The sequence below is a fragment of the Achroia grisella genome, unplaced genomic scaffold (assembly GCF_030625045.1).
Source record: "Achroia grisella isolate CSIRO2021 unplaced genomic scaffold, CSIRO_AGI_Agris_v1 utg516, whole genome shotgun sequence".
Lineage (NCBI taxonomy): Eukaryota > Metazoa > Arthropoda > Insecta > Lepidoptera > Pyralidae > Achroia > Achroia grisella.
In genome coordinates this window covers 1,212,615-1,468,769 of record NW_026712909.1, presented here as the reverse complement: position 1 = coordinate 1,468,769, position 256,155 = coordinate 1,212,615, and the positions used below count along the sequence as shown (strand labels likewise).

At 31.3% G+C, this 256,155-nt stretch overlaps 7 protein-coding genes and 1 pseudogene across 9 annotated transcripts; 3 read left to right on the top strand and 5 right to left on the bottom strand.

The window, feature by feature from the left end:
• The first annotated feature begins 15,119 nt into the window (after nucleotides 1–15,119).
• Nucleotides 15,120–17,772, top strand: LOC131847142 (ADP-ribosylation factor 2). 2 transcript variants are annotated; one of them, XM_059196612.1, is made up of 5 exons: nucleotides 15,120–15,153; nucleotides 15,373–15,452; nucleotides 15,558–15,820; nucleotides 16,511–16,636; nucleotides 17,153–17,772. In XM_059196612.1, the coding sequence occupies exons 2-5, from the start codon at nucleotides 15,386–15,388 to the stop codon at nucleotides 17,237–17,239; spliced, it is 543 nt and encodes a 180-aa protein (XP_059052595.1). In that variant the 5' UTR covers nucleotides 15,120–15,153; nucleotides 15,373–15,385; the 3' UTR covers nucleotides 17,240–17,772. The 2 variants fall into 2 exon arrangements, with proteins under 2 accessions (XP_059052595.1, XP_059052594.1); XM_059196611.1 differs by lacking the exon at nucleotides 15,120–15,153 and having other exon boundaries at nucleotides 15,245–15,452.
• Nucleotides 17,773–19,434: 1,662 nt separating this feature from the next.
• LOC131847246 (enoyl-CoA hydratase domain-containing protein 3, mitochondrial) lies at nucleotides 19,435–21,521 on the bottom strand. Of its 2 annotated transcripts, none has more exons than XM_059196766.1 (7): nucleotides 21,479–21,521; nucleotides 21,135–21,247; nucleotides 20,910–21,045; nucleotides 20,693–20,791; nucleotides 20,124–20,215; nucleotides 19,919–20,007; nucleotides 19,435–19,836 (listed from the first exon to the last, which is right to left on the bottom strand). In XM_059196766.1, exons 1-7 carry the CDS (start codon nucleotides 21,494–21,496, stop codon nucleotides 19,547–19,549), a joined length of 837 nt encoding a protein of 278 aa, XP_059052749.1. In that variant the 5' UTR covers nucleotides 21,497–21,521; the 3' UTR covers nucleotides 19,435–19,546. The 2 variants fall into 2 exon arrangements, with proteins under 2 accessions (XP_059052749.1, XP_059052750.1); XM_059196767.1 differs by having other exon boundaries at nucleotides 20,693–20,788.
• Nucleotides 21,522–21,680: 159 nt separating this feature from the next.
• On the bottom strand, nucleotides 21,681–29,877 carry LOC131847248 (ATP-dependent DNA/RNA helicase DHX36-like). Its single transcript, XM_059196769.1, has 12 exons — nucleotides 29,581–29,877; nucleotides 28,070–28,795; nucleotides 27,710–27,879; nucleotides 27,047–27,209; nucleotides 26,273–26,549; nucleotides 25,682–26,144; nucleotides 25,022–25,252; nucleotides 24,514–24,692; nucleotides 23,558–23,882; nucleotides 23,038–23,306; nucleotides 22,143–22,323; nucleotides 21,681–21,826 (listed from the first exon to the last, which is right to left on the bottom strand). Exons 1-12 carry the CDS (start codon nucleotides 29,749–29,751, stop codon nucleotides 21,712–21,714), a joined length of 3,270 nt encoding a protein of 1,089 aa, XP_059052752.1. The 5' UTR covers nucleotides 29,752–29,877; the 3' UTR covers nucleotides 21,681–21,711.
• A 171-nt stretch (nucleotides 29,878–30,048) lies between these two features.
• LOC131847245 (probable N-acetylgalactosaminyltransferase 6) lies at nucleotides 30,049–35,637 on the top strand. Its single transcript, XM_059196764.1, has 7 exons — nucleotides 30,049–30,319; nucleotides 31,068–31,219; nucleotides 31,550–31,647; nucleotides 32,091–32,271; nucleotides 32,475–32,613; nucleotides 33,812–33,997; nucleotides 34,352–35,637. Exons 1-7 carry the CDS (start codon nucleotides 30,305–30,307, stop codon nucleotides 35,384–35,386), a joined length of 1,806 nt encoding a protein of 601 aa, XP_059052747.1. The 5' UTR covers nucleotides 30,049–30,304; the 3' UTR covers nucleotides 35,387–35,637.
• Nucleotides 35,638–38,901: 3,264 nt separating this feature from the next.
• On the bottom strand, nucleotides 38,902–47,318 carry LOC131847247 (uncharacterized). The gene is made up of 3 exons (XM_059196768.1): nucleotides 47,102–47,318; nucleotides 43,799–44,008; nucleotides 38,902–39,303 (listed from the first exon to the last, which is right to left on the bottom strand). Exons 1-3 carry the CDS (start codon nucleotides 47,169–47,171, stop codon nucleotides 39,092–39,094), a joined length of 492 nt encoding a protein of 163 aa, XP_059052751.1. The 5' UTR covers nucleotides 47,172–47,318; the 3' UTR covers nucleotides 38,902–39,091.
• A 60,222-nt stretch (nucleotides 47,319–107,540) lies between these two features.
• Nucleotides 107,541–229,972, bottom strand: LOC131847217 (transcription factor hamlet-like). Its single transcript, XM_059196708.1, has 3 exons — nucleotides 229,581–229,972; nucleotides 182,465–182,537; nucleotides 107,541–111,085 (listed from the first exon to the last, which is right to left on the bottom strand). The coding sequence occupies exon 3, from the start codon at nucleotides 111,063–111,065 to the stop codon at nucleotides 110,292–110,294; it is 774 nt and encodes a 257-aa protein (XP_059052691.1). The 5' UTR covers nucleotides 111,066–111,085; nucleotides 182,465–182,537; nucleotides 229,581–229,972; the 3' UTR covers nucleotides 107,541–110,291.
• Nucleotides 132,287–133,682, bottom strand: LOC131847216 (uncharacterized). Its single transcript, XM_059196707.1, has 2 exons — nucleotides 132,875–133,682; nucleotides 132,287–132,458 (listed from the first exon to the last, which is right to left on the bottom strand). The coding sequence occupies exons 1-2, from the start codon at nucleotides 133,639–133,641 to the stop codon at nucleotides 132,440–132,442; spliced, it is 786 nt and encodes a 261-aa protein (XP_059052690.1). The 5' UTR covers nucleotides 133,642–133,682; the 3' UTR covers nucleotides 132,287–132,439.
• Nucleotides 229,973–238,196: 8,224 nt separating the features above from the next.
• Nucleotides 238,197–245,845, top strand: LOC131847111 (uncharacterized; annotated as a pseudogene).
• Nucleotides 245,846–256,155: the final 10,310 nt, after the last annotated feature.

Sequence of the window (256,155 nt, the reverse complement as noted above, 5' to 3'; positions counted from 1 at the left end):
GAGATCTAAATTAGTTAAACTACTCCGTAAACACACCTCCGTGATCGCGTCCACTTTACTACTGTGGTCGTTAACGGATATATTATGCATCCGCTTTAGTTCAACTTGACGAATTTAGTCTTGGTGATAATGACTTCCTCTTCAATAAGTTTACTAAGAAAGTATTTTAATTTTCATTTGTATTATATACTCTATATATTTAAATAAAATAGCAAAGTTAAAAGAATATTCAGCAGTACTTCAAAAATAACAATAATGTTTACTAATTTTTTAACACATCCTTTCCATCAAGGCTTTATCAGATCCGGCAGTGGTGTAAATCACAGGAGGAGCCTATACCTATTTCAAAATTAATTAAAGACTAGAATGAACCCATGTCTTGAAAAGATTTGTATATGTGTAAACATTGCCATTTCGCAAACCAAACGATGCGTTTACTTAAAAACACGACGTGTGTTTAAGTCTTGTGTCATACTGTTTAGAGCTCCTACTTCAAGTTTGTTTGGGTTGCTTCATTCACAATAACTTCTGTCATTGCAATCAGCAAGTTTCATCCGGTAAACACAACAACCACAGTTACTAAATTCATAATATTCTTACTAATTTATCAACTAATTTTTACTAGCGACTTCACTCACTTCAATTGTGATATACATATAATATTACAGATGATACTTTAATTATAGATGGTGTTTACTACCTATAAGTCATTTCTATTATATAAGGTCTGACTATTTATCATGTGAGAAATTCATTGATATGGTAATAGGATAAATCAATATGACATTTTTTTAAAGAAATTTATATTTAAGTTTGTATATCAAACATATTTAGATAGGTAACAGCAATAATACTGTTAATGCTGCAGTCTGTTTCAGGTTAAAATCGTGCAGCTGTTTTGATTGGTCCTGTCTGCGTATACGAACTTGGAGAAATGTTTCATAGCAATATACGTAATTTTAAAAATGGTCTACAAAGCTAAATCCAAAGAGAATGTTAATTTTTATAATAGTTTTCAAAGTGAGCCCGCATTATATTCAATGGAGTGAGACGAACCGCTCAGTGAATCACAGTTGGCTGCACACGCGCATCCCAACTCGGTAGCAGAGTGGATACGCCCGACCACGTACGAGGAAAGTTGCCCCATCACAATTTACAATAACTAAACATTCTTATTATTCATTTGAGATCAACATGGTGCAGTAATTCACTGCCCTGACTAACCCAAACTTGTCCAAGTTCGAATCTGGGCTATATTAAAAAACGATATCTGTTTTATATTAATGACTCTGCGGTAATTAAAAAAATACTGATATCAAACCAAATTAAAACAAAACATGGCGGTCAAATGAAACAAAACAAAGATCGTCTGCAGAGGGTACTTAAAATCGACAGAAGGACTTATAAGAACAGGCCAAAGATCAACTCCTGGCTGACGCATACGGCTTACCTACCATTCGGAATCGATCCTTAGCTCTGGTAGCTTGAATGGGACTGAGGAAAGAAAATATAGTTATGTCATAGGTGGTGAACATCACGATATCGACAGCTTACGTTTGACTACCCCATCTGGTATAACATTATTTAAGCATTAATTTTAGAACTAATCACGTAGAACTACTAATTTGAATTTGGCTCAACACTAACTACACAGAATGTATGTACTAAATACTCAATGCAAAGGTCAGACGTTGATGCGCTTGTACATGCGACCCAGAGGAAGAGAAAATAATGGTCGTCAGAAAAAAAAACGAATAACATTCAACACAAGTACCTATATCAATCTATATGAAAAGTAGTAGTAGTAATAGTGTCTGTGTATCTATATCTGTCTCTATATGTCAATGTAAAATTATTTGCCTTGTTGTATCAAAAGTTATTTAACTTCATCCCGTAGTAAAATATAATATATAATGCGATTCATAAAATCTTTATTTTGTTATGAAATTAAATATAAATATGTGCTTTGTACGAAGTAATCTACAAGCTGTATGATGTAAAGCAGAGAAGAATATTAAGAACCATTTAGATATGGTAGGGAAATGAATGGCTACCGGAACTCAAAAACAAAATGAAGTTTTACGCAGAAAGACAACGATGCCTTCTAGGTCTTAGTATTTCATAACTTCATAGGATGCAGTGGTCGCCTACCATACATTCTCTGAGAATATAATAAAAGTAAAATACGTAGGTATCATTAGGGCGAACTTGCTTGATTGCTCATTATTTCATAACGTATGTAATAATTATTTTCCATCAAATCTCAAAAATAGTTTACTAACCTGTGATCAGTAAAGTATGTATAAACTTTTAGTAAGTACGGATTATATAGAGTTTACATTAAATTAAGTTATATTACATTAATAATGAATAAGAGAATTACATGTCTATTTTATTATTTTCTCGATGTTATGTAATAAGAATAGAACCGACCGGACCGTTCAGTACTTTAATGTATTTGATTACAGAATTATCGGAGGTGAGGTGAAAGAATGAATTTGATATGGTTAACAAGCAAAACATACGATTACCGGTGATAGTATGAGGACATAACGGGCAAATATCTTGAACCTTCAAGATAATATTTCATATGTACCAATGCAACGCAAAGAAAGTTAAATAAATATTACACTTGACCTCGATAAACTTCGTACCGATGAACTGTTGACTTTAGGAGTGTTAGGTTAGTTTTTCATAGATACATGACGAAGAATGAAGAAGGCGATGAGGCAATAAAAAAAAAATTGATTTCAGAAAAGGAGCAACAAATTATTTATAACTAGTTGTGCCCGCGACTTTGTCCGCGTGGAATTTAACTATGTTTTATAAAATAAAACTAGCCTAAGTTACTTCTTATTACATCAGCTACCTGTCAAAAAAAGTCCCGTCAAAATCGGGCCAGGCATATCAGAGATTACCCGGAACAAACAGACAAACAGGCAAAAATTGTAAAAATGTTATTTTGGTGTATGTGCCGTGTTTATATTTATATATATGTAGTAAAAAACTGTTATTTCAATATTACAAACAGACACTCCAATTGTATTTTTATGTATAGAAAATTAATATTAATATAAGGTGGGAAATTTTATACATGGGTATCATTTCATGGTATGGTTGTAATGATATCATTATAACACGTTAAGATGACAATAAGAGATGGGTTACTTTATGAAATAATAGTGTCATCATAAGAGTTGCGTTGGATTATTAACCATCTTGTAGTAAGTACATATTCGTAAAGCCTGCTAATCTTGTATATAAAATTCTCGTGTCCAAATGTTACTTACCATACTCCTCTGAAACGGCGTATAGCGTTATTAATTTATATGGCAAAACAACGTTTGCCGGGATAGTTAATAAACTATAAAGAAGATACTTATTTAAATAACTATCGGACAAATAGAACATTGTTCAAAAGGTGGAGCTAACACATATATGTATGTAGCAAATCATCTTGCTGTTATTTGTTTTTCTGTTTACATAAATTAAACAGTTAGACAATTTTTACGTTAATAAATATTTAACAAGTACACATTTATTTACATTTTATGACGTAAAATGTCTCTCTCTATAATATTATTAACTCTCTATCTATTCATTTATACTCTATACTATTACAAGAATGTTCTCATTACTACGATTTGCATAGTAGGTATGCACTAGACCAAAGGAGAGAAAGAAACAAGATAATGTGACAACATTACAAAACCTGTTTATTACATATTGTCATTTACCACTAAGAAGGAACTGATGTACGTGACCTACTCACAGACGTTTGCAACGACCGGAATTTTAAGACTAGACGAAACAATAGACTTGTTTCACAATTAACTTGCCCAAATTAAGTTCATATATTGATATCCGACAAAACAAGCCAGGAAACAACTATTGATATCCATAGTAATTTTCATAGGTATTAATAATAAGACAATCTAATGCAGCCCTTTGTCTAGTCAATCGATATAAAAAAATGATATTTCCAGTTAAATGGCTATGAACTTTTCATTAACGGAATGAAGAGCAGAATGGAAACAAAAAAGACAACCTGTCTAAAAATAAATATGTAAGGATAGAAACCTATGGCATAGTCGCAATTAATAGGAGGAATTGAATTTTGTGTGTGTTATTTGGTATACAAGGCCTTTGTAATTTGCTGCTTTAGCACAAGCATTATAATTCTACTTAAGTTTGCATAATTAGCGGACCACTCATGGTTGTCTACCTATATAATATTTAATCGATAGTACTGTTAAGTACTTTGATTCGGAGGAATGAACTTCCTTAAGGTGAGAAAAAATAATATAATGAAACCTTTCCATTGCAAATTATCTATATATCATCTATATTCTTGAAACAATGCCCATTGTAAATCTTCCGTTTAAATTCTTTTTTCAAAAATACTAGTAGATCTAATGTATTTCTCATTTTAATTAAGACAAACAGGTTGGTATAAATTTAATAAAAATCCGCAATATAAACTTTTTCTGCTGTATAATAAACTTGCAGAGATGGATCCTTACTGAAATCATCACGGAAAAATAGATATTTTCAGTAACAAAAATGCTTTTAATTAAACAACGATATATAAACGGATTACATCTCAATTTTATCATTACTTGTTCCCTGATGATATTTTAACTGTAGTCATCTTAAGCAAAATATACTTTTAATTTTTGGACTGCAATAAATAACATTTACAAAAATATTTAGTTTATAACAACAGATGTACATTACCTAGTAAGAACAATAAGCATTTGAGATGTACAAAAATCAATAAATGACGACATTCTTGTAGTCAATCAAACACTATAATTGCAATAAGGCAACAGGTGTCTTAAAATCAAATGCAAAGTGTGTAGGCGTCTTGAAGGTGTCCATGTGTTATTCTCTGTTTATGTACATAGCTAACGTGACACCTTATTTATAACTGATTAAGTATGGAATTACATTAGGGACCGTCCAACATTTACTTAGTTTTTCCGAGAGAACCTATGTACAAAATTGATAAAACAATGAGTATTACTTAGTAATTATACTAACTATATATATTACGTGTTTTGTGTATATTAAAATTTATAGTCATAAATAGAATAACATAAACTATCATAATTATCAAATTTTTAAATATACGAGTTTGTAGAAAATGAAACGGTTTCCATTTCTTGCAATAAAAATGACTATTGATTTATATACACGAATCAGGTTGAGCTCATTATTTTTATTTCGTGTATAGGTAGTTTCTTTTACAATAATTGCAATGCGGCGAAGGTATTTAACCTACTTACATGCGGCTATCCCAAATAGATAGCACATTGATGTCGAAAGAATAATACATGATTGATGATCCTAATTTCCCATTGATCGCTTTAATGCTATCACGGGGCAGTTTATTTACGTAAGTAGATCAGTGTGCATTTTGTGTAATGACGAAATTACAGTTACAGTGGTACGATGTAAATAGCAACACTGAACTTATAACCGATCGCAAAATTAGTAAAAGAGGTAAATGAATTATTCAAATAAAAAAAAAAAAATTTGACAGAAGATTCTGACTATTTCGAAATGAGTTGTAAGTAACCAAATGATACCTGTAAAAGGTTACGTGTATTGAATTTAATATAGTAATTCATTTAGTACAATAGATGTTACTCTAATATATTTTTTTATATGATCCTATGTAGAGCTGACGGGAGTAACACAAATTACAATAGTAATATGACTATTTGTTGTAGACTATATTCTATACTCTCAATTTTTAAACTATGCTAATTGATCATTAATTATTAGACAAACAGGAGTCAATGTGCTATATATTGGTAAACGAAGACAAATTACACGTTTCATTAATATGCGAATGTTGTGCCTATCTTAAGAATTGCTGAAGGCAATAATTTAAATGTCAATAAGCAGTGTGGCTTCAACCAATTGTGATAATGAATATGAATCTATAATATGGGTACTTTGGACCTAATATTGTCATTTCATAATGAATAATTATCAATACAAATTAGTAGTAAGTTCACTTGTTTATAATTAATTCGGTACCACAACTTACTGTTAATTTATTTTAAACGCAACTGACATTCAGTTTTGTTTACGATAACTAAGACTACCTACTAACTACGAAACTAAATAGATAAGTATTTTTGAGGCTACTGAGCGAAGTGCATATTTCTATGAAACAAATCTAAAAGATTTATGAAATAAAAAGTAAGTTCATATATTTGTTTATAAAAAATCATAGTTCTAATCTATACATATAAATAAAATTGGAGTGTCTGTTTGTAATATTGAAACAACCGTTTTTACTATATGAATATACATACGGTACATACACCTAAATAACATTTTTTTACAATTTTTGTCTGTCTGTCTGTTTGTTCCGGCTAATCTCTAAAATGTCTAGACCGATTTTGACGGGACTTTTTTTGACAGGTAGCTGATGTAATAAGGAGTAACTCAGACTACTTTTATTTAAAAAAATAAAGATAAATTCCACGCGGGAGAAGTCGCGGATACAGCTAGTGTAATAATATACTTAGAAAAATATAATACCGAATTTGGGAAACATTTTTTAAGTCCGTTATAAAATATAAAGTGAATACATAAAAGTGTAAAATTGAATATACTTAACTTGCAGTTATGCTTAGAAAGTTGCTCTCTTCTCCATCTCTTGTCTTATTATTGTGTGTAATCATAAATAATGCAATCGTTAATTTCCATGTACACATTTCTCTAACCAGGTGGACGAGATCGTTTTCATTGTCATTGAAGATGTGTTCAATGACCTTGGATATTGAATCATTATTTATGCTGACCACGAACAAAATGCGTTGGATCAATTCGTTTAGATGCAAGTGGGCGAAGCTTTAAGGCCTACACGCAAAATATTTTGATGACAACTGGTTTTGATAGTCAAAACATGTGATTTTTATGTTTTGTAGTGATCTTATTTTTAGAGAGATCTGCGCGCTGTATTAGTAAGGAAATTGGATTATGTTAGCTGTGTATTAATTTTATATACAAATCATAATATACATTTACAATTAAATATTATTGTTTACTGTGAAAGATAAAAAATTCACATCAGTGAACGATTTTTCACATCTATACATATATATAAAATTGGAGTTTCTGTTTGTAATATTGAAATAACCGTTTTTTACTACATGCATATAAATATAAATACGGTAGTACGGTAGTACACACAAAAATATCATTTTTTTAATTGTTGTCTGTTTGTCTGTTTGTTCCGGCTAATCTCTGAAATGGCTGGGCCGATTTTGACGGGACTTTTTTTTGCAGGTAGCTAATGTAATACGTAGTAACTTAGGCTACTTTTAGGAAACATTATTTTAGAAAAATAAAGTATAATAGTTAGTTAGTTAGTATACAATAAAAATGGTCATTAAAAAGTAATTATTTACATTGATGACATTACTTCACAAACCTTAATGGTTTGTGAAGTAATGTCATCAATTCTCAAATATTTATATTATTTCACAAATCTATACTAAACAGTTACATGTATAAAAATAAAAATAAAAAAATCAACATAAAGCTTTCTTTTTAACTAACTTGTCTATAGCTGTCTTTCAGCTAAATCAAGGTGTATTATAAAATTCGATAAATATTATAGATCTTATTTGTCGATTGCTTCCGACATTATACACAAAATGAGACAAAATATTATGGAACGTAACGGAAATGAGAAAGTAAGTATAAGAACGGTATGACCAGCAGAAATGTTATTTATTGTTAATATTGTTGGTACAAAAATAACGGTCAAGTGGGAGTCGCTCGCGCACATTGATGGTGCCGGTAGAAACAAAGGTATAAAAACTACATTCACTATTTTATTTATTATATTTTATGCAACTATTAAACTACATATTTACGCATTAAGTTAGTTAAAAATTAATTAAAATGTGTATTGAACACATTATTTTCATGTCTATTCTACTAATTTATGTGAAAATTTTGAGTGCTATTGGGTTTTTTGATTAAATTTTCATGGGACGACCTTGTATACCATTGTAAATTACATATGAAAAAATGTAAGAATCTATGACTGGCTTTTATACGACTTCACTTGAGGTGTATAAAAATCATTAATCTAATAAATACAAAACACTTTCGTAACATAGAAAACCACTATTATATGTAGAGAGTTAAAACGCAAAATGTTTTAACATTGTTTAAAAGGAGTTCAGGTAGTAACTATTACTGTGCTATTTTTTATATAGCTAGATTACGATTATTATCTGCCCTATTACTGTCTATAAATATTACTATCTGATTCTACTTTATGTAAGCCCGATGTTAATAAATTTTAATGCTATATCTCGTTCAGGATTTTACATCTAATCGGTAGATTTATATGTAACACTGTAACAGTTATTGTGGTAAATATTTCCTTTTCTCCTCTATAAAATATTAAATGCCAGTGTCACAATATTAAAAAAATTACACCGCTCTATATAATATGACCGTTTTTTTCGATAGAGCATTAACTGTCACGTAGTTGATGTAGTGGTATTATTCCTAAGCACGACTGTCTCATTTGATTTCTACGTCAGCAATCGAAATGAGAATGTACCTTATGAAATTCATAAAAAGTGTTAACAAAATATATAACCAATGAATACAACGGACGAGAGTGTGTGAATGCATTCATTAAGAAGACTCGACTAATGTTCCCAGACGATTCTGACGATTATTGTTCGTAGCTCATTAGTACCTCAATTCAATAATTGTCGGAATCTATAGCTACACATTATGTCATGACCAACCGAGCTCATTTAGGTACGTTTTACTAGCTTATTAGTCATTAAACAGGTTTAAGAACAATATGATTTTGAACAATTACAAATGTGAAGTATAGTTGCCTTGTACGAATACAAATAGTTACGAGAACTTTTTTAAAACAGGTTAATAATGCGATTAGTGATAATTTCAAAAGAAACCTATTACTATTCCTTTTATAGCAATACGGAATAAATAACTATGACAAAAAACAATAAATAACAGAAACAAAGAAATCAATGTAGTATCTACAAAAATCGATTACTGCTAGCGTATGAGAAAAAAGACCACACCAGACGCTGTCAACTTATCGCATGTGTGATAGTGACCGATTTGTTACGCTATCGATAGATTCTATTATCCATTATAAGATATCGCATAATTTACAATCATACCTGAATACCTGACACTTGATGCGACTCAATGAATATACAAACATTATTATTAAAGGAAAGATAGAGGAAGATCAAGACAGTAATATCAAGATGATATTACTATGGGATATACAAGAATGACGGAAGATCATACTAAGCGGTAAGAGCTCCGATAAGAGTGCGGCTCTTAGATTATGAATAAATTAGCTGAGCTCGTGTTTTCGTAGCCATATAACTTTGTTGTTTGTATAATAAAATAATACAAACAGTATATGTTAAGCAAAGGATAGAGCTTCTAAACAATAGCGAAAGAAGCAACCAAATTAGTTCCGACGTTTCTAAAATTAGCACGCACAAATGCATAGACATTCAGACAAAAATTCAAACAATGTTTGAGTGTTTGGGCAAGTTACGTTTATAAAATCCCCGGATAATAGGTTATCCAATATACCTTTCATGTACAGACAGAGAGTAGCTATATTTTTATTATGATATAGGTATAGCTAGATATAGTTGAATCTTATGATGTTATAAACATGGACATGTTGACCATCACCAAGTTTGGCATAAATCTTGTCAATAAAATAGTTGAATTGAGAACTTCTTTTAACAAAAGGTTGAAAAAAGAATGTTACAATACTTTAATTGTACTTAGTACTTTAAAGGAAACAAGAAGTTGGAGAAATTAATCAGTCATAACTTAGTCAGCGTTCAAGAGCATCGTCACTGACTTTACGATCAAATTGGACACAATACTAATAATAATAATAATCTCAGGACAATTCACACAGCGCCATCTAGTCCCAAGTTAAGCAAGCTAGCTAAAGCTTGTGTTACGGGTACTAGATAACTGAAACAAGTACATAGTTTTTTTTTCGTAAATATAGACATATCATACATAGAAAACACCCAGACCGATACATCATAACAACAATCATACTCATGAATACAAATGTTTGTGCCGTGCGAGGAATCGAACCCGCGATCATCGGACGTAAAGCGATGTGCTAGACCGCTAGACTTAACAATCAGACTTATATAGTATTACGGTATCTCTATGATGAGGTTTTGTTTTACCGTCATATTTAATTTATAAACTATATTTTTGCTTTTTTACAAGAGGTTATAAAATAGGCTAGAAATTTCATAATGAACTATGGAGCTAAAATTACATCATACAAAAGGTTCAGTTATGTGTGTGTCCTAAAAAAATATACACCTATTTATTATAATTGCTTGGGACTTTCGGTGTCGTATGGAAGCAGTATTTTATATATTTTCTTTTAAATCGGTATGAATATTTTATTAAAATCGGTTAAAAATGATTGTTTGTATTGTCCAGGTTATGTTATTACCTGGACAATACAAACAATCATTTTCATGAATACGAATGTTTGTATCATACGCAGAATCTAACGTGCGACTATTGGAAGTAAGGCAATGTGCTAAACCTCATGAGCATGGAGGCCGTCAAAAGATAAATACTTACGCTTCAATATTTGTCCGTCCTTGATATCTATTATTGTTTACTCTACGTGTTGCAGTAATTATCGACAACAATTCGATAAAGGCATTACCTATTAGGTATTCTGTGGCATTACTAAGCACGACCGGCATGTTATTTGTTCTACAATCGCAAACTAGCGAAACACCTTCGACTTATGACGCAATCCTAGCCTTATTGCGCGACATTGCATACACTACATTCTATAGATCAGTAGTTCCCAACCAATGGTCCGCAGAACACCAATGGTCAATTGGGTTGGTTACCACCCTTGGTGCTTCAGGCGTACATAGGCTACGGTAAATGTTTACTAACAGATGGACCGTACGCTTGTTTGTCACTATAGTAGTATATAAAAAGAGTTCAGTCAGATCTAAAATGTGGTCCTGAACAGGATTTAGTTTTCCAAGCAATTAATTCATTTTAATTTAAATTACGTGATAAATAATATCAAACGTAACTAGCAGTGATCGACAACGCAATCTATACCTACTAATATTACAAAAGAGAAAGAGTGTCTATCTGTTCGTTTTTTATCTTTTCACAAGAGATCGCAATGAAATTTGGAAGAAGATATAATAGATTATACCACAAGGAAGGATATATACCTACTATCTCTTATTAAAAAACTAGACAAAGTCGCAGGTAGATACTAGTATGAGATAAGCCGAAGAATTAGTACGTGGTCTTTTTAAATACGTCAATATTGAATTTATTTATAGATTAAATAAATCTTTAATATGTGGTCTAGGATAATAATAAAAAATATCAAGTGACCTTCAAAAATGGTTGGGAATGACTGCCATAAATACAGCGATAAAACATTGACCACCATATTTGTTTTGGTCGCCTTATGCTCAATACAACATTGTTCATCGCTAGGATTACCTATACATTTGTTTAGTCTGATATTAATGCGCGACACTACCTACCTGTTCATCCTCATTTCGTTGCCAGTAGTCAGAATATCAGTAAAATTTTACTACATTACTATAAATATATAACTATAGAACTTAAAGTTCTGGATATGCAATTCATTTTATTAGTAAGCTTCAGGATAAAGTGCACTGTTCTCCAGAAATAATATTAAACATTGTTTTATAAAAAACATATGGGTAAATAATATGGGTATACATAAAAAACATATGGGTTTATCTTGCGAACAAACTGCTCTGCAGTTTCATAATTAACACTTAAGAAGAAAATAAACCTATTATCACAATTATTATTAAAAAATAAAAAACTAGTAAAAATGTTATTGTTGAATATAATCATTACACAGAATTAAACAAAGTTGCTGTCACTGTTTGTCCGTCCCTATGTATGCTTAAATCTTTAATACTATGCAATTATTTTTAATAGATTTAATAATTTAATAGAGTGATTCAAGAGGAATGTTTATATGTATAATACATGTACACTTGGGCGAAGCCATTGCACCATAAATAATAATATAGGTTTCCTTATAATGCATTTTTATTTCAATGCAGGGTTTCAACTTTACCATATATTTTAATAATGCTTTATTTAGAAGCTAATGGTAGTTGAGTATAAAAATGGTTGAATTAAATAAATAATAGAAAACACATGACACTATACAAAAATTTGAGTTCACATCAGTATTTTGTGTTTCACAAATAAATGTCTTCAATCATGACAAAATTTTGTATTGGAAAAACATAGTAAGTGTGGATTGCAAAATGAACTACAAAAAATTTGCAACTTTTTGTATCTATATCAATAAATTGTACCCACCAATATTAATATTATATATAAAAACTAAATTACTTTTCTCTGTTTGTTACATTTTCTTAAAAGCTGTTCAGCTATTTAATTTTATGTCAAAAAATACAGTAAAGTTGTAGGCAAGATTCATATATTATGTTATATATGTGACACACTAATTCGATGTTATAGGCGACATATCAATCACCAATGATAAACCTGATAGAATAATCACAAAAGACCTTATTTATCAATCACTCAACTAAATTTATTTTATTTGAAATTGAAAACAATAATGTTTTATGCACCATCCATACTAAATAATTCATTTGACATGCACATTTACATTGTTTACACATAATTATATTTTTTTGATAAAATGTTTTATCACACTACTATTACACCAAAGGCTATTACTGTTTTTTTTATTTCAATAGTTTGTTTACTTAGTGTATTCTTTTAGCATTTTTTAATATAAACACTGTAATATTTTTTTATGAAATTAATAATGTATGAATATTAAAAAAGTATTTTATATTTTTAGAATATAGGTTTACAAAAATCAACTAATATAATGCTTAGAACCCCACATTTATTGTTCTTTTTAAGTTTCTTATTTAAATAATCCAAAAATTTTACTATTATATTTAAGTATTTAAAAATACACACGCTTGGGAAAATATTTAATTAAATAGATGCCTAACTAGACTCTGATTTGTAGAATTTAGATAGAATTATTATGAATATAGATAATTGAAATAATCAATTAATGTTTTACAAAAATTTTTTCATTGAATTTTTTTAGTAATTTTTCTATTACTTATATCTATTACTGCTGGTACTACCAGCAAGGAAGGTCTTCATTACATGATCTTTTACAGGGTCACACAAGAGGCAGATAGAATCTTCAAATATCGCAAAGCGAACCTGTTAACTTACATACATGTTTTAAAGGAATAACGCTTCATTGTCACTTACTATCACTACGAGATATTCAATTGTTACCAAAATAATTATTATAAACTCTTACCTTCATTAATATCCATGTCGAATCCGGAAATATAAAAGTTTTTCTAAAATAATTCGTTTCTATGACGACGCATGACAGTAAACTCTAATCAGACTCCTATTGGTTAACACGACAAACACAACATAAAAAAAAATCATATTACGTCAGGATCAGATTCTACATACATTTAGCAACCATAGATTATGACAGTATTTTTTATTTTGACAGTTGGTTTGGCCAGTTTGACAATCTCACCTTGACAACCTTGATTGTCTATGAGAATTGAGAAGTCTCAATAGAGATTCCATCAACTACCGATTTTAACTCAGATTAAGTCCTTACTATTTGATTCGATTAAAACTTTTCATTAACATATTATTACTTTTAATTTCATCATAAGCGGGAAAAAATGTTGTATACACGAACATTGTCTAGTGATCCATTTCCACCTTTATCACTACCAAATTTATTCTATAACAGTTAAAGACATTGATTTCTCATAAGATTTAAATATAAACTACATAGATAAATAAATCACTTAAATGACAAAACACATAATATTCAATGTCTGTAAGAGAAAATTTTTTAACATTTCAGTTTATTTATTTAATTCATACATTCCATACATATTGTGTTAGTAAACAACTCATAAACTATGTTAGTTATATATTATAATTATAATATATAGAGATACGTTCTCAGTTCATATATCTGTGTCCACGTCAGAAGCCCTGGGTTCACAGCAGTGGAACGATATCCAGTGCCTAATCAACACTACTATTTTTTTAAATATATGATTTTGAATACTTTTTTTACAAAACATACTAATTTTAGTCCTTCATGTACAAAGTTTATAAAGTATAACTTGAATTCGATCATAGAATAATCAATGCCGATTATAATATAAATTTATTTGATTATATGTTTTTTACATAAAACAGTTATATTATTCCTCCGATGGTGATCCGTGATATATTGTGACTAGTCACGTAAAAATTTAATGTAATTTATTATAATTCCTGAATCCTAAAAAAATACAATATAGTTTACGTTCTTTCATTGCATCCATTTATTTCTCTTATTCAAGTAGACGCACTTTTTAAAGGACCTGTGAACCAAGTACATGTCATTTACTTACATACTTATATACAAACTAATAGTACTACTTATCACAAATGTCAATTATTTATTTATATTACGTCTGTTTCATATTATAATACTAATACATAATCATAATAAAAAATATAATGAAGACTTATCGATAAAAGAGTATAATCGATTAATCGTATTCATATCAAGCACTAAATAAGTATTTTTATGAATAAATGGAAACATTATAGAAAATTTATTACAATAATTATTAAAATTAGTAACAAAATAGTAAAAAAGTGTATGATTTATCGTATTTGACAATAAATATTTAAAATAAGCATATTTACAATAAATTGGGATGTGATGACGTGTAATTGAGAATTCATGTTGTCACGTCATTCTTTACAAATATTTTGTTGTGATAACTTAAAAAATATGTAGTAGCTTTTGGACTTAAAAGCAAGTGAACAATAGAATTGAAAATAGTATATAAACAAGTAAAAGCTGTTTCATAAGCATCAGACTATCCAAACATTATAACGCGTTACTACTTCTTTTTATAAAAGTGCATTATTTTGCGATTGTTATTATTATAGCATTTTTAAAAAGCTTCTCATTACTTAAGAATTTGCAGTTATTTGGTAAGGTTCTCTATTATTTTTAATTTATAGTAATAATAACTATTAGTTTTCGTATAATCGATTTCTTTTGCACTTCACTATCCATGTGGTTACAAAAAAAGATAGCAGTCGGAATCCAATTTCAGAAACATCTATTTGTTTTATTTCTTATAAATCTACAATATTTGTTATTTTTTTTGACAAGTTTAGATCGTGAAGTTGTTAATTTTTGTATTTCAGATTACATACAAATATGGGTTTAACAATATCAAGTGTCTTTACCAGACTCTTCGGCAAAAAACAAATGCGTATCCTTATGGGTGAGTGACAGCTCATCGTTTAAAGATTGCGTAGAATTTGTATCCATTGTCTTTTTATTGTTTTCATTTATGTTGAAATATATTTAATGATATTTTTTATTACAGTTGGGCTTGACGCCGCTGGCAAAACTACTATACTTTATAAGTTAAAACTAGGCGAGATTGTGACTACAATTCCGACCATTGGTTTTAATGTTGAGACTGTTGAATATAAAAATATTAGTTTCACGGTGTGGGACGTCGGTGGCCAAGACAAAATCAGACCACTCTGGCGTCATTATTATCAGAACACACAAGGGCTTATTTTCGTAGTTGATTCAAGTGATACTAAGAGAATAGCTGAGGCTGAAGAGGAACTTGCCAACATGGTATGTTATATATATAATTACATATATTACAATTAGTTTATAATTTTCACAATAAACTGTAACTGATACAATAGCAAATTGCATTGTAATCTAATGGAATTCAGTATAGGTATCATGCAACTTCTAATACTATTAATTTATTGTCCAGTAACATACTAAAATTATTTCATTTAATACTTGTCAGTTTTATGCTGTGACCTGCTAGTTAATCATTGATTAATCATTCACCTATGAATTACAATAAATTTAGTATTACATCATTCTTCTATCAGTCTTTTCAACCCAAAAGCTATCAAATAGGTTTTCTATATGCAAATATCAATAATTAATTTACTTGTGTCATATTGTGCCAATAAACAATTTTTTCTTTCTATTCTTTATTAATTTTGAAAGCCCATATATGAGTGAGAAACGTTTTGAATAATTTCTTAGTAGTGATTACTTATGAAAATTGATACTCCATTTTGTTTAATATAGTATTAGAATATGTACTAATCAATATCAATAATAATATTATTGATTACTGTAAAATAGTTGCATCTTAAATAATAATTTGCAACACTTTATTATATAGTAAAAACATAGCAAAGAATATTGAATTCTTAAGAACTAATTATGTGTAATGGACTTTCAATAACTATTATATTGAATAATTAAGTAAGTAATATTGATGTGGTTTATTTATTTTAGCTAAAGGAGGATGAATTAAAGGATGCAGTTATTTTAGTGTTTGCGAATAAACAAGATATGCCAAATGCTATGACGGCTGCTGAACTTACTAATGCTCTAAACTTAAACAGCCTCAGGAGTCGCCGTGTAAGTATTCTTATATATAGATCCTTTTTATTTTACTATCATTTTATTAGGTAGTAATGTGATTTTTTTATAATTGTGTGTTAGTGGTAATTTGCATTATCATGTATAACCCTGTAACCCTAGAGAAGGCGAACTGCTTGGCTGCCAAAATGCCCAAAGCTTACCTGTGTAGATAATAGTAATAGTAATATGTATATATAAATATGATATAGGCAAATGTAATGAAAATTTTTAATAATAGGATTCCATGATTTTTGTAGTAGGGGAAAATCTGACTACTTAATACTAGTAAGCAAATTAATTATAGGAAACATTAGTTATCAATAAATAAGAATGAAATAATCTATTTTATCTAAGTTAAAATGTTGAAGGGATGACTACATATGCATAATTAGTATGTATAAGTTAGTTTTCAATGTAGCATTAACAAATTATCTGTTTAAAATTAATAATAAATGTTCATAATTTGTTTTAACATGTAATGTGCTGACTTAAATGTTTTCATTTTGTTATCAGTGGTATATTCAAGCTACATGTGCAACCCAAGGACAAGGTCTATATGAAGGTCTAGACTGGCTTTCAAATGAACTGGCAAAGAAGTGAGATTCAATTTAACAAATAGTCCCAGGGAACCAGTACGAGGCACATTCCCACATTGACTGATGACTTCCAACACTGTGAATGTTGTACAATTCTATCTAAAAGACTATGAAAAAGAATGTAATTAATAGTATTAGGTAATAGGGTCTTTTATCACCCAAAATTGTTTATTCCCTCTTATTATTACAATTAATGTTTAAAACCATCATCATCATTTATATATGAAAATTGAATCATGTAGATTGAAGTGAACATTAAAAATCTTTTATATGAAATATTAGAGATAATAGATCATGCATATGGTTTGTTTGCTTTTTGGTTTTATTAACTGGTGGTAAAAGGTCCATAAGGTCTTTTTTCAATATTATCTTGAAGTTCGTTTAGTAATAAAATATAGAATGGAACATCCAGACAAAATTGTTGATTGACCTATTTTTATTCTAAAGTTTATTTATAATAAAGGTATATAATTTGCAATTAATAGTTTTCTCTTATTTCATACATTAAGAAGAAAAAGATAATTGTATCAATTTGTTTATAGTGTGATTTATAGTTAATGTTATTTACATTTATATGAAAAGTGTTTCTAAATAACTTTGTGCACAATATGGTAATACATCATAGTATAATTGTATTATCAACCAATATTAATGCATGCTTACAAGCATATGAACCGATAACTGGTAATAGTGACAATAAAATTTATTTGATGTGAATTCTTAAACTATATTTATTATTCCTAAAGGCTAGATGTATTTAGCATTAACTCATTTAAACTAATTTTGTATTGCATAACTTGTTAGTTAAAAATTGCAGTCAGTGCCCTTGTTTTATATCCAGGTTATATTTCTCATTTCCATTTTATGGCTGTAACAAAACATTATAAATTTTCAAAACTAAGTGGACTTGAGTATATGTCAATAGTTTTGTAGAATTTTGCATGACTCCAGAGTAGGTAACACACTATCACTAATTTCTGTCATGAAGTGGTAATTTGAGAACTATGCTTATATTTAAAATGGCTAGTTTCATCTCAGACATCAAGAGTGTGTTCTGTAATGGTGTTATTATTGTTAATAGTGATGGTTACCAGCTGGTCTACTCTGGAAATAAAAGCAGTTGGAATAAATGCCACATAACAGTTACTTATATAATTTTACATATTCAGTTATGACGCGCTCTGTGTTAATAAAATGACATGAAGGTCCAGGTGGCCTAGCAGTTTAGCACATCGCCTTACTTCCGAAGGTCGCTGGTTTAATTCCAAACATACACATACATACATTTATATTTAAAAGTATATTTAGTAGTATAGTTAAATACCGATAATCATTATCGGTATTAAACAAAAATATATTTACTAGTATAATATAATCTCTTCTTAGCTTGGGACTAGATGGTCCTGAGTAAATTGTCCAGGGTTATCCCTTTTATTTGTATATTATCTCAATTTGAATATAAATGCTAAATGGAACGGATTGGGTAGAAAGAATTGGCTTTCCCAACTTTGAACTCAAAATTGTAAACTTGTGACATATTAGTTAAATATTAGAAACGGTTTACGCTTAGTTGCAGTTCAAAGTACATTATATAGCTGGATTGGATTGAATCGATAATATGCTTAAATCTAGAGTAGACCTGCAAATAGATCGTCACTTTGTTTACTATTATCAGTATAATAAAAATAACATATAAATTATATTTACGCGTTTTGTATTTGGTCATGGTCTCAGGCTATAGTGTGAATATTTATTGTCATAACAACTTTAATATAATCATCTATTTAATGTATAATTTCGATACAATGTATATAGTGTAAAATGTCCTATTGGCCAAATAATATTTTAATATCGTGTAACGTGATTTATACGTGTGCTTCATTACCATAAATTTCAGCTTTTGAAATACGTTAAACGTTATAAGATAGTGGCAAATAAAACTTAGGTGTAATTAAGGAATGTGTTTTATTCCATTGTTTATATGTAACAAAATATAATATAAAAATTTTATAACAATGTATAAAGGAGATATATACAGATAGTTAACTTATTGTTTAAATAGAAAAATCCTTACAGTTTAAGGACAAAGAGTCTTTGTTGTGTAAAAATACTTTATTATTTCATAGTCTCACATTCAATTCCCACTGCGTTTTGCGTTTTGAAATACGAACAGAAATATCGTGAGAATATTTTAAAAAATCCAAGGGTCAGTTTTGCGTAAAAACGCGAAATTCACAATGTTTATTAACCCATACATGAAGTATGTTTTATTCTACTCTACTAATTTAAAAGTTTTGCAACATATTAATATTTATTTATGACTCCAGCTTGGTTTTCGTTTCTCAGCAAAACTCTTAATTCCTTCTTGTCCGTCGCCACTATTTATATTTTCTACCATTATTTTCTCACCCAATTTATAGGCTTCTAAAAGATCTAAGTCAATTTGTTTGTAGAAGAATTCTTTTCCCAGTGCTATAACACTGCGGCTTTTGTGTTTAATTTTTTCTATGATTTCATTAACTTCTATGTCTAATTGTTCTGCAGGTACCACTTTCGTCACAAGACCAATTTCATACGCTTTTTGCGCCGTTATAGGTTCACCTGAATAATATAATTTTAAGTTATGCAAAGTATATGCGAAATCTATCTACTATATTGAAATAGTAAATAAACTTGTAACAACCTGTGTATAGCATGTACGTCGTTTGTGATTTAGGGATTGATCTTGCAATAGCTATACCTGGAGTTGAGCAAAATATTCCAAAATTAGCACTGAAATTGAAAAAAATATATTTTAAATTTGGCTATGTAAAAGAAGTGACATTTTATGGATTCAGCTACTTAGCTATACAATGTTTACTAGTATAAGAAGTAGGTACAATGTTTACCCAGGTGTTGAGAATTTGCTTGTTTCTGAGCATACAATCATATCACATGTAGCAACTAACTGACAACCAGCTGCTGCTGCAAATCCATTTACCTGTGTTAGCAAGAACAAAAATTATATTTTAAACAAATATATAATTTTAGCATATGAACATGACTATGCCAAACAATTTCATGATAAGAATATTTTCACTTTTCATACTTGTAAGGGCATATTTTTTCAGCAGTCAAGTGTTAATTATCAAATTTGTTTTTTATTTAATGAATTTTATAGTTTTTTTTGTCAGGTTTGGAGAAAATTATATTAGGTTTACATCTGAGGTGTGATTTTAAAAATTATTCTCATCTATGCAAACTAAAAATCTAGTTTTGAAATTACGGCAAATTGACGCCATTTATTACCAAAAAATTGTATAACTTTGTTTTCTGGAGTGTGTCATACTAAATTTTATAACAAACACTTCCTACTAGTAGATGGTCGAAACACATCCAATAATCCTTCATTTGACAAAGTATAATAAGTAATTTAGGTGTTGCAAGCATATATACTATTAATTAGAGGTTTCATTACCTTAGCAATTATTGGTACAGGACTTTGTATGACGGACTTCATTAGTTCTGTAGCTTTCCTGAATATTACTTCATGTTGCTTTATTCCTGCAGATGACTGCTAAAAATAAAACTAAAGCTGTGTATCAGGGAAATGGTACATACTTTAATATATTATGTGGTATAGGAATAGATATTATAATATGAAATAAATTTTATTATACAAGTATTGTACTTACTAGTTCTTTGAGATTATGTCCAGCAGAAAATACATTGCCTTTGGCAGATAAAATTATAGCTCTCAATGATACATCATCTTTATTCTCATTTATAGCCTCTATAAGATAGTTCATCATATCTATTGACAATGAGTTCCTATATATAAACAAAAAATAAGGTATTTGGAATAAGTAGTACATATTTACTGCATCTATAAATATAAATTTATAATTAATTGTACAAACTTCGTTTTTTCATGAATTAATGTGATTTCTCTTGTTCCATCATTTTCCTGAATAAGTATGTGTTTGTTATGAACACAACGATATAGTCCAAATAAAGATCTAGTCGATTTTCTCTGAAAAATCATACATAAATATATTTTGATTTGTTGAATAATAGTTACAATTTATCTATACGTAGAAAACCAATTTTGCACTTATCTCTAAAAACTACCTAATACCGGCTGCTATAGCCGGTATAATTTGTCGCAAAACGATAAATAGGGAAGGTTAACTACACGAAGATAAAAATAGTTTGATTCGTTATCAAATACCTACTATTATTAATATAATAAGATTCATTTTACCTTAAAAGATGCAAGCATCGTAGATAAATTTATTAACTTACAATGAGATTTTAGCATTTAAGCAGTAAAATCGATATAAATCGATAATAAAACTTTTATAAAGTGTTTTCAACAGAACGTCATTTTCGACTGTCATCTTAGGGTTGCCATACATACTTATTAAAATAGTTACATTTTGTGAAGCAAAAAAAAAAAAATCATAGTTGTTGAGTAGCATTTATTTATTATAATTTTCAATGGCGTCTATCAACATTGCACTCCGATGTATCAGATTCTGCAGTGTCATCACCATCGTCATGATAATAACTAGCACCTTCGTCTTCAGCTGTAATCAGTTCCACAAGTGCCCTACAAGAACAAAAAAACACATTACAGACATTCATATTTTGTTTTAGACTAGATGAGCCCGCGAGTCCGAACACGTGTAAAGTTTTTGGTTGCAAATTGATTAAAATAAAACAAACACTAAATTTAAATACAATAACACACAGTGAAAATGCCGATCAAATTTCCTTTAAAAAAATGTAATTGTTTTGGAATTTATTACGTTGATCAAGTTTCCTACAAAGTTTTTCTTATGTATGTTCCATTTACAACAGTGATCAAAGTTACCTTTCCATTATATGTATGCAGAGACACGCGATTCAAAAAATAATGAACTCACTTTATTACTTCGTCTTCAAATTCATTGTGATGTTCCGCGTGGGTACTATTTACCATGATCTTGGATGCCAGAACTTGATCCAGCAGTTTTCTCAGCTCAAAAAGCACATCAGCTGTCTCTTGCACACATTGTACTTTATAAGTTGATATTATCATTTCACATAGTTCTTCTGTTCCTTCTTCTGCAAAAAAAAATGATTACACATTATTACTAAGAAGATTAGTAGGATATAAAAACCTATGTCTAAGTATAAAAACTTGAAACTTGTTTTATTGACGGGATTATTATTTACATGTACCATTAAAAAAAATCACAGAATATTACCTGAATCACTGGATTGAATTATACGGAAATTAGTATTAAGAACGGAGCGAGATCATATACCAATAGTCATCAAGTACAGAAATATAAAAATTTAAATCAGGAAGATAGGTATGTGTCTATCTATGAAAACCAGTGATTGGGTTGACTAATAAAATAATTTTTAATGAGTATCGAGCTAGCTTCAGAGCACTACCAAGACGTTTTAAGGTAGATGAATATAATTCACCATACACCCGCTGAACTTCATTTTACCGTATCGGTTGTGACACTGGTGAAATATCTGAATGTCAATAATAACAAATGAAACGTGGCAAGATCCCATGATTTTTCTTAATGTTATGTGGGGTAACACATCGAAATTTTAACTATAAAATATAATAATATTCCAACTATATGTCTGCAAGCATGAGGTTTAATTTCTTTGCTGGTTTAATTTCTGAATGGTACAGATTTTCGGTAAATTTGCTAAAACTGTATAAGGGGAGGGGGAGGTCATTTATTAGTACAGCTGCTGTATGTATCTTGCAAATAAATTAATATATTTGTCTTATTGACATCTGTAATTGCTTACCAATCACTTTTAACTCGCCGAAGAACAGCAACGGCAAGGTATAAACTAGTGTAACATCGAGTAGATAGAGTTTCGTGGATTGTTGTTTTTGGAGATACACCAGCCAGTTAGCGCCAGGCTTGTCACATAGAATGCGAATAGGGCCCATTTTGTGAGGCGGCGGGCACATGATACTGCTGGGGTGTAACTGTACAGGCCCATCTTCTGGTGTTTTGACTTTAATCCTTATTTGCTTTTTAAAAGCGTTTCTCCCACGTATGCCTACCCATCTAAAACAATGTTATTGTTAATCCTAATATAGCTTATACATTAGAATAACACATAGGCTATATTTTATATTGAAATTTAACGCGGGTGAAACCGCGGGAACAACAAGTAGGCTATAATTTAAAATATAATGTGTAAATTAGGCGCATGAAAATAATGGTATGTAAGTAAAGATAAACTAAGGTATGCTTCAGAAAAATGCCATTACTCTAGTAGAATAAAAAAAATACGTCAGGAAACATGGTTAACTTACCCGACAGCTCCTATATTAGGATACAATGCAGCAGCAACTATCGCTTTGAACAGACTTATGTTATCTGCATTCCGGTTCTCCCACGACGCCTTAACATTGCCTGAGGGAAGGAATCCCATGTTTCTAAGATTGTCGCCTAGCTGTCTCTTCATATCGCTTAAGAGTTCTAGAGTGTTGATAGACAAAAAGTATTGGTAAGCGAAGTCACGAGCATCTCTTCCTCGGAGGTTTTCCCACCGCAAAACTGCTTCTGACATCGCCACGTGGTCGCTAGGCTCGCCCAACGCTAGTTCATGTTTAGCTGCCTCCACTTCTCGTTCCTTACCTAATTAACGAAATATAACAATATACCTTCACGACTTTTCTTCAATATGGGATAATCAGAGGAATTGTCGACTATCGTCGTGGTGGTGTAGGTAATACATGACATGGTCAGATTTGACACAGATTCCTTTTAGATCGTTTAAATCTAATTATCCACACACACTTATACTCGAATTAATACTAATAAAGATTTTGTATGTTTGTATATCATAATCTTAAAAATACATGATTAATTTTAATCATTATTTCACCTATATACATTTACATAGCCAGTACGTAACGGACTGTATTATATGCGGGATGTATCTAGTAATTAATAGTTTTTGCCTGAGACAAATGTTTACTTTTATTTTTGCAATGTATCCTACTATTAAACTTTCTCTAATATAATAAATCATTATGTTTTTCTAATTGGTTTATCTCCTATCATTTTACCATTAATTTATAAACCGCTAATGTATTATTTTTAAATTAAGGTTTTACTTTTGTTTCGGTCCAACACTAATCATGACATAGACAGGTATTAATGTCATACTGTATAAGTAATGGCGCCTCCATATGACGGTATATATTTGAATCCAACTACGCTAAACTAAAATAGATGTTCCTTACAAATTCAAGAAATCAATTACCTATGACCAAGAGGAAAGGATCCTTGAAGCTCCAGATGGCGGCGAGACTGGCGGCCCGGTCGAGACATCCGAACAGTGCTGCGAGGAGTAGCAGCTTGCCGGCTGACGGATGCAGAGGCAGCCGTGCTAAGTGCCAACCCAGTGGTGTTAGTCTCTCTTCTTCATCCAATGCCCCGCATCTAAATCCCATCGATTATGTTAGAGGGGCCGTTCATTAATTACGTGAGGCTTAAAGGGTGAGGGTTGATTGAACAAACATCTATTATATATTTATTTTTTCATCAAATGCACGATTTATAAACCGAAAATCTGCGGATTTTTATTTCATAAACTAGTAAGCACAATAGAGCTCCAGTTCTACTAGGATTTCCTGTGTTTAGTATCTACAAAAAAAATATAAGACACGGAAATTTAAAATATTTTTTATATAATGATGACATTCATTCATATTAATCTACATACACAATATTATACCATAACTATAATGAAAAATATAAAATTTTCTTACTGCCTCAAATGTTTAACAGCCCACTCAACCGTTGAACTTGCTGGTGAATCGGGTACCAATTTCAGTGCATCAGCTGCTTTTCCTAACCTCAACCTTTTAATAGACAATACTGGCTCTAATAAGTTACTTCTCTGAAGTTCCGGCAAGAAACGTTCTGGCAGTTTACTTGCTCGATACGAGGTCACAAGATGGTAACAAATACCAGGCTGACATCGACCAGCGCGACCTCGTCTGAAACGGTAAAACTGCATCAAAACATATTTTTTATGTAACTGAAAAGGCAACCAAGCTGACGTCTCACCTGATGGTAAGTGGCCGTATGTAAATTACGTAGCGTTATGTAGAATCGTGTGCTTTCGTAGTATAGCAAGCATAGTGTAATTATTGCAATAATAAAAAGTTACTATTTTTCTTCAGCCTTATTCAGTTACTATTTATCTATTTGATAGAAAACATTGTGTGATGGTTCATATTACATCAGGGTTAAATTAAAATTAATGAATTAAAACATATACGTACATATAATATAATACATATTTGGTAATAATTTGGAGAACACTATATTTGTGTACATTTTAGATAGTACATTCAAAATATTATTAGGGCAGAATTTATTTAGGAACTATTGATATATAAATATGCTAGTAATAATATTATTACCTTTGACGCAAATTTGCTTGTGATACCCACTCTATTTGTAGCGTAGAAATATTAGTCTCTACATTTAGTCCGGTACATTTGACCCTACCACAATCAATTACATATACAATATCATCTATTGTTATAGATGTCTCAGCTATGTTTGTTGCTATTATTATTTTTCTTATATGCTGTGGTGGTCTCTCGAATATCTGGCGTTGTTCTAGAGAAGACAACTTGGAATGTAACGGATAAATATTGTAACGCGAGTTGGGAAAAGCCCCACTTATGCTCATTTGTTTTATGAGTTTCGTTATATCTCCAATACCAGGTAGAAATACGAGGATTGCACCTGGATCACCTTTGCATACGTGTAAAAGTAGTTCAAAAATCAAATCTATTTCGAAAATTTCTATTCTAGAATCCAACAAGGTCCTATAAACATTACCGTTAATTTTATGCCTTATAGATTCCAGCCACGGGCCTGAAATAAATTACAATTAATTTAGATTTATATTATATCAATGTATGCTGTTGCAATTAATTTTTGCACACATTTTGTCAAAATAATTTAATATATTCAACAAAAAATCAATAAGTGAGTGTTCTTACCAACTTCTGCTCTGTGTTGGATTTCCTTTTCGTCTATTGATTTAAAACGTTTACTTTCCCTCTTACTATTATACCAGCCTCTAGAAGCCAGTTTCTTATTAACAGGTAGTTGGTATTTTGTTAATTGTAATATATCTTCCAAATATACGTCTTTAACAGGATATGCCAAACCTTCAATGTGCATCATAGGGCAGTTGTCGTAGTAGGATGATAATTTGTCCGCATCAATTGTAGCACTCATAAGTATTAGTTTCAAATCCTTGCGCTGTTTAAGGATCTAAAGTAAAAAAAAAACTGTGTTAGGCCATAAGGTACATATAATATTTAAACTACAATATAGAAACTTGAATTTAGTAGTAGGATATAAATGAATAGTACCAGATTGGTTTCCCTTAGTGTTAAAGAGAGATCGAATTAATTGATATCACTCATGGTGTGTTAATATTAGTTTGCAGAACAAGGACAAACACAATGTAAATAGTTTATTTGTTCGTAACACATGTTAACATATATATTTAATTTAATATATATAATGCAAAAAGAGTAAATTCTACAAAATTGTATTAATGCATTATTATACATATAATAGTGAGTACTTGTACAGGGAAAAGCAGAATAGGACGACATTGTATAGCATGATAACTGCAAAAATGTTGTAAGGAATGTATAATATGGGTTTCTCAGGTTCATACTTTACAGATTAATTTGGATGAGTTCTATGTTCAGCAGATGATAATAAATAGGTACTGATGACGATGATTATTGTTATCTGACCTCCTTCAACATGCACATGGCCAAATCTATGTGTGTGTCTCTTTCGTGTACTTCATCCAGTATTATATGACTGTAATTAGTCATGCCTTGATTAATCTCTAAATCCACCAGAAGTATTCCTGTAGTACAATACATTATACTGCCACGTTTTCTGCAATCTTCTCTGGAATATAAATGCATGTAGATAATCAATTACATATGTTAGAAAATAAAGTAGAAAGACTATTTAATGAGTAGGTAAGGTCAATCTGTCAAAATCATTTTTGTGAAGATAACATGAAATATTGAGTATATTAAATTTAAATTTAATTCAAATTTATATGCATTTATGGAAATACTGTTAATTTAAAATTACTCATCAATTTTATTTAATTGTATAGATGCAAAAAATAGAGTAACTAAAGATGTAAAATGTAAATGTAAATAGCAGAATATCCTCATAAAGAGTAGTTAAACATCTAACTGTATCTGTTGGGCATACTCCTACTTATTTCAAGAGGTATTAGTATTATATATAATACATTATTAGTATTAGTGTCATATTAATGCTATTCATACCATTCCAATAATATGAAAATAAAAAAAATATAAAACAGTATCAGCTACTAGACTAATCCATCACTGTACATTATATGTGTATGTAAAAACAATTAATCAACTTACTTTTCTAATCTAACAGCATATCCAACAGATGAACCTATTTTCTCTGCTCTCTCTTCAGCAACTCTTGTAGCTAGAGACAGTGCTGCAATACGTCTTGGTTGAGTGACTAGGATCTTTATGTTAGCGCCTCTTTTGTTTATTATAGCATCATCTAGAATTAATTGAGGTATCTATAAAAAAGAATTATAATTAATTATACTTGATTATAATCACTTGATGATTTATTCCGAGGTATCCATTTTTTATAATATGTGTTTGTAAAAACATAATTGATGGAAGCATAATTTTACCAACTGTTTAATGTATTTTCGATATAATAACAAACATGGGATCTATTAATGTGCATGTAAATCTTTTTACCTGTGTAGATTTTCCACAACCTGTCTCTCCACTAATTACAACTACTTGATTGTCATGAATAATATTGAGGAGATCTTTTGACTTTTTGTATGTTGGTAAGATCTCCCTAAATTGCATTAGTCTTTTATAATTTGCTCGATTGACCATGACTTTGTAATCTTCATATAAAGCAATATTAAGGTCATTGATCTCACTGTTTTTTTCATTTATTTTTATTCCATTAGAAAGACATTCCTCAAGTTTTTCATTAAAAGTTCCGGTGATGATATCTTCATATCCATACTTATAGTCACCAGCACCTCTAAGAGCCAATATTCTGGACTTATCTTCTTTTGCTATTGATTCTGTTGGGATTGGTATGAAGTCAGAAGCTTTAGACGAACTTGGTTCATCATTATGTACTGATACTGATTCTGGTTTAATAAATATATCACAGTCATCTCTATACTCTTTACATGATAGAGGACCTTTAGATTCTGGTTTAATAAATATATCACAGTCATCTCTATACTCTTTACATGATAGAGGACCTTTAGGGTTATTATCATCATTGTCGGGCAATTCCTTTTTTGGCTGAATTAACTCAAACCCTGCATTTTCTTTTGATGATATTTCATTCTCAACTTTAACTTCTTTTTTTGAAATGTTATGAACTGTAAGTTTAGCTATAACTTCTAGTTTATTTTTTAATTTAGTAACTATAGTTTTAGGTATGTTCAAAGTAAACTGAAATGAAATGAAATTATATTCAATAGTTTAAGTAAAAGTAATGTAGCGTGTAAAATATGAAATTAAAACGTAAGTTACAAAAATAAATATTTGTCAACCAAGTGATAAATGCTTTTATAATCTCTGTATAAGTGTATCTTGTAAATTAAATTTAGTGATTGTGTATGCTGCCATTTGTATGTAATGTTTTGTGCATAATCAGTATATTAAGTAAATTATTGTATGAAGTCGTATAAATTGTAAAAAAAACACAAATTTTTTATTGTATATTGTATAAGCAAAAAATCTTGGTAATCAAATTCACAATTTGAATGGGCTAATAAGTACAATAGTATAATTTATATATTAAACACGGATTTTAATGAAGTTTGACCAAGTTTCCACAAAGATAATTCTTTTTCTTTCTTTTGATAGCTGCAACCAATTTGATCAGTGTACATAATTTGCAAGCTATGGCTTATATCAGTTTGCTCTTAAAAGTTTGACGGTTTCGTTCTGTTTAATTAGGCAGGATCATCAACGATCTACATTAATTAATATGTATAGGTATTGCCGATAGATTATTAACTTGGTGGATATTGATACTTTTTATAAAGATGCTTTTGCGGCAGGTAGAGGAATCGACAAACCCACCAAAATTTTTGCCGCCCATTCAACTGAAATGAGCAATGTTAATGCAAATTTTCGGGCTTCGGGTGAAAATTTACTTTTCTTCACTTTTAAAATGTTTCCATCTGGATGGACGGCAACACAGTAAATAAACAAACAGAAGACGTACTAACTTTAAATTCCTTTATCTTTTTACCACGCTGCCTCGTTTGGTTTTTATAGAAAAGACCAATATCTTTGCCTTTCAAGCCGGGTGGGTGTCTTTTATGAATAGTGTATCTCTTTCCACTAGACTCCCATGATGGATCTCGCCTGGGTCCATTCCAATTTCTCCCTTGAGACATATTTGAAATGTGATTGTTCCACAATAATGTAGGAAAGAGTTTAAAGAAATTTTATGTTAACAAATATAAACATTCTGAATTTCTGAGTATTATTTAGCACAGATTTCTGTGTTAATAACTCAGAAAGTATTTCTAATCTGTGATTTATTGACTCTAAAGGATGTTTAATGTTACCACTTTAAAAAGTACTTTAAAGTACAATCAATGGTACTAGTGGTACTACCGTTAAAATATGAAGTATATTTGTAATTTAGTAGTTTGACAGTGCAGATGTGATCTGTGTGATCATTAGTTTATTCATATTTATGTCATCGTGACACCTTTCTAAACAGTTTCCTTTGCATTGCATGATAGACTGACTGACATTGATACTTATAACTGCAACACGAATAATAAATGATATATATATTTTTTCAATGTCTGATTTAATTTATCAAATAATGTGTAATAAATACTAAATATTAATTGGGAATTGATAAAAAAAATTAAAGAAATAATGACGATTTAACAATAATGCCAGTGAAAATATTAATTGTACAGATTTAATTAAAACATGTTAGTGAAAAAGGTAAGAATTTATCAAACAATATGTTATTAAATTATTATAAAAAAATTATCGAATACTTTTTAAAAATAAGTCTCAAGTTTCAAACTCTAATGTTCAATGTACAATTATACACTGAATTAATAACCAAGAAGTTATGTTTTACTTCCCTTGAATGCACAATGAAAATATTGCGATATAGCAGTCTTCGTTTTTATTACATTTGATCGAAGTAGAGACTAGATAATTAATGGAATTGAATATATTAATTATAGTTTTGTGGATAATATTATTGAATTTCGGTATTTATGTGTGGTTTACTACGAAAAAAAATAAAGGGATGGCTACAATAATAATAATTTATAGCTTGACAATTTTTGTTATAATTTTTTTTTCATGTACAAAATGTTTATAATTTAAAACCAAATTATATAATATACATAACTTCTTTCTTATGTTTTAGTATGTATAAATACTAAAACATTAAAATTGAATTATGGCATTGTTACAGTATTGATGAATAGTGATATACTTACATGAAATTCTATATCTCCACTTGGAAATTTCTCTAAAAATAATAATAAGTATTGCTACATTGGTATTTTTATACCTCTACAAATGTCATATTAACATAAGATTGATCTTACAAGGTAACATTGCTTGCAATAGGGTCTGATAATTCTGGTAATCTCTTTTTTCATTCAATTAAGGGTATTACCTGTTTAGGAACGTGTTTAGTAACGAAAATTGTGTTTGTGTCATAATTTTTCAGGATTTTTGGGCTATGTTCTGCAGAGGTCGGAAGAAAAAGATTATTACACTAATCATAATTTTGATATTTTTAATTAATGCATTGATGTATGTTAGTATGGAGTTATACAATACTGTAAAGAGGAAACAAGAGAAAGATCTGTGGTATCAAAGGTATGTGCTGACTAGAAGAAATTTAAAAATCATAATATTTAAGACAATATCTTTATGCTCCTTCAAAAACAAACTATTTAGCTTTTGATCAGCTAGTCAAATGAGAGCAGGAGGAGAGAGAGGGGGAGTTACCACTTACCACTGTCTCTTAGAGATACTGCACTTTTGATAAATAAATAAAATTTTATAAATATATTGTTATTATACTGGCTATGATAATTGATCTGATTTGAAGGTACTATTGTAATATGTAGTCAGTTAGTGTATAAATATATTTACTTATCTGTAGTATGTTCTATGATCCATAATGTATGACAACATTTGTTTTAGCTTACATTTTGATGACAATTCCTATGTGGACAAAACTGGAATGAGAGTGGTTGTGGGCCACTATGTTGGTGGCAGTACTGGGGCTAACTTGACTGATGGTATGTAATGGCATTTATTGCATAGTGATATTAACATTATAATACTATGTAACATATTACTACTATAATATATTACACATTTATATTATCACATCAGTGTAATTATTAATTGAATGAATCTGTGTATGTGACCAGGAGAAAATAAAAAATGTAGAGTGTGATCCCTACAAATTTAAATTTATTACAATATATGATCTATGGAGTCTCAAATGCTCTTTATATTGCTTTTTGTTTATGGATTAGATGATTTTTATTAAAATGATGTTATCTACTCTCTAGCATTCGGGGTTAATATAACTTCCTAAAAGTGAAAGATTTTTTAAAACTGGAGAATACCCCAGACAAACAAACAAACAAACAAACAAACTTTACCTCTTTATAATATTAGTATACATTGGTGAAATAGGTTGGTGTTAATTGCCTTCTTATTTATTTTATTACAGAAGTGATAAATAGTAATAATTATGCTCCAGTGCCTGGCGCTGGTGAAGGCGGCAGGCCAGTGCAAATGTCTCAGCAGGAACTAATTACTGCCCGTGATCTCTACTCCTTACATTCCTACAACATTTTAGTTAGTGATAAGATATCAATAAATAGAAGTCTTCCTGATATGAGGAGTGAGAGGTAAGTTGTATTTTTTTTGTAATTGGAGTGGCATACAACTCCAAGATCCACTTAAAGGTAAAGAGTGAGTTGTAATAGTCATCTATACAAGAACTTTAACAGCACCGTAGTAATGAATTTCTATGTTTATTTAATTATCTAGAACACCTTACAGTGAAAGTAGTTTCATTCATACTCATGTGATTTTTCTAATTTTTTTTCAGTTGTAGAAATGTTCAGTTTAACATTGACAATCTTCCAACAGCAACTGTTATAATAGTTTTCCATAATGAAGCCTGGTCTACTCTAATGAGAACAGTAATGTCTGTTATATTGCGATCTCCAGAACAGTTACTGAAACAGGTATGTGTATCACTACGTAATTTAATTGTTGACTTCCTGCACAATAATATGTAGGTATGCTTTTTGCCTATGTGATTTCTTGGATTTAATTCTCAGTCAGGGTGATAAATATTTTTTTTACATTGTTTCTTTGTTTTTGTTTTCTAGTGCCACTAATATAAAATCTATAAATGTATATCATCTTTGTTAAAACCGTAAACCACACCGCTTTGTCTCCCAAACCACGACATTGGGCAAAATCACCGACCTCATTTGGTGGAAGCCATTTAAATTAAAAGAAGAAGAAGAATCATCTTTGTTAAATGTTTGTCTTTGGCGGAAATTAAAAGCATTTTCATACACATTACTATTAAAGTAACAATAGCAGGACCCCAACCCTTTATACTAGAATATTAGTAATATTTTATTATGGGAAAATAAATTTGTCAATAATAATAACTGGGTAGCTGCTTCTTTTTTGTAATCTCCTGTGTTTTCATTACAGACCATTTAAATAGAAAAAAGTAAGTCATTATCAAAGTACAAATGATTATTAAAATCCTTATATCTATTGCATTAGGATCTATTAAATGAGGACAATGAAGTTCACATACTCGAACTATGTATACAAGTAGTAACGTAAATTGCAATACAATTATATGAACTGGACTATCCCATCTGTAGTTAAAAAGGGAGTTTCGTAGGCTTTTCACGCTGGTAGGCACGGGGCCAAGCTACTGTAGTGATGACCTTGGATGTAACGGATGCACACACTGCCACACCTTCGAGTGGTTTCAAGTTCATTCTCCGCATAATAAATAAATTGTGAAACATGTTCTCGCCAAGACTAAAAATATATGATGTATTGTGTTTGCAGTAACATAGATGATACTGCGTGATATGTTTGTTTTGTAGGCTTTGATTTTTTAATTATTCACTGGAATTAATGTATGTATATATATACTTATGCGACTGAATTATTATTAAAGTTTTAAATTTATTTTAACTTTATACAGTTGACAGAATTTATATTGTTTTTAACAGTTCTTATAACTCTCTTAATGTTTATAAAAAAAAGGTTATATACGAATATATATTTTTTAACACTTGATAAAACAATATTTTTCTTTGTCTTTAAACTCACTATACACTATATCACATACTAAGTCAACAGATATTAGAATTCCTTAAAATGAAATTTTATAATAAAATGTTTCAGATTATTCTTGTTGACGATGCTAGTGAACGCAAATACCTAGGAAAAGAGTTAGAAGATGCTGTAAATAAATTAAAGAAAGTTCAAATATTAAGAAGTACCGATAGAAAAGGATTAGTTGGCGCCCGACTCATGGGCGCTAGGCATGCAACGGGTGATGTTTTGGTATTCCTAGACGCTCACTGTGAGGTGTGTATTTCTTATTTGTCCTATATTTTGGAATGCACCTACCAATATTGATCTTCGTAAATGGAGTAGCGATCAGTTCTTATATCATTCTGTTTTTTTGAATTTTTGGCTTGGCTAAAACAGTTATAAAGCTGCTATATTATAAAGAAAAGCTTGGTTTAATCTTCAACCAAATGTTTTTATTATTTTAATTGCTTCCATTTAGTTCCATGGAACTCTTAAAATATACATATATATGTAAAACTCTAAAATTCTTAAAATTTAGAGTTTGAATACTTAATATTTAATTACCTTCAATTTTCAACCTTAATTTAGAATACCTAGAAGTAATATGTAATAAAAAAATCCTTGCAGGTAACAATGGGTTGGTTGGAGCCACTGTTAGATCGAGCTGGCAGTGATGACGTGTTTATTTGTCCACATATCGACCTGCTTTCTGAAGATACTTTAGCCTATACTAAAAGTATAGACGCTCACTGGGGCGCTTTCAGTTGGCACCTACATTTCCGGTGGCTGATGCCTTCTGGTGCAGTGTTATTAAAAAAATCGGAAAATCCATCCAAACCTTATCCAACTCCTGCCATGGCAGGTGGACTTTTTGCAGTACGTAGGAGTCTTTTTTGGCGTTTAGGAGGTTACGATGAGGGTATGGTTATATGGGGAGCTGAAAATTTAGAACTTTCTTGGAGAGCGTGGCAGTGCGGCGCTAGAGTTGAAATAACATCTTGTTCAAGAGTTGGTCATATATTCAGAAGGCATAGTCCTTATAAATATCCAGGTGGGGTTGCAAAAGTTTTAAACTCTAACTTGGCGCGCGCAGCAACGGTCTGGATGGACCAGTGGGCGGACTTTTTTTTTAAATTTAACCCTTCCGTTGCTGCTATTAGAGATCAGCAAAACGTAGCTGACAGAGTAGAGCTTAGAAAAAAATTGCAGTGTAAAAATTTTAAATGGTACTTGGACAACGTATGGCCACAGCACTTTTTCCCAACTGATGATAGATGGTTTGGAAGGATTCGTAACGATAGAGGTGGATGTTTGGGGGTTACTGTCGGTACTCCAGGACTTGGTGGACCAGCTGCTGGTATTCAGTGTGGCAGTGAATATGATATAGAAAAATTATTGCTTTATACACCTGAAGGGAAGATTATGGCTGATGAAGGGTTATGCCTGCAGCAAGGCAACGGAAGGGCTTTATGGAAAAGTTGTAGTGATAATTCTAAGCAGACCTGGCAACAGGCTGGACCACGGCTGAAGACCAAGGGTGGATTGTGTTTAACGTTAGTTTTGAATAATAGTGAAGATGGCGTTGGTGATCCATTAACAGCAAAGAGATGTGTCAAAGATCCTGGTCAAATTTGGCATTTTGAACGTGTGCCTTGGCGCTAATTGTGATAAAATTATTTTTAGTTGTAGTGCATAAGTAGGGAATAGTATCTAATGCAAATTAATTAACCCCGAATTATTATGTAAGTATACTAAAAGATTAATGTTATGTAATTTCGGATTGCACCCAATGCAAAATAATATGAGTTCATTAGTACTTAAGAGTTTTTAAAACAATTATTTTGCATTATTGGTTGAATAAGTACCTAATTACTCTTATATAGTTTACCTCTAATGATATATTTATCGAATATTTTACAAGTTTATACAATATATATATATATGATATTTTAATTAGAGAGTGAATTTTGTGATTTTTTTGTATGTGGAAGGTAATCTCTGGAACCATTGCATTTATTGGATTTTTCTATCACTTTACTGATAATAATGATATAGATGATAGAAAAATCTAATAAAAAAGTCAAATTGTAATTATTTAAAAATAATTATACTATGATTAATATAACAATTGTTGACTGTCACTGCATTTTAAAAATATGTGCCTAATTAATTTTGATAGTAACAAGTTTGAGTCTTTAATAGAATCGAATTTGTTTGTATGATATGAATACATTTTATTATTCATCTTTTGGTTATATAACTATATATACAGCAAAGTCAAAGTATTCATATGGATTTTTTTTGCATTCAGGTAAAATTTTATTTTTATCTCCCTACTGGTCTGTTGAGCTAACTACATTAGTTCAGAAACAAACTTAACTGACAACTACAATGTTACTGTCGGCTATGACTAATAAACACACTGTGTGATAACATGTTACTGATTTTTTAAAATATAATAATCTCTATTTAGTCTTCAGCCTCTTTGCATCAATTATTTTAAAATTTTATTTCTTAGGCGCTTCCATTCCTTTTGGATATCATGACAGTGTTATGTCATAGATTGTGCATTATATGTTTATTATAATGAATGAATGATTACGTTCTATGAGTTATATATACGCGGAAAAGCCTGTGATATTCAGTTAATAGTTCAAAGTAAGCATATAAAACGTAGCTCGATCAACAAACATTAATTACCGTAATATGCTTAAATACGTTTTATGGTTACGATCGTAAAAACGAATATTAAATCCTCCTTTTATATTACATAATTGATTTGAAACTCTACAAGAAACAATTACAACAGTCATTATGAGGAGTTTGTTTCTTATTATTATATTATAAAGCTTTTATGAGTTGAAATTTTATATTATTTGTATTTTGTAATTACTTATGTACTCAATGTTATGATCGAATAAATTTAGTAATTGTTAGATATAATGATCACGACATATCACTATATAGTTGATGAACGTAGGTGTATTATCTTAAAATATATTTGAAATTCTGAAAAGAATATCTAGTCTCATATTAATTGTGTCTTTATATATTATATGTATTAGGTTTATGAAACCATGAATATTCAAATATATTTGGTTATTTCTGCAGTCATGGCAATTTTTTGTAGGACGTTCACGTTAGCACAGACTAATATTTTTACATTAGTGTATCGTAGTTTAAGATTTGATTTTTTAAATGTTTTATTGGATTTATTAGAGACCGATACAGTGAATTGGCTTCACATATAAGGACTTGCGCAAACGAGGGACAATTCATGGTGTATTTTTGTCTGTACAAATAGAATATACACTACCGGTGGTATTATGTATGTCATATTGTGTTATGAATTATATTTTTTCCAAATTTATGTTTCTAGAATTACTAATTTTGTCTATTCGTTGATAATAAGTAATGAGAAATATTAATTAATAAATTTGTAATAAGTCTTTTATATCCCAATAGATTCCTTGTCTGCGCAGGCTCCAAGTGGTTATTAATTAAGTTTCAGTATTTTGAGTGCTGTTATTTAATATTATACATAATATTACTCACTATCCATTCCATTAATTTAGGTTAAATAGTATTTACTCGCCATATATCAAAAAGTTACGATTCTGTGTACGGCTCTAAAAATTTAGTATTTAATTAGTCCGTAGTTATCAAGAGTGGCCACACTGGCCAACAGCCTGATATAACATTTTATTTTGTTTCAAATTTCACTTACTACGATGTAATGAAAAGTTTATGAGACAATTTTATGTCCATTGAGAGATAGCTAATAAAATATTAATATTATACCTTATATTTAATATTCATATGAAAGTGAACATAAACTAAACACTGCCTGTTGAGCTTTATTGTGAATTATTGTTGGCTGATGACTATGTTTTTGTGTATTAAATTTAATTAATTACATTATAAAGAATTAAGTGTAAAATTTAATATTATAATTTACAGAATCTCAGTGAAACAGAATCTTCCTTTTAATGTTATGTATATATATTGTGAAAAGACGGTGATATAATTATGTATATTAAAATTAACTAATTATATTTTAGCTAAGTTTATCGTTATGTGTGTATCTAAATTATATATTTTTATGTCTAAATTATGTCTAGAGACATATTTTTCACTCATTTTGTTCAATATATCTTGCAGATTCAATATATTTTGTGTACGCAAACGCTTAAACGAAATTTCAATTTAAATTAGTAATTAAATATAAGCAATTAGTATGTGCTATATATGTACATCTAGAGAATATTATATAATTTACAGCAGCAATATTTCTTACATTATATACTTTCTGAAGTTGCAAATGCTGTTTGCAAAATAGTTGTTACTTATTAGACACTTTATATTAAAATCTCCAGTTCAATATTTACCATAAATAGTCTTGCTATTTATGTACAGTGGCATTAATTAATATGAAGTCGTTGGTTTCCCTGTAATGATTTACAAAATAAATTGTACAAACCTAATTTATGTTGTTTCAGATATTATTTTATAATATTCCGAAGTATCCTCTAAAATAAAGTATATTTTATTTGTTTATTTATACAATTACATACTACGTGCTCTATAAATATTATACCCTACCCAAGAATCAGGGTTATATGTATATATTTTCAGGCAAATAATATTGATTATACAATATAGCACTAAATGCGATGTAATGTTCTGATAAAATATGTATAAATAGGAATTATTTATTGGTTGTTACAAAATATTGGGTGATAAAAGGAAAATAAATACACTTTTCACCGAATTTTATTAAATAAAATATTAAGTAGTAAATAAGTAGATTGTGTAAAATATAAAATACAAAATAATTTATCAAAATAGTATTTGCTATATTATAATAGTTAATGTAACAAGTATGCAGAAGTGACAAAATCAGCGTTTTGACATAAAATGCGTGTTGGAATATATACCGCATTGAAAAATAATGTATACTATTTAATTCGACTAAAGGTTTTTTTGGTATCCGAAAAAATTTGAACAACGCATATAAAAATGGTATTGACTACATGGTATCGGTTACCACTCAGTGGTAATCCGTATTCCTACAAGATTTCTAAGTTTTTTATAAAATACTTTATATATTAATATAAATTATTTAAATTCCTTATTCGGTGGTCCATTGTTGTTAAACGCATTCCTTCCTTCTTCCGCATCACACGTTTATGGCTAGCGTTCGACTGGTACCATTCGTACATATTCTTTTCTCTCAATGGAATGAATTTCTATGAATGATGATAATGAGAACAGATAAAACAAAGAATTCATTTTTTTGTTGACAATTTATGTGAAAGAATGACAGAAAATGACCAATGCGGATTCTATTTAGAAAATATATTCCTTTCACCTTAACACATAATACAATATCAAGGAGACGAGTGGGACAGAAAATGATAAGTGTTCACGGATGGCTGTATTACAGTTATTTCCGTTACAGATGTAGCATCGAGCGTCACTATGGCCTCGAGACCTCTCCACTGCTTCTAAACCGAGACAAACTGAATCAACTTGCACCTTTGGGACGCAGCCTTTGATGACGTCTACTGTGTTACTGACTGAAAAACAAAATAAAATTATGCTATACTTCTATTATTTTGTTAATGTTATATACAAAATAAGAAATTGTTTAGACATTCGTATTATTATTTATTTATCGGTTACCTAGACAACTTACTAGCCTATAACAGTCCTCCCCACTTAGCCTAGATGTTGTATGCAGGGTGCCGACAGCAACTGGTTCACGTGACGGTGCCAAATGTAACCGTTGTCCATCTTTATTTTGTAGTGTAGGCGCCCTAATCGCACTAACATTCTACCGAATTCCCATTTCCGCCCATGGTCTGCATAACTCCTGACTTGTACACGGTCACCCGCTACAAATTCTCGGCCAGGATCGATCTCTACATTAGTTGTAATTGCCGTATGGTTGTCGTGTCATGATATGTAATTGGGTTCTGATGTCTCTTCCGAACATAAGCTGGTAAGGCGTTTAGTATTAGATCCAGGGGTTCGACGTAAACGCGCTTTTACCACTAATAGTTTGTCGGTGAGAGTACCGCCCTCGCCTTACATGGAACTTAAGGCTCTTTTAACGGTTTGTAATCGTTCTGCTTGATGGACAAGCAGAGATTACAAACCGTTAAAGTAGCTGGATGATACGGTGCTGATGTTTTATGTTCTGTGCCACAATCAGACAAAAAGTTTTTGAATTCCTGTGATACGAATTGACGGCCATTATCAGAAACTAATAAGTAAGGTGCACCGAATGTACAGAATAGTTCTTTCAGTTGTCGGATGCACCATGTACTGGTGGTTATTTTCGTGGGAATAATTTCTATCCATTTTGTGTACTATGATGAACAGCTGCTGGCCTGATATGGGTCCAGCAAAATCTATGTGTATACGCTGCCATGGTCCAGATGGCTCCTCCCAGTCATGTAGAGGGGCTTTGATTGGCTCGTTTTGTATTAGACAACAACCTCTGCATGATTTAACTGTGATTTCTATGTCTCTATAGATGTTTTTCCAATATACATAACTTCTTGCAAGTAATTTAATTTTTAAGATACCTATGTGTCCGGCGTGTAATTCTTTCAGTATTCGTGGATGTAGAGTGCGGGGAATTACTACTCTACTTCCTTTTATGATGCAGTCATCTTGAAGGGTCACTTCATGGTCTTTAAATCCATGCTGTATTATAGAATTACCGCTTTTCAATGTATTGAGTAATTTTATTAGTTCTGGGTCATTTTTAGTTTCTCGAGCAATTGTTTTTGGGCATATTTCTAAAATATTCATTTGTTGTAATTGAAAAGCAGAATGTTCATCAATGTTATTATTTTTTACTATTTCTACGGCAAATCGAGATAAATCATCTGCATTCGAGTGTTTTGTTGCGCTTCTGTAATCAATTTTGTAATCAAAGACGGAAAGAAAATGTGCATAATGAAATAATCTTATTGTACTTAATACGGGTAATGTCTGGTGTGGGTGGAAGATTGATGTCAGAGGTTTATGATCTGTTACCAGAGTGAATTTTCGGCCATAACAATAATGAAAGAACTTTTTTAGGCCCCAGTATATAGTCGTAGCTTCCTTATCTATCTGGCTATATTTCTTTTCGCTGTTAGTCAGAGATCGTGAAGCAAATACTATCGGTCTTTCTGAACCATCTGTCATTTTATGAGATAGCACGGCTCCGAGATCGACCGGCGAGGCGTCCGTAGCTATTATTAAGGGTTTCGTTGCGTCGATTTATTCTTTAATCTTTTTGAAACTTTCTTCGCATTGTGATGACTAAGTGAATTACCTGTTTTTAGTCATTTGTACAGTGGGTTCAAAATAGATGCTAAATTCGGTATGAATTTAGTGTAATAGTTTGCCATTCCGAGGAAGGTCCGTAATTCGTTTATATTTGTGGGGCGGTCTGCGTCGGTGATGGCTTTGATCTTTTCTTTATTTTTATGTAGGCCATCCTTATCTATGGTATGACCGAGATAGTTTATACTTCGTTTCAAGAAGTGACATTTGTCTCTATTTACTCGCAGGTTGTTATCTCTTAATTTTTGTAATACTTGTTTCAATCGTTGGAGTAGTTGTTCTTCCGTATTTCCTTGTATAATTATATCATCAAAGAAGCACCTTGACACCCGATAAGCCTAAAAGCAATTGGTCCATGAATTTTTGCCATAGGCTGGGGGCTACTTTCACTCCAAACATTAATCTGTTTACTTTGTATGTGCCTTTGTGTGTACTTAGAGTCTGCATGAGTGCGCTCTCTTCGTCCATCTCCATATTTAGGTATGCTTGTGTGATGTCAAGTGTACAGAAAAAAATACCTCCGTTCATTTCTGAGAAGATATCCTCAATAATCGGTATTGGGTATTGTTCGTTTTTAATTACTTTATGTAATGTAATTTTGTAATCAGCGCATAGACGTATGGTTCCGTTTGGTTTTACTATGGGTACAATTGGTGTTCCCCAATCGGAATGGTCAATCTTCGTGATTACGCCTTATGTGCAAAGGCGATCAATTTCTTCTTCGACTTTGGTTTTAAGTGCATAGGGAATTCTTCTCGGTTTTATTAATATTGGTAAGGAGTTTTCAATCAAATGTAAGTGGGCTTTGTAATTAGAAATTTTTCCCAGTTCAGATTTAAATACGGTAGACTCAAATTCTTCTAATATTTGATCTAATTTTATATGGATTTTATTTATATTTATTGTTCGTATATCCGCTAGGTTACAAGTGTCCAGTTCTTTTATCCAACTTCTACCAAAAATAGGGTCCACGTTCTGATTAATAATATAAAGTTTACCGTTGAATGCATGATTTCGATACGTACACTTCACGTACACCTCTCCTAAAGGTTCAATATTTTCGCCCGTGTAAATTTTCATTTTAATATTAGTTTTGTAGATTTTTTTGTTTAATTTCAACTTATTAAAATCTTTAACTGACATTGACGAAAGTGCAGCTCCCGTGTCGAATTCCATTTGAATTTTCTTGGTTTCAATAATTAACGTAATCATGTATTTCTCGGTCGTTTCACTTTTAATATAATTTCTTTTAATTTAATTTAATTAAAATAAAAGTTAATATAATTAACTTTTATTTTAATCAGCTAAGCTGGCATTGCTTATATTACTCGTAGTGTCGATTTGGTTTGTTTTTGTTTTACGTTGTACACAGACACGTGCTAGGTGGCCTTCCTTTTGACAATTACGGCAGATACTTTTGATAGCTCCGCATTCGTTAGCTTTATGGTTTGTCTTACCACAGCGAAAACATTTTCCGTTGAGGTCATGGATAGTAGGATTTATAAGCCTTCCTGATATTCGTGCTGTAGAAGATTGATCTGTCATTCTTGATATGGATGGTGTATCTTATTGATAGAATCCGTGTGATTTCGAGTATCAAAAGTCATTGAAGAGTTTTCATTTTTACTCATTTCTATAGACGTGGCAATTTGAACTAGCCTTGAGAATTTAGGGGTATCCCTTTCTTGAAGGATTTTAGAGCGAATTTCACCATCTTTTAATCCTCTAATAAATTGTAAGCATAAAAAGCTCTCTAAGTTCGGTTTTTTGCATTCGTGACATTTGAATTCGCAGTTCGCAGAGAGTTTTTTAAGTTCTGACGCATATGTAGTTATTGTTTCGTCGTGTTGCTGTAAACGTGATATGAAAGTATATTACATTGCCCAAATACTGGGTTTAGGGTCAATATCGTTTTCTAAAATCTGTGTAAGTTCCTCAAATTCCATATTTAATGATCTGATGGAGTTCAGGGCGTAGTGTTGAGAGTAATATGTATACTTTCATTTTCGGATCTGTGATCATGTTTAAAAGAAAGTAAACTGACTACCGTTTTACAAAATTTTTAAAGGTTTCGTTATCTTGTAGCGGTTGAAAATTCATTTTAAATGGTATCTGGTTAGAAGTAGTGCCGGAGCATGTAGGGGTTTCAATAAATATTGTTGAGTTTAAATAATTATTTGCCGTGACAGTTGATGAAATCTTTTTTTTGTGTTCTAAAATACATAATTTTATTTCCATACCCAGTTCCTCAATTTCATACCTATAAGTACATTCGGTTTCTAAATCTTTCTCTTCTGTTTCTTGTTCAATTTCTTTTTGTATTTCTTGAATTTTCTTCATTGTGTCGTTTAACATTTAACACTTCGTATCTAGTTCTAGTAGTAGTTTAAGGAGAAATTTTCCTGCGTATTTAGGAAGTTTTCTACTTTTGTCAACATGCCTCGTAAAGATGCTCTTACCCTTTTGGGTTTTTTTACTTCAGGGTCCGTCATATCGTCGCCAATTTGTTATATACAAAATAAGAAATTGTTTAGACATTCGTATTCTTTATTTATTTATCGTTTACCTAGACAACTTACTAGCCTATAACAGTTAACATAGTAGGTAAGTAGTATAAAGGAAAGTCACCCCTGCTCTTTATATGTTTCACCAAGTGTTTTTGCTTGCGTTTTGTATTCAATAATTATACAGTACGTAATATTCCGCAATCAGTATAAGGTAGGTACTTACTACTTTTATCATCTGGGGTCGCCACCATCTTCAAACATCTGTACTCTATGGGTACTTTAGAGCTCGTAGATGGAGGTGGGTGACCATGCCTAAACACCCATTCTGGGGACACCCAATTACTTGGGTGGCATTCTATCGGGGCGCCAGGCGAGAATACTTCTTCAGGCCGGCAGCTGAGGCAACGTTTGTGGAAACAGCTCTCGGATGCCACTATAAGAGAATTGACGCTTTTATATTGTAAATGTTATGGGGAATAGGTATCTACTGAACTGCGGCAAAAAAAAATATAGTTTATTTTATTTATTTATTTTTAGATTTATTTAATTCCGTATTTTGATAGATACTGAATGGCTAAAAACTATTATTCTAATTACTACAATCTCAACTTTATTCGTCGGTAGAACTACAAATATTTTATTAATGATAACTTAAAATATTGACAAGGCCTGAGTAGATATAGAAGTCTAGTCGAGGAGGATTGTTTTACTTCTGCGCAAAGGATCGGTATATTTATTGTATTCATCCACATAAATGAAAGTAAGAACACACACATAAAATCAGTTCTGATTTTTATGTATAAAATATTTTAGGTAAACTTTTTTAAGTTAATTAATGTTAATTTCTTATACTTTTATGGTATAATTTCGTATCAATCTAATAGACATACTGACCACGTGGTCAGTATGTCTATTAGATTGACAGTATGTATATTAGATTTACCGTTGGATAAAACTGGTTCATGTTCTTGAATACTTATACCTATTAACTGATTAATATTTTAAATGTAATTTAAACAATTAGTTTAAGCTAATTAAGCAATCACGTTTCCTTTTGCTGCTGCAGCCCTTACTAAAATATTACAATGCTTAACTATGTTGCAGGGATTGAATTTACGACGTTTGTGCAGGCGCTTTTTATGTGGAAATATAAGAATCGACTATTACGATATATTACTGTCATATAGAGTAATATATATATTTAGTGTCTATAGTAAGTACAAACTCTGCTTAATTTGAGAATCTATCCAGATTCTGCCTCGTGAGATATGTTCAGTCAGAGCCATATCATTAAAGTGTTAATATGTAAGTAAATATATGAATTGATTGGTATTTTGAAGTCCTACTTTTTTGTTAGTCAATAAAAAAAATAAAATGTATAAGGGCTACATATACATTTGTGGTATTATTTACTTTGCAACAAATCGATACAATTTGCAAGTCATTAGGCATTAAACCACGGTGCAAATATTTAGCTGTAATTATATTTAAGATTATTGAATCGATCGTGTGCGACGTTCTTAATCGATGTTCTTGTTCTTCGTGTAATGATGACCACTCCAGGGAGCGGTTTACGTTTGTTTTAAACGTCGCAATCATATGTCATTTTCTCGCGTTTCGCGCCATTTTACCGGCCATCAGACGTCGTTCAGAACCACTCTCGGATATGTAATTATTGGAAGCAAGGGAATATGCTCTCGATGCGTCGGTATGTGTATGCCGCCCGGTTCGCTTTGAGCCGATCGCACCTACTTTCTTTTGATTTAAGTTCAGTTTTGAGCATATTATTATTTGCCGTTATTTGTCAAGATGTTCTGATTATATTCACCAAGATTTTTTTAAGATTAAATTTTCGTGGTCGTTTTAAAACTCTTTATGAATAAGCAGATTTAAGTAGTTAGTGGTAAGGTAAGATATAGAAAAAAAACTAAGAACCTAAGGAGGACCGGTATGTAATGTTTTATATTGTCATCAGCAAATAGTTTAATAAATCAACAAGTTTGTTTATTTTCGGGAGTATTTGTCAATCGCCATACTTATTACTTATGCTTTCTTCTATTTTTTTCTATTTCATTGAGTTTTCTGTTTTTATGTAACTCTACATGCCATAAAATATTGAATACTACTCTTTAGTTACCTACTTAACAGAATGTATTTCGCTGCTGATTTTTGTCTATCCGGTGATGCGTAAAATGATCCGTTGATCGAGGTGTGAGAAAGTGTCTGATAGGCATGTGACATAATTGTGCGGACTTGTGTGGTTATAAGAAATTTTAAGCGAATATGTTTATATTTGTAAAATGTTTTACAGTAGGAACAGTAGGCCTATGTCGCATTACTAGATACACCTAAGTGGCAACGGCAAAAAGCCTTCTTACAGTTTTTGCAATTGAGTATTTTATATTTAATTATTATTACGTTGATATGCCGATATTTTAAGTCGTTCGTATTATTATTCGCAATTTATTTATACTATATGTATAAATAAATAGCGAAGATTTTTAATAAAGAAAAAAAGTAATTTAATAAATAATATATATCCAAATATTATTGGTAGGTACCCAGCTCTAATTACACATTGTCGTTTTCTCAGATGCAATCAGCAAACCATACAGATCTTCTATGTTCTGTGTTACTTGATATCGTTCAGTGCATTGATTAAACGCATACGCCACAAAACCATATAAAAATGTCCTTATTCAAATCCAACGTATAAGTGCTGCGGACACATTCTTATTTAGTTTACATAGTTTTATAATAGCACGAAGAGAGCACAGTATAGTATGATGGAATCCTAAATTCATTCTCTGGTTTCTTAACTAAGGTCCTATTAATGTTAGAACGAATAAGTAAATATATATAATACATGTTATTAAAATGATCACATTTATGATCTGTTTCACAATTGTTTGGCTTAATGGAAATTCAACTAGGTTACAACTACAATATAATAAAACTATTCAACTAGTCTGATTAGGTACCTACCATAGGTGTTAATTTTTATCACGATTTTTGTTACCCATAGCAATGACCCGAATTCATAAGCTTGTGATGATCAACATAAAATTGTCACCCACGCGTCGTGTCGTGACATACCTAGTCGCGCATTGACAATGTAAATACGTTTGTCAACAGTGGAATAAATAAATATTTATCCAGAGGCAATACGAGGCGAGATGAGTCGGGTAACCATTGTTTGGCAGCTAGTGGCGGCGCGCGGGCGATCGGTCTCATTCATTCATACCCAACGGAATGAATTAAAAGATTCTGATGTAATCCGCTCACGTGAGCGAGGACTACACTTATAGACAATACTTATATGTATACATAGATATATTCTGTTTATGTTACGTAAACTGTAACGATATGTGTATTGTGGCAATGGGTTTAAGTGGACACAAGATTTTCACGTTTTAACACCATTGTCTTAACCATTTACGCGCGTAAAAAAGTTTATTACTAAAAACACAAGCGATGACATGAAATTAACAGCGTTCCAGGTATAATACTGAATATTGAAACTTACCGTAGGGCAATAACACCGCAATACTCCAAATCAACATAAACATTTCTGGAGCACAGTTATAACATTTCATACGCGTGCCACTTGCAACTGCTTTTATCGTACTAATCTATATTTTAATCTAGAGCTGAATCACTTTTATCTTTTTGCCGGTTGCCTTATCATTTGGTTGTAAATTATTTTGACGGTTCAGATGGAAAACAGTATTGTTAAGTGTAATGATTGATATTTTGGAAAATTCTATTAATTTCTTAAACCTTGACTGGGCGTGCCGCGCGCTTTTGTGACTACTATATTTAGGTACTACCTAAGACACGTTAGACCGATATTATTGTGGAACTATAATATATTCAGTCTTGGCACGTGCTTTTTATCGACGGAAATTCAAATGCTTCAGTTTCGTTTATACAGCTGAGTTAAGAACTTAAAAACATTATCCATGACGTCAAAGTATTTAAAATGTACATTGAGAAACACTGATAAGAGTAAAGAGATATTGTCTATATGAGTTTATATTCGAAAGTATTTCTAATTGTATATAGTTAAATAGTTATATGGTTTTATTTCTAAGTGTAATTTTTTATACAGATAGGTTAGATAGTTTTTTCATTTATGATATTCCAATCTCATCTCTTCTCATCGTGAGGGGGTAAATGATTGCATACATACTGATTCACAACATTTGCTAACCAATGGGACTACTAAATGATTATTATATTAAATAGTTGCCATTCGTTTTTGATAATTAATGATAATGATAATTTCCTTTAATGATATCTGTAAACCGACCTAATCATTTAAAATATTTTTATTATGTTGATTTATTTGTTTCGTCGGTCATAGTAATGTTTATTACAAAATAAAAGACAGAACATGAAAAGGAAATAAAACAAGACGTTAACGTAAATATAATACTTACTTTCAACAATACCATGATAACAACAGTACAGGAATAGCAACACGCTTCATCGATCGACGAAGGTGTCATGTCACTTCCTAACTGAGACAATCTACCTTCTACCAAATAGGGTTGGAAGTAAACTTGCTGGCAACGTTAGCAAAGTACTTAGAATATACTAATATGAACCCAATTATTTAGCAAAAAGGATTTCTATAGTATATGTTTCATTTTTGTATGTACACGTGCAAAATAGTGGTCGAGATCGCGTTTGTCATGGTTATACATGCGACGGCGGCGTCGTGTCGGCATGCAGTAGTCGCACGGATGCCGCCGATAGATAACACGATTTAGATGCTGGGATGAATGTTGACTCCGTTTCGCCATTTATTTAAGGTCGTATAACCTTTTGGCAGATTTGGGACGATGCACAGTTTGAAAAGGAACAAACAAATTTAAATAATTTCATTTATTCGTACATGCCTCATCTTGTAGTTAGTCACAGTTGCGCAGCGGATAAGAGCTGTATAGAAATAAAAAATATTACGTTTTTATTATACCTATTACCTGCAATTAAATAGCTTTAACCAGATATTAGATAGATACTGCGAGTGTAAATATAAAATAAAGAAGCAATTACAGGAAAACCACTTATGCAGATATGGATGAATAACAACAAAAACGTTAACGTCTACGATAAATACCTACCTATTACAGTAATTATTTGAGTTGGACTTGTGATGTATGTATGTATAATTGTATATAGGTGTTATGCGTGTAACGTCGTCGAAAGTAAAGATCAGATAATTCCAAGTAGAGTAGAAGAGTTTATCTATAGCCATCTTTAATTCTTAAGTGTTTCGGGCGTTACAATTTAGGAGCGGCAATGCTTTCACTCATGGAGACCAATTAATTCTTGGTCGGTACATTAACTGTTCGATAAATTTCTCGAAAAAACGCCGACGACCGACGATAAGAGGAACCCGTTCGGGAACTCTTCTGTTGATTAAAAAGGTTTTATTTATCTTGGACAATTTGTTAATGCCACTTTTCTTGCCTTCCGGTAGCCGTGTAATTGAATCTTCTGGTTTTTGAAGATTTATTGCGCTCGTTTCACAGAGCTACCGTCCTTTGATTAGCGGTCCTATTTAAATTGTAGCAAACTTAATTTGTGTATTCATTTAAGTGGCAGTTTAATTGAAATCTACTACGTCACATGTTTTATAATGTACGGAGCTATATAAATAACTCATTATGAGAGTAATAAATCATTGTGAGATGTGTATGCTATAGGATTGGTAATACGACATTTTACGAGTTCAATAATAGACTGATTGATACTGTTACTTTATAGCTTTTTGTGATGTTACATTACATACAGTAAAAAACTAAAATATTTTAAAGGTTTGCCGCGAAACTTTTATAAAATTAGTAAATTTCCTCGCGCTGGGCCTTTTATCAGGATTCTTGTGGGAATTTCATTCGACAATCAGAAAATAAATCTTCATTAGTACGATGGCTACCTCATAAAAGCAATCTAAATACCTTAAAAAATATTTTTACACATCTACAGACGAAGAGTAAACCTAAGTCATATAAGTGGCCCAATGTTTCCTATTTTTGGGAAACAGTTATAACTATTATATTAATTTGACTTTAATTTCAAAATGCTAATATAGTGATATAGTTATACTGTATACAAAGTCGTTTAAACTTTTAAAGGATTGTGTTTATAGATTAGTTAGTCCAATACAATACAAATACTTAATTGTCATGATGTAAGGTTCTAACTTAATATTATTTTATGCAAGTCACCAACATTCTCCTGTTAATTACCTTTAAGTACATCTTAGTTTTTCTGAATAGAATTAATAAGGTAATACTTATTTAATCGTCTCTTATTATTTATTTACAAACGCAAAACTTAACAACTGTAATTAAGCTTCTAACAAACCTAAGTTTAATTTAGGCGAGCAGTATTTCAATGTGGTTAGTCTTTATTTATAGACAAATTTGAAATGATAAGGGACACTACGAGGGAATGTCAAGTGACCGACATAGTGACCTCACGATAGCATCCGTACAGGACGACGCGATCGCGTGAGATACTCCCGCGCACGTCCGTACGCTGTTCCGAACTCACGATCCTGCACTGGGGTGACCATACGCAATGCTTTAATAGGTACCTGTCTCTATTAATAGGTGTTATTATTGTTTTTTCTAGGAACAGCAGATATTGAATATGTGTAAAACTTAAAATCTAAATTTTAGAACATACACCGATATACAAATACGAATTATCACAGTACTTATCTTTTTTATTTTATTCAACAAATTACATATTACACAATATAGTTTACATAAAATATACCACTTCAACTTAACAGGCGCGTGTGTGGCAGTCGCACAGTCCATTTTCACCTATATGTTCATGTACACATATGGTCATATGTATTAAATAAGGAAGATATAGTATAGAAGTCCTATAGGCTTTAACACTCGCTTCTAACTAGTTTAATATAATTTAAAAATGTATTATCTTGTATAATTATGCACGTGTGGTCACAACATCCTGCGCCGTTGTTTGATCTCCTCTTTATATTTTATACTTAAAATACCTGTTTTTTTTCTCTTACAGTTTTTGACCTTGTTCGTATAGCGATTTATGTAAAATCTATGTAAACTCAGAACGTCACTTCTGCTTTATAATTTAAAGTTATACTTTATATTTGGAACACATTATACTCGTAAAAATAGAAATAGAAATAATCTTTATTCAAATAAACTCATTACAAGCACTTTTGAATAGTCATATTTTGATTCTACTTTTACTTTGATGAATATGCATTCCGAATGAGTGATTCGGAATGCAGATTCATCACAAGAAGAATGAGCAAGAAACTTGTGTGGTGCTCTTTTTAATAGATTTTTTGTTATATAAATAATTACAGTATATCAAGTAAGAGGCATGCGATAATCAACATAGAAGTCGCTACGCACTCATTATTAATGTAATCAGATAATATTGTCAGTGCTATAGATTTAAAGTTTTTCTATAAAAACATTATTATCGTTAACGAATTCTTCAATTTTATAGTAAGCTTTTTTACAAAGGAACTGTTTTATTTGACATTTAAATCTTTTTTCTGGCAGATTTATAACAGACTCTGGTATTTTATTGTAAAACCTTACGCAATTGCCATAAAACGAATTACTAACTTTAGCCAACTAGTCGAAGTCGGCAGAACTAAGTCGACTCGCCTATATATAGTTACCTAGTGCGCCTAGAATAAGTCATAAGATCTACTAAGTAAAATCAATAATTCGTTTACAACCGAGTTTTTTATTCTTATTATACACATACATACATTTTTGTATATAATTGTAAAGGCAAAGAAACTGAGGGTCCACTTACTGCTCATGAGTTGCCATTCTGGAGGAGTCAACTGTATTCAGAGCATTGATACTCACAATGCTTTATGAAGATTGTTATATTGGCTTGCATAACCCGATCGTATCGCGAATTTTGACGTGCCAACACTAAAAAAACTTAATTATAGAAGCGGAATCAACGTAAAAGTGGATATGCATGGCCAAAAACTAAGTAGCTCAACTTTATAGAGCTGCAATATTAAAGTATATAAACATTGAAGCATATAATAAGTTGGCAACTAGTATAGAATTTCTCATAACTACCTATATTATAATCGTGACGACGCAAATATCTGTTTGTTGGTTTATAAAGTTTTCACTTGATAACGGCGTCAAGAATTAGGATGAAATTTGATAAAATGTGGTGTTAATTATGCCTTAAGAAAGCGAGAGAAAATGGTAAAATAATTAATGTTTTTAATTAAAATTTGAATGTAACATTTTTAAAGCGACTCCTACAATTTTGTACTCAATTTATTAATACTAAATAATAGTAAAGGGCATTATTATGCATGTTTTATTTAATATTCTCGTTTGATTATCATCAATGTATAACGGTTTAAAAGCTTTCGAAGTCGCGAGCATTCCTAGTGTATTATTATTCGGAGATATACTGCAACTGTATTGTTTACATACAGAAATAGTCTGTCAATAGATCAATGTAGGTAGAAGTATCACAGGCCTTAGCATAGCACAATAGCCCAATAGCAGAAATAGTATTTTTTAGTACGGCACTTTGCCCTACTAAAAATACTATTTCTGCGCGTGCTTAATTAATTTTTATCTAAAGTTAAAAGGATTTATCTACGGTAGAATGAAAGTAAAGAGAATAAATAGTAGTAATTATAAATGGGACAGTCAGAGACATTATCGTTTCCATACCATTAGATAAATAACACTGGATTTGCTTTATTTTTTGGAGTTTATCTTCGTGGCAGGTGTCATCTTACTTTAATTATTGTTTTTTTAGTTAAATATTTGTTTATTGTTGACATATTAATGAGAAATGAACATAGTTGATATATTACCTATTGTATGAGTTCATTAACTCATAGTAACTTGTACCAAATTCTTTCTATACATTATTATACATACATTTTATATTTAGAATGAATTTTGCTACAACTTACTGTAGACTAAGTACTAATACTTGTTTAAACTAAATAGACAAACATCCTTTCGAAAGATGAGATCTCAGCATAATATATAGTAACTTATATAACTAATTTATTTATAACTGATTAAGAATCAGCTTACTAACACTTAAAAATAAAACTTATGTGCTGCCCGTATTATTATAATCGAATCAACAATTTGTCGCACGAATGACCGTGTTAACCTGTATTTAAAAATATCACCCAACCAGTTATCGCGTCGTTATTATAATATAATTTACGTTTTAAAACATACTACATAAATCGTTTGTTAAATTGAATTCGGGGAGCCACGCAAATAAGAAATGGAGGCGCGAAAATTGGTTGCGCGCCGTTTAAAGTATCGTTAAAGGCTTGTTTGGGAGAAAATATTGTAATCGCGGTCCAGGGTTGTCAGCCTTAAAACACCTAGCCTACTACGAAGAAGTAAAATATATAATAAAATATTATACATTAATACCTGTCATACCTTAAATTAGCTCTCTAATCAGTATTTTGGCTGATTTTCTTCTCCGAAATTCTCGTATGAACTTCCATGATACTTATACTAAAATCCGACAAAAATCTCGTATTTGTACAAGGATACTCATATGATTGGCATCCCTGTAGCGGCTTTACTGCGATCGGCGAAGTTTACGAGCTGCTGAAAGGCGCCCATATTATACCGACGACCGTTGATTTAGTTCATTATTGAGTACTACCTTCTACTTCACAGATTTCGGGGTAGCTCCGACAGCCCGCTGGTTATTCTCACCTTGCACTGTAAAATTTGATGCTCAACATTTTTTATTTAAAAGGCGCTCTCTTTTGCAAGGATATATATGGTGGTTGTTGTTTTTAAAAATTAATAACTTAGGAAGACTGATTGAAGTTTCATGGGAAATTTAATTAAACAAGAGAAGATAAGCTCTTTTAAGACGGTATATTTGTGCAAGACTCAATAAAATAAATTAGTATGGATTTCTGGGGTTTACGTTCCAATATAATTATATGATACAACGGGAAAGGGGAAGACCAAGATACAGTTATGTCAAGCAGATTAAGAAAAAAGGTGAACTGGTGTCGAATGCACATGATTAAAGAGAATGATGATAAATCGCGCGATAAATGCGTGGATATTAAATTATAAATGAATACAACCTCTCTACTACTCTATTCATTTTTTTTTATAACACAGGGGACAAACGAGCATGCGGCCCACCTGATGGTAAGTGATTACCGCCGCCCATGAGCACCCGCAACACCAGGGGAATTGCAAGTACGTTGTCGGCCTTTTAAAAAGGAATAAGCTCTTTTCTTGAAGGTTTCAATATCGTATCGGTTCGGAAATACCATTGCTGGAAGGTGATTCCATAATGTGGTTGTGCGAGGCAAAAAGTATCTAGAAAACCGCACTGTGGAAGACCGCCATTCATCCAGATGATCAGGATGGTATTTTAGTTTCTGGCGGGTGGTACGGTGGTGAAACTCAGCAGCTGGTATTAATCCGAACAATTCCTCAGAACACTCCCCGTGATATATGCGGTAGAAAATGCACAGAGATGCAATATCATGCCGCAAAGCCAAACGGTCGAGTCTGTCACATAGACGTTGATTACCAATGATTCTGGCTGCTCGGTTCTGAATGCGGTCAAATGGAAGTAGCTGGTATTGTGGTGCTCCCGCCCAGAGGTGAGAACAGTATTCCATGTGCGGCCGGATCTGCGCCTTGTATAATTACAAGCGATGGGCCGCCGTGAAATACCGTCTCACTCTACTGAGCACACCAAGCTTTTTTAAGGCTATTTTAGCCTTGTTCTCCAAATGACCGCAAAACTGAACGTCACTGGATATATCAACGCCAAGGACCTCGAGATTTGGCTTCATATCAAGGAGAGTGTCTTGAAACTGAAGAGATACGACAAATGGATTCTTTTTAGCGGTAAACGCGCAAACTTGTGTCTTCTTGGGGTTGAATTGAACACAATTTTCCTGACCCCAAACCGAAACTTGATGGAGTGAAGTTTCGATTTCGGACACAAGTTTGTTCCGGTACTCTATAACTTTTGCCTGCGACATATTAGCATGGCCGCTGTACAAGGCATCTCCGGTACTGTCATCTGCATAGCAATGAATATTGTTGATTTGTAACATGTCATTGATATGCAGAAGGAACAGAGTCGGAGACAGCACACAGCCTTGTGGAACACCAGCATTCACAGAGTGTGGGTCGGAGCAAGCACCATCGACAACGATCTTGATGCTCCGATCAGCGAGAAAGCTGGCGACCCATTTGCATAACTTCGCAGGCAACCCGAAGGATGGTAGCTTTGTGCCAAACATGAACATACATGAACCGCAGTAATCGTATAATAAATAATTCACAAAAATAAATTTAGGTTAATCATAATAGTTTTTCACTAAGTTCATGTTTTTAATACTAATAAGTACTTTTAATACACTTATATCTACTTATTTATTTGCAACAGTCATAAGTAGGCATATGTTATCTAGTTAGAGAGTTTGTAGATTCTTACAACATCACCTTTTCATTTGGATAATAGCTTTATATTGTGTACGTGTTTATCTGTAAGGACTTTGCAATGAAATTATGGGGTATAAACGACCTTATACTCAGGTACAGTAACGCATAAGGCCCTTTAATCTCTAATGTTTACAGTACTGCACACGTATATAAGCAACGGGAAATTATTTGCATCAGATAATCTTGCTTGCCATGATAAGTCTCCACATAAGGTATTCTTTCTAAATAAGTCTTAAAATTGACAAAGCGAATACAATTAAAAATAAACGCCCTTGCTACAATATCGATAATTGTATGCACTCGATAGGTCATGGTGACTGGTGGAGGGAGGCAGTCGCCTCACGTACGTGCCTACAAAAATAGCAACAAAGACTTGATTATGATCGATTCTGTCCAAAACGGTTCAATCGAACATCGGACGTGCTCGATTTCGATTGCTTGTGTCAAGGACATACAAGATTGATTTTCTACTTATTTAGAATTTATACACAACTCCTGGAGAACATAATATCAATGACCATGGCCTCTATATTGCTTCTCAACACATTATTCTGCTTAAGAAGAACATGGATAATTACAAATTATTGTCCAATGTCCATGTATCACGCCAAAGCTTATTCTGATAACAAACACTACGTCCGAAGAATGTCTACAATAAACAAAAAAAAAAACTGGCAAAATAGGAGGCTAATGTCAGGGTCAGGAAATCAACATAAAATTCAGAGAAAAATCATCTAACTGTACAACTAGACGGAGATATATGATGTGATGGAATACCGTGACAGATGTAATTGTTGTCAATAATCTGTAATTTTTAGAATAACAGAAGAGAGTACTTTTTTGTACATGCTATTAGTGAGTAGTTTTTGAATTTACGTTTCATTAGGCTCTATATTATTCATATTATTATGATTCGTCACTAGTTATTTTCTGAGCTTCTTAAAAAGTATGAAAATATGTTCACTGCCAATTAGATATTATAACAGTTTTAGAATCAATTCAAGTTGTTAAATTCAAAATCTCAATTGCTTAGTTACCACGAGCGTTATCTATAAAAAAAATTAGCGATAGTAAGTTGAATCTCCACAACTATTACATTCCGTGGTTCAGCAATGACAGAACAACAGTGATTGAACAACCGTATCTTATAATTACAATAATATAGTGTCAAAGACGAGCTCTACCCAGTGTATAATAATGCACCTACATGCCTAACTAAATGTAAATTATTACGATTTGTTCATTGCTTGCATCTTGTTTTAAACCAATTAATGTGTTTGCTGTGTAAACTGTTGGATATACCTTAATACTATGTACATAGTATAAACAGAAAACTACCAGGACAAATACAAACCGATACATCCAAGAACAAATATTGGTGGTATGTATATGTATGTAACATGGTATAAACTAACTAGAGGGTATTGTTTCCCCATGACCGATAATAATCCTGTTTAGTCAACTGTCACATAGTGATTATTTTATAGTTAAATCGCTACAATGTGCTAATCAATCTGAACATCATTCTCATCTTGTCTTCAACAGGTGAAAACAAGTACGCTAGTATCGTGCAAATATCTATATTCGTATATAAAATTACTTACAGGTACTTAAAAGGATTTTGTCTAGTAAACCCTAGTATTTTTTTTATTAAATATTGCAACTGATTAAAACAAAAAAAAACTTCAGTGTCTTACCAGTTTTCCTCAATTGAAATGGCTAGAAGTACTGATAGAAAATTGACATATATAAGCGGCTGAAAGTTTTCTAGCTATGTATATGAATTTTGAGTTTATGGCCCAGTTTTCAGTATCTATGTATTTAAATTACCTTTAGTGAATGCAAGTGGCAATTTAATAATTAATATTATATCAGAACCTACGTAACGGCTGCCAGATAGGCATCAGTGAACTCAAACACAAGCATTTTAAATTACAGCCCAATGACTGTGCACCTTTGGTGAATTTCTTATCAATTTCTTTGAGGTTAATTATTAATTTATAATTGGGAGATGAAGTTATTTAAAATAAACAATTTAAACAAGTGTAATATTAGAATGTATTTTAAAATGTAAGACGATTAAGAGAAATTATATTTCTTTAAAAAATACATAATATAATTTACATATTAAAGATTGTATTGTATTGTAATTTCTATTTATGCCAATATGTATTATAATTATATAGTTATACTAAATTGACAATAGTAACTTTTCCCATAGAACTAATAATGAAGCTATTTCTCAATATGTTTGTTTATGGGTATTTTTATTTGCGAAATTTTTAATAATTTATATTTTATTAAAATGGAAATGAAGCTTGGTACTACGAATACGTTTAGGTACAAATGTAACCTAATTTAAAAAATTGCATTCACGGATTTGATCGCTTATTTCCTTAATATTGTTATGAGTAAGTATCTGTACTCATCTTCCCCTTATCTACAAAAATAAATCTTAAATATTACGACATGGTGTAACGAAAGGACAAACGGGTGAGTTATTTAGGATTGTCAAATTACCCCTTTATCGGGTTAATCGTCTCATGTTTTTAATGGCTATTAATCATTGATAAGTGGCTCATCGACCCGCCTACCATCGATCATCTCCTGGTACAATGAGGGACACCGCGATGCTTATCCGATAGTCGTGTTTTATCCGTATAACATTACTTTAGTGGAATGTGATGCGTCTTACTTTTAGAAAGTAAGGTAAATCTTTGCACAAAGTTACCACATGGGCACTTCTATTTAATCATATAGTTTATATTTTATTTCCTTCTCTCCTCCATTTCAGTCGCTAAGCAACGTTGTTGTGTGGTTTTTTCGATTGAAGGGTAAGGTAAGGTAGTTTAAATAAATTACATGATAAGAGGCATGGAATCTTTGTTCTTCGGAATTGCAACGAATGAGTGGTGTCCCGGGAGTCACATGATTATGTTATGGCCTCTGTGCTTGTGTTGTGTGTTCATGTATCATCATCTGCTTTTTCCTTATCCTATTTAATTGGGGTCGGCGTAATATGGCAACTTGTTATTTCTTGCTATATTATCTTTCAGAACAGTGTATCTCTTTTTCAGCATTGCTCTGCCCTTATGATCTAGTCCCTTTTATCAAGTGCTAGTTATGATCAGGTAAGCCGACAGCTTGTTTGCTATTTCAATTTTATAAAAAAGTGAAAGGTGGAGATATGCAGCGTTGTTTTTGTTATATTATAACTACTCTACTGACTTGATATAATTTATTACTCTATATATATATAATAATATAAATTACTCTCGTAATTACATGTACATGGTAATATCATACAATACAAATATATATAAATATACATTTATATTATACAAACAATATGTTGCTACAGTTAGTTTACAACTGGTACAGTTCATTATCTACAAGTTACACTCGACTTGGATATTTATGTAGTGGTAGGTCCACTTTAGGCTCAGTTAAATTTAGTTTTAGTTCGAAAGGGCACAAGGCGGGCGATATAGCAAAGAGAATAAAGGAGTTCCCACTCAGGGTTGGCAACTGTATGTGGAGATTCGAAAGGGTACGAATTTAGTCTTTGTAGAATATCGCATGAGATTTTACTTCGAATAATTTTGCGAAATTTGTTTAGTTAGCTATACAGCGTGTTTAAGACCCTAGGCGTTAAAATATAACAAGAGTGATTGATATACACTATTTTAGGGTGTCTTTTTACTAGGCAAAATTGTAATGGTGGCAATCCTGTTCTCGTTACTGAATTAGAATAAAAATAATTCAATTAGAATTCGGGATGCAACTGAACAAGGTGCAAGTACCAGATTTTATTATTATATATGCACTAGTTTCTATCAAGTTTCGGTTCTTGTTGATATATTTTAGTCAGTGTATTTGGCAACAACTAGTGACTGTCAGTGTGATGGCGAGTGCGCCGTCTCGATCAAAATTTGGAGGACTGAAGAATGAGATTTTCGACATCTCCTTTTTGCCTCGTACAAAGACAAAAAGTTTTTATGTTGGCAACCCTGAATTCGAGTGGCATTACGCTGACTCACGCCGCTAGCGGTGCCGCACCTGACGATGTTCGCCGCACACCGGCCTTTCATATTCCCCTCGATACCATTTAATTGTCAATAAAATACAAATATTGCGGTGAAATGGTAAAACAATTGAAAACGTTTGACCTACATTACAATTGTTTGCGTAATATCGACGTTTAAAGTTTTCTATCAATTGGATTATATTTGAAAGTAGGAGGTGGCATAAACGTCATTATGTATTCTATATGAAGTCTGGATTGTCGTACATGTGAGGAATATCTCTTCCGTTTAGTCTGAAACATAGCAAAGTGATTGTGAGATAGGGATACATGTTACAGTTTTTTTATAATATGCACTTAAAATATGCTTTACATGCTATTTCTTTAGATTTCGAGTTTACTTGTTGTGAAATCTATATATTGGATAGTAATAATATGTCACCAGTGTAACTGAATGTAATTACTTTTTGGTACTCACGCTACATTTGAGGAACGCCGTTATTAAAGTTTATAGTGTTCTTTTTCGTTACTTTTACATTTATAAAATACTACAAACACAATCAGAATTTCCATTAAAAAGAGGAATCACATACGGACGTACCTAATTACTTTATATTATCCCTTTAGAAATAATTTTAATGGTAATAATACAAAGTACCAAGTGACTTCTCGGTAGCGTAAATTGACATAATGACGGCATTATGCCAAATGAAGACATTCTGCGAATATACTCGTATTTCGCATTTTATTTTGTACTAGTGGTGCCCGCGACTTCGCATGTTTGTAGATTTGGTTATCGCCATTCATTAGTGACAAAATGACAATCCCGAATATAAATAGAGTATCTACATGTATGATGCCATTTAATATTTGATTAATGACTTAATTAATAAAACTAGTAATGGTGTGTTGAAAATTTCAATAAAATTAAATATTGCTGTCTTTAATTGATCTATTATGGAGAATTTTCTCCAACATTTTAGCCTATACTTCGATTTCGAACAGCTCTTGTTACGTGAAACTTTAACATATCATATATTATATGTAAAGAAAAAGGCAGTATGGATTAGATAAAGAAGATGGCGAATTAAGAAATTTTTAAGTAGTGGGGTATTATTCTATTAGTCGCTAACGACAGGTTTGGAACTCTGCTTGATTTTACAGTCCTCTTTTAATTCATAATTTAAGCATATAATTATTTAATGAAAATTATATAAATGAGATGTTCATCTATCCATTACGCTTTAAAGTAATTTTAATGTAAAAAACGCCACTGAAGTAGCGCGAGTGGCTGGCCTGTTTTTAAACTTCCCATGAGGATATTAACAATTTAAGTACATTGGGAAACGCTAGTTAGGCTCAGTCATTTACCTGTTTTTAAACTTCGTTAGCTTTCCATGAGGTTTCATATTAACACAGTTTAAGCGCGCGCGCGTCAATGCATATTTAAATAAAAACAGATATATAAATAAAAACGTTTAACACGATATCGATTAATCGATCATTTTAATGTAATTTTATTTCTACTAGCCGAGTGGCTGTTCCACAGAATGTTTGCTTTTAAAGTTAGCATGAGGACATCAACAATTTAAGTACATATTTAAATAAAAGCAGATAAACGAGATATCGATCAATCCGTCAAGCGATTTTATTAACATCATAAATTTCCGAAAATTATTTCTCGTTTGAGATAATCGAAACACGAAATTGGCTCGTGTTATAGGTAACTTATAACTGAGTAAATTACAGTTGGTACCTGATATTGAATATAGAGAAGAGTTCAGGTATTGATTCGTGTATGGTTTTGTTTATTATAGTAAACATAATTATTTTTAAGATTAACATGGAGATTTTAATTTTTAAAATTATATAATAGGTATACTCTCTGGATACTTTAAATTATCTATGTATGTGTGTTGTATATATACATTCTAGTGTGTTATAATATGTTACAGAGAAGACTGATAAGCGTAAAATGGAAACACAAGGTTATCTTTATGCGGTTGAATATATATGAAATGCGTTGTATATATGTCATTTGTATAAGCAGCGCGCATGCGAAGTTGCTAGCGCAACTAATTATTGTCAATCCGTTGTCTCCTTATACATTTAAATATATAAATGTTTGTTCTGCAATTTTATTTTATAAATACATAAAAATAATACTGGTGACCCCGCTCTTGGACAAAAATGTGAGAATATATTATTAATATTTTTGAAGAATAAAACTACACATAATATTAACAATTTTGATATTATATCATATGCTTGATGAAAAACCCGGCGTTCCATCGTATTCAGAGTGAAATGTAAGAGTAGATATTTCTGTAGTCATCAAAAATCACAAATATTATTTTGAATTATGAAAGGTTAAGCAATTGGACCACCATAGATTTTTTATTAAATATAAATACATATGATATTTAACATTGTGAAAATATTAAGAAATGTAGTAAATAAAAAAAAGTTTTTATGGATTTTATCAAATAAAAAATTGTCAAAAAACAATATTTTTCTTTCGAAATAAATACCTTACGTCATACGAATCTTGTTATCTCGGCAAGATTTAAATGAAATTTTACATTATGATTATCTTACTTTTTAATGCGAAAAAGCACGAGATGTGTTGATTGTCATTTTTAAAGTTGTAAAATCTTATTTTTTGCTATTAAATATAATTAAGTGACATGAAAAGATGAAATGTTGTATGCAGGTATTGACATTTTTAAAGTTTGTCAGTGTTATATAAATAAAGAAAAACGGACGTTTAATGAAATACGTCATATTTAAAGCTATTTGAAACTTATTTTTTAGCTGTTGATAATTGTATAGAATTTTGTATAGAAATTTTCATTTTTGACTAGAGCGATAAAACTTTTTTTTTATGTTTTGTTATTTTTTCTTTATTTGGTCAAGGTTTATTTTATGCGAGTCGCAGGTACAGTTTGTTGAAATATACGGAATTATAGTATTAATATAGATATATAAATTACAGATTTCATTTAGTGTGTTATGATTTTTTTTACAGAGAAGATGGATGTGAGTAAAACATCTGTTTGGTACACCTAATTGCAAGTGAATATTGACACCATTGAATATATGGAAAGTCAGAAAAATTGCCAGTCTTAAAGAAAGAAATAGAAAGAAAGAAAAAAATCTTATGGTTACAATGTCATATCGGTTTCCAAACATTTCAGCCGGGAATTGATTCTACATTCAAGTTTTGTTTGTCCAAAATTACATGACAATTTTGCAAATAATAGAATTAAGTTCTGTAAGATATAAATCAAATTAATTTTCTGTGGATAATACTATATATCACTACTTATATTTAATGTAGGTACTTGTTCTAATTGTAAAAATATACTCCTTAATTCATAAAATTACAGTGTTCTTTACTAAGAAGAGTTACATAAGACTGTAATAGTAATTAATTATTACAGTGTAATCACTTTCATTCAAATAAAAAAAAAAACACTTGACAAGATAAAGGTACAACAGTTCAATATCTAAAATCGGATTGTAAAACTTCAGTCGTATTATGATTGTGAGGTAAAATAAATAAAGTAGCTAATAGCCATATCCTTTAAACTTAAACCACCGACTTTTAGCACTGTCCCTTTGGCAACCCTTCTCTTCTCCCCTCTCCCCCTAGATCGAGGCTAGTTGCGCACGCGCCGCACCACGCCCTGTCTCTACCGCGTTAAATATATCACAGGTCATCTAGTCAGGTTTATCCGTTGCTAAGAGACTATTCAAAGTTGTGTAGGCGACATTCCAATATGAAATAATGGATGTATCTATAGTAATCCTACAACGGTTTTTTAAGGTATATTATTGTTATGACATTATATGGTAAATGTTCATTGTATAATTATTTAATGTAAAATGAGTGTAATAAATCAAATCAGTAATAAATCATCAAATTTTGTTTATTATGACGCATATAACGTTACTTTGTAAAAGGAATGTAATGAATTACTCTGTAAGGGCTACAGCGCTTTCAAGAAAATGTGTAAGTGTTTTACCAACGTTTTGTTTTTCACACAGGCAAAAAATATTTAGCCGTGATTCTTCGGGAGAATTAAATAGGTCGATCGTAATTAACACGAGGCCTGAATCGACTAGTTTGATTGATTTATATTCTTTATTACACCAGATACAAAAAATAATTAAAATAATCAATTTACATGACAATACTAATACAAAAGGCGATAAATTCTTCGAAACAACTTTTGGGTAGAGAAGGTAAAAAAAGAGACAAAGGGTAGGTTGCGCATGTTTAAACAGAAATACCTTATAAATAAGTAATTATTTATGATAATGAACACAGCAAAATAAATATATGTACCATGATTCACGATGACATTTTATATTTATTTTTCTGAAATCCATACAATAATATAGAGGTTTTAATATACTATTAAAGCATTTAAAAGGTGGAGGAGTGAATAAATGCTAATACACCACCTTCAGGAAAACGGATTTGCTAATTCTTTCTCTATCTGTGCAGTGGTCATAAAAAGGGCATATCGACATGCGATAGCATCGCTTAGTGAATTACCAGCATTGCACCTCTATTATATCTTGAAATTGGTCAAAGATCTGTATTAATTGGAAGTGCTTCTTATAGGGAATAATATGATTATTATAATTTTCAAGATATAAAAGGTCCACTATTAGACGCAGACCTCCTTAGTATGACACCAAAAAGAAGAGTTCTGAATTACCTTAACTCATCTATAATTTCTCAAATACATTTTTAAGTTCATATGAAGGTTACTATACCTAAGTATAAACTGTGCTGTAAAATAATTGGTAGTACTGATTGAAATAATGTAAATATATTTCTAAATAAGATTCGGTTAGAACTTAGAAGTAATTAATGGGGTTGGCATTATATATATAGTATTAATGACGGATAACTACTGGTCTAAGGGAGTGGTGTTATCGATTATTGTTGGTGCTGTTTCAGTCTACGTGATATTACCGCAAATCTATGTGTGGAAATATATTATATATATTTTTCTGTTGTGGCTTAGAATGGTTTCAATATAAGCAGTTTTCATATTTAAGCTACATATATCTGTCCTAAAACGAAAAAGTATGTTAATCAGTTACTTCCATTTAGTTCCAATCATCATCTCCTAAGCTTCGTGTCGTAGTCTTAGAAAGACTAATGGGCAATCGGGCCCATAATTCAATGCCGGCTCATTGTCCGCAATTCGCACTCTCGCCCTATCTATAACGCGCTGACAAATTTATTAATGTCCAACATTGTAACGGTGTGTTAATTCCTCGCCGGTATATCTAATTTGATGTAGTCGGTCGCCTCTTTTACTGTTTTCGACATGCTTATCAAACCTTTTACATGCTCGTAAATCTTTGTTAAAATTCCATGTAAACATGTCATACATGCTGCTGGGAATGTCATGCTAAACCAGATCTATTTGGATTATTCAAATAATAATCAAATTAATTTGATAAAATTGAAGGCATAAAATCTTTTCAGTATTTTAATTCATAAATTTCATACAGAGAATTCTGTGCGTTCTCAAAAACAGAGAATTCTCTGGCTTTTGTTTTATTGTTTTGTTTTTTTTTTTATAATATTTTACGTCACTAATTGTAGTCTCCTTCGTATAAAATATAATTAAGAGTTACAACGACTTGAAGCTTTAATGGTATTGCGTGGTATTGCTATCGATAAAACCCTTGGGTCTTGTTGAACACAATAATAGTCCTATTTTGTAAAATAGTTATTATTTACCTCATAATTACGGGTATGTTTAGTTAGGATAAATAAATGAATATTTTAAAGTTACTTAGTGCCTATACGTATATTATTAATGTGTATTTTCTGTTGAACTGTACTTACCAATTAATTAGTTATGAATTAATTACTTCTGTGTTATATACATTAGCAATAAAGACACATGACATTCCAAGCCATCTGATAAAGTTTTAACAGGCGTTACATTTATAGTACTCAATATGGTGCCGTTCGAAATTGATGCAATTTTATTTGCATGTAACATGAATATCTAATTAATCGCTGAAAGTAATTAAAGGCACCGCGTGCCGGCACTTTCTATTGAGATCAAGTGATGTAACATCTCGCATACCTCTTTGTTATCTGCAGGATTGGAAATGTATCAACTTGAAAATATATCAACTTATAATGTACAGTTGTACAATAGAGATTCTGGTGTTTGTAATCTATAGATAATATGTTTTACGTCAACGTGTTTCATAAGAAATATTTATATATATTATATATTTTTTTTTTAATGGATTATTATGATATGGTGCTCCCGATTGCGCCAACGGTACCAGTGGAGGATGATAGGATGAGCATGAGATTAGGTCAGCTAGCCCATTCTGGTAAATATACCAGGAATTTATCACAATGGTTTCCGGGGGGAACTACATGGAGGTCAATCTGAATTTACCATACATTGCTAGCAATGGGGTTATCAGTCCACTTTACTATTCCCTTCTTTCGATAAAAGTCATATACTATACATACATATAGGCACGAAGTACTGGGTGGGCTTAGCTAGTAATATAATTTAATTTATTGTTATGTCTACTTAATTGTTTGTTTCTATAACGTATCTCCCAAGTGCACATGATCAATGGGCTTGAAATAAAGAGAGAGTTCACACAGCAGTTTGCAATGTTATAAATATTAATATTGTTAAGTGACAGCCCGAGACATAGATAAAAATCAAGACGGAGTACTACGTGCAAACAAATTGTTATATAAATTTATGACTTAGGATGATGTTGCTTTTTCTACACATGCTGTTAAATGAAGTAAAGTGTTCCTAGAGTCAGAATAAAGTTTTTGATTAAAACATACTTAAAATTAAATTAATAAAAATTTATTAAATAATTCTTTGACATATTATGGAGAGGCGAAGAATTAAAAACAATATTTGTAATATTTTAGTTTTGATGTAAATGTACACATAATGTACTCGTATATAAAATGTAATTGTTTGTTTTGCTAACATTTATTTTACTTTTATATTTCATTTATTTTTTTTAACTTTTATTGCATGTCATGACTGTTTATCTTCTTGACTGTTTAGTTGGTCTACGTGACAGCAAGTCAAGTGTGTAATACGATAACGAAGGATAATCGAAGTAATGGTGCGATAAAAGCTGACAAAAGTGGACCACCTGCTTATGTCAATAATAAGTAAAGTAGATATTTAAGCCTCCGGGTTTTAATCAATCAATAAGCTTATTAGCTACTATTGATATATATCGAATTTGTATGATTAATTGGCAACGATATGGCTCAGTACTGTACTGTATAATTTTAATTATAAGATAGTTACACAAATCAATCAAATAACAAAATGACTATATTAGTCATTTTATTAGTTGATTGTTTTATGTTCAGGTCTCGTATAATAATTTTATTTTTTTATCTCTCTGTTCGAGCCAAAATATTATAAAAGTTTGACAATTTTTTTAGGTTTGTATTTGGTTTCAAATTAATTTACGAATAACAAAAGTTCTAAATAATTTTTGTAAAAATTATATTACAATTAAGTTAAAATCAAATAGTATGACTTCTAATTAAAGATTATGGCTTAAAAAATATTAAACCCTTAGAATAAAATTTTACTACTACGTTTTTGTATATAATATGTAAATATATGCGACAAAAATATTAAACGGCCGGAGAAATCGAAAGTGTCAAATGACCAGGTATTACTAGGCAATAAGAACATCGATGAGTAAGCTCCATGATAATGGGCCTAACAATTAGGCCAGACTAGGAAACAGTTTGTCATCATAACAAATAAAAAATGATCACGAAGTTTATGTTGCGTGAAATTGGAACGGTTTTTTTTTCTACTCAAACATATCACTGAATAAAGCGTAGGCTATCCGTGTCTGGTACCGTCGGTGGCATACAATTTAGTTCAGTAGATATTTTTTATAAAATACCAATATTGAGGTGAGTTATATTTTACTTTAAATTTTATGTTGCTAGTTCATTTTCAAAAGCAATACTGTTACGATTTTCTGTACCTCAACCAGGGCTTATATGATAGGATTATTAATTTAAGGAAAACATGCCGCTATTTTAATAAATAAAAAGAAATTCAATTTATGTATTACCGTTAACCGGTTAATTAATGACAGATAATTAAAGTGAAATAATAAGAATTAAAATGAAAGCGTACACACATAATAGTTACACTTACATCTAAAGTACTCAAGTTAACCACTTTTCCTAATGGAGAAGATATATTCATTAATCTTATTATGAAAAAATAACGTGACTATAATGTTCATTGTATTATATTTTATATAAGCTCTAAATAAGAAACGATATTTGGAAGAACTTTTAAACTTTCTTGAGTTTATGGTTTGATATATTACTTACATTCATTCTGATCTGAAACAGCCAGCACAATTAGTGAAAATAGAGGCAAAAAAACAGCGATAACACCGCCAATGGAAAGGTTAAATAACGCGATTTTAAAAAACCATTGTAATACTGTATTGTTGCCCGAATGTAAGGGATCGAGTGTAGAGGGTACTCCAAATTTTGCGGAGAGACTTACAGGACGACTGAAGACCAACTTTTGACTTACGGCTACAACATAAGACAGAGGGCACTGCTAGACCAAGCTCTAGCAGTGCCCGCAGACTTAAGTCCTACCTAGGCTTAGCTCGTTGAAATTGAAGGTATAATTCACAAAAAATAGTCACGACACAATTATACATATGTAACAAGCACACTAAATATATATAAGTTATATAATATATAATATAGTGTAATTTATTGACACTAGAAGTTATGCCGAATTCCACCGTTTCTTCCTAGTTGAGTCACAATTTTGGAGAATGAAACAGACAATTGAAAGTGTTGCAAAAGCGTTCTTCAATCCTGTCTTCCGCGTCTCCAAGGCCGTCCCGCCCACGAGGAGACATACCTATTTAATAAAAAATAAGATAAAAACCAAGTCGCCAAGTTAATTAAGTTTGTAGGTAGGTCTATAACCGTGGAATTAATCCAACAACTTTATGACTTTTAAATTACAAATTATATAACTCAGTGTCGTGAATAGTGAACTTAATAATGAGCCAGCTGCTTATTTATTAGCGTTAAAATTGAGTTATTTGTACTCATTTTCTCAATTGAGTATGAAAGAAGAGAAAATGTAAGTTTATAATAATTACAGAAGACATTTTACACGACAGAAGATAATTTAATATTTTTTTTCTTATGAATAAATTTAATCAATATGGTTAAGGTGGATTAATATAACTTGTAATTACTATTTAAAATATACAGGACTATAAGAGGTACATAAGATAAAAAAACATAGTGTGACGGTAGTATAGTGACTGGAAGTAGGTAGGTACCTCAGCAAAGACGAGGCAAGGTTGAATTGCTTTCTGAAAATATTCGGTAACGAATGACACTTTTTATTTCATTGAAATTGGTCACACATTAACAAAGCTCAAGAAAAACAGCGATTATTCCACGCTATACTTATTTAGCCTAGGTAACTCTTTGATTATCGATTAAGATTCAGGTTGACACTTTAGAAAATCGCAAGGTAATTTTACTTAGTCATTGTAATTACATGAGTATAACTTATAGGTATAATGACAACCTAAAGATATTCATACTGTACTGGTCAAGGATAAATTTTCTCATGAGGTATTTTTTAGGCACTTATTTGGAATAAAAAGCTGCTTGACGATTCATTTGATTCATCTGTTCATCTGTTCGCTACTGTTACCTATTTAATATAAATATCGGACGGACATCATTCGTCATTATATGTTGTCAGAACCTTTTTTGATCTATCATCTAATGTTACCCATGCTTGAAGATTAGTAAATAATATATATTTATTTAGTTAATAGACTTATCGTTCACTGTAAACAATGTCTGTGGTAGCAGAGAGTGAATTTTCACTTGACTTTCTTTGGTTGGAAGTCTAATATAATGCAAAATACAGTTTCGTTTATCTTTAATTCATTATTCTATCAAGACAAGTCTAAAGATTTAGATTGAATCCGTATCAAATTAATCGTAATTCTTATGAATAAATGTAGCAAGTTTTCAATTCCTCTTATATTTTATGTATTTTACACCCTGGTCGATGTTTTTTTTTTATATAGAAAGGTTTTTCTGTTTCTAGTTAATCCTATTAATATTATTTTGGTGGAATTAAATCTTATTACATTATATGAAGTCTCTGCAATCGTTTGTTTGGTAGGCAAACAAATTTGCTTTGGTAGAAAATCTAACATAATTATTTTTAAGAACTAAAGTCCTCCTGGGATAAATAACCGTATCTCCTGGGTCTTTTAAAAGTTTTGAATAAACATGAACATATTATATACACAACACATTTGAAAAGAGTACTTAAGGATAAAGTTTCTTATTTCTTATTCTCGGCTCAAACAGAATTATGAACTAATTATAAATGTTTTATTAGACCTACATAGACTTGATTACTTTTTTAAACTTTGAATGTAAATCCTATTCAAATAGGGGCAAGATTTTATTGAGTAAAATATGATCGAAGAAGAGTTTATTGTCGTCTAGCTTCTACTTTTCATTTAAGACTTTGAATTAAAACAGCGTAAAAGCATCAGTTATCCGTATTTACCTCGATCCCGGTAGATTCTATTGTTTTTTTTTTGTTCACTATTTATTTTCAAGCAAAGGCTTCTAGTGCCGTGGGGGCACGTAGGCATACCACGCACGAATGATCACTAGAGACCTTGACGAGTGATTCTGCGACACAAGATGTGACTTGCACAATCCTCGACGATTTTTTAATATCACAAAAATATGCTATCGTCTATTAATAGGACATTATGTGTATAACGTTATTTTTTGTGAATTTGAAACGTCATAAAGGTGACAGCCCACCTGCTGGTAAATGGCGACCGTCGTCTATACATGTACGAGTAGGTACATGAACATCAAGTGACGCCCGCCGATCGTTTAATGAGTAGTTATTCTGGAATCATGCCTATTTAGCAAGTAATTTAGGCGCACATTCACATAGAATACCGTATCTCTGGGCGGGAGCACCACAATACCAGCTACATCCATTAGATCGCATTCAGAACCGAGCAGCCAGAATCATTAGTAATCAACGTCTATGTGAGAGACCCATTGGCTTTGCGGCGAGATATTACATCTCTGTGCATTTTCTACCGCATATATCACGGGGAGTGTTCTGACGAATTGTTCGGATTAATACCAGATGCTGAGTTTCACCACCGTACCACCCGCCAGAAACTAAAATACCATCCTGATCATCTGGATGAATGGCGGTCCTCCACAGTGCGGTTTTCTAGAAACTTTTTCCCACGCACAACCACATCGTGGAATCACCTTCCAGCAATGGTATTTCCGAACCGATACGATATTGAAATTTTCAAGAAAAGAGCTTATTCCTTGTTAAAAGGCCGACAACGTACTTGCAATTCCCCTTAAAAAGCATGCTGCTTGGCTTTTACAATAGTCAATGGCTTTTGCATGTTGACCCGTGCAGATGACATAGTATACTGTACCGAAATAGGCTGTATAATTCGGCAATAATAATGCCAAAATGCCTGACTTTCGTGAAAATAGCAAATATTCTATCTTATGATGAGACTTATGACCTACAGTTATACATGAGGTTAACCACAGATCTATTTAATTGTAGAAAAATGTATAGTAGTCACATCAGTCTTATAATTCATGTATAAAATGAAAAAACAAGTATATATCATTGACATAATATACATATATATGTATTTTATTATCTTATAATATCGATGTAGCATGGAACGAAAGGGATGTTAAGTCATAATATTTATAAAGCCAAACAAGTTTTAATTTATTAAATAAGTAAGAAATCTATACAAAATCGACAGCAGATGATATTCTTTTAGATGGCATAAATCTTCATATCAAACAATACGAAATGAAATAGTCAGTGAATGAATTCCAGTGGTAAATTAACATTTAATTTAATTAGCAGTTTTAGTAGGTCTTATAAATACTATTACTTTACTCAGGATAAGATATATGACAGTGAAGTCCTTGGGAACAGAGTCAATGTTATGCCTTCTTTAAAAATGGATTGAATGAAATGAAATGGTCCCCATGTCTGATGTTCGTTCATCTGTATCGGTGATGACTACCACTTTTTTCAAAGGAGCGTCGCCTTGATTTATTAGAATAGAATAGAATAGAATAGAAAATCATTTATTCAAATAAACTTAATTTAAGCACTTTTGAATAGTCATAACAATTTGTTTTTTATATACCACTCGTTCGGAAAGCTGTCTCATCACAAGAAGAACGAGCAAGAAACTTGTGTGTTGCTCTTTGTTGTTATTAATTCTGTAATTTAAACAAAATCAAATGTATAGAAAATCTTCATTGTTTTAGATATTATAAATTGTATGGAGCAGCAATGGCACATTTGTCGGAGCAAATAAGATCCCGCCACCGTTGCTGATAAATCATACAATTTTATTACGACAGTAGCCAATAAACCTATTTGTCCGCGTATAGCCTCACATAATCGGGCTGTACTTGACAGATATGGACCCCTAAATCATTTAAGATTATTTTCTTTGTCAATTTAAGTTCAACTAAAATTGGACTTTACTGCTATCACCCGAAGACTACATTCTACATTTGGACTACAGTGCATGTGTCTTTTGATGGTTAATCGCAGATACATGCCGGTAATTTTATAGGAGGGTCGTCTGTCCCTGTGACGGATAGACAATAAATGTTAGGGAGATAAAGTTTTAATGTTCGGAGATATGATACAGCTTAATACTAGGTTTGATTCTCATGAAAATGTTATATAAACTTTATTTGCATCATACTGTATTTTACTTGAAATATCAAAGTGTATCAAACAATCCAAAAATGTAACTACTTTCATTAATAAACTATAAATGTAATATAAAAATAAATAAATATAGGTCGTTAATTACAAAATAAACATTATACGTAATAAGTATTAAAGGTACACGTTGTTAAAAATGAGTCTTATTGTTTATATTTTTGCTTAAGAATTTTATCAACTAGTCAAAGGTAAAACGAATCTGTAATTTTAAATTGATCTGCGCAGGCGCATGTGTAAGGCAGCGGTGAACAGTCACGCGCGGGCACCTCCGTGACCCAACAGACAAATCGAGATGAATTGCTCGGATATTCTTTATTCCCTAGTCCTACTTAGCCGACATGTCGCTTTACGGCAATATTACTGCCGTAACTCAAAACATTGGAGGTTTTGCGAAATATCCAGTTGGGTGATCCGTTCAAATCATTGTTTGCAATAACGTTTTGCCTCTTTGCTCTCTGACGAAATGTGAAGTACTTAATTTTAAGCTTTATGAATGCAGTTTCTCTAACTTGTGTACAGGCTTTGTACTATTAATCAAATTCAAATCATAAAATAGCCATAATTCTTATAAATATAAAATGTTTACGTCAATATTTTCAAATAACGTTTAAATATTGAAATACTATGTCATTTTGGGCAATTAAATCTTAATACGTATTAAATTAAATGCTCTATGACATCACTGCAACTGTAAAAAAGTATTGATAAATATACCAACATTAAACATTTTTTTAAAATGAAATCTATATCGCAAACAGGGTGACAGGCCACCTGATGGTGAGCGGTAACCGCAGCCTATGTACAATGTATAATCACTACTTGACATCACGTTTGCGTGTGACGCCGGTGATAGCGCTCGTGCGTGTCATTCCGAATGACAAAGATGTCATACCTCTTATCCTGAAATTTTGACTACTTATTCGTAGTAACCCGATTCCGATCATTCAAAGCAAAGCATTTTAAAAAACGTATTTGAACCACTAAGGTGCTTGACGACTGAAATAGTGTGAGTTAGTGTACCCACGAAGATGAGTTTTGAAAGACTATGTTAGTAATAGGATAGATATAATAAGAATAAATATAGCAACAAATCTCTATATATTTTAGAGGATTCAAGTTTTGTGTAAGCAAGCACCCTGTTTGGCCTGCTTTTCAATCCATAGGTAATAATTGATTATATCTCTCTTTTAACTCAGCACAACGCTAAATTGAATTTTTTTATATACTCTTATACCTACATATAATATATAAAGCTACTATACAACAACGAATGTATATTTCTTTTATTAAAATTACACTTTTATCCTTCCGCCCGGCATAACGTAAGCAAATTGGAACGCGTTCCTGCAATGGTTGTCAATTTTAATCCAACATCGTGTTTCACATATTTAGACCGTATCCCGGTTTCTGAGGTCCATTTACATATGCAGATTTATTTAATACGACTTTTTGCCTTTGACTTTAATTGGTAGTTGTATAATGTATCAATAGAGGGAGGGTTGTTATTAATGGACACTAGTGGTCCCATTGCATAGCAATATACCATGTACCCACGATGGACAAACTGACCTGATTTAAGCTCTTTCTATCATCCTCTATTGGTACCCCGCTAGCGTATAACAATAGTTGAGGCATCTGAATAATACCATCATCATACATATGAAAGAAAAAGTTCTTGTAGTGTAAAAGCACCTATAAGAAGATTATTACGCGAAGGCTTTTGCGTACAAGTGCGTCTTTTCACCGCGATATCAATCAAAATCAAATCGAATCTTTTAATCCAGTAGGCGGTGATGGACGTTCCGCCTTAATTAAGGACGTCGGCACTCGAGACTCGTTTAACATGATTGCATATAAGCTGATTTAATGTGGGATTAACGGGTTGCTTAATCAATATCCTCAAGTAACATTTCTTTGCTTGAATGCTCGATGTGACTGCTCATAACCGCCATCTATTTATTAATTAATAATAATGATTAGGTACGCAATGTTTTTTATTACAATTTCTAGTTTCGTCTAATTCTTATTAGAATTTATATTAATCGTCCTTAAAATTAAGATGCGCAGTGAAAACTTGCTACTTAGTACAATGATCGTCAATCTTTAAAATCAATCAGTAAGTTCGTCAATATTTTGCAGAAAGCCATAAATTGTATGTTCTCAATGTGAGAAGGGCAATTCATTGTAGGTATTGTTATAACAGATTTTTGCATATCTATATGCAGAACATTTTTCCCATCGCAGATTTACTTATTACAATTTGAGAAGCCGCAAGACTGTGACCATGCATGATTGTTTCAATGGGTTAAAATTGACAAACGACAAAATTCCAGTATTAATGTTTTGATATGTGGAGGCGTAGTTTTTGTATTATTATGTTATCTGTGCTATTATCAACTAATTGTGTCCGCAGTTTCACACGCGTGAAATTTACAGACTGTATTATTTTTTTGTATAAGCTAGATTATTGTAAAGTTTTACATATAAACTACTGAATGGATATTAATCCATTCAGTAGTTTATACGTGAAAGAGTAACACACATCCATCCACACTCACAAACTTCCGTTTCTAATATTAGTAAGACAGTAACAACTATATTTTTTTTTTAACAAAAGAAATACTTCTATTTTTTTTAAGTATACATATTCAGGATTATCGTACTCTCAGCATGTATCTATTTTAATAAGGTGATTATTTTTATGTCAGGAAGCGGATAGGTTGCCAATTATCGATTGGTATCAAATCCCCTTGGCAGTGCCCGTAGAATAAAATGCATAATAACTTAATAACCTTACCAATCATATGCTTAATAATTATCGATTTATCGGCATTTATGTGCGTTACTTTATTATAGTGTTTATGCACTTGGATACTGATTTCTACGGTCAAGACTGGTAGGTGGGAAACCAAGTTATTTGCAGACAGGGTTGCCAATCTTAAAATATTTAGCGTTGTACGAAGATATAAATTCTCGTATAGCTCAATTTGGTATCTCGTATAGCTTTTAAAGACCGTAGATCATCATAGTTTAACCGATTTATATACGTCAAAACTTGGTATAAACGTATCCGAGGATAAAAATACTGTACAATTAATAATAATAATAACCCTGGACAATTCATACATTGCCATCCAGTTTCAAACTAAGCTGAGTTTGTTATGGGTACTAGATAACTATTTTAATATTCCAGATTGTTGGCGGGGTAAATTATTAATTACTTTAATTATTATTACAATGTGAGTTACTTATATCACAGTGCATAATGGCCTATCTCTTGATTATTGTAGCTTATGAAAATGTCACAAATCGTTTGATATCTACCAATTTATCTCTAACTATAGCCACCTTTATGGTTTTGAAAGAGTTCATTAGAAGCCTATAAAACCCTCCTGGCGTACAAATTTTGTTTGAGTAAAAATAATTTTAAATTATTTAGTGTTTTAGTTATTGTATAGTACTTCAATCATTAGTCCTTTTTTTATTCGAAAGTTCAACATTCTATGTTTTTATAGAAAGTCACACACACACATAATATTCGTAAAAGACCACCAGACTGAAACATCATTCTCATGAATGTCAATGTTATTTTATACTACTATGGTGGCAAACACTGTTTACACGGTGCGATAATTCGAACTTTCGACCATCGGAAATAAATTGTGTGCTAAACTGCTAGACAACCAACATCGTAAATTTGTCCATCCCTGTCACCAGTACGTGCTTTTCGCAGTATGCGGTCGAAAATTTGAGCTGTCGATTTAAACAAAATCTGACATCTCAGGTAACTTGTAGGGATTATTTTTTCTTACTGTCTGTCAGCTTTTAAAATATACAGTCACGTTTTTGAATGTTATATTATTATATTTCTTCATATGGCTGTTATTACGTTTTAATTTGTTTAACTTATTCAACATAGTAGTAAATATAATAGGTAAGTTTATACTGCATATTTCATAAATTGTTAGAAATTTTACATGTAGTTGTGATTATATAATATTTACTCATGCTATGGATATCTTCACAGTTCCAAATCTATGTTCATACTAACGTACGTATACGTAAATATATAACTGTATATATGTATACGTAAATGGTTCCGTCACTTTTTTGCACATTATATTTAGGCGTATACTGTGGTACGCTGTTGCAATCATGATACTGCGATGGGAGTGAATATTTGGGTGAAGTCTAACATATTTCCCATGAGGTTGAGCATCTTAATTGCTTTTCGTAAGGACAGGTATGCATCGATACCACCCAGATGTTACATAGTTAGGCATACCGTGAATTGTTCGTGTACACGCCGCGCCGGTACCACCTCCGTGGGAAGAGTCACGGTAAATACGTTTATTTGCTGGACACATTTTTCGGGAGCCTTCAATTAATTATCCTGCGTCACTGACAGAATGTTTGTGCATATTTCTTCCATAAAAAATATGCACCTACTTACATGACAAAGGTAAAACGCAATTACGTATTCTTGTGAATTACTTGAATTTTGTTTTTTTGTGTAACTCCAAAATGGTAAATATAGTCTTCGGTCTCTCTCTTAGAAGACACAGACTATATTGTACAACGGTAAACCGGTTGAACATTGGTGCTTGATAGATTTCCAACGTCGAGGTCCACAGTAGTCGAAGTTCGCGGTTGTCCCTGACTACGAATTAACTTATATAACTCGGCCACAATGTGGTTCCGTCCAATTATTAGAGCTGTAACCTGCACTTGTCTTTCGTGACGAGAGCGGAATAATCGATATTTCATTTTTATAAAATTTCGGCCTTTTGCATAACAATGCGGTCGCACTCGAACCAGTAATATTGCACGGTTACAACTATAACGTAATATTTAATATCTAAAACTGTGAAATGAATTCATGCTTCACTTAATGCTGTATTGACTGGCATGATTTAGTAAGTGATTGTTGGTCATGATAAGAAGACACTAGTGGGTGTGAGTAAGTATGTGAAGTGTCAATTTATTAGCTTTAAGTTACATTCAAGGGCATTGGGCTGTCAAACTAGTTTGTTGAACCAGTCTGCCGATGATATGTAAGGCTTCAATCACATTTTATGAGCTATACTTGGTGTCCTCGTCACTTAAAAGCGTCTGAAATAACAAAATTCTGCACTATGTTTTTTTTAATCAACTGTACCATTACAGTTGATAAGAAACTGACTGACTGTACCTTTATGGAAAAAAAAACCCTGGATAATTAACACAGCGCCATCAAGTCCCACGGTAAGCAGAGCTTGTGTTATGGGTACTAAGCAACTGATGTACTATAAATACATAGATATTTTTTTGTAACTATGTGCATAATGTACGTATAAAAGATCCAGATCGTTACAAACAACCATACTCATTAATACAAATGATTGCACTGTGTGAGGATTCGAACTCGCGACCATCGGAAGTAAAGCAGTGTGTCGCAAGACCATTATACAACCAAATGAATAAATAACGTTCATAGACACGAATATTATAATTTACTGAGGTGGACTTTGTTTAAAGTCATGTGCGCAATTGCTTCTGTACTCATCTACGTATTTTAGCTTCCAAATAGCACACTTAGTGTGATCATTTTTTGTCATTGTTGGGTTGTTGACCATTTCAATCACTTAATAATATCATTATTACGGACATTATATAATAAACTGTAACACCCGTACTTCTCAAGAGGAGCTGCTGCATTCCGGAGGAGTGTCGTGCCTTTGTAACTCCGTCCCCTGTGTTTTTCCTGTCATATTTTACTGTTCACAAAGGAATACAGTAGCGACGAAGCTGTTCAAAGGCAGTAAATACAATAAAAAATACCACCTAGATGACTTTCTTCAAACTTCCTTTGTCAATTGCGTTCAACGAGTAAAAGATAATAAATACATTGGATACATTTTAGCTAACGTTAGAGAAAGTGATTTTGAATTCTAGATCACGTGTCCATTCTTCGAAAATATAGATTAAAATGATAAAATGAAGACTGACATTTCCGTCTTAGGAATGCTGAACGTGTTAGAATTATACATTAGCAGGTAGGCTTTAATTGCTATTTCTTATGTAACTGTACGTACGGGAGGTTATTATCAGATTACCATACTAGAATTAGTATAATATATGCAATATATAGATACTTTTTGAAAGGTGTACGTGATCTACTTATATTAGAATAATATATCATAATAATTTATGATTTTGTGAGCATATTTAATTAACCGGTAACTTGTTCACAGTATGTTTCCAAAATCTTTTATGTACAAGTTGTCGGAACTGGAAACGTTTTATTTTGGTCTTTGTTTATTATTTTTGCTGTCTTCCCAGCTCGTAACATGTTTGTAGACAACATTTAAAAATTTGTTCGTTACCATTGTGATTACAAAATTATTAGAAACCCAAGGTTAAAGTAATATTACTTATGAATGTAATGTTTTAACACTATCTCTATGTTCATTTCGTCTAGCTAATTTCATTTTAGACGAGCTAGCAAGAAACTCAACTGAAACTTTTTTTATTGTAAAGATTTTTTTATAATATGTTTTTAGTAAATAAGTAACATTTATATAACGAAAGTTTATGTACTATTGTATTTTGTATTTTAAATACTTTACTTACCTATCAAAATATTTTGAAACACGATTCTTTATTACAGCCGTAGGTAAAATCATTAACGTATCCTTTTTTGATTGTCTCGCAAAATATAAAGGTAGCTTTTAGCAGAAGATAATGTACACCATTAATAAGCTCCATGTTTACACAATCAATTATGTCAACGTTATGAGATATGAATGGCTGATTCAATTTTTTTTGTAGGTAGGTACCACTACCATAACAGGCAAGACGAGCCTAATTTGATAAATCTCCATAGTCTTCTTAATTTGTACGTTGGCCCTTATGCGACCATACGAAATAATATAGGAGATACGCTACGATAATACAGATACCTACGTAAAAAAATAAAGGTATTTTTTTACGTAGGTATCTGTATTATTTATTAGAGTATAAGTTGAAAATTTTCTAGTTCACATAATATCGAGATTAAGCTAGTGCAAAAGTGCCTACTCTTATTGACATCAGTACCTAGTACTTAAAAATTCATATACTTTTTTAAACAAAGAAATTAATATAGTTGACTCGAAAGTGCTCTATTTGAGGGTGTTAGGTTTATTACTAAATGCAATAACATAAAAATAAAAGTAAATGAACATGACCTGGTATTTTAGTAAAAACATTTTTGTATTTTGTGTGTGCATTTATGCCTTTTATGAGTTTGACAGTTATAATTTGACCTTGTAATATAATTACGCATGGATTAAAATTTATTAGATCGGCTATGTCCATGTTAAACTCATTATATGCACTCAATGATTTATAATCGTGCATCGTGTGTCGAGTTGTTTTGAACAAAATAAAACGTAAAGTTTTCGTTTTGTAGGTCTGTCTGTCGATGCCAGTAGCGGCGCTTTTTTGTAGCGGCAATGTTTCACGCTACTTCAATACACACGTGCACTTTTTTAAGTGAGTAAGTAGACTATAATTTCATAATAAATATTAATACAACATCTTTAACAATGGAATAAACCCACGTGGTGAAAGTATTCCAACAAAAAAATTACGACATTTTTATTCCCTCAGTAAAGTAGAATGAATACATTGTTTGCCGATGCGTCGATGAGCCACCGATCTTCCAAAGATAACTGGCCCGTAGGCCGTCCAATAAATTACGTGAACCACTGCAGATTAAGTGATTATTAAGCACAAAAAGTGTGTAAAAATTACTACAAAAATTGATAAGAATTTCTTTTGTTGCCATGTTGAAAGTAAATTGCGTCGTTTTGCATTAAACCGCTTTAAAAGAAGGGCGAAGTTGCGAAACCTTGGAGAAAGGTAGCCTCCTTTAATAAAGGCGATTGGCGAACGGACTTATTTAAAGTTCGCAATAAAAGGAATTCCTTAATGATGCTGACGCCGATATTAATATTGGCCGAAGTGGTCCGGCGAGCTCTTCGTTTAAATGTAGTTATAAATTACATTTTTGGCGATGCGTCGGAGGCGGCGAGGCTTCGTAGTCGTGCAACCTCCCAGCCTGAAGTTGTTACTGTCACTCTTGCCATGCTGCGGGCATTATGCCGCTTTGGTAATTCATTAATTGAGTATTATGCTCTTCGGAGATTCATGTTGATGGTTATAAATTAGTAAATATACCGATATTCAGTACCGACTGATACAGACATTGAACAATGTATTGAGTTTTACATAGACGGAACGTATTTCTGAGTAGATGAAGGTACAGTTAGAAGAAGTACCTGTGAACAATTAAAAATCTCAATGATTTCATATAGGTGTCGTCGTTTTGGACATTACATATTACATACAAACTACAGATATAGACAAAGTAGATAAGTAAAAGTATATAGAAATATCAATAATATAACAGTAGATAAAGGGATTAGGTATTTGCATATTAATAGTGGTAATAGATAATAAAACACTGTAATAGTAAGCTTGTTTCTACCATTTACATGCAAAGTAACCCGCTGCATCTGTCTGTATATTCGCGATAATCTCGAAAAGTACTGTAGGGATTTCGATATAGTTTTCATCCAACAAAAGACTGATTTCTGAGGCCTCAGAAATCAGTTTGTTGTTAGATGAAAACCATATAATATAATGTTATATTCTCTGTACGAACCGGGGCGGTCTGCTATTTTATAGCCCGGCTTCATACGGGTTCAGATATTATTTTCATTTCTCGTCTTTTTGTATTATAATATACTTCATTACGTAGTGCAAACTATATATATTTAGCGGCGGCGATTTTGTTTTTATAAGGATAAGTTCCTTTATAAAATGGTACTCTTTTTATATAGACACTTTTTCTGTTACAAATCACAAGTTGATTGTTATAGTTTAAAATAGATATTTGAAGATTTTTTATACAGGTGAAATTAGAGATATACTTTTATATACTTTCTAAAGTTACAATTAAATTATTTAAAAAAGCAACATGCAAGTATTTTGTTCGATATTTTAGATTTTCGAATTATGTTGATTAAAAAAAATAAGTAATGACTATTCAATTGCGCTTGCATGTTTATTTGAATATAGAATTTTCTATTGTATTCTATTTCATTAGGTCTACCACCCAATCTCAGGATGGCGTCTATCTTGACCATTAACCGACAACGATATTTCGTGAAATATCATCGTACCCGTGTATTCTCCGAAAATCGTACCGAACATCAGTTTTATTGCCGGATGATTGCGCTGGAGATTGTAAGTGGAATAATTTAATGTAATTTTTTGAAAATGTCGAATTTAAAGTGATCGAGATTAAAACATAATGAGACAGGCTGGGGTTATTACGGGTCGGCCTTCATGTCGTACTCTCGACATGTCCGCCACTACAATTACGTGGTTCATATTCCAAATGCGTTTCAGCAAATATTCAAGGCTTATGTACATCACCGTATAATTTATACTAGCCGCTACCCACGACTTCGTTTGCCTTTTTTGAGATAAAATAAATAATATCAAAAATTAAGCTTTCAGTCATTTAGTTAATACTACTGTAATTATTTTATTATTATAATTCTGTTTATGGGTAATATACTATTCCGAAATACTCTTTTAATAAAGTATCTACTCAATTAGAAATTGTATTGTACGCAATACAATTTTTAATTGTAGATATAGATTAATATATAATAGAGTAAATATTGTATATTTTTAAATTAGATGTATAATAAAAAGAATAATACATTTTACAATTAACTTTATAACAATTGATAGGGTTTATTCGCAAATTTGGATATTTTGGTTTTAGTGTTATGACATATCTGTTTATAATGAAAATGTAGAAAAAAGTTAAACAGTAGGACAGTTATTAATATGATTGCTTTTAAGATTTGATTTAAAGAAATTGGTGCAGACTGTTCGTTGATTTAATCAAGAATTTATATTATTTGTTGCACATTAACGGCTGTTCACTTCGGTAGCTATAAATGGTCACACCCAGGTCATTGCAAGACGCCATTCAACGTTTAAAATGTGTTTTGTGTAACAATGGAACGGTTGTAATTGCCGAAGGGTACGAGAATAGGCTTCGCTTATTTTGCAATATTGAGTGGCGGTGGTAATTAGAGCCGCGTCCGGACTATTACAGCATCCTGATTCTAACGCGTACACCGTTAGAAACTAAACGTCACATATCACATTCTAATAAATGCAAATTTAAACTTTGGTCATTAGTTCAAAGAATAGATAATGGGTTAGAATTGTACCGATAGATTTGGTAGTAACTTCATCATTAGTTCGATATTAACGTCAGAAAAGATAAGTCGCAATGTAAATTAGAGTACACAGAAGTCTAATCGCTATACGGTAGTCAATAAAGGCTCAAAATCGATGAAGTTGTGATTGAATATATAACATTGCAGTTTGGTAAGGCTTGTGGTTCCTTAGAAGCTGGACAAGTTTCGCAAGGGACCGCCACGCTATCGCATCGAATTGATATCGTCTAATTATAAGGTATGGTATGGTGAACTGGCGCTCGAGCCGTACAATTGTAGGCTATGAACATACTTTATTAAGGGGTCAAATGTAGTCGAAGTAAAATAAACTCATGTCTTGCTACCTTTACACCTATTATATATACCTACAGACATTTATTTTTATTTCAACTTATACTTGCCCGAAATCCTATTCTATCATTGACAGGACTTGGATATATATAAAAACCATTATTATTTTAGTTTAAAAACGCTTACATTGCACTAAGAATTCTATATTAAAATTAAGAGTAAGTTCTATATTAGTAAGATTACAAAAATCTCACATACTCAGGATGCAATAAGTGACAATTACAATACGTTGAATAAAAGATACATCTATGTTATTAACGTATCTATATTATTGACACACTCTTGTTTGTAAATTGAGAAATATATCTGAGCTCGCGAATACGATATATTATTGTACTTAAATGTCTCTTACCTACAAGTTGTTGGTTATTGCACACAAGTTTTTTATGTTTAATGTAGGCATATAACCTAAAATTTTGAACAAGTAGATATCTATTTATAGAATAGAACGTAGAATAATCTAGTATATGTATATTAATTTTTATACATAAATTTTATACGTATAAATAATTTATAAGATTATTCGGATAAAATTTGACGGAGGCCATTCGAACGCCGTAATCAGGGAGGTGTGGCCTTAAACATAGAAACTTAATTCCTGTTGTTAAACCGTCATATCGGCGGTCACGTCACTGTCTCCGAAATATCCTAACATATTACCAATCGGTTTCTAAATGCGGACAAATTAATTTAGTCTATATCGAATGCGAGGTTGTGACGAGGTCGCTCGCTCGATCTTCAGCAATCGCGGTCAATAAAAACCTTTTATTACCGCAATTCTTACAAAATTACTATATAAATTATATATACTTTTTCCTTTATCGAGCTTTTATTGTAGGCAACGTAATATTTTTTTGTAATATCACAATGGATTCGACTTGAACATTTTGTTTTACGATACGTGCATAACACTGCTTATTTTAACGAGAGCACATTGTTTTATTCTGTTTCACATAATAGTAGCACCGTTCGGTGATCTTAAGGCATTCTGGGTGTAGTCAGTGAGATGTCACGGTGTGGACGGTGACAGTAACGAACGGCGATCGCTCGTTTATGGAGTACACATTATGTTGCCTTTTGACATCATTAAGCTGCTTGTTTTCTTGGTAATCCTTGTAGAAGGAACACGTAACGAGAATTACAAATAGTGGTATTCTCGCTTTAAATGTCGCCAGTATTTATTAAGACTTTTCACTCGATTTGAGTTTACTTTAAAATTATATAAGACGTTATTGTTAAGCTTTTGTCCTGTGTAGAAATAAAAAAAAACATTAATAAACCAATTCTGAATAGCACTTAGTCAACGCAATAAAAACTCTAAAGTTGTCCTCTATCATCATCATCATTACATAGTACGAGTATAAAACATAGTCGCTGTGGCTGTCTGTGTGTATGCTTAAATCTTTAAAAATACGCAACGGATTTTGAAGCGGTTTTTAATAGATAGAGAGGATTCTAGAGGAAGGTTTATATGTATAATACATGAAGGTACACCTGGGCGAAGCAGGGGCGAGTAGCTAGTTTAGTTATACTCTAATAAAAGATCTTTTAAAATACTGCTTACAGACAAATGAGTAGACTATATTCTTAATTGAAATCGAGTAAAACATAGATGATTAAGAAATATTGGTAAATCTTAAAAAGGAAATAAATATCTAAGATATTGAGGACAATGTATCAGTGAGATTAATATGAAATATCATTGTTTAAAATTATCTTTTATTATTCATGTGTATCTATGTGTTAGTTACTATAACTAAATTATAAACCATTAATAATTGGTTCAAAATAATAATAGATATATATTAACTATACGTTTTACATGTCTCAGGAACTTCAGTACCTAAAATTTGTACCAAACATGACGTGGAGTTATCGGGACTACATAAATTATAGATGCTAACAGATATATTGCATACACGCATGACTACTTTTTATTTATAATAGATACGTATTTTATAGACCATTAGGTATAATTCAACGAGAGACTTGAAAGCGTTTACTTGTAGTATTTAAATGGAAGATTGATGATACGAAATTGCCGCGTGACAGGAGCTTGGTAATGTCTGAGAGCGCCACTTGATGATCCATCCATTATAGATTTACATAGCAATCACGGTAAGTTTGCGATGAATGTATTCGTGAAAATCCCGAAGATATTTTTTTAAAAAAACTGCAAAGACTAAGAAGCTAAAGATTCACTTAATGTGTAATACATGAATAGATAAAATTAATATCACGATGCTTATGATAAAACATGTGTTGCCATATCTGATATTTAAAGAGTAAAATGTTATCCAATAGAAATACCATTTGGTTGTAAAACAAATATATCTAGCAGATACATAACAAAAATATGGTATTTGCTTATCAAAATACAGTTATTTATAATGATAAATGTTATGTATAATGAAAATCATTATCGCCATCCTCAATTTCGATATTTTTGTCACCTTCTAACAACATAATATAGAGAATAAACTGAGTAATAAAGAAGAGTGTATATGTTTACGAAATTTTGTAAACCAATTTCTGATGATTCCAAAGCTCTTTGTAATATCATTGAGCTTTAAGAATTCGCTTTCTATTACATAGTCATAGACGGCTAAGTTTACCACGTTTTAAACTGTTCAAAATTATATTATCTTTTAGAGTATTCCAAACTTTTGGATTATTATTTCAAAATTTTTATCTCAGAATTTTCTCAGAAAATATTTTTTTGTTATAGTAAATATTTCTTTATAGTTTTAGTTGTAGGGATGAACAGGGTGAAATGTTATAATATTTGATAGTTTTTTAAGTTGGATATTAGAACTTTTGTAATTACTTTATTGATGTATAACAAAGAAAAACGTATTTTAACATTTTTTTAATGATATTGTTTACATTAATAATTTTAAGGGATTAAATTATAAGAGTAAACAATATGAGTAGCAGTATTGTTAGTAATAACTGAACTAAAGTTATTTAGAAATTAGTTAGTAGTATTCCTGGATTAATATTGGCTATATGTTTGTCCCATACACATATCTACGAGAACAGGTTTACTAAATTCATGGTGATATGGTACGCGTTATATTTTATAGTGCATTTTATGTGAAATTTGAATTAACACTAATTAACTTCCAAGGAGATTGTCTATTATTTAGTGTGAAGATTACAATCTAACTAGGTTGGTCGTGGTTTGTTGTCACAACGTTGAGGATATGTTGACAAGATCATTGTACATAATTGCACTGAAGTATGTTTTAAGTTGGATAATGTATTTTACTTTCTTTTGAAATTATCTGTATAATTAAATATTGATATTTTACTTGTTCTATATTTTATATCCTGAATGAAGCGTAGAAGGGGAAGTAACGGAATTATATTGGGAACCATAAGAAACTTGCTGTTACCTGGGGTTACATTGCTTTTTTTAGATAAAATAAAATCCACGTCATAGTGTATCTTCGAGTCAAATTTTATTATAACTCGGTCAGGCGTTTAATAGAAAACGTAACGAATAGACAGACAGACACGTTTTTGCATTTACAATATTAGTTTCGATATGCATTAATTCCTTAATATCGGTTCAATATCAATATACTAATAATAATAATAATATCTAATATAATATGTACTGAAAGTGGACTAAAATGTTTTACTACGAAACTAATGTTATTTTGTTATTTCTCAATTGTTAGTGTAATAGATTTTGTAAGCGTGTGTACTTACGAGTATTATTATTTAGTCACCAATCCAGATAAAAATATTACTTTTTTTCTTATAACACAGGGGACAAACGAGCATAAAAATATTACATGAGCACCCGCAACACCAGGGGAATTGCAAGTACGTTGTCGGCCTTTTAAAAAGGAATAAGCTCTTTTCTTGAAGGTTTCAATATCGTTACAATTTTTAAATTATATCCATAATGAATGTTTATTACATACGTTTAAATTTAAAGAAACAACTTATGGTATCTAAATAATAAAGTCAGAATCAAAAGAATTCGATACTTTTTGCTATTCCTAATGACATGGTATTATTGCACTATGCCATTCAATCTTTGTACCCGATCTCTTCTATTTTATTAGCGTATATTAAAAGTTATTGCTTAAGCTGAAATGTATCTAAATATAAAATGGTAAAGACGATATTACATTGAAGAATAGTCGTTATATATGTCATTATGTATTACGAAAGGAGCGCGTGGCTAGCTCGTGCCAATTTGTGAATAGCGCCGGACGCTCCAGGCAGCTTTCTTTCCTCCATTGCTAAACTTGTTAGTTGAATATCACTGCTCTGTGAAATAGTGTTTAATGGTTTAATGTATCATCGATATCGATGTTAATGTCAATTTATATAAATAACATTTTGACATAGTAGATGACATAATAAATAATATGTCATCAACTATTTCAAAATGTTCTATACTATATCTTTGAACATCTTTATGATAGTAGGTAGTTCAGTGCATCAAATGGCGCTTTTTTAACCGTTATTATTCTTAGTCCTGTTTTTAGTCTTTATGATTGATATTCAGTTTGGTTCACGAAAATGATAACTTATTTGTTTAGTTGGCCTGACTGTTTTTCTTAATATTTCGATAGGTGAAGCTAAGTAGCTTTTTTATGAATGCATTTCTGAGGGATTTTCTTTGACTTCACAATGTGTTTTTTTTAATATTAATGGTGCTCTTCATTCTGATTCCAGTGCGGTTACTGCTCATTACTAATTGCTTCTGTCATTTATGGACATCACAACTATCTGACAGTTTATTTATATTATAATTATTTACTCCCTAAAACACTTATTATAATGCTGTCGTTCTTAGACAGTTAGATTTGTCTTAACGTATACGTGAAACAGTACAGACAACTTCATATTGTATTTATGTTTATTCGTATGGATGCAGAAGATCCTTACCTTACAAACTTTGTTCATTTTAAATATCTCGATCAGTAGTTAACTAATATGGACGTAAATGAAGACCTTGGAATCTGAAAATCAATACCAGATCAATTTACAATATTACTAGCTACTCGGCCCGGTTTCGCATGGGTGTAAGTACATGTAGTATACATATAAACCTTCCTCTTGAATCACCCTATCTGTTAAAAAAAACTGCTTCAAAATCCGTTGCTTAGTTTTAAAGATTTAAGCATACATGTGGACAGACAGCGGCAGCGACTATCTAATGATGATGATATATAAGTTTGCCTTTAATATACTTATTATACTTTGTCTAGTATGACTGCAACTGATTTTATGTTTTTGTCTCAATTATGAAGCCACCAAACATATTTTCCACATAATAAATTACCTATCTCACTATCTTACAACGGCTGTCAAAAATAAACAGATAATACCTTTGATTTTAATAAGCAAAGATTTTATGAATAATTGGCGTACCGTATAATGAGCCTACTCGTCAAAATTTTTACTTTAGCATTGTCACAAAACAAGTTTTTGTTAAGAACGGCCTAGAAAACATTGCAAATTCATGCTAATGGGTCACAATTAGACCTTTAAGCTATAACGGATACGCACTAATGGTACCTGAGTTATCTGTAAGTGGCCTGAATTCATTATTTATTAGTTTTGTCGTCGATAAATCACGGAAGAGTATAGCTCAGCATCACTATGTGGATGCATGCGATGGCCTCGCGCCCGCCGCGGTCGCCCGGCGGCCACTACACCCGGCCCATCTCATTAGAATGATTGATGCTGTGTTTGAATGCATAAATATGTGTCTACTAACCGTACAGAGTAGTAATAAGAGAGTCACGAGTCAGATGTACGCGTATAATGAAACAATGAGTGAGGCTTTGCTGACGCTGCAGCAAGCTGTTGCTTCACTGTCCAAAATTAACATGTTTAAGTTACATAATAGGTTCTATTATGTTTTAATATTAATGTACGAGTAAGGTGTAATGGATAGGGTACAATTCTATATTCAGCAATAAGATTCAGGAAATTGAATAAATTTTACCGATGTAGACATTGTATGAGTTTGTCTTATCTGAATCAGCCGCCAAGCAGTTTCAGTTGAAGGGAGAAGGGAGAAATAGAGAAATTAGAAGGTATGCAGGCATGTCATTTTAGTTCTCTAAATGGCAACAACATCGTCGTCAGATTATAATATAGTGTCCGTAGTGCCTTTTATGTAAATAGGCCATGTACCATTAGGTAGGCTTAGTAGCTTATTTACAATTTCAATTAGGTACATAATAAATATAATGTGAATCGATGAAATGAACTTGAAAACGTCATCAATCTCGAGTATTACTTTCGACAGTGGCTTTATAGCTACTACGGTGTCATCATCATGTAATCATCTTATGCCGGTATTGCAGTAATATAATGTAATACAATTGAAACAATAGAAAAATAAACAATATTTATTAGTATTTTTATACTTACAAAACCAAGTTTAACGATTGTCTACTGTCTAAGCAAAATATAGTCGTGTTTTTTATTATATTTTGTTTACAATTTTAATCAAAATATAATCGAAAACACGTATTCACGTATTCACAATTAGCGAATATCATAAGTCCATTAATTGGGAATACATACTAAAAAAAGCCACCGAAGGTATTCCAATTTGAAGTCACATTCATATATAGAAAGTAAAAGAAATTATAAGCATGGCCGTCTTCTTCTATTGTTTGGTTTAAAGTCGAGTTAGGGCGTTTACACAACACGTCCGAATATAATTTGAATTCTATCTATGTAAATATTTATATGTCTATAATTCTATTCTTATTATTGCAATGGTTATTTAATATATTTATTTGTATATTATATATTTCTAATTGTTTTCAACTGTATTGTTTAATACATTTTTATCAACACAATGTTCCTTGTTTTATTAAGATATTATTACAAAATTGTATTTGTCAGGCTTCTTCTTTTTCTGTTGTGGGTCTGGAGTGCCTTTTGCTCTCACATTTTTGTCCGGTTAATCGGTAAACACCAGCTAAATTAGACCAGTTCGAAAATAAGACCGATTTACTAGGATATAGGTTTACGGGATTACATGGGATCATATGTTGGATCGGACATAGAGCGTAATTGTTTATGTACAAATTATATTGCGGTTATCTTGTTGTATTCAGTGCTCCAAATATATCATCGTCATAAAGAACTGGGTTGCGCGTTAAAATTTCGATGGGAATTCAAATCTAATATGAAACATCTCATACATATAGCAGGATGACTAGTGTGATTGACAAATTTTCGAATTGGATCAGAAGCGGAGCTGATCCAGTACGTATACACCCTTAAGCAGAAGACAAAGCGAAGAGCATGCGACGAGATCACGCGGCCGTGTGACACATATCTCTTAATTTAATTGTTATCAGTACACGACTATCTGTAATTATTATTTATTCATAATTCACTTTCGTGTCGAGATGTATACGAGCTGATACATTTAAATTTCTACCCACACATTAGAAGATAAACTAAATAGTTTGTAACAAACTGAGCTGCATAATTCTGCTTCCAGATATTATCGGATAAGTGAAATTAATATCTTGAGAGTACCTCGCAGCATCAATTAAGCACTTATCTATACACATAAAGTATCTAAAGTATCCGCCGCATCTGTTCGCAATAATCTCAAAAAATACTGGACGAACTTTCATGTGATTTTCACTCATCACTAGAGTGATTTCTGAGCAAGATCTAAGTGTACAATTCACTAAAATTTTGGGTAAATACGTTGATGTAATCGCGAAAAACCATGGCGAGTCGCTAGTATTAGATAAATAGGGATAACGATTCTATAAATGATAACAAAGGAAGGTTCATATTTGAGATCTTATCCGTGAAATTATGATTAAATGTACAAAACGTGCAAAGGAAATATTCTCATAATTAAAATAATAATATAGTATCATCTTAGTCAAATTAAAAAGTTTGTATCTTAGTCAAATAACAATACATATGGACTGTTATCTGTTTATCCAAGACATAAAATATACATATATAACACTACATAAAGGTTCGGTTGTTCTTGACGCATCAATAAACCACTGAGTTTTAAGTTATTTACAATTTAGTACCTGGTTTTGTTATATTATTACAAATTACTTTCTCACACCATCGTAAATAATACAGTGGAGAGTAGAAATCAATAGGTGTGGTTATAAACCACTTCTATTGTAACCGCAGCACAGTTAAAATGTTGCTGGCCTGTTCAATATAGGTGGATATAGTCTTTTTTTCTTCGTGCTGCTTCCAAATACTACTAATATTGTAAACGCAACGGTTTATGGAATATATGTATATTTGTTACTTTTTCACGTATAAACCAACTTTACTATCACAAAACGTTCATTTCACTTTGTTTAAAATAAGAAATAATTGCAACAGAGTTACACAGTCAAGAATCTGGTTGCATTTGTTGATGTTAGGATATTTTGTTATTGCCGAGAATTAAGAAGTATGAAGATGATATTAGTATTATATACATTACAGAACGGCTAGTCCAGCGGTTTAGTACACCATCTTACCGATGGTCGCGAGTTCGATTCCTCGTACAGTACATACGTTTTCATTAGTATGACTACTTATACTACAAAAAATGAACTATGTATTTATATTAATTGCCTAGTACACATAAAACAAGTTCTGTTAAATTTGGGCCTACATGACGCTGTGTGAATTGTCTTGAAATATTATTATTATACAGTGACGCTCTCGGAACATAATTTTTTATAAATATTTAGATCTTATATACATACGTTATATAAAGACTAAATAAAAAAAATGAGACGTCCAGTCGAAATCATGCTAACTGGCGACACTACTTTTACAATCATGACGAAGGATCGTGATCTTAAATAAATCATAAGGCAATTTATCCGACATTGTAATTGCGGGGTGGGTTGTCATTTTGCCCAAGAAGGTATTTAGTATTTCCTGCAATGTGCTATTTGGTTAAGCGTTTTTAATGTTGGTACATATTGCTTAATAATATGGATATCGGTTCATTTGATTTGTATTACTATTTCATTAATGGTCGTTATAGTAATTAAATATTTATATAACATAATTTTGGCATAAAGTATATTACTATTTTTTTATATTATAACTATCAGTACTATTTTATAGATTCAATAAGTGTAATTAAATTTAAAAGAATGCGACAGATTGCGCGACATTGATCTACATATTTTTCTAATTAAGGTAATTTGATGATGTATTTATTAAATAGTATAATTGATATTAATTTATTCGTGAGAACTAAATTGATAGTGTTAGCAAATTTAGTATTGCGGTATGGAATCAATATGGAGACGAGCCTTATCAAAGATCGGTGCAAGACTGTAATTAAGTATTTCATTATTAATGAGTATCTACGAGTACGTTATTATTCGTAATAAATATATAACAAAATATATCTAATATATAAAAAGCGTTACCTACATTTTTGTATATAAATTATTTTCTATAACTAATATTACTATATATAAAAAATGAATATCGTTTAATTGTCTTTGAAAATTAACAGAAGGCAGAACTTGGAAGGCATCGGTTTATACGTTTGCTTGCGAACTAAGAATGTTGTGCAGGTATGTTCGACTAATTCAGGTAACGGAGCGCATATTTTGTTATTGCAAGAATGAACTTTTTGTACCCACTCTTTTACGATTGAGTGTGTATGACAGTAATGCATAAAATGATAATTGTGATGGCAGAATGAATACGTACAGGTTGCGCCATGAGCAGTGAATGCCTACCGCTGAATGTGAGACCAGGTGTACACCTAAACTGTTTATTTATGATAATATCTATCAATCAATATGGACGTTATTATATGAGTACCTTGAATTATTTGCAGAGCCCGTGACAGTTCTGCTTAATGTATACTTATTTGCCCTGTGGCGTTTATCCCTGATCACAATTGTACCAATTAAGATGCTATATAAAAATAGTATACTAAAGGGTTTTGTATTTCAATAAATAATATAGGTAAGAGTTCGTCTGCTCCTGTTGTTGAGATAAAAGAGAGCTTATATATTATATAGCCTATTAGTAATCAAGACAGATAGTGTCATTCGGCTTCTAGATCAATTCAGTACTTTAGTTGTGAAAATATAATCATCCCATTTATATAGATAATCTTATCATTATAGTAATTGTAGTCAGTCGCCATCTACAGTCGAATATATGCCTATGTCCGTCCGTCACTAGGAAGTGTCTAAGCTACCTTCATTGATTGACTCGCTGCAACACATTTGTCATTCCACTAAGTTGGATATCACCACAATAATTTTCGTTGTTATAACGATTTTGACATTTTATAGAGTGGGCACATTATTGTCTAAATCCTATCCTTTTTCCTAAAATAGATCTATTGCTTCATCTGTGTTTGTTGCAAACATAAGGTATATGAGACATAAATAACAATACTTTATATAATACTTAAAAAGAAAAAAGAGAAAACGACATTCTTTGTTACACAAGTGGTTCCAAAAAATATTTTATAATGAGTTTGACATTGAAGTAACATTGCATGTAATATACGATTTTGAAATATTAAAATTATGCGTACATACGAAATATCTACTTAAATAAGTGTAATAACATTAGTAACTGTGGGGTAAATATAAAATTAATTAGGTATTAAATTTTATCTAAATTGCCTAGGTCATCATAATATTTTATAGTTTTAATCAGATTACTATAAATCTGTTCCTATTTTATCAAGTTAAATTAATAAAAAGTTACTTAATAAGAAAAGAAAAGTCAAATTGAACACTTTGTGTTCTAAATAAACTTCATGGAGTGCAACTTACGTCGACAGTCAATGAGCAAGCATTATTTTTTTAATGATAATTTCATCGTTTCTAAATAGATCTATCAACAAAAGTAATCACAGACATTATTTAATTTTAAATTGTGAATTGGTGCTATTGAATGGCGTCTGTGGCTACAATTCTTTAGATACGTAATAGGTGTACAAAAAATGCTACGTCCCATATCCGGACAGTTAAACTGATGTTGGTTGCTCCGGTTTTATTTTCGCGGAGATAACAAGTTTTTTGCGGTAAGAAAAACGTACGCACTCATCTCGCGAGAAAGTTCACTCACTTGTACCAGACATGAATGTTCAATTATGTTCTGGATAGTAAAAGATCTAAGTTTATTCTACATTTATTATCTTTTTTGTTACATTTCTACTTTTACATTCTGAAAAGTATTTCAGAATCATCTAGTAAGATGAAAACAATTAACTGTGTCAGATCAAGTAGGAAATGTAGCGAATAATTGGAAAAAGGTAAGTCATGGTTAAAGTAAGATCTTAGATTAGATAAACCAGTAATTAACTTATTTCCAAAGATAATAGTCAACATTATTTTGTTTACATTAGACAATTATTAAAGACAATATAGATAAATTATTGTTAGATATTAATTATTTACAAATTATTGTTAGACTGACAGTTTTATTTTAGGCAATTAGAATAGCTAATAATCTGACAGCTCATCTGATGGTAAGCGGTAACTGTCGCCATTCTAGGGGACTATGATGTTATGCCCCTTATTCTGTAATTCCAATGCCTAATCACATCCCATAACAGAAACTGCTTACAAAGCAAGCTACTTCGCGGCTGAAACAGGCGAGGCGGAAGTATCCGCCTAAACGGCTTTTTACAAACTATCTCTGATGTATGCAGAAAAATATTTAAATAATAAAGGTAGCTAAATTGAGTTTCAAAATTGAACAACAATTTTATTTAGAAAGTATTTTTTGTCAGCTGACGGCGGTTTGTATATTAATGTACATAGATACGCTTATACTGTATGGTCTTATTAGCCCAAAATGGCAGCGGCTTGTTTTTTCTATTTCGTAATTTAGAACGACGTGTGAAAAATTACATAATCTAATCTGAATGGGCTTAATTCATATTAATTTATATATAATTAAGTAACATTCTGTCTTTCAAAATTACCAAGCTTGCTATACGCGTTAATATTTATTTATAATTTGATTGACATTTGTTTGAAAAACGATTTGTAATTTTATTATTCACTAGCTATTTCTCGCGACTTCGTCTGCTTATCTGTTTAGTTAAAAGTCTTTCCTTCCTTCCTCGATACAATCTATTTTAGCTTCAAATTACATTAATTTCCGTTCATTCGCGAATAAGTTACAAACAGACAAACAATCATTTTTTCATTTATTTTAAAAATGCATTATATTTATAAGTAATAGTCTTCTACTTAAGTAACAATTATGATGTAAAATATCTAATATGGTTACGATGCGCAGCTGACTGTGCGACTTTCTTCCTATTTTATCCACAATAATTTATCTATACAACATAATCCAGATGTTTAATATTTGTAGGACGTCTTACGATGTTTCATTTTTTTATGTCATTTAATTTGCCTTCTCTAATAATATCGATAATCGTAGTTTGTGGTGAGTGGACAGTGAAACTTACCATCTGCCGATGGTCGGCGGTTGTTATACAAATGAAAAACTGTATCAGTTTAGAAAATCACCTAGCGAGATAGTATAGAAAGTGAAAACAGCATGCTTCGGGCAATCGCGATGACCAACATAAACTGATCTATAACATCTTAGTAGACTTCCTCTGTAAGGCCTTGTTTTCGAACAAACAGAGAGGGGCAGAAGGTCACAAAAGTGGTAGACTCATTATACGTTGATAATACTTATTTGAAGGCTTTCAATTCATCTATTATTGAGACTGGCGTCAAAGTAGGAGCCGGAGGCGATAGAGGGGTGTCATTTTGATTCGTCTGTATGAGCTACTTTTCTACTTTGGTATGTCCCAAATTATAAGTATCAAAATATTGCATTCTAAGTGGCAAAGCGATAGTGTTATATAACATATACCAACTACATGTAGATATGTATTCATATACTCAAACACTCCTATAATTGTCAGTCACAAGGCAAACGCAACATTTAGCATAGGTAACGCACTAGAAGATAGTCTAAATCAAAATCAAATCTTTTCTTAGTTATGTTTGAAAGCTTGTACATTCAAACATAACTAAGAAAAGATTTGATGCGCTTCTGTAACTATTGAAATAGATAGAAAACTTTCTGTGTCATTATATATACATATATGTGTAGACATATGTATAACTCTCCGTAGAAGGAATTATCGATAACAAACAAAAGAACTAAGGCGAGAGATGACAGTAGGTTCTTTTAAGTCAGGACAGGCTATGATGCGGACAGACACTCACTACTATAGTGATAATTATATACACAGTGTTATTTATTTTAATTAATCCTGACTTGTTTGGTTATTTTTAACAATTAAACATTTTAATTGAGGATCTTTTAACGGATGAAAACTGTATATTCACACAAGCAGTACTTACACCCAAGTCCACGAACTCGGTCGAAATACCTGTGTCTTCCTTTCGCCTCATTATACAGGAATTCGCTCTTGTTTTACAAACTTTTTCTTGATACCCTTAAATGTATTAAGCGAGACTTTTTGGACGGATTCTGAGACAGAATAAACAATGTTTCGTATTTTAAAGATGATATTATATTATTAGAAGTGGGTGTATTTTTTTGTTATAATTAGGCAGTAGTGCAAGTTCTATTTAGTGCAGGGGTTTATAGTGTACGGATTTATTTAAGGCTTTGTATTTGGTACTTGTAAGATTTTAAGTTTATTTGTCAAGTTTGCTTATATTATATTATATTCTATATATAATAATAATATTTATATTATATTTATCTGTACATATTATATAAGTTCTCCTCTGCGTGTGTCTGTATGTTCAGGATAATATCAAAAACAGCTAAATGGACTTTCATGCGGTTTTGTACATTAACACGGTGAGCTAAATAAATAATTATTGAGTTTAAATTTGTATAATGAGGTATCTATGTGAGGTATAATGAGGTAAAATTTATATACTATCATAAATGATGATAGTATATAAATTTTACGTCGTTCTCTTAAACATAAATAATTAGAATTATACGAATATTGAAGTTCATATTATGCACAGTAGTTATGTGTCTTACTTGCGAGTTAAGAATCTTAAGGATTCCAAGCGAGTTAAAAATGTAACGCCGAACCTAATAAGTTAATTTTATATGGTATTGCAGCCTACTTGTTTTTATAAGTTTCCTGTTGATACAATTTGCTAGTTTAGAATGCGAAAAGAAAGAATATTTCTCACGGCTCATATCTGTGCACTTGACGGAGCGACGGAACACGTCGGCGCCGAAATTTAAATGGCGTGTTACCTAAAAGGACATGCAGATTGCTTACTGATTGCTCCGCATAAGATTTTTTGAGAAAGTTAGGGTGTCAATCATTTGTTATACGGCTTTTAAATTATATTAATACTTACAGTAAAATATAACAAAAATACAGAAATATGTTTTATAATTATAAAACATAAAGTTGAGAGTTTGTAGAAAACCTAATTAATTAAATAATTAATCCGTGAGATGACAGCAGGCTTGTCGTCTTTTATATTTATTGGATCCATATCTTAATAATATTATAAACGCAAAAGTTTCTAAGTATGGATGTTTCTTACTATTTTACGTAAAAAAATTACTGAAAGGATTTGATAGAACTTTACAGCTTATGCATCATAATAATAACATAGGCTATACTTTTTATCGAAATTTATGTATATTACATATGGCACATCTAGTACGAGTATATATACCAATATGAGAATGTATCAAATGTTGCGTATCTATGTCAAAGGGTTGCACCCGTGAAGGTATATTACTATAATTAATTATTATTCTTATGTTTTTCCGTACTGAATAAGAATATATCAATAAAATCGCCGATAAAAATAAATATAAATTTGCAATTTTGTAATCCGATTATTTTTTGATGGAAAGGAGTGGCGCGAATATCGGCCGAGGAGCAAAAGCATCGACCGTCCCCACAGTGCGCTGTGTAATTTAGTAATATCGGACGACATTACGCACAATAGTGTCGACGTTATCGTTCCGCTACCGTGCAATTATCGTCGAACTGTGCACTTATTATCCGCACACTGTACATTATGCTGTATTGCTGTGCCATTTACATTGACGGCACTATTGTAAAGCCAACTATACACGTTGCAAATTTATACAGTTTTTTTTTCAAGTCACTGGAATAGCATATGCATAGTGTGTGTGAAGCACTTACTAATTTCAGACGCATACAGTCTATTTGCAGACGATTATGTACCTACCACGACATATCATGATCATGATACATTAATATGAACAGTATATTTAAGTTGTAAACAATGCAGCAATCAGCGTATCTGCGGGTAACGTATTGCCGCCAGTGGAAAATGATAAGATGACTAATGAAGTCAGGTCCATCTATTAAATACATTAAAAATCAGCCGAGATCGGTTCCAGAGGGACCGTGTGGCGATTGATCTGACAGGGTACGTTGATAGCTAAGACCCCTGTAATCCATGTTATTATTAATCCTCACCTGTCGATAAAAGTTGGTTACGTGTGTTGGTGGCTTTATTTTCACGATATACGTTAACTGCGTTAAAATAATTCATATAAACATCTACCGACTACGGACAGCCGAAGTACGAGTAGATTCGGTAATGAAATTTGTTCGACTTTTTCGATAATTATGGCGGTTGTACGGCGCGCCGCGGGCGGTATGCTACTAATTTATTTATTACAATTTATGAATATAAAATTATTCATACGTCGGGTGTTATCACATAATTTGTGAGCCATAATCTTATAATGACTTATAATTTGTCATAGATAATTGAAATTCATGAGTAATTGAAAACTCAACTTTATAGGGTGAGTGCGCTTGTGTCATCTTATTCATGACAATGTGATTAAAATTTGAAAACGTAAATTTTACTTTTAAATCAATTAATGAAAGTTATAGGTTTGTAATAATTATACTGTATAAAATTAGTTAATATTATATATAATTATTATAATAAAAAAAAATGAATGAAATCAAGCAAGTAGAAAGCGTTTGGAAGCAGGATATCTTGATTCTTCAGATTGGCAATGCATGGGTGGTACCACGAGCTTCACAAGATGACACGATCTTGCGGTGCTTTTTATGTATGTTTATAGCAATTACTACCTTCTGGTGGGTCGTCAGTTTGTTTGCCATCCCAATTATACAAAAAGAAATAATGAGCTCACTAAAATAGCTCTGTGAGATATGAAAGATCTGAGCACAAGAATCCTCCAATACTCTGCGCACAAACGATATGCGATACAGAGTTATTAAATGAGCCAGTATTCGCTGAACGGAGTGATTACACCAAAACGTTCGTACCAACAGTACCTGAAGGCTTTTACTTTATTATACAATGCACTACCATCGCATGACTCGACGGCATCTGGTAAATACAGGCTTCGCCGATACCTCTGACTTTTAATGGATTGGTACAGTTTTTTCAAGTGAAACATAAAGAGGAAATTCGAGCACAGGCAGATACAGGTTGTTGATTAAATCATCTTAAATTGTATAATTGGGAATAATTTCGTCGTTAATCTTAATTATAACGACTCAGATGGGAGTAACTTAACAGATTGTTATTTTAATTTTGTATCCTTTACGTATATTTTGCTTTATTTGCTGTTATTAAATGTGTTGTGAGAGGAAATCGTGTTTTCAGGAGTGGTATTTATACGGCCTTTTATATTGTTGATATTTTACATCAGTGTATTTGTATATAATATTAATTAATATAATTAATAAAAATATACAGTAAGAAAACTTAGTAGCTGTCATGATAATTACGTAAATAATTAAAAATATCTTATTATAAAGTTTTTAATTTTCTTACAATAACATTTTGAAAAAGATAATTTAAAGAAATAAAACTGCTTTCTATGTTACTAGTTAGGTATTGAATATAAATTGTTGCAAATACTGAGAAAAAAAGACTACTCTATTACTACAACAAATAGTATAACATTCGTTTATATCTATTAGTCTACACACGGTCTTTACTTCCGTGGCGGTTTCTGAGCATTAAAGACCACTTCCTCGATCCTCGTGTGTAGCCAAATAGTTAGTGAGAATAATAATACCAATAATAAAGATTCTTTACCAATTTTCTGATATTGCCATAGTTTATGCCGTGTGTAAACGCCTTAGTTGATCTGTACAAATAGGAAGAACTCTCATTACGTGCTTGCCATTGAACATTGATCGAGAGTATAATGACACCTGTAATAAGTGTAATAAATAACGTCCAAATTACTATCTATTGCATGCTAGCTCGTCGTGCTGATTTTATGGTCTTCCGATCAGAATTTATGGTCACAACAAAAATATTTAAGAACTCTATTGCGCTGCAATAAGATCTATATATGTTAAATTGCTTCTGTCATTGACTGTAATAATTGAGGTCACATTATTAAATTGTGTTTTATATACACATCCTTTATTAAGTAAGAATATATACCCACTACTATACTGTATTGTACGAACGTAGACGTATTGCGAAGCTTCATGTGAGAGTCGGTCAGTTGCTCTACAATAAAAAAAGATCAATTCATATTCATTGTACGACAAATTTTTACATATGTTATAAACAGATTAAAACCATTTTGAAACTTTTATCATGTACCATTTGACAGTTCTAGATATAAAACTTATGCTTGATATGCAACTGGAATCTATTTCAAACAAGAATCAGTAGTTACTGCATTATCTTGTTGGTAAAACAGTTATTATAAATCATATACTGTATATTGTACGTCATAATTTTATATAGTATAAAACAAAATCGCTATTGCTGTCTGTCCGTCCCAATGTATGCTTAAAATTTTAAAACTACGCAACGCATTTGAATCGTTTTTTTTTAATAAATAGAGTGATTCAAGAGCAAGGTTTATATGTATAATACAGGTACACCCGGGCAACGCAGGGGCGAGTAGCTAGTCCTATATATAAGTAGACTTTGAGAATATTTGTTTTAACATAGGATTATTTATATCTAATATCTAACTAATTAGAATTTGTGTTATAGGTACTAAACAACTGTAAAAATACTTAAATTAGTACTTATTACACATACATACACAATGTATATAAAATATGCGTACCGTGCTAGGAATCGAGTTCGGGACCAACGGATATAAGTGAGTGCTAGTAATGCTACACCTAGTAATAACATTTATTCTTTAAACCTGTTTTAGTTTATATGTTTTTTATTAAAGGAGGCTTCATGAGGAACGCAATTCACAGTGCTCGTTACCGTTGCGTAACGCGTTTGTTTTTGTGACAAATTAGAGTGGGTGCTAGGCTGTTTCATCATGGACAACCTTGCTTTCCGTTAATTAACCACGTCACTGAGCACAAGTGATGGATCGGTCACCTGTTCTGTGATACCGATGTCCAAGGATACTGGAAGTGTCATGTTATATTTCACTATGCTCTAAAAATATGTATATTATACTAAAGAAAGGTATCCGTAATATAAACCGGTTATGTTTATTAATAATCATATAATACCTATACAATAATTAAAAAGTAATTGTTATCGTATTGGTACATTGTGATTATTGTTCTATACTTTTTATTTGGTTTATACTCCATTTATCTCAACAAATATTACCGTACTATGCTAATGCATTTCTAAAAGCGTAATGCGTTATAAATCTAGAATTTAATATTTTGAAATCAGTCAGTACTACCTGTGCAAAATGAAAACAAATAAATAGAATATATGTACTACGTCATGCATGTAAAATGTTTTGAAAAATCTAGATATAATAATTTTATTGCAGGTAATTTTTGAACCAATCTGTAGGTTAGGTTAGGTTAGAGAATCCGGGAAATAATTATCTAATTTATTTTGGTATTATTTTATAAATAATCATTATTTAAATAAACTTAATACAATTTTTTGATTAAATAGATTATAACAAGTTTTTTTTTGCATCCAGCCCCAAAATTATAAAATTATTTATTAGTCACATATATATTTATTAATACATATAATTTATATGCAATCGGAATTATGAGTTGTTAATATGAGAATATGAGTTACATATTAAACTAATGATATATTCCAGTAATAATTAATATAGTCCGTTCAATATATACTTTATATCCATGTAAATGTCACTCTCGAAATTCACGCAACTGACCACAGACTGGTTGATTTCGATGGTTACATCTTATCTGTCTCATTCTCGATTGTGCCTACTAGACGACCTTTCAAAATAAATTATACTATACATATATACATACAATATTTATTACTACACGTCCCGTAAATTTCATTATTGTTTCGAAAGATTTCAATGGGATTTAAGTAAATATATAAAAATGAATAATTATAAAGATTTTATAAAAAAATGGAGTATTTATGTAAATTATGTTGAGTCTTCGAAAATGAAACTTTACTCCTTGTGAAAAGTCATTACAATAATTTGAAAAAGGATGGCGTAAATAATGGTGGATAAAATGTGAACTGTAAGTACATGATAATTAAATCACGAGCATGGCTAGTAGCGATAATAAAATCCCGTAATCTGAACGGCTTCTACAATCCTGTTTTAGTCTGTTTCACACCTTATAACTCCTAAGATATGAAACGCGCCACTGTAGAATTTTTTATATCCATTCCAATAATATGGTTTGATTGATCATTTCGGTTGTAAGATTTTACGAATAGCGATTGTGTTATTTAATTTAATTTTATGCTGATGCAGAGTTATATCGCGCGGATAGATTTTGTAAAAAGTCATCTGCGTATGGCTGTCGTATTTATTTCAGTCGCTTAGCAGCTTGCATTGCAAAATGTGTTTCGGTAGAAAATGGATTAAGGCAGTGAAATTACAGCATTTACCATTCCAGATCCATAATAAAAATGTTTATGTATTTTCATGTTAGTATTGTAGTAATTGTTTGTAGTTAATATTAAAATTGCCTAATGATATAACCATAGTAAAAAAAACCCTAGCGATGTTGTATGAATTACCTTTCTGTTGACACTTATATATTTAGGTAGTGCTATTTCGTATTTTTTTTTAATTGGGTTTAATAAAATACGTTTATTAAGTAAGCAGGTCTGGGAAAAATAAGTATTGTTCGTATGAACAATGCTGTACGTTATTATCAATACTCCCTATTATAGCTTCTCAAATAATAATGGGCTGAAGTTTTAGAAACACGTGTCTGATAGTTGATGATAGTTCTAAGTCCTGTACTCCGATCTATACCATACTCGTATTTTTTTATTTTTAAAATAATTGAAATTAAAATTATTATATCCTGTAAATCCAGTAGGTAATAGATCTATTTAGGTAATTGCAACTTATTTTTTGCAGTAATGTCTTGTTGCCAAATATAAATTATTTTATAAAAACGGAGAGTTGAAACCAACCACAAAAGTTCTAATTTTGCAAAAGCTATCGGTAGTTTTTCAATAAGCAATAAATAATGTAACGCAACGGTGGCATGCGCACGCGCCGCTAACAAGGCGCCCGCGCAGCCGCGCGGCGTGCCATCGTTGTGTAACCTGCCCCACCCTGCTTTGGCACTTTAACTTATATGCAAGTTATAAGCGAATGGCTTATAGTTGAACTGAATAGAATAAAATAATCAAAAAGTTGTGAGAATGAATAGTGAATGATTTTAATATAGGTAATAGATTTATACAATCCTCACAGATGGTGATTTAGAGTAAGAAGCTACTATTATAGTTACAGAAATAAATGAATTTTTATTTGCCCTTTAATAAATAACATAGACAAGATTGCAATATTTACTCTTAATATTAAGTGCCAACGATTCTAAATAACTAATTCAGTTGATGTCACAAATATGTGAGACGACAGTGATAAATAATATTCGCAAATAATACTTTTTATAAACATTTTATGGAATTTAATATTTTTTCATTATCGATATATTGTTTCAGCTTCTACAGGATGATTACGATGCAATCATTATAGCCTCTTGCCCCACACTGCGTGAGTCGTGGAAAAACGAAAACATAGCAATTACATTAATAAATGAGATTTTCTTTTGGAATCGGACACTATTATTTTTGTTTATAGCAACAAATATATTTAGTATATTAATACATCATATACTTATAAATTAAATTATAATTTTCTTTTAGTTTAATGTAACATTTTTGAATTGCTATTTTGGGTTGTATAAAAAACTAAAATAAGATTTCGCTAGTGAATTGCACCAGCTCCTGAGTGATTCTGTTCGTGTCCAACTTGTGTTCACAATGATATCTAACTACATACACTCACTCAATGTAGACTACTCCACATTAAATTGTGCCCAGATTTAATATAATTAAATATGTTTATTTTACAATGTTACCTTTGTGATTTTGAAATCTAACAATTTTACTACGACTGTGAGCCTGGAAATAAATTGTTTGCATAGTAAACTGAGTTGTATGTATCATTCTTTGTTATAATGCAAATCATACCAATCCTACAATACTCTTTGATACTTCTGTAGTGGAACTCGAAAGTGTTATATCGTAATTAGGTATAGATCGCCTTCTAATTTGAAAAGATACTGTCGGTACTGATAGTACAGTAGTCAATTGCACAAATTGTATTTTGTGATAGTTTGTATGTATTGTATGATGGATATTTTTAATTTAAAATGCTCGAATAACGTGTATGTGCATGAATTATGAAAGTGAAACAAAATCAGTTGGGTGGTTCTCTCTGCCTATACATAAGGGAGTTAGCATGAGAATAGAATCCACATTTTCGGTTACGTGTATATAACGCTTTCTACGCAGAATTCAAAATTCAAAAATCATTTATTCATGTAGGATATTTTAGCCGCTTATTTACGTCAAGTTTTTACATTATATTTTTTTTCATTTTCATTGAATTAATATTAATTACCGAATATGGAGACATACCATACGGGTTACATGATAATGTGATGCTTTTCATGTACTACATATGGCTACATTCAGTTAGCCCGGCAGCTTCTTTGTCATTCCAATTACATAAATAAACTAAACACGCATACGAAACAGCGTATAAAAACTAATATACAATAGTATGATTAAAATCGGATCTTACAAGTAATTAATGCTACTTTGATATTTAATACGATGTTCCCATAATTATTAACTAAAGAAATGCCAATTATGTTGTCCTTGAAATATGTACCTTTCTAACGCAACTGTTTCGCTATCGGCAGTTAAAAACGAGATCTCCAATCTAGATAATGTCTCGAGATTATTACAGATGTTAATAACCGCTTAGTCGAGACATATTAATTAAAAAGCGTAAGCGCATAATAAAAATAAATTAACAGAAAGAGTCAGAAGTTTTATTTGTGATTTATGTCTATATTTCACATGGTAAGATATGAGTCAGGCGTGTCTATGATAAAGTTTATGGGTAGTCGTTTTTTTTTTATAATGATATCAGGGTGTCTGGCAGCGTCTCTACATATAAATCATAATAGATTTGCTATGTTTAATCTGCCCAGTTCCATATGCCTCTTGCATAAAGGGTGTAAGATTAAAAGACAATGCCATCTGTTGTCTTTTTTTACAGATAATTCGAACAGCAACCAAGCTGACTACCCGCTAGATGGTAAGTGGAAACCGTCGTCTATATACACAAACAGTACATCTTAAGGCAACGAGCACGTGATACTCCTAGCGTTTTAGGCATCTATAGTCTGCGGTAACTGTTTACAATGATATGGCCGATGGGCCGTATGCTTGATTGCCGCCATCATAGTATAATAAAAAACACCACATATATTTCAAATTATTATGAGAAACCCGTGATACTCCTCAAACGTTGCCATCTGGATAATTAAGATGTTATGCTCATTTTCACTACCTCATCTAAACTGAACCACAGCTTACAAACCAAGCTGCATGCATGAAATAGGTGAGACAGACTTTTTATAAAATCTTTCTCGTTATAAATAGTCCTAAATAACATTGCATGTATAATATACTTGTACCTATCTAATTAAAATACCTATACATACCTCCACAATACTTGTTTTCTGTGATTATATTCGACAGTGTATATAGCCAGTCCTGAATAATTTACTATTTGTCATAATACAGTTGATTGACTACAAACATGCTTCTATAGAAATAACGAAGCCTGTATTGATTAATTCGAGATTTTTCATTCCTTTACGAGAGTAATGAGAGGATTTTTACGCAAGTACTTTTGCTTCAACTTTAATTTTGTAGCGAATATCCCCGTGTCTCTGGTTATACGCCATTTGATTCCTTACGTAGGTATGTATTTAGATATTATTTTTATTTGTTATTGGTTTTTTAGTCGTAAAGGTATATTAATATATTATTAAAGTAGACTACAGGTAATTCCACGATTTTCTCTAATTAAGACAATAAATTCGCTGGTTTACCAACAAAGCGATCTCGATGGTTCAGGCGGTGTCGTTTGTCGCAAATTAATGGCAATAAAGCATAATCATATCGTAAACGCTCGTGAGTCTGCGCAAGAGACGCGCCCGCGGCACCCTTCGATTGCGACTGCGGCTATTTGTCAGTAATTCGTAGGAATCTGCTATAGCTATGCAGATTATAAATAAGTATACTTTCAATATAAATATACTGATAATAAGTTTATTATTATAGCTTGACCTGACTCAATTGTAATCACTCCTCTCCATCCTAAGGTTGCCTGGAAGAAATCGCTATTTGGTGATAAGCCGCCCATCTCTGGATTGTAATTATGTCTCTTTTTATAAATTTGGTATACAATATGTATACATATTATTTCTGTGAAAGAATCAATAAAGAGTTTTTCATTAATTCATATACTGTAACATACCATCCGATATGTTACAGTATATGAATGAATTAATTAATCCAGTTATTGTTAGATTAAGTAAGTTATATAAATAATGATTACTTAAACCATACGTATAACATTTACTCCAAAAGAAAAAACAACTGGACCAGGGGACTAATTAATTATCTATTGATTGCTAAGGATCTGATCAGTTCCGGTAAATATACCGAGTATATGCTGTGTCCCCTTCCATCTGTCATAGATGGAAAAATAGACAATTTGCAATAATTATATTTGCGTTAAACGGGCATAGTAGTAAATTACAATGTACCTTGTATTTAATAATTATCAAAATAGATTAACGAATCTAGTTTAAAACTCTATTACAAGGAGCGAACTGGGATATATTATCACTAATTTATTATATTATGGTATACTTTTAGGGATACCAACGGTATGAGAATCGTCGTACAGGTACGGAATTTTTATCTTTAGGTATATGAACATTTTCAGCCTAGTCGTGTGGATGGGAGATTTTGACATAAATCGATCACAAAACGACGATGCACGAGGCTGGAGCAAACGAGAATTGTAACTTCTTCGTATGAGGCTATTAATACTCATACTAGTATTAACATCGCGTATACAGCCATGCTTCGCTCGTCATCCCACTGCGGCTGCGCACAGCACACCGCGGCACGGCGCACCGTGTTATATTGTGCATCTGTGGCGCATTACTTTGGCGCGGTAAAAATAAAAGTCTAAATGACTTCTTCTGTTCTCGACATACTGATTAATTGTTCTGCTCCTAATTCTTAATTATTTTATATATATATTCTTCTACATAACTTTATATGTCTGCAATTTACTTTTGTTACAATAAACTACTTACCTATATACACAACAAACTAGAATATAAACTTAGTAACATACCTAACAAGGCCATATATTTTAAAATTGGCGATCTATCACTTTACGTAAATTGAGAGGCTTATGAATTTATAGAATAACATGGCAATCATAATGCCTAAGGGTATGAAGGCTATGAAGTAAAAATACGAAAATCAATTTATTGTTATTTAATTCATTTTGACAAGGTAAATCGGTGACCTTTGATCGATTAAAAGGTATCAAAAGTACAAAACAATAAAGGTAATAATCTCTAACTATTACTTATCCATTCTACGATAAGTTAAATAGCATCTTTTGTTTGTCTTAAAACTTGTTGTCATGGCATATTAGTCAAATAGGTAACATTAATAATAATAAATTTGTTATAATGAATACAACAGAGTTTTCTTTATTTATACCTGCATACATACATATTACAGTAATTATATAAATCATAATTTTGTGACCAATAGTTAATAATATAAAAATGAGTTAAGAGCAATAGGTAAATGTTGTTTCAGTAATAAACTCATACTAGGCGACAAGAAGGGTTGTAGTAAGTAGGTTTCTTGGTAATCTACATGTGATATCATGTAATTAAGGCTAAAGTCTGAATTCAACAAGAATCCTTGTAGTCCAATTATCATATCAACAAATTAAGAATCTTGATTTTTGCTTTTCCTTTTTGCTTATTGTAGTTTAATGAAGAGAAAATATCAGTAAGAGATACCACAAAAAATAGAGTCTACAGTAAAATTAAAATAATTGAACCTTAGATAAAACCTGGTTACAAAAGATATGCCATTTTACAACTTTTATAATGAAACAGAGCGTTGAATTATCTTCATATAAATATGTAATTATATTGTTATTAGCATTGGAAGACCCTATAGAACACTACGTGCTCCTAAATATAATTGGATTCCCATTTCACAAATTAAATAATAATTGCTCTAAAACATTGCTCGGTAAGATTTACATACAATAAGAAAACTACGTCATCAATTGTATATGCCATTTCATCCTATCGTTTATTTTCTTTGCTATTGATAATATATATTGTTAAAAAATAGTTAAGGAAATAAAGTAAACTTTAAACTCGTAACAATAATAGAGATCTATCTATACTTAAAGGAACGTTGAGACATTGATAGTACTTTCTTTGATGGACTTTACAAATCATCAAATGCAAAGTATGATGTATAATTCCAATTTCCAGTAATAAATTAAAATCACAGTTGTATAGTTATCTTAAATTTAGTAATTTGGAAAGCATGATTACATCATATTGAAATTACATAATCTCTATTTATTTAATAATATACAATGTCTAATTTAGAATCTCAAAATATGATAAAAATATGTAATTAGCGTAAAATTTGAAACTTAACAATGATGTCATATTACGCCACAAAACTGTCAGATTTGTAACTCGTGTGACATTAGAAACGAAATAATTTACGCAACATACGGTATATATGTAAGTACATATAAATTTTAGACAATCTCTACAACAATTTATAAAAAAAAATATTTATAATATCTTCAATAAGCAACAAGTTATAATTTTATTGGTAACCGGCGTTTCCTTTCAGACTAATAATACTAATTTATATTACATTCAAAGCAAAATGTACAAAAAAGAAACGAATACAAAAATCTACTTATATACATATTAATAACTATTTATTTATCTATAACTTATTCTATTTTATCGAACACTCTCGGAGCACTTAATATTAAAATCTATGTCTTTTATGACAAGGAATATATTCGTACGTTCTATTACTATCGGTAGTTAAAAATTCGGTATGCGCGCTAAAAACTACTAATCTACTTTGAACGAAGGCTTCATACTCGTATTTACAGTAAATACATGAGATTCATTATCACTTTATTTATATTACAATCTAATAATTAAATATAGTTACATTATTTCACGAATTTGGATTATGTATAATTATTGTAAAATAATTTATATTTTTGTTTCTTTTATCTCTAGAAGACCTTTGGATATACTAATGTGAAAAATGAATATATGAATGAATGAATATATTTATTTTATTTCAAAATTATTTATAAGACATTTTAGTTATTATAAGCAAGTCAAAATGATAAGTAAATATTATAGGTTAACCGGCTTCGTGATATTATATAACTATAATGGATATTTTAAATATAAACTAATCCCAGCAAAAAAGGTAAAAAATTTCGTAGGTACACACATTACAATATCTCATTTGAGTGCATCTGTTATGCGTACGGTGGGCCTAATAAAGTACAAAACCACTGAACTGTCTTCGATCTTATACAAGAACAGATAAGCAAATTCCTTCCAATAACTGATCAGAAAACGGTGCAATATAATGGATCAGATTGTTTTCATATTTTGAATAAGTTTACACATGATTTATAGTTTTTGGAACATTGTTCTCTTATATTACAATATATCACTTTTCATACTCTTACAATACTTATATATTATATTTATGTTCTTTTTAATTGCGACGCGTGATGCTCAATTGTAGGATTCAATCATAAATATATTAAATTATTTATTTAACAACTTGCACATAGGATAAAATGATATGTCATGAAATAATATATTACAAAACCTGTAGATGTCAAACAATTGGTTATTAATAACTAAAATCAAATGACCACACATTTGGTTCCGTTTTGATGACAACAAGCGGTATTAAGAATACGTACAGCAAAATCTTTATGTAACACGTTTAGGTGACATAGCTATTAAAGAGTAACTAATCAGGTCACTTTTAAAATTCGGAATATACAATCAAGGTGGTCAATATTGTTTCTGGCGAGTTCTAAAATTAAGCAAATATGTAGATTTTTAACAAAATCTATATAGTCAACAAAAGTTCAATAAAATACACGAAAGTCATTTGGATGTATCGACCAGATTATTGTAACGGCGACTGTTGCTTTCAGACCACTATCAGGTGTGGTCCGCTGCAGAGGCGGCGGCGGCAGCTGCGCGGCGGGCTGGGGCCACTCTGCCCATAAACGATCTGATCTCTTCAAAGTAGGTCTCGTCAGGGGACCTTCGACGGCTATCATCCCCATTCTCTGCTTCGTGTTTCTTTAAATGTCTGTCCAGATTTGTCTGCTGTCCAAAACAACGGTCGCAGTGACGACATCGAAACGGTCGCTCCTTATTATGTATATTCCTTACGTGTCTCTGTAAATTTGAGGATATGGAGAACGACCGCTCGCAATACTTACAGCGGTAGGGCTGTTCACCAGTGTGCGTCCGTAAATGTCGCGTCAGGTTTGCACTGCGAGGAAATGCTTTACCACAGTACGAACATGTGTATCTGTCCCGTGCTCTAGGCGCTCCAGGGTTTTGCGGTAAAGGGGGGGCCCTCGGGGTCCCTGGAGCGAGTAACGTCGCTGCTGCCGCTGGGAGGAACGGGTAACGTCCAAATGATGCCGGTAAAGCTAATGGTAGTCGCCGACAGAATTGTAGTAGAGCTGGATGAGCGGGATGAGCAGGATGCGTGGGATGTGGCGGCGGTGATGGTGTGATCAAATTGCAGTTCTCATCTTCTAACCGTTGTGGACGTTTGTGCGTTACTCTGAGATCGAGCGGCTCGTCTGCGCGTGGTGAGCCAAGGGGGCTGTGGTGGTCGTGAGGGGAAGGCGGAGGGGATGCGAGGCGGCGCGGCGCCGCGTGTTTTTCGCGCATGGCGGCCGCAGCGCACGCGCTCATCGGGCTCGTGCGCCACCGACCTGGAACAATAGACAATACGTTGTTATAGAAGTGTTAAATATTTATATCAGAAATGTGCCTAATCAGTGAAGAATTAGCGTTACAATATATGCAAAAATTTTAGTCTATAGACGGTGAGGAGACTAGGGCATATGATCTGTACAGTTAATCTGTCATTGTATAAAACTCTCCGACCAAATTGCTCCTAGTGAGGTTCTTATGCAGATATTAAGTTAATCAAATGACAGGAATACAAACTACAGAAATGGAAATATTTTCAACTTTAAAATCTTCAATAATAATAATTTAAATTCTTTAAATTAATTTAAAGTAAAAAACCAGCTATCATTCGCACTATGCTACGTCTAGAATATTGAATACCAATAGCATGCAACCTTGATTTGACAGGTAGTTTGCGAAAAACTCTATGGCATCTGATTTCGAAATTCAGAGGGGTGGGTAGATGATCGATGTCAACAGTGCTCCTACGTACCAAGTACGCCGACCGACGCCCACTGCATGACGAAATCAAGAACTAGAGCATTCGCTACCGAAACGATGTTTCCAATTTAATCATTAAAGTTACTTTATCGGTCGTATATGTAAGTATAAACTACTTGCAAATGAACTGTTTGCATTTGTAAAAGGGCGAGGCACTTACATAAATTGTAGTTTAACTGGTAAAACTTCTCTTGAAATTTCCTTATTTGAATGTTATAAATTCTTAAATATAGAACTGAAACTCTTACACTGTGCTTCTCCCAATCTATGTTAAATTCTATCTGTATTATTATGTTTAACGTGTTGTGGTTGAGTATACCGGCAGTTTTTCTTAGCTTACAGTAAAGAGGGTACACTTGACTTTAACTAATTACTAGTAAGCTAGTAAAAATATACTTTATTTAAAAAGTTATTGTTTTGACTAGACTGAGTTTGGAAGGTTGCCACGATCTTAAACATATCAAACTTGCCTGAACTTAAACGAAGAAAGACAGAGTGTTTAATGATCGTTTGTTCACATTTTACAATGTTATTGTTTTACGCCTCCTCGCCTTTAGCTCTCTACCCACTTGTTGACACATCCTATAGTGTCATGCAAAAAATCATAACCGCTTCAATAAATTGGACGACTTCATTTAAAATGATTGATAAGAGCACGCGCATCACCCACGTATCGTCACGATCATTGTTGGCATGCGCCGGCGCAGATACAGGCAGGTGATATCGCCATGTGTGTTAACTCTGTTACGATATCATTACCACTTATAAGGCTGATGGATTGATTGTGTCAAAATACAGTTCACGTTTTTGTAATTTGGGGACAATGTATTTTAATCTGGTTCTTATTCGTAGAAAATTGATATTGGAAAAGCTTTTGGTTATGAAATTAGAAATTAAGGAGTTTAGAAATTTAATGTGAATGATTAGGTTGTTTTTTATAATGGTGATATAAATAAAGAAGTTTTTGAGACGAATTTCTAATTTGATATTAATAAATGTCAAAAATGTACTAAATCATTGAGTTTGCATACAACACTTCCAGCGCTTTTTTTATTTTGTCGCTGCCACCAGTAATACGTACCAGGACTACGACGTCGAACGTCGACAGTTGAGTAATATGAAATGAAACATAAATTTTACGTATGTGTATATTTGATGATGCCCTCAAAAGACTAAGTAAAGAACACAACCTGTACATGTATATGTGAGAATAAGTACTGTTAGATATAATCTTTTATTTTTATAAATATTCAGTATTTTTTATGAATATTATATATATTCATTAGACATGTAACAGCAGCAACATGTTTATGACTAACTTCATGTAACTTTTGAACTTGTAAACTTTACCAAAAAAAAAATACGGTAAATTTGCGAGCGCACGCCTACGTCGACATGCGACTAATTTGCACCATAAGCAGCTGGCATAAATCGTAAGAACGAGGGTCGAACTCGACATTCGTGGTGCCGTATTTGGCATGTTCGTGAGTCGCTGCCTCATGCTTATGATTTGTAACTGCGGACTGGGCCATCGGTGGCCTCTAGCGAATACGGAATGGAAAAACAATACGAATTGTAGTTAGCACCGGGAATGGTGTGAAGTTGAAGAGTTAAAGCTATGCAAAGCATTAACATATCTTACTTAGATAATTTGCATAGTACTTACAGAAGATATTTCTTATGATAATGTAAGTAATCTGTTTTGTTGAATCTGTTCATTTTCGTATGAAGAATGACTATTTGTAAAATATAAAAGATAACATTTTTTAGGTTAAGAAAATTTTTTAGCATACAGTCTATATCTTTTTGTACCACTTTTAACAAATGTGTCATTTGCTTGTTTTTCGGTGTTTTACATATTTCAAGTAACATATATTATTTATTGTTGCATCATCATCATTTTCATCTAATTCTTCCTTATCCCATTTATTTGGGGTAGGCGTAATATGTTTTTTCTTCCATTCATCCTTGTTCGCAGTTATCTCGTTATTTACTCCCTTTCTTACCATATCATTTTTCACACAGTCCACCGTTTCTTTTTCAATCTTCTTCTGCCCTATTATTTATGTTTAAATACTGGCTTTAATTTCAAGTAGTAAATAATAATTAATATATGGACCGACAATTGATGTATGCGAACTTATAAGTGATATTATTTATCATATAGTTATAATATGTAATACAATCATCATTGTTAGAACAAACAATTTTGTGGAAACCGTAATGTGGCATAATATAACTAGATTACTATATCGTGGCCTATTGGAATGTTCATTGCTTCATGGATAGTGTATAGATATAGCGTCATTTGCATTGATTGTAAATACACATTACGTTCAAAAGATAAATCGATACATTGTTGTATATTTCGAATAATCAATTGTAGGTGTGTTCGCGCATCGCAAGCTAAATATTTCTAGTACACGAGTCACGATACGCTAATTATTTGTAATTAATGACGTTCGGAAGCGGCGTGACGTGAACCACGGTAGGCGGAGCAAACACGGTTATATATGTTAATGTAAATAGCATAGCCAATGAGCGGCACTACGAAGCGACCGCCTTGTGATATATTAGCATTTGAATCGCTTACTCGCGCTGTGAGACGCCGCTCGTCTACTTTTGTTGGATTTCATGCGTTTCTAACAACGCCAACTCTCGTCTCGACACACTGGTTGGTTATGTAAAGTTGCACCAACAATAAATTACCGTAATCCGATTTTGTATGTACCTACAGTGTGCCGATTATCGAATTCAAATATTATGTTGCTGGCATACAATAAATTTTGTGTTCAACGATAAATTGCTTTATTTATCAGTGTATAATGTTGATAATTTCGAGGCGAGGCGTGAATAGAAATGCGACATCGTAATTTTACTAGTTACTATGCGGTGTTGTTGTTTCTTGTTGAACTATTAATTAATGATAAAATTTTCATTTTCTATTGAGTAAGATTTTATTAACACCTATTTAGTTTGTTATGTCTAATGCAAATTAACGAATGTACCTATATTTTTTTCTATGTGTTATAATATATTTCGCTTAGTCCTAAGTAAATAAGGGGTAACATAATATTTTTATAATGAACTTGACAGGTACTTCTTGACGTGGTATATCGATATCGTTTTAAAATAATCAAGTTTTATAATGTGACACGGGCAAACATACAATTATTATAATAAACATGAGCTTAACGCTTTTTGGACTTTTATACATTATAATCTACCCATGACAAAAATATATCAGTTACACTGCAAAAAAGACAATTACTATTACATACTTTATTTTTTACTGTATTTCCCGATATATATTTAAACTATAGGCGACCCAACTCAGCTTCAAACAGATGTACCTACATCTAGGTAGATCGCAGATAATATAGATTGATAGGTAGGTACCTATCAATCTATATTATCTGCGACGGAGGTCGTAACACCATAGGCAGTTTAATTTTATTTTATGATAAAATCATAGCATTTACTTTACAAGAAAAAAAGTAGTAGGCGTAATACGCACTTAACAAATAAAAATACTAGATATTGAGACGAGTTCTGTATACTTACCTACTAAGTGCCTGTACATAGTCGGTATAAATCATAAGTTCCTTTTCCTCATAAATCATCTAATGCAAGCAGTAAGCGCGTAATAATTCCCGGAAGGTCAGTAGACCTTGACGTGTATAGGTACCTACATCGAAGAGAAAGACTATGTAAGAAATATATGTACGGATGAACATTGGGTAGATAAGTACGATACGGTAACCAATAGAATGTGTTCCACTTGATGCACTGATGAACAATATCATGATACGAGTAATATTTCTATGTATGTGAAATCATTGTGTTCACGAATCGCGATTGTTTGAGTATTCTCAACAATAAGTAAAGGATATATATAGATAGAAATTATCAGTAGTAGTAGTAGTAGTAGTAGTAGTAGTAGTAGTAGTAGTAGTAATTAGAAGTATTTTTTTTAATTAGGAAATGTTCTTCAAATACTTTTGACTTATTTATCGTAATTTGACAAATAAGTTCAAAGAGTTCGTTTTTTAATGTTAGATAGATAATAAAATTTACAATATGTATTTATTCTAAAACACAGTCGTCATTAGACAAAGAATAAAATAAAGTTTCGAAATCTCTAACCATCGTCCTGATATTGCCAAAAAATCGAGAGGTCGATAACAATGACCACAATTTCACGATAGTCGCCATTGCCGTTGCGTATCGATAAATTGACCAACAAAACAATTGTTACTTTAGATCACAACAATGCGTCACGCCGATCCTTTGCAATAACAGCAGAAAAACTAGTGATTGATCTAACTAATCGACGACTCTCTCAACAGAGACACGCTTGCGCAATTAATAATATTTTTATATTATATTTTTTTATGCAGATGGTTATTATTTTGTTATATATTATATATAAAGACTATTATTGTTCTCTACTCTATACTATTAGTCGATTTGTTTGTCATTCTATATATTCATCATCATATTTGTAATATAAATAGTATTTAAGTTTATACTTACATTAATATATAATGCAAATTCAGGGTAATATTAAAAAAGTATCAATAAAATAATATAGTTAATATAGATAGATACGTAGGTATGTCGTACGTTAATTTACTGTTACAAAGCATTATTAATTAGAGAATATTCAAATGTTACGAACTTTAAGCGAAAAGGCCGCCCATTGTCATCCCTATCATGCCCATAGTATTAATATATTTTTATACATGTAAACATATTAATTTATATAACTGTATATATTCTATGAGAGAAACAACAAAGAGTTTTCATGTTATTTCATTTTATGATTCGTATAAGGTTTAATTGTAGTCCTTATTGTTATTGTTAGGTCAAAATTTTCGTACTATATGAATAAAACAGGAGTAAAGTATATCGTTGAAAAATAAACCATAAAACTCTATAAATAAAATCGCGTTCAAATAAAAATGTCATTAGTGATATTGTTACAAAATACCGTCCTTCTTTTTGTAGCTACATACTTATAAATATATCTATCGCTATTTGTTAATAGAATTTTATTTTAACAGTCAATGGATGAAAATTTATTCGTCGAAATGCAGTTACAATGTTCGCAGGCACAAACTACACGCTTGCAAAAGCAAATAACTAAATTCAATGTGAGCTGTCTCATAAGTCAAATAGTCCATAACATTCCGTCTCATATTCTCTCATACGATCGTGCTCGCAGCAGATTCACACGCCGATTGCTTTTTTAGACGGGTTTGTATCGACAACCACGATCTTTGATTTATTTCACATCACTATTTTAGGAAACATGTCGCGCCGATCGCCTTATGGCGAGATATGAAATTGCTTTGATGTATGAATCAACTCAAGTTAATATTTAGACGGATCGATTTGGCGTAACTGTGGAAGCATTAAACTGATAATTATCAATTTTATCGTATGTAGTAACGACTATTGAATCCAAATAAGCTATAATTTCTCTTCTTTAGGACCACATAAAAATATAATTGCGAATTAATTAAAAAATTAACAGGTCTAAGATTTGCGTCGGTAACTCTGAGTAAACAAATGCTAGGTTTTGGGAGTCGGCATTGCCCTTATTTCAGGTTATTATAGGTTTCGTTCTCGTTATCTAAATATCTTAAAACTCACATATAATTTCACTTTTCTGATTTTAGCTTGTAAATGTGCAACAGTTATGAAAAAAGTACAGTTGCATACAAAAAAAAAATGTAAATAAAGTCATGTCTGGTCGGTGTATTATACACAGGTAGTTACTTTATCATATTTCCTTTCTTATGAACCAATTGGAATAGAATTTCATGCATTTTGGCGTTCCCTGTACACCAGTTCTAACCAATAGCGGATTACATCATACACATGCGCGTTACGATTAATAGATGTCATCACTTTGAAACCAAAACGGTGCGATGGCTGTATGAAAATCACCGGAATTAGATTTTTTTTGTATATTATATATACTTATCTCATTACCTAGTATCTGCAACTATGTTGACTGATGTTCATTCCTAGTACATATTAATGTGATTACTCCGTTAGTGCAAACATCTTATAGGGCTCAGGTATTTATATGATATCAATGAACAGCTGTCTTAACTAAGGTTACAAACATTAGAATTCGAGACGTGCAAATTCTGATCGCAATCTATAATAGATATTATTTATTAGATTATAGTTCATTATATTTTTTTATATCTCCACTCAAAGGTATTTTCTGAATAAAGAAACAAGGATAAATATACAAAATTGCAACCGAAAAGTTTTAATAGTAAATTAATTTAGTCGATGATGTATTGATGATGAATGTTACAATTTATGATGAAAGATGAATGTAATAGTCTATGATGTATTAATGATGATGAACTTTGCACATAAATGCTATTTTTTTAAATTCAGAATTGTTTTTTTATGGTGCTAGGATACAACCTGGTCTCTGGTCTCGCTTACTCTGTAGTAACTCGTATGGTATGAAAACTCCTTTACCATCAATCAACACATATATTGCCTACCAACAATTTCAGTTTATCTGCAAACAAGTTGTTAATTAAATTCAAGGTGTTGTCCAGTAAAACGTTTTGCCGCACTAACAATTTTATAGCTCATATAAAGGAACTCTTCCATTGCTGTCCGTAATCACCAGTCATCGTAAGTTATGAGACTCTGGTCTAATTACCCATATCTCGTAAAATCTAAGAGCACGCGCCATGTTGCGACATGTTGCCGGGTGCACATTTCGCAAATAGCGTGATGTTTTAGTATCAGTTTATCTCGTAAACATTCATATTAAACGCGGTGAAACTGTTAACCAAATATTATAGGTATAGTTGGACTTAATGTTGAATAGAATTTTAATAGCTATTTTATTACCGTCTCAAATCTTCGAGTTTTCAGAGATTCCTTAAAAGTATATTGCAATAGATAGATGTAATGTGTGTAATGTTAATAAGTTTGATATACCTACCTAAATTAATTCTAATAATAAAAGCCTGTTTATGTATTATAAAAAAACTGAATGTAATGTACGTTTAATGAATTTATAATATCTACTATTATGTATTCACTCAATAATTTCAAATATTTGATTGGATTTAGATTTTATTATGATTGAATCTAATCTAGTACTAAATTATGTTTAATACATGCTTATTAAGCAAGCATTTATCTTAATGTTATCTGTGTATATTCTATATATTATTGAAAATAACAAGCAGTTCCTTTTCGGTCATCCGTTTGTAACACTTACAACAGAATAGAATAACGCACTCCCATTACGTATTCAGAATATAATCTCTATGAAATGCTATACAGGAACGCGGGGAGATAACAAAACTAGCTGTCTTATAATTTATAGCGTACCATTAGGTGTACTAGCCGTACTCGCTGCATTTCATTTGCATTGGATATTCAGATTTGCGGTGACATGTTCAGTATTAAAATGATGTATCGTGGTTTGATTGCGGTGGGCGCGCTCGGAACTTGGACGAGCAACTTGGGACGTTCGAGCATGTAATGCCGGCTCCACACGTTTGACATTTGCAAAACTTGGAAACATAAAATATTTACAAAAACTTGGGCAATCAAATGAAGGATAATAATTACGCGCTTCTATTCCCAAGAAGGGTTGATGTCAGGCAGGTGGCAGGTCATCAAAAACTGAAGCCAAAACCATTCTCTCGTAATATGAATTTGAGTGAACAAATTGATGATGATTTGGTCAATTAAATTGAGTAAAATATTGGTATCCATAAATTGTTTTAGTTTTTATCTAGACCTTAACTGCAATACTTTATTACATAGTATAACGCAAACTCTCTATCGCTGTGTGTCCGTCCCTATGTATGCTTAAATCTTTAAAACTACGCAATGAATTTTGAAGCGATTTTTTTAATAGATAGAGTGATTCAAGAGGAAGGTTTATATAAATAATACATGTAGGTACACGTACCGTACCGTGCGAAACCGGCGCGAGTAGCTAGTATTTATATATGCTATAAAAATTAAAATAAGATAATATAAAAGAAAATCTGTGATATTTAACATTTAATTTTCTTCGTATTAACATATGTATGTTTCGCATGAGCTTACCGCAAGTTTTCTTTGATTTGGACGCAACCAAACATATAAATAAAAAAACAAATATAACAAAAAATTGCATAGGTGGCTTGCGCTTTTTACAACGTTAAATACATTATTTTATACGACCTATTTGTATTTGTAGATGCGTATCGTTGTTTGACAAGCATGTGGTTCCGGATTAAGGATAAAGTATTGTGCCGGCTTCGAGGCATGTTATTCTCGCTTGACGTTAACGATTGAAGGGCCGTATTATAGCAACTATAGAATCACTGTTTAGTGTCAAATAACGAAAAAGTAACGCCTCGTAAAGTCCAGTTTACTATTGCGGATTGTTTGTTGATAACGGCTGGTCGTTGAACGGAAGTTTAGTTCGTGATATCGAAAGTATAATATGAATCTACCTATCTTTTGCAATAATCTAAAGATTCAATGCCTGTATAATTTTGAACTAATAGTGATTTTTATTTTGGGCGCGATTCTGTGTTACTGAACTTTTTGTGACGCGAAATGAAGAGTAATCTGGTTTACCGGCTATTCTATGCCATTCGGGTTGGCAATGTCTTATATCTATACAGTTTATCGATACCGTTTTCTTGTCTCCTAGGTACATATGTATAATACAAAATTCTAGCAACGGTACTTCCATTTATAAATATTTATAGTATACGTCTTCGACATAAGAGCGAATTAAATTTAATACATATTTTATTAGTATGTATAAATAATAAGTACATAATTATAAAAAAATATATAAAGTTCCATTTACATGTATTATAATATACATATTTAAGCAAAACAGGTATTTTTATTAACGAACTCACAAACTATTGAGATTCGCAGTCTCTTTGAAAAATAAAACAAATGTCAAATGTTGAGGTCCTTATTAGTTATTGCTTATTTAATATTTACCGCCGGATTCAGGAAATTCTCAAATAAAAGTTTTAATCCCTAAATAAACTTATTTAAATCATTAAAAAACTACGGAGCAATGCAAAAGTACAGTTACTAGTGCGGCAGGATATCGATTACAGACGTTATCAATATCAGGTAGGATACTATGTCGGTGCCATAATAATCTCGAATAGTGCCATCGTAGCTGGGTCCCGCCAACGCACGCTGTTTACGTAGGTGGCCGAGCCTTTATCACGGCGCGCGCACAATACCGCAAGCATCCCGTTGGACTTTATTGGACGTCCCCCTAATAAATAATGGAAATGTCCGGGACATTTGCAGGACGCGACAACGCTGGTATTTCGCTATTACACTCTGTTTAGGTGATTGTAAATTATTATTTTATGCATTAATATTGGTCGACATTATAAATACAGTTAGTAGTTGTTAGATTTGTGTGTATATGTGAAATGAAATAAAATCTATGTTTTTATCAATTCATATTGATTCAATTAAACGTAATAAAAAAATGCAGTGTGTAAGTACGTGAAAGACTTATTATAATCGCTTAGTTTGTTTGTTTAGTTAATCTATTATATTTTATATTGAAATTAGATAAAAAATGATTCAATTTTCATAAAGATTTATATTATTGTATGAAGTATCTTTTTCGTTCTATCTATTAAAAGTAACAGATTTTTTAAAGATGGACTAAAAAGATACCTATAAAGTATTGATATTTTAACATAGCAATTTATAATTAAAATTTCCGAATAAATGATATGCTTTAATTATTGATATCATTAGATTTGGTAAAACCAGTAGCATTATAAATTAATTATCATCATTACAGTGCTCATCACGACTTTGTAAACGAGTTTGTGTATATAATTTTACGTCATGTGTGTGCTGGACACACATGACGTAAAATTATATGAACTCGTTCACATTGAGCTAATTATCGATTAATATGGTAGTCAGAAAAAAATATTTGCAACGAATTCTTGAATAGTGCGTGGTATGATATGCCCACTAAAATTATAGTTAAAATTACGTGTTAATTTTGATGCATGCTTCCAATTGCATAGATATTACTGTGAAAATGTAATGCATGTAAGAGTTCAGAACAGATGTTTTAAAGATGACTATAAAATTTGTATCCGTCTGCGTAAAAGGTATACGCTGGCGGGATCTTAGTAGACTAAATGTCTAACGGCGGCTGCCTGATGGCAAGTGGAAACCGTTGTTTATATACATGAACAGCATTACGAACATATCACTTCATCATATGACACATGCAATATCGCTTAAGTATAACCCTTCCGGTGGACTAAGATGTCATCCTTTTTATCCTGTATTTTCACTGTCTTATCTCCGAAATACAACTTATAAGCAAGCTGTGAGGCGGCTGTAATAGGTGAGACAGAGGTACCCACGCAGACGAGTTTTTACAGTCTACCTTTAATGAATAGTGCTGTATTGCTTATATATAGTGCCTTACATGACTAGGTTGTAGACAATCCTCGATATATTCGAGGCAATATGGCATCATGAGCCACCGTTACTTAGTCGTAGCCCGAGGCAGCCGCCGCGCCGGATGCAGCCAATGCTGTGTCAATATACAAACATAACATGCTCACAACATATCATTAGTTAGGTAATAATTTAACGCCTACTATAATTAGATGGATGGCGGGCGAAAGTGACTGCACCTGTCAATTGCCGTTTGTCCTTATATGTAGCGCGCAGATTAATACTTTTTATTTAATTTGTCCCGTTACATTTGTGTAAGATTGAAAATATGACAGCACTAGTTTGACAACTACAACTTTTCAAAGCAGTTGTGTTAAATTGCGTGACATAATAACTCGCTGCGGTTGAGCAAATGTAAGTTTAGATTGTTGCCATGAACTTTGATTAGGAAGGAATAGTACTATTTGTACGGAAAAATCTTCTTACACACTACGTCTGGATAATTCTGTAAGCTAGTGAGTGGATTTATCAAGACACCCGACGTCACTAAATAGAGCTAAAGACTGAATCAAAAGTGAATATAAATATATGAATAATGGTAACAGTATTAAGTCCGCCTTTTGTACCATGTTTACATGATACAGGTTTTTTAGGTATAACAGTGGACTCGAAATTACAATGGGGGCCCCATATTTCAAAATTGGCCAGTAGACTAAGTTCTGCTGCATATGCAATTAGAAGAATTAGGCAATTAACAGACGTGGCGACGGCTAAACTTGTATAATGTCTTATGGCATACTGCTGTGGGGTAAAGCAGCCGATATACATACTATATTTGTTTTACAAAAGAGAGCCATACGTTCTATTTATGGTATGGGTTCAAGAGAGTCATTACGTCAGTGCTTTAAAGAATCAAATATCCTCACCGTTACTTCACAATACATTTATGAAAATATCATGTATACACGGAAGAACTTAGAGAGTTTTAAAAAACTGAAAGACTGTACAAGTAGAAACTTACGCAATATAAATAAGCTAATTTTACCTAAATGCCGTCTGCACAAAATGAGTAATTCATTCTATGGTAATTGCGTAAGATTTTATAATAAACTGCCAGAATCTGCATTAAATCTGACAGAGAAGCAATTCAAATCTTATATTAAACAATTTTTATTTAAGAAGGCTATTACAGGATAGACGAATTCATAAATGACAACATATCAAGTAAATAATTAGTTTAATAGCATACAACATTATAATTTAATTTTCTCATGGCTTTCTTGATTTAATTGTTTTAGAAATATGAAAGCGTAGCGGTTTTTCTATTGATTGCCGCATGCATTCTTATGTAAAATGTGAATACTATAACTATCAGATGGCAATTGTAAGTAGCTTTGACGTGGTCTAGTGTTTTGAGTAGTCATGCTCACTAAAATGTTCAGACTTGTGGCGGCGTGGTGGGCCGGTTCATTAGGTAAAATAGGTGGTAAAATATGGTCGAGCGCAGTGATGGCTGGCTCATCCGTCATACTCGTGAACGGGTGCTGCTTGTAGGGACTGGTCTGCTCTAATCACTATGACTGATTTCCTCTTATTAATTGTTTAACCAGTTCGTTATATATTCAATATTTTTTCTATTTGAGTATTTAATTGAATTAGTGCTAATTGGTGGTTTGTATTCACACACTTAAACTTAAAAATGTAATAATAAAATTATTTAAAAGAGCAACATGCAAGTTTCTTGCTCGTTCTTCTTGTGATGAGACAGCTTTCCGAACGAGCGGTAGATTAAAAAAATGTAATGACTATTCAAAAGTGCTTCAATGTAAGTTTATTTGAATAAATGATTTTCTATTCTATTCTATTTTATTTGATCAATAAAATGATTTAAAAAGTAACTTTCATAGATTTTGAATTTATGTTTTTGATATATGGTACCAATTGAAATAAAAATTATTACAGTATATAAATAATATGTATATAGATCTTAGGCACATATTATTTAGTATATAAATAATATGTCTCTAAGATCTATATACACTATATACGTAATAAAAATAGGATTGTTTTATTTTCAAACATTTAGTAGTTAGGTAGTTAGGTAGTCCTTTAACAAACCATTATATTTTTTTAAATTATAGACTATCAACGAATGGCACAACTGTGGCAAGTTGGAATTAGTATTTATATAGCGGCGTACATTCTCATGTGCGATCAAATATCCAATTTAATAGGTTTTCGTAACCGACTGTACTTATTCGAGTCATTGCTTAGATACCATCGACTTTTTCTTGAATTCAATACCTCGTAAGTATCGCCATTTAGGGCATGCAGTGTTCTTACTGATGTCCACTTGAATGTAAAAGTATAAATGATAGAAATCAATCGCTGATCTCTCAATAGCAGTTTCAGTTTTTTAACGCATTACGTTATCATAATGTAGTTTGTATATAGTAATGGATAATCTGCCATCCGCTAACTAAAAGGCCATTTATGTGTCATGTGATTGATTTCAGAATTACAAACAAGTATACGGCTCATCTGATAATAAACGGTTACTGTAGCCTATGGATGACTGAAATACCAGAGATGTTAATTTCATGAAATTTACATTTTGTCTCTTAGAATGCAATTAAGTTTGGCAATATATATAAACATCTTTTCCTGTTCTATGCAGGCAAAGTTGTCTTCAGCTAGTATACATAGATATTACAACCTATCATACAGGAATATACAATATAGTGGAAAGTTATGTTATAATGTGTTTGTTATAAATTTCGACCTTCATTCTACGCATGACATATATGTTATGGTAATAAACCAGTTAGCATTGTTATGGAGGATCCAATGCAGCTCTGACCCTGCTGTTATTACTGTGAGTACCTATAAAGGCTAGTGCAAACAAACCCACAATATATCTAGGTCTTTTAAGTTAATGACAAAAGAGAACTACAAGAAAAATTGATACAAAACATATAGAAGAAAACAGGAATCGATTTTTTTTTAATTAGTTCGTAAAAAATATACATTAATTATACAGAAACAGTTGATTCTGTTTTTGTATAGTCGTATTTATAATCGTACAATATTTTCAATGACTGTTATTCCTTACTTTAGAATATACTACATACTTTATCTCTACTCTTGTCCGCTATTAATTGGTATGAATATAATGACGTAATTTTACACCAACCTACCAGTTTTAACTTTGTTAAATTTTATATGGAAATAAAACGTTTAATATAGAAGCACTCGATAATAAACTTATAAATTTTATCTTTCAATTTTACTATAGTATGATAAAGTAGAGTAAGTATAATGTTCTCTTCATTAGGCTACTTATGAAATTTATTTTATAAGGTAAATATAAATTTAACACCGAATAGAGATAACTGATTAGCCACTATCTTCTTAGATTAGAAAAGGTTGTTATATAGTTTAAAGATGATTGAGTTCGACAGTTATAAAATATACTTTACAACATTAACTTATCTGTGGCGAATTAAAAAGCAAACACAATTTGTACAGGTAAAGATTGTCGTTGTGTAAGGATATTCATAACACAATTCAAATACAGTTACTGACTTAGAACTCTTGTCTCTTATGATGATTCCTCGCAATCTTCTACAATTCTCTGATCTCACTGAAACGATCGTGTATAATTCTCGATTTCACCCTCTACCACAGATTGTATACATTTTACCCCTGTTAGTAAATGCTAAAATAAAAAATTTAAACCTGTTACGTGTACGAAGAAATTAGTATAAATAGATGCATGCTCACTACAAAAGCTGATGACAGAACTTGTACTTTTTGACAGTATACACAAGTACATATATCACTGTGTCACATTTTGGCAATGTCACACATGTACTTGTGACACAAGAAGCTTATATACCTATTTATATATTAGTCAACAATGTTTGTCATACAATTTGATGTGATGTGATGACAGTACAAGTACAACGTTGCATGTATTTTCCTTTGTGAAGTTGTAATCTTGACAGTTTGTGTGGGTTGGACAGTTCACGATAGTATCAACGTGCTGTAGAAGGGAATAAGAGTTTATTATGCCATTATGTATTTATTTACCTGCTTTTTGCTATAGTAGAAGTGTTAATATGTATTTAAACAATAATAACGATAGAATACAACTATAGGATTACATCTAAAAATATACAGTTCTGTATGACGGCCTGAGTGACGTAGAGTCTTAGACGTAGACATTACCTTGTTTTGTACTTTGAAAGTTGGATATTAAAAAATATACAAATATTTACTAATATCGTCTTTATATTTTTACATTTTCTATGCTATATATATATATATATATATATATATTTATTTACATGATTTGGAATAGTACGTCTATCAGTTATCTCAGTAGGTGTTCATAGTAAAAGCTTTCTTTATGTTGGAATTTTATATGATAGATATGGTTAAAATAATTCAACATATTTATTTAGATCGATAATATACAAAATGTTTTACATTAATAATGTTACATATTCTTCAATTATCTGTATAGAGTTACGGATTATTTCAGCATGTCAGTTCCATAATTTTATAACGATTTTATGTAGAACAGAATATTAAAATTTTACATGCATATATAATACACATATGTAATTTAGATAAAGTAATAATCATACTGAAGGAACTACTCAAAGTCATAACCTTTCAATAAATTACGGGTGTAGCTACGTGGGCGTTTAACATCTCGCATCAATATACCTAATAAAAAAAATAAACTGGAAGAACCGCTATGACTACGATAATATGCATGTATGATTATTAAATTACGATCAGTTGTCTATTTGTACGTGTATGACGAAAACTTGTACTCAAATATGCAAGTATGAAGCGAGAACTTTTTTCTGGGCCATTCGTTTTAACAACGGATTGTTGTTTTAATGTAATAAGTTGAAGTTTGTAGGTACCAATTCTGAATTATAAAATACTTGATAATTTTAGACCAATATAATTTCATTTTTTGTAGTGTTGTAACATATTATGGGCTGCAGTATTATATGTACCTAGATATATCTATAAGTACAACCAGCAAAATATAACATATATTTTGTGATTGTTTTTTATTAGTTTGAATTTGCATTAGATTTTAAAGAGAAATAGAAAAGAAATCTTTATTGAAATAAACTTTATTACTAATTCGGAGAGCAGATTCAGTAAGAAATAAAATAGGTAAGGATGTAGCTTGTTGCATTTCTAAATAAATGTTGTTCAAGTTTACATTTTTTAGATTTGAATGAGATGTGTGAATACTCACTATGAAATAACAATAATTTGCAAGAGTACATAAACAATTGCTTGAGTAATAAAATTTTCGCTATAACCCGAATCTATAGTATAATAAACAAAGAATATTCTTTAGAATTAATAAGAGCATATGAATTAAAAGGCGGGTAAGGTCGTGTACAAAGGTCATAATAATAGCATCACCTCGCCGCCGCGCCGTCGTATATCATCGTAAATCTATAATGTTAATCGCACCAAGAACTCGGGCAAGGTTGATGACTCCTCCCGCAGATTGTTGCGAGATCACCTGTCCTGGCCGCCGTTATAAATAATAATGTAACGTATGAATTTTAATATAGGGACTATTTTGTCTCACTGGATTTTTCACGACAATGTAAATAAAAACAAATTAAGATGTAATGAATTATGACGTAATTGTCGGATTACAGTCGGTAATATAATATTTTTTTGACTGTAACTATACAACACTATTTTTTTATATAGCTTAGAATGACATCAAAGGTATTAGCCCACTTTAAGAGGGGATTATAAAATTGAGACAAATTATCCTATTCCTAACGAAAATTGTTCGTCATGTAATCTTTATGCGACCAATGCACCACCCCTCTCCCATATATTAGGACTTAAGGCAATTGTTCTGATCATTATCATCATGTCATCACGCATCTGTACTCCGTCCGAGTATTGCGTCATCTCAAACAGGTTAAATGCTCCATCTGCTAGAAATTGGTAGCTGTCGTGTTCAGATTATGGTTTTCAAAAAAATGTAATCTGAATTGTAGTCCAAAATAATACATTAGCTGATTTATCTGGTATTCAGTATAATAATAAAATTAATATAATTTGTATTTTATTGGTATTCTCATTCAGTAATAATAGATGCATGCTGTATAAATAAGTCTATAATTTTGTTGAGTGCGAAATATTTATATTTATAAATCATAGTGATATAATAAATAAATGCTTCATACAATGGATGGCAATGGCACGGATAATATAGGACATACATGACGATAATTATGGCAATTTGTAGGTTTGATATTCATCTGATAACTTTATAGTGCACTTGTTAAGTTACAAGGTAAGAATAAAGGTGATGTGACTGCGCCTATTTATTATAAATAATAAATAGGCGCAGTCTTAATATACTCGTAGGTGTATAATTCATCTTTTACATGTATTTGTCACTTAATGAAATTTTGTGCATATATTTCAATGGGTTTCAAGCAGACAGACACAAGTTATTCGCACCTCTTGAAAGGAGTGAAGGTTAGAACTTTGGGCTGAACCACTTTGCCCCAGCATAGCCACCGGGGGCAACAACATTAAATTGTTAAATGCCTAGCATGTTATGTTATCCATTTAACAATTTAATTAATATAAATAATTACAATTATTAATAAGCTTATCCTAACTTAAGCTATAACTAAATTTTAGAGTTTGGGCTATGCAGTGATGACTAGTCACATTCATCATTACGTTTATCAGTCAATTCACAATAGAATTTATAATACTTATTATACCAGTTTATTATTGTTACCAGTCATAGTAATTAAACTTAACTTAACTTACTTAAAGACATTTATAAAGTTAAATAAGAGTGTCTAAAAAGGCGTATTATCGAAATAAACGATTTTATAGTACGCGACACGGTCAATGAGCGAGTCATCGTGCGGCTGGAATCACGTAATATTTCCGTACTTACTGAAAATAAACGTAAAATTTTACCGTATTTTTAATAAAACGTAAAGGTAATATTACGTTGCTTAAGGTATACGGTGCGTTATTTCACAAGAAAATGACGCATCGTAATCGTACCGCGTAAGTAAATAACCTAATATAATATAATAAGTTACCTTTAAGTTACAAATAAAATAAATTTTCACTACTGTAGTCGAATATACCAATCAAAATATGAGTTGTCGACATGTCACACAGCATCAACAGCTGACAAAACCTTTGACTACCTCATCTTAACAATCGAGCACGAAGGTATATTTATTTATTTAATTGTGGAATCTTATCACAAATAGATAGTAGAATTAAAAAGAAACGTTTTAAAAACTAGATAATTAATTTCGTGAGATACTTATTATTAATTATGACTTTATCAACGTATAAAAATATCAATTTAATATCAATAGGTTTTTCATAGAGAACCTTTTTTACCTTTTTTAATAGACTTTAATAGTCATTGTGTATTATTAGACAATTAATAATCACAATTTACTGTTTTACCATTTATTGTTTTATTATCTGTTTTGTAACCGTTACACATTCTTCTCACAAAACTTATCCAAACTCCTTTATGACAGCTAGTGTCATTTGTCTTTTGACACTGACTTATTTATACAACATAGATTATATATCATTATTACTACTACATCTTCCCCTTTAAAGAAATTAAATAACAAAACTAAAATTCACAATCATAGTCCTTAAGATAACTAGGAGCATTAATTTTCCTTTTAAACCTAACTACATTTTGATTTTGTTGATTATGGTCTGTATTACCATTTATAAGACTCTCACTATTGTCACCTTCCACATTTACCTCATCTTCATTAATACAAATATTTGATTCAGGGATACACACAGCCATTCTATCCTTACAAGTTGGAGACAATTCTTTTATTATCTCTTCACCTCCTCCTGTAGTGATAGATTTACATGGTTTTACCTGAGATGTATTTCTTCTTAATACACTTCCATTTTCATCAACAATAATAATAGATCTGGGAGAATTGTGAAAATCCTTCACTTTTCCTTTTAACCATACAGTATTTTTCAAATAAACTATATCCTGACCTATGTAAAATTTATCATTACTTGTTAAAGCACATTTATCATAATTACATTTATTAGCATTGTCCCTTTTAGCTTGATAGTCATTAAAATCGTTTACAACTTTAGGAAGTAACAGTTTGTCATGAATAGGTATCTTAGACCTAATTAATCTACTGAATAACAATTGTGATGGTGAATATGGTGAACCCAAAACAGGAGTATTTCTATATTCTAACAATAAATAATGTATGTCTAATTTATTTTCAGAACACTTCTTTAACATATTTTTAGCAATGCCCACAAACCTTTCTATAAAACCATTAGATTTTGGATATAATGGACTGGATGTTATTATTACAAATTGCCATAATTTTGCAAAATTTTGAAATTCCCAGGAATTAAATGGCATATTATCAGCTCGTATTACTTTAGGAATGCCATGTATTGAAAAAATATTTTTTAATATTTTTATTACTGTGGAAGCAGACAATGATGATACTTTAACCAATTCAAACCATTTTGAATAGTAATCAGCTACAATAAGATAATTTTCTCCAGAATAATTAAAAAAATCACAACCTATTTTCTCAAAAGGTAAATTAGCTCTTATATCCAAAATCATGGGTTCCTTTGCCTTCCTAGCACTATACTTCTCACACAATGCACATTTTGACACAACATTCATGATATCCTGTTTAATGCCTGGCCAATAAAACAAAGAAGCAGCTCTAGATTGTGTTTTTGTTATACCAAAGTGTGAACTGTGCACTTCATTGATAATTTTATTCCTTAATATTGCTGGAACTATTATCTTATGATCTACATATACTACCGAGTTTTCATAATAAATGTTATTTTTAAATTTATAAAATGACTTTACATGATCTGGCACTTTACTTATCTTATTTGGCCAACCATCTCTACACAATATTATTAGACTTTGTAATATTATGTCATTCTTAGTTTCCGAAATTATCTCCTTCATATATGCATTAGAAACATTTACTGTATGAACTACTTTATCAATAGACAATTCAAAGTTTTCAATACTGGCTGTACTCGACGCCCTACTTAATGCATCAGCAATCAACATTTGAGATCCCCTAATAAACTGCAATTCTAAATCATATATAGCAAATTTAATTCTAATTTTCCTTAATCTCTGTGAATTTATCTCATGCAATTCTTTGTTCATTAAAGCTATGAGTGGCTGATGGTCAGTCTGTACAGTGATGTGTCTACCATAAATATAATAATGAAATTTACGACAAGCAAATAACACAGCTAAGAATTCTTTGTCTATTTGCCCATATTCACATTCAATTCTACTAAGACTTTTTGATGCAAATGCTATAGGATGCTTATTTTGTAACAGTACACATCCCATGGCATTCTTGGAGCTGTCTGTCTGTATTACAATTGGTAATGAGGGATCAAAATTTTGAAGTACTGGTGGGGACATTATGAGCTGTTTTACTTTCTCAACACATTTTGTGTGATTTTCATTCCACTGAAAAACTATATTCTTTTTTAGCAGTTCACGAAGAGGAGTTATTATTTCAGACAAGTTGGGAATAAAATCTCTCAAATAGTTAACAAATCCTAGAAATCTCTGTAAGCTCTGTTTATCATTAGGCATATCATAATTAATTATTGCTTTTATTTTGTTACTATCTGGCCTCAGGCATCCATCTACAATTTCATGACCAAAATAGTGCACTATGTTTGGTAAATATTGAAACTTATTTATATTAAATTTAATATTCAATTCCCTAGCTCGCAATAGCACTTTTTTTAATGCTACATCATGTTCCTCTTTAGTGTTACCAAATACTAAGAAATCATCAATATATATGAAAAGATTATCTATATCATTAAAGCATTTTTCACAATTTTCTTGGAATATTTCAGCAGATACATCTAACCCAAATGGTAAGACATTAAAAGAATAAGTGCCAAACACTGTAGAAAATGTACACAACTTTGTACTCTCCTCTGACAACCCTATCTGCCAAAATGATTCTTTCAAATCTAGAACAGAAAAATATTTAGCTTTACCTATTTTCGTTTTCAAATCATTAATTGTAGGAATCTGATAATATTTTTTTAGTATACATTTATTTAAGGACTTAGGATCTAAACATATACGTATAGAATCTTCATCTTTTTCTACTATTACGATTCTATTTATCCACTCTGTGGGTTCCTCTTGTTTCTTAATTATTCCCTGGTTACATAAGCGATCTAACTCTACTTTTAGCTTCTCTTTTAATTTTATAGGTACTCTATGTGGAGGTTTAGATACAGCTTCAGATCCTGGTTTCAATTTAATTCCATACCTCTTAGGAAATCTCCCGGACCCTGTAAATACATCCATATAATCATTGATAATGTTACTTCTGTTTGTGTTTCCTTTAATCTCCTTAACTCCATTTACATCCTTTCTTAGCACTAGACCAATCAATTCACATGTATATCTTCCTAATGTGGGTTGAAGACCTGATTCTGTGACTATAAATTCAATTAAATAAGTTTTAGAATTTAATTTGACTTCTAACAATACAAGCCCATGCACTTTAATACTAGATTTATTATAAGCATGTAACGTAATTCTACATTTATTTAACAAAATCTTTTTGCTCTTCAAAAGGTTTTCATATATATTGTATGGAATTAAATCTACCTCTGAACCAGTATCCAGTTTGAACTTAATATATATGTTATTTTCTACTAATAATTTTTGCACCCATTTATCATTATTGCTATTGTATACTGACCCACAGTAGTACTCTCCTTCAGAGCCTTGTGGCTCCTGTTTTTCTACAGCTTTTACATTCTGCTTCAATCTCGTACGACAAACAGATCCAAAATGGTTAAGTTTCTTGCATCTGGAACATTCCTTTCCTCTTGCTGGACACTTTTCCATTTTTGCCACATGTATTTGACCACACCATTTACAGTTGATTGTCCTTTCACTGTGATGTTTTTGCAATACCTGATCCACATGGTTATCTTTTTTCTGGATCTCCTCCACTTGCCTCTTATCCATCTCTGATATTCTCAATCTTTTTATGACTTCTTCTAATTCCATGTCTCCTTCTACCAACAATTTCCTTTGACATTTTAAATCTGACGTGCCCAAAACTAATCTATCGCGTATTGCTTCTTGTTCAGATTGAAATCCACAGTCTTTCACTAATTTATTTATATCCGTCAGGAAATTATCAAATGGCTCACCTTCAGACTGACACCTTTGATAAAATAAGAATCTACAATACAACTTATTCTTCTTAGGCTCACAATATGCTTCGAATTCTTGTAATATTCTAACATAAGTTTTCTCTTCATTTTTCAAGTTGAAATTGTTATAAATTTTTATACCTTCTTCTCCCACTAAATTCAACAATATAGCTACCTTTCTTGCGTCTGGTATTTTTTCCAAGTCCGCAGCTAGTAAATATATTTCAAGCCCTTGCTTGAAAGCCCTCCATTTCTCGGCCAAATTTCCCGAGAGTACAAGTTTTTCCGGAAAATAACACTGCATCTTTTTATATGGTTTCGTTTCGTCTCGACTGCGCCATGTATTATTAGACAATTAATAATCACAATTTACTGTTTTACCATTTATTGTTTTATTATCTGTTTTGTAACCGTTACACATTCTTCTCACAAAACTTATCCAAACTCCTTTATGACAGCTAGTGTCATTTGTCTTTTGACACTGACTTATTTATACAACATAGATTATATATCATTATTACTACTACACATTGGATAATATATTGCTATAGACTACAAATGGATGTATAGAAATATGTCAATACGAGCGTTATCAGCTATCAGCGCTTGATTTTAGCCATAACTGCATCCTATTAGGGAATTTGTTATAATGAGACTATCTGTTGTAAGTACCTACGGATAAATCTACATAAAGTGTACTTACAAAAAGTAATTTATGCTAAATAAGTAGATAACTCTATATATAACACGCGTACGATGCGTGGATATTGAGTATGCTAAATATTATAACCGGACCAGGCAACTGATATTATTATGTATTATCAAGTACTTACATTTTGTGCCACAAAAAATAGGTCGTATATGGAATATAACGGAATTAAACTCCATCTATTACAAAAAGATGATTGAAGTACAAAATTAGTTTAATTTGACGTTTTAAGTTGTACAGCTTCGGTATAGCGGTTTAGGAAAACGTCTTACTTCCGATGGCTGCGGGGTTAGCTTCTGGCATAAAAAAAAAATATATTTATATAAAATGTATTTGAGTATTTATATTAGTACTGTTGTTCTCATACCACAAGCTCTGTTTATCTTAGTACTAGATGGCGCTGTTAGAATTGTTCTGGACAATTATTATTATCTAATAAGAAAACCACGTATATTTAGTAGATACTCATTCATTTATATATTTTGGAAATGCCTTATTCGAACTCACTAATTATCAAGAAAAGTAACATATTCTGTGGCCTACGTTTAGGTCTTAACTTGTATAATTTTTAAAAATATATTGGAACTGATGTACGTGAACATCAGCATTCTTTGTTCCAAAAGAGCGTCCACTTCAATCTCTTCAACAATAAAAGAAAATATTTTTACTTATCTAACAAATATTCGTGACTACATTTCAGTGCATATCAAATATCAATCGTTTCTAAAATGATTCCCGCCACATTGACTATTGATTACAAGTTGCCTTAAAATAATGAGTCTATCATTAAAACACTTTCAGCCCGTAACTGGGACGGTAACAATAGTGGCACATCGAAATTACGTCAGCCGCCTGCTGCCCAGGCTTATTATAGGCAATCGACCTTCCACAATGATAACGGAGAACTGGTCCTCATTGCTGTCATTAGGGTCTAAGCATTCTCTGTGAGGGCGGGCATAATCGCTCATAGGGTATAATCGTTTGAGAGCAGGTCAAGAGCTTGCCGCATCTACGTGTGTGTAGTTACCGTTATGATTCAATGACCAGATACCTACATCAATTAGTTATGCTGTAGATATCACCCATAAAGTATATATACTTTATGTATAATTAAAGTTATAAGTTATACATTTTTGCTATAATTAAATTTTCGGTCGAAAAGTCTACAGACGAATTTGGTTCATCTTTTATCACATTTATTAATTTGTAAGTTTCTTTATCACTTCATTTTAATAACAGACAATTAGGACATAGCAAAATATAATGATGTTGGAATATGAGAAAGAAAGTCCTACAGTAAGCCTTCAGACTAGCATGATATTATGTAGAATATGGCCTGTGGTACCTCAGAATGCGTGCTTCAAAATATAGCTATATATATATATATATATATATATATATATTATATTAATATTTGGCAATAAGTGACTTCTGCGTACTCCGAAAGGAATATAGCTTGAATAAATATAGATAAACTAAGATACCGATCATGCCTCTTATCTTATTGTTTCACTACCTAATCTCATCCTGCCTCCAAAATGCAGCTTACAAAGCCCGCTACTGCTCGTCGGCTGAAATAGGTTAGGCAAAGATACCCACGCAAACGACTTTATACAAAATCTATGTCACCAAGACGTGTTACGTAACAAGTGGTACCTCTTCACATTACTGTATTAATCGTTCGACATGATACGAGTTAAAGCGATCCAATATTACCAATACAAATTAACAATGGCACAAGTTTACAATGGGCTGCCCACATCGCTTGCCTTGGCATTAAGCAAATGTCTGGCAGATTCCTAAGGATGATATGACAGTCGATTATTAAGTGTCAATGCTGCTATATTGATAGCGATGATCAATTATTATACCAAGAATTATGCGTTACAAACGAGCTGTAGATAAAGTTAAAAGAAAAAAGTTATATTATATAAAAGTAAAGGTATTACCATTCATCTGTATATATTAACCGATGAATAGGTATAATCATCTTTTTTTTTTACAAATATTTCAAAAGTAATATTTGGATATCTAAATATATCTACGTTAAATTGTTTTGACATCAAAATGTATGTTTCAAAATAAGTATTTTTGTAGTGAGACGTATACATACAGATATCATTTTTTGGAAATGATATACAAAAAGTAAATATAAATAAAAGTTAATTTGTGCTGGTGTTAGACAACGTGAATGCGAAAAATCATCTACTGAATATGTTTATTTAGATGTTTTGTGTGTAACTTAATTTTTATATTATTATATTAAATTTAAAAATTAATAGATGTTATGCATTATAAATATTTTATTATGATCGAGGCGGCGCATGAATACTTGCAATTCATGTACTGTTCATTCTTGTAACCCTACATATACTGAAACTGATAAAGATATTAGTGTATTTAGGTAAATATTAAGATACGACAAAGCCTACACTACTACAGAGAATTATATAGTTGAGAAAGAGTCATTCAGAAAATATATTTTTATTTTTATTTTATATTTTATTTATTGTACATTCTTGTTTCTACTTCAATATTTTGACAATCGTTTCTAATATCCTTATTAGTTTTCTTCTATCATATACTTTTTAAAATCCTAATTCCATTTTCTCCTTATTCAAAGTCTTTTTCTGTATTTTATTTTAACCTACATACATATAAAATAAAATTACAACATTAACGTCTACTATAAATAAATTTTGATGTCAGTACAATTATATCTATTGTATTGTATATACTGACAGTTATACAACCGGATACTAATTGTTTTATTGCCCATTAGGATAGCCATACCTATATGTAATCTTTGAATTAACTTATCAATATTCAGCTTATAAAAAACCCTGATAGTGTAATAATGAAGGTTGCTTGTTAGTAGTTCACCAAACTAATGAGTTGTCAAACTGCTTTGACAGAAGTTTGACAAACGGATACGCGGGCGAGTTAATCACTGATTATAATATATTAATGACTACATTATATTTTTTTGTGTAAGAAATATTCCTTTTAGTTACGTGAAGGCACTGTAGATGTCGAATGGAGTACATCGTATGGACATGTACCAACGGGGTCTATTAAAAATAATTTATATATAGCTGTGCTCGTGGTTTCATTCGCGTGAAATTTATAGCCTATATGCTATATATTCTGATATATAAGCTATATTACCGTAAAGTTTCATCACAGTCCGTTTAGTAGTTTTTGCGTAAAAGAATAACAGAAAAACATCCACACTCACAAACTTTCGCATTCTATTAAATTATGACAGAAAATTGGATGATTATGTTGTATTTTAAGTCTTCTCAATATAATATCCTCTATAAACGTCAGTAGTGTAAACACTGCACATATTGAGTGTATGTATAAATATAAAAAAATAATTGTATTTTGTGAATCACTGAATTCTAATAACAATGTATTTTTTATAAAAAACATAACTATTTATAAAACCTACAGAACGATAGGATCGGTATTTTATGTACACACATTAGAAAATTCAATTAATTAATTTCGTTCGGCAAATCATGTCGAGAGCATTGAATGTCAATGTCAAATATACTTGGTAATATCTCTTTCATTCAAACAGTTGAAGAGTCCGAGAGGTAGCGCATGGTATGAATGGCCTATGAATTTCTCAATATTGACAAGTTAGTTGTCAGATCCACTATGCTCAATTGGTACAAGGATTAAACAGGCAATTTCCTATGAGTGCAATTACTTGCATCAATGCAAATTCTGGAGCGGATTGCGCCTCCATTTATGGGCCTCATTAAGGAAAATAAAAAATGGCATTGAGCACTTCTCAACTCGGACATTTATATAGCTTTTTAATTAACAATCGTCGTCGAAGACCGTTGTTACTTGTCCTGGATGTTGCGTGATGAATGAAACACTTGCGTTTCGAAATATTCATACGCATCTGATATTTCTTAAAAAATGCAACATCAGATATGTACAAATATACTTTATTATGCAAGAATAAACAATTTAATGTATACATAATTGAGAAATAATTCCGACACAAAAATTGAAAAGTCATGCACGGCTTAAGATGAATCCGAGTCATATCGAAAAAAGTTGCGGATGAATATAAATTGATTTTATTAAAATGAATTGAATGAATTGTAAGATTATATCTTACAATTCATCAGATTAACTTATATTTTATTTTAGAATTGTATTTTATTTTATCATGATTACTTATATCGTGAGTATTTGCTCAGTTTAATTTTCAAATATACAAAATATCAGAAAGACCGAAAATTAATAAACGGAAATATTTCTGACTACCAGCAGTTCGGAAATAATTTCTATAAAACAGTAATGTAAAACATTAGACAATCATGCTACACTGTTTCTTCTATGTCAGCGCTTGAAAACAATCAAAGGTCCAGTTGGTAGTACATTAAATAGGCATGTAATAAATATCGACAGCAGATAGATGCCAGCAAATGCTCGCACAATAGCGCGGAGGCGGGCTATGGCGCTTCTGATCGCCTGCGCGTTTATTTGTGCTAACTGCGAGGGAGCTCGTATAAATCTGTTTAGTGTAAAACAACGAGAATTATATCTACTGAAAACAAAATGTATTTTATTATTTTTAAGACTGTAATCCCTGTCAGTAAGATATTGTTAACTGTCAACGTTGCAATAGACGCAATGCTTTGTACGAGTATATGTCCACAATTCTAGTGTATTCGAATTCAACGCGGCAGCGGGCGAACCGTTACTTCGATTAATTTGCTTTGTTTTGTATGATTTAATTAGTACATTGATCATTAGTGTAAAAAAGTTGCTGAAAGTATTATAAAAGTGTATACTTGTATATATTTGTGATGATAGATCCATAAATATATTTATTCATATCAACTGAAACATATTTTATACTACAAGTTAATTGGTACAAGAATGTAGAAAAATACAATACAGTTTCAATTGCATACCTAAAATGCAAACTATAAACATATACAAGTTATGTGCCATAGGGATATGAATGTGTTGTCACTAAGTGATTCATATGCTCAATGAGCACAATACGCATTTTCAGTATCTGCCTGAAGGTGGTGCGAATGCATCCAGCGAAACATATTCAACTATCCGCTACACTTACCGTATATTTAGTAAGTTCTTTTTACAAATTAATAAGAATTTACTTTATTAATTATTTTTTGTAAGACATTTCGTCCTCGACTTTGATTGTAAAAAAATATTTCAATTGTTTTTATTACACTTTGTGTAGTAAACGACCCGTGTCAAAGTGGGCCGCGGCGCAACGATAATGTCTTTAATTAATATCAAGAGAACCGGCTACCTTTCCTGTTCTAGTAAATTATAAAAACTAGTAGCTGGCATGCCTAGTTACGAAATAAATCTACTATTTTTGAGTAAGTGATACACTTTACGCGTTAGTGAGCGGAAATAATCTGCATCATCGATCAGGTTTTTAATCAAAAGAAATGAGAATTTATGATATCGAAGATACATGTTTGGCAGAATTATTATACAGCAATTAATATAAAAGAAATAATCTAATAATAATTAGCTATTCTAATGAATACATATAATTTGTCACTACAACTAATATTATGAGCACAAAAGTACCTAAATATCGTATTTATGATAATTGATATATGATCAGAAAATTGTAAAGCAGATAATGTTAAATAATGAAGAATATCAGTTAAAATTTAAATAACTTGTCCATATTCGAATACTGCTCCAGATAGCAGCATCTCTACAACCGTCACGTAACCCGATACCATAACAGGCGTGTTTAATCACGCAAGCAGAAGCGTTGAAGACTTTCTCTCGGTGTAAAGGAAGCAGTCCTGGAAAGCCTTCAAGCGATGCCATTATGCCTTACACGGTTGCACCTCGCACCTGCTTTACATACTGATCTTGTCCATCCGCTGTGCACTAATTCAGTGTGATGTGACTTTGTCGACATAGTTATCGATAAATATTTTAAGTTATATAATTATTCTCAAATACTATTTCTGAATATTATTCATTAGAATATGATTAATGCAATACGATTAAAATCGAAAAATAAATACGAGTAACATGTAAAAATCATCGTCATTCTTCTTAAAATAAATAGATATAGCTGTGGGCTCATATAATGGTAATATAATTACAAATATAATAGCTTGTTCTCTAAAGTTTTATGGTGTACTTCATGTTTATTCATATTAAGGTATTAAATCAGTGTAAAGAATAAACAAAATTACTTATAAAATTTTAATTTGACTAAACTAGTATGAAACAAATATTATTTAAAATAAATCAAGAATTGTTGAAAATGTTAGAATTAGGATAAAATATATCTTATCGAACGAATAATGCATTATTATGGAATCTCTAACATAAAACCGCTTATAGTATAAGATGTCCAGAAGATGTTAGTGTCCATTAATGGTGAAACTGCTCTTTATTTAGCCGCAAACTTGAACATTTATAGAGATTTATGATCAGCCAAGAATATTGTATTATACGATAAACGTAATTAACGCATTTATGACTTTATGAATTCTGTGCTTTATCTAAGGAATTTGCCGTATATAAGTTGATCTAGATAAAAGTCGTCAGAAAAATTGTTGTAAATGAAATCTAGATTGAATTAGTTGTTACACAAAATTATACTATGATAAAAGCAGCTTATAACAAAGTGCCAAGACGATGTAACAAAAACATTTAGCGATAATTTTGCAATAAAAATATACTTACTAAATATTTGACATATTAAGAGGAAACTATAAAAAAGTTAAAAAAATTAAAAAAGAGTAGAAACCCTTTTTTAATTTTTTGTTAACATAGCAGAATGAATAATTTTTCAAATTAAAGTAAAAATCTAATAATGCAGATTGATAATTGTACCAGTTTTTCGCCGATATTTAATTGAGATCCCTGTAGATAATTAATATGCAAAACATGTAATTGACTGTATTATAATTGTGTATCATGTTGTATCGAAAATTTTACTCGGACCCGTTCAGACCACACGCAACATATTCATTACTATCTGACAATTTATATAGACCTTCTCATTTGTATCATCTTCATTCAATTCTGATAATACTGAGAACAAGTAGTACATCGTGGGAGGTCTGGTTTAACTGGTTAACTTGTATTTCACTTATATTACAGAGGGTGGGAAACTATACTTCAATATTTGCGTTTGAAGTTTCTCTGATTTTAACTATATTACGTAACAACAGATTTCTTTTTTCAATGTGTCGACTTTATCGTCCAAACCTTACACTGGACTTTAAAGACAGGACTATTAATGAAATTCGATACATAGATAGAGTACATTCTTTCTTAAAGCATGTAAATGCTTCCTATCTTAATTTACCCGAGAAATACGAACGCTACGAAATCTCCTTTACGAGAATAATGTCGTCCCTTCCTATTATGCGGGATTGGGATTCCCAATCTTGAGGCGCCGTGAAAACTACTACTACTTCATGTGTCTTATATATATTCTTCAACCAAGTTGGTTGTACCTGACTCTTTTTCTCTTTATTGTAGCCATAAAACACACTTCTAGAGAAAATATACGAAATGTTAAGTTACATACTTTATTCTATGATTGTATTGTTTTAATAGGTACGTATAGTTGTGAAACTATTTGTCGTCATAATTCGATTTCACGGAGTACTATCGTTAATTACGATTAGCGAGGATCGATGCATCGCCGAGCAAGGCTTGTGGACTGGTTCTGGACGGAGAAACTGAGCAGGCGTTCGCAACCATTTAGAGTAATTTGTGTAATTAATCAGCGACTTCATTAATTCTTATGAGTGTATATGAATCCCTATGAATATCACATACAATACTAAATACTAAATTCTACCAAGCCTCAAATTTTCTGATACCACATTGTATTACAAACTTGCCAAATAACTGAAATTATGAAAATTGTAATCAGATGATTAAATACATAACCGTTGTGGTGAAAATTATAGGTGCTCCTTCTACTTTTGCAAGATTATCATTGTGCATTATGGCTAAGAAATAACATAACGCCGTTTCTCTTATTATATAATACATGTCATTGGAGTATTGCCGAAAATATTTTAATATATTTAAACTATAATAATGCTAGAAATATACAATTTTAAATAAAAAAATTATGTAGAAAAATAAATTGCCAAGATTAATAAAATTTTGTGAAGCTGCACTCACTTCATTTTTATATTTTGTATATTGAATATTGAATTACCTGAAACAAAAATAATAATACTATTAATAGTCTGTAAATAGAGAACAAATTCTGTGCCTGTTTAAATAGCTGAAGGTTCACCACAACGTTGGTCGTAAGCTTGTTAGCAATACAATTATTTATAAAATATATTACAGATAATTGTTATGTGTGAGATTTCAGAGTTATTGGACGACAAGTAGAGTATGAGCTCCCATGAACAGATACATTCATCGCTTCGCTCATTTAATAAATCAATCGATATGAATGAAAATGACTTGAGAAAATAAAAAAACAGGATTCAAACAAGGCAGTTAGAAGTTCTTTAGACTAATAATCGTAGAATCTTACACAAAGTTCAAATTCATACTTATTGAGCTTTATACTTCGTAGCCGTAAACAATGTAAGAATGAAACACTGAAAATAAAGAATAAAATCCTAATTAATAATATCTACAAATTAATATGAAATGTTTGTGTCCCCTATGTGATTTCTCCGGCGCATGGCGGCAGCACGTCGGCGCGCGGAATTTAGATACCGCTCGGACACTCGCTCTTGTTAGAGGGACATCTGTGTTCGCACACGAGCCAGTTTTCACTACATGCATATATTATTAACGCACGCGCAAATACGTACATGTTACAACACATCATATTTATTGCGAAGTTTATGAATATTTCACTGTTTCGCTTGTAGAAAGCAAATAAAGCTCCGTCTGATTATATGGTAGTCAGGGGTACTAAACAGTGCAAATTAAAAACAACAAAATTATTTTAATTTACTGTCCATAAGTACATAATATACAAGCATTATGTTCTTATGGATAATGAATTGAAATAATTTTGTTATTTTTTGTATTAATTTAAGTGATGTTAGTAAATTTTTGATGCCTAATAATATTGACATTAAAGTGTAGGTTATTAAGTATATTATTAAACACAATTTAAATATATGTAGATATTTATTATTCTGAGCAACATCACAGATTGTCCTTTCTGTAGTTTATTAAGTACTGGCTACCCGCCCCGTCTTCGCGCGGGTGTACATGTGTTATCAACCTTTATAAACCTTTATCTTGAATCACTCTATTTATTGCTAAAAATTTTTTGCGTAGATTAAAAGAAATAATCAAACAGACAGCGGCAGCGACTTCATTTCATACTATGCACAGATTAGTTGTATTCCGCAGCGTTGCAAGTGCGCTTACTTATTTACTTATTCCGATCAACCGACCTGTCCTCTAGATTTACTTGTGGGGTTCTTTAATATTCAAAGAAATTGTGGTCATGGGATCTCCGTATTCTTGAACAGAGCGAAAGTAAGACAGAAAAAAAGGACAAAACATATATTTACTATTTACAAATGTACATGATATTATTGAAATATAATAATTGGTAATACTGATTATATTTAATATCTCTCAACAATTTGCCGCGGGCACCTCGGTTAACCTAGCTATTTATATTGGCCGTTAATGAACTCCGGATTACCGTGTTTAACATATCATTTTACGGTGTTCGTAGTGCCTGTTAAAACATCATTAGATATTATTCACTTTAATGGTTATTGATTTTGTATTACATTTTATGGACTACACTTTGAACCTCATTGAAGATTCATAAAAGTATAATCTTATAAGCACACGACAAACGTCTCATGTATGTTTTGTACTATTGATAATGCCTGACATCGGCTAATGTTCGTTATTATAAGCAGCCGTCGTCTGTTTGAGAGATTCGCTTCATGGAAATTACAGATCACGGTCGTCTATGGCACTCCTGTATCCTAGAGGACTAATAAAGAGAAATTCTTGTTCTTGTAAGATAAAAACAATAATTGTATTCTGTTATTTTATTTACTGCTTTAATATTTTACTTGTAAATATACATTTATAGTTTTGCGTATTGGTTACAGAATGACGCTTAGAAAATTGGAGGGATTTCAAAGAAACGTGGTAAATATATTATAGCTTATAGTGTATATTATGTATCGTCATAGACTTACATATATTAAATTCGCGAAGCTGAAGTAAATTTAAGGGATTATTTATTTGATGTCATTCTGTCTTATTTACTATATTTTATCTCACTGTCGAATATAATAGAAGAAAGTAATATACGTTATGTACAAGTATTTCTATGCATACATAACATAAGACAGTACCTAGTCAAAGCATAAATTGCTAGCATTTATTAGCCATATTATTGAGTTAGGCAATAATAAGTATGGCCGTATTTCCTTATCATTTACTTACTATGTGATTAGTTAAAATATATTATGTTATTGCTAAGAAGGTACATTCAATAGAAATATTGTAAAGTGTAGGTAAGAAAAGTTTTGGTAACTAAAAGTAGTTCTAAAGGAAGTTTTGACAATACATATGAATATATGATATAAGAGAAAACTGGGTTATGTAAAATTTATGTATGTCCTTTACCTCGTCGCGTGAATACTCACGGCTTGGTATTTTAACGAAACTTTAATTTGAACCGAAACTTCTTTGTTACAGAAAATGTTTCCGCCGAAAAACGTCAGTAAACGAGATACCTTATTGATTGCCCCATTACCAAGGTGATTTTTTGCTCTAATTAAATTGGAGATATATATTTCATTACATTTCTTTCGAATTTTTATCTGGCTAATAAATAACAACTGAAAGATTGTCGGTTGGTTAAAAATTGTGAATCGTACTTTGCAATTAAAGAAAATTGGAATGACAATCTGTGAAGATAATATTGCAGAGAAAGCCAGGCAGTGTACATACAGAGTATTATGGAGCTCTTATAACGTACTTAGAAACAGATACACAGGTAATTTATTTTATACCCGTTTGTTCCCATCTCAAAAGAACGATGCCGATTGCTACCTCGTTAAATATATATATTATGAAATGAAAAAATAAATGTTCCGGTATAATGTAATACTATGTATAATGTAATCCATTACAATTTAAATATTTAAAACTACGCAACGAATTTTGAAGCATTTTTTAATAGATATAGTGATTCAAGAGGAAGAGTTATATGTTTAATACATGTACACCCGAGCGAAGCCTGGGTGGGTAGTTAGTTTTAAATAAGAAAGAGCAAAAATCCTTTATTTATGTATTTCCCTACTTATATCTACAATATAATGGCGAATTCTTAATAGCTCAACTCATATTTTCTACGAGTACTATGGAAAACAATATGAATCATCTACGAGTATTAAGCAATCAATATATGTAGTTCTTATGTATATTTCAATGTTGTATGCATTGCGTGCTTTTCAATTACTCATATCATTTACCTTACTTACTTACGACTTAAATTATGCACTATATTTACTGGAATCGTACAAAAATATTTTGAATTAAACAATTTTGAAACATTACCCGTGTCATTATATGCAATAAATACATCAAAATTGCATGCAAAAACTAGTGTGAACTGCTATATGAGGCTCGTAAGTGGCTGTGATACGTTTCATGACAGCAGTGGGGTCGTAACGACACATAATTCAATTTAAAATCGACCGTAATCACACGGCGGCATCGGGTAAAGCTGCTCGCAATTAAAACATTGTGAAATTCAACACGGCGTTATTATTCAGCCAATTGTTTTTATATATTGAATTATGAACTGCTCGCTGTTATAATGTGTGGCCACAAACCGGTTGAAATCGGCCAGAATAGGATCGTCTTAGTGGAGTGAATATGTTACGAGTACTGTTTTCTGACGAATTATGAAGTATTTTATTTAAATAAATATCCTCTAAAATTCTTATAATTAATAAAAATTATACCATAAAACTAACCAAACTAACTAAAGTAATGAAATAGAGTTCCGCAAAAAAAATTAATATTTCTAATGTTTCGCATTGATAAAAAAAATAAACTAAGTGGCTTAATACGTAAGTGTTGGTTGATATGTAAAAAACTGTTTTTTTTGCGTGAAGATAAGAATGCATATGTAACATGCATATGGTAATTTAAATGATTAGAATATTATAATTAGCTAATTGGAACCTTTAATGAGGAGTAATAAATTTAAACGTACTTGAGACAGAAGATCCAGAATACAATTTATTATACATCAATAAACTGACGATACGAACTCTTATGAAGTTTATTATTGTCTTTATTTAGGAAACATTCAATAAAAAATATTATAAATAGTTATAAAAGTACATAAGGTGCTGTTTTTATTATAATGACCATTATTATTTTGTTTGAATTGTCTTTCTGTGATGTTTCTTGTTTCTTATTTCAGAGAGACAAAGAGTCTCTTTAAGAGAAGAAAAAAAGTATTATTATTTATTTAATAACAATTAAATATAGGTACTAATTTCAAATAATAATAATTACTATATTTAGCTATATGATTGTCTGGTTCTAAATAGTTCCGAATAAGCGATTTTTCTTCGTGAGTATCAGCCCGTTATCCGTTACGTTAATTAGAAAAAGTTGTCGAATGACGGGGCCAATGAATATTTGCAATGAAGCTTTCATCCTAGGCTGTCTTATTAGTGTACAAATAAATTATAACAGCTCAGCATGTGTCGCGGTAGAAGGTTATTTCACCGGACGTGATATTTATTTGCTAAATGAGCAATAAATACTCAGACGTTTGAAGTCGTAAATAAGCATGAACGGGGTACTATAAACAGTTGATGGAATTACACCAGTTTGCTTACGATACAAAAATATTTAGTTCCATTAAAAATTAGGAAAGTAATTGAAACGACATCATGACATTAACTTTTAAAGGAGTTCAAAATTTAACTTTCTTTAAAATAAAGTATAGTTTTTAAATTATATCCGAAAAAATATTGTTTATTTTAAGATTTTGTATGAACCCAAACCACCAACTATCACGAATGGGTCTTTAGTTATCATGCCAATGTTTTGTATTATTCACACTCAATGAAATATGATTAGATAGTGATCTACGAGTACTTAGTAGATGTACTAATACATACCTAAATATATTTTTTTGGTTATGGAGATGTCAAATTAGAACACAGTGTCATTATTAATAATTGGACATTTGCCGAGGGAATTATTACTTGTCAAGAATTAGAGTATTAAGGTTGAATGAAGAGAAAAATTACATGACTTATGAGATCCCACAACAATGCTTAATTACATATTCATTTAATGCTCTGTATACGGACGATGAGTATTAAGAGGTCTCCAACAATATCATATGAAGATCTCAACATTGACGGATCGGGGTAATTAAGAAACGCAATCTGGGCCAAGGCGTGTGTTTTGTTCACTTATTAACGACTTATATGTAGTATTTTATTATTTTTTCTATCGTTTAGTTATTTTTATAACTTATTTATTTTTTAATAAGTTACATATAAAAAAAATGTTCAATTTAACAAACTGCGTATATTGTTTTGGATATTTCATATGTAGCTGTATTGGGTTGATAGCGGTAGCGTAATAAAGGCAGATGTATTATATCGATTAGATGTTGTGGTATCAGAACTAATGATGATGACCAATAAAATTGAGTTATAATAATTATAATTTTTATTTAACGATTTGTTTTAAAATATTAAATTTCGCAATACTTTTTAACATAAAGAAAAACCATTTCATCGAGATCCGGTAAGTAGTAATGAAGATTATAAATATAATGTATTTTATTGGGCTGCACATATAATACGGTAGAGTAATTTCCGTGCACTACAATTATACAGAATCAATATTATATGTATGTGTATTGATACATATCGTACATTTCACATGAACTTATCTGCGTAATGTTATCATGTTACAAATGTCTCGAAAATAAACATAATAACGAAAGCAAATGTTAATGGGAGTTTACGTGAGAGCCCAAGATAAGAGCGGAATGTTATATATTGATGTAATTAAAACTGGACGCGTTTTCGAGTGCGCTAATTATTTCGGCATGTTTATGCCGTCGCCGCAAAAGATTATACGACGATCGTCCGAATGTCTTAGTGTATAATAAAACACAAGGTTTTTACGTAAATGTGACGAACGTGACTTTTGTAGACGCACTTTTGCGGTATGAATTTATTAAACAAATTGAATAAGGACGAGGCTCTTAATACTACTTTATTTTGATGAAAATTTGACTATTTGTCGCCTCTTTTGTAACCCTAAGTTTTATTCTCGTGGTGGGAAGTTTCATACTTTATATATTATTTTTGTAAGAAGATTAAAATAGCTAACAGCTCACTTGATGGTAAACGGTAACTGTAGTACATGAAGAGCAGTATGGACGTTTATCATGTGACACTCCTGCATTGCCATTCTATTGGACTAAGATGTCAGCCTTTTGATCCTGTAATAAAGACAGCTTACAAAGTAAGTTGGTCGTGGCCGAAACGGATGAGTGATGCATGGAGATGATTCTATACAAAATCTACCTCGGTAAACATCAGGTAAGTAAGTATGATTTCAGTGTTCGTAGGTTAATGTACCGTATTACATGTTATAAAATTTCGTCAAAGGAAAGCGAGTTTACAAAAGTGAATTGCACGTAAAATGGGTAGTTTACAGACGAGCGATGAAATTATTTTGGAACTTAAGTATTATGTGTTGAAATGACCTCCCTCGAACGATCTTGTGCAATACGTGAGTGTACTGACTGATTGCGTCGCTTACGCATATTGTAATAAAAAACTTACTCTCATAAAAAATACTATCAGTACTACGGAAATTTTATTGTCAAATCTAAAAATAATCATCAATGTATTTTGTTTAATAGACAACTCCATTGTCCATCCGCCACCCATCATCCACCCACCCATGTGCACCCGCCTGCACTATCGATTGACGCTGGCACAAGCTCAGTTAGTTCACTTGAAAAATACACATAAAATCGCGGGGAGGTGCAACCTAATATAAAACATTGATAGCTACGGAGTAATTAGTTCATATTACTAACAATTCCTTTTCTCACTACTTCATAGTGTAACAAGGGATAATTATGTATTAAATTATATTTGGCAATGAAAACACCCAATGGTAGGAACCAGAAACTCCAATGCTTGAAGTACTCAAGCCTTCGTACTTGGAAACCACTTTGGTTATTTCGTAATTGAATTTGAGGACCGTACTTCATTGTTATCCTTATTATCTTTAGCGGATTTCCAATTGTAGTAGTGCACCAGGATAGTATCTTAGATCTTTAATTTTTTTTTATACCACGTATTTAGCATACAAGCATACGGCTCATCTGATGGTAAACGGTTACCATAGCCTGTGGAGGCCTTAAACACCAGGGGTGTCACGTGCGCGTTGCCGACCCTTAAGAAACCTTAATATATGAGGAGTACGATCAGGGACCTTCCGTGTTTATGTTCCACTGTTTCTTTATCTACTACAAACCTAAAATATCCTAAGATTATTTGCAAGTATATACTTAAATTATATAGTATAAAACGTTATAGTAATAGTATCTACGCATCGAGTGCTCTAGTGCGGTGCCAACGGGTATTATCGATGAATCGGGAAGCGATCGGTGAAAGTATGCAAGCCGGGCAAGACAGGCACCACGCGCAACGGTGCATTCTGCGACACTGCCCCCTGTCCAATGCACTTAGGCACATCGATAACTCGATACCGGAGCACTTCCTCATTGTCTAGGACGGCCATTGTCTACCGGTTGTATGTAGCATGGAGTTAGGCCTTACATTGGCGATGCAACCAAATGAACTCCATCTAGATTAACAAGTGGTTGTCCAAACCACGAATTCGTTTTTTTAAAAAGTGTATAGTTCGATTTCGGCGTAATATTTATTTGCTAAATGAGCAATAAATACTCAGACAAGTTATTACACATTAAAAATTAGGAAAGTAATTGAAACGACATCATGACATTAACTTTTAAAGGAGTTCAAAATTTTTTTATTACAAAGAGTATATCTGAAAGTAGATTTCATCTGAATATCAATAAAATGTAAGCCTCATTCTACACTGAGGTATCTGTACAAATAGTACATTCGTATGCAAACCAAGTAATAATGATGAGTATATAACTGATATTATTCCAAAGTATATATATATAACTTAATCATTATTATTGTTACAGAACTTTGTTGTCCATTGCCGTGCAACCTTGCGTAAGGTCCCTATTACTATAAGAAAATATTGTTTCCCTGTACTAGGTAGTTTCTATATTGTTTATACGGTGTTACCCCACGGAATATTTTAGTGTTGGCCTATTTTGATTTTTCGATCAATCCTTACTAATATTATAAATGCGAAAGTAACTCTGTCTGTCTGTCTGTCTGTCTGTCTGTCTCGCTTTCACGCCAAAACTACTGAACTGATTTAAATGAAATTTGGTACCCATATAGTCTAGACGCCGAGGAAGGACATAGGCTACTTTTTAATGCGAAAAAAGGGTTGTAAGGGGTTGAAAATAGTAATGCAAGGTTATCTTTATGCGGTTGAATACACACTTATTATAATAATGGCTTAACTAAAAAATTAGATATTTTGGAAAGTCTACTTTATAATTGTGTTATTAAGTCTATTTTCAAAAATTTTTAATTTCTGAATTACACCAGTATTGTACTAGATATGCGACTTATTAACGCTCATATGTCATAAATAAACATATATGTCATTTGTATAAGCAGCGCGCAGTGCATGCGCGCGCAACTGATTATTGTCAATCCGTTGTCTCCTTATGAATTTAAATGAATAAACGTTTGCTCTGCAATTTTATTTTATAAATACATAAATATAATCCTGGTATAGCCTATAACTGATGACCCTGCTCTTGGACAAGAGCGTAAGAACATATTATTAATATTTTTAAAGAATAAAACAACATATAATATTAAAAATGTTGTCAATACATATGAACAACATTTCCTTGGAAGAAACAACATCTACCGTTCCATCCGAGCTATTCAGGTTCGGAATACGCGTTTCTCCATTCTGGCCAGTAGAGTCAGAGATATGGTTCGCGCAAGTAGAGGGATAGTTTGCAATTTAGAATATAACATCTATTATTTTAATTTAACAAAATTTTATTATGTTATTGGCCAACTGGACCACCAATTTTCAAAAGAATTTAAAGAAATGTTTAAACTGTTTATTAAATATAAATAAATATGACATTTAAATTTGTAAATATCACATTGTCACCATTCAAGGGGTAAAATAAAATAGCAGATAAAAGTTTTTATGGAAATTCGTCATATTTGAAGCTAGAACGATGAAGCTTTTTTCTTACGCTTTTTTGGGTCAGTTTATTTAATAAATACCTTACTAATATTATGAAAGTGAAAGTGACTCTTTCTGTCTGTCTTAAAAGCCAAAACTTCTGAACTGATTTAAATGAAATTTAAAGTCTAGATCTTGAGATAGGACATAGGTTACTTTTTAATGCTAAAAAGGGTTATAAGAGACTGAAAGAGGAATATTTTAAAAGTTTAAGCTTCAATCTTATTTTTTGCATATTGATTAAATATAATTAACGAAAATGGGTTGTAAGGGTCAAAAGGGGAGATAAAATGTTGTATGCATGTATTGTCATTTTTTAAAGCTAGAAACTTGAAACCCATTTTTTAGGCTGTTGAGAAAATATCAGTACCTACCGCCACAGGACTCAGCCATAAATGGTTACAGTATAGCGACATCTTATCATGGGTACATGATGACACTAATATAAGTAGCATTAAAAAAAACAAGAAAAAGGGTTATAAGGGGTTGAAAGGGGAGATGTAATGTATGTATGGTATGTATGGAAGTATCTTCATTTTAAAGATAGTAGTTTGAAACTTAGTTTTTGGCTGTTGATTGAATTGTATGGAATTATGTATGAAAATTTCATTTTTGAGCTAGAACGATGAAACTTTTTTATGGGGTTAGATTATTAATATATATTTTTTATTATTTGCTCAATTGTCACTATTTTACGCGGACGAAGTCGCGTTGGTACAGATTTTTCTAATAAATATATATAGGTTAGTAAATAATACGCAATAAAAAGAACATATATCTTATATATCTTACGTAAGATATTATTCTATTCAAACGTACTATTAAATATTTAAATTTAAATTTACTAATATTTAAATTTCAAATATTCAAAGAGAATTTTAAATATTAATTATGTAAGTAATCAATGAGCCTCGAATAATTGTATATAATAACAATAATTATGTGGCCGTTTCAATTTTAGAATAATTAGAAAATAACTATGCGTAATTAAGAAGAAAGCGCCATGGGCAGTATAGAATGAATCTCAGTGAAGGCGGAAGATAGACATTTATATTACTTGACCAGATCGGTGGTCTAAGTTTATGGTGGGCCTTAAGACACAATAAAACAGCCACATAATTGAATTGATCGCATCAATTAAGTTGTTTAAACTCAATCGAGACGCAACCAGTCGACCTTTCACTCCCATTAAAACTTAATGATCAATAAATAATCACATTAGATCTAAAGTTGACGCACGAAATGAGTTTTTGCTACTTAATAAATAATTATTAATTTATCGTGTTAATACGAACATGTAAATTGACTTAATTCAACTTCGTACTGTGTTGTATTATATTAAGTTAAATATAATAACTAATGTATTAAATTTGTATAATAGCTTTATAGTTAATTTTATGTAATATTTATATAATGTCTATAACAATGTGCACTAAAAAAGTAAGAAAAATTATTTAATATTTCATTGAAAGTTTCCTGGAGTTTATTATAGAACTTGAGAAATTTTAACCATAACATGTAACGCCCATAAGTTTCTACTATTACTTAGGCTACAGAAGTTACTGTTTAGTCTTTATTCATTTGTGTATACGTCAAAAGAACAATGTTCGATCATCTATCCTGATTCCTATACTATATGGCAACATTCATCTCCATGAAAAATAACTTCGTTCAGTGAAATAGTTACCATTTATACGTACATTAGTAAGAATAGGGCAACATTAAGTATAGTAGGCAATAAACACTGTGAAGCCAGTTTACATTTTCTCTTTTGGAATGGGCGTTAGTTGAAATTCGATAGGCTCTTTACTGAATGATGATGTTTATGGTCAAGTATACTCAAATAAACGGTTTTGCGTGCTAATGAAGCGGAATTATATTTAGTATTGCTATGACACTTTGACTGAGGCCAACTTTAAGATAATCTACAACCACGTTATTTATAAACCAATGTGAATTAATACTTAATGGTACTTAATGGTATATAAGTACGTTTTTATAATTATAACTTAGTTTTTGTAATGAATTCGGAACTCTACAGATGTCTCGCCAGTTCATTAATCATATATACATTGAATATATACTCAGGCTGTATGTTTTAGTTATGACAATGGTCAATAATGAAGAGTATTATTAATATGTATTCAAGCATTCAACATTTTTTTACTGTGGTTATGGATAGAATGACAATAGTGAGGTGAAATTGATGAGTTACAGCAGTATATGTTTTTATTGCTTGGTAAATTAAAAAATCTAATACTATCAATAGTGATAGTATTCGATTTTTTAATTAATTAATTTATTTAATATGTTTACTTTAACGGAAATACATCTTACAAAGCAAGTTGGGCAGCATAAATAGGTGAGACTCAAGCAGACAACTTTGTACAAAAACTACTACGGTAATAATCTCGCTATTTTTTAGACTCAGTATTCTAGTCTTTAGGCATGATGATGATGACAAAAAAGGGCGCTATCATTTTAGGAGTAGCAAAAAAGTATCCTAAGTGCATTGTTATGATCTCGATGATAAACATACTATCAAATGATGTATCATCTCTGAAATGATGTATCAAGTGGCTAACTCAAAGATTTTGATTTATTGCATCAACGGGGAACCTTTGACTATATTTTGGGGTCATCCGAGATACACCCACTCACGACTCGCCTGGAGCGACCCAATGAAGACATCGTATTGAATGCCACTATAAATCAAATTAAAAAAATCTAGTTTGAATCTCGTTTTCGAAAATCATACATGAAATGTATTGGTAATGGAACCTTATGTCAGTCTTATTGTAAATTTATAATTAAATTATAATTATTTTTATTTATTTCTATATGAATGTTCGGAATATATTCTGATGTTAGACATTGTGAATTGTGAAATTGTTGTTTCCATAAATGCAGTAAAATAAAAGTAACGGTTGTGCTTACACTCTTTCGATTAAAAATAATAAACGAAATCGGTTCAGAATTTGCAAGAATATTATTAAAACTGTTTGCCCATCACTTATAAAAATATAGGTGAATTAAAGAACTCTCCTTTTTGAATCGGACAAAAAGAAATAATTGTTTAATTATTTCAGTGCACACGAGCTCCAGTATGTATTAGTAATTATTTTATATATAATTCAGCTGGGTTGATATGGGGTTAAGACTACATTAACATAAAAAAAATCAACATAAAAGAGATGCGTGGTTCTGAATTTGCTAATTATTACGATAATTTAAAAAAATGTCTTCATAATTATGGTCATGGAACACAGCAGAGACGGCGAAGGAGGCCTCTTAAATTACTTACGAAATTTCTACGAATATTGCAAAGTATAGTGCTGATTGTTGCTTCTCTAAATGTCAAGGTAAGAAGATACGGTGTTCAGGAAAATGATCCTGACTGATATATACGTACATCAATTAGTATAAAACTTACTTTTTCTTTTTTGTAGTTAAGTACCAGTAACTTTATATTATTATATATTATTTGATGAGGATACACGTCATTGGTCTTGTGATTTAAGCACCGGTTTGAGACCTTGAGTTCTTGAGTTTAATTCCCGGTTCAGGTGAATTGTGTCTCAAATCATTTGTATGCAATTCGGCTTAGTCATAAAGTGTGATTTCCGGAGCAAACATGGTGATTATAATATACACTGTGATTGTTGTAACGCATTTAAATTCTTACAAATATTATAAACGTGAAAGTTTGTTAATATAGATGGATAGAAGTCTGTTACTCTTTCGTGCAAAAACTACTAGATAACTAATTCTGATGAAACTATAATTATATAGCTTATACATAAGAATAAAACATATGCTACAATTAAAAAAGATACATATAGTTTGCGAAATATAATATAATGATAAATCTCAAGTAAGTGTGACGCAGACGAAGTGCACCGAAGTGCGCTAGTATTTTTAAAATGTACACAAATTTGTTACACTGTGTAAAACTCAATTTGGCATGACATCTACGTCCTCCAGAATGGCAATGCATAAGTGGTCACGCGGGCGTCACCTTATGTTATGTCTGGTGTGCTGTTCATGTCTATAGGCGATCTTATATTTTTTTTAATAATATATTTATTTTCTCCACAATAATATAGACATAATGTAATGTGAAACTATTATATGAACCGTCACCTTTTTTGCCAATTCAATTACCAAAAAAAACTATTTAGTTCGGGAATACGCTTTAGTTGCGACAGGCGAAAAATTATTAGGCCACTTATTAGGGTTTCCTCTAGAGAATATAGCACACTATGTACAATGACCATATGAACGCTTTGTAATGTATTCTAAAAATAGATATGTAAATTATGTGCAACAATCAAATCAAATAACTTAGGAACTATCCATTGGTGAATTTGTAAACAAGTTTCTACATTGAGTATGACAGAATTCCGTTCATATAGGCCTACAATGTACAGGTAAAAGGTTCAGATTTCGACAGGAACATGTTCCCGTCGTGACAGAAACTATGTTGATTTTGTGCCAATCTGTCCAATGCACCAGTAATAAGTGTTAAGTTACAGAGCGTAGACGTGATATAGTTGATCGTGCCAATACAATTTTATGAGGTACGGATGATAATTTATTAGATTTCATTTGCCTGTTAAAATGCTGAGTTACATATTAAATGAAATGACCGTTATAATATCTATTGTCCGAAACTTTCTTTGTAATTGTGTATAAATAATAAAATTTATATGATTATGGTTTAATGTTCTGTACAATTCACATATTGCCGTCTAGTCTCATGTTATGTTATAGCTACTAGATAAAATACATATAAAACACGCAGACGGATACCAACAATCATACTCATAAATACAAATGTCTGAATTGTGCGAGGAATCGAACCCGTTACCATCAGATAAAGCGGTGTGCTAAACTGCTGCACCACCGAAGCCGTCAAAATAAAAAAAAATCCGGCTAACATTTTTTTATTTCTTATTTGCAATAATACTTGCATAATAATCTACTAATAATATATGATAATACTATGTTCCTGATATCCAACGGATAGGGTATATTTGTAATCATGGAATCATAGTCCTAAATATAGACAATTCTTTGACTTTACTTTCATTTTTTTAAATATCCAATTACTTTTTATGCCTAAAAGACATTTGTGTGTTGCACAAAATAATTCATAATAACATTTTAGTGCTTATCTAATTCTAACAGGTATATAAGTGTTACGTGTACTTAAAAAATATTTGAGGCGCCTTTTTTTGCAAACAGCCTATCGACTTACGAAACCAGATCGGTCACTTTTATTTATCTTACATTAATGTCATGTATAAAATAATGTCAGAAAAAAATAGTAAAATAATGAAACCAGTATTTTAAATAGCCTACTGACTATATTTTGGTGATTGAGCAACATTTTTTAGATATCAGCCTCAGTCTGTCTGTTGAGACTGACAGGTCCAGTTATAATTATAAAAAAAATTAAGCCTATATTGCGTTATTTCATTAATCATTATGACATTGCAATATTTTAGTTTAACGATAAGAATATATAGAAGAAATTTGCGATTTATTATAAAACAAATGAAATGTCATAATTGTGTTAACAATCGTAAACAATAATAAAAATTATATATATTTATATTATAATTGTGAAAGTATGTGTATCTGTCTGTTTGCTTGATTTTCTCAAGGCTAAATAGCTGAACGTATCTTAATGTAGCCTGGGGATAAATGCATCACGAGGCCGGACAAAGTTTATTTGTAGTCAAAAAAGCAGATGAACTCGGGCGAAATATACTATAGCTTACCTGTACTCGTATCGAGCTAAATATATATTGAAGTTATGAAGCAATCAAGATTCGAATAAAACTTACTTACTTAGTATAATTATAAATAGTTTCACCACTATTTACCGTAGCTAAATGCTGAATTACATCTTAAATATATGTATATGTTAAGTCGATTCTTATCTTAACTAGTAAATTTAAAATATTTATGTGGAAATAAATGCGACAGCGCCGGCTGGAATAAGTGATATTATATGGCTGATTGTAAAGTATTGGTTACTTGGAATGAGGTCTATTCGAATTTACCTTTTGTAGTTTGAATGGCTACTTCATATTAAACATATTTAGCAGTATTTGTTGAACAGCTAACTTCTAATTATATTCAAGTATACTGGTACATAGCTTATATTATTATTATAGAATTTAAATAAAAATATTCAAGAACGTGTTAACACGTTAAATCTGAGTGCTATACCACTCTATACAATATACAATTCATAATATTGAGAATAATAGTTAGTTTTCTACGGTTACTCCATATACGTACAATCCTGCTTCTGCGACCTAAATATTTCCCTTCCGACGATTTCGCTCCGCCAATTAAATTAGTCTAGAGGATTTTAGTGCCAAATAATGGAATTAAAAGGGTTACTTTCTCCGTATAACTGTCCTGTGCATGTCATAGGCAAGTCTGTTACCTGATCCAGTCCGTTATCTATCTCTTATTTGTACACGTAAAGCAATGCAGCAATATTGATTTAAAGTAGATATGTTTAGCGAATTTCTATAAATTCCAAGAGAATTGCGTGATTATTATGGTTTCGAAGTTAACTGAAATTGTCGCTCCGCTTTATGGAACAGTAAATCTTTGCGGTATATCCTGAAACTGATTCCATACTACATGAATGAGGTAAACGTTTAAGTGACTGATGCGTCCCGCTTTATTATCTCAAAGTGGTCTTTGCTCGTGTTCTTCAATCTGAGCTTCTTTGCAGTGGCTATTGACCGCAGATGGACAGCTTTCGTTTCGATATTTATTAACTTTAATTGATAGAAAACGCAACAGAGGATAATGATTACAGATTGATAAGGAAGAATCATAAATATATACATTGAAAGTGCCATTAATTATTTTCTCTCGGTGATGGAACAAGTTAAATCGAATTCGTTGTTTTTACTCATAAACTGTGGGCGAATCCGCTAGGTTTTGTTAGTTAATAACCTATACTAGATACTATAAAATTCTTTTAACTATACAGGAAAAGTGTACATATATGATGGCCATGGCAAATTAATTGATATACATTCATCATTCTTTTATATACCTACTCACTGTACACTGGTGATTCTGAATCGTTAAGAGCGTCATGTGTAAGTAACATGTCCATAACATTTAATATCTATTGACCTCACCGCCCCTTATAATTAAAGAAGAATTAGAGTTACTACTCTGAAGAGATGAAGAGGTATGGGTCATGTTTATCTACAACGGGTCAAAACTTAACATTTCTCTTTGTGAGTTCTCCTGTGTAACGAACCACAACAGCTAAACCTAAATTCTACACAGAATGGTACTCAGAAGCTCATTACGCGAAGTAGCATGCCAACCACGGAGCTACGGAGGTCATCGGTTAACGATTTTTTCTTTAAAATATTTGCATCTTGGCATGATAGTAAGTATATGGTGCTACAAATAAGAAACAGTTGGTCAGATGAGCTGACGCCTCGGGCTTAACGTAAATTATACTGACATGCGTGATTTATGTGCGACTTGTTCCATTGTATGCTAATTTATTTGGCACGTTTGTTTTCTCATCATACAATAATAAAATTTTAATTAAAAAAAATAGTGTAATTTTAAACACTTATTTTATATATAAAATTATTTCTGTTTCAAAATATTCAACTATATCAATACTCGCATTTAATATAGAAATGTTGTAGTTAGTACGTTATCTTACTATAATTAACTATAATTAATAAATAATAAATGGAGTTATATTAAATATCTCATACAAGTGAAAGTCTACTAGAGATTATCTTACGTAATTCATTTGACTTACTATATTAGCTATAACTTATCATAAAATACGATAATTTATAGCAATGTATCTGTGAATTAGTATTATTCCGATATTACAAACAGAGATTTTAGAAAAAAAGAACAAAAGTCGCTGTATAAATTATTAACGAATTTACTTATTTACAATAAATACTACGAGCTAACAAATTTTCATGTTTGTACTTAAAATACGACAATTCAACACAATCATAAATAAAAATAGATGTACTTATGTTGTTTACGCACGATATGTTAAAACTGAATAGAATGAATAGTTAATAAAAATAGTTTGAGAGATGGATCGACGAGCACCTACATAGAAAACTCATTAGAGATGAAACGGGTTATTCTACAATACATTGTTATAACCAAAACACTATGATATTTGCCAGTATTTTGCATATATTAGATTTAGATGTAGAGATTATTAGATTAATGATAGTACAAAATAAAAAATGAGGAAGTAAAATTTATAAACAATTTATAATGCGGAGCCACTTTGTCATTAATTTATCTACCTATATTGTTTGTTGTTCGGTGTTTGTTATTTGACAAGTGTCAGTCAAGTTTTGTACTTGTTCACATTTAAATATGGACGAATGTAGGGTAATCAGGTTTTATTCAATATATAAATAGACTCAATGATCTTCGACTGTATAATGATTATACAATAGAAAACCATTGTAAGTGTTTAATTATATTTTTAAATAGTGTCAAATATTAATTTAATTTATTATATCGGAACAAACATAATTTCATAAGTTAAAAGGAAAAAATAGTGCTATATACACAAGTGTACAATTTTGTCCTTGTAACAAAGGGTAACAAAAACTGGTTAGAGCGTAGTATACTTCAACTGGGGTCCACTTGACTCTACCTTTTATTTTGTGCAGAATTAGATTTTTTAATTTATATGCATTTCGTTACGTAATAATACAATGGTAATGTTTTGTAGTCTTAAAAAATGTTAAAAATAATATTAAGTAAAGTTAATAAAAGCATTTCTAATCTATGTATGTTGTAGAATCGCCCGTGAGATCATTAGCGGCGCGTGCGGTGCGCGTGCGCCGATGCGCTATTAAATTTGAAACAGTATACCTATATTACACATAAATAGATTTACTGTTTAGTCTATTTGATAATAGAAGAATAATTATTTCTTTCTTAAAGGAGGTCATCCCAGATAGAAGACGTGTTTTAGTTATGTCACTATAATAACAAACTTGGTGATAAAGCACAATTGTTTATAATCTGAGAAAACCAGTACTTTTTGTTTTTATATTTGTTATTCATTGTTTTTGTTGTATTTCCTTGCAACGGCCTACTACTTCAGGTATGATTATCATTACTTTTGTAGAGGGCATAGTATTAAATAGTAGTCAAATCTGTTGAAGTAATTTCGTCTTAATCTGTAATATATGTTATGTTCGTAAATAAAGACGCTCAAGCATGACATTCTTATAAATTACTATTGGAATTCCTAAAAATCCAGGAGTAATGAAATCATATAAAATAGTTATAGACATCTGCAGGTATTCTTGGCATTACATGCATTCACAGTGCGGGAGCCGGATCCATCGTGTGGCACGGAGGGAAACTCCTAGCAGTTCCCGGGAATTGTGATCCGGGTGAAGAATCTATATTATCTATATTGGATTGTTAAATACAAAAATAAAAATAATTATCTCTCATTGTTTTAAGGTATACTATTCTAATAAGTATCAGTGACCTTTGGTGTTTTGATATATATTTAGAAAATTGTCACAGATATGACCTGTCAAAACCGGGTCGGACCTTAATTGTTTGAATAAAAAGCTAAACTAATATTAGCTCTGGCGGCAACAACCCTACTAACGTCTATATGAAAATTACTCGGTGCAAATATCCATGACTGTGTAATTTGGCGATCGTTTTCAGCGTGTCTCCGCCCACGCGGCCACACGCCATCAATCACCCAGCGCCGTTAGCGTATGACGGTTTAATGCCTCTAATGTTTTGCAATAACAGTAGGGTTAATATTTGACCGGGCCGGATATGACTGGACATCTAAGACGTGTTAGATCAAACACGACCGAATCAATTTACAGTTTCAATTTTCGCAAAACGAGGACCATTTAGGTATTTGGTTTACACTCACACGATGGAAAGTGACGGCAGCACCTAAGATCGGTTCTGATAGCAACTAATAAGGGTTTTAGTACAAACTAATAGACCTTTAGTTTGTATTAAATTAAAAATACTTTTATGTAATGATAATCATAGATGCAAATACATAAACTAAATTAGAAACAATTTTTTTTAATATTGATTATACTTTTATTCTTACCGTACAGCATGGAACAATAAAATGGACCTTATGATATTCCGATCATAGAATAGGGTAAATTAATTTTAGATAAAATGTAAACGTGATAATAATGACAATAAGTTAAAACCCAACTAGATTTTTTATAGAACAGACCAGTATTTTGAGGTCGTGTTATAGTCGTTTCTAACTTTGGTAAGTTATGATTTTCGATTGTGGCCTAGTGTCAGACAATAAATCGTAATCGACTAAATCGGCATCTCCATTTATCAATGATATCTGAGCAATTTTTATCTGACTTCAAAGAATGGCAAGGTTTTTGGTTTGACATGTATTTTAGGTGTGTTGAAGTAGATTTTGCAAGGTTCCCTATGATTGAGATAAGTCTATTGTTTTAAGCAATAGTTTTCACATGGCGAATATACATATATTGGTTTCTGTTTATTCATATTCATATAATTCATATTATATATTCAGTATTACAAAGATAAATTGTATTCCCAAGTAATATAAGTAGTACCTAAGATTTCTTTTTTTATTACCATAACAATAACCGTGAATTCAATGCTGTTCGTATTCGGTGCGTTAGGTGTCGGTTCAATGTTTCACAAATGTAAAAATAATATGAATACAATCATTCATGTCAATCGATCGATATTTTTTTGCGTTTGTCTAGATATTTTATACTTATTCGTGAATAATTACACTTTTTATACCTACTTATATCCGGGTTATAAACTCTTATAATTTAAAAAGTATCTACCTGTTGATACAAGTTTAAAGTATCACTAAGGTTATATATATTTAATATGTCTGAGATATTAACCATATATTTAAGATTATATTATTTACCATTATATATTTAACATTATTATATTATCTTATTACTTAAGAGATCCCAATATTTTAGCATTACTAACATCCTGTATAAACTAATAACATTTTTACATAATGTGTACAATTGTAAGTGTACACAAAAACACAAAAACGAAGTGACATCAGTGATTGTTTTTATAGTGTATTTCTAACTAATCAATAAATTAATAAGTATCTACTACTTATTACTAAAATGCTATGTAAACGAAACATACTCGTATCTAATAAATATATTGCATTTCAGTTATATCTTTGATGTACACATTTCAATAATGTTGTTTACAGTGTTTTCGTTGTACAGCACATTTGTACGCCTCAAATTACTTTGCCTAATAAGGTTGTTAGCCACTGCAGCGGTTGTAGGGTTCGTAAATAATGCTTGTTATAATGCAACTTGGTAAGTTATTACCTCAAACATATAGAAAATGTCTTATGTATGCTATGGTGACAACATAAATCTTTATATTAACTGGTTGTTCTATGTTATTTCGTCATTTTGAAAATAATCTCAAAGGAATTGTTACTAAATATTATAAAATGTAATAGTCTACTACTACTCTGAGAACTTTTGATACGGTTTTGACGATAAAGTACCCATATAACAGCGATATTTTAATGTCAAGAAACGACAAAAGATATATGATTATAAGTATTTTACAATAGAGTTCTATATGGTATATAATACATATACCAATACCAATAATAACAGTTCAATAAGATAAGAACGCTATAAAAAGTTTTACTAATCCCTATATTTTAGAAGAGTTGTTGTTATACCTATACAGAGAATATATATTATATGGTATAGGAGAACAGTAGAAGTTCAATAAAATTGAATACCATACAAGATAGAATACTACCCTGTTAATGACGAGTATCATATAGGTTCGATGTTTCTAGTGATATTTCGAAATAAAAATTAGCTACTTAAGACAAAAAAATAACGATGATAACAACTATAAAAGGCGAGATAATTTTTAAGTGAACGTTAAACACGAATGCCCTAAATGGCGAAATGTATTTTGCTTACAATTTTGTATGGATAAATTCGTATTAGTTTTCGTAACTCGTCGGCGCTGGCGACCGATTCATCATGAAATGTGGACGGATCTGCCCACGCTGCGCATAAATGCGTTGCAACTTGCAACTTATGTATCAAAGCGGCGGATGTAGGACCCTAGGCCTCTCCTTGTACCCATTTGTTCACGTATTCATAGATATGAGACACCTATGGATACGTTTATAGGTGATATCAATTATAATTTAATTTTTGGATTCATTTGAACTGAAAATAGCTGTTAGAATTAGAACAAAAAGTTAAATTATAATATTGAAACATTATATTTCATATTTAATTATTGTATATATATATTTTTTTATTTTTTGATATAATGCCCAACAGACTAGTTTCCCTAGTGAAACTACTGCGTTATCTATATAAATTTAGATATAAATATTATATGGTATGTTTTGTTTTCTAAAAATGAAAATAATTATTATTCTATTTCATACCTTATGCTATCAGTTATTATATATATTTATTTCAGGTAGTTTTATTAGAACGATTATTATAACTGTATATATATAGATGTCGTAATTATTATATGAGTATTTCCTGACATGCATATTCTATTTATAAATCCAAATGAACCGTAGACAACTTCCTCAAATAAGAAGTAGTATGTACATGATTTTTTACTGAGATCTTTCTGCTTTTACATTAATGCTAATCTATCAAGATTACTATGTCAGCTCAATTGAACACCAAACATTGCTAGTTAAATCGTTTTCTAAGTTTTATTCATACTATATGCCCATTAAATGCGTTCATTCATATTAAAATAGCGCTGCAGTACAGACGTTTAACGTCTTACACATATGGTACCCGTTCAATCGGCATGACGACATTAAATATTCATGGGATCAAATGCATCCGCGGATGATCTTGATAAATGTCGGGAACTAGAATCGTAAACTCATCGATTCCTTGTTACGATTAACTCGAATACGACGTTATATAAAGGAGTTGTTATGTCGCATAAAATATTTTGTAAACAAGTGCTTTGCGGCACTATTCAATACTCGATTGTGCAGTAAGATTGTCTCTATATTCAGATCGTATCAGAGATCTAGACCGTCGATTATTTGGAAGCAATTCGAAAATGGCTTCAAGTATGCTTTATCTATTGCGGCTGTGGTCATCGCGAATAGCTAATAACAATGTTTCATTGGAGCAGACTGATTATTCAAATATTTGTAAATAGGCTGACTGTAAATATGTGTTGATTGTAAGGGAATGTTGAATATAACCTACTTTATTGTCATTTGCGTAAGAGACAGTTAGAAAATAGTTTGTATAGAATTATTAACGATATTGTGTCCTAGAAAAATAATTCAGTATTAATAGGAAGTCACCCAATGGTTTAGTTTCCGAGAAGATATAAACATATACATCTTATGTTATATGTTTACCAAAACTTATATCAATGTCGGCGGAAGAATATGTACTTTTTTAGTCGACTTTTCTATAAGTCTGAAATTATAAGTTCTTTAGGGCAACCTAATATTTTAGACGTATTTGTACTTATTTATCCCAAGTATGATGATTACTCCTATAGTATATAGGTACATTTTTTAACATTCTCTCCTTGTCGTTGAACAATTCGCTGAGCTAAGATGCAAACTAAATGTTAAACTAAGAAATGACATTCAATAGCTGAGGGCGGTATGCGGTGCAGCTTTGTGCAAATACTAGCTTTGCGTCTGCGCCTATAGGCACTGCGTGAAAAGAAAACTGCGATTTAGGGTTGTCTATCAAATGCTCTTCAAAAATAATAATACTCTATGTATATTTATATAACATTCTAATTAGGCATAGAGTGTAATGCTTTTTCAAATATTGTCAACTCGCTGATATATTATTTCCTTATAATATTATAAATGCGAAAGTGTGTCTGTATGTCTATCTGACAGTACATTTGTTAGATCTGTGTTATCGATCCCCCGTCCAATTCAAACGGAGATCGAAATTACAACGGCCTGAGCCGAGGTTCGAACCCCTAGCGGTGCCCTCGGACTAATGTCGTATCCGTCAAGCGGGGGTTGGCCTTCAGCTGGTCCATAAGTCGCGGGTTTGGAGTGACATCTGCACTCGCCCCCTATCGTCCGGTGAAGCTGTAAAGGCCAGCTGCAGTCAACAGCGTTAGATTAGTCCGAAAAATAAAATGTTTCTTTTTTACGACTAACTAAAAAGGTCTTAATGCAATTTGATATTAAGGCAGATGGTATCAATTTATATAAAATTAATAAAATGGAAACGTTTTATCCCAAAAAATATCTTAAAGGGAGTGAAATAAGAACTTACAGATTGTGCGAAGGAATCGCCGGTAACTGCTAGTTTTCTAAAATTATTTGCAGCTTAGACATACGTTTTTTAACGATATATAATATTGAAAATATAAAAAATATTGTTTATTTAATTTATAAATTAGTCCCTATATGAGGAGTTTAAAATTTTTTTTTAATTTGCTGTGTAGATGCATCCCTATGAGAGCAGTGCGCGTGCGCCGCGGGGCGCGGCATCACTTCCTCAGTTGATCGGCGGCCGCAGCCTCCGGCAGTCGTGCCCTTCTGTAATGGGTTCAGCAGTCCCGTTCTACACCGATGCCATTATATACATCGAGTACTTGTAACAAAATCGATTGAACTCTCGTCTTTTACAAATCTAGTTAATAAAAATAGTAAGGGATATTCTAGGTAAGCTCATTGGTCAGACCAATGCTTCATTTAAGATCCTCCATATTTTTCTTCCACATTTTGTTTATTAGTAATCCATCGAAATAATTAATGTATTGGAGATAATAAAAAATCTGACTAAGTGCGGTTTTACCAACATATATGTGGGTTTACCATAGAATAGTAGGTATTGTTGTGTAAAAGCACATACCTATTGGTTTAAAAGTTTAAAAATAATTAAATAAAGGATAGGGCAAAGTTAATCTATCATTGATTCAAATATGAATAGACAGACTATTCTGTTCAGCAAAAAGTACGTCGTGAATTTATTTACGAGTTCAGTACAAAAAGTAAAAACAAACTTCCCATCGAAATTGAGAGATATTATATTACTATCCTACAAAGAATAAAAGGTTTAGAAGAAGTTATCTATATTTATAACATACTTCAGTAGAGTTAAAGAAATAAAATTTTAAATTTATTGATTTAAAATTTTATTTCTATTATATTTTCAAAACGTCATTTGCTTTGTGATTAAAACGTAGCATGATTACTATTGATTACAATAGAATGAATCATTAGCATGACGATCTTCTTTCTCTAAACTATATATTAGACATTGGTGTAATGTGATTCTTTCCTACTACTCAACTGGATAATTACTCCCTTTTTTATCATATCATCGTTTGGAAAGTCTATGTCAATGATATGAATTTTGATTCGTATAAACATGAAAAAATAATGATGTCTAATTTCTTATTCATAACATAGTTCAGACGATAACTATGTCACAATTTAAATGTATTTTATGGCTTATTAGGCTGCTAAATATTCATAACCGTATAATAATAGTGAATAGTTTTATAAAGTAACCAATATGGTTTAATTTACAGATAGCAGCATTAGCAGTAAATGTATTTACAAACATTATGTAAAAGATATTTAAGAACTCATAAAACATTTACACTTGATCCTTATTAAAGGCAAATAAATACCTTTACTGTCGTATAAATCTACAAAGATTTACATAAATACTAAATTAATTAATTTGAAAATGTAAGTAACGTCGACGTATACATTTATAGTGTGGAGACTAGTGGTGCGTAACGGCAGTCTAGTGAAAACTCACAAATAACCACCATTAGCTGCCTCCAGCGGCGACGGCAACAACCAACAATTTTAACCTGATTTATATCATCTGCGGCGATGGCTCTCGAGAAAATGTGGGAAATTTTCACTATTCAACGAGACCCTGTAATTTGATAAGCAGAATCATCGCTCCGGTTATTCGATTGAAAACGACAGTTTCCGCTAACTGATGTGACCAGTCGAGAAAACTCGATCGAAGGAAAGTAGACGGCCCGCTCGCCGGCCACCCCCGTTTAGATCTACGTTCCACGTATTAACAGTTATTTACAACGATACACGTTTGAATTAAAATATCTAGACATAGTTTATGCAAACGACGAAACCAAAAATGGTACGATTGCCACGTCTGATGACACCAAGATCTATTTCATATATGTCGATATTTAAGTTAATTATTATGTATCAATAAAACATTGCTGTATTTTTAAATGTATAATGATGCATATTTAACGATACGCAAAATGTTATTAACGCCTTATTCAGTAAAGATGAGTCATGTTGTCTATACGGTGCAAACTAGCCAGACAAACTAACATCAAATACAGTTTTAATGGTGAGAACAGACGGTCGTCACAAAGCTGACTCACTGCGCGGTACTTGATACTTGAAAACACCTAAAACCAACTCTTTAATTACTACAACCAAGTTGAACTGGCTATTCAGCGTCCGTTTATGTCAAAGGTGACCGAAAGACGTAACAGTCTCATACGAAACTTCTCAGAAAAACATTGGGCCATCGTGTACACGGTATAAATGTTATTATTATTGCACACTGTATACGTCGTACGGATGATGAGTTGAACCGTTGCGCTTTCACGCAATAAAAACTGTAACTTATACGTGCTGAATTAGACGTCAGTCGCTGGGAGTCGTTGAAAATTCCAAATTTATTATTAAGTAAAGTTTTGGTACAGATAGATTACATACTCCAACTATCTTATGCTCATATTTTTCGGCGCGAACTTCATTGGAAAGTATCTTTGTGTCAAATTAATCCAAATCCGTTTAGACATTTGAATGTGATGCGTGATTGAGTTACAAACATCTTCACTGACTTTCACATTTATATTATAATGGGCTTATATTGTCAGCCTCTTAAACGTTATATTGTAGGGCTCGAAGATTAAAACTTGATGTTGGTATGTAGCTGCTATTTTGGTGATCATTTTTATTTAGTTAATAGTTATAGTATGTATATATACATATATATTTATGTATGTAATAGATTACTATGTACATTATACTAGTACATGTGTATACACCTGTGCAAGTGTAATATACCCTTAAATATTAATCCATTCTGTTGCTGCTTACAACCTCTATAATAGCTCAAATTGCTCTTATTGCTCAAAAAATATTTAATGAATTTTCTTATCTTTTCACTTGTCAAATGAATAAAAAACACTTTCCATAAAAAAATCAACCAGTAGCTCCAACGGAATCTTACGCGAAATTCGATAACGAACGTCAATGACCCGGTTCGGTTAGTGTCTGTAGAGTTTGGCGGCTCCTTTGAGCAGAACTTAATTTCTTAATCCTAATTGAATTTGTTTGTTCCGATTTGTGGTCAAAGATAACGCAATGTATTGCTAGTAATCATCACTTGACCGATTGTTCGCGGGTCGAGTCAAAATAATCTTCGAAGGCCTTTTATTGCCGATTAAATCTATCGCTTTGATTAAATATGAGGTTTAAGAAAATAAACAAATATCAATAAGTTTGCTTGGAAATAAATACTAAAGATTAACAATTTATAATGACGTTCAATATTTATTACAAGGCACGTAAGGACTGATAAAGTTATTCTATCTTATAAATAAGTAATAATACGAAACACGAAAAGTTGATTACTGATTTTTTGGATTGTATGCATAACAAAAAACTCTTAAATAACAAATACAGTACAAGCATCTATGTGATGGAAATGGTCTGTAGACATCTTTACATGGTCGTTCTATTTTTTAAGAGAATAATAAATTTGATGGTAGTCACCAGTATGGTTATGGAGCCATTAAAGCGTAAAGTGAAGTCATCTTTGTTTTTTCACACGGTAACAAAACGTTGTATTCATTTCACCGCTCTATTAGTAACCGAGACGACACATTAATACGCCGTTTGACATTTCCAAGATTCTTAATCAACCGACAAAGAATAACGACAGTCCTTTTGGCGTTTCCGATAACAATAAAAATATATCTTCGTGCGCAATGTAAACGGGTACAATTTTTCGCAATATTACAATTTTAATGTTTCCTTCGCGTTGTGAAATATATAATATATAGACTATTAACAGCTATGGGAACTATGGTCTATTATAATAGAATTAAAATAATCTTAATATCATTACAAACGCGTAAGTTTGTGAGTATGGATGTTTATTACTCTTTCATGCAAAAACTATTTAACGGATTTTGATGAAACTTTACAGTAATATAGCTTATGCATCAGAATAGCATATAGGCTATATTTTTTATAGAAATTTATATATTGCAACATAACGCGTGTGAAACAGCGGGCACAGCTAGTAATATATACTTAGGGCTTAATAGTCGTGAAGAAACTTTCACGATTAACCCTTTATGATGATTATTATGGGTAGTCGGAGGTATTATCACAGTTGGCGTAGCATTTAATTTGTAGTTGAGTACTTGAATAATATTTGGTAGGAGTCGGGCTTCCTGCAGTATTTCAGATTAAATTGATTTCGTTTGTTGAATTCGTAGAGGCTGGTACCTATTTTATTAGCCGCTTGAAGAATAGAAGTTGTTGACTTTAAAAACGTTGTTTTATGGTGAATTTCACAGTACCGTCATTTGCAACCGCAAAGGGCCGAACGTGTCGTCAGCGACCGGCTCGCTGAGGAAGCGAAAGCGAATCAATCGGCTTTTATCAATACGGTGCGTGACGAGGCCATTGTTAAGAAAGGGAAAATAGGACAGACGCGCCACGAAAAATAGAAGAATGAGCCGGCAGTGCGCTCCGTTGAACGTTTTTCGACGTTTTTGCTTGCAATCTTCAGCGGCGTGACGCATCGTCAGTCGCGTGCTACTTCGGACGTCACCCGCAGTCACGATTCGTGCTAATATGGTAGTCGAATCGTATAAATTTAGGCGGATCGATGACTTACCCGCCATCGTGTTAACGACTGCCATTCACGCTTTAGCGCATTAGATCAAAGTATTCATGGGGCACGTGTTCGTAAAGCGGTCCGTAGACGGTCAAGCGCTTTGAATAAAGCACGTATATTTCACTGCTTGTAAGACATTTCGATCAAGCTCGATACATATGTCAAGCAGTTTGATGAAGCATCTACATACGTTTTTAAGTGTTCAAATTTGTAGTTTTGGATCTACAATTTTTTGGCATTTATTAATCTAAGCTATATATTTTAACAAGTTTCTATTGATATCACAGTAAGGTGTGATCAATTTTATTATCACAGTAAATATTTTTTATCAAGCGCGAATTTTAGTATAACTCTTTACAGTAATTTAAGTCAAGTATCAGACAATCGCTGTTTGACGATCAAACTTGACTTGGAATATATTTAACGTGTTTGATTTAAGTGGTTTACCGTCTACGGATGTCTTAATGTCGGACATATATCAAGCGTATATTGTATGGAGTTCTGACACAAGGATAAGGTGTTTGAACTGGAGACCTTTTCGGTCTAGCATTTTACAATTGCGCCACTGTGAAACAGTGACTAGTGGTAGCGGCGTGTGCTGACCAGTTTTATTTATATTGGTAGTAGTGCGGGAGCGATCACGACCTGGTAATTGATGCTCTCTCCGCGCGTGCCTAGCTGCGCCCGCGCTGTCAAGCCGTTATAAGTGCTTCAACTGTGAGCACGCGCTATAACTGCTACTAACGATACACTGGCATACATGTAATTAATTTTAGACATAACATACTTATCATTGTTTAATTATAATAAACTAAGACAAATGTATGTAAACGCTATACCTATTAACTATTTAATTTAGGACGACTTCGGTTATGCAGCTCCTTTCGATGGTCGTGAGTATAATAAATGGCTTAGTGTTCATGAATGTAGAAGTGACAAAAAGAGTATGTAATTCATTTGCCATTCATTCGACTCTACCTACCCTAATGGAGGACAGGCGTGATGCATATGAATGTTTTAATTAATATTGCAATTATAATTAGTTTAATATCCTAAAAACCTCAGTTTGAGTCTATTTACATGGAATTGCGTGACGAAATTTCATCATTATTATCATTATTAATACCACTGATATTTAATGCTTATTTAATTACAATGCTTATTAACAACAGAGTTTTAGATTATAAATATGTATAATTGTAACCTGTAAAATGCTGATAATATATTTTAATTATTATATTTCTACTAGCAATACGCTAATTGAAATTATACGATCAACAATTAACGAGTAACTTGTTACAAAGTAGGTTCTTGAAAACTTCTATTTTATACCAATTCTAATCAATTGTATAATTTGAAAACTTGATTTACGACGTCGGCTCAACATAGAGACGTATTAAGAATTTGAGTGTTTATTAGTGGATAGTGTTTCTACTTTATTACTCTTTGAAACAACATTAAAATAGATTTTTATGGCTATATATAAGTAATTAAAAATTGAAAGTAACTTTGCACAGAAGCCTCAACAAATATGTTAAAAGCAGAACACGGTGGCATATCTTTTAACAGATCAACGTTCATTGCGGCTTTCGCGGAAATCGAGGTAAAAGTCTCGCATTCGCTAAATTGTTATAAAACAAATCGATAAAAACGAAAATTGATAACATTTCATCCAATCATTTTACGCGTGAGTGGTTCGTGATTTAAGGCATCTCGGTTTCTATGTATTTCGGTGCCTGCGAGTAGGCTGACCACCTTTGACAATCTATTTTTGGAGATTTTTAAATCCGAAAGGACAAAAACATATTTGGAAAAACCCATATAGCGGATAGGGATATTTAAACAGTATTGAACTTGTATTTTCACTACTATAACTTCTCTGTTACACTGATACTGTGACAGGCATTGCATTGAGAACACGGTCAGTTACAAATATGGCAGGAACATGAAATGAAAAATAGGTATATACTTAAAATCGAGATAATGGACATCTCGTCACTCACTTCGGGGACTTCGGGACATGGAACACAGGACATCCGTATTAAATTGGGACAATTGGAAACCCTAACTGCGAGTACCCAGATTACTGTCGAATATCCAATAGGATCGGATCGATCACGTAACTATAAATTTTCTATTGTTTGTTCGCTATACGTGACGGAATTGAAATTTTCTACCGTGACACAACAATATAGGAGCCATTAGAATTATGGACTTTTTGAAAGCTCAACATTTTCTGTAATATTAGCTTTTAAGTTTAAGTGGTGTTTAGCTTTGAATTACTTATATATGAATGCTGTTTTTGGAGTAAACTGAATTGTCTATTCACTGCAAACTTATATAGGTGGGGACAATAATTTATATATATAACAAAAATGTCACTGATTGCTGTCTGTACATGAAAGTTAAGCTATTATTTACTGATATATCAAATGAGTACACCAAAACTGTTTTTATTTCAATCGGTATAGAAAATATATCACTTATACGGCTATAAAAGCTTCACAGTAGGAAGGCACGGTCTCAGCTCTTAATAAATATAAACATATAAAATCGTAACTACTTTAAAGGGTGGGGTGGGATGTATTATTTAGCCTTATCTCTCATACTATACGTGCACTATTTTTTGTGGGCTGTCCTGCCTCGTCAATGACAAGGTGCAATTCACGAAATATTGACATATAATAAAATCAGATATGTAGGTACTATTTACATTAAGCTCCAAAGCTAAATTTAAATATACGAGTACATAATCATTGTTAACTTTAATTAGGTCACTCTTACTTGGGTTGTGCTGTAAACTATACATATAAATTACGTGAATATTAAATTTGTCTAATTTGTTTAGGATAAATAAATTACCATATAACATAGATGCATAATACATTAACATTATAATATAAACGGAAATTAAATTACAATAATAACCAGCTATAAATGAGGCTTACTTCCTTTCGAATTGCTTCGGAATGTAGTGCGATAAAAACGAAAAGATACTTATTCGTTACTTGGAATAAATGAAGTCATAACCACGGTATCTACACAATTTCTAGCTCGATTATCGTCTCTTACTAATACGATAGGGTAATTGGAGCTCCATAACTGAACCCATCTCACAAAATAGCTCTATATTAGAGGACTGGTCGATAAAATGTAATATAAATGAACTTTAAAGTGCCCGCTACCTAGTAGATTTGAATACAACTTAGTTTTCTTCATTTGTATTTACTATTTGTATTCATTACTTTAATTGATGCATACAAACTATTACATATATATATATACCTTCATAGAAAATTATTAGAAACTGAGCTACCAATTATTAAGAATAATATATTTGGGGATTGACTTTTTATAGCAAAAGTAACAAGAAATTAACTTTCAATTAAGTACAATATTTGTCACAATATTTCATCTGATGGTAAACGGACACAGTAGTTTTTAAAGCATCTATGGATGTCTAAAAAACTAAAATGTAGTCTCTAACATGTCACTAGGGACAAGCTTATTTATTCCAATTTAAGCACGGGAGGAAGCTCTTTTGAAATGTAAATATAATATATTTTATGGAAAAAATGAAGAAAATAGTTCATCTGACATAAGATATGTTACGCTAATGTTTATATATCTTGGCTTTGCATACCTTTGGAAAAGTATGTAGTCTAAAAAATAAGATATATTCTAACTATAGACAGTGTAACAATACACAGCAAAACTACTGCTATTTTACACTGTTAAACAAACTGACTGATTTTTAAATTAGTCCTAAATGTGATAAATTAAATATTAACATAGTAAACACTCTATGTACACTTGTTAATTATTAAACAAGTATTGTTAAATGATCAAGCTATTCAGTATTAAATTGTCTATTATTTGAAGTGAAATGGACAAGTTCGCTTGGTGCAATAATAAAACAAGTTTTATGCATTGTGTCCGAGCGTAGAGCCACATTCTATCGCTTCGTGCAATGACTGTTACACTACCTGCCTTCCTTTACCTATTACATTTGCATATATAACACACTTTATTGTAACAAGACGCATTTTGACGCTTCCAATCGTAACAAAACTATCCACCTTTAATATTGATGTTAAGAAATTGCCACTAGATATGTCTTAAGTGATTCTGCTGACATTTATTAAAGTGTGTATTTTATTACAATGGTTATGAGCACATTCGACGAAAACTCATCTGTTTTAATGCTGTGGTGATATCATGAATAGATTCATTCATATTTTATGAGTCTATTTATAAATCGTAAATGTAAAATATGGTGTTATTATTAAAGACTAGGAAGCATTATTGATACTTGTTAATTGAAATGTATTTAAGTCTTCGATATGCGAAGATATTTGATAAATATAATTTGTTATTATGAGTGTACGACTTGTAGTTCATAGGTGCGATGCGAATGTACGTTTGATTGCTGTAACCTGAATGGTTTGGTGTAAAGTTAATACGCGGTTTGTTTAAGATCAATGTTGTTTCAAGCGTTACTATGAAATTTTATTTAGTATAATACTGAAGTATACCTACAAGTGAAATATGAGCCCTTATTAATATTGGTTATCGTGACTTAATTTAAATTATTTTATGATAAGTACTTCATGGTTGTTGTCGGTGACAGAAATGTCAAGTAGCTGTTAACTCTTCTAAAGTAATATTGTATAAAAAAATTGAGTACCTAAATGCAAAAGTTGGGTACCTCTTGATGAAAAAGAACCGAAAACCTGCAGCAAGTAAATATCAGATAAAATGTTATGATGTAAAAAATATGAGAGCTTTGTAGTCTTATATAGAGGTCTTGTTGTTCGGTAATTCTACCGAATAGTATAGTATAGTATAGTAAAAATGTAGACAGATTAATAGAAAATTATAAGTTTTATATTATAAGATTGTATTGCCAAAAAAAGTACACAAATCTTTTTCTCGCAAATCAATAGGACTAAAATAATGAAATTTGTAGTTTAAAGCGAGTAACAGTAGTAGAGGTGAGGTATGGCGTAAAATTCAATTGTAGGAAACCACAAATAGCCGAGATCCGTTGCTTTCGATGTATAGACATTACCTGGTGTGGAAAGTGGGCTAGTGATTCACAAAGTTGTACGATAAGTTGCCCTACGGACGTACCTGTAGTTTAGGCGCGTGCTCTCTATATTTTACAGTAACTTATCGATTTAGAGATAATCCGATAGCTTGATCACGACGTTGAATAGAAAAGCGCTGCGACGATATGAAAGGAAAAACTACATTAATATATGACAATGACAATATTTATTAATATGAATGGATCTTTTGAGTATTTTATTTCATGTACTATGAATTAGAGAAAAAATGCAAAAATGATATAGGACAATTCAAATCACTGTGGGAATTGCACTAAATAATGATAAACTAAACTAAATAACTGATATAAATACTTAAGTATATTTATTGTGTAAATAAGTACTACACATAAAAACATTCGGACAAACGATGATACTCATCTTATAACTATTCTATAATATAATTATCATACATTTTAATATCACCAAAACTGAACTAAAAAGACCTCAGTATCACCCATTTAAGCCACCAAGCACTTACTTTACATATTAATTACATCATACTGTATTTTAGTTAAAGGATGAGATAAAGTAGTAAAATTACAGGAATTACAGCCCTTTGGAATGGCAATGCATGAGTGATACCACTCATAGGCATCACATGAGAACGTTACATCGTAGTCTGTTCATGTGTATAAGCGATGGTTACCAGATGAGTCGCCTGCTTGTTGGCCATTACAATTACATAAAAAATACATTTGACAATGCCCATATCCTCTATTGAATAATTTCACAAGTTGAATAGTCGATAAAAAGTCTATTAATTCGACTGCAATCTGTATTCCATTAGAGATTTACCTCGAGCAAGGCTTTTGTTTTGCCAAGATCTACGAGCCCGTGACCACCCCTCTGGCAGCACGACTGCGCAATAGTTCGAGTTCGATTCCTGCGGCGGATAATATTTTACGGCGGCATTTGTTTTGAAGTTGACGAGAAGTGATTTAGCGACAAGACTATTATAGTTGTTTTAACAAGAACAGAGCTAGAAATGGTTTTAGCAGAAGGCAATGTATATTTATAAAAGTTAGGTTGTTATTTTATCTTGCTACATAAATTGTAAGTAGGTAACTATAATATTTATTAATTCAATATTCGTATATAAATATAACATAATATAGAGAGAGATGACTCTCGTTTAGTATAAATTTCTTATGAAAATTTTCAAATTGATCAAATTGAAAACGAAAAATATTTAAGAAAATAAAATTAAATGAGTCATTTAGTATCAGTCCGTTCATTTTGAAATAAGAATTTTAAACATTCGTAAACATAATCCTGGTCATTATTATAAAATAAGTAGCTATTTAAATAGAAATAAGTATGTATTAAAAAAATATTAGACCTCAAAATTATCAGTTGTACAGTTATAGTTATGTAAATAGAGCTTTATCTAAATATATAATAAAGTACATAACGGTATACACTACGATATGAACGTTTTGCATGATAGTCAATAAATTATGTACATGGCTCAAATCATTATGCTCACCAAAGGTATACTTTTCAAAAGCCTTGACTAAACAATTTTCAATGAAGCTGCATTTTAATTAAATTATGAAAATTATATGACCGATTATGATTAGTTATTTAAATTGACAATTTTGTGGTATTTAATGGAATTACTTTTCAATTAGGCTGTTTCCTGTTACGGTAATATTGGTTGTAATTATTGACATATTGTGGATATGTTTGCTGTAAACTTGTATACCATCCATACTAATATCGTAAATGGGCAAGTATGTTTGTCAGTCTGTTTATTTCATTTTCACGACAAATAGACATCTATGAATTCTGATATAAAATAGATTGTATCATGATGTATGTCACTTTTATCTCAAAACAAAATCTAAAAGGAGTTAAAATAAAGGATTAAAAATTTGTGCCAAGACCGTCGCAAGTAACAGCTAGTTTTAAAATCTTATAATTATAATGTAAAAATGTGAAAACTAACTTTAACTATTTATTTTTAAATCAAGGCAATCTATTTTTAAACATAATTGGTAAACATTGTTTTATATGTCGTGAAATTTAAAAAAATAAAATGAGTATTATGCTACAAAGGTAGTTATCGAGGTATAAATAAGTATATACAACATAAATGCAATTTAATATTTTGTTCCATAAAACAAAAACGATACAATTGCATTCAGAATCTCCATCGTATAAAGAGATTTAAAAAGAAGTACAATGAAATTATTGTTGATTCAAATACGAAAGTACCTAAACTCTGATCAACTACAAAATGAGTAAGTAAAATCGATGAGTGTGGATTAAATTTGTATTTTTTAGATCGGTCATAAAATATAAGTTAATATAATATTATATACCATATAAATCATACATTCGTTTATAAATCAATGAGGAAAAAAGATAAATTAGCATAGATATCTAGATAACAGGGGATAATAAATTATTATTTATAGGTTATAATGGTGTCCAATTTGTTACGAATAAATTAATTGGTGATATGAAATAAAAATACAACACGTGTAATTGAATATTATCATTAAGTGTACTGTGTTAAAGTAATTTATAACATCGAAAAATAATTGAACTTTTTGTATTGAAGATTAAGTACACGGATGCACTCTTAATAGTTACAAGTATGTAAATCACCCATAACACAAGCTTTAGCTAGCTTAACTTGGGTCTAGATGGGGCTGTGTGAATCATAATCTTAAATAACTAATGCGAAAGTAATAATGTCTGTTTGTGATATGTTCATTAAATTAGATCTGAGGATATGGTAGTTGGTTAACCATACTTTGTTAGTTAATACCTATCAATGGTCATTATTTAATATTATAGACGATAGACTTTATAAGTAATTAAAAAACCTGTTTATTTAGTTGAAAGTTGACCATTTTGTGTTGGTGAACGCATAAAAGATTTCAATTTAGTTGTTAACTTTGTTTTTTGTTTTTGTTCTATTCAATTTCTTTCATATCTTCAGGACACACATAATACTTAGGTAGGTTAGTCGTAAATAATAGTATTCAATAAACTGAATTTCAAATATTCAATAAAGCGAGGATTTGAATACCATTTATATACAAAGTCCGCCGTCACATGATCAAAGAAAAGTTCACACAGACAAACAATCATATTCATGGATACTAACTAATATTTGTATCGAGAGAGGAATCGAACCCAATGAAAGGAAGTCGGTTCTGCTTTTGTTGAGATCGTTTCAGCATCATGAGTAGTTTTAGTGGGTTGTAGTATTTACGATTAATGCAATAGTTACAAAATTAATAAACACAAAAATGGCGACATAGATCCTATGTTGTACCCGTATGTTTATATTTATCCGTTGTACACCTGTATCGCGTGTCTACCTCTCATTACGCGGCGTGTGTCAAAATTAGAGCCTGACCTCTAGCTGCTGAGGGAATTTAAATTACACGTCGCGGCTCCATACAAATCTCTGCCACACGACGATAATTTGAGTTTCAATTTGACAGCCACAATTGTATGCGAGTATGGGGTAGATATTGATACTGTTAGACGGTTTATTACTCTTAGAAATTTGTTGTTACGAATAATTAAATGTATATTTAATAAGATTTTCCGACTTTCAAACCGATTTTCAAAACGAGGGGCTATATTTATTTGAGTATATAATACTATTATTCTTGATATCTTCTTACTGATTGAACGGATTTCGGTGATTAATTATTTTTTAAATTCGAATTTAAAAAATAATTACTTAATAATAGTTTACAAACTTATCTGTAATTAAATATATTAATATATAAAAATTTCTCTCGTCTGAGTGATTTTGAACTTTTTTCTACGAATAAATTACATATGTACAAATATTTTATTTACAAATTACATACATACTCCATTAAAATATAATTTCAGTGAATAGAAAAAGATAAATATTAATAAATACATAAGGGTACTCACTTACACATATACGATATAATCAGAATATCAATGATTGCAAATATATAACATGCAACTCGCAATTTATTTGCAAAACAATTATTCTATATCAACCTCTAAAGACAACTAAAATTATACACTTATAATAACTTTAGAATAAATGAAGTGTTATTGCACGTAACGAGCTTTTAATGTGTGTTTGTCTGTTGTTTCTTCATCGTTATTCGTTCTTCGTGATTTGATTATAGCAGGAACCTAGATCTCATTTTATATCTAAAGCAAAATTGTCTTTGATTCATAGCCTATTCTATTCATAATAAAGCTATTTGTTTTGTAAAATTTATTACCTGACATAGGTATAGAAGATGGAAAGATAAACATAGATTTGTCATTATTACAGTAATTACTTATGAATTAACATTAAGCAAAACATGGCCAGGAAACCCTGTTGATATATCTGACTAAAGGTTTTAATTATATTACTGATCTAATAAAAATTAACCGCTAAATATTAGTTTTTAGTTTTATTTTGAATATGTAAGATTATGAAGATATTACGACGTAGTTGAATAAAAAATAAAAAGGAGAAGGAATAACCACCATATTACACAAAATAGCCCTGACTTGCGTGATTTATGTAAACCTAGAAAATAGTAGAATTCCTCTAAGAATTTCTCTTACACGGTCATTTGCACGATTATATCAGTTCATGTTCGCGTGTGCACTTGCATGCAATGTATACTATTACAAACATCGTAATATAGAGTTAAACTAACTAAATTAGTATATCTGAATGTAATTAACATTAATTTAATTACAGTCTGCTAAAAAGTCTAAAGAGAAAAAATACTTCCTAATTCCTTCCAAAAACATGTAGGCGTTCCAAAAATATAGTTCATTAATTTCATTCAATTAATTTAAGATTTTGAAGCTCCATTATATCTAATTGAAAGCTTATTCGGAGCTTAGTAGAATATATTTCTTAAAGTGAGAAGAAAGTTAAAACTATAATTATTAGACGAATGGGCAGTTCCTATTATTCCCATTCACAGTAAAGATCGATAGACGGAATTACAAGATTATCACGTTAACTATCAATAATTCAACATTTCTTAATTTGAAATATTATTATATTTATTCAAATTACTAATAAAAATTATTGATTATTAAAATTTCAAGTAAAATTTTAGTTCTTTCTATCAATGTAAAGAACATCTAACTTATATTAAAGTATATATTACGTTTTAGTTTTAGAAATTGAATAATTGGATAATTAATTTTAATTTACTTTTTAATCATAGATGTTTATATAAGAGAAGGTTAAATTATGGCTATGCCTCTAATGTATACAAAAACTGTGTTTCCGTTAAAGCGAGTAAAATATTGGACCACCACCAGTACTACTAAATTTGGTGACAGAAATTAATAAAAAAATTTAGAAAGTCGTACAATTGAGGAGTTGTATTGATTTATACATCCGAATATAACTGCTCTAGATTTATTTGGTCGTACAAAATCTATTTGACAAGTTTATCGCATAAATCAGTAATGAATGCGTTTTTGGAAGTCAGCCATTAATTAAATTCTTCATTACTTATGTTATACATTAATAATTTGGGTGTACTATAGTTTAAGCAAGGACTTTGAATTATTGTAAAACTTTTATAATCCAGACCTCGGCTAAATGATGATTTATATTTTTTTATTTAACTATACCTTTTTCTCAACTATTTGAATTACGCTATATCTATATATACATTTTTTATTTTTTCTTTTTATTTTATATATGGTGCTTTATAAAGACTCTTTAAGTTTGACATACATATATAACTATCACTCTACTTTTTGGGATCTATTGAAACGGGATGAAATTAAATGTATAGCGTAATAGATATAAATATAAAATAGGTTTAACCTGATCACGTTAACTGGTTCATGTAAACAAAGTCCTGAGGTAACATAAAAAATACAGTTGAATAAAGTATCTACGCCACTTTTTAAATACATAGTTGAAAATAAATCACGTTTTCCAATTTTCCATTTATTTTATGGCAAGTGAGCAGTAGTGTAACATGTTATTAGATACACCCAGATATCTCTACCTGTGGTAGCCGACTAATCTCAGCCGGAGGTCAAGCCGTGTTGTAGCTCCTCGGCTCTCCACGTTTATTATAATAAGCCCCTGGTAGCCATTATAAAGTTTACCCATCGCCCTTTATGTCTTGCTCCGCTAATATCATGTGCAATAACGGGATATTAGATTTGTTGTGGTCATATATTTTTTTATTATAAACATTTCAATATTTTATTTAATTCCAAGTATTTATGTATAGCAAAGGTCTCTAAAATGATGGTTGTTTTTAATTATGTCTTTAAGATATTAAATAATATAATCTATAAATAATCGGGCTTGTCTACTATTCTTATTTCTAAAAACAATATTAAACATACAGAAATAAATGGAAAAATGTTTTGAATGTGTTATCGAGTAAAAATATTTTAATTGACATCATGAATATTATTTAATTCGTGATGTAGGAACACGAGAATAAATTGTTGTTAAGTATGATTAGCAAAATATTTAGTTAACAGATTAAACTGTGTTAATTTATACTTTACGCTAATTGAAACACTGATTACCAAACAAATTAATCTGAGAGCAGACAATGGTCTTGACCTCTGTCATGTTTTTTTTATAATAAAAGGGTATAATTGTTATATATTCTATCTATAGTACAACTTTCGATCTAGTTCAGATTACAGATTCTCACTGCGTATAAGTATTGTTTACTTAAAAATGTAACTGTATATAAGTGAGAGCCTTTGTCTTTGGGATATTTATTATAAAGATATTATTACTACGAGTTTCTTGACTGTTCTCTCAGATTTGACTACATTCAGAATTGATGGTAGATTTCGCTTATCGTAAATTTAATAAACTTTAACGAATAATACATATTTAGATTTTTAATACATAGGTATTGAATAACTTACCTATTAGCGCTTGGATGTGGTAGTTGGGTATAATCTCATTTGCGGTAGACAGCTTGGCGGCGTTTTTCTTACACTGTAAACAATAATATTATTCATCAGCTGACCTTAATTTGTACAAGAGAAATTTGGTAGGGTTTGATGGCAAATAAAGCGGCTTGTTTGGACTCATAATGACAGTGATTGACGAAACAGGTAGATAATAACGGTTGTTAACAAATAATAAGACGAAGTTGCGAGAAGTTAATTTCATCGCCATCTGATTCAATGTTGCGCAACACGTTGCTCCAGACGTCACCAAATATTGTTGAATTACAAAAGTTACTGGTAAACAATTATTTCATGGATTTATTGTTGCAGAATCGACGGTGAATTAGTCGCATCGTGACGCCGTCCTGGAGTTCTGATTCTAGAAATCGGTCATCGAGAATTAATTGCGTGGTCTTTGAACTGTTGCCAAATGTTGGTGAGTAGGTAACCAGTTGCCTGCATTATTACATAGAATAAGATCTTATTTGAATAATCTAAGATTCATGGCACAATGTTCGTTTGTTTGTAAGTCATTATTATAGTGCTTACAATAAAGTTATAAAAAAAATATAAATAAGTATTCAGCCCCAATTTGTTTCTATATTCAGATACTGTAATGGAAATTGGTTGCCAGCAATATATTCAGTATATAGAATATTACTGTACTATCAGTATATATCTTATATCCATTCATGAAACAAATGGAAAGCAGATAATGTTATTTTTTATCATTTGAACGGATGTATACAAAGTGGCGGTTATATCTAGTATACAATATAGTGAATAAGTTGATAATAGACTCATCCTGAAAAGGTATTCTTCAAGACGGCCTGAACTTTTAAAGTTTTATGAAAAAAAATTGTTACTAAATCCTTCTTAATAAACTTGGGTCATAAAACAATACAAACCACTGATGCAAGCGCATATACAAGTAATATTAAGCGACTGATACACTTTTAAAGCTAAAAGTAATGGTGCAATAACTTTTTAGTTAACGATCGGGTTTATTTGGCCGTAAATTAAGTAGGTAGGTAAGTTGCGAAATTGTTAATGTCCCTTATTGTTTTCTTAAAGATTTGTGCTAACCGTTAATAAAATACAAATAGAGAGACTACGTAATTGTAAACTTATAAAAATATAAGTGTACAATTACCTAATCTGTTTATTGCAATGTTAAATCAGTATACACTTATTCATATAAAATAAAAATGACAAACTAATAAATAGCTTCATTAGATGTGCATTTAAAATATGCATTTCAATATAAGTTGACTTTTAATATCATATAATGTATAACTAACTATGAGGTTTATATCTAAACATGCTGTACATATAATTGATATATAAAAATACATTAAAAGGATTATTGAGTGTTATTGGTTCCCATTTAATGCCTAATCATTAATGTAAGGTATGAAGTATACATAAAAGGTATATTTTTAACTTATTGTGATATTAAATATTTGATGTTCATGTTAAAAAATTACAAATCATTAATGTAATAATTATTACAATTAACCAATATAAATTTTCAAAACGGCGTACTTATATAATTGGCAAATAAAATAATACATCAAAGGGTTGCATGCGTATTATGTGGCGACTAAGTATGCAATAAACATAAAATTAAGTATGTTAACGTGTTAAAATATCGCAATAATTAGTGAAATTATACTTATGTAATAAAACACGTCTCCATATTTTCTGATTCGATTGGAGATACGAAAGAATAAATATGTATTAAGTAGAATGGATTATATTTTATGACCAGTAGTTACTAATTTTAGTAATAACAACCCAGGAGTGTCCACATAGCGCCATCTGGTCCCAAGATCTTGAATCTTATTGCTTCTGTTATGGGACAACTGATATATTTTTTTTTGGTAAATACATACATAGATGGCACCATGGACATCACGCCATAATGTTATCCCTTTAGTCTATTGTACTCCTCATACGTTGCCATTTCTAAGAAACGAGGACCTTCCTTGACTATGGTGTTTAAGCTTCGTTCCCTGTAATTTCAATCATTACAGGGAACGAATTTGCCATATCAAAATACAGCTAACCAAACAGCCTAAAAGAGCAATGTACATTTCTCCTTTAGGTTGTTTAGTTTTTTTATACAGTACCAGCAGATCTGAGTAACTTCGTCTGTTGTCGCCGTTTTTGAGACATTATTCATTAATGCTCGGTTCTTTTTGAGCATGGCGCTGTATATCCCTTTATATACTCGTATATTCTCTTTCTCGATTAATGGGCTTTCTAACACCAAAATAATTCTTAAATTCGAACCAGTAGTTCCTGAGTGTAATGCGTTCAACCAAACAATCTCTTCAGACATATAATAAATATAGATTTGTTGGTGAATATATTGTGTGATCAGAAAATCGACTACATGAGTAAATTATTTAAGCCAACAGGATTTTTCAGTACTTGATATAGTAATATCATATATATTACGCACATTATAACATTTGATTTATTATTGTGTATCGGCGTGTTTCTTGTGACAACCAGTAATCAATCGTTTACTTTAGAGCGAGTCAACTGAAGCTTACCTCCAAAGATAGAAATCGATATTTTATTATTCCTAGTTAATATCTCATTTTCCGTCATCTCACGACTTTGCTCACATTCTCGACTATCACTGTATTCTTATAAGCTAGCCTTTTATAGTAATTTAATATTATAGTATATCACTTACCGATACTGCTATAAATTGTAATTCTGAATAATTTTATACTGATATTTATATATGGTGCTCTGTTTTAATAAATAATAGGTGCAGCTTGTATAAACTAGTCCGCTCTACTTACTAGGACTGATTTAATTTGTTAAACAAGTAACTACATATATTTTAAAAATATTAAATCGTTATTAATATGTTTAAAAGTTTTATTAATAAAAGCAATAGGCAAGTACAGTACTTAACTGAATCAGTATTCTGACTGAGCACTTGAAAAAAAATACTATAGTAAAGTTTCTTTATTCTACCGGCTATTTTTAATAGAATTCGTTTATTTAATACTAACCTCGTATAGGTGTATTGATTTAAGGACGGTCTATTTACCTGTTTCTAAATATTACAACAAAGCATTATGGTGTTAAATACATTTTTGTCTTTCATTTCAATTCTAATCTGCTCTGATTAGTACCAATAACAAATTTTATACATTAAAAATACCGTTGAATAGAATTCCTTCTTTTGATATTCGCTTAAAAAGGCTATCGTCATCTAGTTAGTTTAATAGATAATCTGGCACTGACAGTGGTAAAATTACATCTTGCATCAGTGTATTTATGCGCATAGGCGGAAAATAATTTCTTTATAGGCATGGAATCGATTAGCGGCGCAGTTTACGATGCGCGCGCGCCGCACCGCTAGTGTCAGCTTTATTACTGTCTTGTACACATTGCGTATCTGCTGTACTTATGTGACTTATGATGAATAAGTATACTAAAATAGCTTTAGTTTGTACAGTAATATATAAATAAGATCTATTTATTATTACTAGTATTTCTTAGCTTTAATTTCATGTGCGTGCTGGATAATTTAAAATTGTCATGCCTTTATACCATTATTTGGTATTGGCGAAATATATCATGCTCTTTCAATGATGCCCTTGGCCCTTATATTTCAGCTTGATTTCTTTTTATAGTAGATTTATATTAGATAGATAGAGTTGAGATCTATGACCGTAAACCAAAATATATTACAAAATATTTTATGACGTCTTATGGAAGTTTTCTAACAGTTTGAATTGCTTATAATATAATATTCTATAATATATATTCTATAATATAATATTCTCTTCATTTTTATTACATAAATTAGACATTTTTTTGGATAAGTGATTAATTTGCTTACTAAATGAAAATATTTATACATACAACTATAAATATTATGATGACTAATACCTTATACCGTACACGGGGTAAGTATTGGTTGAGCAAATTGATGAATCATCTAATATATTCGGTTCTCACATGTACGTTACATGATTGTGAGAATACAAACGGGTACAACTACTCTTTTCAATATAATATGATGAGAATTTCATAACCATAGATGATACGATTGCTTAACAAGATGGATAATTTCTTATCATGGCATGTGGTACAATGAATTCCCATCTGCAAACGAAACAAAGGCGTACAAACAATTTGTAGTCGCCATTAAAGTTTGACTATTGAATAACGAGATGCATCTCTATTACACACTGCTCGGTTTGTTATAGTTCATATCTACATATAGATAGATATATGTGACCTCCTGCATGTATGCATTACTCGACTTTTTTAATTTAAGGTACGAGAATATTCTCAATTTGATTGTATTATTGATTTCTTCATAATTTTGAAAATAAAATTACAATGTCATTGCTGTGGAAAAAAATTATGTACGAGTACCTATGTGTTAAAATTTAATCATTAAATTAAAATGCAAAAATAATATATAATAATTAGGAAACGTAATATACGCAATTACTTCTATATACACCTAACTGTTTAATTCTTAAATATTAATATCTATGTATATTTTAAACATAGAAAAAACATCTATAATACCTATATTTTCTTTGTTGAAATGAACAACTCTTGTCATTAACTAATATTGTTTTTATAATCCTCATATAAACATATAAAATACTATAACTGTTTGTGGAAAATTTCAGGTAATTTATTTACCTGAAATTTTCATTTTAACATAATATAATAGTTTAACATAATTAAAAGAATTTATTCATTAAATAAATTTCATAATATTCTCTGATCTAATATGCTGTATGTATCATATGTTTATTGTACTATATGACTACAATAGGCGCTGATTCTACGCTATATAAAGCAATGGAAGCTCCATCTACATTAATCGCCACTCAAAATTGATACGACGTTATGGCGTAACATATTTTTATAGGTCAAGGTTTCTAATATGAGGTAATAGAATAGTTTCAATAAATGCCTAATACAAAAGGTTAATAGATAAGCTAATCATTTATAAAAAAGCTATTGTGCTAAAGTTCAATTAAACAGGTTCGAGTTAGGAAGAAATTACCAACCAGTTCTCTGTCAGTTGATTTTGTTTATTTTCTTAGTCTAAAGAATGCAGTTCTAGTTTAATATCTGATTAAACTCGATTGCTAAGAAAACATCAGGTGACAATACCAAGCAATATAGGTATTAAAATTTGTAAATTTAATTTTTATTAATTTTTACACCACAAACGTAGTTTAAACAAAAACAAGTAAAATATTTATTGCATATTTTTCGCTTTGTTACTGTTTTATTATATTATGTAAAGATAAATATCGTTGCTCTATTGAGATTGTAGATGATGTAGTGTGCAATTACGATGTCGAACAGTGGTTGGCACGAAATAACAATAATTATGTTGTCCAGATCGCGAGTCTATCTGAGGTACCTACCTACTTAAATCGTGTCGCTGTTAAAGTAAGAAAAAATTTGTATTATTTAAATATATGAAATGGGAAACTTTTACTATTTTTTATATATATATCTTAAGTGACATAAAGAAAGAAGAGTTACAGTTTACCTAAAAAAGTGAGGAGGTCTTTCTCATCTATCGGTTATCGAAATATACAAAATATGCATTAAATATAAATATAAACCTTTACCTTACTACCATTTACTTTTATCACTAATTTTATACTATGTTTTGATGCATTCGTCGTTTCAAACACGTTTTACATTTGTTTGAAACCATCGCTACTTCTGTAGTAATGCCGCACATATTACACTCGGAGGAAAGTTTACTACTGCAGCATGACGGAGTCATGGTGATTCGACTAATTGTAATGAATAAAGAAAAAAGGATCTACTTTCGGTTGGAAACAACCGTATAACTGGAGGTTTCCAATTTGATGGTATTTTACTTGCTTTCTTTTCTGTGTAGTTATTTTCTTTTTAAAATTTACATATACATTTACAATTTTTTATTTAAATTATGATTAATTTAAAATATAAATAAAAAGAACAATAAAAACATAAATATCGTGTGATAAAATTCGAAAATCTCTAATTGCAGATTATTTAAGCTTACTTTATGTTCGCAATACTCGACATGTACTCGACATTGGGCAAAGAATCAAAAAAGGAAACAATATAATAAATTAGTGTTGAATACTATTCAGAATTGCCTGTATAAACCCTAAGTACATTCTTATCTTACCTGTGTAAATGTCGTGTCACAGAATAATATAGGTATATTTTATTCAAAAATTTCTGATTGCAGATTATTTATCGATTACGAGCTTCATACTATGTAAATATGTGGTATAAGGTGTAAAGAAAATGAAAATAAAAAACCAATAAATTGGTGTTCATTACTATTGAGAGTGATATAAAATTAATAATCTGAAATTCAATTATATTGAATCCATTTTGTATGAGTTACATGATTTCCTTATGTACTCTCGGTTCAGTTAAGTGTAAAAACTTAAGTCCGGAATATAGGGTCATACCTATATGGAAATTACTGATGGTCGAATTGTTATAACAATAAAGGAAAAACTGACATCTATAAAGGTGATGAGGGAATTGTTACTACTGTAGACTGGTAACCTTACTGTTATTTTTAATAGCTGAATTTGGAAAGCGGCGATCCTTGCTGGAAATTATTGTGGTTGATTTTCGCGATTTCGATTGGCTAACTGATATATATCCAGTCTATTATCCACCACTGGTTCCCAAAAACACTTCCCATTATAGTATATCCACATAGAATAGTATACTAGCTTGCGCCGAGCACACTATTCCATCATGATCAATACAAAAAAGAAAATATCTATAGCCCTGTCTGGTATCATAAATTATTTTCCACAACGGATTTTAATTTGAAAATTTCATGTTCATTGGTATATCTGGGAATATGAGTATTGCTTACATTATGGTCGTATGGTAAAATAACTATCCACCATTAGCCGTGATTTAGTGCATGTCATGAAGTAAATAATAAAAATGTTTACGTCATCATTTTTGTTGTTATTACTGCAGCCTCTTACATTTTACGAGCGATGTGCATAAAATAAGGGTGCTTATCTTCTGATGAGACTTTTAGGAGATTTTTTTATTACTTTCGAAAGTAAACTTATGCAACCTACATTTTTACTTCTATAAGACATCACGTTGAAATCGATGTTTAAACTAACTCATATTATATTATTAGATATACTCTATAATAAGAATGTTTACATTTTAGTTCTTGGAAATGCTAAAACATGAAGAGTAGACAAAAAATGCATACAACATATCATATGCTTAAATGCCAAATTGCAGAAATTTAATATATCAAAAACGAGTTAACCAGTTTATGTAAAGGATCCATTTTATGACATATCTCTTCAACTGTTATTGACTAACGTAAATACCAGTTGCTGGCTAGCTCAATTCTACAATTTGTCCATGAGATATTATGAAATAAAGCATATACACACACATACATAATGTCACGGCTGTACCCATCTGGGATAACAGCTCCGAAATATTGTCAACTGTTGATGGTGGAGTCATTTGACATGTGTATTTGATGTAAAGCTTTCCCGTTTTATCATGAAAGTATGTGTGAATAGAGTGGAATGAGTTAACAATAATAAAAAAAAAGAGGAACAACTAAATCCATATATATATATATTAATCGCAAGAGTGCTCATAACAACAGTAAAAGAATGATATGAAATATAGAATTAATAAAATAAATGGTGGGCAAGCTGGCAGTAAAAGTATGTAAATTTAGATAAGCCGTCATTGTCATATGCATTTCGCGGAGATATCACGTCTCTGGTAGATTTTGTAAGGTTACAAGTGTTTCCAGAGTAACCTTGCTTGAACGTTGTGTGGCCTAAGTAACGGAAATCCGTTGATATTTCATTTTACACTCACTTGTCGGTGTAATGGCATTCAGTCAACTGTATCTGACAACCAAACCGGCTGAGTGAAGCACTAACAATCACTTGATAATAAATTAATGAGCTGGTTTTAGTCGTACCAGTTATAATAACATGGATTAAGTAGATTGCAGGTAAGATGATACACAATTAGTCAAAAGTTATTCGAAATTCTGTAAATATACTGACGCGGTAACGTGTTTTCACAGAAACCATGTTAATCATTGTAATTGGACTGTTTTTTGTTGACTGCCGAGATTTCGCTCTAGTAATCATAAATATTTTATTACTAATTTTAAGCAGAGTATTTAAACATATAAAATTATGTGTAATTGTTATACTTTCATATAAAGAGGTAATAATTATATATTAATTATAGGCAACATAAAAAAGCGCATCGAGTATCCAGCATAGCGAGAGATTGACTTATGAATGAGACTGATTCAATGTTACTAAACATTCAAAAATTGTCGTTAGATAACGTTGCGGATAGCTATAGAATATGTTTAGTCCAGTTAATTTTTATAATAAATAAATACATAAAGATGTCCCAAAAGTGGATTATTTCGAGGACGTACTGGTAAGGAATGGAAAAATTGATCGATTGATCTTCTAGCTACCACTTCAATCGAACTCCCGTCCTATACAAACGATGATCGAAATTACTATAGGCTGAGCCCAGATTCGAAATCCTAGCGGTTTTCTCGGACTAAATTCGTATCCGTCAGGCAAGAGTGGCCCGCATCATCAGTTCAAACCCGTCCTATATTCGACCAATCCTAGTTCGAAAAAAGAACAGATTGTAAATGGTATTGTCAGCAGTACGTAAATATTTGTATATATTTCAATAAAATTAATAATTGATTATTTAATGCTTAGATGATTAATTAAATCACTAACTATGTAAAGTCAGCAAACGTCTCTGATTTTTTATAGTAGTAATACATACAATCATCAATTTGAATTATTACTCCACTCCATGAAAGAAAGTGCTCTCGCAGCACTAAAGCATACCAATCTCGATTCCAGTTATACGTCGCAAAATAAAAAGCAACTATTTATTTTTCTGTCCTCACCGGCCTGACATTTTGACGTTCACGATGGTACACCAGCTGACTCAAATGAGCTCGATTATTGTCCAGTAGCATTACGGAGGCATGTAAAAAGTGCCCGCTGTACCAGTTTTTCGTACAGCTACCGTATTGACAATTTTAATTGTCATTGTGCAATGTCAAAAACTTTATGCCAAAAAATAAAATGTAGCATAGGAAAGATTAAGCAAAATCTCCTTGAGTCACTTTGGGCAAGGGGTCAGAGTATCTGCTGGCTGTTTACGTATATTGTATTTTACGTGTTTTTATTTGAGAATAGTTATGCTGATTTATCTTGGAAAAGAATTGTATATGCCAAATATTTGTATACTTAAGAGCATAAAAATCTGTGTATATGTAGGTATAAAATATAAAAGATTTTCCGTAACAGCTTAAACTAGAGAGGTACACATATCATTTTGATTTATACAATACTAGCAATGCCCGCGGTTTCACCTATGTTAAATTTCAATAAAAATATAGCCTGTGTTTTGTTCTGATGCATAAACTATATTACTGTAAAGTTTAATCAAAATCCGTTCAGTAGTTTTTGCGTGAAAGAGTAACAAACATCCATACTTACAAACTTTCGTGTTGTTAAGATTAATATTAACTTTAGGTACTGTTTCGGTATTTTTATAATTTATATTTGAAGGTGGCATCGTCATTATAATTTTAAACATATCCTGACCACTGCGGAACATTTTATATATAATATAAAAAAAGACATTGAATTGTAAAGACTACATTTACGATTTTACAAATATATGATGACAAACTCGAATCTATTAATCAAATATTAGTGCAGTATATGTGCTATTTGATAACAAAGGCCATAATATACGTGTGTATCAAAGTGTACTTTAATTTTAGTTATTGAAATGTGAATAAGTAACAAACAAAATGTTTGGAGATCTTTACTCCTATACTAACTTTCACATTTATAATATTAGCACGATTTTGTGAAATAAGCATCTTCTACAATATTAGTAATCCATATCATAACGTGCATTTTCTTGGATACTACATCATAATATAAATCATAAATAAAACAAATTATTCATGCACATAATAAAGAGGCGAGGATCGTGAGTGTAGCCAACATTTCTTAAACTTCATGGGTCCTCGTTATCGATATTATTGTAGATATCGATAAATATTACGAAATCGATTACATTTTACATCAGTACAGCAGACTGCAGCGTATAATGTTTAAATATTTATATAGCTGTCTACTATTGTTTTGATTTAAGGATGTAATAATATGAAATTATTATATTAAATATTCATATTGACAAGAGACGCAATGCTATGTAGGTACTAGAACAGGTTATAGTTTCCATGAATATTGATAACTATTCATTTTAGATATCGATTTATGATATTTATCTACTGATGAATTTCTGGCGAAGATCTACATAGTCACAGATTATTTATTACAAACATGAGCAGGTACAAATATAGACAGAATAAATAATATGTGTAAAATTGTGTGACATTAATTTATAGCTTCCTCAAGTAATTACTTTCATAGTGGAAACAGTTAGTCTTAGCAAACAGTGGGCATGTCAAGTGTTGTCTTAAGCAAAACAGCGATAGTTGGCAATACCTCTGCCTACCTCTAGTTTCTGGCAATACCTCTGGGATAACTGTCGCGACCCTATGTTATGTATATTTATTTTTTTATGGATGCGCAGTTACATTTTGTATAAAGCTTCAAAGTTTTGCAGAAAAGATTCAAAGATTGCAGTAGCGTGTAAAACTATTGGCAATAAGGCAGGCAATCTCCCTATGTGGACCCATAGGGAGTTCCACCCCGACCACACTTTTACACACACACACCCGACACCGTCCTCGATGGATCCCCCGTCCAATTCAAACGGGGATCGATATTACGACGGCCTGAGCCGAGGTTCGAACCCCTAGTGGTGCCCTCAGACTAAAGTTCATAAAACAGTACGAATATTGGCTAATTGGTTGTATATACTATTTTTCTCATTAAAAGATGACATATACAATATCTATACAGTCATTTGAAAGTAATAAAACAGATCAAGCGCAAATTGGACTCGCGTGCTGAGTGCCTTGTAATTAAAGCTTCATGGATTTTATGGTTCCGTATATGTAATATCTAAGTGAAATTTTTAACTGCCGATTTTACAAGATAAGCTTTTTGATGGTACTATAAGATACTATTTTTAGGTTAACACGAAAGTTGGTTAATGCAGTGCTATACTAGAAGTTTATTAACATGATGTAATTAGTTAATAATTTTTAATTAAAGTACTTTTATTGTTATGACGTAATGTATATATATATATATATATATATAAGGAAATAATAATGCTGTCTAATCTTCTTTTTAATTATGATCATAATTGAAATTGGAAAGATGGTAGTCAGAAGTGATAATTTATTAATTTTATTTAGTTGTTATGTTTAATGTAGTTGATTACAAGAAACCAAGATATATAATAAGTAATATTATTGTTATTCTAATTCTAACAATAATAGATACATAGAACTTTGGTTATTTAATATTACTTAATTAAATATTCTGTTCTATTTAGTTATCTAGTGATTGAGTATAAGATCCACCAGTTTAAACTAAAGTAAATAAAATGACCGTAGAATTATTTGCAAATTGTTTGACCTTAATTCTGCCCACACCTTAAGTGCTGGAGTAGATACATTAATGTCGTCCTTGCACTTTGAGGTGGGCCATCACTTTGAACAATTTACTGAAGTGAGAACCAGTTCGCGCGACGTCGAATTCGAGTATGACGACTCATCTCCGGTATTAGTGAGCCGGCACAGCTTCCTGTTCACAGGATGTTGCTCCATATTCACTAGTCATTAACTTAATGGCATGGAACTGAACATCAGTATTGTAAAAGTTATTGGATGATTTAAAAAAAAAAAAACTTTAATATGTTTATTGTCGCTTATATTTTTATTCATAAGATTAAAAAATTATATCTACACTTTAATTATTAAGAATATTTTGTCACTTTCAAATTAAGAAATTTGAAATTAAAGTGTGTAATATTTTAATAATAAAATAATTATTATAATAATATATTGGTTGGACGATATCTAAATAGAGGCTAGAGTTTTTATATTAGGTTAACAGTGCGTTAGCACCGTTGCCATACAGAAATTGAAATTTTTGGTAAGATTTGTTATGATTAGAATCTTTATTGTCTAGGTAAAATTCCCTGCTAAATGTCAACTATATATATTAGGTATTCATAATAATTCCATTGCGATTTCGTGCACGCTCTATGTACGAATCTAGTTGTTATTCAACTAGTATCATTAATAAAGTAAATATCTTCACGTTACTAAATTACGGTTATCTTGTTTATTTCCGCCACACGTGCGGCTAGTAACTTTTTGCGAAGACAACTTATCGCCTGTTTGTAGAAAGATATCACTTATATTATTAAACATTCTGTTAGTAATCCATTAGGTTGTGAGTTTAGCATCCCGCCTTACTTTCGATGGTTGCGGATTCGACTCCTAGCCCATGCTAACAGTCGATTTCGCATGTACCATTACAAGCATTGCTATTCATGACTACGATTGTCTTTATTGATCTGGGTATTTGCTATGTATACTATATATTTCTATATAGGTATAAACAACAAATAGAACAATTGCTAATGTGGGTAGTGAATCACTAGGATACAACGCTCTCCTATACATATATACCTACTGGCACTAAATAACTGTACTACTTTGCTAGAAAGTTCCTTATTGATAATTGCTCAATAAAAATCCATTCATTCAAAACTAATCTAGTGATGTAACCTCTTATCTTTCTTCTGCTAAAGAAAAGAATGCCAAATTCTTTTGTGTGTGGCCATTTATACTAACACAATAGTCATCTTTCCGTATGAAAAATTAAATATACAACGACTCGTTAATCAATAAAAGAGTGCTATTTATTTTAAATCATAAAATGTCAATAGTAACAGCCAGACATAGCTATTTAACATAGTAATCTCTGATTGTTAACATCAGATGGTTCAAACGTTCCGACGATGCGCTCAGGTCAAACTAATATCGACTTTATACCTATTGCTACGGGATATAATATAGATTGGTGAGTTTTAAAAAATCGTGCTTACGGTAGCTGAAATCAAGGGTCATAGAGATCAAGCGTGATCGAAAACTGATATTAAAGATTGTAACAAGAGTGACGCATGCGTGAAAGAGATATTAGTGTGGCGCAAGGAGTACGCTAGTGATGAAACTTCCACTGTTACACTGATGGACAAACGTCTTCGGACACAACTAATACGTATATATTTTTTTCAGTTATAGTGTAATATTATAATTGAATTTGTTATTATCAGAAATGGAATTCTTGTATATTTCTTAAAAGAAAACGTCGTGTAAATATTCCATAGTTATTTGGTAGTATACTTGCGTAGTTAATGGGGGTATATTGGATGTAAACAAAGAAGTTACAAGGTTTTGTATGTGAGTTTTAAAAATACTATTATATTATCTTTTAAAATTAATAATATTATTTTGTTAGATATTGCGGACTTATATATTCTAAGGATAGAGAATATTCATGGAAATTAAAGATTTAAAAGATTAATGTTATATAATTAACAATACCCATGCATTATCGGTTTTATGCACCTCAAGTGTATAGAACATAATTATAACAATGGACGCTCTCAAGCCTTGCTTCGAATAATAATGGACATTGGACATGACTATATCGGTTATACCCATACAAGAAGAAGAAACTTATTCAATAGAATTTTTGTATTTATTTGGTAGAATTTTTATTAACAGGTGTGATTATTTATTTCGTTACATTTAATTCTAAACAAACGATATTACATATCATTTATTGCAAGCAATCATCTGGGATAACAGTGAACGTATGTTGTCAACTACCTTCTACTATATTAACAAATTAGTGAAAGCACACTCACAAATTACCCCCGACAATGTCAAACGAGCCATTAAAATAATCTGTGCAACCAACTTGACTCTAATCTGTTTATGTTAAATATTACATGTGGCTCTTTGATGTGCCCGCTTCGCTCAATTTAAGGCACTCCACTCATGCGCACCTCCAATTAAGAGCGAAAAATATCGCAGCCACCAAAAATGCTACTTAGTTAAGCTTCATCAAAATTGTTCACTTTCATTGCTTGGCTTTTTTCGTCGGCCATGATACGCCTTTTAAAGCTTTTGGTAATTTTGATTGTTTGTAATGATCGCGAAATGTTTTTACTTCTTTTTGACCGGTTTCATTTGGATTTATTTTGTTTTTATTTAAATTATCCTTAATGAAATTTCCTAAATAATAAATCATGGATATTATTGTAACTGCTTGGCCAATACAATGATAATAGACTAATACTCTACTCTTATCGTTTCTGGCTTGGGTCAACTTTTTTTTATTAATATAGTATAGTAAGCTACTAAAGCATAACATCAGGAATCATTATTATGTTCTTTTTATCCTCATTCACATAACAATGTATGTTTGTGTTAATAATTTCTCATACCTGCCCACTCTTTTACATTCAATCCAGATGGATAATTAACGCCTACAATAAACCCCATCTTTGCAATTTATACATATAAAAATAACAATTTCATGAAACAATCTTGGAATTAACTACCCAGTGGGTGTTGGCGCTCTTTAAAATATGTAATATTATAACGTAGGTCAGAATTGACATTACATTTATTGATTTGACCTTTAAACCAACTATTGTCTTCTTCATATTTTTGTTATTAAATATGTCGGTTTATAAAATTATTTTGAGTTTTCATTTTTAGGAAAATAATAGGTTTAATTACATAAAGTTTGCAATATATAGAGAGAGTGCCAATTCTCTTCTTTTTAGTGGATACACTAATAAATGTTAAATAAGTAATATTTTATTGTAAGTTATACGTATAGAACATAAAAGAATAATATCGCTGACAGACCATTGTTGACATGCAATGAATCTGTTTGGTCAAAAATATAAACTTTTATATAGGAGTTTTTTATAACTTTACTAGGAATTAGAAAGTTATTCGTGAATTTCTACGAAATATGAGGATAACAGGAGAAACGACAACATTAGTTTTTGTTTATGATATGTACTTGTAAATATAGCATAGTGTCAAGTTAATTTTTTTTTTAATTATTCTAAGTTGTGGGCCACAGTTGGTCTTTTAGGAAATATTAGTACTGTAAAAAGCAAGTTTGTAGAGATTATGCAGTCATAGAAATAATTATATTTCCTGTAAATACATAGTTTTTATATGCTTAAAAGAAATACCGTTTTTTAATCTGGCGAGTCGGTGACATTCGGACGACTCAAAGCTCCGTGTGAAGTGACAGCAGATTCGATTCGTTCCAAATACATTACGGGAACACAATACAGTATAGAACCTATCTGTGAACTTTATTGTCCTTATAATAGGGTTTAAATTTCCATACCTTAAACGCACATACCTTGTTGGTAAATAACACATCTCATCTCAAACGGATCAGAGCATCTCAATACGCGGCCCGTGAGAATTAATTTCGTAGAGTAATGACCTTCGCGTTATACTTAATCTGTGACATGGTTGTGGGAATACTCGTCAACGTAAATTAATCTGGTTTAGTTATTAATGTATTCTTCACCGTGATTTTATGTAACACCTTATTAACTGTATATTAGTAATAAAAAATGTTATATAGCTCCTATTTGGAAGTAATTTGTGATCGCCTTTATACTTTGGTAGCTGTAATTTGCTTTACACTTCCTTAGGCACTGTCCACATTACGTAGAAATAATGTATTCGTGAATCGAAATCGAAATGAGAGAGTCTCCTTTGTTACGTAACGCAATTGTGACTTATCTCAATGCTAACATATTAAAGTCGATTGGTTTGCAAATTGAAGTATGACAGCTACTGAGTTCGAGTTACTGAGGTAGTGTTTGTACAAAGTCTGCGTGGGTATCAACTATTGGCTTACAGCCATCATACATTGCTTTGTAAGATGTGTTTAGATTGAAGTCACGGAAGGAAAGAAGGATAAAATTAGGAAATATGGAGGAATGACAACGTAGACCTCTGAGAACACAGTCATTATATGATTAGGTAATGTTCATAGTGGTGTATATAAGAAACAACACGGTAAAAACAAGCTTTTTTGTAATTCCACTTAAGTACATAAAATAATTAACATAGTGCAATTGTAAAATGGACCATGGATATTGATTTGTTTCAAACGACAGTTGTTAGCAACTGCGATACATAATTAGGCCCCAGGTCTTGCCTATTGAATTTGTAGCGGTGTAGAGCCATAAGAAATGGTCCGCTGGTGGTCGTGTCTTTTATATTCGACCGTCCTCTACTTCCTGCAATTAACGAGCTCAATCGTACGTAGAGTGCACTGCATATATGTGCATAAACCTCACTGTATGTATGTGAATATAGATTAATCTTAACATATTTTTTGTTGTGTACAAAAAATATGCTAATCCAGACATATGGTATAAAAATAGTAGTTTAGGATAATACAATATTTTAATAAGTGTAGTGTAACTTCAATACAAATTAGAAAGTATGTTTGCCTGTAAATCTGATTGTGCGTTTGTTATTTGTTTATGAATAAATGGCTGAAAGAATCACAATGCTTTTCTTTTATTTAAAACAGTAGATAAAGTCGCAATTTGCAGCTTGTGTTATATATCCTTATATAGTTACATATATAATTGTATTAAACAGAGAATTGTAATTATTCTTAATGTCTTATTTTAATTCATTAACCATTTACGGGTATTTCTTTAAACCAAGATATTAACATAAATTGGAATTTTATTTAAATTAAATTTATATATATTTATGAAGTATACGTACGTAAATATATAAGTAATACATGTTATGAATAACTTATCGTGTTTACGAATCTTCTTTCATATTTTTATTAGTGTGTTACATCTCCTTGGTAATAGTAACGTGAGGATGTGTGTATGTAACACATGTCACTGGTTTTCATCTGTAGATATGATATGGCAGAAAATATGACGTCGGCCACGCCTCGCGGCCATCGAGCGTCTTAGAAATCTTGCAATGTGATTATCAATGCAATAAACCCGAGTACACAATGTTTATAGTGTATTTGTATTAAATAATAATAGAATGAAAATAAATTATGTAGAAACGAAAATATTTAGGTGTAGATATCCCTTACCACTTAAGGGTATGAAAAATAGATACTAGCCGATTCTCAGACCTACTGAATATGCATATCAAATTTCATAAAAATCTATCAAGCCCTTTGGGAGGAGTATGGTAACTAACATTGAGACCCGAGAATTTTATATATAAGATAAGATTACAACGGTATATACAATAATAGTAAAGTACGTTGTAATATTCCTTAGCAGTTGTTCCAATTGCACAGCCACGGGACACAGTTACTATTTGAAATCAAATACGGATAAAGAGAAATATACAAATATGTTAAAAAGTTTATTAAAGTTCTAAAAACATGGAGTCTTCAGCATTCACTTCATAATATTATTAATAAAATTTAAGTAAATGCGTTGCATTAATTTTATTCATAACACAATACAAAAAATTTCGTCATGAATTATATAAATGCTGCACATAACACTTTTCATCATAATAAGACACACGTAAATTAATTAAGAGAGTATTAATTTAATAATCTGAAGATTTTTAAGTAAGACAATTAAAAGTAAATTTCTTTACGATTGATTGTGGTACATGTATGTATGGCTTTATACGCACGATGAACCACATAAGAAAGCCAATCCGTCGTCATCCAGTTATGGCTTCTATGATATTATTATTAAAAAATGAGCGCATGCCTGCAGCCACTTTTCACTACCATTGCCTTATTAAGTTCTAACAATCCAATAGCAATGTGAGTTTGACGGGAAATCATTCTATTTCTTTTCTCTCAAAGTTAGTACAAAATACTTGATATTAATTAATAGTGAACTGAACGACAAAGTAACGAAACGATAAAAAAAATACGTTATCAGTAGACACAGTAGGAAATTTTATTAAATGATGAAAGTGTAGAATTATTGCGTCCTTAAGAGAAAAGACGATAAATACCAAAAAACACAAATTAAGTTGTAATTGACACTAACTTTATTTATAATACAAAATTATTAATATTAGTACAATAAAAAGAGCGAGAGAGAGAACGAGTTTTATTATGACGATACTAAACTACTAACAGACAACACTATACTAATTTGAGATGTCTTTCACTGATTGTTTTTTTCACATTGGATATATATCATGTTTAAAAAAAAATTCACCGGAGCTGACTACTAAAAATATTTAAAATATAAGGTATCCTTTTATAAGTATCCTTTTATAAGTGTAATAATACCGATATGTCTAAATAAATTAAATACATTATATAATAAATCTCTGCGTGTGTGAATTCGATTGTACTATGTTTTAAAAGGCTTTTTATTTATTTTAATATTTAAAAATTAAGGTGTCAAGAATAAACTGTGCTCATATGACGAAGTTTATAAATCAGTGTCATTTTGACAGTAAATAATTAAAGTTTAGAAATATGCTGTAAAGCTTATTTGCGATGTTAAGATAACTACCATGCTGGATATCAGGTGTTTAGAAATCGCGCACAAATCATAGATAGCGAGCAAGGTCGTCCGCTTAAAGAATTTTCGCTCAGCCGCGATGCGTGCTTTATAACTGTTACGAAACTATGATCAGATAACACGTACCTATTCGTAACTGTTATCCGAAAGCGAACGCGAACTTGCTCCTGACATGGACGCCACAGAAATCACCGCATGCCATAATAAAATTGAGCAACGACATAAAGTTATAATTACTAAAGAATGTTGCAAGCGTCCGAGTCGTGTCGTTAGGATCAATATCAATGTAACAATGCTGCCGATTGGTTTGTGACTCATCAAGGCTCTGAGGTGAAGGCTCTCGCTATCCCTTGACCGCTCCCTGTATGTAGGCCTTGCTTTCGATGTGGCGATCATGAGATAACTGAACTGTCTCGACTCACTATTGGGAATGATTGAAATATCATCAATGAGATGGACGCTCAAGGAGTTCAATATATTTCTGGTTGTAATTGTTTTGCCCCATTATATCTGCTACTTATTTTTGTTTACATATCATGGCAATTATCTGTTTATTGTTAGAAATTTCAAGGTTGGGATTTCTCTACTGTGATAGGTGGAGTAGGTAAATATTTCTTGATAGTACTATCTTATGTAGTAATTAATATAATCTTATGTGACTCTTTAAGTCTTTTTATTCCTTTTAGATACAGTTTCCGTAAAATTGCTCCAACGTTAGAATTTATTTTTATTTTTTTACATGATTCATGGTTTATTTCGGTATTTTGATCGACTTCTAGTTTATTATTATATTCGAAATAACCTCGCTCTTTCATTTCATTGTCCAAGTTGACATAATCGACATTACAATCGATGAGTGGATCGAATCGAAAGTTACGACTGATTTTATCACATGTCGCGGCAAGGTCAATATTGTCCTTTAAGGATTGGGGTTAATGGCTGTCCTCTTGATATGCATAAGATTTTGATCGATCCATTAGGAGGAATTATCCCATCTACTTTGCGCAATCGATCTTTGTCGCTAGTATTGAAAAAGAATAATGGAAGATGCGCATAACTGGCCCGTAATCTCGAAAGCGATCACCCAGATGTTCTGTTACGAGTGTTTGTTGGTGAGGCTTAAAAAAAAACAGAATACACGGTCGGATGCGCAAGCTGTAGAGCGCACGCGCAGCCTCCGATGCTATCGCGACCGCTCGAGGGGCGTTACGAAAACCACTTACCTATCAGATGCCATCGCCGAAGCATACTTATTATTTTGGCTACTCCATATTCAAATTATAATTTAAAATATGTAGTGCTTTATTTTGTTAAACAACATTTGGAAATGCTGTATATCCAAAGTGTTAAATTAAGTTTACTCTTGTCAAATAATTATATCTCTGTGTGGGTTTGATTTACTGGTATGTATATATTTCTAATTATGACAGTTCATCTCATTTAGTCTACAAACAACAAAAGCCTATTGAAAGTAATTTAAGTTTCAAAGCAGTAATAAATCGTACAACTACACAATGCCAACATTTAGCGTCATTAACATCTAAGTTAAAAGAGGTGCTCTATTCAAGGATTGATATGAAATTGCTTATATTTCTGAGTATTCATAAATTATTTTACACAAACAGGTTAGAGTAGGTGATATGATGTTCTAAAGTTATATTGTCTCCATTTGAATATATACCATAGTCATTGCTTCACGTACATGAATGGAGGAGTTGAAAATAGGTAACAATTTATTAAAAATATACTACTGAACTGGTACATTCAGTTCTTTATATTCATACTCCTTAAATAAAGAGTAAAACAAACAAAAATATTTTTTATCCATTTATAATATATAACAGGATTACAGACAAGTCTATACTATATTATAAAGGTCTCCGAAACTACTGCAAATTGCAAATAATATTTTTTTTTAACATTGAGGATTATCCTTTTAGAATTACCAATTAGTAATTACTACATAAATAAGAGCAAAACTAAATATAGTTGCCTAAACTCTCTATAGTAGAGAAGTCTGTCAATGATTGATTCTAAATGATCATTATCTTCTCAATCGTTAGATGAAAACAAATTGTGCATGTTTCTAGTAGAACTCATTTATCGCAAGTTGCTGCTACAAATTCTTGCTTGTGGTTTTTATGATTGGCTTTTACATAACGGATGCTTATTGTAATATCGCATTCCTATACTATCCGTAACCAGTTCTGCTCATCAATTTAATATTACAGTCCATCTAACTCTAGATATATCATGTTGAAACGACAGCTTGGAGGACAGACTGTTACGCAATTTTAGCGTACAATTAATAACAATAGCAATGTTTTAGTTTTTCACATGACTATCTGCCGCGTTTGTATCGTTATGTGTAACAATGGAATCGTTATTGTTTGAAGCGTGTTGTTTTCTTTATTTCGACTTTCAAGGTGATGTTTTGATGGTATAATTGGTTCGAGACTGATCATCGTTAATCTTTTGCTCCATAGCTGTAATTAATTTCGGTTCATTTTTATTTTTAAACAGTTGCTGTTTGACTGTGTAATTTGCTTGTTAATATGTGATGCCTTAAAACTTTATTAATGGAGTGTGTATATTTTATTTTGTTATCATATATCATATGTTAAATGTGCAGATCAGAACAGCTTCTGGATATTTTATTTCAAGTTATTCTAATAATATTTACAAGATCTCAGATTGTATTAATTAATGCGATCATTCTATAATATCTATATATATTTTAAGATTTTTATTCGACATAATATAAAACGGTAAGAATATTTGATATGTTATTTTATATGACAAACAACAACTATATAAGGGTACAGTCTTAATAATATAATATTGTTTAAGACTACTATAGTATTCAGGAGGAGATAAAGTGAATTTATACTAAGCGAGTAAGTGAACAATGACAGATATAGCAAAGTTACATAAAGTATACTGTATGACTTGCTAAAATAGTATCACAGTGGTGGGTAATGAGTAAAGAGGATTATAATAGTATTTTTTGTCCCTACAAACCCAAAGGTTAATTAAGAGGGAAACGATTTAAATCACCTTTTTTAATATTTAAATCATATGTTATAGATGACGTAGCCCTATTGTAATATATCAATAAAATGGAATATCATCATAATAATAAAACTATAAGACTTACATCTGAATAATCTAATTAATGCTAAGGTATTCTAATTGCAGTAATATTCGTAATCGGTCACCGATATCTTTGTACCTATAGTGGCTTAGTACCATTATATTGCACCTAACTGCACCCACAATTATAGGCCGCGTTATTTGGTGCAGGAGACACACCCAGACTCGTTAGTGACTAGCCTTATGCCTCGTTTAGATCTAGCTTTTTTTTCTGTAAGCAGCATTTACGAAGTGTCTTATTGCATGAAATGGGTAATTGTATACCTGATAGGTATAAAATTATATTATTAATTAATTAAACTTAGATTGGATGGAGATTAAGTGGAGATATGTTATGAAATGTGAGTAAAGTATTTATTATTTTAATGCATATTATGAAATTTTATTAATTAAATGGACTGTTATAGAAAATAAAACAATTGGGTATGTTTTTTAAAATTAATTAAAAATTATTAAATATATATATATATATATTGGTAGAGTTTGTGCTGTGCGATAGCTAGTATTAATTAATGAATCAAAATTTTATTGATATAACGACCATTTAATAGTTTTATTATTGATATTGTTAGTTAGTTAGTTAGTTAATAATCGATTTTACTAGTATATGATCATATTCGATGCTAGAAGTTTATAGCACAATATAAAAGAATACGCAAGAAAGTTATTAATTTCGATCATATACCGTTAGCACGATAAAAAATCTATGATTGTTGTATAATGGTTATAGATAGATGTAACATACCTATAATCGCTGCTTTTTAATTAAAAAGATGTGTTACGCAAGTATAAATGTTTACAAGTTTCCTATTTAAAATATAATATGCATGACGTGTACATAAATGGTTGTATGAAGTTGGATGGTAAGTCAAGTACTTGTACGAGTGCCGAAACGCATGTACACACGCCCACAGCCAACTGACACTGTCCTAGGCTTAAGCTGTATTACGACAGAATGCGAACTCATTGTATGGTAAGCGGGCACTTCATCTTTCACGCCAGGCCTGTGCCGATTTATTGGCGTCGCCTCCCCTGCGAACAGTGCCGGAGTGCATACCCAAGACAGATACTGTTATTGTAACAGACTGTCAAATAGACGACAATCTTAATTGAGTATATATTTATAAGTATTAATATATATGTTGGTATTATTATATATAACAACATATATCGCTATCTTCTGATAGCGACGACAAACCTACCTATAAAGAAAATGTTAGGAATTTAGCAAACATCTGTCCAAGAAAACATTTAAGCTGTATTTGCGTTTGCTATAATTCAATATTTAATCATATATTTTATGCAGGGCTATATAGTGAATAAATATGATAATTTATTCTCTGCACCACCCATGGTTGCCTGGTAGATAATGACGCATGGTGTTAAGTCCGCCAAATGTATTTTAAAATTTGTGTTAAAATAAATAAATAAATACTTAGTAAGAGTTAATTAGGTTCTGATAAACCTACTGGAATTTACAAAATTTTGCTGCTCAATATGAATTGCTACATCCACTCTATTCCCATAATACCATACCCCTGACGACAAGCATCTATTAGCTCGATTCTATGTGTATATTAGATATTGACTTTTTATGTATGTACAATACATGCCGATTTGAAACAAATTTACTGCGTACCTTTTCAAATGCCTGCATCTTTTGAATTATGCTCTAGTTTTGTTACTACTGCTTGATGTTAAGCGACTATATCATCATGTTAACTATATGATAAAGAGTTTTTTTAGTACGTATCGTTATATAAAATGAAACTGCATGTAGTAGGTAATTGAAAATCACTATAATTTTAAGTGTAAATAAATTAATATTTAGATTTTACTCATTGTGTTCCGTCAAATCCGGGACTGTGTGGAACTAGGTACACGTATCTTTGTCTGCTTGATTGAAATAAAGCCTCTCTTGGTCTTGTCATTGTAGATAACAGAACACGTCGAGGGAATAGATATTGTTTTAACACTGACAGCTGTCAAGAATTTACGTATCTGGTCATATACCCTTTGGATACTTTAATGGAAATTCCTTGGTCAAATTATCGATGTTGTGTTTATCGTGTACATAAACAGTTCTAAGTTATTACATTCATATGAGAAATATTATATTATAGTGTACTTATTTATTTACACTGACAGAAATATCAATATACTGTTAGTTTCATGTAAAGTTAAATAGAAAGTATAATTTAACTATGCCCCATATTTATATATGTATATATTCAGTAAGTATACTATATAAGTAGTAGAATATATTATGAATAATTGAAATGGAACTGTTTTATGCAAATACTATCTTATTCATATGTGATCTATGAGATATCTATATAATCCAATATTTTTGTTTGAAATTGTTTAAACAAATGCATTGTTATATTTATGATAATAAATTAAAATACAAAATTAGTTGTAGGGCATTTAAAATAAAATTAAGTAAGTAGATCCACGTCAAGCGGCTAGTGTTTGATATTTTTCCCTTCAATATTATCCCAAATAGTCTGGTTTAAATTTAATGATACCATCGCTTCCAATGTATAACTGTTGTTAAAAAGTTACTTCACCGTTTCATCAGGTTTGTTATAACAATAGATGGGCACGCGTCCCCAGCGGATTGACCACTGAGATTAATAATAGAGAAAGCTTGTGTTTATTTATACTCTATACTATACATTTAATATGCAGGTCAAAATAAATAATATTTTTATTAACGTATAAAATAATAGTTCTTCATTCATTAGATGCAATGGTTGCCAATCCAATTCTTTATTGATGCAAGGCTAGAATAGAAACACAGTGATATAGTAAAGACGATATTTTTTTCTTGAAAAAATAAGTATATTATCACAAAAGTAATAAATGATTCAATATAGCGCAATGGTGGTTAAGCCATAATTTTACGTATTGTTTGTACCACTACTATTACAGATAACAATTTACCTTCACAAGAGGGTAGTGTACGAGTAAATGAGTATTCTAAACATTGCAATGGGATATGCGTATTTCAAGTCAAGCTGGGTGACTTGGACTATCTTGACTTTTGACCTGTATTAACAATTGTTGACGGTTATTAATTGCAAATAACTCTTATTATTTATTAGTAAACGACAACGGCATAGCATTTCCTAATAAATCAATAATATACAGTGTATATGATCGTTTCAAGGTTGAGGTTCTACACGATTCATCTCAGTGGCTATCTCGAGGCGCAAGATCACCTTTGACCTGCTCTCGACACGTGCTCCCTCCACTGTGATTGGCCCGACTAGTTAAAGTGTACACTCATCGTTTTGTAACCATCTAGCTTCTATTAGAATTTAGCTCCCAACAAAACACGACCGGCGGTTTCCTTGATCTATTTTCATACTGATAAAATTACTATACGAATCTGATAAATTTGTTGAGAAATTCAGTTGTCACGAATATTTTCCAGTAATTCAATACAATATTATTGACTTTGTATATTCCTCCATTAGAAGTGGGTACATGTATGTTTACTGTAATTTCTATACAGAGTAAAGTAATATTTTTTTTTCACTTTCCTCCTTTAATTATTTTTAACTTTACTTTACTTTAATATAATATAATTTCAGATATATATATGTATATATATAGTTTTAATATAATATAATTTGACAGAGATTTCAACGTGCTTACTTTAACTATACTAACATTTTTGACTGTAGTATCAATATTTCTCTAGGTAACTTACACATGCAAAGTTTTGTAAATTTAAATTAACTGTATCTATGAACAAAAAATCTAAAAATATGAACAACAGTTTCAACAGCTACGTTTCTGAATCTATTTCTACGAATAGGTCAGCGATATAATAGTGATTGGTATTGTATATTGTATATTGCCAAAACATTTTAATAACATCGAGGCATTTATTGAACTGAGTGCATTATATTTGTTGTTGCGTGACCGATTGTAAAGCTGTAACTCCACCCAGATCTCGACAATGGTACGTATAAACATACTAAATGATACTCTGATGCATCGATCTTTAAGTCACAATTTAAAGATATTTCATCTGACTGAAAGCTACTAATTGAGAATAGTATTTTCATTGCTGACATGTACATTTTATCTCCCGAGATCAGTCTGTCCTGGAAATCTAGTAAATTCGCTGATTGCCCGCTGGCGTGTTACCATTAGCGCGATCGGGTGCTTTGTTCCATACTCGTTTTTAAGAAAAAGTACTTGAAGTTACTGAGTCTGATATGCAATCTTAGTTTTTGGATTAAACTTTCAATTAATAGAAAACATAAATTTTAACATCTATTTTACTTTATAAGACCCCAGTTAAAATATATTATGATACTTAAAATTTTCACAGTATCGGTTCAAAGTGGTTCCATGTTAAATTTTTGTTTCTACTGTTGATACTAGAAATGATTGTTAATATTAAAATAATCCTAATTTTTGTTGCACAACAACATTATTTGAATGTAAAGGTTAATTGATGCGCTTGCATTGCATTAAGTGGTTGCATTAGTGTTATAATTTGTGTAAATAATTGTGTGTATCAATTACAAGAGTAGTATACAATCGAAGATATAGTAATCTCAGGGTTGGTGTGTCTCAAGCTTTAATTTAAAGGAAATGCGATCACGTACGGCCTTCGACCATAGGTACAGCGACAACAGAATGATCTGTGCTCGTATTGTTCTGTGACATTTTAGCCTTGCTAATGACAAGCAATTTCGATTTTGAAATAGTGCACATTCGACGAATTTATGACGTCCACCGATTGAAAGGAATGACTCAAATGTTTGTACTTAATCCGAATATACCAACACATACATTGGTGCAAAATGGGAAATATTTAATGTAGACAGGTATGCATAATAATGTGGTGATAATTATAAAAAAATAAATAAGTAAATAATTCATATAAAGACTGTATCGAACATTTATTGTCATTATTAAGTATTAGTTCACATTTTTAGGAGCAATATTCTTGCATTTATAAATTATTACTTGTTGATTGATACTTAAGTTTGCTTTTTTTGGTAATAATATCCTATTTCAATCTTCTTGATTTAATCTCACGTATTTTTAAATCCAGCCGTTTATTTTGAGAAGAGATAGCAAAAATATATAGACAAACATACTTTCGAATTTATAATATTAGTATGCATACCGTATGGTTAAATAAATATGGTTACTTATAAGAAATGATAATTCGAGACCATCTTAACTATAATGATATGGACGAAGTTTATCTAAATAGACCATTTAAACATTGTCACATTGAGAAGCGTCCAAGGGTAACGGCTTATGTCGTGTGTATGAGCTTTCGACTTATCTTCCCATCACGTAGGCATATCTGTCAAACGAGCTGTCAAACTGGCCGTCTAGGTGACTCTGCCGGGTGACATCGATGGTAGGTACAGCTAAAGATGCAAAAAGATATCAACATATTATTTGTCATTCCTATAGCCGAGCATTGGACATAGTTTTGTATTATTTTTAACTAGCAACCTACTTCGGATTGGCATGCCTTTTTTAAATAATTTACAAAACCATAACAATTTATGTATCTAAACTTTATTCTATATGAAATTGTGGATGAAAATTCGTTAGATAATATTTGAGATTATTGCGGACATACAATTATATTTTTTTAGATTTAATGTGTAAAACTTCGTGGATATAACATGTTATATCCACGAAGGTCCATAGGTCTAAACCTACATAAATTAAAACAATATCTACTACTAGGTTTAGACCTATGGACTGAGTAATTATTAAAACAGTGTACTTATGTATTGCACACCTAGTACAATCCTAGTATAACTAAAAAAATACGAATTTTGGAAAAACCGCTCTGTAGGTTTAAACTTAAAATTTAGAAAATCATTTATTCAAATAAACTTAATTTAAGCACTTATTTTAATATTCATAACAATTTTTTTTATCTATCGCTCGTTCGGAAAGCTGTCTCATCACAAGAAGAATAAGCAAGAAACATGTGTATTGGTCTTTTAAATAATTCTTGTAAGTTTACATTTACAAGTCGAAACGTGTGAATACAAACTGCCAACCAGCAGTATTTTTTTTGGGTCAAATATAAATATACAATAAGATTAAATCAGTCGTAGTGATAAGTGAGCAGACTAGTCCCTACAAGCAGCACTCGTTCACAAGTATGACGGATGAGCCAGCCATCACTGCGCTCGACCATATTTTAGGGAGCCCAATGACCCGGCTCACCACACCTCCACATGTCTGGACATTTTAGTGAGCATGACTACTCATTCTACTCGACCACGTCATAGCTACTTAAAATTACTATGTGGTAGTTACAGTATTCGCACTTTACATGAGGATGCATGCGGCAATCAATACAAAAGCCGTTACACTATCATATATCAAGAAAGCAGAAAGCAGCAGCATTTAATTATAAAGATAGACATTTTTGGGAAAATCCAATATTGATCTAAGTGAAGTGTGCGATACGTACTAGTATTACTTGATACGCGTCTCAAACCATAACTATTTCAGTAATAATTTTCCCAAAAATTAAATTAAATAGCATTTTTACTACGAAAGTAGTTTTAAAAGCTAATATTTTTAAAAGATACATTGAAATTTGTGATAAAAATAAAAATCATTACATTTATTTATTCTGAATACGTTTTATTAATAAGCATTCTATGTTTCTAATAAAAATAAGTCGCCCCCTGTCAATCAATTTGAATGAAAGTAAACCTAGTAGGAAGGAAGTAATCACTTGTTTTATATTTAAAAGACAGATGCAAGCTTTCCAATTTGAGAACAAGAACTTATAGCATCTTGTTCTTGGTTTCCAATACGTTGTTTGACAGGCTAACGGAACTATTTGTTGCAGATTATCGGACGTAGTAATGAAACATGTTATATCAAAAATGAAATCTTTAATTTATAAAATAGTATATATTATTAATAAAACTAATATAGATTCGTTATATAAAATAGACGTGGAAGGAAAAACTGTTATATTATGATCCCAAATTTTTTTAAGAGAGATTTGTATAAAAGTTTAGATGTTGAGAAATTATATTTTTGTGACGTTGCCGCCTGTGGTATTTATTTTTTCATAATATTAATTAATAATAGTCTTGTATTTACTTTATTTATTATTATGTAATATCTACTACAAAATTACTATCTAATGTACTCACAACTATAAACCCGGGTAGGGTAGTTAGAGATAGTTATTGTCATATAGAATCCACATAAATTATACTATTAAAGTCTATACACCTTCATGCCATTATGTTATTACATACAAGCATCACATCACGAATACCTTGGAATTTTAATATACTTATAATATAAGCTTAGTTCTAAATGTCTTGTAGACTAGTATAAGTACATTCATTTTCATTGGCTGAACTTAAATTAATTGCATCAGTACATATTATAACATATGTTAAAACTTTAATTATGATTACATGCGTTAATTATAATAATTATAGAAATATGCATGAAGTACACGCTATATGTAAAGCCACTTTGATAGTGGTGGTAGGTAAAAGGTACACGCTTTTTATAACACAAATAACGCTCTGTTACCTATGTAAATTATTTATATGGAATAATTATTCAACTCAACCGTAATGAGACCCTTAATGCGATTATCTACATAATGTGTTTCAATATAAAAAAAACAAGATTAAATTTTGATTTATTGTACAAGTATCCTTCATAGGCGAGATTTTTTTATATAACTGGTGTAAGCTGGTTTAAAATGAGACACGTTCCTGAGGTAAAATGTGTACTCGTATATATTCAGCTACTTGAGGAAATGTGAAGAATAGGAATATGGCAATCGGTATAAAAAAACAGAATGTCAAAATATAAAATACATGATGGACAGTGAAAATCTATTTTTCCACATCGTTAAACTACGCCCGTATATATAACCATTCTTGAGAATTAAGGCATAAAACCTATGAATAGGTTGAAAAGCAGCTGCATGGCGATAGAAATAAATGAGACTGAAGTAATCACAGATGACTTTCTACAAAGATCTATTAGCATTCTTGATAAAGATCGCCCCATAAAAGCACTCATAACAATTTTAATTTCTTCCAGTACTATTAACATAAAGTATAGTGAAGCTACCTATCCGGAGCCTAAATATGTGGAGGCGGTTTCCGATACATGCAGACGTTTTAATAACCTTTTAGTAGTTAACCGCGTCTCAATCAAAACCATTAGAAGAAAGGAAGTGTTTAATGCCGAGCATTCAGTAGCAGCCTCCAGAAGATGGTGTTAAGAAATAATTACTATTGGTCACGCCTCCCCTGATTGCTTTTCGTAAGCGCTCATAAATCTAGTTTGGTTCCTGACCGGTTAACATGTGTTTCTCATTAGAAATAATAAGACGATGGGCGTAGTTGCTTAATACATGTCCAACATTTTACAATTCAAATGAACTCATGAGGATATTATTTTGTAATTGTTAATAAGATGATTCGCGAATTAACGACTGACTAATTGAAGGGTACTATAATTATTGATTATTTGATAATTATATTATAGGCAGCGTTGTATCTTAGTAATTGCTACTGCGATTTACGAGCGAAAACAAAATTATGTAGGTACCAATTGATTTATCTTACTGATTCACCGGTGATCGAAACACCAAATTTACACCACGATGTCGTAAATTGCCGCTACATCTGACTACCCTATCTGGGTAACAACCATGAAGGTATATTATTATTCTATCATATACTGGTTGGTCTTACAAATGGCGATATATAGTTCTTGTTATAATGTTACTTATTATTACTATTATTTTATTATGTTTCATGCATTGTGTTGTAATAGATATAACATGTATTGGTTAATAAATTGTTGACAGGAACAGGCGTGGACATGGTATCTTGTTAAAGTCAAACTATGAGCATAGTGAAGCAGATCAGGTTGCGACGGAAGTGTAGGAATTTCGCGCAATAAATTATCGCATCCGTGTGAAATAGTCCGAATCGTACTACATTTGTATGTTTTGTAGATAAAAATGATGTTTTAGTAATCAAATTCAATTGACGTCGCTTGATAGATATAGATTAAGGTTGACGAGATTCATCCTTAATGACTTATAACTAATACATATATGACTTAATTTGAATAATCATGTAGGTTAAAATTGTAAGTTAAAGTTACAGTTTGCTTTTAATAATTTTCTGATTATACTACATTAGTTATTCTTCATTTGTTTTTGTAGATAACTCTACTTTCATGTCTTCTAATATAAAAAATTTGGAGTATTTGTTACCAAACTCCTACAAATCGGTTTTATCGATTTTTATAAAATTTTGTGTGCATATCGGGTAGGTCAGAGAATCGCCAAAATCGATTTCATAGACCCCTAAAATTTTTAGGGGTCTATGAAATCGATTTTTTATTATTTTGACATTTATTTTTTATTTTGAGTTATGATTTGACGGCATTAAAAATACATACCCTAAATTTTCTTCCTTCAACCTCTATTTTTTAATAGGGATTTCAATTTATATGGCAAAACAACGTAAGTAAGTAAGGTCAGCTAGTATATCATAAAAAATCGTGCAGCCGTTTAATCGAGAAAATACTTCAGACATTTGCATTTATAATATAAATATAATGGATTGTCATTTTAAAAAATTTAGGGCCATGATTTTTTTATTAATGTATTATATAATGATGTAATGAATTTCCTTAATTATGTATTGTTTAATTAATTTAATGGCTCTCTGCCTCCAGAACCCCCAGTGTGACTTCCGCAAGAATCATTATGTGTAAGACAACCACATCCCAGACCACCCATCAAGTGCGTATTATAAACGGAACATGTTCTTAATGACCAAAGACAATTACATCTTGAGCCTTTAAACGAACGAAGATACGAAAATAAATATAACATAACTGTTTATTATTTTAATTATAGATCAAGCTGTTTTTTTCTTGTCCTAATAACTATTTCTTTAGTTATTTGGGTAAGTTTCTGCATGGCTAAAAAAACTTGTCTAGGTAGGCAGCACTTTATACATAGGATAATAATAGTATGGGTTATTTTATTGAATTATTTACAAAATTATACTTTTATTAGTTTCGTATTATTTTAGTCTAGTAACACGAACTGTATGATAGCAACATTGTGGTAGTAGAGAAACTTAATAAATTTATTTCATGTTTCTACTAAGTACTACTTAGTTAGATTTCAAGATAAACAATGGAATGGACTACAAAAGAAAACACTTTGTATGTATTTTATATAGTCAATTAAATAGAGATTGGATCTAATCTACTTTCGTTCCAATTTTAAGGAATATTATAATAAAATTAGCCGTACATGAAAGAAAGATAATATCTACCTAGTGTATATGTCAGATGCACTAATCTGTGTTCATCTTAAAACAACGTTTACTCGTCTCGGCGAGCACGGCACACTATCACACCATCGTGGGAACTGTTCGCACACACATATTGTTTGACTAACAAACGAATGTCAAGATGTTCGTTGTGCAAGCTATTATATGCACCCTAGTACAGTTTGACATTCGGTCAATTTGCATTGAACGTGTGTACTTGATGATTTCACGTGCATTTTTCATGAAGGTCCATTCTCGTCATTGTTTTAAAGCCAGACATATTTAGAAGCTGTAAGTGGTTTTGCTTGCTTGTTGTAACTACATTTTATAGGCATTTGTTTTATAGCCATCGTAGTCCACTTCGATCAAAGCTGGCTGTGTGGGTAACTCTTTCTCACCTTTTAACCTTCGCTTTATTTGAAGATATGTTTCGGTTGAAGAGATAGATAGGACAGTAGAATTACAGGGTATTTACGCATGATATCGTAAGGTTTGATATAAAAGGAGTAAAAGTCAAAGGTTGCCAGTTGCCATCAATTGGAACGTCAGCTTATTTGCCATTCTAATTATATAATCAAAAAATAGTAAATAAATAATGAAACTATACGGAAGAAATGCTTTCGCTAATTTCACTGACATATTTCAATTTTCAAAATGCAAAGCTACCCGCAAATTTAGCTGAATAACTCTTTTTCTACTGTGACAGAGAATATGAGGTTACATTATTGCGACATATAAAAAAACGTAACTATCTACACAGTTTAAAAACAGAACAACTTTTTAAAAAACAAAGTCATTGTTTATGTATTATGTAAGTTTTGTGGAAAAAATACAATAAAATTTTACTACACCTATCGTATAGCGAGGAGGTATAAGAATTAATTACAGTATTGATACAAATAGACCAAAGAGAATTGCTTATATCCATGCACAATAAAACGAATAACTTACTTTTTGATGTTGGCTGCACTGCGGATACACGATAATAAAAAAATTGAAAATTGTTTATGGGCTATAAAAGAACTGACAAATATTTATTAGTAACTAAATACGCTGTTAATAGCGCAGATTAATTACTTCGGTAGCGTGACTAAAATACTCATTAGAATATAACTATTAATATTTATTAGGAATAGTTGTTGGTGGTCAATGAGTAAAATGGATGTGAATCTGAATGAGGTATGAGTGATACCTACCGCCGAGTAAATACTTAATATAATAGATAATAGTGATCGAAATAATCATTATATGAACGAAGGTAATATACCTAAATCGTGTTTATTTTAGAATTACCTATAAAAAAAATCTAAAACATCTGTTAAATCATATTTATTCAGTAAAACCTATTACTCACTAAACGATTACTTAAATGACAAACGTGCATGGCAATAGTTTTTTATGCGCGGAATTTTTATTTATTCGTAGACATAAACACCTATTTAAGTATACAATGTAATTAAAATGGCTTTAAAAAAAAGAAATTCATTTGAGTTCTTTGCCAGTTCTTCTCAACTGAATCTGTATACTGTGCTGGATCGTAGGGAAAATAATATTAATATAAAAAACTTGACGTTCATAACCAGCTAAAATATCTACATGAAGAACTACATGAACTTAGTTCTTCAAATTCAAAATTCTTTTTTTCAATATTTATTCTTACACCAACTCAGATTATAATTTAGTTCTATTATAAATATATGATTTGGAACCATGTTAATTTACATAATCATTAGAATTAGGCCCTATGCTAATCAAAGCCCGCCCCGCCCACCTCACTTGAGATAATATCGTCGATGTGGATGGAAAAAACATTTTAATTTTTCGTTGACCTTTACAATAATTTTTGGTAATGGTATTTAATTATAATTAATGTACATTATATTAATTCGGGTAATGATTCTTCCTTGTTTATGTAACATAAGACGATACTAATGTTTATGTATCTATTTACGTTAGGTGGATTGGTAGGTGGATACATAGTGTTCATACTCTGTCAAACAAAGCAAATTGTAGGTTACGAAGAATTGAAGGTCGCAAAAACTATTTTCCGTTGGATACACGTACTACAAGTTTTGACCATTGATGATATTAATTTAGATAATACAGGCATCTAATGTGATGGCACACGCAAGGGGCACGCGCCCAATTTGTGCTGGCGACATAAAATCTGTTTTAGATTACACTTATTTGTCAGTTCTGTAGTCGACAGCTAGCCCATTCATAGCTCATGTGTGGGAAACGTTATGAAATTGAAAATGATCATATTTCTTTTAAAAGACACTAGGCTATTGCACAAAGATTCACCTAGTTTTCGTCGTTAACTATTCATTATTATGTGCCGTGGGAGATTTTTTGTGGTTGCCATTGTTATGGTTTTGATTGGCGCATTCCATAGAACTTGGACGGTCGATGGATTCGATTCTATATTAACCATATAGAAATTCATTATCTGATTATTTTGTCTTTATATTCAGTAAGAAGGAGGTCAACTACATCATCAGCATCATTATTACAAACTATCAATTACCTTCTTCTTGAAAATTAAGTCCTCTCCTTCTCCTTGAAAATATTTATTCCGTCAAAGTATGCTATACTTAATATTCTAAAATACTTTTATATATATTTCAGCATAAGCCTATATGCTGTTATTACATGCAGGGTTTTGGAGAACATATTGATACAATAAGTCAGTTCTTTCTCAAATCATTATCACATCAGCAGGTTAAAACTATAATTAAAATTACAGACTGATTTAAATATTATTATTACAGGACGGATCCTGTACGGATACAATTTTACTATAGGTATATAAAGATGATTTCAAAATGAGTAGTAAAATGAAGTGCGTAAAAAAATTTTGTTCCAATTTTATCGAAGGTTATGTGCAAATTTTGGTAGCCATCATATATTTACACGTGCAGTCTGGATACTAGCTTGTTGTAATCGAGCTCTATGCATAAATGAATCTCAACGTACTATAAATGATCGTTCGGACGTAGCGCCTATATTAAAACTATATCGGTCGTGTAATCGATACTCTGCGGTAATGTTCGCCACATAATTCTACTGGCTTTCACTTTTACTACCTATACGGCAACAGTGATGTTTTTTACTGACAGATGAAATAAATGTAATGTAACAATCCATAACAATTAAATTAATTAATACATTAAAAACGTGCAAGTAGTTCATAAACATTATGATTATACCTACATATATTATTGAACATGTAAGATTGAAAATAGGATACTAAGAAGAGAGAATTAGGTGATTTATACATTAGAGATTTTAGTCAATTTTTGAAACACAATCCTTTAATAATTTATTACTAATAACTAGCTACTCGCCCCAGCTTCGCACGGGTGTACATGTATTGTATATATACACCTTTCTATAGATCACTCTATCTATTAAAAAAACCGCTTCAAAATCGGTTGTGTACCTAGTTTTAAAGCATACATAGGGACAGACTACGACAGCAACTTTATTTTATACTATGTAATGATGATGATAAACTGAGGACTCAGATAGATTGAAAGTACTTATCCAGAACACACATAGGATGTGGCGAATCGTTTTTTTTATATATTAGATATACTGGTATGATTTATGTGGTAAGTCAATCTAATTGGATAGTGTTTTTATTATTATATTAGGTACTTGACAGCCATTACTCTAAAACAGTATCTTGAGAAGAGTTTAGGTCTTGCAAATTACATAGGTCGTTTTGAGTTAAAATACCAATATCTTTGTTGTATCCTTGAAGATAATAATATAGTAGTGTCCAAGATAACCCGGTTAGAGCTAAGGAGAAAGACCTTGAGACAAGAAACGTATTCAGATTTCGTAGATGCATGTATACACTTCGTGTAAATAATATACTATTTCGTGACAGAACCGTTTTTGTAGTTCATATTTCTTGGATATTCATTTGAATTCGTTACGTAGATACAAATGCAAATGCTTACTAAAAATTGAATACTGTAACGGGAAATAGCCAATTAAATAGTGCTCCTTATCTGTCATACGTCATATATTTTGATAACCTTTATTTCGTTCTTGTACTTTGATAATATAATGTATCCAATATATATGTTGGACATTTTAACATATTCGGGCCACAAAGAAATCAGCTGCAGTTACGTTATCAACGATAACTCAAATATCCCTTACGATATCAGATCCTTCATTTCAACCACCAGGTTTTAGATAAAATAATTCAGGAAACTGGGTTCCCTAGAAAAAAGTAGTCTGTAGTAATGCATATATAAAAAGCAATCGAAAGGGATGGGCCAGGATTTAACGTATTCGATCAATTGTAATAAAATATATTAGAAAAGTTCGAGAAACAAATAGGTTAATAGTTATGATTTTGGAATGTGAAATGAAAATAATTTCCGTATAAAGATACCATTATTGTCCAGAAATATAGAAAAATATATTTATATGACAGTTTGTTAGCATTTGATATATATTATTCATTTGTGATATACAGTGCTATGGTATAATTTTAATTTGATATTGTACATGACACGCATACATAAAAAGAGGAAGTTCAAAGTAGTAAAGGATCTTCGATAAAATCACTATACAATTAAGATCACCGTTTATGATATAGGAGCGGAAATTGTCATTATTTTAACACTGCGTGCATTATTCAAATGTTTATATTATGCCCTTATAATAATATCTCTATACTTAATATTTCGTTATCATTAAATATCTGTATGTTTAATGATGAAATAATGGTGATTAACAATATACAAAAACTATAAAAATATTTTAAAATCTGCAATTTGCTTATTACTATAAAATTTATAGTTTATAGCAGCATTACAAATGAAACGACAAATAAATAAAAAAATTGTGATTATGTTAATTTTCTTTGTCGTTCGTTTTACTAAGTTTGTAATTTTATAGAATATGAAAACATTACGAATATAATTACTACCATCCTTGGCAGCACCGATGCCAGTGCCCTACGTACAGTCCCATACATATCTTTGGTATTAAATCCCTTTTTTATATAACTTAAGCATTATTTGACTTAAATTAAATTTGTTTTTCATTATAACATATTTTTTTAATAGTAATAAGACATAGCCGTTTCATAATCGCTTACAAATGATACGATTAATAATAATCGGCTACACCAATTATTTCTTTTATTACACAATAATAATTTTGCGATTTCTTATGCCGATGAGAATTTGAGTTTATTGTGCACGATCACGATAGCTTCCATTAAAAAATTCATGTATCAATGAAATCGCAAGTGATTGTTATTGCTATAATATCTGGGTTTTTAGTGAATTATATTTTCTTTCGATTTCAATGGTATTTGAACCGCGATATGTATGAATTCACGGCATTATCGATTAACTATTTAAAAATAGATAGATGAATAAATCTAGAAGAATAAATAAGTTAATAATTAAAATACCGAAGTACCATTCTACATTGATCCATAAAAAAATCATGGTAGGCTGGATTGTTAGCAATATGAACAGTGGCTTTATTGTGCCATCTTAATTTGACCTCCTATGTAATATTATGTTATCTGTGTCCACATGGTTCCTCTTAAAATTTTTTTGGTTTATTCGTAGTTGATTTACTACTATGGGCTACCTGTCTTCATCATGACCTATCACCGGTGCCCGCCAGACTAAATCGTTAGCTACGCTAAGAAGCCGGTACATAAATTTATATTCATATTCAGAATACCGTGAATGTTACAAGTGATAACAATAGTTTTATAATATCCATAGAATTATTATATCATGGCACCCTCTTGTTTTGGTATTGCAGAACTAACGAAAATAACGGCAAAGTGGGTTTTCGCGAAAACTCATTCAGTTTTGACCTCACTTGCGGTCAACGCAGTTTTCATTTGAATAATGTTTTCAAAATTTGTTTTGGATGTGTTTTACAAACGAATTTATTTATTTTTCTTTACACTATGAAAGGTCTGGTAATTTACAATATGATTTAGGAGGTCGTAAGTTCAAATCTGACCAATAGAAACCTTTGCCAATTTATATTTTTGACTAATCGATAACAAACCAAATTAATATGAGAGACGATTGAGGACTTCATTTTGGATACAAAGACTACCGTTGGCGTGTAAAGTACTGTCTTCATCATGATACTTCTTACTACCTTATCTGGAAAACAGTCGTATAAATAAATTAGTTAATTTTATTCCTTTACTTATTTTCCCTTCACGATTTCATTAGCATCTTCAAGGTGTGTCAAATTAGTGCAGATTACAACGAGCAATATAGGGCCTAATGCTGGCATTCATGTGTGTGAATGTTTTGTGCTCAAAACAATCAGTTTCCCATGCACCTGATTGCCATCACACTGTAAACTTGCGTGTTTTACGCAATCCATGCTTAGTAGAAGACGTATACTGCGTACGAGATAATGAAATTGATGTTTTTGTCCATACTGACACGTGTGAGCGAACAATATGAGGCTGGCTAATGAGGTACGTATCTATTTTAGATCTGTGAGATACGAATTGTACTTTGCAATAAGGTGTTTGCGATGCGATGTTAGTATTTAAATACTAAGTAGTATCTATGTACTACTACTTGATTTGCAGTGCGATATTAGGATATCGCACTGCAAATCAAATGATTTAGATAATAAGTGATTACCGATGAATTCAACTTAGAGAGGCATAAAGGCATCTGTATCATTTGTAAATAGTATTCCGATTTCAAGAGTAAGAAAGCAATTTTTTTACCTGATAAATGAATAACGGTCTATATACAACTTTAAAATCAGTGGTAATATTGGAGAGTGGACGTGAGCGCTCTGGAACAGTTCTTAACTTAGATCGCCTCGTTGATGGGTAGCAAAATCAGTGCCAAATTCTCATTGTGTGCCTTAACATCGGCCCGATTATATTTACAATACAAGTGCTATAATATTGTTTTTGATTTTGGTGTTGCGTCTAGGCCATTTTAATCTACAACAACATTGCACTAATTTTGATATATTTATTTTGTATTCAATAGAGTTGAAAATCTCGTTGTTTTTAAATCAATATTACAACGATTGGAGTCAGTTTCATAGTAATGAATAATGTTTCAAATTTAATTAATATTGTAATCGTTTTCTTTTCTTGATTATAATGTATATTATGTAGGTCCAAGTGTTTAATACTGATACATATTACAGTGAACCTAACTTTATTATTGGACTTTATATTAATCATTCTAATCAAGACTTAAGGTCAAGTATTCTAAAATGCCTATATTATTTTTATTGTACTAGTGAGTAAATTGAATGATTTTAGATCAGTCAATTTTTATGCTTCGCATTTGGGCAAAAATTCATTAAACTTGTTTCAGTATTCATTGTCAAATGTTTAACTAAATATGCTACGTTTTTTTTATTTAATTGAATTGATTTTCTCTCACTTATATACGAGTATATAAACCAAAATGAATAAGGGTAATATGGTAAAACTGAATATAAGAATTACTATAAATCATTTTAAGATATAGGTATGTCACCTATTTAAACATTTTTTGTATAGTAGAAATAACTTATTACAAGGAAATGAAATAGAAAATGTGTAAAATCATGAACAATAGAACATTAAAGAACGTGTAAAAATTGGATGGATGGACTAAATAAAATAAAATATAAACTAAACTTGGCTGAAAATACCTTAGACTTTGCTACTCCTTAACGCTATATATATTCTGTTGCCTTAAGCTACAACATCTTGAGTAGTAATTCTTCTTAAATGTAAAACGGACGTCCGGCCTCATAGTGAAAGTAAACTTAATTGTTTTATTGAACAAATGGTAACGTTTTTAATTAAATAAGTAAAATTTTAAATGAATGAATTTTATTTACGAATATTTCATTCATATGACATTTTAATTAAGAACCCATCAATAGTCATTGTGTACAATCATCATAAATATTTTAGGTATTTTTTCTCCGTTGTTGAATATAAGCCTCTTTTATACATCATATTTTTTTTAATTGATTATGAATCTATACCTTATAGTTTTTAAAACACATACGTGTTTATGGTATGATATTTTAGGGTACCCTATTTGTACTTTAAATTATTAGTATAGCAGAAAAGAAAAAGACGAAAAGAAAGATTTACTATATTTACGTATTAAGAGATACTTTTAATATATTATACATATTAATATTCGACAAAAATAAGATGATTCAACTGCTATATACCTATATAAATTTTATTACCCTAGTTGATTGCAACCGGGAACCGAACCTGATATTAAACAGTTATAGACCTATGTTTCGAGAGACCGTACTTCTTATTTGATCGTCGTGTTACGATGGCATTATATCGATATTTGTACCTAAACACGAATTTGACCTCAGCTATTGGGCTGCACATTATGAAAATGAATCTGAAAATTATGCGACATAGTCTACAGCGTTGTCTGTGCATTTTTTTCGTAATCTGAATTTCATCGAGTGATGTACTTGAATGCAGACTATTTCGAATTTCCTTGAATTTTGATTAGTCTATGTCTGAATGCTTCTTTCGACGCGACTTCATTTTAGCAAGCGAATTTTAAATTATTGACCTCAGTTTTGCTGTAGTTTTGGTCGAATATCGCGTGATCCACGTATGTCTGAGATTCGGGGTAAATACACTAGTAAAATCGAATATAATTTGTGTCTGCATCGTGATTCATGTGTCTACTGCAGTAGACTAATAAAATATGTAGCAACGAATATATTTTAAAGTTTGAATGCTTGTTTTTCATGTTGTTACAACAATTTTATATTCACTTGATTTTGCCTAATGCCTTTACAAAAAAATCAAGTAATCTAATATAATAATATATCCCTGGATAATACACACAGCACCATCTAGTCTTAAGCTATGCAGAGCTCGTATTATAGGTATTAGATAATTATATTCTGATATTATATTAGGTAATTACATTGATAGATTTTTGTAAATACAAAAATATATTATATTATATACAGAAAAGACCAAAAATAATCATGAATAAAAATTATTGTAGCTTGCAAAGAATTGAACACGCGATCGTCGAATGTAAAGGGGTATGCTTAACCGCAAGACAACCGAGGCCATTGTCGAAGGAGTGTAGATACCCTAGATATTTCGTTACAATTTTTAATTTATGTGCATGTACTTTATGAGTACAGATTTAGCTGCATAAGAAACAAAAAGTGAATTTTGACAACATTAATGTAACAGTAACTATAGTTGTATTTTCAAAACATCTACAAATCCATTTAAATACATAGATAAAATTTCATCCAAATCGCTCCATACATTTAAGAGGAGGTAGGTGAGAGACACTTATAGAAGATGTATATATCTTCCGGAAGAAATTCTCTAAAAACCACATTAAAAGTTAGTGAGTACTTCAAAAGAACTAAGCGAACCAATAGACAGAAGCAGATTTCAACTTTATTTTATAGAGCGTAGTGTTTGAATTCAAGTTGCAATCTAAGCCAGTCTGACAAGTTCATCAAACATTTAAACACCAGGAAGAACAATGCGCACTGTCGCCAAGTCTGTCGATAATTAGAATAAGCTGCAATTATATGCAAATGCATCAAAGACAACTAAGCTCGTTTTGTAACCATACATTTCGTCGACACACCTACGTCTAATTTCGCTTCATACATTATGACTACGACAGTCTATGTTTTGAAAGTCTATAACTAATGTGTTTAGTGAATAAAGTTATATTTTTAAAGTTTCTAATTTTACCTATTTAAGATTTAATTTACACTGTATATTCTGTAATTTACACTGTATCGTTAATCTAAAATAGGTGTACATAATACAAATTATATTTTTATTGATTTAATTAATTTCAATTTGGATATGAAAATTAAATTTTAAATATAAATCATCCGTCAGAACAGTTACTATAGAAAACCTACAAAGTTACATTTCGCAAATTTAGCTCACTTGGTGTTGTAGATGTATTAACCCCGCGGCTGTATCTATTTTTATATAAGTATAACGTAAGGAATGTTATATGAAACACTTCGGATTTATAAATTAATTTTATGATTAATAGGTAATTTGGTGTAAAATTTATTGAGGTATACACTTAATCAATTCTTGAAATAGTCTACTTAAAATCAAACGTAGAATTGACCGCTTTACCTCTTATAACTATTTACTATATGATATTATATTATATATAGTTTTATTAACTATTCGATCCCGTTGTGAAGAAACTAAAATTTAGTACATGTACTATATCAGTTTCTTTCTGTAAAGTTTTTATTGAATCTTAAAAAAATTGTTTACACTATTAAATAATAATTCAAGCCACTATAAAGTAACTATTAATAAATCTGTATTCTTATCATTTCGTTTATAATTTTATTTTTAAGGAAAAAAATTACATAGAATTTGCTACTTAAAAATCACTCTGTCATCCGTTTAATAGATAGTTATAAAGGTATCATGAATATATAGACAAACGCGGCAAGAGACTTTGTTATATAATATTTCTCTAGACAAAATCTTAGTAATCCCAGGATATGATCAATATCTCTTTGCTAAATCTAATCATAAGAGTACATTACATTACATTAAAATTACTTATTTCTGCAAGAAGCACCAAAAGATTTCTTATAAAAATTATGAGTACAATTTATATTAAAAACTTCTATTTGTACAAAGAAAATAAAAGTTTTTAATATAAATCTTGTTCATTCTGTTGAACAGTTCATTCTTGTCATTAAATGTGAATGCTATTAATGTTATTTTAATTATATTAATATTGAAAAAAAAAAATAGAACTATCATAAATTTATACTGGACATGTCGGCGAAAAGCTGTTACTTCAGATAACAACAGCAGTAGTTTCACCTACAGCATGCTATTAATCAGCCTTAGGCTGTAGCAGGTCGACTAAAATTAATTATGTATGTACACATTCCGAACGTTTTGTTATATATTGAGTAAGTAACCGGAATTAAAAAAAATAAGATATAAGAGATAGTTTGAAAAACAATAAATAAATCAACTTTTTTATGTAAGTGAAATGGCAAACTTCTAGAAGGCTCAGAAGTTGTGCATCCTTGTAAATTAATATAGATATGACATGTTTATATATTCTATTTCAAATGTAAAAGATTATTTATATGACAATTTCCAATATCAGAGCTATATCTGTGCAACTAATCGTCAAACAATTATAATTTAGCATTTATGCTACAATATTTTTCGGCTAATAAACATATAATTTAGAAGTAATATACACAATTGTTTGAGGTTTTTCTATGGCCGATGTCCGGGTTCTTGCAGAATAGAAATTTTGCATTCATGAAACAATTAATCTATAAATTTTGAGGTATATTTTTAAAAATACTTTTAATTAATAAGTTATTATAAGTACATTCTATTTTAAGTAAGTTTTACTTTAATAATGTATGTATAATGTACCTATAAGGAGATTGGAAATACTATTATTATTTTTTGTTTCGTTATCCATTATGAAAAGCAAAGAAATAGTGTTCATGCATCTATTATCTATTATTTAGATATATTTTGACAAATCATTTCATATTACAGCTTAAACTAATTAACATACTGTCATTGTACTGAATGCACCAAAATTCTATAGAAATGTGTATGTAAATTATTTAAACGGTACGCGCGAATTAAATCGCCGATGTATACTGTCTCTTATCTAACTATACCTACAGTAAAGTTTAAAGTGAAAGTGAAATTGTCTAATTATTTTTTTTACCCTTTTCAAAGATGACACAGCGTTTCAGTTGTCTGTTTTTTTCATGCACCAAGAACACAATCTTCATCTGCGGTCGGTGTGAAATAACAAGAAAACGAGCGTGATTGACTTTCAAGCAAAACGGGCTCATTCTAATGTGGTCTCGATTAAATTAGTATTGTAAAGAAAAAAAATTATCGTACGCTTAAATAAGCGCCGATAATCAGTTTTTAATGTTGTTGATAAAACTCCTTTTTTAATAGCACTTTAATTGTTTTTATTGTGATTATATTTTCGAAATTTATAATAACATTCATTCACACATTTCTGTGGACAATAAAGTTAAATTATTTTTTAATAAAGTTATATAATAATAAATAAAGTAATGAAACCTGCACTGAACAGAGAGCTTGTCGTCTTTATATTTTTAATGCTTTCGTATGGTTTAATGGTATAATATCAGTGTACATTAATGTTTAATTCTTATTGCGACAATTGTTATATTATATATAACATACATTTAAAACCTTTAGCGTTTTTAAAATAAAATATTATGTTTGTTATTTTATTTTATATTACAATTGCATACTTAATATTTTGAGGCAGTATTATCTTATTGATATATAATATTTTTCAATAAACTATTTTGCATTTTATATATAAAATTAATCGCAGTACGTAACCTGCTCCGCTTCTGATCCTGGGTCAACTGTATCCATCCATAAAATAAAAAATTTACACACGAAATAATTTTAATCAAGTTAAGATTATTTCGCACCGACAAAAAAATACATTTTAGATAAAACTCTTCTCTCACATATATACAATTGTACATTTAAGTAAACATTGGATTTTATACCTTCATTTATTCGAATGATGTAAGGGTAAGATAAGAACAGTTGCGCGAACTCGGTTGCCGCAATTATTTTTATATGTTTTTACCTTTTTTTTAGTAGCCGTGTGATGTAGGTTGTCTTTTAAGGAGCCGATATATTGTGGGTATCGCATTTTATGTCTGGTCACATATTAAAATCGATAGCGGCCCAGTTTCAATCACAGTTTTTCGAGTGATACACATCTATATATTGTTAAATAATGAGTAAATTTGGGACAAGACGATTGAATTTAAAATTGGTATAAATTGATGCAGAATATTGTGGAGATAAGATTTTGAGTGCAATATAAATTGTGGTTGTATTTTAAACGTAAATTTGACAACGGTCGTCTTCACAACGATTTTCCAGTACTCATGCTGTAATTAAAACTTTCTTTTCAACCGATAACAAACATTAAATATACAATTTGATTGTGCTTATATGTCCCATAATATATTTTCCAGAAGCTATTTTGATTACATAGAGAGATTTAATGGCTAAAATAAAATTTCGTGGTCTGTTTATAACTAGTCACAATTCTACTAAGAATATGATTATATTAAAGTTACTTTTCCAAGTAAAACTAACAGATGTGTGTGTGTGTGTGTGTTTTAAATAATATATAATAATCAACAATAATTTTAATGTGTAAAATTATGAATCCTATGCTATAAAATTATCTTTAAAGAAATAAGTTATGTCTTTTGCTATACCATTTCAATAAATAATATTACATAGACATACATATGTTGGTTATACAAGTTCTTAGTTTGTAGCTACAACTTTAAAATTGTATTAGGCTATATTCAGTAATAAATTTGACTATTAATGTTATCTTATAGCTTAGATGTGTTTGTATTCGTTACCAATATTTATGTTGACACGTACTAAACTTTATATGTTACTAGCGACTCACCGCGGCTTTGCACGGTTGCATTATAATTCTTTGAATTTCTCAGATTTTTTGTGCTATAATATAAATCTATTAAACTTAGTCCGGAATGAGCCAATATATTGCTGAAAATGTATTAAAATCCATTGCGTAAATTAAAACATCTAAGTGGGCAGATATGGGCGGCGAATTTGTTTTATACTATGTAAATATAATATATATATATATATATATAATAGGACTATCACATAATAAAATAGGTTTACTATAGTTACATTGCATTCAAACTAAGAGCAAAAAAGATTATTAACTATGCATTGAGTCCCGGTTTAACGCAGTTCGAAGTTACAATAGCGACAAACAAAAAACGTGCGACGGCGGGCGGCGCGCGCCGCGTCAACTAACTCACTTTCTGGTTTACTAGGTCGGATAATTTTATTATGTTTTATTTTACACTTAATTATTTTATAAAATGAGGGAAAACGCTAGTGAAACTGCGTACCCTTCACTTTTATTTTGATCTTTTTTACGAGACCTACGTCTGGATTTGAGATAAACATTCTCGCTCCGTCGGGTAATTTTGCTGTATTGTAAGTTGTATTATTAGGAACGGAAGACTATTTTACTAAAAAATGATAAATGACTATTTTAATATTAATTAAAGTAATATAACAGATGAATTACAAATTGAGAACATTTTTGGGTTTAAATTAATTAAAATTATTGTATGTGATATCAATATGTTATTAAATTGTAACATTTCATTTAATTTTGTTATCATAGATGTGACATGCTTAGCCGCTATTAATAACTAAATTAAAACTAATTTACAAAATGTATAGTAATTGTATTATTATTAATATTTCAACTTAAAATTACTTTTTGTTAAGCATCACATATATTTAACTTACCGTTATAGGTAAATTAAAGGAGTTTTTTTATTAAATCACTTAACATTGACTATTTATGCTTACGCAATTTAAATAAGTAATAAAAAAAATGATAATAATGTTATATAAAAATGCAGTAAAACGAATTAAGGTGTACTTTTTGACTTATCATAAGTATTTATTTCTTGTATATATTTACGATTGAGCAGAAATAATTGGTCGTAACTATTAATGAATCTGTAATTGGATTCGCGCATCATACAATTCAAACTGTATCATTCAAATAAAATAAAAAAATGCAACGTATTTGACTTTAACATAATTAAACTGGTCATTTGAAGTACGATGAGTAATTACTTTTACAGTCTGAAAGTTAAAATTATTGAATTCTTAATTGGCCCATAAACAAATGTAGAGCACGTTTTATTGTTATTACCTTCACAAATTGTTTTATATATTCAATAAGAATTATACACACTACTTTTTAATATATTTCTTTATATTGTTATTTTTATTATCACCGTAAAAGCTTAATATAAGGAAATGTACCTACCAGTGGTAATGGAAGAGAAGAATAATTTTGGCTGATCCCAACGGTTTTAATTACGTTATAAGTTTTTAGATTCTCACAATTCAATTTATAAATTTATTGTTCAGTATAAAAAGTATCCATTAACTTTGTTTATATTCGTTTTAATTACAGCACAGCTTATCGTTTTCACTTTCGTACAAGCACTTAACCAAAGTTGTTAATGAAACCCAAGAAAAAAACACACAATTCAAAATAGTCGATCCCTTCTAGTTACTATCATTGAACACTGGTCCATAAAAATATCCATTCCATCACTATACGAGCAGAGTATTTTTTTACAATGTCCGCGCGAGCTTAAAGCTGCGGAGCGTTACGCGGTGCGCGTGCGCAGGTCGCCGTGGCATCGCGTTATCAGCGCGAGCGGCGCGCCGCGCGACAACAACAGAACTTGAGAGCCGATCTCAATAATAACAAGAAAAGAAAACGGTCCAGTTTCAGCGAGGCTTCCGGATGGCGCGGGCGCAGTGTCGCCGGACTGCTCACACGTAAGGCGTCATTTCGCTCTCTCTGTCTAACGGTACCGCCGATGTGCGCACGCTGAACGATAGCGCGCTATAGTCGCAATTGCGACGCAGCCCTGCACGCTCGTGAGTAGAGCCTTCGAAGGTTTTGAGGGCTATTTCCCGCCATTTTTACGTATAAGAGATCGAAGTAGAAATCAGTTGGTTATTCTAAGTTTTAGTTAATAATGTCTTAACTTTATAATAGTATGACTAAGTACTTATATCAAATTTTATGAATAGTTGCAACGTTCTTTAAATTTTTATAATGTCTTTTAAATGGTGTTCCAAAAATTCCAAATATAAAACACTATATATTATTTGAATTGAAACCTAGTCATTACTATTATTTGTTTATATAGAAATAGGACATAGATGAGGTTATATAAGAATAGATTTTTTTTTTCGACAAGAGGTTATTACGTACATTACAGTTAGATTTCTATTTTCCCAAAACGACAATATATTAAACTACTAATCGGATTTATCGTACCATTTAATAATTATGTTATATATTGTAACATATAAGGAGTAATTAAAATAAAACACGAGACATATATAGTTCATTGATACAAGAGAAATAAAATAGAAATAGAAGTATTAAAAATACAACAAAATATAAGATACCGGCATACACTACAACGGTGATCAAAATTACTTTTTCTTAATTTAACCTTGAACGAGGTCTCAACTCCAAGCGATATACTTATACTAAAGTCGTATCCAGAGGCATATCTTCGGACATTAGTTGCTATGTCGCCGCTCCATGAGTCCATTCGCGGGCTTATAGTGCCCTTTGAACTCGCCCCCATTTTCGGCCAGTAGAGCTTTGAAAGTCATCTAAATGAAGTTTGTAGATCTCATAGTAATGACATATATCTTTTTCAATTGTAAAGTGAAAATTATTAATATAGAAATATGGTACAATTTAATCAATCATCCGGTGTGGAAATCGATCAATCATAATATTAGACCGATGTAACGGAGTATCACGAGTGTATGCTTACAAGTTTTTCTCCTCGCTAGTCTACGAATAGGATAAGATGGATATCCGCAGCATTTATTGGATTCCACGTTTCACAGGAACTCGTTATACTCTACTTTTTTATTGTGTATGTTTATCTAATGGTGGACTCGCCTGCGTTGTCAGTGCTCGCTGGTGGAACGTCAGTGGACGATGATAGGATGAAGAAAGCATTTACCTGGAAATAACCACAGTGGTTTCTGGATGGGACTACGTAGAGATAATATTTTATTTATATATATATTGTATTATATATGTTAATATTAATAAAGTATCTTATATATATAAAGTACATTATATAGGTGATTGTAGTAATGCGGAAAAATGACCCTATCATTATTCCCCATTACTAAAAATCACCTCCTAGTTATATAAATATAAATAAATTAAAAAATATAACTAATGCTCAGTTATATATTTTAAAATTAGTAAAGAATTTTCATACTAATATTATTTGTTGAATACTTCCTAAAATTATAGAAAAGCTGTTGAGCTTCTCTTCCTTATTACTTTTTTTTATTAGAAACAATTTTAAAAATATATATTTTAATAATAAATATATATATAAATAATATCTAAAATAGGTAGTCTATTATATAAATATGGAGAAAAATTTATTTTTTATATATATATAGATACCCAAGTAAGAATATATTCCTGTAAATTAAAACAAGATATCTACATTACTTTCAGAATAATAACAAACTATGTTAGCTACGTATTACCGTGTCAATAATGGCAATGGAAAAAAATAGAAGTAGCTAGTTTTATAAATATTAATTTAATTTTTATATCACTAGTTGAAGAGTTTTAGATATGTGAAGTGTAGAATTTACTTCGCCCCGGGCATTAAAATCAAGTTCATAACTAATGATATATTTAACAAAAACTAACGTGAACAGAATTGATTAATTACGCTGATATTATATAACCAGATTTGAATAGAATGTTATGCCTAACTGTAATACTAACAATTCTACAAAAGATAACACAAGGCCTTAAAAAATGAAATCTCTAAACCTGATAGATCACAATAGACACACTTTATGAATAATATCAAATGATTAGCGCCATCTATTGCGTCTAGTTATAGACTAAATAGTATAACAATTGTTCTTTTTAAGTAATATTTATACTACTTCAAAAGCAATATATTTAAAAAATTGAATAATACTATAATATTTTTAATTAGTTTGATGTGAGCATGCGTTGATGTCTTTTACATGAAACGTCATTTGAATGATGGATGATACCTATATTATGCATCTTTGTATCTATATATTACTACTACTAATTATACTATTTATATACAAAATACAATATTATAATTCAATATGATATTGTCTATCGATATAAGCCTCCGCAGTCTTTCAACTTTAGGTGATTAATAACTGAAAATAAAGTGAACTGATGATAACATGAGTTTTTACATATGAATGAAAAATGACTAGTTATTGAATTTTTAAGGTGTTAATGTATATTGTAATTATTATTTACTGAAGTGTGGTTTATATCGATATATTATTAAAAATTGTTAAAAAGATCGATATCGATCTTAAAAAAATGATACATATTTTTGTTTGAAATGAAATATGTCCTCTATTTAATTGAGAACTATATTGTATACACATGTTATAGCTTTAGATACTACTGAACAATGAAATTTATTTATAAATATACTGTATATTATATATGTCCAAAGAAATATTTATCATTAATTTTTACTCATACATTACTTGCATGGTAGTCGAATTATAGAAACTTTTTAATCTACATAAATATGAATAATATTAAAAAACCCTTAACACGGCATTAAAACTGCTTAAGTGAGAGTCAACATACATTATCCCATGTTGCAATGATGTACTCGTAGCGTAGGTACACAGTGCCAAGAAAAAACATCGATGTAAAAAAAACTAACACGTGTGATCATTTGCGTGTATTGAGACCATATGTTCTTTTGAAATCTAATCAAGAGTAAACGGAATAAATTAATAACATAATCAATTAGGTCACCTATTTGAAACAATGTACAATTTAAAAGTATAAATAGTGTTCATAAGTATAAAATATATCGTTCATATATTTTATATTGTCTAGCGGTTTAGCACACCCCTTCATGGTGCAAACATTTGTATTCATGGTATGATTTTTTGATTCCTCGGATGTTTTCTATGTGCAAACATTTGTATTCACAACCGTGTTTAGTATGATTTTTAATGTATTGATCTGGATGTTTTCTTTTATGTATGTATAAAAATTTATAATAAGATACCAAAAAAATCTAAATAAATTCAAAACATAATATTTATATTAGTTGTCTTGAATGACGAGTGTGCATGGCATAATGCACAATTTTCATTTAATGTTTACCATTGTAAATAAACTGGCTTTAAAAAAAAAAGTAATTCAATTGAGTTTCTTGCCAGTTCTTCTCAATTGGATCTATATACCGAACTGGACGGTAGGGAAAAAAATAAAATTATAATGTAAAAATTTGACGTTCATAAGCGGCTAAAATGTCATTAAATGATTTTTGAATTTGAATTTGAATTTGAATAATTATTTTAAATTAAATAAAGGACCCTAATATATATAATAATAAATGCGATAATGTGACTGTCTGTTTTTAACCTTTTCAGAATTAAAAGGCTGTATGGATATTAATAAAATTTAACGCCAAGATAGATTATATTGCGTGTAATGACTACCTGTTATCTCAAAAATGTATGGACAAAGTCGTGAAAAACAGTTCATTATAAATATTCGGGTCCGCATCGAATAGAAAACAAGTTCGAGTTCTCGTGACATTTTTGATGACAATTTCGTCATGCAGAGCGAAATTGTTTCGGCGAAAAATTAATTAACCATATCAACTGATGTTACTGAGATAAATAATTGCGATTGCGGACAATTATAAAATTAAAGTACATTATAACGATGTGAATTGTATTATTGGAGTGATTTGCCAGTTGACAGTAGCTTATCGGCGTAACCAATTATTAAACAAAAAAGCCAGAATTCACTTTTAAAAAGTTATTCATGTAAGTTTTCTTTCATTTAGAATTATTATTTCAAATTAGAATTAAGAAATTAAAATTTTTTCAATCCTAAAGGAGTATGTCCTTAATGATAACTAATATTGAAATAAACACCGTAATACTTTAATTTTCTTGAAATAAAACTATATTATATTTTATGCATTACAGATTTTGATATTATATTTTAATCAAAGCAATAAATAAATAAATTTACGTTTATAATACGAAAACTACGTCAATAATATACATAAATTTATATACAAGTAGACGTGAATTTATAATACATATTTATATTGTAATAATAATCCCGAAAGGGCAAAGGGTATAATATTATAAATCTTGGAATTGTATAGTAGAACAAGTCGAGTTGATATGGAATCACTCCTTCATCATGAACTCATAATTAACAGTCAGACCTTAATTAATCTTTTTAATTATCTTTCACCCGTTTACTGATCAAAATAATAATTAAGTATTATAAATTGAGTCTGTGATGACTTAATAATAATCGTCATAAATGTATGCAATGTAATGCAGTTGACATTTAATTAGTTGTACAATGTTATTTGAAGTGCATGACAGATTTTATAAATGCATAATTAAAATATAAAACATTCGAAACGATTATTAAATACATTTGATGGCTTATAGATAAAATTAATAGGTACATATTTTGTATGTACAATTAAGTATAGAGAAATTATTTTGATTATTAAATTTATTGATGTAAATAATTATAGTATAACTTTAATAGAAATACAAATAGAGATAGAAATAATCTTTAACCAAATAAACTCACTACAAGCACTTTTGAATAGTCATAGTTTGATTCTATCGCTCATTTGGAATGCAGGATTCATCACAAGAAGAATGAGCAAGAAACTTGTGTGTTGCTCTTTTTAATAGATGTTTTTTTATATATAAATAATTACAGTATAACAAGTAAAAGGCATGCGATAATCAACATAGAAATCGCTACGCACTCATTATTAGTGTAGTGTAGTGATTTAAAGTTTTTCTATAAAAACATTATTATCGCTAACGAATTCTTTAATTCTATAGTAAGCTTTTTTGCAAAATAAGTGTTTTATATGACATTTAAATCTTTTTTTCTGGCAGACCTTACGCAATTGCCATAAAATGAATTACTAACTTTAGCCAAACGACATTTAGTTAAACTGATTATTTTTGTTACGTAAGCTTTTATTAGTGTAATCACTAACTCTTTTGAAACTCTATATTCTTCCTGGCATATATGATATTTTCATAAATGTCTTGAGAAGCAACGGTGAGGACATTTAATTATTATTTAATTTCTTAAAGCACGCTCGTAAAGACTCCCTGGAACCCATACCATAATTGGAGCGAATGGCCCTCTTTTGTAACCCCCCCATAACAAAATACCATACGACATAATACTATGGAAATAGCTAAAGTAGACCTAGACATGCCGTTAATTAAAAGGTAGTTTCTGTTCCATATTTAATACATCTCTAATCAAGTGAAGACATATAAAATATTGTAATATACATATATGATTAAAGTAAGTCGTCTCGGAGTATAGGTTTTTTTAATTATGAATATAATTATTTTCCTAATAATATTTAAGAATATAAAGTATTTTTATATTGTGAATTGTAATTAGTAGTATAGAAAAAAATATATATTGCACGATAAACGATACCTTGAGACTACAATTTTTTTTAACTATAATACTAATATAATATACAAGCGTATACCCGGTATTTCGTCTGCTTTTATTTTAAACAAAAAATACTTTACGTGCATTCTTGTGTTACAATTCATATTCATGTAATATTTTATTAGCAGTTCTTGCATTTTTGAAAAAGTAATAAATAGATATAGAAGTAGGTAGATATAGTTATAATTTAAAACATTATTATGTATGGATAAAAACTCATACAAAGTAATATTTACTAATGATGGAAATTGTTATATGCAGACCAACAAACAGACCATGGGTCAGTCCATTATCATCCGTAATATACATCGTCTCAAATTAATTGTAATACAGTAATAGCTATTGAAATTAGATTCACATTCAAGAACTCGAACAAAACAGAGGCAATTGTTTTTTTTTATAAATTTGAATTTATTTATTGCACCAAATTCCATTCTTGACTATGCAATTACGTACAACGTACACCGTTCCTATGATACAAGTAGAACCGATTTCAAAAGAGAAATCTAATTTCAATTTATAACTCATTGTTAGATTATGCAAACAAAATTTAACCAGTAGTTAGTAGCGGATAGAGATGACGGATGCTCAACTTTTTTACCTTTTGTCTTCACTTGAACGAATTATTAACGCATAGGAATCATTATAGGCCGTCAATCAAGGAGGCCGAATAGATATTATCGGGCCAAATTGACATGAAGGTAAAACTAAATGGAGCTAAGGGTTAGTTAAGTGCTAGTTAGTAGGAGGAGCTAAGGGTTAGTTAAGTGCTAGTAGGTTAGTTTAGTTAAGTTAGTTAAGTGCAGGGGCGGGCTTGTGGGAATATCTCAAGACTGATGAGATATAAACACAGGCCTACTCTACCATCTCCTTCAGAGAGGTAGAGGGGTGTGGTCTTAAGGGAGAGCGCAAGTCGTGTAGATCCTTAAGGCAAGTGCGGTAGATACCCTTCACGAGGTTGCCGCCCTGTTATTGGTCTAGGTCCCTATGAAATAGACGTAACAAAAACTACCGGGCGACCAATGCAGGGATGGAGAGGTCATGTCCTTGCGTGTCCATCATCGACCAAAAAACAGAAGGTGGACAGTAATGACCTCCCGCGTGTTTGTGCCGTGCGCGGAGACCCGTACGGAGGGATGAAGGAGTCCTGGTGGTTGAGTGCAGCAGTGTGCCGGCTGTTGTTGTACACTGTTCACAACACACCTCTTTGGTCTGGATTTCCTCTCAAACGGGAGGTCGTGGAGTAGCTAACCACGATCAATCGGCTGCGATTCCCCATAAGCGGGCAGTCAAGCGAGGTTCGGTGGGCTGGGGGGGGGCAGTCGGCGTGGCGCGGCACCTCGGGGCTAGCCTGCATCATTGTCTCGTGATGTAGGTGTCCTCGTTGTGTTTCGCTGCGTGCGGACTCGTCTACTTTCCAACCTGCTGTACCTATACCAAGGGAGTATCTCTGATGATCATTCGCTGGAACGAATGACGTCCCCGACGTGAGGGCTCCGTGGAGGGTGGAGAGCTCCCAAGGTGAAGTTAAAGAAAAAACCACTCATGGATGCTGAGACTAAAAAACTCAAAAACAAAAAACCGACACAGGCTGCGTCCTCGAATGCGCCAAACCAACAACCAGAAAAGGCTGCGTCCCAAGATGCGCCAAAACGACCACCACTGCCCAAGGCCGCGTCCTTCGACGCCCAAGGGCAAGCCACAAACAAAGATGCGCCAAGCAAAGCTGCGTCCAAGGATTTGTTGAGGAAGGCTACCGACCGGGATGCGCCTGACCAGGCTGCGTCCAGAAACGTACCTTCCAAGGCAACCAAGGATGCGCCGAGCAAAGCTGCGTCACAAGATCCGACAAGGAGGACTGTCGAATGGAATGCGCCAACTCAGGCTGCGTCCCGTGACACACCATCCATGTCGGTAAAAGATGCGGTGAAAAAGGCTGTGTCTGAGGACACGTTGAGGAAGGGCACTGAGCGGAATGCGCCAACCCAGGCTGCGTCCCGTAAAGTGCCTCCAGCGTTGGCCTTAGATGCGCCTCCAAAGGCAACTCTCAACCCTCCGCCAAAGACAGGCGCTGCTATGGGGGAACCAAGGACAAGCGCACTCCGAGATGCGCCCAACAGGGCTGCGTCAGTGAGTGCGTCTTCCGAAGGGAACTCGGCAGCACTGATGAAGGCGGAGGCGGAAGAGAGGTCAAACAAAGCTGCATCCGACAACGGTTCTGACACCCCGGCATTGGATGTCGTCATTAAAAGACGCAATCCAATCACCCACGAAACCGGGTCAATGGAAGACCGACACCAAACCCAAGTCGGCCTCAAAAAAGCGGCGCATGAAGGCCAGAGCCAAAGCAGCAGCACAACGCGCAGTAGCAGTGGATGCCGTAAGGCATCAGCTCGGTACCTGCCCAAAGGCGACCAAACCGAAAGGGGAGGCGTCAACAAGTGGGACCAAAGCACCTGCAACTGCCTCGACAAGTGCTGCACTGACGGTTGGCCTTCATAAACGCAGCATGAAGCCCAGAGGCCGGAAAAAGACCAGGACATACGACGACAAGACCGCACCAAGACCGCAAAAACGCACTCGTCCGGAGGACACGGTCACACCCAAAGGGGAGGGCAAAAAACCCAGAACCGCAGGAGTGATGGGTAGGGGACCGACGTCATACGCTGAAGCAGCTGCCAGCTTCCTGGCAAACGAACTGTGCGTTGCAGTCATGGTAGAACCATTTACCGACCTCAAACAAGACCAAGCGGAGGATCTCAGAAGGCAGATCGAAGGGAAGCTTAGACTCCAGGTCAAAGCCGACCTCAAGATCCCTGCAGCAACAAGAAAAGACCTCAAATTCCGTGGCAAGGCTCACTTCGCAGATGGTGTCCTCAAAACATGGTGTGAGGATGCCTACACCTTAGCCTGGCTTGAGAAAAGCATCACAGACATGGTCTCACCAGTAGAAAGCTCGAGGCTAGTCGTTAGACCACAGTCGGCCATACCGAAGAAGGTGCCGTGCCTGCTCTTTGTACCTGGAGAAATCGAGGACTTGGCAGAGCTACGGGAACTTCTCGCGGGGCAAAACAGCAACATGAGCATCAACTCCTGGACCCTGACACACGAAAGAATCAGAGCAGATCCACCAGGAACCTGCCTATTCTTTCGTATTCCTGAAAAGGATGTAGAAGTGCTGAAGGCCCAGGACAGAAGAGTCTACTACCTGATGGGGAACATCTATGTTCGCTTCCTGGACACAGATGTCTCCCATCAAACACCTGCAGCCGCCTCGAAACAGACGGAGGCCACAAGCCTTGGCGAGCAGGAGACGGAACCCGAGCCGACAACATCGGCAATGGATGTCGAGACTGCGGCGGAGGGCGTAGAGGCTCCGACGGCAATGGAGGTGCAGGAACCATCTTCACCGAGAATTATCTCGGATGAAGAGTGCTTTCCGGCGGGGGAGGAGAGAGCGAGGCCAGTGACAGCCTCCTCTACTCCTCCCCTACTACGGGAAGACTAAACTCCTGCAGGGAAACCTCCAGCACAGCCAAACTGCGACGGCCTCACTACGCAGAGTGCTGGAAAATAACACCCAGACCATAGCCCCGATCCAAGAGCCGTGGATCAGAAACAACAAAATCTGTGGTCTCGGCAACATCGGAGGAAAACTGCTACTGGATACCTCCGTAAGTAAACCTAGGACTTGTATTTTCCTACCAAAACATGTTCCAACATTATTAATAAACGAATTCTGTTCAAGGGATCTAACAACAGTCAGAATAACCAGTGTAGAACAAAATCTCCCGGACATCGTCCTCGCCTCAGCATACCTGCCGAGCGACGGGGAGGTGCCACCTCCAGAACTCAGCCAGCTGGTCGAGTACTGCGAGAGGGAGAAGCTGGAACTGGTCGTCGCCGCTGACTCCAACGCGCACCACACGCTATGGGGAAACAGTAAGACCAACAACAGAGGTGAGGACTTAGCTCTTTTTATTTTTAGCAATAACCTCACACTGCTCAATAAAGGTTCCGAACCTACATTCATAAACGCTCGTTCACAAACCATCATAGACATAACTCCGTCGCTCCGAGAAGCCTGCGAAGACACCAGGAGACTTCTGCGCTTCTGGGAGGAGCTTGGCTACAGTAGCCTGGCTCTACACGCACAACGGCCCGAATGAGAGGCTAATTGCGGAAAATGGAGTCCAACCGACATTGACATTGACATAGTTAAGTGCTTTTTGTTTTGTTTTGATAATTAGAGTGTACGTAACTACGATTGTTAATGGATTCAGTGATAACTGATAAGCGCGTAGAAACTTATTTTTTTCATAAAATTCATGAGAATATTATAAAATATTAGTATTTATTTTATGGAAAAATATTCATTCTGTATAATCTTTTAGCAACTAAACACCTGAATCTGATCGGATCTTTATATTTATGAGGATAGTTCGTATCATGAGGACATTATAATAAATATCAATTATAACCGTGGACAATTATTATAATCAGTCCCAAGCTGAACAGAACTCCATAACACATATGGATACTAGACAACTGATATAAATACTCAGTTTTTTTTTGTACGTAATATACATGATATATATAAAAAACAAAAAACACTGAAACCGATACAAACATTCATATTCATGAGTGATAATATTTACACCGTGCGAGAGATTGAACCTACGACAATGGGAAGTAAAGCGGTATGCTAAACCGCTGAACCACCGAGTCCGTTAATATGTGACATCTTAGTACTCCGGAATGGCAACACAAAAGTGGTTTAACTGAGGTTATATGATAACGTGATATTTGTATATACAGGCGACGATTATCACTTATGGCCCATCAGCTTGTTTGCTATTCCAGTTACATAAAATAATGTTTATCTCATTACAATACATCTTGTAATTATCTGCCTAAGTTTTAGAGTACATTTTTCAACACAAGTTTAAGTTAGTAATCACAGGAGGTAGAGGTAAGCTATAATTTATCAACGCGCAGTAGTGCGTATTATATCAAAGTTGTATCCATCTTAATAGTCGTTTGAGCTAGGCGTGGTCACGTAGACCTTAGTGAACGGATGTAGCAGCCTCGTTACACCGCACCACAGCAAATCCAGATCGACGTTTGATGATAACAGAATCAGAAATAAAAATATTATCGCTCGAGTGAAAAGGTCACGACGCAGTCGCCGCACCGAAGTCCAAAATAATAATCATTATGCACCAAAATGAGCTGAACAGGTTACTGGGCACAGTGTTTTGATAACAAGTTGGAATACCGTTGCCAAAATATTTCTTTTTTATGTTTATTAAGTGCTTTTTATTAAAGTTATAGCTTCTGTAGTGCAAATTTACCTAATAGTAGTCATGCTTGCAATCTCCTATGGTTTTTGTTTGTAAATCGATTGCAATAGAAAATATAAATTTTTAAGTGAATATATTAATAAAATTCGCAAACAAAACAGTTAATACATTTCGAAGATGAGAGCACACAAACGTACCTACAAAGAGACTAAAATTCTAACAATCGTTAGTCGGTAATGAGTGGAATTACTAGCTTATATGAAAGTAAGAGCTTGATTCTAGTGTCTACGCTATGAATGTTAAATGAACATTATATTTTTTCAATAGTATATGTATAGAAGCCGCTATATATATATATATATATAACTAACAGTCAGAAGATCTTTATTTGCATCATACTAAGCACATATTAAGTGAAATTATACAAAATATTAAGTCTCTGAAGTAGAATACAGATAGATAAAATGAAATGAAAAATTAAAGCTGTCAAGACGTTAGATTGCCGCTAGTGAATATTATTGGTACTTAATTACATATATCCATTTTATTCCACAAATATTAGGTATAGCTATACGTCTAATAAAGCCATAATAATTATCACTAAAATATATAATCGAACTATAATTTCTATACATTTCCTCTAGTAAATTGTAATTTTTTCCTTTTATTGTACATTTTTATTCCAACCGTAATAATTATAATATAATTATTTACGCATACCCGATCTTGTTTGTTCAGATCATATCATAAATATTTATCACTTAATTTTAATCAGTGAAGCAGAGCCCACAACAGAGCCAACACCGTTGTTTTATACTAATTGTATATTAAATCTGGCTACGATAAAAAAGATCCAGTTGGTTTTTGCTTACCTCGAGCGCATAAGGATGGTTTTGAGTCACAGCCGGCAATCTGATGTGACGATATGGACTAATTGCAGCTGAGAATTTACTTAAATTGGACAAGAGACCCGCTATTAAGTGGTATCATCATAGTTTTTATCGTCATAATGTTTTTTTAAAAGGCGAATATTTCGTGCTCATTTTGTCATCTTAAATTATGACTCGAATTAATGTTTTTGTTTCATAATTTTATTTCAGTGTTTAAATATGTTTGTTGTTCTACTTACGTAGTTTATATTCTGTAAAAGAAAAGATCATGTGTGTCCATATAAATCATATGCTTCTTCAGACTTTTTGGTACATAATTTACTGACGATTCAACTTTCCAGATCAATTTTATCTATTTGTTTATTATTGTTATAATATTAATATGATTTCTTGAACTGATATAATTGATTGTTTGTATTACTATATTATTTCATAATATGCATTATACTATCATAGAGATAAGAGAATAGAAAGTAAGACAATAAGTAGTAATGAAATAAACATTAAACAATTAATTGTATTGTATATCGCGTAGGCTTACCGGAAAGGTTTAGATCCGCAAAGCTGAGGAATTGGTCAGCTTTAATAATTAATTAATGTGTAAGTTACGGCGAAGTAATCGCGGATATTTGTCGTCCACTAGTCATAATACATATCTACCGACAATTACTCAGCAAACAACTCATAACGTATATAAATTAAATTGTCATAAACGGCCTTCGTTAGAAGTAGTAAATCATATTGGTTATCATATAAGTTTCATTTTGTCTCATGTATATACGCTGGTTGTACAGATTCTTGACTTCTCGTTTAGAAAAGCATTTAATAAAAATTAATTTATAATTTACTTTAAATAGCATTAGTAATTATGTCTTTAATCATACAATCTCAGCTTGAGTCACAAGCAATGTCAGGTGCATATTTATATATGTGCTTTTTATAATGTATGTTATATACCCGTATGCCCGTAGTGCTATTCATGTACATAGGCGACGGTTACCACTTATCATCAAGTAGGGCTGTCAGCTTGTTTTCTTTTACACTTACACAATTACTTGTATAAAAAAGTATTATGCTAAAAGTATAGTTCATTCATATATATACATATAATATTTAAAATATTTGCTGAAACGGGATTCTGAATTAACATTAAATAATTAAAAGCAATAAGATCGCAACTGCATCGTTGTTGTTATAATATCCATCTTCTAGGGTATAAATTCGAAAATCGTAGGCACTCGTATTATTGACATGAAATATTACAATAATATAGCACGAATACTTTTTAAAAATAAATTCAATAGATTCCGTTATTTAACCTTTATCATTTCATGGAACAATTGAAAGTTGACAAATTGTTTAATAGAACTTTATTGTAAGATTATTTTTTCATTGCTTTCAATTTGTAAATGAATCTATTTTCGTTAGTTTGATCTAATAATAATGATTCTGTTATTCACAGTTATTCTTTTATAAATAGTCAATAATAATCACGAGTCCATAAAAGACCACACACAAACTAATTATTATTAGCTAGGTAAACTTTATACAAATCGTCTTTGTACATATCTCTCTCACATATTTTTGCCGATTACAAAGCAAGTGACAGCCTGTTGAGTAAGCTGTATTTTAAATTGAAGGGTGAGGTATAGCAGTGAAATATAGAGCGCTGAGAGATGACACCTTATTTCTTCGGAAATGTGACTTATATGGGTCGATGGTTGCCATTTTCTATTAGTTATACCTTCAGGGAATGGAAAATGACGGCGAGAAAAGATCATATTGTGTAAGCTATAAGTAATAAAATATTTTCTTTACAAAAAAATATTATGATTATTTCACAGATAAATTTTGGTGATGAGTCAACATCATGTATCAATTATTTAATTAGTGGTGTTCTTTTTTTATATTTACACTTTTATGGTTTAATTTGTTTTTTCCATCTTCGCCATTTCGAAGGTCATCTAGAATGATGTTAGATCATCAGTTTATAATTTTGTACTTGAAAATGTATGTCATATTATCCATATGTGTAATTATAGCGATTTATTTTACTTAATTACTATTACAATTTTGCAGTCTATTAAACTAAGTATAAGGTTGATTCCTTGACATTGGGTTGCCTTTGTTGTAGAAAATTGTTACTATTTTTAGTTTATAAGGTCATAATACAGTAGTTTAAGATTTCGTTCCGATAAAAGCTCATCATTATTACATAATATAAAACAAAGTCGATATCGCTGTCTGTCCCTGTGTATGAATTTTTAAAACTACGCAATGGATTTTGAAGCTGTTTTTTATTGATATATATTTATTGTTTTTTATTGATAGAGTGATTCTAAAGGAAGGTTTATATATATAATATACGTGCACCCGTGCGATACCGGGGCCAGTAGCTAGTGCTTAAATAAAAATCTATAAACATTAACGAATTGATATACAAAAAAAAGTTCAGTCAAAAGGACTGAGATATCTTTCATTTTTAATTAAAAATACTACTACTTATTTTTAATATAAAAAATATCAGAACAATGTTTGGTTTACTTTATATTTTTGACTTCAAAATGGATAGTTGTTTTGAAGTATAACAATATCTGTACAGCAGTGGTATTATATATTCCAATATTCGTATGGAATTTGTAATATGAGAATTATGAATATTAATATATATATTCTTAGAAACAATATGTCATGTCATATTCTAAAACCACGGCGGTTTCTAAGAAAATACGTCACGGAAAATTAGTAACTGGAAATATTGCATCCTATACACAGAGGTGTATATGTAGTAACTATTACATTATCTGTGGTAATATAACAGATGGCGAGCAGGATCTGTAATGACCAACAATTGGATTTATCGATGTACTGTAGTTTGCATGAAGCGCGGGCGGGAGGGGCGAGGGAGCCGGGCGTGGTCGGCGCCGGCCGTTCTCCTTGACTCCAGCGTCAAACATCGCATGATCTCTGGCTATATATAGTGATCGAGAAGTCTTGATACTCGGATTTTTTATCACATTTACATATACAAAAAAAATTAATTCTAGCTTCAAAAAACGGGAAGGGAGGTTCTTAGGATGAAAAAAGTGTTTTGTGATAAAATAAATTACTTTCTAGTTAAAAAAAGTTTCTATTGTTGTATTTACTTTGTTTGAATTATATATAAAAATCTGCTTTTCAAAAATATGTGAATCATAATGTATGTTGTAATATATTTTTTTTAACTATGATTTGACTAATAAGTGTCTATAATAATTGTGTATAATTAAAATACATGAATTTAAAAAAATATTATAAATATTTAAATAATAATTATATTTTTATTATTATTATTATTATTAACTTTAACATTTGATTACGTATTTTTATATTACGAAAATAGCTATAAAGAAAGGCCAGAATGGTTATGGTTAAAATAAGATTAATTAGGTTTTTAACATTTTTCATGAAGCTTGTTATTAGCCTTTGTCCTTTCTTGTAAATAAATTGAGCTATGAAGAAATATAAAAATATTGAAAACGAATAATACGAGTAAAATTACGTTTGAGCTCACGAAGTTTAAAAAAAAATCAGTAATTTGTTGTCATACACGACAAACATGAAATTTTAATGTAGTTTGGAGCTAGTATCGAATAATGTTGTTCGTTGTATACACATAGTGAATGTGGCGACTGTTCTGGACCCGGGCGCGGTGATAACGCGGCCCGCGAGTCGTTATCACGGCGCGGCTGCCTCGCGGCAAGCTTATGGAACTATTGCTTTGTGATATCCACCATTGTCAGAATATTTTAGGTGCACCTGATTTTATTGAACAGGTCTATATGTTAGGAAACTTAAAAAGAAAAGTTATTAGATGCTGCTTACTAAAGATATAATTAACAAGTTAGTTCGTTTAGTTAAATCTTTCAATTTTTTTATTTAGAACTTACTTCTGACTTATTATGCAATAATTTATAGTGTATATTATAATTAAAGTTCAGCATTAACTAAAATATAAAAAAAAAATGTATATTGTTCAAGTTTTTTTTATGGATGATTATGGAATCGTTGCGTTAACGTAAAAGTCTAGTAGGATACTAGAGAAGGATAATATAATGAGGATGGGGTCAGGTCAACTATACATTACTAGCTAACTAGCCTGACTTCGCCTGGGTCAAGTTTTCTCCGTTTTATGCACACGCTAGGATTAATAGGAGCGGAGCAGCTAACAAGTATACTCAGTGTGTATATTTATTTAGATGGAACATAAGAACATTATAAAGCAATGTTTTTATTATAGTAATAACAAACATAAATATTACATTGACTACACATACTGCTAAAGGAATGTGTCCTATTAGAGGATTCTAATACAGTAATGTGAACCTTCGTGGTTCAATGTAGCGGATCTGCGGTGCACAATCCGTTATTCCCCGTTAATTCCAATTACTAAAGTAATAAAATAAAAATTGCGAAGTACGATTGATATGAGTTTATTACAATCTCATCTCATATATCACATTTGTCACTTTATTTTATAGGATTAAATAGAGTGAGTGTTTGTGAGGAGAAGATTGTTAATAATGTAGAGTACCCTTTGCTATCTTTGTAACATGTCAGGTAGATTTCCACGCGGTTCTTCTTAGAAATTATCATGATATATTTCAGGTGAAGTTGCCTCTATGGGCTATTTAACCTCATGTTACGCACATGTTATCATTCACCATTGGTATCACGCCACACGGTAATCCGTTTCCGCAGGCGGAATCACTATTCCAATATCATCCATAAAAAACAGGCTTCAAATCTAACCAACATGAAAAAACTTTACAAACATTTGATTTAAACCCATCAAAATATAGGAAAATTGGTCTCACATTAAACGTTGAAGCTGTGAACAGTTATGAAGACATATAACTTTAAACACTTTTTTGATCATTTGACAGCTCGGTGGTTTATCAAGGATCGCGTAATGTATGATTGTTTGTATTTATTGGTCTGGGTATTAACTAAACTACGTATGTTATGAATAAAAAAATGTAGTTACGTATCAGATGTCTAGCACCCATAAAAAGAGTTCTGCTTAGCTACCGTAGAAAAATATATTAGTATACTCATATGTAATATGAAATTGGCAGACATTTAATTCAAGAAAATGTTCACGTTTATAGTCATTTATGAATAATAATAGTAAACGCCATAAATTACAATTATTGGCAAAATCCTACACTAACGCTTCAGTTTATTATAAGTATTTGCTGTACAAAATTGAAAGCGGTTAAGTCCATGAGTCTATTCGTATGTTTGTTAATTTTATTATTGCCGTATTTGTCAAATAAATCCTTTAGATATGACGCGATTACGAGGATAAGTGAAAAAGATGTAGTTGCTCAGACGAGCAGGCAGCTTATAAAACTACATTAGTAAATGTATATGTGTAAAATAGATATTCAATTTAACATTATGGACATTAAATTATTCCAAAGAGGTTAGTATTTTGACTTAGAATATTATTTATGATCTGTGCTTTATAAGCTTTAAATTCAATATCTATGGTTCTAGAAACATCTGCTTGAAAAGTAATGCTTACATTTTATTTTCTTAGGGTGTTGTAATTTTTAAAACAACCAAAATACATTTCACATTTTATTACCAAATCTGATTGTTCCTTTCTAAAGGAAATTCGGAATATTTCTTATTTATTAAAATCAACGGTGTTTCTCTTCTTTCTCCTCTTCACTAAAATGCCTGAGTGGCTCGGCAAATTCCTTATGTCTGTCTTGGGACCGATGCGTATAAGGTCCTTGTTAAAGCAGCGATAAATGAAAGATAGTAAGGGTAGCTAATAATAGTCCCTGCTCGACATACTACTTATAATTCGTGTCTAAATCAAGAAACATGCAACTATGCGTGTTGTATACGTGTAATTTGTTAAATATTTTTGTTTTTTTTCCAAGATATCGATCACAGAATAATATTCATTTATAAATAACTGCGGGGTATCATTGAATAAAGCAAATCTCTAGACATAATAACATATCCGTATATATAAAACCTAGTCTGTAATAAAATAATTACCAACCTACGTGTCCTTAGAGTTATGTTTTAATTGTCTGGTACAGTAAAAGGTGTATTGTAGACGGTAAGACGGCAGGTGAGTTAAATTGTAAAGTGATTTCACGCATGTCAGATTTGTACCTTGTTTCTTTTAGTGAATAAAGTTATTGAAATAAATAAAACTGTTGTTGTATATGTAATTATAGTGAAAATAAACACTAAAATTATAAGCCTACTAAAATAATTGCAGTTAGTTCGAAGATTAAAACACTTCTAATCTAGTTATGTATCTTGTAGGTTTCTCTATTCCTGTAATTTTTAATTGTTACTTCTCCTGTTTTTTACTGAGGTAAACAACAAGGTGTACCTCAGTAAAAAAATATGTAAATGATTTTGTAATCGCATGTACAAATCTGCGATTTAATTTACATAGGTGTTCCTGTCCCATCTATTTCAGCTGCACAAACCAGCGTGTTTTTGTAAACTGTGTTTCGTTTGAGCAGGTTACAGCAGGACAACTCCTTAATCCTTTATGACGTAATGTCCATGGTACTGTCGATTTATAGAAACTACAATCAATTTGTTTTTCCAGTTATATAAAAGAATTTTAATAAAGTGGGTCCTATTTTATCTATAACTATATGTATTTTCAAAGGATGGTATTTTTATTGGGTTGTTTGGGCTATTGTCAGATGTTTGTAACACCTGTAGCACTGCGACCTACATAGATCTATTGTACTCGTCCTTTTTCAAGTTCGCTACCTAGACCCGTCAGGGATAAGAATTTTAGGATATTCTTAGGAGCGATGGTTTTTATCTTCTCGGGAAAGAGTGTAAACTTTCCAAAGGAGATATTTCGTTTATACATGAGAGGGCTACAACCACATAGGATGTGTAGCGGCGTTTCTTCTTCAGTTTGGCAGAATCTGCAGATTCTTGTCTTGCATAGGCCTAGTTTAGACATATGCTTGTTTAATTTGCAGTGTCCTGTGTGGGCCCTAGTCATCATGCATATGTTGTTTTTACTCAATAGCAGTAGTTTATTGGAATATTTGTTCGAGTAATCCGATATTAGGGCTTTTGAATGTGTTAATTCTGGAATTTCTTGCCAGTGACTCAGTGCTTCTCGTTTGGTTATTAATTTGAGATGTCCCAGTTTTAGGCAACGAGGCACACCACAGAAGGGTTCGGGGCCCAGTTGGACGGTTTTTGCCCCTAACTTTGCCAGATGGTCGGTATTTTCATTGCCTTCAATATTTGAATGCCCGGGGACCCATCTCAGTATAATATTATTTCTGCTTCCTACTTCATTTAGTAGCAAGATACAGTTTCTAATAAGTTTAGAACGGATTTCGTACGAGTAAAATGCTAGTAGAGCAGCTTGACTGTCCGAATAAATGTATATGTGGTGATTGATGTAGTTAAGGCTTAGGACTACTTCCAGACATCTAATTAAGGCGTAAGTCTCTGCCTGAAAGATTAAGGCGTATTTTCCTAAGCCTATATAGTTGCAGATTTTGGGTTTTACACCGCATATTCCACATCCTACATCATCTCTTATTTTGGACCCGTCTGTAAACCAAAGTAGGTCCTGCTCCGAGTTAGACGGTGTATGGTTATTTTGCCATTCGTCTCTTCCAGATATTACGAAATGGTGCAACGGCCTCGACGCGCTAAAACTGAAGTGGCAAAAGTAGAGGATAACAAGATGTTAGTTAACCAATAGTAGTGAATTCACCACGAATTAACCACATTTTTTTCAAGAGAAGACCGCGTTTTGGTTAACCTAAGTAAGAGTACATTGTTAAGGATGTACCTTCCTTACTCTCATTACTAACAACCATCCTTCTCATCTTCTTGCATTAACAATAAAAATTCCAGAGGAATACATTGTGTGTATTGATTTACCATGAAACACCCAAGAGGTCATAGGTTCAAATATGGCCAAAACTACTTTGTATGGAAAATACTTTAGTTTCTTCCAGTGTAAAGAAATACCGATATCATGTTGCGTTCAAAACAGAATCGACAATTGACAATGCCTCTAATTACCTCATCTGGGATTATAGCCGTGATATTATATTATGTCATTTTTAATAGTTAATGATTAAGTTGACATGGCCCGTTAGTGATAAACAAAAAAACGAATATAAAAATCAGGATAATTCAATTTTAATTAATAGAATGGCCTCGCAACATAAACGATACGTGAAGTATGATTAACTGTCTAGGCAACTATGAAGATACATGATCCAATTATGTACATTCATATTCATCAACTGCCATTGAGTTGTAATTATAAGGGAAGACACAAACGTCAAGTACAGTAAATAAGGAAACTTGGTATGCAAATTGAGACCACTTCCATAATAAAATCAATATGGAAATGTGATCGTGAAACTTTAATCTGTCATGGTCTAATACAACACTAAACAATCACCGAACGGCTTGAAGACCACTCATTGCAATTAAAATGTTTATCCAAATTACAAATCCATATAATATATTTACGATAACTAAAGTAACTGATCGCTGTCTGTACATGGAAGATATACGTGACAGACACATTGTTGTTGGACTTTATCATCGAATAGAATTTTTGTATGTTTATCTGTGTGTTTGTATAGGCTAAATTCAGTAATAGTTTAATAGAAATCGTTTTAACAATTGCTGAAATTGGTTTCATAAATATTAGCATAATACATTTTACTAAACTTAACTTAATATGTTGTTCTATTTCAATCGATTTACGAAAAGAGTTACTAATAGACATGTAAAGAATATAACAAACTAACTAATATCACAGGTACGAAGTCACGGGCTCAGTTAGTCTTAATATATTTTTATGCGTTCTAATTCTATATACAGGTTGATTTAATTTTGTGCGTGACTCGTCACCTATTTGTATCTAGATAGATAATTATCTTGAATAAAAATAATAAATGATAATCATTGCTCAGTTTTTTAGTGTTATGATTATATGCACGATAATGAGAACAAACAGCTTGATTATTTATTGTTATTTTGGTACAAGACAAAAAATATAAACGTTTATACCTATATGGGCAAATGGGACACAAAAGGTGATGTATGAGTCAAACAAAGTACCATTCTTTTGGAATTAAATGTTAGTTGACTGAGTTGATAGATATCTGTAAGAATAGTGAAATACTTCCTTAAGTATCTCGACTGTTTAAAATGAGACTTCACAGACAGATAGTGTACTAGATAATTATAAAAAACTGTCTGAATTTTGTAATTTTAAATTAATAAAACCTGTTGACAGTGTTGTGAAAGTTTTTGAAAGTATTTATATGTTTGTTACTTAACAAAGCATACATTTTAAAATAGCTTACAGTGGTTTTTATCACTGATTGTTAAACAAGTTTTTTGCCACGTCTATCTACATGTTCGCGATAATCTCAAATACTCTCTTCTTATTCGATATGCTCAAGGGTCGTAGTCATTATGTAATGGAGTGAGAAGCAGATGTCATCCGCCTTACGACAGCTCGCCATTTCTCCATACTGGCTGCCATTCTGGTACATTCGTGGAGTGGACCCCACATTCCACTACTCCACAAAATCCCACATAAAACTACACCACGGATTTTCATTTCTTTTTTAACAACATTACCAAAGTTATTTCTGAGGAAGGTTTAGATGTAATTCATTAAGGTTGGTAAGAAGTCGAAATCGAAACACCTGTGTAAAGTCCAAAATAGTAACTCTGAATATAGGCAATGTCTTAAAATTGTCAATGTTTACCTGTACGAATTTAAAAGTATTATCTAGTTACTTTGTAAATATTAAATTAGGTGTTGCGAAGTTTTCTTATTTTCGGCATTTTAGTATAATTATTTAACATTGAAACAAAAAGTTTTCGCAGTGTACATGCATTGTGTTTAATATAATACTAGGTTTTCGTATTTTTATATGAAATGGGATAGTTTAGCTACACTATTTTAGTGTCATATATTATTATTATATAGACCTAATAGTCTGACATATGAAGTCTTAAAATAATTAAACACATGCCTGAAAATTTCTAGTAATTATGCTGTTATATTCAATTTGAAATTAATTTAATTGTTGTTATATTAAATATAACATCAAAAACACATTTTTGTCTTTTTCATATTTATTATACGGAAGTTTGTACCTGTAAAACTTTTCTGTTTATCAAGCGAAGACTAAAAGTTTCTGAGATTAGCCTGTATAAACACATAGACTTCCAGAGTAAGTCATAAAGCAACTTCTTTGCAAGAGGTGTTTGGTTTTGAGAATGAAATGAGAGTACAAAGCTATAACATCTTAATCTTTCGCAATAATATGGATAATATGATGTAGTTATGTTGTTTATATATATATAGGCGATAGGTACAGTTATTTCGACTATCATATGAAGACAATTGGCATTGTATATTTTGTAGATGGCTGTTACCATCAGTTGAGCCGTCAGGTTGTTTACCAATCCACTCATATAAAAAAACTACAGATATATTAGAACCATAAGTAAATTAATTAAAAGTGTGTCACCCTGTACACATTCTCTTCATGACTCTTAATTGAGAGGCTAATTGCGGAAAATGGAGTCCACATTATATTACATTACAACTCTATAATTACTATGTACGTATAAAATGACGTCACGCGATTTCCAATTCAAAGTAGCCAACACCTAATTTACATATAAAATTATTCAGATAGGAGTGGATCATCGGTATGGACTCCTTGTTATCGTAAAGTAATTACTAGTGTTACACTACTTAAATATTCAGCAATAAATGTCAATTATTAATCCAGTTCTCTATACATACATAATAATTAGTAGTAAACAAAATTGTTCGTTTATTTTCTATATTGCTTCGTTAAGTTAAAGAAGTAATGATTATTTTTTAGTTATATTATAATTATAATTAATAACATTAGATCTGATATATTAAAATATATATTTATTTGTTTGATTGTATTTTATGCTTTCGCTCTTATCGTTCATTAGGTGCCATGCGAAAATTTATGTAGTTTTATAATAATTAATTAGTTTGTATTATAAATATTCCTCGTACAATATCGGTGATAAATTATAAGAAATTATAAAACTGCTCGTAAATTCAAAGTATTTAAAAAATGACCAAAATGTAGATTTACTATATAAATTAAAAATTTTAAAAATATATTTACAAACAAACTAACAAACTATTTAAGTGGAAATAAAAAAATATTTTATAATTTACATAATTTTATGATGTCTCTGTTTGGATCATACAATTAATCATTTGTGGGTGCGAAATTGATATAGCAGTATGTTTATTTATTATTTAAATATATTTTAAATGAACACTACGAGAGAATAACATTATAAGGACACTATGTGTAGAAAAGTATAATAAAACTAAATACACAAGTGATGATTTTAGTTGAAATGATGTTTTACGATTACTAATGAAATTGCAATGCTAATGGAATTACAAATCCAAGAATCAAGAATTGATAAGAACATTGTGAAAACTTATGTTAATTTTAGAAACAATCCATTAATTTCATTAAAATACATGCAAGAAATTTCTTATTGTGGCAGCTAACAATACAGACGCATTAGTGTATAACCAAATTAAGTGAGTTACATTTAATTTATTGCTACACCTATTGTGCGAATACCAATACCGTATCTATTTATACCTAGACACTTCATTTATTTGAACTATAACTTATAATCAGCTAACTTACCAATGGTTCTGAAATAATGTAAATATCGTATGTCGTATTCTAAGACAATCTATATGTGCATTATATTTCATTGTATAATAATTTCTCTTAGAAGTTTACATATGATTAAGTAACAACATACAACTTTTTTAAGGATCATTACAATTTCTTTTTGTATAAATACTAGCTACTCGGGGCTAGTAGCTAGTATTTATACAAAATATGTATTATAAAATGTATTATATATGTAAACCTTCCTCTAGAATCACTCTATCGATTAAAAAAAATCGCTTCAAAATCCGTTGGGTATAGTAGTTTTAAGCATACATAGGGACGGACAGATAGCGACAGCGACTTTATTTTATACAAATTAATGATAAAACTTCTTAATAATAAAGTGAATTAATTCCTATTCATTATTATAAACTAATCATTATTAGGACTCTAATACTAACTACTCGACATACCAATCTAAATATTTCTGACCAATACAGAAATATAAATGAGTTACAATCACTTGCGGGATAGACAGAGGAAATCGAGTAGGTACCAAAGGTATTTCATCATGTTTGTAATTAGTATCAGATATGTGGCTTTCTATAATATTAGGTGGCAATCACTTTCTTATCATTACAAATGTAACTGATAAATGTTGATAGACTGTTCATATACTTGACTCATATTTCCGAAGAATGTTAACTAAAACCCGATACGCATGAGAGGCTTATTCCGTAAGATTGATCCCAAGGCTCTGTGCAGTATTGTCGCCGACAGATGATCTGTCGGTATTGAATGACGGCGACGATGCGATCTACTTTAGGAGGCCCGTAGACGGTAAAACTGTTCATCAGTCACGCAGGCCCAACGCAGGACCATCGGTCTTAAACGTTTTACAAATCAAGGGCAATTTTTTGGCCCTTGATGCGCGGCACCATAGGTATTTTTATAATGACTTATTTATTCTATATTAAAGTACTTTTTATTATTTAATTGTTGTCGTTATTGAGAGTGGGCCTATACCTAAGTTGGTGGGCCGCAAAAAAAACATATGCGGGCTGCAAGCAGCCAGCGCACAGTGGGAACTTTGACTCATTTTCATCTCATAAATCTATAACTTCTGTATTAATAAAGATATGTACATGATTTTTTTTCCTGATAATCTTAAATATATATACTTTTAAATAATGTATGCTTTGTGAGTAAAAAAATATTTCTAATTGTTATAAATAATGTAGGAATACAAGAAATATAGAATTTGTAGACTTACATTTATGTCCTAAGAAGTTTATACAGAAATAAGTAAAAGTATCTACGTAAAAAACAAAAATTCTTATAAAGATGGCTTACAAGTCACTCAAGAGCTCCTTTGCTTCATCATCAAGTGCTAAATATTTTTAATTTGAAGGTTTTCTTAAACTTGTTATGTATGGGTCAGAGGTATATAAAAATGCGTGTAGAACATCTTTGTTAGAGGCTACCCTCGAACATTGTCTTGCATGATGAAGCTTGAACTGTTTATAGTCTTTGTTCCGTAACTCTTGAGCATCTTCTGAAACTTGCCCGAGAGGCAAGACAGAAAAGTGACGTGTCACACGTTCACATTTCATTTCATAACATAACAGTTTTATTAATTCCTCATATATACCAGTGATATTTAATGTACAATGATAATTTTGGAAAAATCTTCTGGCTTATTGCCGTCATTAGTGTTGCTATCAAACAACTCCTCATATTTTTATACTGTGCCTTCCAATTTTATGAACATGCTAAGAGCTTAATGTTTTGAATATGCTGCTATATGTGCCGGTTCATTAATAAGATTACTCATTAAGATTGCTCATTTCATTCTAGTTTTCTGCCGGCAATGCTCGTAAAATATCAACGATGAAACCCTTAAACCCTGTACATATTATGAGTTCAGTATGAAGTCCACAGGTATCAAGCAATCCCTTGTTTTTCCGTTTCTTTGTCCGAACTGTCTTCGTACGTTTTAGAAGGTCTTCCTTTTCTCTGTCGAAGTAGGAGGTGTAGGTTCGCATGTAGTTTTTTCTAGATTTACAGTGAAAATACCATCCTATCAATTGCTATTTTATTTAAAAACTGTTCTTTCTTTCGACCACATTTCGTATAGCGTTGACGAAACTGAGTTATGAAGGACTTCTAAATACTTGCGATAATTTTTGCTATATTGGCTATCTGAAGATTCGGTAAAATTATTTCGTATATAGTTTGAGATAGAATCAACATAATTTGTATAACTTTAAATCAATAAGAGACTTAAGTCGCCTCTGGTACACGAGAATTCACTCATTGGGGCGAGATGAGTAATTAA

Excerpts from the sequence above, each read along its gene's own strand:
- LOC131847217 (XM_059196708.1), bottom strand. The coding sequence starts at position 111,065 with ATGAGCGCGTGCGCTGCGGCCGCCATGCGCGAAAAACACGCGGCGCCG.
- LOC131847245 (XM_059196764.1), top strand. Across the intron at positions 31,648-32,090 it reads TGGGGCTAACTTGACTGATG|AAGTGATAAATAGTAATAAT; the intron begins GTATGTAATGGC and ends ATTTTATTACAG. Across the intron at positions 32,272-32,474 it reads CCTGATATGAGGAGTGAGAG|TTGTAGAAATGTTCAGTTTA; the intron begins GTAAGTTGTATT and ends ATTTTTTTTCAG.
- LOC131847248 (XM_059196769.1), bottom strand. The coding sequence starts at position 29,751 with ATGTCTCAAGGGAGAAATTGGAATGGACCCAGGCGAGATCCATCATGG. Across the intron at positions 25,253-25,681 it reads CAAGCAAATTTGCGTCAAAG|ACGAGGTCGCGCTGGTCGAT; the intron begins GTAATAATATTA and ends TTACCGTTTCAG. Across the intron at positions 23,307-23,557 it reads CCTAATATAGGAGCTGTCGG|ATGGGTAGGCATACGTGGGA; the intron begins GTAAGTTAACCA and ends ACATTGTTTTAG.
- LOC131847246 (XM_059196766.1), bottom strand. Across the intron at positions 20,792-20,909 it reads GACATAATCTCAAAGAACTA|CAGTCATCTGCAGGAATAAA; the intron begins GTAAGTACAATA and ends TTTTATTTTTAG. Across the intron at positions 20,216-20,692 it reads CTGTACCAATAATTGCTAAG|GTAAATGGATTTGCAGCAGC; the intron begins GTAATGAAACCT and ends TTGCTAACACAG.
- LOC131847216 (XM_059196707.1), bottom strand. The coding sequence starts at position 133,641 with ATGCAGTGTTATTTTCCGGAAAAACTTGTACTCTCGGGAAATTTGGCC.
- LOC131847142 (XM_059196612.1), top strand. The coding sequence starts at position 15,386 with ATGGGTTTAACAATATCAAGTGTCTTTACCAGACTCTTCGGCAAAAAA. Across the intron at positions 15,821-16,510 it reads AAGAGGAACTTGCCAACATG|CTAAAGGAGGATGAATTAAA; the intron begins GTATGTTATATA and ends TATTTATTTTAG. Across the intron at positions 16,637-17,152 it reads ACAGCCTCAGGAGTCGCCGT|TGGTATATTCAAGCTACATG; the intron begins GTAAGTATTCTT and ends TTTTGTTATCAG.
- LOC131847247 (XM_059196768.1), bottom strand. The coding sequence starts at position 47,171 with ATGAAATGTTATAACTGTGCTCCAGAAATGTTTATGTTGATTTGGAGT. Across the intron at positions 44,009-47,101 it reads TGCGGTGTTATTGCCCTACG|TGGCATCCGAGAGCTGTTTC; the intron begins GTAAGTTTCAAT and ends ATTCTCTTATAG. Across the intron at positions 39,304-43,798 it reads GACCCCAGATGATAAAAGTA|TCAGTAACACAGTAGACGTC; the intron begins GTAAGTACCTAC and ends TTTGTTTTTCAG.